Raw genomic sequence first — 250,972 nt, 5'->3', positions numbered from 1 at the left:
AATGCTACCCAAATGTTGTAAAGATGAAGACCTGAAATAAGGTCATCAAATATATTGATTTGAGGTGACAGGGGATCTTCCAGAGGACATTGTTGGCATTATGGTAAGGACCTAAATCTTATGGAAAGTGTTAAGAATTGAGGGCATGCAGAGAGTGATGACCAGGAGCCCTGACTTAGTATGTCAGCAACAAAGGAGATGAGAAAGCTAGGTTGGTAAATTTAAGAAGTAGCAGAATAGAGGGAATCCTCACATTTCTAGGATGTAGGATGGACTAAGCTTTGTTGTAGGCAAAGGAAGTGATTACAAGTAAAAGGGGGGCAGTTGATAAAGCAAACTTCCAAAGAGCTTGGTAGACTGGTCAGGACTCTTGTTGCTATCGGTAGAAGTTAATACAGCCTTTTTAGAGAGCAATGTGAAAATATATCAAAATTTTAAAATGTGTATACCCTTTGGCCCAGCAATTTCATAACACAATTCTGTCCATGGAAAAGCTAATGTAAGTGTATAAGAATATTCATTATAATATTAGTTGTAAGAGCAAAAAATTGGAGAAGTTAAATGTTTTCCAAGGGAATGTTTAAATAAATCGTGATAGACCTCTTCTACAAATGATACAGCTATTAGAAATAATAAGTAAAATATGCACATGCTGAAATGAAATGAAGCTCAAAACATCTTTCCAATGAACTGTTAAGTTTTACTGGGGCAAGAACCATGTCTTTTTTCTCACCCTAGTATACCCATGCCCTAGCACAGAGCTTGACCCATAGTAGGTGCTCAATAAATACTTGTTGAACGGAATGTTAAGTTTTGTTTGTTTGTTTGTTTGTTTGTTTAAGTTGGCTCCATGCCCAGCATGGGCCTTGAACTCACTAGATCAAGACTTGAGCTGAGATCAAGAGTCAGACGCTTAACCAACTGAGGCACTCAGACACCCTTGAATGTTAAGTTTTAAAAACACATTGCAGAATAACATGTACATTGATTATGAAATGATTCACATTTATTTTATATACACATATGTGTTTATATTTGTATATGCATAGAAAAAAATTCTGGAAGAATATTCAGCAAATTAAAGTAGTTATCTTCGGAGAGTGGGATTGGATGGGAAGTAGAGGAAGAGAAGTAAGTACATTTTTATTTTAATTAATTCTATCTTCTTAAATTTTTACCATCGTGAATTTGTTTTATAATTTCCATATGTCGGGCTCCTGGGTGGCTCAGTTGGTTAAGCGACTGTCTTCGGCTCAGGTCATGACCCTGGAGTCCCAGGATCAAGTCCCACATCAGGCTCCCTGCTCAGCAGGGAGTCTGCTTCTCCCTCTGACCCTCCTCCCTCTCATGCTCTCTGTCTCTCATTCTCTCTCTCGCAAATAAATAAAATCTTAAAAAAAAAAAATTTTATAATTTCCATATGTCAATAAAAGATATAAAATCACTGGAGAAAAGGGAAGAAGAGTGCAGTAGGGTGGGTTAGTCTTGGTAAGAGTCAAGCCTCAACTTCCTGAAAGACAGTAGTGGATGATGGTGAAGTTACAGAAAGGAGGGAAAACTAGGGAACCTAGTCATGTGTCTCAGTAACGTAGAAGCCAGTGTCATCCATGAAAGGGAAGGCAGTGGTGACAGACTGGCATCTGAGGGAGGTTGAGAAGGTTCAAATATGAACTCAGTGTTAGAGCTGGGGAGACCTTGGAGACCATTCAATACAACCACCCACTTTACACTTTACACAAGACCTTGCCAAAGAACATACAGTTTGGCGCCAGTTCAGTACAATGCCCTCTAAAAATATGCAACAAGTATTCAAAACATATGAATAAATGGATTGCGAGGCATTTGTTGAGTACCCTGATAGGGTAAAGAGAAAGGACTTGTGGTTTAGAGCCTGCACTGTACTATGGCATTCTGTGTCAATGATAGGCAGCCTGTGAGCTGGAGCAGAGGAGAGAAGTGGGTGGAGTATGAAAGTGTGGGAGGTAGAGATGAATCCCAGGATACTGACTATTGCATCGATGACTGACGGACAGGACTTTAGAACTGACTGATTGATTCAAATGAGCAATAGTCCACTGGATCGCTCCACTTTCATCCAGGGAATCCTAGCTATGCTGGGGTTACAATTAGGTAAGTGGGGTAAAGGTGTTGCCCCAATTGTAAAGGCAGCACCCACTGACTTAATAAAACATGAAGTCTCATCACTGAATCAAAATGTCTGGCAGTTCCCAGAATCCTTGGGGTGAATCCTGACCTACCACTTCGAGCAGGTTTAGCTAGCAGCTCAGCCTTTCTTTAAGGCAGTGGCTGGTTAAGGCTAAGCATCCTGGAAGTTGTTTCTGGAATAGAGGCTCAGCCATTTAGCCAGCCTGCTGGACACCCCATCCATATTGTACCTTCCTCCTAGATCCAAGTGACTCCTGCCAGACTGATGTATTACCATGATGTCCAACCATGGTACAGTAAGGGAATTGTCAGAATGGAGGATAGACCACAGCATATGGTACTGTCTACCATTCCAAGGAGGGGTCAGAGGCAACCATGTAAGTTATTAAAAGGGGTGAGTATGAGAAGAAAGAAAGGCACAATATTCTTCTGATCTCTCTGTGATTGCTTTGTATTTTAATGCTCCAGGCTTTTTGCTTTTTATTTTTAAACTTCTTTTCTTTTTATGATCTATCTTTATACCTATATCACGCATAGACCAGAAGGATTGCGTTTGCTTGTGTTCTACCTTGGCCATATGTGCTACTAAAAGCTATGTAACGGTCTCAAATTCTGTGCTGTTTTATTGGGCTAAATAAGAACATTTTCCATGGGCGCCTGGGTGGCTCAGTTGGTTGAGCGACTGCCTTCGGCTCAGGTCATGATCCTGGAGTCCCGGGATCGAGTCCCGCATCGGGCTCCCTGCTCGGCAGGGAGTCTGCTTCTCCCTCTCCCGCTCCCCCCTCTTGTGCTCTTTCTCTCTCTCACTCTCTCTCTCAAATAAATAAATAAAATCTTTAAAAAAAAAAAAAAGAACATTTTCCATGAAAGATTGAGTTCTATTTAGTCTAAGTAGTAGGTTGCATAAAATCTGTTAGTAAATAAGGAATCCACACACCAAATTACACCATACTGATTCCCCATGTCCCTCATCATCCTGCACACAAGCAGATACTCCTTGTTCTTCTATACAGTTCAGTCAAGCCTGTGTCTACACTTGGCATTGGCCTTATGAATTTCATACACATTTTGTTCACAGCTTACCCTTTTGCTTTTTACCAATTGCAATCATACATTTAACATGTTCACACAGGGCAAGGATGAAATGATTCACAGCTAAGAAAAAACGTGGACTAAAGGAAAGGAGTGGAATTCTACTTCATTATAACTCAATAAATGTTTTTTGAATGGCCCTGCAGGTGACCTAATGGCTGGGAGCATCCACCCTATTCTTCCAGTAGAGTCCCAATTTCCTGTTGCAGTATCCTGTGTAGTTTGCCTGGTCTTTTTCCATCTCCAGCACTACCGATCTGATAGCCTACTGTTCTAAAAAGTACATAGCATAGGGCCAGAGAAGGGCTATATAATAGAGGGGTGAATTGAGGACAGAAAACATATTTCTAAATTCTTTTCCTTTTGCGGTCTCCAGCAGCATTATTTCTTTTCTGGCCTGTAGTTCTGAATCTGGCAGAGTTTAAAATAATAACTCATATTTCTCTTCCCTTTGTTGCATTTGATTTGTTACATTAACTGTCCACAAGCTTTCCTGAGGCACCTAAAATATGGCTTCAGGCACAAATCACCAGACCCTGGGTTTAATTATTCCAGCAGGGAAGGCCATGGCATAGTCCTATTAGTGTTACATTCTAAGCCATCCATCTGCTCCTGGCCATGATCAGAACAGTCAATGTCTGGGGATAGGTCCCTTCCTAGAACACAACAGCCTTGAGGCTGAGTGGGACTCCAGGCGCACCTTGTTTCACTTTTCATTTTATAGAGGGAAGGAGTGAAGGCCAGGGAGCGTAGAAGACTAGATCAAGGGCACCTGGGTGGCTCAGTTGGTTAAGCGACTGCCTTCGGCTCAGGTCATGATCCTGGAGTCCCAGGATCTAGTCCCGCATCGGGCTTCCTGCTCAGCGGGGGGTCTGCTTCTCCCTCTGACCCTCTTCCCTCTTGTGCTCTCATTCTCTCTCAAATAAATAAATAAAATCTTAAAAAAAAAAAAAAGACTAGATCAAGGCTGAGACTAGTGAGGTGTAGCCCTGGGATGGGAATACCAGGTCTCCAGCCCACAGTGTAGAGCCTTTTCTCCTCCCTGTGCTTTCTCCTGGGCATTCCAGGGAGTTGCTGGTCATCACTAACCATAACACCAGGTTAAAAACCACTCTGGACCGTTCCCAAAGGCAATCCAGCTGAAATAAGCCCAGAAATGTTACGGGCCCATCTCCAGTAGCTAGCTGGAAGAAATAGCTATTTCAAGGTCTTTCGTACATAATCATATTAACCCAGAAGAAGAATACAAGTGTGAGCTATGGCAAACGCAATCCTTAAGTTCTCTGTGCTCAGGTAAACCATTTAATAAAGAAAGAGAACAAGGCTTCACTTTATTCAGTCATTTAATGATTAAATATGTCTCCTTCCAAATACCGGCTCTTTCTCTCTTCCTACCTCATAATCAATTATTTTGTCCTTGATATTTTCATTTTTAAATAAATATTAATTTAAGAATGATAATAAGTGAATTGTTTTTCAAAATCTGAGGGGCAGCAATCTTGAACACTTCTCTTTTTGTATGCATGCTGCTCAGCTATGACTTATTTTGGGTTGTGCACATCACGAATGTCAAAGACTGACGACTTTGGGAGCCAGAGGGGATGGGAAGAAATCACACCAGGCTGAGAAGCTTGAAGATCAGCCTTTGGGTCACGGTCTGCTCTCACTGATGTTTCCATCTCTCCCAGCTTCGAGTTGGATGATGGTGCTTACCCCCACAGAGTTGTCGGGGGAATTGCTTCAGACAGTGTAGGTGACAGCATTCTGCATGCTCTAAATGATGGAAAATGAAAACCAATGTAAAAATGCCATAATTCTAAAAGCCTTTAGTAATTAGAGAGTCTGAATTTGAATGCCTGAGAATACCAGACAGGAAATTAGCCCCTAAATTATGGTCTAGTTCCCTAGAAAAGCCTGTTCACTTCTAGTCACTTATTCCTAGGGAATAAGTCTGAGTCTACAAATGAAAATTCAAATAGAGAACTGAGTCAATTAAGGACATGATTCATACTGAAATCGCTTTGGACTAAAAGGGTAAAGTAATTAAGGATGGCGTAGTTGGAGCCATGAATTATCTGGATGGGGCTAAGGATTAAGATGGGACCTGTAATGAAGGGCTAGATGTTGTATTAGGTTGATAATGAGACCAGAACCATGTATTAGCCTGAGTAGCAGCCTCTTTGAGAAAGGTTAGCAAATTTTAAATACTGTGTTGATAATAAAACATCTGCAATTAAATTATTGCTTCCAGATATTAAAATTACTGAAAGAAAAGTGAAAAATACTTATTGAATTATGCTATAGATAACAAAGAATTCTATTAACTTTATAATTATCAGCCTGTTTTTCCAGTTTTCTCCAGAACACAGTAGTCATATAACAACAGTAATAATATTAGTATTATTAGTAATAATAATAAGAGCAGCTAAAGTTTATTGAGTGCTCACTGTTTCAAGCATTATTCTGGGAAATTTATGTGCGTTATCTTATTTTACCCTCACAAAAACTCTATGAGACAGGTACACTTCCCACTTCATAGATGTGGCAGCTGAGACTTTGAGAATGAAATCACTTTCCAAGATCACACAGCTAGTAAGTAGGAAAATTGAGGGATACAAACAGACAATCTGAATCTGTAGACTGGCTTTTTAACAACTGCATCTAATTTCTCTTTTAATGAAGATCTACAGATTGACAAACTTATGGAAAAACAATATATTCCATACATAAATTTTGCTTTTATGATAACTTCCTCCAGAAGACTAACATGGCTGCTCTGCAAACCAGCATCTTCTCTTTCTCCCTGATACACTCATCACAGTCTCTTTCAAAATCACATGTTTCTCAAATTCCTACTATTCTTGTTTCAGAATCCCTTTGGCTGTCAGTAAGGGAAAATCTAATTCAAACTGGCAATAAAAGGTATTTCTTGGCCCATGAAATTGAAAGTCTGGAGGTCAGTTTGATTTCACAGCTAAACAACATCTTCCAGGACCCATTTTATTCCACATTTTACTCTGCCTTCTGTGGGGTCATTTTCTCTTAAAAATGGCTTCCCTTGGGATTACCAATTACTCCAAGGGAAACAAAGTCTCTCTTCCATACACAAAAGAGAAAAGCTGCCAACCTCTAGAAGCTCTCTCCAAAAACACCCTAGAAAACCTCTTTCCAGAAGACTCTAGCAAACCTCTCCTTCCATCTGATTGACCTGTTGGTCATATGACAATCTCTGACCCTATAATTATGTTTCACTATGGGATGGGATTCCAGTGATTCATTTAGATCTGAAACAGATGCCCCACACCCAGAAAAATGAGACTAGCACAGATCCGGTGTGGAGGAGGTATGAATTCTCCATGGAAAATAAGAGTTGTAACCAGGAGCTCTTTTAATGTCCACTAGAGTTCCCATCATCATCTCTGGGGTCCCAACAATGTCGGGGGCATCACTATCTAGAAATCCCAATAGAGAAATTTGGCTGTATTTAAAGGTGATAACCTGTTTATGGATTATTTTATTAGTAAGAAACTGCATGAACTACGATCCCAAATATCATAATTTTTTGTTTTTACATATGTATGTATTATATATAATATATATGTTTCTTTTTAATTATTAAAAAGGAAAAAAGGCCTTGGGAGTTGATTTAATAGGAAACATTATCTTTTTTTAATGTTTATTTTTTTCAGTAATCTCTACACCCAATGTGGGGCTTGAATTCATAACCTGGAGATCAAGAGTCCCATGCTCTTCCCACTGAAACAGCCAGGCACCCTGGAATGATTATCTTTTTTTTTTAATAAAGAAAATAAGTTATGCACTTAGCTTGAGATAAATGTAATTAAAGTTAGTGTGGGACTTTTGAGAAAATAAATGAGGAAGGACAAACAAGAAGAAGAAAAAGAAAAGAAAGCAAGACTGAAAGAAAAAGGAAGGGAGAAACCATTAGTGCGTTATTTGGAAGTGATCAAAATAGTCCAAGTAGACCCAGGGCCAGTAATTAATGAACTTTACTAATGGATGAGGTATGTGATGGATAGAAGCTATCTCATAGGGATTACTGTCCGGTGACACCTTCCACTGACAAAAGAGCCAACGTATTGCGGCTTGGTAAATTCACGACAGTGTGTGCTGGCTAGGAAACATAGTGTCCAACACTGCTTTCTTTCTCTCCAGTAGGAGGGGCTGACTTCATTCAAGCTAAAAGTCATCTCAGCTTCAAGGAAATATTGGTTTTACAAATTGAGATGTCTGGGGCGCCTGGGTGGCTCAGTTGGTTAAGCGACTGCCTTCGGCTCAGGTCATGATCCTGGAGTCCCTGGATCGAGTCCCGCATTGGGCTCCCTGCTCGGCAGGGAGTCTGCTTCTCCCTCTGACCCTCCCGACCCTCCCCCCTCTCATGTGCTCTCTCTTTCTCAGTCTCTCTCTCTCAAATAAATAAATAAAATCTTTAAAAAAAAAAAAAAAAAAAAAAAAAACAAATTGAGATGTCTGTGTTGCATCTGGATTGCCCCAGGAATGAGGAGTTGCTTTCAGGGGACACAGTGACAGTTCCTAAGATTTATTCGGTTTGTCACCTGAGGCTTAAACTGTTATTGCAACAATCTCCACCTGGTCCCCTGGGCTCCTGTCTCTCCACTCCAGTGCACCTTCCTCATTGTTATCTGATTAACCCTTTTTAACTCCCCTGTGATCTTCTCTTTCCCTTCTAGTAGTAAACTAGTGATCAAATCCATATCTATCTTTTCCGTGTTATCTCCCATTATCCACCCAAACAAATTCTGCACGTTGCTTCAGCTAATCTGCCCTTGCTCTTACCTGAATATGCATGTGATTTCCCATTCCTATCCATTCCTATCCTTGTGTCTCTGCTGTTCCATCTGCCTGAAATTCCCTTTCCTGTGCTCTTCCCTCACCTATCTTCCCATACCTAATTCCTCTACCTGTGTGGAGATCCAGCTCCAATCTATAATGCTTTCTCTTCTCATGATCTCAAAGTATCCCTCCCTGCTTTAACCCCCAAGAGCAATGGATTTGTGCCCATTTTGAACACCTACTGACTTGAATTATAGGTGTTGCTGTTACCTGAATGCTATAAATCTCCCTTATTAGACTATAAGATAAAGTTATTACCTATTATTATCCACAGTGCCTTGCACTTAGTAGATCCCCGTAAAAAGACAGTGTGTGTCTTATGTATTATGTACTATGAATATGTAATGCTTTCAAAACAAGTCTTTAAGTAAAGAAATAGAGTGTAAAAATCTGATCTAAGAGGCATCTCAAAAAAAATCCTCCCACACTAAACTCTTCATCATCTCCATTCCTCTAAATGTCTCTTCCTTTCCATTTAGTAATGACAAATCAATCATTCAAGTCTGCTGAGGCCAAAAAGATGGAGTGCTTTCTTATTCTCATTCCCCATATCCAGAAAATCTTACTGGTTCTATGTTTAAAATAGATCAGAATTTGATGACCTCTCACCTCTAATGTTAACACTGTGGACCAAGCCCCTATCGTCTCTCACCTGAATTGTTGCCATAGCCTCTAAATGGTCTCCCTCACTCCTCCCTCATATTTTCCCTCTACCCCTGTTCCCACATGGCAGACAAAATAAGTCCAGCCATGTTACTTTCATGCACAGAGCCCTCCAAATATTTCCCATTTCACTCAGGCCAAAGTTTTTATAATTATCTTGATGGTCCTACATAATCCATCCCACACAGCCCCTTACCTTTCAGGCTATTTCCAGCTACTTTGCCTCCACCCCTTTATTCTTGCCTTTTCCTCAACAAGGCAAGTGCTTTCCACCCTCTGCAACCTGCACGCTCTATCCCCCTTACCCCGCTTATTTCTTCCCCATAGCACTTTCCATTTAACACACTGTATTCCATGCATACGTATTTCTTTTGCTTGATTGTTTATTCTCTCTCTCTCCTATGCTTGCCTCAATTAGCATGTAAACTTCATGAAGGCAGAAATTTTTGCCTGATTTCTACTTTGTCCTATCCTCAGGGCTGAGAAAAGTGCCAATTGCAAGTAGACATTGCAAATATTTGTTGAATGAATGGACGATGAATAAATCTTATTTAGAGTGTTAAATACTCAGGAGCTACAGGCCACCTAACAGATGTGGTGGACAATGACTTGAGAATCTTTCTCCAAAAGGTCTGAATCTGTACATTTGAACTTTTAGAACCAGATCAGTTTCTCACTTGTTAGAGAAGCAATAACTATGTCAATTCCAAACTGTAAAGCACAGTGCAAATTTGAGACATTATGGTTATGCTCTAGTTCTGACATTTTTTTCCAAAACCATTTGATTCCTAAGGTGAGCACATCCAGCACGTGTTTTCTAGAGGGTAATGCAAGGTATACAGAGCTAGATTGCATAGAGCTTTTCAGTTAAACTCTTACAGACCACTTTCTGCCACCGCTCACACAAAGCAGGTTAGAACACATTTTAACCCCCTGCCTTGCTTATACACCCACCATGGTGACAGCAATCCTTCTCTTAAGGAATCTTCTCTTCCCTTTGTGGTGCTTGGGTTGGGGTGGGTGCAAGGATATAAGAACCAGTGTCTTAGGTCTCTTCTTTTTAATGTTGCCCAATTCTCCTTAATTGTATCATTTCATTATCATGTCCCAGGAGCTCCTATTTTATATTGATCTCATCACTGAGCTAATGGATGTTGTAACCTCTGTTCTCAGTTGATTACTTTACCACTGAGCAGCGATCACTTCCCTTTAGCCTGATGAAGTAATTATCCTGTGGACCTAAGCAATGGCCAGAGCCAAGGTGGTTGAAAATCCTTGTTAGAACCATTCTCTCTCATCTGTTGGTTTCACCTGTTTCTCCATCAGGCTGATCCACTAGGATCAGGATGTCCTCATCCCTATTATCATTCCCCAGTGCAATCCGGGCCCTCCTCTTCACTGTAGGGTCCCTGCCCTGGGGGCTTAAGAGCCAGTGTGAGAAGAATGGGCTCCCCAACCTCCTACTGGTGTCTTAGCGAGGCCCTCTAGTCAAGGTCTCATCCATACCTGAGAATCCTCCCCAAATGTAAATCTGAACACCGTGAGTTTTTCACAGTAACATACTGAGGTTACACTGACATGGAGGAAAAGCTTAAAAATACTATGCACACTGTGATTCATTTTTGGTTTTGCTTTGTTTCTTTTTTAAAGATTTATTTATTTATTGCAGAGAGAGAGGGAGAGAGAGACAGTGCATGCGTAGGGAGAGGGGCAAAGGAAGAGGGAGAGAAAGTATCTCAAGCAGACTCCCTGCTGAGCATGGAACCCAATGCAGAGCTAGATCTCACCACCCTGAGATCATGACCTGAGCCAAAAAACAAGAGGCAGAAGCTCAACTGACTGAGCCACCCAGATGTCCCATTTCAATTTGTTTTTGTATGAAAAAATAGAATATATAAAATGGATATATAAAATATATTTTATGCATATACAAAATATATATCAAATGGAATACATAAAATATTTAAAACATGATACAGATGCAAAAAAAAAAAATTGATACAGATGCAACAGAAGTCTGAAGGTATTTACTCCCAAACATTTCCAGTGTTGTAAGTCTATATCCCAGAGAGGTATGATTACTGGTGACCACTATTTCCTCATTTTTTGTTATCTGTGATTTCCAATTTGACTATAATTACATCTGCTACATTTTAAATTCTTTAAATGCAACCACGATTATGGGCTTCAATTTGTCCACTTAAAGTTTAAAAAGTGACAACAGTTTTGTGATGAGGTTGGTCAGAGAAGCAAGGGCGAACCATCACCTGCCATGAGGTCTCTGACAGTCAAGTAGCAGGAAGGAAAGGTGGAGAGTGGTGTCTCTTTTCCCTCTCCTCTCAGGCTGCACTTCTCCTCTGTGGACGACTCTGGTGGGAGTCCAGCAATGTGAGGAGGAACAACAGCAAGAGAGCTAGGGGAGTGTGGGGACATCTAAGTGTCTTTCTTCCCCACAGGACATTGTGCCTATACATAACAATACTGTTATTGTACATTTCAAAATCAGTGAAGAGGGTCTATCTCCTGTTAAGTTCTCACCACAATGAAACGTAAACATTTTGTTAACTTAAAAGAAGTTGTTCTTCCCCCATGGGTTTCCCCAGGCTTTTGTTCAGGACCTCCATGTGACTGTGACAAGCTCCTCGGTGTTGAGATGGGCAGGAGAGAAGACCCCTGTGTAGCCTAGGGCCTGGATGGAGGAAAAGCTGAGAGACCAGAGGAGGCTAGGAAGCTCTTTGTCCTCCTTCAGTCTGTCCCAGGCCCTGAAGGCAACAGTTGTGTGCCCTGAACAGGCACCCAAAGAGCCTTCAGAATCCCACGACTCTCTCACCCCTCATGTGGCAGCAAATCTCTAAAGGGATTGTTCCTCTGCAAATGGCTGCTTTCTCTCCTCTCATCACAGAGGACTCAGCAGGGTTTCCCCCTTCTTCCAGCCAGCAGAGTCCCAAGAAAGGCCTTGTTCTACACAGTTTATTAGCAGCTCATCTGGACTTTGCCTTTGAATTCCTGTTAACCACTTTGCATTCCCTATGGGGTCAACTTACGGTCTGCCTCAGCAGACTTTGAATTCCTTCAGAGTTAGGATATGTGTTTATCATCTTTCCTTCAGCATCCAACCTGCCATACTGAAGTGTTCAACAAACGCAGAGTAAGTAAATGAAAACATGAATTAATGAATAACTTAAGGATGGATGGATGGATGGATGGATGGATGGATGGATGGATGGATGGAAAGAATGCAGAAAGCACATGTTAAAAGCCAAATGAGGCTGTGACAAGTGTCATAGCCCAGAGAGGAAGCATAGATAGCACAGGCTGTCCACATCCTGAACAAAAGTCTGAGAAAACAAATGGGAGTAAGAATGGCTTTTAGGAGTCCCCCCACCCCCAGCTCTCTTGCTGTTGTTCCTCCTCACATTGCTGGACTCCCACCAGAGTCATCCACAGAGGAGAAGTGCAGCCTAAGAGGAGAGGGGTGTCAGCAGAAAAGAGACACCACTCTCCACCTTCCCTTCCTATCACTTGACTGTCAGAGACCTCATGGCAGGTGATGGTTCGCCCTTGTTTCTCTGACCAACCTCATCACAAAATTGTTGTCACTAGTACACTGTCCCACAACAATCCTGTCTAATTATGTCCCAGATTAGCACCTAAAAATCCAAAATAGCATCTGACGTGACTTTCTATTTACAGAAGGGCATATGGGATGCATTAACAACACCCTTGCTGGATCTTCGGATGCTGTGGACAGGCCCGACAAGTGCTGAAGGGAGTGGGCAGCCCTGATGTTTATCTGCTGATAAGTGCACCCACTGGGGGACTCAGAAGGGAATTCCAGAATGTTCTTGATAAAGACTTCAAGCCACCAGATCTGTTGCTGCCGGAACTAAAAATAGTTGGGTGTTGTTGGGAAAGCATGGGTCTGGAAGTGGGAAGGTGTGGGGTCCTCATCCTGCATTAACTGGCTTCATGTCCTTGCCATTTAACCTGTTCGCCTCCCTAATGTCGGCGCTCTCTTCTGTGCATCGGGGGTTATGGAGCAGCATTCCTTTGATCACGGGGCAGGTGCGAGTCCCAAGGGAGATAATGAACGTGAAAGTATTTGGCCAATGCCCAGCCCCAGTCTCAGGAGATGAGCATGAGGGAGGGTCGTGATAAGAAAGCAGCCACACTGAAGACGCTTGTTCTGTCCTCAGTCTTCCATTGTAGCAGGAGTAAAATCCTCCCACACTCTGGCTTTTAACCGTCTGGGGGTGGCCCTCTGGTGAGGAGATGATTCTTTGTTCTACTGCCTCCTAACTTTCTATGTAACAGTCAACCATGCTCCCTTCTTGCCTGCCCTGCCCTATCATTCTATCATCCATGACCACCTCATTCATGCTTAATATGGGGAAGTCCCACGTAGCAGCCCAAAAATGTGAACAGCTATTCTCAGCAAATGTGAGGTTACCCAAGCTACAGGATAAATAAACATGGTTATTTTTCCTCTTTTAAAAATAGTTATTCTGTTCTTTTTTAAGACTTTGAAATACAGTCTAGTTAAATAGTCTATATTGAGCACTGACTATATGCCAGGCTGTTAATGCTTTATTTACATTATTTCATTTACTATTTATAATAATTCAGTGAAAGAGGTATCATTGACCTCTTTCACTTTATAGGTGAGGAAACTGACATCCAGAGAGACTATGTGTGTGCCAAGCTCCCAGAACTGTAAACCGACCTATGATTTGAACCTTATTTTTACAAAACCCATGCTCTTACGTATTATGCTTTTGGCCTCAAAAATAATAGTATCTGCAAAAAGAAGATGAGGAGGAGGAATTGGAAGCACATATTTAATCAACAATAAAAAGTTTATGGGTCTTGGACAAATACACTCCCACCCCCACCATTCAGGCCTTTCCCAAAACCTGAACATGACCTTATAGGTAGAGAGAAGAGGCAAGTGAAATACAAAGTGTGTGATTGATTGACAGTTAGTGAAGAACAGGACATAATCCTTCAGAAAACAAACGTGAACAATTTTTGTGTACTGAAAAGGTCTATCTCTGAAGTCAGAATATGACGCATATATTTTTGCTATTATTATTATTATTTTATTATTACTTAAAGTTTTTTCAAGGGAGAATGGGACAGGATAATGAAACATCATTTCTTCCTCTTAGACCCTAGCCATCCTGCCTCCCAATATCAGTCTCTTCAAGAGCCAACCAAACATATTTTTAAGTATTTTCACTTAATTTAGTGGGTTATCGAGTTTATGTAGCAGATGATCATAGTTTAGCTTACTGGTTTATTACAATGCTATCTTTATATCTTAAAATGAAAATATTACAAATACTTGGGGATATACGAGAACTTTTTGTTTCTACCAGCTTTGACACTTTTGTCTCATATCATTTTATTGTTCAAAATCAATGACCTTGGGATGCCTGGGTGGCTCAGTAAGTGTCTGCCTTTGGTTCAGGTCATGATCCCAGGGTCCTGTGATAGAGCCCCATGTCGGGCTCCCTGTTCAGCGGGAGGATCTACTTCTCCCTCTACTTCTACCCTCTTCCCTGTTTATGTTCTCTCTCTCTCAAATAAATAAAATAAAAATCTTAAAAAAAAAAATCAATGACCTTAGCATCAGATAGTAGTACTTTCACCATTTCCCCATTACCAAATGTATGTAACGATAACTGTCTCATGGGATTATACCAATGATGAAATTAAATGAGATAATTTACACAAACTTTTTGGCACATAGAAAGTACTCAAAAAATGGGAATGTCATCTCCCCTATTCCGGATTTGTGTCCTTTATCTCATGAGTTTCAGTGCTGTGTAGATGTGAAAGACTGTTTTGGAATCAGTGATACCCCAGTACAAACCTTAGCTTAGCTTTCTACCAGCTGTGTGATGTTGGGCAAATGTCTTAGGCTCCCAGAACCTCCCCCCCCCCTTTTTTTTGTAAAAAGGAAATAATAGTCCTCTTTTCCAGGAATGCTGTGAGTCTTACAAAATAACATATACAATGTATCTGACATAGAGTAGGTGCAAAATAAATGAGTGGGTTTTTTTCTTAGATAAAGTAACTTCTGTCCTGTAAAATAGAGCTAATGATTAAGTTTTATGAAAATGCTTTATTGCATGATTATGGATAATTTCAAACATCTAGAGACTTACTTGGGTGTCATTTTAAGGTTGCTTCATCTAATCCTTTTTAAGCCATGTTTGGGTCTTGTGGGAATGTTTAAAGCTCCATTATGAAGCCAAGGTAAGCAAAGGTACCTATCAGCTGCAGTGACCACTGACCCACCCACAGGGGCACCCCCGCACAACTGTAGCCAACTTCGCCCAAAGTCTAAGAAAGGTTACATGACTCACACAGATGTAGTAGGCATGAGATTACAGGCCTAGAGGAAGAGGCCAGGGCTGTGGGCAGTATATTTGACAGGCTCATACACTGCAAGCCTTGTTCCAGAGCCCTTACAAAGCACCTCTTTAGGATGAAAACAAGATGCTCTTTGTAAATAAAAGTTCATGCATTTGCGTAATGAAGTCATTTTCCAGCGCTGCAGTAAAAGATATTCTTCTCCCAAGCCCCCTGGGTGAGGACTGTCAAGAGGAAGACGGCGGCCAGCCAGTCTCAATGAAGATAGCTCAAAGAGTGAAGCATTCCATCTTTAGAAAATGAGAAACCTTGCTCAAGAAAGTGGGTGCCCTCCCCCTCTGCCACAGAGTGAGATTGCCTACCTCTGGCTCCTGCCCCTGGAATCCCTTTCCCACTCACTTCCCTGCAAACTAGGGGGCCACATAAGAGATCTACATAAATACAGATAAGACACCGGGCACCTTGACTAAATAAATAAGAGATGGGAGGAAGCAATCACAAAAGCTGAACATTCATGGGGGTCCCTTGGAGGGCCTCCAAACTGAGATGGGAGGGGGAGGACGGCCAGGGAAAGGCCCAGAGCTCGGTGTGTGAAACGCCAGTCGGAGTGGGAGGGCCTGGAAGTGGAAGGTAGAAAGGGAGTGGTGCGAATGGATGTGAGGAGGAAGGCAGGACAGCGCAGCCCTCAGTCCTCACGCGCCCCGGCCAGGAGGTGGCCGGCGGGGCTCGCCCCACACCCGTCCGCCTTTTGATGCTCAGCCTTAAGCTTCATCCATCTACACGCCCTTCAGCCAGAGCCTCTGGGGAGAGAGAAAGCGGGAGAGAAAAGCGAGAGAGGCAGAGGGGAAGAAGGAAAGAGGAGAGAGAAGGGGGCAAGGGGGACTCCCGCTCACTCGCTCCCTCTCCCTTTTGACTAAGTTGCTCCTTGGGCCGCCTTGACTTCCCACATCGGACTCGGCGCAGGCCGAGAAGGTAGAGCAAGCGAGGCACCGCCGCCCCACGGCGCGGGGGCTACCGACCAGGACAAACCGCCGCCGAGCCCCAGGCAGAGCCCTGCTGGATGTCAGCGGAGAGATGGCCGTGAGCTCAGCCCGGCGCTCAGTCCTGCCGCTGTGGCTCCTCTGGGGCGCTGCGTGCGCCGCCGCGGCGGCCGGGAACCGCAACGCTTTTCCTTTTGACATTGAAGGGAGCTCCGCGGCCGGCAGACAAGACGCGCCCGAGACGAGCGAGCCCCGCGTGGCTCCCGGAAGGCTGCCGCCTGCTGCCAAGGTACGGTGTCCCTGCCATTGTGACCCTGCCGCGGCACCTGCGCCCCGCGGGGTGCGGGCGCCACGCTCGCGTCCCCCCCTCTCCCCTCCTCGTTCCCTCCCCCATCCGCCTCGAGAGTTTCACCTGTACCAGGTCCGTTCAGAAACTTGGAATGAAGAGTTTTACTTTGTTAAGTTGGACTGGGACGTCGTGAGTTGCGAGTTGAGGCTTTGGAACATGTCACTGTTCAAACTAGCAGAAGTGCATGTGTCCTGTGTAGTCCCAGTGGGGCTGCTTAGACTCTCACCTGGGGCTGCAGTGGCGCTTCTGTGACTTTCTGCCACTTGCATGTCCCAGGAGAGTCATTTTTGCCAAGCCACAGCTCCCAATGCGTGTGCCCTGTCCCTGGCTTCCTGCTCCTCTGTGATGTTGGGACAATGGAAACAATACTGCGGGACCAATCCTTTTGTCATAAATCAAACAGAAGGTTCTCTGCAACAGGGGAGAGTGCGCCAGTGGCTGAGGGTGATGGGATACTACAGAGTCTGTTGGGAAGCTGCAGATCGGATACTTGAAATAGACGGGAGCCATATTCCCGAAGCAAGAAGTTGTGATGAAAATCAAGCCCCATCCCAAAAGTTAAAATGATCAGGATATGCTATTGAATATATGGTTATGCAAAGAGCTGCTGTTTAAATACCTTACAATTGCTTTTATGTTGAAAGCACAACCAAAATGTAGTAATTGGGTAAAGGAGGATGAATCCAGAGTAAGTGATTTAAGAGTCCCCTGAGCCAAGACGGACAACAGCATGTCCAGTGCGTGGGAGATGTTAAGTAGGAGGAAAATGAAGTCACCTAAGTTCATGGGAAAGGAAGGAGCAATGGACCTAACATCACACACACACACACACACACACACACACGCTATAGCTATGGTTCTAGCAACTATAGAACCAAAGCAGTTATGTGGATTGACACCATTTCTAACAGAACTGAAGTCCGGATTATTACTATTAATCCTGCTAATTGTTCATAGAACAGTAGTTCTTCATTATTACTACCAAAATAAGGTGCATGAAGATGGTCCTTCTCCAGGAGTGAGCCCCACCCACACCCCCCAAAAAAGAGGGAGGGTGGGTAGGACCAGAGCATACCAACCTCCCACTGTGGTGCAAAAAGTAACCTCTATGTGAAAGAGGGGGGCAGGCTTCTGCTCAGCTTTATACTCCCCAGGCATGGAGAGAAGCCAGGCCAGGAGAGACACCAACGGGAAGGCATTGCTTCTCCACAGGCTAGGAATTAACCCCCTGCCCCGAGGAAGCATTATTTCCACCTGTTGCTTTGAGCACGGAAAATCTCAGAGTGAAATGCCTAAGGTTAGGTTGCCCTTTTATTAAGATAAAATACAAGACATCTAATTAAGTTTGAATTTCAGATAGCAACAAATAGATTTTTTGCTTATGTCTCAAATATTGCATGGGATGTATTTATAGTAAAAAAATTATTTATTGTTTATCTGAAATTCAAATTTACCTAAGCATTCTGTATTTTTATCTGCTGATTTTGGAGATATGGGCACACAAAACTTTTTGAAACACTCATCCCACAAAAAGTAAGAAAATAATTATTTGATTTTCAGGGAACCTTAAATTTATTGCTGAGACCCTGAGTGATTTCTTATACAATCATATGCTCAGTGAAATAATAGGAAGGCAGCACAGCAGATTATTTTAAATGGCAGGCTTTGCACTCTGATGGTCCCAAGTTCAAATTTCAACTTTCCTGCTCCTTACCTAAGGCAAATCACAGATGCCCAAATTATAGAGAAAGAAACTGAGGCTTAAAGAAAGTATTGATGCCTACTTCATACTTCCTACAGTTACCGTGATAAAATTAGATAAAATATACAGAAAGAATGCTTAACACAGTACTTGGTATAGCATAAATGCTTTATACATTCTGAATCTTACTATCAGTATAAAATATGCAGATGATTGGATTAAAAGAAACCCTTATTTGGGAATATTTCTCAGAACGTTATTTTTATGGTGCTATTTTACTTAATATTGCTATATCTCTGTTTGTCTATATCTTTCCAACCAGGAAGAATATCGTATAGTGAGTTAAATTTGTAATACTGTCAGAGTCTAATAGGTTCAGAATGCCAGTTGAGGCTTTTGGTTTAGGAAAACAGAAAGAAGCTATTAGTCATTCCAGAAGGGTCAAAGTATATGATGTAGAAAGGGTGGGATTGGAGTAATTATGTTCCCACTGCATAGTTTCACATAATACCTCTAGTTAGCCTGCGGTCCCATGGCGATCCCAGTGCCCCGGCATTTAGATTTCCCATGCTCTTTATAGCCAGTAAGGAGACCATAAACCAAATACATTCTGGAAATGTAATAACTTCGTAGAGACACTCTACTGAATTGGTTCAGGAGATTGTATTTACATCTATAGACAGAGAGAACGAGACCATGGACTCATATGACACATTATTCATGGGAAGTTCGAGATGTGAATGGAGGGACATTTTAAAAATACATTCATTGTATTTGACTTGGATTTATATGAATGGTTTTTCCTCAATTTCCCTTCAAAGTTAAGGAAGAAAAATACTAAGGCAAGCATGGAGCAGTGGGAGGTGCTTGGCTGATGACCCTCCAAAGGCTCTCCCAAGCTCCTCGACAGCAAGGTTTGTGCTCTCCCTACCCCTGGGTCCTCAGCTCTGAACACACGCCCCAGTCTCCCACACACTGCACTGCTCAGTGTGAGTTAGGGGATCAAAGACATTAAATGCACACTGAATAAAAGGATGAGGAGCACTGGCTGACCAAGAAAGAAGATTCCTCCTTTCCTTCTCAAACAAGCCCAAACATCCCCCAGGATGCAAAGAGTTTGAAAAGAGTAGCACCCACCGGTAACTCTGTGCTAAGGGGTAGGATTTTCCCACCTTCTGTTTTTTTAACAATTTCCTGAGTCCACTATTGCTGAGTTTATGGCGAAAGCAATGATTCTCAGTAGGTGGGGGTGGGCAAAGGAGAGACTGGGTACTTTCAAAAAAGTATATTCACTCTTCTAATATTTTACATTTAAGAAAAGAAAGCCTTGATTTTTATCATACACACTCTAGCAAGTAAAATTAGGCAAAAGTCCTGTTAACCAATATGGATATGTGAAAGAACTGGAGGGGGTACAGGAATGGAGACAGGAACAGTCTCCAAGGAGAGGGTATCAGAATGTCCTTGGCAGGAAGGACAGTCTTGTCTGTCAAAAAGAAGCAGGCATTATATAAGGTCAAGAACACTAGGTTAGAGTTTGCCACTGTGTGGCTGGGAAGAAGCCCCGCACAGAGACTCAGCAGAGTTGGGGGGGAGGGCCCGCTAGAGGGGCAGAATGGGAGGTTGGCGGGGGCGACGGTGCTGTGACTGCCTTTTGGGAGATAATTGAGAAATTAAGGGAAATAAGTGACAATATTGAGCAAACTTCTCTCAGAGAGGAAAACGGGAATTTACCTCCTGGTAACCTGACTGGGCTCTGCTGTTGTTGTTGTTGTTGTTGTTAGCTGCCTTCGGAGAAAATCAATGGCCCATGAACCACATGTGCAAAGATACTCCACCCTGGACACACTTATTTGCTGGCTTTAAAAAAAGCACTATGAACTAGACTAATTCTGAGTAACTTTTCCTCTAGACTTTTTTTTTATTGCTGATCCATGATCCTGTGCTCCAGTGTAGCAGTGCCTTGACACTAAAGGATTGCAGTATGTTTATTAAAAGGCAGCTTAGACCTCTTTCACTATCTTCATTCCTTTTCCTTATCTTGGGCCCTTACTTTGAAAATGGCCCCGTTGAACCACATTAAGTCACTGGCCTGGGCCATCATTCCATACTGCTGCTCAACAGCGCGTTTAGGTAATGTGAAGCCCCACATGCCGTCATTATTTCCTTCACTCAGTATCATCAACAAGCAGGTTTGGAGCCCTACCCTGTACAGAGAGCAATAAGTAGGCACCAGGAGGGACAGAAGGAAGGCAGAGTCACATCCCTCCCCTCAGGGAGGAGGCAGTCTTAGAACGAAAAATATGTACACAGCCACTCTATAAAGCAGAATGAATTAATATTCTGTGAGAGTGGCTAGCAGCTACGGGCCATGGGGGTAATGTGGAAAAAGATTACTCTTGAGCCAGATCAGTAGGACACAATCACCTAATACCAAAGAAGTTTCCTGGGAAACATTATTTTAGAAGGACTAAATATAGCAGTGGCAGTAGTAATAATAATAATAGCATGGCTTGTGGCATGCCCTCATTGATTATTACCACGGGCCACACACTAGTCTAAGCATTCCCCGTGAGTTATGTTTTTTTAAAAACCCTCCTAACAACTCAGTGGGACTTGTATAGTTACTATCTTATTTTGTAAACATGGAAACTGAGGCACAGAGCATTTGCCCAGGTACGCTACCTGGTAAGTGGCACAGCTAGGAAGGAGTTTATAAAAGTAATTCAATTGTGCAAGAGTATCTAGGAAAAAGTGGTTAGGTTACTAAAACTATCTGTCGACATAATTTCAGTCAAAGTCTTGGGAATTTCTTAAAGTTATATAAAATGCCATTCAAAGACTATTTGTGCAATGCTTGCTTGATGAGTAGTTGCATAAAATTTTAGGATTACCAAAGAATTGAGATAACTTACTTTTCCGGACCCGTCTGATAGCTACTTTTTAAACTACTCATATAGGAAAGACAAAAAATAACACTTCCTGATTTCTACTATGTCCCATGTAACTACATGTATTATCTTTTGTAATACTCAATAGTGAAATTTATACCCATTTTATAGATGACCAAATTAAGGTTTGGAGATGGTTAAGTACCTTGCCCAAGGTTTCCAAAATCCCATTCTCTTTTTCCGGCAAATCACTGGGTCTCCCTGATAGATTTTTTTTTAACTCTAGAGTTTTCTTGCATCCCATTTTCCTTTTATAAGTATATTCTAGTGTTTTTCCTCTTCATGATGCTATAGTCTACATTAGAAGCTCCTGATTTAGATTAATAGGGAAAGAATCCAGAACAGCACCACCTACAGGAATATATGGTCCATCTCACAGAATTTTTATAAAATTGCTGGAAAATAAAGAATTCCCTTTGCTGTAGTTCCAGAGTTCTTGGATTTAACCGTAACTTTTTTTTATTGTGGTAAAATATACGTAACATAAAATTTTCCTTTTAACCATTTTTAAGTGGCATTAGGTACATTCATATTGTTATGCAACCTTCACCACCATCCATCTCCAAAACTTTTTCATCTTCCCAAACTGAAATTCAATACCCATTAAAGAATAATTCCCCATTACCCCCTTCCCTAGATGCTGGCAACCATCATTCCACTTTCTGTTTCTATGAATATTACGATAATAGCTACTTCATGTAGGTGGAACCTACAACATTTGTTCTTTTGTGCCTGGCTTATTTCATTTACCATAATGTCTTTAAGGTTCATCTGTGTTGTAGTATGTGTTCAAATTTCATTACTTTTTAAGGCTGAATAATATTCTATTGTATGTATATACCACACTTTGCTTACCCATTTATCTGTTGATGGACATTTGGGTTGCTTCTACCTGCTAGCTTCTGTGAATAATGTCGCAGTGTCCATTGATATACACATACGTGTTTTGAGTTTCTGCTTTCCATTCTTTGGGGTATATACCCAGAAGTGGAAATGCTAATTGTATGGTTCAGGAATAAAATTAAAACTTGGATTCTTATAGAGGCCAAGCAAAACATTACTGGGCAGTGAAAGGAATACACCCTGGGAGTGGTTAAGGCCAAAGTGACAGGAGAAGGGTTGTCTCATCCAGAGAGACAGCCACCTCTGTGTTGCCAGGTCTTCTGTTTTTGTTTTTGTTTTTGTTTTTGTTTTTGTTTTTTCAAGAGAAAACAGAATCTGGATTCTTAGGTAAAATTGCTGACTCAATTTTTTTTTACTACCTTGTGGGATGTACATCTGATGGCCCCGTTCAGCCCAAGGGTTGTTTATTTGCAGTCTCTGCTTAACAACATTTGAAATTCACCTTTCATCAAAGGTACCATGTGGGCATCTAGCCAAACAGATGTGCTATGAATTCAGCTCCACTACTTTCTAGCTGTTTGACTTTGAACAAATTAGTCCATCCTTCAGAGGCTCAGTTTGTTTGATTGTCGAATGAACAGAAATGTATTTGCCTTGCAAGATTGTTGTGAAGTAATAGATATAAGCTACCTCACAAAGTCTGCCTTCAGTTCCCTGTCTCTTCTACCTCCTCTCCCCTTTCCTTCCACTGTTTTTATCTATCTGCAAGTTAAGATTTGTTTTATCAATTTATTTTTATCTAAATTTTTACTTCTTTATCTAAATTTGATTACTTCCAACTTTTCCTTACAAATGTGCTGATTATCCAACATTGGAGAAGGAGACTGTCGTTGAACTTTTGTAATTATTGTATCTCCAATGATTCTTTAAACATAGCCTTTCATCAACAATAGGATGATCTGAGCAGTAAAGAGAAATGAATGAGTTTTTCTAAAGCCCCAAAAAGCTAAACAAAAACCCCAACATCGTTATGACAAGGACTTTTTTTTCTTTCACAATTAAATTCTCAAATCTGACCTGTCATGGTTTTTTGAAATATGTAATGCCAAAAAACACTCCTCTCCTTTTGGGTTTTTCCTTGCTCAAAGTAACCATATAAATATAATGGTGGCCAGACATAATTTTGAGACATCTGATTGATGAGAAACCATTAAAATCAGACTACCAGTACATTACTGAGTTCCAGAAGTTGGCATTTCCAAACACTTACTTATTTGTTTTCTGGAACCAGTAAATCTGCTGGTTCATTGAGATGTAGTGACCACAGAGAAGGATATTTAAATATCTACTCCAGCATTTGCCGAAGAGAAGCATTCTTTTTTCAACTGTTTTCTTTTTTGCTCCTAATGTGGTAAAGTTAAATTCTGGGAAATGGTTTACTAAAGGGAAGCTTAGCCACAGATGTTTGTAATTCCAACTTAAGTTTCCCATCAAAGTCTTAATGAAATTCAGCTGCCAGCAGCTGGCTCTGAATCTGAGTCTTTTTATCATGAGAAACTTGGGGAAAACAGCATTCTGAGGCTGAATGGTAGTGGGAAAATGTCCATATTCAAGCCCAAATCCCCTGCATAAAGAAAAAAAATACATAAAGAAATAAATTCTGTTTTTAAAAAAGAGGAGAGAGGGGTGGTCAGACATACTTTAAGGAATATGCAATTTAACCTTTTCACTTCCAGGAGTTTCTTAGTTTGTGTGTTGTGTTTTGGAAGAAGCTAAAGATCTAGTGTTTACCTAACTGGAGTGGAATACCTACATTTATGGCTCCATGAGAACTGATGAGTTGGAGAGATCCCATACCACCAACAGCTGCATGAGCACAAGTCTCTTGCAGACCAGACCAGTAATCCATGCTGTATACTACAGCTAAAAGGACCCTTGCGTGCAGTGTAGACTTCATGCATTTGTGTTTATTTTGAAATCATGTCCTCCATTCGTTGAAGTGGCATGATTACACTAAAGGAAACTAGGGAGTCTAGAGATCAGAGATGTCTTCACTAAAACTGGCCTCAGAGGTGACTGGTACATGGAGTGATGTTGTCTGTTTACACAGTGAATTGCAACGTGTCCTACTGCACGACAGCTCTGTAAAGCCAAATGTGGACCCAAAGGAATGTGTAATAGAGACACCGGCAGAAGGCAAGAGAAATGTCTAGTGAGCCTCATACTGTGGGATCCTAGGGTTGTGGAACCATCTAGCATGACAGCAAGAGCCAGAGCCCACATTTGGGATCCCGGGCTTAAAATTGTGGCTGGACTCTTCTTCCACAGTAGAGTTATTCCACAATGCCTTTCAAGCTTCAAGGCCACACAGGCTGTTTCCCCCTTGAGGAACAGTGACACAATTTGACAAGCTGACAGTGCCCTAAAGGTAACCTCTCTTCCTGCTGATATGCCATGAGTCCCGGGAGCAGCAGAGTGATTCTGTCATCTGTGATTCTGTCAATTCCCCGGTCACAGGTGAGGTCCTAAATGCATGTTACTGGGAGACGGAAGAGAGTCTGAATGCCTGGAGATGAGCCAGTGTTTGCGGTGCATGAATAACTTCCTCGTTCTGTATTGTTCCCTTGGAATTGTGGTCTGTCATGATCAACACCAGGAGACACCCTGAAATTCCATCTATAAGAGACAAGCCCTGAAGCCCCTATTGCAGCACAGAATTCAGCATAAAGGAGGCCTGTGTGAATGCAGAGCCAGTGGGTGGTTATTATTGGATGTATAACTCTATTATACCTTGCAGTGCAAACCGTAAAATCAAAGGGATCACAGAACGTTAGATCTAGATAGAGAGCTTAGAGATTCAACCCTCTCATTTTGTAGACAAGGAAACTGAGTCTCGGGGTAGGAGGCAGTTGAGGATACAAAGCTCACTCATTAGCAGCAGTGACAGGCACTCTGTCTTCTGACTTTCAGCCTTATACTCTTTCAAACTGTTTCAATAATATATATATATATATATATATATATATATATATCTTTAAGAGAAAAATTGTTTGCTTCTAATATACTATTATTCACTACTCTTTATGGTTTCTGTTTATCCTTAAGATGAGGTCTACAGGAGAGTCCCATGGAATTCAGTGGAGTGGGACAAGCCCTGGAATGTGAGTCTGGAACCAACTATTCTCGTTCTTGGCCATGCCACTGACAACAAGATCACCTCACCTTTCCCAGTTAAAGGGATCTGGGCAAATCCCTTCACCACCTGGGTCCTCAATTTCTACAGTTTAAAAAGAATAAAACAAAATAAGCAAACAAAAACAAGGTTATTTCTAGCAACAAAGTTCTATAATTATCTCATAAATAGGTCAAAATTTATGCTCATTGAAAGGAAGCTGGCTTAAGGAACAGAGTCACTCAGAGTCACAATTGCTGTCCTAGTTAGAACCCCAAGCCTGAGGAGCCTAGAGCTTGAGGGAAACGCAGGGTCCTGACCTGGAGGCTTTGGTGGGTCTTTTCCCTGCTTCCTAACAACTCCAGGCGTGGGTCTGAGGGTGGCCACAGGACAGAGCACCGGCCCAGCCGCAGTCATGAGCCTTTCCAAGGTGACATACCAAGGTCCGATGAATGCCAGTGGTCCCCCACACCTAGGTTCCTGCGGACTGCCACCTGCCCTATCCAGACCCTTCGGGATGACCCTACACTGAAGCTCTACACAGAGCACAGGAAGGATGACACTGGAAGACGTGAGGGGCAGGGAGAACTACTGAGGGGAGGCCTATGTCCTCGCATCTCAACAGTTCAGGGACACGTGACCTGGTCCAGAGAGGAGAATGTATTTTCACTCAGTGCAAAAGGAAGGGAAAGTCGGTGATGGATTATTGATTCATTACAAACATCAGCTGAAGTCACTGCCTTGCCGTGTGCACAGTACAGCTCTCAACAGAGACTTCGTGAGAAGGTAAAGAGGAAGGCTAACTTGATAACCTACTCTAGACTGTGCAAAAAGTGACCTTTGGAAGCAAATAATTTCGAGGACCTTTCTGGAAGTCAGAATCGTCCCTGTGTGAGGGGCCCTGGCGTGGGAATGCTCTGATTGTTGCCGGCTACAGGGAACAGGTGTCTAATCACCGTGACCCAAAGCTGGGCCCAAGGGAGGAAGCATGAGCACCACAGAGGCTGGCCTTGGAGATGCAGACTCGCAGTCGCTCCCCGGAATCAGAACCCGCATTCTCACCAGATCCCCAGCTTGTTCATATGCACGGTAGAGTAGGAGATGTGTGAGCCTCTCAAAGGCAGCTGGGCTTGAAATTTAATGGACTTAGAGGAAATTGGGAATCCAGAAAAGGGAAGGTTTTTTCATGTAATTATAGGGAGGCCTAAAATAGAAACCCAGCTCAGGGCTGTGTGAGGCTAGGGAGAGGGCTCACAGGCCCACCCAGGTAGCCCCTGGCCTGAAATGCTGCGCTGTAGAATAAAAAACAAGTTCAAAGCAAACGGCTGCTTCAGGGAACGTGGAGAAGCTGAAACCATGGCCACACGGCCTAGGTGCTCAGGAAGGGGCTTTTATGAACTGATAGGGAAGGTTGCCTACTTCCCCCTTCTTCCAGCCACCCCTATCCTTGAAACAGGACCCCTGGAGACTCTTTGTCCTTGAGGGAAATGGAGGGGAGGAAGGGGAAGAATTTACTTGTGGCATCTGCTTGAGAACAGGGTGTTGCTCAGACTCTTCAGGAAATAGTGGAATTGCAATGTTCCCCTTGCTAATAAGGGAAGCTTTCTAATTCAGGATAATGTGTCTTCAGGGAGTGAGAAGTGTGGTCTTTGTCCTAGGCTAAAAAGATGATGTTCAGAGATATAGAAGAGCTAGCTCCACGAAATGAAAATTGCCAAGGCTAATGCTCAAGCTGGCCCTCCGCTACAGGGATTGAGATCTGCAGGGAAGCGCTCTTGAGTCAGGCTCTGTGCCTCTCCTGCATCAGAGGGGGCATCTGCATCCTCCTGGCAGACTCCACATCTCCCTGATGCCGCCTCAGCCCTGAGGGGGACTGTTTTATAACAGCTTTGAACCCCTTCAAGACAGCCAGCTGACTGGTTTCAAAGATCCTTTTAGCTTTAACTCCTAAGCATTCGATCAGCAGTTGCTGCGTCCCAGGCATTGTTTTAGACATTTTATGTGTATAATGAGTTCATTTATTCCTCACAACATAATGAGGAAGGCACTACCATTAGTGTTATTTTACAGACAAGGAAACCGAGTCACATAGAAGTTGAGTAACTTATTCAAGATCACAGTTTAGAATCTGACTCCAAGCTCATCATCTTTGTCCTATAACGACCCTTTAACATCGGATTCTAAATCTCAGCGAGCCTGACAGTAGCTCAACTAAGGGTCCCCAGTATCATCCAGGAATGCCAGAGAGGTCTTAGTAGTTGACAAGTCTATAAAGAATATTTAAATTACTGGTATGTTTATATTTTGGCTTTTTTTTTTTTTTTTAGTTAGAGAGTAAACCGACATCATCTCAGTAACAATGAGAGGTTCTTCTTTGGACATAACAGGAATAAAAATTGACATAATTTATGAATGTGTATGTTTTCATGTTTCTCCAGCTATGCAAAGCACTAATCATTTCAGTGGGATCCTGAGTTTACCTTGAGGATCTATGACTGAAAAGAACTCGATAGAAGGATAAGGCAAGAAACCGAAATGTGGTAAAAGCAGGACTTTGGAGGAAATGATTAGACGAAGTATGTCAATCATAGGAAAACCAAGTGAAGGTTTAGAAACAGTTTACCTTTTAAAATTTTTCTTTATAAATGGCAATATTAAAAGGGAGTTTAGCAACAGAAAAGATTCAAGTCAGACCTAAAAGAAACATAAGCTATTAACTCCTTTTCTAGTGAACAGCTTGTCTGAAAAAAAGGGAGTTATTCATTCAGCACAAAAGGATTAAGAGCCAAGTGCTGAGAAACACCATCAAGCCACTGATGGGTCCATCTGGAACAGACCCAGGTCTCTGCCCTCGTGGACTAGGAGAAGAGCTGTACTCGTAGTCAGAGGAAGTGCACTGGTACCCTGGGAGAAGGCCACAGTAGTGGCCCCCCAAATTTTCATGCTCAAGAACATCTATTTCTCCTATTCCTCTGGCTTCATGTTTTGAAATAGGTTGCCTATCGTATCAGTTTGCTAGGGCTGCCGTAACAAAATACCACGGACTGGGAGGCTTACATAATAGAAATTTATTTTCTCACAGTTCTGGAGGCTAGAAGTCCAAGATCAAGGGGCCATCAGGGTCAGTTTATGGTGAATCCCCTCTTCCTAGCTCACAAATGGCCATCTTCTCTCTGGGTCTTCACCTGCCCTTTATTCTGTGCGTGTGCAGAGAGGGAGAGAGCTCTCTAGTGTCTCTTCCTCTTGTATAAAGACACCAGTCTGTCAGGCCTTACCCTTACGACCTTAGTTAACCTCTATTACCTCCTTATGGGCCCTACCTCTACACAGAGTCACATTGGGCGTTAGAGCTTCAACACGGGGCTTGGTGGGAGACATAACTGAGTCCATAACACCTACCAAAGGCAGTGTGTTAAGCAATAACTCATTTTTAATGGGACAAATTAATTAATAACTGCAAAAGAGAGCTTCTGATAAAATAAGATAATCAGTGTTACCACTTTGTACTATCTTCAGCCCAAAGCATAAACAAACACAAAAATTTTACGTTTCATTTTAGCTGTACATTTCTTATGAGTGTGTCACAATTAATTTTAAGCAGATATTTTGAAATACGGAAATAGTATGCCAGGCTCTATATTGCCATCCTTTATCCCTTAGGTATCCAGGGACATTGGGTCGATCAGCATCCATATCTTTACTCTCCTATTTTTTAAAAAGTTCCTGCTTCTTCAGGGAGTGCCACGTATGCTACAAAGATGAATGAAACACAGTCGAAGAGAGGAAACAAGTACACCAGCGGCATAATACAGCACAACTGAGGTGTCGTAAAAAGCCTTCGAGGGTATAAAAGAAGCGTCCCAGGTGACTTCATGGGAGAGCTGGTATTTGAGTTCAGTCTTAAAGTTGGGGGAAATTCAAGGCGAGGGGACAGGATGAGTAAGGACAAAAGACATGGGTTTCTTCTAGTAAGACATATAGTCTCAGCTGGTGGGACTAGACAACAGGGAGCCATTGAAGACTTCAGAGTAGAAAAGAAACCCCATGAGAGTTGTGCTTCCAGATCAACATCAACCTGGAAACAGGCTATTGGATACTTTGGACAAGAGGCCCCAGAGAGCCTGGAATCAGAGTCATCTAGGTCATGCGTTCGTAATTATCCAGGAGAGAGGGAGAAGGGCCTGGATTGGAATGGTGGCTGTAGCCTGGAAAGGACAGAACAGATGCTGGGGTCGTTGCAGAGATTCTCTCAAGAGGACTTGCTGTGTGTTTGGAGAGCAAGGGTGAGGGAGAAGTCAGAGGTGCTGCTGATGTTTGTAAAAATGTATTACATCATTGCAAGAAAATCTCTTTGGAGACTTTTTGACATACAAGCTACGAAATCAGTGACTTTCAAGCTAAGGCTTTACCGAAATGCCTTGGGTATAATTTGGGGTGAGGGTGGCTGAGCAGCAGGAAGTTGGGGCTTTGCTTCCTTCAGCCAGAGCATCTTCTTTTTTTATCTGTTTTGTAGATGAGTTCCACATGATATTTCACTGGGGACAAAAAGATCTCTACTGTAACACATTTGAGAATCATTTGACTGGGGGCTCCCACGTTGATGTTCCCAATCATGACAGTTCTCCGAAATGTTACCCCAAATCTTGTTCCAGTCCCTGCCTCCTAGGCAGTCGTCCGGTGGTGCACACACCTGCCTCGGGGCCAGGCCAGCCTGCTGCTTGCGCAGAGCCCCTGATGCGCTGAGCTCCTCCCCAGCAGTGCCGAACAGGAGCTCGAAATCTCTAAACAATTGGTACTCCTCTGAGAGTTATTTTTATGCTTCCTGTTCCTTGTCTGATGATATTTTTGGCCCTTTCCTAGGAAATAAGGAAATTCCACTTTGTCTCTGTTATTACCTGGGGGTACTGAGGACAACAAACAAAGGAGTTTTGGAAAGAGGATAGGGTGGTAGTGAGTAGACCAGCTAACTGGTATCTTTTGATCCTCACAGGAATGGTCAGATGTTTGCTTGGTTGCTTTTTTTTTTTTAATCCAATTATTCCATCTCCATAAACATCATCTTCTTCCAAACTACAGTTTCTAACCTACACTCTGAGCTAAAAAAGATGGTTCTTACGTAGTCTTACTCTTCCCTCCCTGCACGCAGTATTGGACCCATCTCTGGTCCTTTATCTCCAAAGGCCAAAATGCTTCCACGTGAATGTTATGTTTATGAAAAGGGAGCAAATAAATATTAAAAACTGTACTTTACTTTCTCACTTGACTAAAAATAGTGACACCTTAAGAATTTCACAGTGTCATGAAGGCAAACTTCAGCTTGTTTTATTTTATGACATATATGCAGAACACCGAGGGAGAACTGATCTTCCAATGAGTAAGGAAAGCTCTCTATAGCTCTCATCCCATAGCTTGAAAGAGTTCCACTTTTAAAAAGCTATTAATATTAGGGGCACCTGGCTGGCTCAGTCAGAGGAGCATGAGACTCTTGATCTTGGGGTCATGAGTTCAGGTCTCACATTCGGTATAGAGATTACTAAGAAAAATAAACTTAAAAAAAAATCTATTGATATTGGACAAATGTTATTCACAAGTGCCAAATATTGGAATTTCCAATGACTACTAACTCAGTTGAAAAACAATGTTAATACTTACAAAGCTTCCATGGTTTACAAGGTATATTCCTGCATATTTCTATCTTTATTCCTTGCAACTGTGTTACAAACCAGGCAGGCCAGGCGTCACTGATCTAATTTACGGAAACATGGAGATGTCAAATGAATTTTCCAAAGTCTCATAGCATGTAACGTTATTGAGACCACAGGAAATTTTATACAATTATAGACTGTTGAGATGGGAAGAGCCTAGGAATCGTTGTGCCACCAATGTCATTGAAAGAGAAGGAAACTAGAGCCAAAAGTTGAGTCACTTCCTCAAGGTCCCACAGCAGGTTTCTAGAACTGGGGCCAGAACCAAGCTCCCTGGCTCTTGGAGCAGTCCTCTCGCTCTGTTCCACAGCATGGATGCCATCACCAGGACAAAGAAGAGTGATGAGGAACACCTGGTGACCTGTGCGCTGGGACACGAAACGTGCTGGATCAGACTAAAGCATATCCGTGTTTACTTTCTTCTTATGTCTTATGCTACCACGTATGCCTCAGTCCTGAGTAATTTAAGTACGAAAATATTAGAAGTTCTCTTAGCCTTTTGATCATGATTCTTATCCCAGTTTTGAATTTAATTTATAACCCTATCATTCAGACCTTTTCTTTCATGTCAGAGATTTTTGCATTGGCCCCATATGGCTACTGACCCCTTCAATTCTGCTGTTAGCACCTGTGCTTAGAAAGAAGGCTTTCAAGTGCAAGAAGATTTCAGAATTTCTGGCTAGAGTTTTCTGATGGTCATAAAAAAATAAACAACACATTCTAGATCTTAAAAGGAAGAAAGGGAAAAAAAGATCTATTTCAAAAATGAACAATGACCCTTTTGTTGAAAAACAATTGAAGAGTTAATTTTTAAAAATTCCCAGACCACATCGTGTCTGCCATCCCCCCTGCAATACGATCGTCATTCAGGTTTCCACATGACTTTAAGAAATTCCCCTGTCATGAAACAAAACAATAGTAACATGAGAAATTAACGAGGAAAATGAAATGTGGGAGGGCACCAAAGTGGTCTACTCAGGCAGTCATACCCCGATGGGACCTTCCCAGCCTGCTTTGGAACAGTTCAGAATTTTAGCCTCTTCACTTCATTAATACCTGTTTCTCAAATAAAATCTGCCAATGCCCAGCAGAACTGCAGTTGGTGAAATCCAGGGACTGTCCCATGAGTAGTATCTGCTCCGATGTGCCCTGACTCTAATAACCAGTATTTCAGGGGTTGGGGCAGCACCTGGTGGTCAGCAAAATAGGAAGGTCTGTGGGAGGCAGGACAGCTCTTAACTGCTGCCCACTCAGTGGTCCATTTTCCAAATAGCAGGCACCGTCATCCCCTGTCCTCTCCCCTGGTATTTGATGTGAGGAGGATCCTCAATATGGTGAGAGTAATACTGTATTTAAGGAGATACAAACATCTTTGTAAGGTTAGAGTAAGAATCTTTATGGGGGAAGTATAATGTTCTTTGTAGGGTGTTTAAAATCTCTTGGTTTTATTAAAGGGCTGGATTCTTCCTAATCTCAAAGAGTATTTGTGATTATTTTGGCAGATGAAGCACATTTTTCCTGTGTTTTTGGACGTGTAATATATCAAAATGTTCAGTGGAAATAAGCATTTTGGTGGGTTTTTTTTTCTGTAGAACATCTTTTCATCTGCTCTTCCATTTTAATTATTTTGAAAACTAACAAGTGTGGGACACTTTTTTTAGTTTTCAGACATTATATCTTCATCTCAGATGATCTAAACTGTGTTTTGATTTTCCTTTGATTACAATCTCTCTCCCTTTTTTTAAATCTGCTAACATAAGCTCATATTCAACTAGAAAATTTGCTTTCTCCACAAGTTCATGAGTCAGCATAGATTTCCTTCAAGCATAGTTCAAATCGTCTTAAGAAATTTACAGACTTCAAAAAGAAAAGAAAAAAAAAAACACTGAAATAGTAGTTGAGGCCTTAAATGAGGATAGTTTTCTGCTCCATTTCAGCTGCTCAGAGACTGGGCTATTGACAATAGAGTATTGAAAAACAAGTGCACCAGGTTCTTGCTTTAATTCTTGATAGGTTCTACATAAATTAAATCAATCTTATAACTACTCAGAGGGCCAGAAAACCAAGTGTTTCTACCACCATTCTTCTACTCATCTCACTTTGGGCAAATTTCACTAGATAGAATGAAAAAGGATAAAATAAAAATATTCTCTTTTTATAGTTTAATGACATTGTCCCTATGCATAAATTATAACTTGGAAATTATTGTCAAATCCAAGCTTCCTAAGTTTAAAGCCACATGAGAGTCACTCTTGGAGTTCTGGTGAGTACTAAGAATTATTGAGGCTTTTAGGCGTACTTAACACTTACTTTGGGGATGCCTCCAACATTATCTACAATGTTTAGAGAGAGAAGTATCTCTGTGGGAGTATAGTGTAAGCAAGAAGGTTGCTGAAGATGCCACTTGAGTTTAATCGTGATATTAAGCTAATCTTTCCAAAGAAGGTCCCAGAAAGTAGAAAAATAGTAGGTCCATCTGGTACCTTCATTGAGGTAGATTACCAGGGATGAAAGATGTCTGCTTTGAGCAATAAAACAATAAAAGGCACAGAAGTTTGAGCCTCTGCATCTTATGGGGAATAATTAAAATATGCGCCATGCTTTCCAGCCTTTCAGCTTTAGCTTTCCTCCTTCAAAACAAAACAAAACCCAACTCTACACAATAGTCACCTCCTCTGAAGAACCATTCTTGATGTACATCCCCCCACTCCCATGTTAAAAGTAATCTCTCCTTCTTCACGCTCTCAGCATCTCTCTGTACCTCTCCTCTTACATTATGATTCTTAGTACGTTCTGCCCTACCTTACGGTAAGATACATATGCCCCCATGAAACCCCTGGAGGCCAGCAGTGTCTGTGATTCATCTTCTGATCCCCAAATTGCCCAGCCAAGTGCCTTCAGTATGAAGTGCTTAAAAAAAAAAAAAAGTTTATGCATCCCTCATTTACTCTTAAAAGCCTGCTTTGTGCCACATCCTAAACTGGGCCCCAGGTGAACAGTGGTACATGAAACAAAAAGACAGAATGAATAAATGACCGTACCAAATGCTGAAAGCCAAAACAGTGCTGAGTCTTTTGTTTGTGGCATGTGTACATTCTGACATAATTCGGTCTATAATCCTGATGGCCAAATTGGCATTCAGCTTGACATCAATAGTGAACCATGGTGTCCCTAGGCTATTCATTCCAGGAGCTCTGCACTGCGGGGGAGAATGCCTTTTAAGCTAAAAGCTTTGTCTTTCCCACTGTATATGGAAAAATTGACTATGCATTTTCATAGAGAAGGTCTAGTGAAGAAATGTTTATATTGGAACAAGCCCCATCTCTAAATCTGGGCTTGTTGCTGAATGGTATTTTGTTTCCTTGGATCAGGGAAGGGGTCTGGAAACATCTGTAACTAAAGTATTGTTTTAAAATCAGCACAATTTTTCCCCCTCAAATGATAGATAACAGAATTACTTTAAATCAAACATGCTCAGCCTTCCCCCTCTATTTCCTCTCATAAATGTGTATTATTCTGTTGTCATTGAGCGTGGCTGCACACAGAACAGATTTGTAGCATTCAAGGCATCGCCTGCTCCTTTGCCGTCCTTTTCTTTTCACGGTAGTTCGTATACTTTACCTTCACTTTTATAACTGTGCTCAAACAGAGTAGTTATCAGGATTACAGTAGTTATTTGGGGCCAAATTTTAAACGCTACAGATAATATCAGATTGTAAAGTGATTCTGGAACTATCCTCAAATTTTTTACTAAAAAGAAATGTGCAGATTATTTGTGTCATTTATAAATGTAAACTTGAATAAAGTAAAGTTTTAAATTAGGCAGTGTTTTGCCCAAATTACAAAATAAAATGTTTAGGGGAGGGAAGTTGGGGACAAAAAAATCATAGGAAACAATCCCAAATAACATGAAAAGAGTGGAAATTCTATACCAATTTTGAGTATCATTCATGTTCTAAAAAGAATTGAAGTAGTTTATGGACAGTTCATGATATTATAGTTAAAATTTTGTTAGTATAGATTTACCATTTGTTGGAAAAGTTTTTTGTTTTGTTTTGTTTCTTTTTAAATTAACTCCCTACAACATGGAGCTAAATGTTCAGTATGTTCTAAATGTTCCTTTCCCATGCTTTCTATAAGCACTTGGTGTTTGATATATTTGTTTATTTATGAACTGTTTGAAAATGGCCCTGTCATCAAAGTCCCTGAACAGACTTTGATCTTGCCTTGAAGATTCATTCTTCTGAGCCTTTTAGGCGCTTGACACATAGCAGAGACGTAAAATGTTTGTTTCATGAATTCTACTACTCACATTTTACAAATTTACAAATAAGAACACTTGCGGGTAGAGTCTCATTGTCCTTTGTCTCCCAAAATTTGTTTCATAAAATATATCAATGGCATTGTGTAGGTTCAACAAACAATCCTAGATTTTGAGCCCATTCCAAGTCCTCTGTGGGATTTAGCCTCCTTCAGTGCTGATGCACAAAGGTGTTGGTCTCATGGTTCTGTCAAAATTATAGTGACAGTATTTTATTAGTACAATTTATGGGTCATAGTCTTCCTGTTAGTTGGGGCCAGACGTATCAACCTGCCATACATTCTGCCTAACCAGACATCTGCTTCTGATTCATAAGGAAACACCTGCACACATGCTGATGTATATTACACAAAGGGGCATCCTTTCCCAAGGTCCATTGTCAGATCCCTCAAATGGAACAAGAGAGGTGTCAAGGACACAGCTGGATGTCATAAGACCAGTTTCTAACAAGGGTTAAAAGAGTTGACTTCTCTAACGAATAATCTACACTATTTGCCTCATAGTCCATTTCTATCTGCACTATATAGAAACTGTTAAAAATTGAAACACCAGCTACAAGGTACTATATTTAAATTAATAATAATTGCCATATGCCAAATCAAGTCATTACAGAGGGCTGACGGGCAATGTTTCCTATCTTGACTGAGCACCACACGCAAAGCAAACCTGAAAAAGGCTTAAAAGCATCCTCCCCCATCACCTGCTCCCACTTCTCCATCCCACCCCACCCCAACCCCTTCACCCGCCCTGCCTGGGGAGTGGTATTAAGATGTTTTGATGACTTTGGCATTCACCTGTGAAACAAGAAGATAGTGGAATAACTTAAATGAGATTCTTGACAGATCTGATAACCATGACCAGAGTTGATTTTTATCCCAAGATATACCTGTGAAAGGCAGAGGAGGACAGTGTGGGCTTTCCTGCAGCCCCCAGAAGGGACGTGAGCCTCCGCAATACTCCCTGCAATTCTCAATATCATTTTCTTCATCATCGACAAGAAGTGTGTTTTAGCCAAAGGAGCACTGAGGGTTGCATTAACATGCTCTAGGCAAACAACTTCTGATAAGTCCCTTACTTCCCTAGATCTCAGTTTTCCCACATTTAAAATGAGAGGTAAGACAAGGTAATCACTAAGATCCTCACCAGCTCTTGAGTCCTGTGATTCTGTAATATCAAGATACGTTCAGTACATATGTATTAAGCACCTGCTATGCAAGGCACTGAGGATACAGTGACAAATCAGACAAATCCAGTTTCTGTTCTTGGGGAGTTCAGTCTTCTGGGGAGGAAAGACAGTGAACTGGTAACTTCGAGTGTTGCTGCTGAGCTGCGTGCCATAAAGAGTGATGGCCCCCTGCGGGGCTGCCAGTTAAAACAGACCATCGTCGCACAGACATGTCTAAAAGGAAAGGAGGAAGCTACTAGCTGTTGAACCCCTCGCATGCCCTTCTGTTGGACTCTAAATGCACAATATTAGTTAATCCTCACAGCTACTCTAGGAGCTAATGTTATCCATTTTTCAGAAAGAGAAACTGAGACCTTGCATTAAATAGCCTGGGTGGTAGAACTGGAACTGGAATCCAGATGATCTTATGCTTTCCGCTCCTCCAAGTTGTCTCCCAAGGCCGTGACTATAGGGAATTATGGCTGCTGTAAGGAGTAGATGGTAGTGTATCACATCAGTGCACATGGGAGGTCAATCAGCAAGGTCTAGAAGCTAGGGGTACCCTACATGCAAGCGTATTTGGAGGAGAAATTGACGCACTCACTCAACGAATACTTCCTTAACAGCTGCCAGATGCAGAGTTAACAAATGAATACACGTGTGTGCATTTCTAAAAATGACAAAGAGTAGATTTTCATCATATTCTGACAACGGGGTGTGCAAAATCTAAAGAAAGATTACCTAAAGGTACATATTTGTATGTAGAGAGAGAAAGAGAATTTGTAAGCTGTTGGAAGAATAAGAAAGAAATGAGAACACATTTGGGGGAACTTCCCCCTGCCTATGAAATGTTCTTCATTTCCTCATTGAACAATTGATTCACTGCAATTATATTGAGAAACCTATCAAAATCGACTACTTGAAAAGGATCCTACCTTTGAATACATCTTATCTATTTGGATTTCCTGGAAATGTGCTCCAGTGACTGAACAGGGGGGAAATGTCACTTTTCCCAGATTGTTATAAATTGTGATAGAAGGGGTCTGAATATGTGAAGTGCAGTCTATCTTTAGATAGTGCAGTTTCAATCCCCAGGTGGATAGAATGCAATTTGTTAGCTCTTTTCAGTCTGTTACTAGCTATTGCAAAACTAGTATCTTGTAAGAGGCATTTGCATCCATGCTTTTTCTTGACGATGGCCCCTACTGGGACTACTTAAAAATCTGTTGTCACTACCACATTAATGTTTAGAATAATTATAGCTAAAACGACCTTTCCCCTTCAACAAAGAATAGTTGTCTCCTAACAGCTGATTCAATTTTTATGAAATGGAAAGTGGAGCTCAGGATGTTGGAGGAGATAATCAGTGTTATCATAGTTTTGCCTGTTCTCAGAGGCGATGGCCGAGGAAGGCTGAGGAACAGTGCTATCTAGGAAGGAGACACACGGCTCCCCACCAACAAAGACAGTGAGGAGGGGGCCATGAGGCAGGTGTGATTAAAAACAACTGGATATAAATAATCTTAAACTTCTGGCCTAATTTTAGCTAAGTTCACACAGTCATGGTAATTTCCAGTATCACATTTAATAATTTTCTAACAAAAGCTGAGTTTCCTTCTGTTTCAGGGTTTTAAAACCATCCTAATTGGTCAATTAACATTTTTTTAATGAGCCTTTAAATATTTGGTAAAAACAACTTGGATATTTGAAAGAGGCCTTGGCCTAGGACTGGCTGAAAAAGAAAGTCAACCAGGTATCATTTCACACATGTGCTGGACCATTAAATGGTCCCCAGATAAAGAGCTGGTAGGTCAATTATTTCCTACCATTGCCATACTCCTGGGGGTGATGGTGGGCTGGTTACTCCGCACCTGCTCTCCTCCACTCCCCTCCAGATCCTAGCTTGGCCCTTGCCTGCCTGCCTCACTCTGCCTGCAGAGGCCAAGCCTTGCTGAGCCTTGCAGACTGCACTACTCATGCTCCCTCGCTGAACTAGAAAACAGAAGAAGGGACAGGTGGGGTAGTTCTGCCATGTTCCCTCTCTGCCTTAGGCACTGCTTCCCGGGCAGAAGCTGCGGCCCCCGCAAGACATTGGTTTTCATGGTGGCCTAGCCATAGCTCTGGCCCCCACCTGGGTTAGTGTAACAACTCTTTTTGACTCCTTGGGCCCTAGAGGTAATAGATTTGTGTTCCCATTGCTTCTCCATTCCTTGTGCCTTAACTTCCCCACACTTCACTTGAACCCCTAAGGTGAATTCTGTTTCCTGTTGGGCCCCTGACTGACTGACTGTATCAATGGACAAGCTCTCTTTTGAAATTCATGGCTTTTTCTATTTCCTTTCTGGTGGGGGAACACTTTCCAAAAGCATCTGCTGCAATTAGCTGTTTTAATTCACAAACTATTTGACTTTCATGTAAGGGAATAATAAAGAAGAGATTATACCAAACAAATTTAGCAAACTCTGAGAGCATGATCTTAAATTTCACAATTCCACTTCATTTGGTTTGAATCATTGCTCAATCTTTCCCTATTCCCCTTTTCAACTCCAACCCAGCTGGAGGAGCCAACCTTTAGCCTCAGCTTGTGGGTCACTCTGTCATGTTCTGCCAATCTAAAGCCAGAGGTGGGTGGGACTCCCACTTATTAGCTGTCTTGGTCCCTGAGGAGACAGGGTTCTCTGGATTTGGACCCCAGCTCCCCTTTTAGAATAGAAAACTAGCCTATAAATTCTCTTACTTGAATTTTAAAATTTAGTTTCTCAGTCATTGGAAAATGGGAGTATTGTGCACCATTCCGAGAATTTACCTCTGCCTGAAATTAGTACATCCCAACTAGAATAAATAAGCCCTCGAAAAGTACTCCAGATTGCACAGGTAGCACAGGACATGTAACTACTGGAATAAATTAGTGGAAATCAAATTAAGTAGTCTTTTAAATATTTTTAGAAAAACCTAAAAGCTGATATATGCTTTAACTAAGAGAGACTTATAGACATGGGAAGGGCTTTCCCATGGGATGATGTAGCTGCTAGCTGTAAGATGAAAAACAAAGGAAGAACAAATTAGGAAAGGAATGTTCTTGTGCTTATTTTTTTAACTCTGTATAATGATCACGGTACATAGTGAATAACAAGGAAGTTAGGGAAATTATACACAAGCGTCTGAATCTATTGTCAAGACCACATTAGTCACTTCCCAGAGATGATGTTTTAGAGACCTCACCAGGTCTAGACATGGAAATCCAATATCCAGCCAACCTAAGTGGGATCTTTTGTTTTTCTTTCATTTTTTTTTCTTTCATGAGCATTTGTGTGCCCTCCATAGAGCTTAAGAAATAAAATATTGCCTATATATATCTCCTTCCTCAATCCCATTCCCCTCTTTTACCCTTAAACAGCCTGATTTCTTAGATTCCCATTCGTATCTTATACTTTTCTTTATATGTGGGTGTCCCTACATAATGTACAGTATAATATTATTTTGCATGTTTCTAAATGCCGTATAAATGTAGTGTTTCTGTTTTGCAGCTGGCTTTTTACCCTCAATATTGTATTTAAAAGATGCATTCATGATTGAAGATCTTCACTTGTGAGATTTGTCCAAATGCCCTCCAAAATTTCTACACCATATGCCCTCATTTGGTTCATTCTTTACAGATTCAAATCTACTTTTTTCAACTAACATATTTTCAAAATCTACTTGCTATTTGCTAATGACTCTGATAGGTGATGAAGATCCAAAGATGAACAAGTCACTATTCCTGTTCTCAAAGAGCTCACAGTGATTTCAGAGAGGCAGGAGTGCAAATTAAAAACTGTAAGAGCATGTTCCATGTGCTCTAATGAGATATGTGCAGAGTGGCATGGGAACACAGAGGAAAAGCAACTGGGTCTGAGACAAAGGAAAGCATTCATAAGTGATGGAAGGGAGAAAGACACCGCAAGCCTCTTGTGGCAAAGTCAAGGTAGTCAAAAGAATATTTGGGGGAAGGAAGGAAATCCATGGTTTAAGTAGAGCAGAGGGAACAGAGTTTAGGTTGACTCTAAAGGACGGGTTGGGGTTGGAGTATGAAAAAGGAGCCTTGTACATCATGCTAAAGAATTTTATGTACTCATGTGGGCAATGAATGAAGAGCCACTGGGAGTTTTGAAGTAAACAAGTCATATTGTAAGTTTTCTTAAATTTAATTCTGGTAATAAAGAATGAACTGGAAGGGAGAAGTTCTGGTGACCCAGAGAGTAGGGTGGAGATAATTATAATAATCCAGAAGAGAAATGCCAAAATCCTGAACTAAATAGTGGTAGTGGGAACAAGGGGGAAGATTCATCTTGGTTAGCATCTCAGAGGTAGAGTATAAACTCTATGAGGTCCAGCGTACAGAGGGTGGCTGGACAGGGGAAAAGTCTAACCCAGGTGGAGGGAATGAGAGGCACTTTGTGTAGAGAGAATTTTAAAACAATAATAAAACTTGCTGAACCACAGTCTGCTTTTTAATATCCTCATGTGCCAGCGTTTCTAAACAATGTCAATGAGAAAATTCTCCTCCCTTAAAAAATCTTTTGTTGTCTAAGTTCTACACAGTTGCTGCGGTTACTGTTGAGTTTAAATAATATAACAAATATGTCAGCTTCAAATTAGCACATTCCAATTACTTAACCTTTAATAAACATTGCATTCTACACAGAAATTAATTCGGGGAACTTCCAGTCCTACAGCCCCCCTAGAACAGATGGAGGTATTAGTTTAGAGAGTAAGTTTATAACAGTTCAGAATTGTGTAAGGCCCTTTCTGACTTGAGACTCTAAGCTCTGTGGCACTCCATCCGTCTCCATTTAAGCCATGGATTTGAGATAAACAATGATAGCACAGGGATTGTGAAAAGGAAGAGACAGAACTTGGGTACTTAAATGTTATTCTGTGTGCAAACCATTTTCTGATTTTTGCCGACTTCATTCTTGTGGAAGCATTTCCAAAACTTACATTACTGCCAAATGACATCACAAAGTGTGTCGACAGAAAAGAGCTATAAGGAGGTGATCCTGGAGAACATCAACAGTGTGGAGGCAGCAGATGAAGATGAACAGCCCTCCCCTCCTGCCACTCCCCCAAACCCCCCAAGATACTGAGAAAGATAAGCAGGAGAAAAACCTGAAGGCAGAGTTGTCCTGGAAACCAAGAGAAGAGAGAATTTCAAGGAGGGAATTTCAACCATGTTAAGTACTAGAATGAGAACAAGACTGGAAAAGCAAAGCCACAAAGACATCACCCAACAGCTTTATCAGCTCTGCGCTGGGTCCTCTGGCAGCACTTCAGTGACACAATGGAGACAGAAGCCAGGCAGTGGATAGAGGCATGGGTTGGCATGAAGAAAGCAGAGCTAGTGTGATTGAATTCTCTCACTCGTGAAGTTTGGCTAAGCAAAAGAGGAGAATGAAAAGGAGGTAGAGCTGAGGGAAGGTGTTCTTAGAATCTGAGCCCCAAGGAAGAAGTCACAGCTCATCCAACACAGGACCCAGGACCTAATTATGCTCTGCCTCTCCTCACCCTGTGGATGCAAATTGCTGGATGGTGTGTGAGAGAAGGAGGCCAGGTGATGGCACAGGGTCAGGTGTATGGGTCCCAGAGCACCGAGAGAGGGCTAATCTCTTCTAATATGAGGAGTGCTATCTCCTCTGAGATGAGCAGAGGAAATTAGAATGAGTCAAGATTAAGATGAGGGGCGTCTGGGTGGCTCAGTTGGTTAAGCATCTGCCTTCGGCTCAGGTCATGATCCCAGGGTCCTAGAATGAGCCCTGCATCAAGCTCCCTGCTCAGCAGGGAGTCTGCTTCTCCCTCTGCCTCTCCCCACCATGTGCTCTCTCTTTCAAATAAATAAATAAAATCTTAAAAAAAAAGATTAAGATGAATTTTGAGGAGAAGAACAATAGTATGAGATTTTTCCACCCAATGACCTCCATTTTCTCATTAAAAGAGGAGACAAGATTATCTACTGAGAATAAATGGGTACAGTAGAGGTTTGGGGATGTATTTCTCCTTTCCTACTAATTCACAGTAGCATTTCTGCAGTGATGCATAAACCCATGAGGAAGAGCATAGGGAGAGAAAAACAGGACTGCCAATCCCTTTGTGCTTTTCGTCTTGAGCCATCCAGGGTAAGGGTAGCACTGAAGAACTGGGAGGACTTCACGACAGAAAAGGCACATTTATTAGCAAAGGAAACTGATGGAACATCCCGACCAGTCATCCTGCCCAAGGAAGCACTACCACCTTCCCTGGGCTCACTGAAAGGAAGCCACTGTAAGTTTATAGACAATTAAGCCTCCCGAATCCTTGTGAAAAGAAAAGGCAATTTAGTCAGACATTTGCAAGACCGTGGGGCCATTAAAGGGTGATGACCAAATTGGAATGCCTATAAAAAGCACTTAACTCCGTGCCTGGTGTCCGTCAATAAATATTAGCTGTTATTATTCATAAAAACCCAGTGGAAGATGACAGAAATGTCTGTCATCTCACAACACTGATTCCTGCCAAGTGGTGAAGGAGTCATGTAAAAATCCCCCAAATGCCTATAACTCTGAAGTCATTCCTCTCTGCTTGTTCTTCTAGCCCTTCTACACCACATCTCTTCCTTTCTTGGAAATGTGTCCATGGCATTTGCCCCAGTAAATTAAACTGAGTCAGTTCTGAGATATTAAAAAAAAAAAAAAAAAAATCTGGCCAAGGCTATGTTGTGTAACCGTGGCTTGGAAGGTGGGGAGTGAAAAGAACAAGTTACATGAGATGATGTGACGAGGACCCAGAGCAGAAAAGCCAGATGTTAGCAGATTTGTTCAAGAAAATCAAAGGCAAAAAGGCACCGCTAATGCCCCATTATGTTATATAAGCGCACTCGCTACTACAAATGAGCAACTTACAAAGTATTTAAAGTAACTTTTCAAGGAGACAATTAAAGAAATTTTCATCAGTATTAATGAACATAATCATGCCCAAATCCAACACTTCAAAAAGAAAATCTTTATGGCTTTAGGGCTCTAAACTTTCTCGTTTGATCCTTTTAGTTACACAACTAAAGAGAGCCAAGGGTGAGAAGTACTTCATTACAGCCCGAGTCTGTTAGTATGTCCAGTCCGAATAACATTTGATGGAGTACAGGGTGTGTGAATAGTTATTTGAGATCTTTGGGTTGGAGCACTGATTTCCCTGCCCAGGGGAATACTCAAGAAGCCCATAAAAAGTGCTGAGGAATAGCCACGCTGATGCAACATAAATAGCGTGATAAATACATCTCCACTTTACAGAATTAAAGGACCTGCCTTAACTCTGGTCAAGACAGCTCTGTGCTTCTCAGAATTCCTCGGAACCTAAATCCTTGTCTCTGTTTCACTGGTGATTATATTGAGAGCTGGAGTGTTTGGCATGCTGGCCAAGGCATGGCAGACACGGGTCCTAAGCAATAAGCACAACCATAGCTCCAAGAGCCAACTAGGAGAAACTAGCACCCCAGTTTGTGTTTAGTGATGCCCTAGCTTTCTTATGCCAACTATAAGAAGAAATACCTTCAACTGGGTAAACCTCTGAAGAATTTTGAAACTACTTTCCTAATCAAGCTATGGTGAAATCACTGTCAAAATCTAAAAATTAACTTCACCTATTGAAATGTAGGGAATTTCAGTTATGCAAACAAGAGCTTAAAGAGACCCAAGGGTGGATCCATGGGGTAATTCTGTCCACATTCAAGTAAAATCAATCAAGCAGTCAACTTCTTGCTAACTGTTACACATTGCATAGTGCCTTTAACTTATTTTGGCACTTTGACGTAGCTTCGTATATGAACAAACAGGATGTGTTAAGCCCTCCCTGAAAAAATAGAGTCAAATGTTACCAATAGCCTAATTCAGGACTGCTTTCCACCCCAGATACTTTATCTTTTATTTTTATAGACACAGAAAAAAATAGCCTGTGAGATGTCTACCCATGTCATAAATTCATATGTTCTCATAAGTCACTCCTCCCCATCAAAGGCTGCATTGATATTTTTAAATACATTAAATTGAACCGTTGGTCCCTATTAAAAGCCTCTGAATACTGATTCTTAGGTCTGCCCAAGTTTTAAGCAGATGGAAGTCAGCATTGTGCAAGACCCACAGACTCAGTGTAAAGGCACAAAGGTTTAGCTTTTAAGTGAGCATAATATTCAATCTTAAGGTGACTTTTATTATTCACTTTAAAAAATGAAATTCTCTAAAACTAAAACTAGAGCTAAAATCATTGTTGCCTGGAAACAAGGAGAAAAGTAGATTGATTATATACATACAAAAACCTAAGCAGAAAGAGAATTGGATGTGGGCTGTTAAATGTGAAGAATACTAATTTGGGAGGTAGCAATGACTTTGGACACAAGTGAATGAATTCAGAGAGATTTTGGTTTGGGTTTTTTTTTTTATACTTTCTACATTGAGCCTCAGTAAATTAAAGCAAAAGTTGATGAATCAAAATTCTAGAAGTCTAATTCAGAAAGCAAGATGAGTCGATATTTGTAAAATGTTTGCAAATCCTTGGTTGAAGACACAAAGCAAATTTCTACAGTGATCCCCCCGTCCTTGTGCAGTATTTTGCTTTCCGTGGTTTCAGCTACTTGAAGTCAACCTCCATCCAGAAGCAGATGATCCTCCTTCTGATGTATTGTCAGGTCCCAATGCCTATGTCCCAATGCCTACATCATTCACCTCACTGCATCTCATCAAGCAGGCATTTTTTTTCATCTCACATCATCCAAAAGAAAACAGGTGAATGCAGTACAATAAAATATTTTGAGAGAGAGAGATCACATTCACATAACTTTTATTACAGTATGTTGTTATAATTGTTCTATTTTATTATTATTGTGGTTAATCTCTTACTGTGCTTAATTTATAAATTAAACTTTATCATGGGTATGTATGTATAGGAAACATACGTATAGGATTCAGTACTATCTGCAATTTCAGGCATCCACTGGAAGTCTTGGAATGTATCATCCACAGATAAGGGGGGGGACTACTATATTATAGGTTAGATGTTATTGGAATAGGCACAGGGCTGTAGAGTATGCTCTTTGTAATGGAATTTTATTATAATTAATTCATGGTCATTTGTTGGAGCTGGAGATTAGGGTCTGATTCTCTCCGAGAGAGATCTCAGGATGCGTCTCACATGACAACTTCAGACTCCTCCTAAATTTGATCCATTTTTACCGTTGTTTGTTTTAATGGGTGGTTGGGGACCTCAGATTCCTAGAGAATGCTATTTGAGCATTTAAATTATTTAGTCTATCAGGCTTTTCAACAGAAATTCTGAAGGTTCTAGAGATTCAATATCTATGCAACAGTAGTGACTTTGGGCCAATTAATTAGCTCCTCTGTGACAATATTTGGAAAACCCAGTGAGATTTTTGTGAACATTTTTAACCTAAAATGGTATTACTTAGCTTGAGTTTACCACACTCAAGGGATGCAGACTGGACTATACCTCAAAAAAGCGTGACTTCAGAATCTTAAGAAAATTCAAAAAATGTTCTGTATGATGATGACAATATTATTAGTTTCAGCCACTGTTCTCAAAGGACTTCTTCATATGAGGACAAAAACTATCAAACAGCTGTATAAATGCTATCCTCTTTGTTAAGAAACAGTCTCACTTTGTTATCTTATGAAATAATTAGTATAATAATTAATATTGTGATTATATGACCCCTGGAAATAATGCCTTCTGCAATAATATCGACATATGCTGTCACTCCCAGTTCCTTTAAATATAAGTGGCATATGGGTATACCGTACCAATTTCTTCCTAAAGTTCCATCTAATTTTAATTTCTATAAATGTAAAATTAGCCAAGTACACACACTGATTTTTACTCAGAGCCAGACACCATACTGATGATAACAAAGTAAGCAAATGACAATCTCCACTTTTAGTCTTTGAAGGCAGAAGTAAATGTTATTGATTAATCCAATCAGTGTTCAAGCAAGAGACAAGCTGTAATAATATAGTAGCTAATGAGGAGAGCTGTAAAAAGTCTACAGATGATTTAGTGGAAAGTAATTAGTCAAAATGATAACTGGGCCGAAATAAATTGTTTAAAGAGTAGATAGTCCCATTCAATGATTTTCATATATTAATAACTTTATATATTTTAAGCATGTATCCATTTTTTAAGACTTTTTTTCTGGAGTTTAAAGGAAAGATTTTACATTTTTATCCATTTCAGCCTGCTTTGGACTGTTTGTAGCAGCAAAAATTTAGAAATAACCTAAATGTCCAACAAAAGGGATTGGGTTAATATATATTAACAGTACACCAGATGGTTAAGAGCTCAAACCCAGGAGTCAAACAAAGAATCTAAATCCTAGGTCCACCATTTCTCATCTGTGTTACTTGGTCTGCATAACAAACCCTATAAGCTACAAAGACTCATCTATAAATTGTAGGTGACAGCTATTACCTTCATAGGGCTATTGTGGGCAAAAATGAGAGAGGTATACAACATGACCAATGCAATGACTTAAACAGGGTAAATATTTATGTTCAATTAATTAAAGGGTCAATTAAATAAATTTGTATCCTTCCTTTCTTTCTTTTCTTCCTTCCTTCCTTTCTTCTTCCTTCCTTCCTCTTTTTTGTTTTTATGAGAAATAGCATGTTATACTAGAGAAAGAACAAAATTTAGATCTGTCTGAACTCCTTATAAAGCTGTGTGACACTGGATACATTTTTCATCTTCTCTGACCAGCAGTTTGTTCATTTCCAAAATGCAGATACTTATACCTAATGCACAGAGTTGTTACAAAGAGCAAAAACCATAATGTGGATGAAGCACTTACAACGCTTGGTACATAGGCCCTGTATTATTATTATTATTATTATTATTATTATAAGGCCTAGGCACCATCCCAGGCAGTATAAACCCTCTGAATGCTCTCCCATGTTCAGCTACCCATGTGTTTATACAGTTGTATGCTATAGGTCAGGTCTTCTCACATGGGCAAAAGTGTTCAATGTCATCTAAAAATTGATTATAACACCTCTCTTGCTCACACACACACATATATAAACATAAACACCATCTTCGTTTAATAAATTGTGGAGAATATTCCAAAAGAAACCAGGCGGACATTAATTTTCTCTGTGGGAAGACCACTCAGCTTTCAAAGTCTCTAAATAACACAGGTCTTAGAATCACTAAGCCAAGAGATTGCTAACCAGGAACAAAACTAAAAGTAACTCTGCTTTCATTCCTGAAATTATCTGCCTTTTAATATTATAACAAAGGTCAGTTTGGCCAGTTCCTATAGAATTTCAAGAAGAGATTTAGGGAAAATTAACAAAACGTTCTGGAGCCATGACAAAACATTTCTACGTAAGAGGAACAACATGATATAGCTCTTCCTTGAGGATACTCAAACTTCTCTTGAACCACTTAATTATTTGCCATTCTGAGAAATCCTCTAAGGTCCTGCAACACAAAGGGTCCAAGATATCCAGTGCATGTAGTAGTCGTATCAGAAGCACCCATGCCCAAGGCTTCCATTAACCTGAATGGTGCCTTTACACAAATTTAAAAATGGCGGCTCCCCTCTGGACAGATGAATTAGAAAATATAATCTTTCAGGTGTACAACGCCCAAAAGGAAAGAAGTTGGCCAGGTTTCCGCCCCACCTCATCCTCTCCACAGAGTGCTCCACGTGACCCTGTCCCTGGCTCCCTTTTTCTTCCCATCTCCCACAGTTTAAGAGACGAGCCAAATCCATTTCACACAAGGTCAGAGCCTTAGCCTGGGGAATGGGTAAGTGGATAATGACAGACTCTCTGGGTGAAGTCACCTCCTAAACTTGGCATAACATAAAGATTTCATTGAGCACAGTCCAGTCTAGGCAGTGGCTGCCTGGCCTGTGTTGAAAAAGATTGGAGACCAAATCCAGCCCTAGCAGGGAGCAGTAGGTATATTAGCAGCATAAACCATTGGTTTCCAACAGCACATAGGCTTCAGATTTCCTATCCTAGTCCAAACTGTTGAAATCACAAGCATTTGTGGAGCAATTAATATGAACACGGCACTGTGAGATGCTTTAGGGCAATTCTTAATCACACATTGAAATCTTCAGGGGACTTTTAAAAAAATAAATAAAAAACAAAAACAGATCCTTGTAATTTTTCTGTACATCTAAAGCTATTTTAAAATTCAGAATTTATCAAAAAAAAATTTTTTGCTATGGTTATTTGGGATTTTTTTCTGTGTTGTGTGATTTTATTTTTGTTCTTTGAATATGAATCTCTTGATTTAGCTAAGCCCTCAAGGACATAAGGGATTAACTGCTGTCATATTCAAAATGATGCATTTTTCAGGGCAAATCTTAATTTTCTTTGTCTTCTTTAGATGAAAGAGCAGCAAAAATGCCCAAAAGACTTGAACTAATATCAGTTTAGAGCACCCTTACTGAAACTTGATACGTTGGGCCAGAGGCAGGTCCTTACTATAGTTGATGATACAAGTAGATCTTCTCACGTTCTGTTTCCAGGCATCACTACCAGACTCCCTGCCACCACCAGCATGCTTTTCCCCTCCTGACACCTCCAGTCTTTGCCCCACTCATTGGGACTCACAGAAACAGACCAGAATGGTGGTCGCAGGGGCTGGGGAGCAGGGGAAATGGGGAGAGGTTATCAAAGGGTACAAACTTCCAGTTACAAGATTAATGATTAACAAGTTCTGAACATCCAATGCATGGCCCAATGATTATAGTTAATAATACTGTATTATATACTTGAAAGTTGCAGAGAGAGTACATCTTAAATGTCCTCATCACAAAAAAGAAATGGTAATTATGTGACATGACGGAGGTATTAGCTAAAGCTATGCTGGTAATCATTTTGCAATATATACACATATCAAATCACACGTTGTACACCTTAAACGTATGCAGTGTTAAATGTCAATTATTATTTCAATAAAGCGGGGGGGTGGGGTAAAAGGATTCATTAATTTAAATAAGTAACTTTTAAATATAATATTTATTTTATAAAAAACACAGATTTTTTTGGTTCCTCTGTCAGAACTCCTGAATGAGAGGTTCCCCACATGTCCATGCATTGGTCAGTTAGAGATCACAGAAACCACTGTTTTGGAAGCTACTGAGATAACTAATACTAGGCCCCTTGCTATTCTTATCCATTCCTCTGATAATTAAAACCCTCTTCATGTCAAACTGCAGGATGCAACACACTCATGTGGCATCAATCTTATGTCTTATAACAAGGATATATTTTTAAATAAAATAGAGAAGTTTAAGGTACATGACACATAGGTTAATTATTGCTTTGTGAATCTTTTTCTGATATATATGTATATCCTTATATATTTACATAATTATATGTATATCTGTGTACTGCATCAGAGTTAAAACATGTATTTTTTTAAGATTTTATTTTTAAGTAACCTCTACACCCAATGTGGGGCTTGAACTTACAACCCAGAGATCAAGAGTCGCATGCTCCACTGACTGAGCCAGCCGGGTGTGCCCCAAACAAGTATTTTTTATATTTTGAAACAAAATTCAAAAACACATGAACTTAGGTGGTCTAAATTAAATGCTTCTTGCTGCAGTTTTAGCAATTTCCCCTCTCTATTGGTCCCTAATGGAAATTGAGAAAAAGGTTTCCTATCAACCACAAACTCTCCAATATAAATTAGAAATCGGTCCCCTCTCTGCCTTACTTTCTCTCACTTAGAAAGATGGAATTTCTTTGCCTTGTCTTTATGGACAAATGCCATTATTCTCTGTTCAACTTCCTCCCAATTGAATATATTAGATTTTAGTTTTCGGGTCCAAACTGGTGGTGTTTTTATACTGTGAATAGTGTCCAGTGGTTCTTTCTTTACAGAGAAAAAAGCAAGAGGAAATGGGTTTGCATAGCCGTCAGAGGGACTTCAGCCAGATAGAATGAAAAATTTCCTGGTCATCAAGATAGTACAAAGTACAATGAGTCAATGAAATGGGGGGAGGGGGTGATGTGAAATCTACTCTGTAAGTTTGTGGAAACAACCCAGATCCTTATCTGTCTGGAATTCTTTAGAAGTGAATCTGTCTGACGGGCAGGGAGTGGACTTCCAGGTCTCTAATGCCATTGCCGCCTTGCATCATTAAGACATTCTGAAGAAACATAAAATACATATTCACAACTCCAATCACATAAACCAGGAACAATCTTGCAAAGTTTCTCAACTGGAGCACAAAGGACATTGGCAGGGGGCAATTCATCATTGTGCAGGTTGACAGGTGCATCTCAAGATGGTTTAACATCACCACAACCCACTTAGCACCTCTGGGTCTAATGATTTCATCACGAGAATGAGGGAAAATAATGTGTTCCTCAGAGCTATGAGAATAAGTGAAATATAGGAACAGCACCCACACAGGACCTGACAAGTACAAGAACTCATTAACTTATCGGCCCCTCCCTTTCAAATGTTAGGATCTGAAGAGAAACCATTTTTTAAGAGCCCAAGCATGAAAGATCCATCTCTGAGAGGTTATGCTATAGCCAGTAATTTCTGAAACCGTAAGTCTTTATTTATAGGGGGCATGAAGCAATTCCTCACCCTCACCAATTGTCGTGGTTTGGTTTGGTTTGGTTTGGTTTGGTTTGGTTTGGTTTGGTTTGGTTTGGTTAGAAAACATTAGAAAATTCCTTTCTCCTTCGCTGTTCCTGAAAATCTTCTTATTCTTCCTTATAATATTAGGACAGTGTTAAAGATGTTCCTATTCCCCTGAAAAGTTAAAAAAATAAAAAGGAGGGGAATATAACCAAAAAAATTAATATACATCACTGAATCGCAGTATAAATGGTTCATTCTAGTACATTTTGTAAAGAAATACTTAGATTGTTTAATAAGCATCTTCTCTTAATCTTGTCAGAAAAAATTGACCAAAAGAGGTCTTTTCAATAAAGACAATATTTTTGTTGTGTCTGTTTCAGAAATGTGGTGCTGGATTCTTTCTCGCCCAGTCCGGAGAATGTATGCCTTGTGGCTGCAACGGTAACTCTGATGAGTGCTTGGACGGCTCTGGATTCTGTATGGTAGGTCGGGGCACCTGTCACTTTTCATGTACTTCACTGGGCTTCTGCATCTTCAGCGGGAATCAAATACTCTTCCTGCACATCTGAGCTCCCTAGGAAAGAGCTAATCAAGCTCTCTTTTTATGCTCACCTTTTCCTGTAAGACACGTCATAGAAACTACTGGTGATTATAAGTGGCCATCAAGGCATAGGGATGACGCTGCATGTGCCCCTAGAGGGAACTGACCTAGCACCCTCGGCAGCTGGTGTCTACCATAGGGCCAAGGGTGAAGGGATTGAAAACTGTACACAGAGGAGGAAATCATCCATCCAAATTCCTCTGTAATAGTATAGTTTGCCATGTGTTTGGCTTCAATCTACATAAACCAGGAGAATAAAACAGTTGTTTCATAGCCTATTTTACAACTTAAGATAGTCGGGTCTATAGATCAAGATTTGTTTAAAAAAAAAAAAAGGTTTGAACCAAATAGCTAATAAAAATGAAAACTTTGGCCTTATGGTCTTTGTAATTCTGTGTTTCAGCCCCCAGAAGACTTTTTTTCCCTTAACTGGAAAGAATTCCCCAACTAACTGTTCTTCTGTTGAAGTATCAGAGAGACTTGTGGAGGATACTGGGGAGCCTTCTAGCAAAAAGGGCTTGCCGTAACTTTTCTGTGTTCACTGAATGGACTGACAGCTTCGTGAAAATGGTTATTGAAATATTTACTACAAATGGCTTTAGTAGAAGTCCTAGGAGGCATTTCTAAAGACTTGTGCCCTATGATCATGTTTTCCTTCAAGAGCTATACCACACGGCAGGAAAATTAGATTCTTCAAGATCCTATGAGGCAGAGGAGGCTTTCCAAAACTGCAAGAGTATTTTTGCATAAACTACAAGAATTCTTAATTAAATACACCATATTTATCTGAAAATTAGTATAATTATCCCTATTAAGCAGATCATTTTGATTGTAAGTGGTCTCCAAGGTGTGCACACGGAGGTGTTATTTTACCCATTGTAGATGCATTACATTAAGGTGCAAATTAGAATATTTCATCTACTTGGAACCCAGCAGTTGCCACTTTTCTAGAGACAGAGAGAATGTAGTGGCAAACACTGGACACGGCCATCTCTTTGTAGTGTTTGTTTAGTCCTGGTGTTTCTGTCTTCCCCCTCCCCCCATCTTCTTAAATAACCATTACATCCAGGATGTCCTCTGTAGCTGTGTAGGCACACGCAGCTGCCGAAGCCTACCCTTTTCTAATGCTTCCATCTCCGGTTTCCTGTTATTTTAATCCCAGTGACATTTGAAAAGAAAATCCCATGGATGCACTTGAACTAATAATGTACATCTCTGATAATTTGACCAATTAAAGGCTCTTTGTTATCTGGTTTTTTGAAATAGAAGGCAATAGGGACTGGCAGACCCATCAGCTGCAATCAGGAAGCCACTAAGATGGAAGACTGAAATAGAAGGGCAAAAAGTCCCTCCTGGGGCATGTGTGGTGATGAGCACTGGGTATTATACACAACTAATGAATCATTGAACATTACATGAAAAATTAATGATGTACTATATGTTGGTTAATTGAACATAGTAAAAAAATTTAAATTAAATTAAATTTTTAAAAAGTCCTTCCTGCTAGTCCTTGTGAAGAGCTATGACAAAGCCACTCTTCTTACTGTGACTTTCTCAAAATAGGAACTGTTGTGGTTTTATCTATGACCTAGACATGAGTTCTGAGAGGACGGTCCTCACATGATTCCTTCATAGCTCCTGGGCATACGAAGTTCTAATAAAAGTTTGGGAATGGACTGGGGTGTAAACTCTTATGCCCACTCAAGGAAACTGCCCATCTTCCTGCAATTACTTTGTTCCACCACAGAATATTTTAAAAAGAAAGAAAGAAATAGCCATCTTACTCATCCTAATGGTGAGCCCCCCACCCCAACTCTACACAGATAGAAATAGCTTTTTTCCCTGATTGAAGTAATATATGCTCAATATAAAAAACAAACAAAACAACAATACAGCTATGTACTGTACATGAAATTCAGAGTGAAAATCACCCACAATCTTATCTCCCAGAGCTAAATATATATATGTATATTCTTATAAATTTAATTTAGAAAGACAAAAAAAGGATGTAACTTGTATTGAATTAAATGTAAGTAGTGAACAGAGAGGCTTACCAACATAGAAAGAATATTTTGTCACTTAGGTGGTAAATGTATTGCCAGTGGTGTCCCACTGTAATCAAACTCAGATTTTCCTATTTCCTTTAGCATCCCCGCTCTGGCCTCCTGGTGGAGTGGGACCGGTTATCAGTTCCTGCCCTGTAGCTCGTCCACCCAGCTCATCTGGTTCTCAGGGCACCAGAGAAGAAGCAGTGACTCGGAGGAACACTTCCTTGCAGCCGACTGTGGGCCTGGGTTTCCATCAGTTCTTATCGTTTGCCTGCCTAACTCATTTCTCCCATCTTCCACACACAGCCAAAATTAAAAGGCCTTTTATTTCATTTCAAGTTTGTTTTTATTTTGAAGGCTTATAATGCCTCCCTCCACCTTGCCCTCCCCCAGGTGTTTCTAATTCTTCCTCCATTCCAATGTCCAATTTCAATTTGACCTTATATTTTACAGATTGATTTTAAGGAACTAAGCCATTTGACAATAAAATAAAGAGTAGACAAAGTTAGGCTACCATTTTAGACATAGGAAAGAAGCTTAGAGTTGTCTTCACAAGAGGGATACTAACTCTTCAAATGCAGAAAAGTGGCTAAGTGAAAAGTGGCTTCATGAATGAAATCTAACATGTGTGGGGTGTTTCCAAAAAGCTACCTTGCATCTTATCAGAACTAGAATGCACTGGAAAGTGTTCTCAGCTGAGTCAGCCAGACAGGGCCCCAAAGGCCAGGCAACTCCTGTGGACATGGCAGACTCTCTAGGAAAGCTCCAGAAGGAGGTATGAGAAAGGAATTGGGGGAAGAAACAGGTAGAAGCAGACAAATGGTTGGTAGTAGGAATGTCTGGTCCCTAATAACCCATATTTTATCCCAAGTTTATAGGTTAGGTACAGAGAATTAAGAAGAGGCCTTGACTAAGGCCAGTTCCCATCTAAAGAATCTTCTCATCATTAGGAGAAAGCCAGGAGCCCACTGACCAGAACCAGAGTGGAGAAAATCTGACTTGAAGTTTACCATAGAAACAGCTCCTCAGGTTCCTTTTGATTAAGGATTGGTTGGTCTATTGATTTCATCTAACCATTTAACAAATAAGCATTTTTTTTCTTTTTTTTTGAGCTCCACCTATGTGCCAGACATTATTCTAGGATTTGGGTTAAGTGGTTTCCACTGTGTTGGGTTGAAGGACAGAAACACTACTTGAAAGTGCTTCTGGACATGACCAATATAGTAAAGGTCAAGGTATGAGGACCATGGGAGCCTCTACATGTGTTTCTCAACACAGAGAAACACATGTAGAAAATCCCTATCTGCTCAGTGACAACCAAATGAAAAATTAAAATGATTTCAGGGTCTGTCCCAGCATTGCAGGAAATTTTTTTTTCTAAATTGAATAAGAATATTCAGATTTAAAACTATTAAAAGAACAGCAAAAATATCATTGAAATCTAAAGAGACACCCATCAAGCTGTTATTTGGCTGGTGGAAACATGGATGGATTTTTATTTTCTTTTTACTTTACAGTATGCCTCCCTAAATTCTCTACAACTGCCTGTAGTAATTTTGTAGTTAAAAAGATATTGATATTCAAATGGACTTCTACCCCACCCTAAGCATAATGGAGAAAGGGAAGTAATCCAATATATTGAAAGCTAATGAATTTTTTATTACTCTCAAAGCCTAATTAAAACTTCATTCAGGAAAGCGAAGATATTACATCTCTAATTTCTGCAGACACTAGCATTTTTCCCATGCTTTTCAAACTCTATTATGTGTGTAAGACAGAAAACAACCAATGTAAGTTCCTGTAAGACTAAATATGTGTGATTAATAAACCAGCACATTCATTAATGTCCCAGAGCAAGAAAAAATGGAGTTATAGAGACTTCTTTTTCCTGTTTTACTTGTAACTGTAAAGTTGGTATCTAGATCAAGTGCATAATTCTTACATCAAAATTTTGACAATTTTCCAATATAGTGCAACTTGGAAACCCCAAAATTTTGCAAATAGGGATGGATTTGGTTCCATGCTAACTGAAGTTTTGAAACAAAGTCAGAAAATTGTATACCCGAAGAATTCAGAGTCTTCTGTTGCTTTGTGCCCAGTCATGTGAGAACATAGGAACTGAACGTGATAAGTTCCCTATACATTGCTCATGTTTCTTCTTCTAACCCTGAATGGGTTCCTCTTCTTATGCTCTCCATTTCAATTAATGACAGTATCATTTGCCAAATACTAAGATGTCCCAGATGCTTCATCAATTCCTTTTCCTCTTCCCCAACATTCAACCCCGGAGAAAGCCTCTTCTCTTCTCTGCCATCCCACTGCCTTAATTCACATCCACAGCAACCCTCCCAGACCAGAGCCATGACTTCCCAATGACTCATCATGCCCTGCTCCAGACTCTCCTTCCCCTAATCTGTCTTCCTTACCAGCAATGGAGACACCTTTCAACCTGATCAAGGCATTCTCCTTTCTAAAATCTTTTAGGGCTTTCTATTCCAGCCCCACTGAGCTGCTCACTGCCACCAAAACTAACTCTGTATGTGCAGAGTCTGTGTCTGAATTTGTGCTCCCCTGCTCTCTACCCAGGATTTCTTGCTGATCCTTCAAGGCCTAGTTCAAATGTCATCACCTGCATTAGGTCTTCTCCAACTTTCTTAGGGAAAGCCAGAACCTTTGCTTCCTCTTCACCCCATAGTAGGTGTATTCTTTATACATACCTCAGTCATAGCACTTAACACATTATATCATTGTTTGTTGGCCTCTCTGTCTCCTTCACAAGCCTGGGAGTTACTCAAAGGCAGGAACCAGGTCTTTTTCATAAAATGACACATAAATGAATCTGGTCTTCTTCATTTTAATAACAGTCACAACTCTTTGCCTGTCATGATACCAGCTGAATCCAGGCTTGTTAAATGAATGAATGAATTAGTAAAATAACAAACTAACAAATGCAAAAACCTTTAATTTTATAATTTATGAGACACTTGGGTCACTCTTCACTGCAGTAAAATGTACTGTCTCTTTATGCTAGACACTCAGGCTCAGGCCCAATGCTGAGGAACTAACAAACAGTGTTATTTATTCTAGGTGTTTCCATTTAGAGCTTGCTTCTCCAAGTATAGTCTAGACTGGCAGCACCGGTGATACTTGGGAGCTTGTTAGAAAGGCAGGTACTCAGGCCCCACCCCTGACATCCTGGATCAGAATCTGCATTTTCACAAGAACCCCAGGGCATTGGTATATACCATGAAGTTTAAGAAGCACTGATCTAGACAGACCAGAAGTTTTCAAACTTTTGGTCTCATGAGCCCTTTGCGCTCATAAGAATTATTCAAGTTGCCAAAGAGTTTTGTTTGTGGGGATTAATTATCCATATTTACTGCATTTGAAATAAAACTGTAAATAGATCTTTAAGGGGAGGGGCGTGCCTGGGTAGCGCAGTTAGTGGAACGACCTACTCTTGGTTTCAGCTCAGGTCATGATCTCAGTGTCGTGAGATCAAGCCTGGCATCGGGCTCTGCACTCAGCACAGAGTCTGCTTGAGTTTCTCTCTTCTGCTCCCCCTGCCTCTCCCCACTACCCGCCCCCACACCTCACTCTCTATAATAAATAAATAAAATCTTTTTTAAAAGGGAATTTAAAACTGAAAGTTTTTCTAGTTTTTCTTAATTTATTTGAAAATAGCAATAAACCCATTGCATATTACCATAAGTAATATGCTTTTATAAAATATAAACATACTTTACAAATTAAAAATATGGTTCATGTTTGGCTTAAGAGAAGACAGCTGGATCTCATATCTGTGGTGATATGTCCATGTCATGTAGTCCCAGAAGCCCCAGCCTTTACCTTACACACATGAGAAAATGAGAGTCCAAAAGATAAATAAAATCTTGGTATTATTAGGAGAATGGTTTTGACCTCCGTAGACATAGGAATCACAGATCTAGGTAGACTATAGTCTTGCCTAATCATGTGACAAACCACATGAAGGCCAACTTGATCCTCTTAGGCTTTCTTCCTCCATTAAACTGGTTCTGTGGCCAAGTTATCCAGACAGCATTTCTCATGTGAAGAACCACAGCTGATGCCCAAATGCCATTCCTCACACCTATCCACTTATCTGCCATCACTGTCTCCCTGTAGCTTTCTTAACTGGCCAAAGATTCAGAATGCTTTTTTGTTTTTAAATGGGGTCAGTTTTATCAAAAAATAAATTCTCCCCCCACCCTCAATGACACACTTATTTATCATTGTCATTTCTCTTTTTAGTTTTTTAAATGGCCGAACATTGAAGGTCAAGGCATATTTGCAATCCCAGAGTAAAAGTTTTCAGAGCTAGAAGAAAATTTACAGGCCATCTCAACTGGATTCTCATTTCTCAGATAGGGAATAGAAACCCAAAAAGTCAAGTGACTTGTTCAAAGTCCACCGGCTAGAAAATAGAAGCAGTAGGGCCCTTTGTCCCTGCCTCCAATGCTAACTATCTCTGCCAATCTTCCAGAATGTACATCAGTGCCTTTTAGGGAATTCCCTAACAAACCCTTGAAAGGGAGGCAGATGAGGAAAGTCGGCGTTCCCACCCTGAGCATTTAGAGGTCCAGGAGATCTGGTGGGTTTGCCCTGGAGAGTAATTTTTCCCTGTGGTTGCCATGGCAGAATTAGAGCCCTGACAAGGAGTCCAAAGCACCCAACAAGCCATAAGGAGGCAGCTCCTTTTTGCAGCTTAATAGGCATTTCAGGCAGGAAGAATGACCTAACATCTTCCAACAAGCCTATTTTCTTCTGCACAGATGGGCTTCGTCTGTCCAACGAGGACTCAGACAAATTTGACCTCAGCCTATGAGCAGCCATACCAGGTTGCTTATGGCTTAGATTCCTGGTAATTGGGCAAGGCTTGTTAGTTTTCTCTGGAATGTGAGATTGCCACTGATTTTGAGCTGATTTGCGTCCATGTTACCTTCCTCTATGTGCTCCAGACATTAATTCACCCTTTCCCACTTTTTCTTTCCTTTTTTCCCCCACAAATATTTTTTGAAGATTGACTTAGTTCTAGATACAGTGTTAAGAACTGGAGGACATATTTGTTAACAACCTGTCGTCTGTACATCATACTTTATTTTTCAGTTTCTCATTGATCTGTCAGGCACTCTGAACTGGCCTCTAAATTCTGTTCTGTTAACATAATTCTAATCAGGGGCCAAAGATTGTCCATACCTAATGGCTGACCAAATGCCCAAAGAGCGTTCAACCATGATAGCCTGTTGCCCACATTAGAACACTGCCCTTTTGATTTGAAGTCCAAACTGTTGGTAAAATAGTATGACACCTTCTAATGTAGTCATTTTATGACTCTTTGGGGAAAGGAGCCTTTTGTCTAACACATTGGAAAAGTGGTATAATATGGGAATTAACAGCCTCGTTGCTGGCGCCAGATTGCCTGAGTCTGAATCTCACTTTTGCCTCCTTCCATCTGTGTGACAATTTATTGGGCAATTTATTTAACCTCTCTGTGCCTCCATCTCTTCATATGTAAAATGGGGTAAAAACTAGTAACTTACCTTAGAATTATTATAAGAATTAAATTAGTTAACCCATGTAAAATGTTTGGAGCCTTCATTCTGTTTTGTTATTCTATTTTGAACTTCACCATAGAACACAAAGACAAAAATCAAGAGCTCAGACTTCACCTTACTACTGCTCCACCTTGCCTTCCCTTAGGTTCTTCCACAGAGCACTGTTTGAAAACAGTTGTGTCTGTTGAAGCTCTTGTGCATAGATGTTATTAAGGGAATGGATCAAACAGGAGGCTGCCTCTTGGATGACATTCTAATTCTAATGGCATAACTTTTCACTGAAAGTCCTATTCAACTTTTAGACACTCTGGTGAACGTAAAGATGAAAATATTACAGTGCTAATGGCATTGCCTTGTGCAATCCAGTTCAGTCCTGTTGGAGAAAACTCTCAGACTAGCATCACTTCCTCTTGAGAGTACCAGGCAGAAATTAATCCATGAACGTGTCACTGCTGAGTTGACTCTGTTCTACTGAGTACCTACTCTATTGGAGTTGGTGGCAGTACAGTACTAAGAGGCATAATGTAGCAGAAGGGCTGCTGAGGTTGGGAGCCGACGATAATAGTACCATGTGGGTAGTGGAATGGGGTGAAGGATCAGGGAGGGGACATCAGAAGGAATTCCTAGAGGTTTCGAGGCCTACTAGAGATCTTGAAAGATGACCAAGCTTCCTAAGCAGAAAAATCAGCCTGATGATGAATTATGCCCTCTGCATGCAAACTCCAAACTCCTTAGGCTGCTAGTGCAACACCCGGAAGTTCAGGATGAAGCCGTCCACCATTGTCCACACTTTCTAGGATTGACTGGGGCCAACATGGCTCTTTTGTGCTGACCAGTTCTGACCACACAATCAATTCCATCAGCCTGACATCCCCTTTCCTTCAAGTACTGTTTGGTTCCCAGATACGTGGTGTACAGCATTTCTTTTGTGTCTTTTTCAATTTTCCTATCTTTCACCTCACAGCACTGCCAGCGGAACACGACAGGAGAGCACTGTGAGAAATGTCTAGATGGTTATATCGGAGATTCCATCAGAGGACCACCCCGGTTTTGCCAGCCGTGTCCCTGTCCCCTACCCCAAATGGCCAAGTAAGTTCTGAGAGAAGAGGTTCTCTTCGGCTGCTTATCCCCTTAATTATGTATTTTTCATTTTTACTCCATCCAGAGTTCTCAGGTTTTCCCACATTAGTGGAAAGACTGAGTACCTCATATTGAGATGAGATGGGAAAAGATATAGGAAAGTTTCTTTAGCCTAAATACACTGTCAGGGAAACATAAGCATAACAACATAAGTGGTATGGGTGATGACTCTGTTCCCAAAATATTGGGTAGCATCATAAGCCCAATGGAGTCTCTAAGGATTTTATAAGCAAGGTTAGTTTCTTGGCTATCCCTTGTCCTAGGGAGATCACAACTGGTAATGCAAACAGACTCATAATCCAGTATTTTTCGTAGCAGTGTTTCCTCTTAATCTCACAGAGTAGAGGATTTCCTACATGTGGTGGCAAACTGTTCAATCAGAATTACAACACAGATAAACAGAATTCATGCTTTAGGCCCATCAGCTCATAAAAGATTTCTAAGAAAACTAATTTTCGCTTCTGGCTATGTTTTGACCTGAGTGAGAAGTTAAAGAGAATAGACATATATCCTAATGGAAAGAGTGGAATTCTTTTCAGGCGCATAATATGTATAAATCCAATAGTCAAGTCATGACTGGCCATTTTATTATCTTAAAAATGACAGAACATAGAATTAAAATGGTGTAGTGGTCATTGGTTTTCCAAATATCAACCATTTCTCTGATTCTCTGAAGCTAAGTGAGTGTCCTACAATCACTTCATTTCTGACATTAACTAACTACCCAGAGTTAGTTAGCCCATACATTAAGTCCCACTTCAGAAACCAGCCACAAATGGGCTCCCTAGGCTACTCGCATATCTGCTCAGCTAACTATAAATTCAGGGGTTGCCTTAGGTTCAGTAATTCTCTACAATGACTCACAGAACTCAGGAAAGTGCTATACTTACAATTATAGTTTTATTCTAAAGGATATAACTCAAGCCAAATTAAAGAGATGTATAGGGCAGGGTGTGGAGGGGGAGATGGGAGGGAGTAGAGTTTCTATGCATTTCTGGGTTGTTCACCAACCCTAAAGCTCCACAAACCTCCTTTGTTGTTTAAGAACTTTATGTAGGTTTCATTACATAGTCATGATTGATTAAATCATTGGTGATTGGAACTCAATCTCTATCCCCTCTTTCCTCCCTGAGGAAGGGGATGGGGTTCAAAGTTCCAACCCTGGAACCAAGTAGTTTCCACTTCTGACAGACCAGCCCCCATCCTGAAGCTACTTAGGGGCCCATCAAGAGTCACCTCATTAACATAAACTCAAATCTGCCTGAAAGGGGCTCATTCTGAATAACAAAAGACAGTCTTATCACTCAGGAAATTCCAAGAGCTTTAGGAGCTCTGTGCCAGGAACCCGGACAAAAACCAAATATGTATTTTTTCTTATACCACAAGTAGAAAGAGTAATGGACCTAGGTTCATATCCGTGGTTTGGCACAAAATAGCTATGTGATCTCAGGCAAGATACTTTCTCTCCATGTCTCACTTTCCATGGGATTTGGGGTCAAGGAGACTAGATTCAGATCTTGGCTAATTTATTTATTCCTTTATCTACTCCGGATCTTGGGGGTTTTTTCCGTGAGTTGTTGTAAGGATCTGCCTCATAGGGTTGGACTAGGATATGTGTGTGGAGCATTTGAGTTGGTGCCTTACAGACAGAAAAGTGTATGCTGGTTACTGGCTTTATTGAACACATGCTTTGTATTTTTTCTAACACTAGTATTTTGCTTACTCTGTGTCAGGCAATGTTCTAAGTGTTTGGATGTAATATTTAGTTGATAGCTAACTTTTAAAAGGCCTGAATGTCACACAAACACACACACACACACACACACTTTCTTATAAAGAGAACAAAGATGACAACCAATTCTCCCCCTATTTTTTTCTTAATTGAACACCAATATCAACTAACATTTCACCTAAAAGCTTGTGATTTGTTCAAATCCTCTGATGAGTCTGTCAGTGAAGAAGTCAAATGTTTCACAGCCCCCATTTTTCTTTAGAAACCACTAAACCGCTTCAGTCCTTACTTTGGATTTTTCATGTCCCATGGTATCAACAATGTGTGCAAAATGGATGGTATTGAGAGGGAGAGTAGAAACCTCAAACATTAAATTTTCTGTTATATTCACCCAGGTGTGTCCTGATTTATGAGCTCCCTTTGCCTCATCTAGGTATATTCTTTAATCGTTCATTAATATTCTACTCTCAAACATTAGTTTTAACCATATCTGATGAGATGTTCAGCATACCGCTCTCTGGCCATGCTACAGTTATTTTGTTAAATATACCTACCGCCAACTTTCCAATAAGAGGTTCCCCTCATTCTCCGATATAAACGAAGATGCTATGTAGCATCATTTGCTCAAAGCAGGTTTATAAGCTCTGAGCTGCAGTTTCTTTTGAAACTAAAGATGAATTAGAAAGGCAATCCTCTAAATTGTATTGTCTGGCTTTTGCACTTTTTGCCCCATTCATGCTGATGTGGGAAACAAAGGCAAAAGAAAAAATTAAATATCCATACTACTTACAGCCCACTGACAAGTCCTTGAAACCAGAGTGACCTTCCTCTGAGAGCTCAGCTGCCTTGATGTTGACACGTTCCTAAAGGCAAACAAAATTCAGTCTTAGCTTAACATTATCCTGACCCCTCAGGATCCTGTGAATCTGCTTTAAACATACAGAAATTACTTTCAAAACTTCCTTAATCTCTACCCCCAAGATACATCTTGGCAATCATCCTCCAAGCAGATGGCCCACTGATATACATCCGAAAGGTCTCATGACTGAGGGTTTACTAAACAGTAATAAATGACCTTTTCCTAACAATAGCTAGCCCCCTCAGGGTCCTGGAAACCTTGTTTCCAAAATTCCTTGGAGGCTTGTGCTGTCCCTAACCCCCTCCCAACTTGAAAGTATATAATCAGTCAACCATCACAACCCCAGTGCCGCTCTTTCTGCCCACAGGTCCTGTCCCCGTGCTTTAATAAAACTACCTATTTGCACCAAAGACATCTCAAGAATTCTTTCTTGACCGTTCACTCCAAACCCCAGCATTTCCACATCAATATGACAAGACTTTCTTACCTAAATTTTAACTTTACTGTCTTGAGATAAGAAACTTTTGGAACCTAATTCCTATAGACTGAGAAGTTTTGTCTACATGCAATCAACAAATATTTATCAAGCACTTATTACGTGCCAGTCATATACTACTAGTTGCCAGTCACAGCAATGAACAAAACAATCAAAATGCCCTGCCTTCATTAAAATAGGTCAAAATACAGCAGCATTTTGAAGCTCCTAAAGCAAATGACTGCTTCACCTTTTCAGCTAGGTTATCCAGTATTTCAGTTGATCAAGAAGCTCTTCTGAAGGATCTTTCAAATAGATAAATAAGGGAGAAATTGCCAATTGGGTGATGAGCTTCCCTTGAAGGAGGAAACAGTTTCTATTGGATCACCATTCCCACTCATGCTCTTTGGGTGTATGAGCAGATCTGGGTTCAAAGGGCAGTTGAAGGTCTCAGGGAATGTGCTCTGCAGTTAGGTACATATTCACAGATACGGAAACTGAGGTCTCTAACAGTACACATTTAAAGTTGAAAAGCCTGCTGAAAATTGACACAAAAGAAAAATACCCCCACATATAAGTAAAGAACATTATGTGGGAGTGTGGAGGAACTAGGAGAGACCTGCTTTCTCTGAGGTGGCAACAGTCCTACTTCCTTACTCCTCTGGGGAAAGAAACTGGCTACAAATAGGGAGGTTGAGATGGGGATATGGGGGCAGGTGTAATCTGTGGTCACAGAACAGGTCAAATTTGCCTGGATCTTATAAAGTTCTAGCCTTTGATATGGCTTTATTACTGACTTAGTTAACTATTTTCAAATATCTTATCAAAAATCAAATACCCATTGCCTCTTTCAGCTTTTTAAAAATTCATATTGTTACTTTCTATAAAAATTAAAGTGCCAGGACTTTTATTTGAGCTCACAAAGTCACCTAATATGGAATCCAAATTATGCTTTGAGAGATCCTTTAGTTGAGCCTCCAGACCAGGATTTGGATTTCCAGTTACAATAGCCACATCAGAAAGTAACAAAATTATGCTTGAGGGAGGTAAGCAAGCAAACAGTGTTGAGTCTATTTTTCTTTAGGTTCCATAAAGGTTTCCAAGAACAAAAGGCTCCCTTCCACTTGGAGAGGGTTCCATGGTTGTTAATGTGGGCTGAGAAAGATTCCATGTTTTCATTTCCCTAGCCAAAAACAGACTTTACCCTAAGCAAAATATAAACAATTAATGCTCATAAAAAAACAAAAAAGGAATCTCAATGGTTGGCATTGCCTCTGAGTCTCCCTCCACTGAGCCCAATGGTCACACAGCTATTTCCAGGAACAATTTGCACAGAGTTCATTTATTTATTTTGGAGTTGGCCAGACATCCTCCCCATCTACTAGTAGCTACGGTAATCACTCCAATTAAGGAAAATGTCATCTGTTTGAAGCATCAGGACATTAGCTAAAGGTGGACGACTCCACACACAGGCAGATGCTTCAGTCCTTCAAGCTGTGGGCAGGCTGCTGGGAGAAACATCTTCAAAGAAACATGCGTGAGGGTTTGTCCACGTTCTGGACTCTTTACTGACAGTGTTTTTTTGAAGTGGGCTAAACAATAAGAACAAGCAAAATGAAGAATAAAGGCCAAAGAAGTGTAATTTTGCTGAAATGTTTTTAGCCAAACTGACAGAAAAAATAAATTGTGGCTATTGCCTTTCACGGCAAAGTATATATTGTTTTCTGACTGATTTTATAAATGTCTTCAAACAAAGCAAACACATCCATTTGCTTCCCTCCAAAGACCATCAGGGTAAAATTGCTAATACATGCAGGAGTGAGAGAGCATCAGGTCACACTCCGTTGATGGCACAATACCTAAGCCAATTAATTTGTAAGTCTTTAAAATTTTTCACACACCCCCCCCCATATAGATGGATTTATGTGTCAATGTAGAATTTTCCAAACATGTGAAGATTTATATTCCATTTCCGCTGCCTTAATAGTTGAACAATATTTTTATTGCTTTTCTGTCCTGTGTGCATATTTTTATTATCTAAAAAAATCCAACCAACCAAACAACAACAACAAAAACCACAGTAATCAAGAGAAGGGTTTCTATGGACAAGAATCCTTTTCCTGTGGGTCCTATTTATTGCTTGTGTACTTGTTTTGTGACTTTGATCAAAAGAGTCAGTCCCTGCACCCTTTATTCCCAACCTTTAAGGTACCAACAAAGAAACTGGGTTCAGTGGGGATTATAGAGTACAGTTTAGAGGTGGTTCATGACCTTGAAGAGTGGAAGAGATCTAGTGCAGAAAAAAAGGGAGCAACTTTCAAATGTATATACAGAAAATGGTGAGAATAAAGAAATTCGCATTTCATCAAAATCACAGGTAACATATAAAATAACTTGATTATTTTATTTCTGGCTTTGAAGTATGTGTTTTAGACTTGCATTAAATATTCTAGAAATTCCCACTGCTTCAAATAAAAATAATTAAGTGCCTCTATGGCAAAATAAGTAAGTGGATCTGGGAAATGGTCTCACCAATGGATGAGCATTTTGGCATTTTCTGTCTGGGCCTGCTAGTCTAAACTTTCCCGAAAGGAAGAAGATTTGATTTAAATAAAGCAAATGATGACACCCATTAGAACTTGACTGAGACCAAGGTAGAGATGACTGAATCAAAAGTTAAGACAATCTTTTCAGTGATGTGTGGAATTGACTTCTAATATTCTCTTATAATTCTAGTTTTGCAGAATCCTGCTATAGAAAAAACGGAGCCGTTCGGTGTATTTGTAAAGAAAACTATGCTGGACCTAACTGTGAAAGGTAGGCTAATATAATTCACTATTTTCTGTGTGGGTGGAAGGAAACTTTCTGTTTCTTGCACTCATCAGCTCTGCCATGCTCCCATTCACTGGGTCTTAAGATGAGAGCGTGGGGACTACATTTCAGAACCCTTTGGGAGGCTTCCCTGAATCCCATGCCCCAGATAGAGCTGGGACAATACGCTCCCCATGGGTCCAGATCAGGATAAATGGTCAGGTGAAGAGGAAAATGAATATGTATATTTTGAAAGATTCTCTAGATGGTTTTGGTAACACTCTTCTCTCTCTCCATCACTGGGAGCCAGTAATTAATAGAGAGGCTTCCTCAATAGAAAAATAGGTGGGGGAGAATCCTCTTATCAGTCAGTAAAGCAATACACTAACAAAGTCACGAACCTATTATTTAGTCCATTCTTCATACCATCTCCTCCCCTGAAAAGTAAACAAATTTCATGAGAGTTTGGATTTTCTGCATCTCTATCTGTATTTACACCTAACATCCTTTTTTAAAGTTGCTCTGGGCTTTGCTCAAATAAGAAAGACTTTGGCGACTAAAGATGTGAGCTTCCCACTGCATGATTTCCTGGCGAGACATTTCCCATCCTCCCCACCTGTCAGTTACTCAATTTTCTCAAATCAAATGGCTTTTGCTAAAAGAGTCTCACAGAAAGGTCTTCTTATTTTTAACAGCAATGGCATTAACATCAGCCTCTCCATGTGGTTGGCAGCGAGATGATGTGGGTGCCGTAAAGACAGGGAGGGAAGGACCAGGGGACCTCTCAAGCCTCTGGTCCAGCATCTACACATGCTCACCTCCCAGTGGTGTACTCCCACTGCCCCAAATGTGGGCATAAAAGCCTGGGACTCCAAATGTCAACCTTGAATGATATGCCATCTCACTTCCTCAGAAAACACCCTCTACCTCTCAAAGAGTCGTTCTGGAACCCTTTTTAAAAAGCTACAGTGTCTATGGTGCAGAGAAAATCTCTATACTTGGAGGGCATTGCTATTATGATTATTAAATGTACAAATCATAGATAATTCCTTCACTGAAGATTTTTTTAAGGGATTTTTCTCTTTTTTTGCTATGAGGGAAGAGGGAAAGTGAAGGCCCATGGTGCATATGAATTTCATCCTTCGAGAGGGACAAATAGAGATTTGGTTAATTAATGTTTGTGACACACTCATTCCATATTTTCTTACTCCAGGACCCAGTAATATGAGACCCCTGACTTACTCACTTTCTGGCTCTGTGTGAATCAGAGAGGACCGTTCATCAGCCAGGGATGGAACTTTTTGTCCTCAGTGACTGAGGTTGAACTCCATTTAGTCTGACAGAGATTGGTGGGCAGTATTATCAGCTAACGGGTGTTCGACGGCCCCTGGGATGGACTGCTGACCACATGCAAGGCCTCCCAGAAGTGAAGTCATCTTTGTCCCTCCAGGCTCAGTCGTGCAAAGTTGCACCAGGACGCAGATCCAGGTTCTGTCAGTGAGAGCAGGGGGCCCAGCACAAGACAGCATGCCTGCCTCAGATGTGGGATGGTAGATGATAAGCCTCCTGGTGCACATTGAAGGCTCCTGGCCCTGCCATTGCCCTGTAAGGCTTGGTCAGATCTGGTGGAACAGTAGGGTCAAGGGGAGAGCACTAGCTGTCAAATATTGAGGAAATGTTGCTTCAGCCTGGCCGAGTTTGTATCTCAGCTCCAGCCCTTGGGGATCCTCCTGAGCGAGTTATTTGAGTTCTAAGTGCCAATTTCCACATCTCCAGAATGGAGAAAATGAAAATGCTCACCTCCTCGGGCAGTCATGAAGTGATACAGTGAGGTATTTAGTATGGCACGCGGCACTTAATGCTCGATAAAAATTGCCTGGTGACAGTAGGAGTCACTTTGGCCATTGTCCAGTTCCCACTCCCTGGTATAATGTGTGCCTGGGAGAAGTTGGCTCGTTTCCCTGAATTGCAGTTTCTTTAGCCAGAAATGATAGCTTTGAACTAGATAGTGCCCCTTGTTGCTTATCTCCTGTGTCCTCCCTGCTTTACATTCCTCATCTCTCAGCCTGACGACCGCCCTGAGAGCAGGTGTTATTCTGTCATATTGCAGATAAGGAAACTGAGGCTAAAGGAGGTGATGGGCCTGGTCCACAGTCACAACACTGCTAAGTTGGGGCGGTGGGGGGCGGGCAAGGGCCAGGATTCATACATTTTGGCTGAAAAATCTGGATTCTTTCCCTGTGCCCATACTGTTTTTCCTAAACGTCTTCCCAAGGGTCTTCCGTTTTAAACTTTGACAATTAATGAAGTAGATGAGTCTCTGATATTCAGGAGAAGCACAGTGAACCTGCTCCTAGATTCCCTTTGACTGGAGGCTGCAGCAACAGATGTGCAGGAAATAAGCATCCTTCAAAGGCCTGTCATCAGCATTGGGGGAGGATCGCTCTGAGCAACTTTCTCGGCTTCATCTCCTCTCTTCCATCCACCCTTCCTCACACCCTGCTGTTTTAAAGAGAATGAACTGAGGCCTTTTACACCAAAAATTGACCTTACCATCCAGGGGACTCTTCCTCAAAATGGAAATCACAGGGATCCATACTGCACACAAGTTTGAGAAACATTGGTCTAAAGCATAAAATATGAACATCCTACTGTACCATGTAAAACAGCTCAAACACCCTTGTTTTTACAGCAGATTGGTGGAGGGGATAGGATATGATACATCTAAGACATGGTCTCTTGTCCTCAGTGAAAGTCAAGGCTAGAGCAGGAGACAAACCCAAACACCATTCATCACAAGGGAAGAAAGGAAAGCCTGATAGAAGGACAAGCAAAGCCTCTTCAAGAGGGCAGTGCAAGGAGTGATCGCTTTCCCAGAGAGGGCTGGGTCATTGGGAAGGGGGTAACCTTCACTGCTTTTGTTTTGTGTTTGACCTTGGGACTGGCAGAGGTTTAGTTTTGTTTTGAGTTTAACAGCCAGTTAAACTGTCGCAGTAAGCTTCATTGAATCTATATTTTCAATGTATCTGTGACCTTGGACACAGATATTCATGGAGGTTCATGAGTTCCCAGTGAATATTTGCTTAATTTTGTGTTTAATTTCAATGATAATCTTGAGGAAAAAGTTACCTGAAACACATCTGGACTTTCCGTAGGACCACTTTATAATAAAGGGAGATCTGCCTCAGAGCAGAGGAGAAAGTAACAGCCAGGGGTGTGTCAGTGACACATTACAGACAATTGGAGGTCAAATGGCATGACATCAAAGCAAACTGAGTCATCATCTAACACATGGCAGGACATGGATGCTGAGCTCACACAATCCTCTACCATGTCATGTTGCAAGTAGCCCTTCAGCTGCAACAAGAAAACATCATCCATTGTCTTGAATTGATACTATTACTTTGAATGCATTAGTTTCACAGTTTTGTTTGTGTTTTATTTGTAAAATTTATTTTGGTTTTCAAAATGTATAAAAGCCATAGGTATAACTAGTCTCTACCTAGTTTTATGTTCGAACTATTTAAAGATTTAAAGATAATTTAGATGAACACTAGGAGAGGTATTCTAGGAGACTGTTTTTCCTTTCACAGGGATCCATGCTGCACACAAGTTTGAGAAACATTGATCTAAAGCACAAAACGTTAACCTCTTACTGTACCATGTAAAACAGTGCAAACACCCTTGTTTTTACAATGAGGTCCACATTTTTTAGCCTGCCCTGGCCCCTGGCTGGCTCTTTCCCAAAGTCCTTTTCCCCACCTCACACTTTAACTTCTGCATGTGGGAGCTGCAGACCCCCAAATCCACCAGATCAACTATAGAGCTCACCACACTGTCTTGTATTAAGATGATGACTGTGACAATGATGACAAAAAGAGTAACATTGATGGAGTGCTTACTGTGTGCCACATAGCTATTGTAAGCACTTCACATACAATGACACATTTAAACCTTAAAAAAAAAAAATCCTATGAGATACCATTTTCATCCTTATTTATAGAGGAGGAAAGTGAGAGACAGAGAGATTAAGCCACATGCTCACAATCACACATTTGGGGGTTTTTTTCAGTCTCTACTATTAAAGTAGGAATTCCTCAGCAGAAGTAGCATCTCATTCATCTCTCTGCTGTTCTTCCCGCATCACGGTATCTGAAACATGGTAGACACTCCGTGATATTTGTTTAAGTAATACCTCTTTTTTTTTTTTTAACAAAAAGACAATAACAGTACTGCTAATGTTCCTTTAAAAAGGTACCTGTAGTGATGACAGTCAGTCATTTCTTGCCTTGTTTAATCCCCCACTCCACTCCTCCTCATGCCACAAAATGGAAGAGGTGACACCGAACTGAGTGAGTCAAAACACGGCCCTCTGGCTGAATAGAGGTTGCAAATGGAAGTTATCACCTGATGCAAATAATTATAAAATGTGCAGGCCTTATAGACAGGAATTTTGCAATTTTTATTCTCATCCCAGAGTGACTTTCCATCTGCTCTAAGTAGTACATTTTATTTTTTTACCTTATTTTTTGTAAGAGAGAGAGCACATGAGCATGAGCTGGGGCGGGGGGAGGGGTAGAGGGAGAGGAAGAAAGAATCTTAAGCAGGCTCCATGCTCAGCACAGAGCCTGATGCCAGGCTCAATCTCATGACCCTGAGATCATGACCTGAGTGGAAATCAAGAATCGGATACTCAACTGACTGAGCCACCCAGGCACTCCTAAGTAGTACCTTTTAAAAATGAGGAGCCTGGGGCGGAGCAAGATGGCGGAGGAGTAGGAGACCTGGATTCCGTCTCCTCTCAGGAATTCAGCTGGATAGGGATCAAACCATTCTGAGCACCTACGAACTCAACAGGAGATCGAAGAAAAGAATAGCAACAACTCTCTCATCAGAAAAGCGACCACTTTCTGGAAGGTAGGACGTGCGGAGAAGTGAATCCGAGGCGATATTCGGGAGGATAGACGGCGGGGGAGGGGCCTCCGTCGCCGCTTCTGGCAAGTGATAGAACCACGGAGCACAAAATCGGAACTTTTAAAAGTCTGCTCCGCCGAGGGACGTCACTCTGGTGGCTAAGCGGGGGGTGGAACCCTCCGGGACAGTGTGGTCTCAGGACCCTTGGGGTCACAGAAAGACCGGGGGTGCCTGAGTGCGGCAGAGCTCCCAGGTAACGGAGCAGGGAAGCCGGCTGCAGAGGCGGAGCCCAGGCGCGGGCTCTCAGCTCGGGGTGGCCATAAACCGTGATCCGCGGCACAGTCGGGCCCCTGCTCCTCCAGCAGGGACCCAACAAGCGGCAGATCCGGGGAGACTCACCTTCCTCCCCCGGGAGGAGCCGCGCGGGACTGCACCTCAGGGATCTGCTGGGTTTGGAGACCCCACCCGGGGTCGGGTGCCAGAGATAAAAACGCGCGGTCCCAGGCCGGGTGAGCACGGAGTGTGGCCGGAGACCGGGGAGACGGGAGTGACTGAGGGCTTTTCTCTGGGGGCTCACTGAGAAGCGGGCCCCGAGTTCTCGGCTCCTCCGGGGTGGAGATTGGCAGGCCGCCATTTTCACTCTCCGCCTCCAAAGCTGTACGGAAAGCTCGCAGGGAACAAACGCTCTGGAGAACAAACCCGAGCAGATTACTTAGCCGGGAGGGGGCAAGGGCGGGGCAATTCCGCCTCCGGCAAAGACATTTGGAAACCATGGCAACAGGCCCCTCCCCCAGAAGATCAGCGAGAACAGCCATCCAAGACCAAGTTTACCCATCAATGAGAACAGCAGAACTCCAGCGCTAGGGGAATACTGCACATAGAGTTCATGGCTTTTTTACCATGATTCTTTAGTCTTTCAAAGTTAATTTTTTTTTAACTGTCTTTTTTTTTTTTGAATTTTTCTTTTTCCCTTTTTCAACCAACATCTTATCAATCCCTTTTTTTAAAAACATTTTTATTTTTCATTTTTAGAGTCATATTCTATCCCTTCATAGTAGCTACCTGTATTTTTGGCATATATATATAAGTTGTTCTCTCTTTAAAATTTTGAGATAGTTTCTTCTAACAGATCAAAATATACCCTAAATCTCTAGTATATGGCTTTTTCTACTCCCCTGCCTGTTCACATTCTCTCCCTTTTTTTTCTTTTTTCTTTTTTTAAATCCTCTTCTTTCTTTTTTCAAACAACTTCTTATCAATTCCTGTTATAAAATTTTTTATAATTTCCATCTTTACAGTCATATTCCATCCCTTCATCATATCAACCCTTATTTTTGTACATATATAAGTTTTTCTTTCTTTAAAATTTTGGGAGGCACTTTCTTCTAACAGACCAAAATACATCCCAAATCTAGTGTGTGGCACTGATCTATATACCAGCCTGATCATATTTGATCTCATTCTGGTTTTTTGTTGTTGTTTTGTTTTGTTTTGTTTTTGTTTGTTTTTATCTTTATCTTTATCTTTTTCTTTTTCTTTTCTTTTTCTTTTTTCTCTCTTTCCCTTTCTTTTCCAACTGCTTCAGGTCTTTTCTGATTCATTTAGAGTATATTTTCTGGGGACGTTGTTACCCTGCTAGCATTTTCTTCTTTCATTAATCTATTCTCCTCTGCACAAAATGACAAGACAGAAAAAATCACCTCAACAACAACAAAAAAAGAGGCAGTACCGACTGCCAGGGACCTACTCAATATGGACATTAGTACGATGTCAGATCTAGAGTTCAGAATCATCACTTTAAAGATACTAGCTGGGCTTGAAAAAAGCATGGAAGTTATTAGAGAAACCCTTTCTGGAGAAGTAAAAGAACTAAAATCTAACCAAGTAGAAATCAAAAAGGCTATTAATGAGGTGCAATCAAATATGGGGGCACTAACTGCTAGGATAAATGAGGCAGAAGAGAGAATTTGTGAAATAGAAGACCAAATGATGAAAAATAAAGGAGCTGAGAAAAAGAGAGATAAACAACTACTGGATCACGAGGGCAGAATTCGAGAGATAAGTGATACCATAAGACAAAACAACATTAGAATAATTGGGATCCCAGAAGAAGAAGAAAGGGAGAGAGGGGCAGAAGGTATATTGGAGCAAATTATAGCAGAGAACTTCCCTAATTTGGGGAAGGAAACAGGCATCAAAATCCAGGAAGGACAGAGAACCCCTTTCAAAATCAATAAAAATAGGTCAATACCCCGACATCTAATAGTAAAACTGCGAGTCTCAGAGACAAAGAGAAGATCCTGAAAGCAGCTTGGGAGAAGAGATATGTAACCTACAATGGTAGAAACATTAGATTGGCAACAGACCTATCCACAGAGACATGGCAGGCCAGAAGGACTGGCAGGATATATTCAGAGCACTAAATGAGAAAAATATGCAGCCAAGAATACTATATCCAGCTAGGCTGTCATTGAAAATTGAAGGAGAAATAAAAAGCTTCCAGGACAAACAAAAACTAAAGGAATTTGCAAACCCGAAACCAGCCCTACAAGAAATATTGAAAGGGGTCCTCTAAGCAAAGAAAGAGCCTAAAAGTAACATAGACCAGAAATATACAGTACAGTCACAATATACAGTAACGGTCACCTTACAGGCAATACAATGGCACTAAATTCACATCTTTCAATAGTTACCCTGAATGTAAATGGGCTAAATGCCCCAATCAAAAGACACAGGCTATCAGATTGGATAAAAAAACAAGACCCATTGATATGCTGTCTGCAAGAGACTCATTTTAGACCCAAAGACACCCCCAGATTGAAAGTGAGGGTGTGAAAAACCATTTACCATGGTAATGGATACCAAAAGAAAGCTGGGGTGGCAATCCTTATATCAGACAAATTAGATTTTAAACCAAAGACTGGAATAAGAGATGAGGAAGAACACTATATTCTACTTGAAGGGTCTATCCAACAAGAAGATCTAACAATTATAAATATCTATGCCCCTAACATGGGATCAGCCAATTGTATAAGGCAATTAATAACAAAAGCAAAGAAACACTTCGACAACAATACAATAATAGTGGGGGACTTTAACACCCCCCTCACTGCAATGGACAGATCATCTAAGCAAAAGATCAACAAGGAAATAAAGACTTTAAATGACACACTGGACCAAATGGACTTCACAGACATATTCAGAACATTCCACCCCAAAGCAACGGAATACACATTCTTCTCTAGTGCCCATGGAACATTCTCCAGAATAGATCACATCCTAGGTCATAAATCAGGTCTCAACTGGTACCAAAAGATTGGGATCATTCCCTGCATATTTTCAGACCACAATGCTTTGAAACTAGAACTCAATCACAAGAGGAAAGTCAGAAAGAACTCAAATACATGGAGGCTAAAGAGCATCCTTTGAAGAATGAATGGGTCAACCAGGAAATTAAAGAATAATTTAAAAAATTCATGGAAACCAATGAAAATGAAAACACAACTATTCAAAATCTTTGGGATGCAGCAAAGGCAGTCCTAAGAGGAAAGCATATAGCAATACAAGCCTTTCTCAAGAAACAAGAGAGTTCTCAAGTATACAACCTAACCCTACACCTAAAGGAGCTGGAGAAAGAACAGCAAATAAAGCCTAAACCCAGCAGGAGAAGAGAAATAATAAAGATCAGAGCAGAAATCAATGAAATAGAAACCAAAAGAAGAGTAGAACAGATCAATGAAACTAGGAGCTGGTTCTTTGAAAGAATTAACAAGATTGATAAACCCCTGGCCAGACTTATCAAAAAGAAGAGAGAAATGACCCAAATCAACAAAATCATGAATGAAAGAGGAGAGATCACAACCAACACCAAAGAAATACAAACAATTATAAGAACATATTATGAGCAACTCTATGCCAGCAAATTAGATAACCTGGAAGAAATGGGTGCATTCCTAGAGATGTATCAACTACCAACACTGAACCAGGAAGAAATAGAAAACCTGAACAGACCTATAACCACTAAGGAAATTGAAGCAGTCATCAAAAATCTCCCAACAAACAAAAGCCCAGGGACAGATGGCTTCCCAGGGGAATTCTACCAAACATTTAAAGAATTAATACCTATTCTTCTGAAACTGTTCCAAAAAATAGAAATGGAAGGAAAACTTCCAAACTCATTTTATGAGGCCAGCATTACGTTGATCCCAAAACCAGACAAAGACCCCATCAAAAAGGAGAATTACAGACCAATATCCTTGATGAACATGGATGCAAAAATTCTCACCAAAATACTAGCCAATAGGATCCAACAGTACATTAAAAGGATTATTCACCACAACCAAGTGGGATTTATCCCTGGGTTGCAGGGTTGGTTCAACATCCGCAAATCAATCAACGTGATACAATACATTAACAAAAAGAGAACAAGAATCATATGATCCTCTCAATAGATGCAGAAAAAGCATTTGACAAAGTACAACATCCTTTCTTGATCAAAACCCTTAGAGTATAGGCATAGAGGGTACATACCTCAATATCATAAAAGCCATCTATGAAACACCTACAGTGAATATCATTCTCAATGGGGAAAAACTGAGAGCTTTCCCCCTAAGGTCAGGAACGCGGCAGGGATGTCCACTATCACCACTGCTATTCAACATAGTATTGGAAGTCCTAGCCACATCAATCAGACAACAAAAAGAAATAAAAGGCATCCAAATTAGCAAAGAAGAAGTCAAACTCTCACTCTTTGCAGATGATATGATACTTTATGTGGAAAACCCCAAAGACTCCACCCCAAAACTGCTAGAACTCATACAGGAATTCAGTAAAGTGGCAGGATATAAAATCAATGCACAGAAGTCAGGGGCATTCCTATACACCAACAACAAGAGAGAAGAAAGAGAAATTAAGGAGTCGATCCCATTTACAATTGCACCCAAAACCATAAGATACCTAGGAATAAATCTAACCAAAGAGGCAAAGGATGTGTACTCAGAAAACTATAAAATACTCATGAAAGAAATTGAGGAAGACACAAAGAAATGGAAAAATGTTCTATGCTCATGGATTGGAAGAACAAATATCGTGAAGATGTCAATGCTACCTAGAGCAATCTACACATTCAATGCAATCTCCATCAAAACACCATCCACTTTTTTCAAAGAAATGGAACAAATAAACCTAAAATGTGTATGGAACCAGAAAAGACCCCGCATAGCCAGAGGAATGTTGAAAAAGAAAAGCAAAGCTGGCGGCATCACAATTCCAGACTTCCAGCTCTATTACAAAGCTGTCATCATCAAGACAGTATGGTACTGGCACAAAAACAGACACACAGATCAATGGAACAGAATAGAGAGCCCAGAAATGGACCCTCACCTCTATGGTCAACTAATCTTTGACAAAGCAGGAAAGAATGTCCGATGGAAAAAAGACAGTCTCTTCAACAAATGGTGTTGGGAAAATCGGACAGCCACATGCAGAAGAATGAAACTGGACCATTTCCTTACACCACACAGAAAATAGGCTCAAAATGGTTGAAAGACCTCAATGTGAGACAGGAATCCATCAAAATCCTAGAGGAGAACACAGGCAGCAACCTCTTCGACCTCAGCTGCAGCAACTTCTTCCTAGAAACATCGCCAGAGGCAAGGGAAGCAAGGGCAAAAATGAACTATTGGGACTTCATCAAGATGAAAAGCTTTTGCAAAGCAAAGGAAACAGTCACAAAACCAAAAGACAACCGACAGAATGGGAGAAGATATTTGCAAATGACATATCAGATAAAGGGCTAGTATCCAAAATCTATAAAGAACTTCTTAAAGTCAACACCCAAAGAACAAATGATCTAATCAAGAAATGGGCAGAAGACATGAACAGACATTTTTCCAAAGAAGACATCCAAATGACCAACAGACACATGAAAAAGTGCTCAACATTGCTCGGCATCAGGGAAATCCAAATCAAAACCTCAATGAGATACCACCTCACACCAGTCAGAATGGCTAAAATTAACAAGTCAGGAAATGACAGATGTTGGCAGGGATGCGGAGAAAGGGGAACCCTCCTACACTGTTGGTGGGAATGCAAGCTGATGCAGCCACTCTGGAAAACAGTATGGAGGTTCCTCAAAAAGTTGAAAATAGAGCTACCCTATGATCCAGCAATTGCACTACTGGGTATTTACCCCAAAGATACAAAAGTAGGGATCTGAAAGGATACATGCACCCCGATGTTTATAGCAGCAATGTCCCCAATAGCCAAACTGTGGAAGAGCCAAGATGTCCATCAACAGATGAATGGATAAAGAAGATGTGGTATATATATACAATGGAATATTATGCAGCCATCAAAAGGAATGAGATCTTGCCATTTGCAACGATGTGGATGGAACTGGAGGGTATTATGTTGAGTGAAATAAGTCAAACAGAGAAAGACATGTATCATATGATCTCACTGATATGAGGAATTCTTAATCTCAGGAAACAAACTGAGGGTTGCTGGAGTGGGGGGTGGGGTGGGAGGGATGGGGTGACTGGGTGATAGACACTGGGGAGGGTATGTGCTCTGGTAAGCACTGTGAATTGTGCAAGACTGTTGAATCTCAGATCTGTCCCTCTGAAACAGTGCAATATATGAAAAATAAAATAAAATAAAATAATAAAGATGAGGAGCCTGAGACCCAGAGCCATTAGACCTAATCTAAGTCATAATTGGTTAGGGGTAAACCCAAAACCAAAACCCAGGAGCTTTGATGTTCAATCCAGAGTTTTCAGTTCATAAATGTGTATGATCTCAATACCTCAGTATTCCACATTCTCTCCCATGGCAGCTTTAATAATATTCCTTCATCCATTCAGTTTTGCAGTAGAGTGAAAGACATGCTAAGACAGTATGAGGATTTATCATGTGGATCATATTGCTTAAGGATCAAGAGGGAAGAATGGGGCAAATTAAAGCAAATCCAAGGGGACCTTAAAACCCTAACAGGAGGGCGCCTGGGTGGCTCAGTCGTTAAGCGTCTGCCTTCGGCTCAGGTCATGATCCCAGGGTCCTGGGATCAAGTCCCACATCGGGCTCCCTGCTCAGCGGGAAGCCTCCTTTCCCTCTCCCACTCCCCAGCTTGTGCTCCTGCTCTCGCTATCTCTCTCTCTGTCAAATAAATAAAATCTTTAAAATAAAAAAAATAAAAAAAATAAACCCTAACAGGAAAGGCTGAATATAGTATCATCAGAGATAATGATGATGACAGTGATAATGATGTTGATGATGGCCTTGATGATAGAAACGAATAAAGAAGGGGAGGAGTAGGAAGAGAAAGCTAACATTTATTGAGGCTTGTGATTCCAGGGTTTAGTCTGATTCTTTCTGAAGGCACAATGTTTTTTCAAACTTACACTATCAACTCTGTTATCTGTATAGAATTCTTCTATGACTCCCTACTCTCTACCTTGCCCCCGTTCTGGATTCTTACCCTGTGACCTTGAATGGATACATTTTCCTAGCCTTATTTATCAGTCTTTCATAGAGAAGTAAAAAGCATTTATAATGGCACCTACGATGTAACAGGTGTTTTGTTTTGTTTGTTTGTTTCAGAGTTTAATTTAACCCCAGTGACGGCTATAGAAAGGCACCCCTCCCAGAAAGACTTCTGTGCCACCTGGGAGTTTTGGCAACCTTGGTAAAAGTACTCATTGACAGCTGTATGGCCCTAGGAAGTGAAGCAAAAGAGAAAGAGCAGAGGAGAGAAAAAGAGCTCTAAAATTCCCAGAACAGTAGTTTTTGATCAAAATCTTTTTTCCCCAAAACATATTTCTTTGTTTCCTCTTTTGCCCAAATAATATGACCACTAACTGAAATGACAATGTTCATAGGCCACAGTTCTTTTGATTACACTGTAAATTTATCAGCTCTATTTTCCATGAGTGAATCAAGTCACTAATAAAGCTAGAAATGAGATAATGGGGGAAGAAAATAGATAGGACCAGACTACTGGGTACCAAGGCTCCAGTGCTCACTCTAATTCCAACTGCTGGTCTTTTTGAACCTTTTTTATTTGTTATTTGAGGGCAGGAATTGGGTACATTGATAGCATTTCATTATTCAATTGTTATAATCACTAATTGATTAATTAGCTAATTCATTTAATGCCAGACTTGTGGGATATAAAGAGCATTTTTTTTTAAGATTTTATTTATTTATTTGACAGAGAGAGAGACAGCGAGAGAGGGAACACAAGCAGGGGGAGTGGGAGAGGGAGAAGCAGGCTTCCCGTGGAGTAGGGAACCCGATGCGGGGCTCGATCCCAGGACCCTGGGATCATGACCTGAGCTGAAGGCAGACACCTAACAACTGAGCCACCCAGGTGCCCCAGGATACAAAGAGCATTAAACTTGGAGTCCGATGATAGGGTTGAGCCCTGCAGTAAAGAACAAATTATTTAGCTTCTCCACACTTTAGTTTTCTTGTCTATAAAGGTAAGGGATTATAGGGCACTATGGGAAAAAACCTTTGCATGCTTATTCTATAAAATCTGTAGGGTTGAAGTTTGGGCTATGACTTCAGAATGGCCTCTGAACTGACCACCAAAAGACCAAGTAGATTGTCCCTGTGATTGAGATTCTGACTTGCAGAATGGAGAATTTGGTTTTTCTCTTGTGGGAGACCAAGAGATGACCTATGGAGGTCAGATACAGTGGGATTCAACAGAAAAAGAAAGTAAGTGGCATCTGACTTCTGTGAGCTTGGGCAAGGTCCTTCACTCCCAGCCTCAGGATTCCCAACTCTACTTTGAGGTGGCAGGTCTGAGTCCCATTTCAATGGGACCAAGAGTCTCATACTCTCTGTTTGGTGAACTGCAGTGAAGGATAGCAACTCAATCCAGCCATGCACTCCGTAAGGAACGATTTGTGCTGGCTTGGGAACCAGAGAACCTATAAATCAGAGGTGCAAAGACATGAGTATGAATAACAAAACTCATTGAACATTTCCTCCTGCGGGGTGTCTCTCCATGGGTTGTGTGGCACTTACATTTATTCTTATCTTTTTCATGGACCTCGATTTCTAGAATTCATGATTTTACATATAATTGTGCTTGATTCGCTTCCTGTTCTTTCAGGGCATGGGCTGTGTGTTTTTCCTCTTCCTGTCTCTCCACGCCTTACATAAAATAGACATGAATTGTCCCTCTGTTGGATGAATTCATTCATTCATCTATAGCATCAGCAGTGTGGTCCAGGGTGGAGTGAAGGAAAGAACATCAGGGTCAGAGGTCTGGGTCTTGTACTGTGAATTCCTTGCTATATGAGCCTGGAAACCCAAAGTAGCCTCTCAGCCTCAGCATGCCAGGCCTGTGTGGCCTACCTCCTGGGTGTCTGTGGTAACTAAATAAACTCACCTCAGTGAAGCTATGGGATACAATGCAAGTAGAGGGGATAAAGATTACAACTACACCAAAACACTGAGACATAGGAATAAAGCCCAGAAGAACATATGCAAAATGTCGGACAGTGATTTTGTTAGGATCTTGGGATTATAGGTGATTTTTTTTCATTTCTCTATTTTTCAAATATTCTGAATCATGAAATCCTTTTTTTAAAAAATGTAATGTCTTGTTATTATTGGCCAGGTCTTCCTGATTTCCTTGGAAAGTCCTCTCCTGCTTTCCTCTCCAAGGCCAACGCCCCAGCCCAGGCCCTCCACACCCCAGCCCGGTCTCCCTATTCCAGCCCGCAGTCCACCCTGCATCTGAAGCCAGCCCCGCCTTCCCCCACCTCTGCTATCATCACAAAAACCTCCGTCGGCTCCCTTTCTTTTTCTCTCTCACATCAGAACCCACTCCTGCACCTGACCTTCAGCTCCATGAAGGGGTGACTACACATTCTTTCCAGCCACTCCCAAAGCATCTTCAGCTCCAGTTGGCCAATCTTGACACTAGTTTAGGGTCACAGCAAAGAGGAGGCTATTGCCAGCCAGAAAACATGTGTAGTTTGGCTCACAGAGTATTCTTATAAAGTTTGAGCCAAAGTTTAAAAACAGTGATTTCAGATAAAAACCCAAACTTCAACTTTTTTGTTTTAAAAATAGGAACATCTGGCAACGCAGATCCTCCATTCCCTCACAGCTACAGTGTGGAAACAGTTGACAGGAGCTGAGTAGCAGCTACCCCCTTGGTCGGGGCCTGCGGTCCCACCACTCACAGTAGGGCCTCTACTGACCCACAAGGCACCTTCAGGAAAAGTAGAGAAAAGCATTTCTTCCTCTGAGCAGAAGCAGCCCCACCCAGAAGGCACAGCTTGGCAAGCCCAGCAAAGGCTGGATGGATTTTGGCCTCTACTCTCCAAATGAGCTGGAGTCTCTCATGAACAACCCAGCTGGCATGACTGTAGACACCAGCTCTGCCCCCACAACAAAGGCAGTTAGGTGTCTGGCCTCTGTAGGCTCACATATTAAAATGTCCACAATAATGGCCATCTGGGCTCCAATTTCATTTGTCTGTGGTACTCTCCACCCTGCCATCTGCTTTGTCTCCACACGGGCTTCCCTCCATCACAAGATGGCTGCCAGAGCTGAGTGCTGCCTGCCTCTTCATTCACCTGCAGATGGACAGAATGTCTTCCCATACCCCTCAAGTAAGAGCCCTGAGCTACAGTCTGAATGAATCACTTCTCAGCCAACTTACTTTAGCCAGGACAATGCCAGGCACTAACTGGCTCGGGTTTAGGTTCTCTGAACAATTCACTATAGCAAGGCAGTTGGTGATTTATCCCAGTGTTTCTCAATGCAGATATTAACATTTTGGCCAATTTTAGCTGTGCCCTAGTAGTGCATCCCCTGCAGTACATTTAGCATATCTGGCACCTCTCGATCAGATACCAGCCACATACCCTAGTGTTGAGGTAACCAAAACTGCCCACACGCTAGTTGTATCTAGACACTTGTGCATCTGGAGGTCTGACCAAACCGAATGGGCTTCAACACAATAGGGAAGAGTGGTTCCTTAAAAACAAAGTCTGGCCCTATTAGGAAGATGGGAAAGTAGGAACAAATTCTGGGAGGTCAATCCACATACATTCACTACACTTTCTTCTAGGTAGGAGAGAAGATAAAAGAGAAGAAAAACTATGGCTGCTAAATTTTTAACCTGCGATTTCTGCCTCAGATGTGCCCCCGGTTACTATGGAAACCCCTTGCTGATTGGAAGCACCTGTAAGAAATGTGACTGCAGTGGAAATTCAGATCCCAACCTGATCTTTGAAGATTGTGATGAGGTCACCGGCCAGTGTAGGAATTGCCTCCGCAACACCACGGGATTCAAGTGTGAACGCTGTGCCCCTGGCTACTACGGGGATGCCAGGATAGCCAAGAACTGTGCAGGTACGGTACTGTAGATCATGGCCAGCATGTACACTGAATCTAGATGGATCGATGTTGGGGAGATACTGCAAGTGTCCCCTTGTCACTTTTGCAGGGCAATGTGCATTCTTAGGAATGTGCACCCCAAACTCACCAGGGGTAGATGATTTATCAAGGTTACTGGTACAACTTAGCTCATGGGTAGGATAAACCATGAGACAGTCACACAAATGAACTTTCACCTTATCTTATATTCTTCCGATTTTGATCAAAGAAGTAAATCAGACTTCCATGGATTACCTATCATTGACCAGAATTTTGAATGAAAATTTGCAAGATTTACCTCTGTTTTCTTATTCTGGAAGCTATGTCCCTTTTACTAGTTGTGATTGGTAAAACTGACTTCTTAGTGAAATAGATTAGCAAGCCAAGAGTACAGTTTAGTCATCCCCCAATGTCCTCAAAGTGTCAGGGTAAATATTGCAGGGACAGTATAAGAAATCTTCCTGGTTAAACTTCAGTTAGACTAAAATGTACAAATTTTATTCATGATTTCTCTAATCCATTTGCTGCATAGAGTGAAACTCTTCAGAAATAAAGTTAAATCGCCTTCCTCAGGGCAAAGGAAGGTTGAGACTGAATATTTCTTACTCTTTTGTGACTGAGAGGGAACAGGGTGAGGAAGAGGCATTGTATTCTTGTGGCATGCTTCTACTGGAATCCCCTCACTGAAGCAGATTCCCACCTGAAAAGATTTTAAGAAGTAAAGAGTTTAAAGTTGAGAAGAAGGCACATATGAGCTGCAGAAGTCACAATAAAAGTGAACATGTCTACAAGAAAGCCAAGTGCACTGAGGCATAAAACCAGAGACAAGAGAGGAGTTCTGTGTCCAGTCAGGCAGGCATCCAAAAGAGTATTGGCAAAATCAAAGCCTTAGACATTGATGCTCCAATTCTCAAAACATTTACTAAACACGTTAAACTACATAGTGCAGGGCACTCTTAGAAAAGACGCCAAAGTTAGAAGCAATAAAGTATGATCTTGCTGAATTGTTTAATAAATCTACATTTTGTGGAACATTACACAGCTGAAATGTAATAAATGTGCATCCCTCATGAAGCTAATTTTTTATGATGATTCTTTAGAGACAGTTAAGAGGTGGGGGAGAATTCACAATACTATTCCAGCTCATGGCTAGCATAAATAGCTTAGGAAATCTTTTTTAAATATTACAAATGAATTGCTACTGAGAAACTCAATGGAAAATGAACAATCTGATAAGATCGGGTTTTTTGTTTTTTTTCCAAAAGGCATTCTTGAAAATCATCAGTAGATTAATAATGGGCTCTCAGGTCTTCTAAATTCACGTAAATATGTTCCCGATTCTTTCCACGACATTATTCCTAGTCATCCCACCGATAGCTATCATTTGGAGGTTTGGAGTCAGCCTTGCCAAGGGTCAAGCACCGTGGAAGCCAAAAATCGCTCTTGAGCCTCCTCCCTCCCTCCCTCCCGCTGCACTGTTCCTACCTCACACCTGGCAATGATCAACCCTGGAGTTGGATTAAACTGGAGAATCAGTCTGTGATGAAAGGAAGGCTCTCAGATTCCAGTTGAATGATGGATTCCGGGATCATTTTGTACTTTGTGAAACTTCCCAGGATCTTTTTGGACTGAAGCAATTGTAGAGTCATGTCAGAATCCCAGAAAGTTGGGAGAGGAGTCCTAGAAAATGTAGATTTACTTTGCCCCAGGGCCGCCTTTGAAAATCTCCTTGGGCTGGGTTTAATTGGGTGAGGATCATAATCTCTAGATCACGGACTCTACACCGTCGTGAGGAAGAATATAATTAATCCCCGTTGGAAGAACTATATACTGATAGCCAGTATTTCTAGAAACCAGGAAAACATTGCCATATTTTAAGCATTAAGAAACAAATCCCTAACCTCTTGTTTTTGTTTCCTACAGTGTGCAATTGTGGGGGAGGCCCATGTGACAACGTAACTGGAGAATGCTTGGAAGAAGGTTTTGAACCCCCTACAGGCATGGACTGCCCAACCATAAGTAAAAATAACAGTACATGATTGACTAACCCCACTTTCTCTAATGTGCTGCAGGTGTAGGATTAAGAAGAGCTATGCAATTCCCTCTCTAGAAACTCCCTAAGTCCCCCTCCCGGCTTTAACCCTGTCTGTGCCTCCACCAAGGGGACCCTAAGCGGAAGCTACTTGATTCCAATTGGTAAAATGGGTGATTTACACTGAAACAACTCTACTTTAGAAAATTTATTTTATGAAGCCTTTAAATTCAGCATCTTACCTCGCGGGTAAAGGCAGAATCAGAAGAGCAATTCCTAGTGACCGAGTTCATTTTAATTCCTCTTTCTATATTATCTCTTCAAATTCTCAGATAATGTGATATACAGACAATGCTTTACAACACTAGGGAAACCAGGACACTAAGCCACTTAAGTGGCTTTTCCCAAATCACTCCAAAACGGAAGTGGCAGCAGAAAGAAAATGTTCAGGCCTTATGGGATGGAGCTATTGTCTTACTTTCCTGGATTTCTCTGCCATTCCTATCAATCAAATCATGAGCAGTCCTGATGGTGCAGGAGCCAGCTGAAACACTTCACAGCAAATGCCCAGAGCTGGTCTTAACTTCTCAGGCACTCTTCAAGCCCTTCTTCTAGAAAAGGCTATGACTGATTCTTAGGATTTAAGGAAACGTTTGCCTTAGAAAGCCCTTTACTGAGAAAATAACTAATATTTGCCTTTAAGTAGAGTGGTTTAAAGACTATTTTAACTTTAGGTATCCCCTCCCCCAGATGAGAGTATCTTGGTCTCTCGGTGCCTGTAAGCACAAGAGATTAATGTTATGGATGATTCACATCTTAGAAGATGGCACAGGATGTGAGGCACAAGCAGGGCAAAGTTCACACACTGATCAGCAAAGTCATTTTAAGGACCTTAAATGATGTGCTGGCTGGGGAGCCATTCCTTTAAGATAGCATGTCCATAAGACCGTATTAAACTTCAAATAACAAATTAACACATTAACAACTATTAACACTTCAGTCTTCATTTATTCGTTCTCTGGAAAAGAGAACAGCCTGAGGAAAAGAGATTGGGAACAGAAAAGCTTCAGAGAGTGGTCAAGACCGGTTTCAAAGCACGGTCTGCTGTCCTTCTGAGTATGCCGCAAGTGGGCACTTGGCCCCCCAGGAGCAGCGGGGGGTGGGGGGGGAGGGGGAGGACAGCGGTAAGCAGAACTCAAATGTGAAATGCAAGGAGCGGGGAGAACCAAGACCTACTTCGCCATATGCCCAGACTGAGCAGATATTCACAGTGACATTGTACAGACCCCCTTCTGGCTGAAGTGTTCATCCAGACAGGAGGTCAGGCCATGCGGAGGCGCTGAGCCACCCCTGGGATAGGAATAGGAAAGAGGGGGTGCCTACCAAACAGCTTCGCCAGTGGGCACTAAGCAAAAGCCTGACATGAAGAGAGCCATCCCAGAGGGTTGTCCCACCACTAAGGAAAAGTGGAGAGCGTGCTTCTCCTCCCCCACCCACCGTGCAAATGGCTTGACCTTTTATGCTTCCTTCCTTTCTCAGTTCAGCGATTGGTGTCCACACAGCCTACTTGTCCTGTTGCACGCCTTGTTCGTTTTGTTATGTTTTAAGTGGGGATAGTGCCGATGTACCGTTTGAGTCATCTTAGACTCCAGTGTGCTTTGAGTGTAAGGACTGATTCTGTGACCCAGAACAGTTCCTCAGGAAACAAACATAAAAATAATATTAACCAAGGAAGTACACATAATGATCTACTAGAGCACGTGCTTCCCCGCTGACTTTCAGTTTTAAAGAAGTAACATGTCCGTTTTACCTCCAGGCTGTGATAAGTGCATCTGGGATCTGATTGATGACCTTCGATTAGCAGCCCTCTCGATTGAAGACAGCAAATCTGGTCTGTTGAGTGTCTCATCCGGTGCGGCTGCTCATAGGCACGTGAATGAACTCAACTCCACCATCTTCCTCCTCAAAGTAGGCAGCCATGTTGTACCTTTAGCTGGATCTCATGCTGGTCTTACAGGACTGCTCCTAGAACTCCTATCCTTTCTATCATCTCAGTCCCATGGCTGTATTACAGATGGGTTGTTAGACTAGAAAATGAGAAAAAGTTTATTGTAACCATGAGCTTCAGGCCAAAACAAGAGCAGCCATCTATAAAAGAAATTAATGTGGAGAATGTAACAACTAAAACAAGCAGTATCTATGTACCAATCTACGAGGGAAGGAAAACACTCTTATTTCCTTGGTAAAAGTGTGCATTGGTTATTCAGGTCCTTACCACAAACTTACCATTACCTTAACCTCAATTTGCAGTGCTTTGAGGAGTTTCTCTAGAAACCTCTCTCCTGCTCACTCTCTCTTGCACACTTACCTTTCCTTCTTACTGACACACAGTCTCTCTCATCTTCCCACACACACACACTGAAGCACAGACATACATGCTCAGTGTCTCCTCACAGGTCTAGTGGTTAATATCTAATAAACAGTCAAAAACAAACTGTAACAGTGCTGCTGTATCTAAACTGTTTTGGGGTTTTTTTTTTTAAGATTTTATTTATTTGACAGAGAAAGAGACAGCAAGAGAGGGAACACAAGCAGGGGGAGTGGGAGAGGGAGAAGCAGCTTCCCGCGGAGCAGGGAGTCCGATGCAGGGCTCAATCCCAGGACCCTGGGATCATGACCTGAGCCGAAGGCGGACGCTTAACGACTGAGCCACCCAGGCGCCCCATGCTGTATCTAAACTTTAAGAGGTGTTTTTTTCCCCTCTAAATTATGGGCTTCCATCATAACCAACAGATATTTTTTAAAACAATAATAATTAACTGAAAGGATAATGGAATTAATACCAGCACAGATTTTTACTTTATCAATTTCGCATAATAGTTAAGAGCACTAACTTTGAAACCAGATCGATTGCATTCAGATCCCAGCTCTGACACTCACTAGTTATGTGACCTGCACATTCTTCAGTTTTTTCCACTGGCATTGAGGATCATTATTGCACCTACCTCATGGGTTGTGGAGAGAATTCAGCAAGTGATATATATGTAGAGCAGCTGCAACAGTACCTACCCTAGAAAGTGCTTATTACTCTACTTTTTAGAGGTGCAAATAAATGATATGTACAGCAATTGGCCAATTTTGCAAAATGTAAAGTAAAGCAAGAATCACAAAATCATAGAGCTGGGTGGACTCCTAGTGAGCATTCTATCCCAAACTTAGGAATCATTCTTATCCACACTCATCTGTTTAGACACATGAAGGCACTACTTCTCGGAGTAGTCACCTAGACTCAGGCCTCCTGCTGCTTGAACTCTCTATCCTCAACAGCACAACTTCAAGATAGGTATAATTATAGCTGACAGGAAGTCAGTGTCAGGATTGAAAGGCTTACTCAAAGTAATCCAGGTAAAGCTACATGAGACCAAACTCCTCAAAAACGGAAAAGAGACGCCAAATGGTCTGAAATAAAGAGAATTGCTCTTCTTCTCCAAAAAAAAAAAAAGAAAAGAAAAAGAAAGTAAATTTCCAAACTCCATTTTACATTACATTTTACATTACATTGATCTTTGTGGGTTGATCATTTCCTCCAGGGTCTGCCAAATTTGAAATTGAAATTGTAAAGGCCAGACACCCTGGGCAGCCCACCAGTCTACAGGGTGCTTTTGTGAAATTAGAAAAATGTGCCCTTTCTCCATGGCCAGCACAACCCGAGCACAACCCAGTGAGCAGAGCTTGCAGAATTTCAGCCCTGAAGGCCGTTGGAACCCTTGTGCAGACCCCAACCTTCATACCAGCTTACAGCAGCCTTCAGACCCCACGGTTTTTGTAACAGAAGCTCACATTCTACTCTGAGTCCTCTTATACTGAAAGCGTTGTATGTATATATATTTTTTAAAGATTTATTTGTTTATTTGAGAGAGAGAGAGAGCATGCGGGGGGGGGGAGGGGGGCCAGAGAAAGAGAGAGTCTTAAGCAGACTCCACACTGAATGCAGAGCCCGATGCAGGGCTCAATCTCAGGACCCTGAGATCACGACCTGAGCCAAAACCAAGAATCAGACACTTAACCAACTGAGCCACCCAGTCTCCCCTTTATGTATAGGGGTTTTTTTAATTTAATTTTTTATTGTTATGTTAATCACCATACATTACATCATTAGTTTTTGACCCAGTGTTCCATGATTCATTCATGCAGTACGTGCCCTCCCCAATATCCGCCACCAGGCCAACCCATCCTCCCACCCCGCTCCCCTCTAGAACCCTCAGTTTGTTTTTCAGAGTCCATCGTCTCTCATGGTTTGTCTCCCCCTCCGATTTCCCCCCTTCATTCTTCCCCTCCTGCTATCTTCTTCTTTTTTTTTTTAACATATATTGTATTATTTGTTTCAGAGGTACAGATCTGTGATTCAATAGTCTTGCACAATTCACAGTGCTCATCATAGCACATACCCTCCCCAGTGTCTATCACCCAGTCACCCCATCCCTCCCACCCCACCCCCCACTCCAGCAACCCTCAGTTTGTTTCCTGAGATTAAGAATTCCTCATATCAGTGAGGTCATATGATACATGTCTTTCTCTGATTGACTAATTTCGCTCAGCGTAACACCCTCCAGTTCCATCCATGTCATTGCAAATGGCAAGATCTCATTCCTTTTGATGGCTACATAATATTCCATTGTATATATATACCACTTCTTCTTTATCCATTCATCTGTCGATGGACATGTTGGCTCTTTCCACAGTTTGGCTATTGTGGACATTGCTGCTATAAACATTGGGGTGCACGTGCCCCTTCGGATCCTTACATTTGTATCTTTGGGGTAAATACCCAGTAGTGCAATTGCTGGATCATATGGTAGCTCTATTTTCAACTTTTTGAGGAACCTCCATACTGTTTTCCAGAGTGGCTGCACCAGCTTGCATTCCCACCAACAGTGTAGGAGGGTTCCCCTTTCTCCGCATCCCCGCCAACATCGGTCACTTCCTGACTTGTTAATTGTAGCCATTCTGACTGGTGTGAGGTGGTATCTCATTGAGGTTTTGATTTGGATTTCCCTGATGCCGAGCAATGTTGAGCACTTTTTCATGTGTCTGTTGGCCATTTGGATGTCTTCTTTGCAAAAATGTCTGTTCATGTCTTCTGCCCATTTCTTGATTAGATCATTTGTTCTTTGGGTGTTGACTTTAAGAAGTTCTTTATAGATTTTGGATACTAGCCCTTTAAGAAGTTCTTTATAGATTTTGGATACTAGCCCTTTATCTGATATGTCATTTGCAAATATCTTCTCCCATTCTGTCGGTTGTCTTTTGGTTTTGTTGACTGTTTCCTTTGCTTTGCAAAAGCTTTTCATCTTGATGAAGTCCCAATAGTTCATTTTTGCCCTTGCTTCCCTTGCCTCTGGCGATGTTTCTAGGAAGAAGTTGCTGCAGCTGAGGTCGAAGAGGTTGCTGCCTGTGTTCTCCTCTAGGATTTTGATGGACTCCTGTCTCACATTGAGGTCTTTCAATCATTTTGAGCCTATTTTCTGTGTGGTGTAAGGAAATGGTCCAGTTTCATTCTTCTGCATGTGGCTGTCCAATTTTCCCAACACCATTTGTTGAAGAGACTGTCTTTTTTCCATCGGACATTCTTTCCTGCTTTGTCAAAGATTAGTTGACCATAGAGGTGAGGGTCCATTTCTGGGCTCTCTATTCTGTTCCATTGATCTGTGTGTCTGTTTTTGTGCCAGTACCATACTGTCTTGATGATGACAGCTTTGTAATAGAGCTGGAAGTCTGGAATTGTGATGCCGCCAGCTTTGCTTTTCTTTTTCAACATTCCTCTGGCTATTCAGGGTCTTTTCTGGTTCCATAAAAATTTTAGGTTTATTTGTTACATTTCTTTGAAAAAAGTGGATGGTATTTTGATGGAGATTGCATTGAATGTGTAGATTGCTCTAGGTAGCATTGACATCTTCACGATATTTGTTCTTCCAATCCATGAGCATGGAACGTTTTTCCATTTCTTTGTGTCTTCCTCAATTTCTTTCATGAGTATTTTATAGTTTTCTGAGTACACATCCTTTGCCTCTTTGGTTAGATTTATGCCTAGGTATCTTATGGTTTGGGGTGCAATTATAAATGGGATTAACTCCTTAATTTCTCTTTCTTCTGTCTTGTTGTTGGTGTATAGGAATGCCACTGATTTCTGTGCATTGATTTTATATCCTGCCACTTTACCGAATTCCTGTATGAGTTCTAGCAGTTTTGGGGTGGAGTCTTTTGGATTTTCCACATAAAGTATCATATCATCTGCAAAGTGTGAGTTTTTGACTTCTTCTTTGCCGATTCGGATGCCTTTGATTTCTTTTTGTTGTCTGATTGATGTGGCTAGGACTTCTAATACTATGTTGAATAGCAGTGGTGATAGTGGACATCCCTGCCGCATTCCTGACCTTAGGGGGAAAGCTCTCAGTTTTTCCCCATTGAGAATGATATTCACTGTTTCATAGATGGCTTTTATGATATTGAGGTATGTACCCTCTATGCCTATACTCTGAAGGGTTTTGATCAAGAAAGGATGCTGTACTTTGTCAAATGCTTTTTCTGCATCTATTGAGAGGATCATATGATTCTTGTTCTTTCTTTTGTTAATGTATTGTATCACGTTGATTGATTTGCGGATGTTGAACCAACCTGGCAGCCCAGGGATAAATCCCACTTGGTCGTGGTGAATAATCCTTTTAATGTACTGTTGGATCCTATTGGCTAGTATTTTAGTGAGAATTTTTGCATCCATGTTCATCAAGGATATTGGTCTGTAATTCTCCTTTTTGATGGGGTCTTTGTCTGGTTTTGGGATCAAGGTAATGCTGGCATCATAAAACAAGTTTGGAAGTTTTCCTTCCATTTCTATTTTTTGGAACAGTTTCAGAAGAATAGGTATTAATTCTTCTTTAAATGTTTGGTAGAATTCCTCTGGGAAGCCCTCTGGCCCTGGGCTTTTGTTTGTTGGGAGATTTTCGATGACTGCTTCAATTTCCTTAGTGGTTATAGGTCTGTTCAGGTTTTCTATTTCTTCCTGGTTCAGTTTTGGTAGTTGATACATCTCTGGAATGCACCCATTTCTTCCAGGTTATCTAATTTGCTGGCACAGAGTTGCTCATAATATGTTCTTATAATTGTTTGTATTTCTTTGGTGTTGGTTGTGATCTCTCCTCTTTCATTCATGATTTTGTTGATTTGGGTCATTTCTCTTTTCTTTTTGATAAGTCTGGCCAGGGGTTTATCAATCTTGTTAATTCTTTCAAAGAACCAGCTCCTAGTTTTGTTGATCTGTTCTACTCTTCTTTTGGTTTCTATTTCATTGATTTCTGCTCTGATCTTTATTATTTCTCTTCTCCTGCTGGGTTTAGGCTTTAGTTGCTGTTCTTTCTCCAGATCCTTTAGGTGTAGGGTTAGGTTGTGTACTTGAGACCTTTCTTGTTTCTTGAGAAAGGCTTGTATTGCTATATACTTTCCTCTTAGGACTGCCTTTGCTGTATCCCAAAGATTCTGAACAGTTGTGTTTTCATTTTCATTTTTCTCCATGAATTTTTTTAATTCGTCTTTAATTTCCTGGTTGACCCATTCATTCTTTAGTAGGATGCTCTTTAGCTTCCATGTATTTGAGTTCTTTCCAACTTTCCTCTTGTGATTGAGTTCTAGTTTCAAAGCATTGTGGTCTGAAAATATGCAGGGAATGATCCCAATCTTTTGGTACCTGTTGAGACCTGATTTGTGACCTATGATGTGATCTATCCTGGAGAATGTTCCAAGAAGAATGTGTATTCTGTTGCTTTGGGATGAAATGTTCTGAATATATCTGTGAAGTCCATTTGGTCCAGTGTGTCATTTAAAGTCTTTATTTCATTGTTGATCTTTTGCTTAGATGATCTGTCCATTGCAGTGAGGGGGGTGTTAAAGTCCCCCACTATTATTGTATTGTTGTTGATGTGTTTCTTTGCTTTTGTTATTAATTGCCTTGTATAATTGGCTGCTCCCATGTTAGGGGCATAGATATTTACAATTGTTAGATCTTCTTGTTGGATAGACCCTTCAAGTAGGATATAGTGTTCTTCCTCATCTCTTATTCCAGTCTTTGGTTCAAAATCTAATTTGTCTGATATAAGGATTGCCACCCCAGCTTTCTTTTGGTGTCCATTACCATGGTAAATGGTTTTTCACCCCCTCACTTTCAATCTGGGGGTGTCTTTGGGTCTAAAATGAGTCTCTTACAGACAGCATATCAATGGGTCTTGTTTTTTTATCCAATCTGATAGCCTGTGTCTTTTGATTGGGGCATTTAGCCCATTTACATTCAGGGTAACTATTGAAAGATGTGAATTTAGTGCCATTGTATTGCCTGTAAGGTGACCGTTACTGTATATTGTGACTGTACTGTATATTTCTGGTCTATGTTACTTTTAGGCTCTTTCTTTGCTTAGAGGACCCCTTTCAATATTTCTTGTAGGGCTGGTTTCGGGTTTGCAAATTCCTTTAGTTTTTGTTTGTCCTGGAAGCTTTTTATTTCTCCTTCAATTTTCAATGACAGCCTAGCTGGATATAGTATTCTTGGCTGCATATTTTTCTCATTTAGTGCTCTGAATATATCCTGCCAGTCCTTCTGGCCTGCCATGTCTCTGTGGATAGGTCTGTTGCCAATCTAATGTTTCTACCATTGTAGGTTACATATCTCTTCTCCCAAGCTGCTTTTAGGATATTCTCTTTGTCTCTGAGACTCGTAGTTTTACTATTAGATGTCGGGGTATTGACCTATTTTTATTGATTTTGAAAGGGGTTCTCTGTGCTTCCTGGATTTTGATGCCTGTTTCCTTCCCCAAATTAGGGAAGTTCTTGCTATAATTTGCTCCAATATACCTTCTGCCCCTCTCTCCTTTTCTTCTTCTTCTGGGATCCCAATTATTCTAATGTTGTTTCGTCTTATGGTATCGCTTATCTCTCGAATTCTGCCCTCGTGATCCAGTAGTTGTTTATCTCTCTTTTTCTCAGCTCCTTTATTTTCCATCATTTGGTCTTCTATATCACAAATCTCTCTTCTGCCTCATTTATCCTAGCACTTAGTGCCCCCATATTTGATTGCACCTCATTAATAGCCTTTTTGATTTCTACTTGGTTAGATTTTAGTTCTTTTACTTCTCCAGAAAGGATTTCTCTAATAACTTCCATGCTTTTTTCAAGTCCAGCTAGTATCTTTAAAATCATCATTCTGAACTCTAGTTCTGACATCGTACTAATGTCCATATTGAGTAGGTCCCTGGCAGTCGGTACTGCCTCTTTTTTGTTGTTGTTGAGGTGACTTTTTCTGTCTTGTCATTTTGTCCAGAGGAGAATAGATGAATGAGAGAACAAAATGCTAACAGGGTAACAACGTCCCCAGAAAATATACTCTAAACAAATCAGAAAAGACTGGAAACCGGGGGAAAAGAAAGGGAAAGAAAGAAAAAAGAAAAAGAAAAAAAAAAGAAAAAGATAAAGATAAAAACAAACAAGAACACAACAAAACAAAAAAACAGAATATGATCAAATATGATCAGCCTGGTGCATAGATCAGTGCCACACACTAGATTTTGGGTGTATTTTGGTCTGTTAGAAAAAAATGCCTCTCAAAATTTTAAAGAAAGAAAAACTTATATATGTGCAAAAATAAGGGTTAATACGATGAAGGGATGGAATATGACTGTAAAGATGAAAATTATAAAAATTTTATAAAAGGAATTGATAAGATAAGAAGTTGGTTGAAAAAAGAAAGAAGAGGATTTAAAAAAAAAGAAAAGTAAAGGGAGAGAATGTGATCAGGCAGGAGACTAGAACAAAGCCATACACTAGAGATTTAAGGTATATTTTGATCTGTTAGAAGAAACTATCTCAAAATTTTAAAGAGAGAACAACTTATATATATATGCCAAAAATAAGGGTAATTACTATGAAGGGATAGAATATGACTCTAAAAATGAAAAATAAAAATGTTTTTTAAAAAAGGGATTGATAAGATGTTGGTTGAAAAGGGGAAAAAGAAAAATTTTTTTAAAAAAATTTACTTTGAAAGACTAAAGAATCATGGTAAAAAAGCCATGAATTCTATGTGCAGTATTCCCCTAGCACTGGAGATCGGCCATTGTCATTGATCCGTAAACTTGGTCTTGGCTGGCTGTTCTTGCTGATCTTCCGGGGGAGGGGCCTATTGCCGTGGTTCCCAAATGTCTTCGCTGGAGGCGGAATTGCCCCGCCCTTGCTGGTCTGGGCTAAGTAATCTGCTTGGGTTTGCTTTCAGGAGCTTTTGTTCCCTGCAAGCTCTCCATACAGCTTTGGAGGCTGAAAGTGAAATGGCTGCCTCCCAATCTCTGCCCCAGAGAAGCTGAGAACTCGGGGCCCCGCTCCTCAGTGAGCCCCCAGAGAAACGCAGTCAGTCACTCCCGTCTCCCCAGTATCCAGCCGCACTCCATGCTCACCAGGCCTGTAACCACGCATTTCTATCTCTGGCACCCGACCCCGGGTGGAGTCTCCAAACCCAGCAGATCCCTGCGGTGCACTCCCGCGCCACTCCTCCCAGGGGAAGAAGGGGAGTCTCCCCAGATCTGCCGCTTGTTGGATCCCTGCTGGAGGAGCAGTGGCCCAACTGTGCCACAGATCATGGTTTTTGGCAACCCCGAGCTGAGAACCTGCTCCTCAGCTCCATCTCTGCAGCCGGCTTCCCTGCTACGATACCTGGGAGCTCTGCTGCACTCAGGCACCCCCGGTCTTTCTGTGACCCCAAGGGTCCTGAGACCACACTGTCCCACTAAGTTTCCAGCCCCCACTTAGCAACTGGAGCGACGTCCCTCAGCGGAGCCGACTTCTAAAAGTTCTGATTTTGTGCTCCGCGGCTCTATCACTTGCCAGAAGCGGCCGATGGAGGCCCCTCCCCTGCCGTCTATCCTCCCGAATATTGCCTCAGATTCACTTCTCCGCACGTCCTATCTTCCAGAAAGTGGTCGCTTTTCCGTTCAGAGAGTTGTTGCTATTCTTTTCTTCGATCTCCTGTTGAGTTCATAGGTGTTCACAATGGTTTGATCCCTATCCAGCTGAATTCCTGGGACCAGAAAAATCCAGGTCTCCTACTCCTCCGCCATCTTGCTCCACTCCCCCCCTTTATGTATAGTTTTTAAAAACCTGGTGTGCACATCTACTGATTATTTTCAAAACTTTTTTTTTTTCCACAGACAAAATTGTCAGAAAGAGAAAACCAGTATGTCCTAAGAAAGATACAAATCAACAATGCTGAGAACACAATGAAAAGCTTTCTGTCTGACATGGAAGAATTAGCTGAAAAGGTATGTATTCAGTTTCTGGGACTGACTTCAGAGAAAGGATTTAGCTACGGTGAGCCTGGCTAGTCACAAACGATTGAGGCTTAACACAGTGCAGGAAAAATGCAGTCACCCATGTGCCTTAAAATAAATCAAGGGAAGATCTGTGGAGAAAGTTAATATACTTGGTCTCTACAGTCTCTTCCCATTTTGATTGCTTTCCTTGGAAAACTATGTTTATGGAGAACTTTCATAGTATCTGCTGCTGGTTAATATGGTTGATATAGGTTTCAGTTAGGATAGTTGGTCAGCTGTTTGCCATAACATTTTATGACTAAGAGCTGTAGAGAGCCCAGAAATAAACTTTATTACATAGAATATAAAATTTAAATGTTTGCTAAAGGTTGCCTTAAATAATAAAAGAAAGAACCATGCTGAGAAAACAATTTTGTAGGTTGACAGGAAAAAAATATATATATCACTTTCAAATTTCACTTTATACCATATACTAAAAGAAATGCTAGACAGATTAAGACTTGAGTTTAAATCTCAAATCCATAAGAAAGCAGAACTAAATAATTGTTAAGCCTTGAAAGGAAGTAACAGTACTCTTAAATATAGCATGAAGAATTATAATAAAAAGAGGTAATAGATTTTACAAGATAAAATTTCAAATACCCAGTAAAACAACTAAATAAATGAAAAAGTCGACTAGACTAAGAAAAATATTGAGGAAAATATGGCTTGTAAAAGCTCTCACAAATTAACAAGAAAAACATTAAAACAGGAGCAGAGTCAGCATGAAAGACTATTAAATACACTCCCCAGGAGCCTAACGGAAAAATATCCATCATCTGTACTAATAAAGAAAAATATAACTAAGTTACAAGGTGCCATATTTTACATATTAAAATGTTTGACACATTTTTCCCCCTGCTTATGTTCTACCAGTACTGACCAGAGTACTCTGGAATTTCTACTTTCAGATGCTGGTGTTTGACATTATAAACTATTGAAGGTCTTTTCCAAAACAGTTCTTATTTTTTACAAAAATAAAGGTTAAAATAACTCTGATAATCTCTCTTGACCTTGTACCTCTTAAACTTTTAAGAGATTATGCTTCTAAAAACATGAATTATTCTAATTGGATCTGTGGAAGATTCAACTACTTTGAAATGTGTATGAAAATTGTGTCCTCCGTTCCCATGTGGTGGTGCATATTAATCCAACCACAAGCATATGTAGAAAGCAGTGAGATCTCTTAAGTTTCAAAGGAAATACCAGGAAAGAAATCTGCGAAAAACTCATTGTTTATTCATTTCGGTATCATGGTTGGAATTTGCCCAAAATGTCTCAATTCTTGAGAAAATATTTTCCCCAAGATTAGTTCTTCTCACTGCTCAGACACAGAGTTACTGATCCTTTTGTTGTACAATTTTTCCATTTCCAGTGTAACTTAAATGCAGACTTTCATAGGGAGAAAATAGCCTGAGCTTAAAAGTGACATCACAATAGAAAAGGCTCCTGGGGACCAAGAACAGACCACCAAAGCAGGAGGTTGATGATAAAGCTCTTGAAACTTTCAGCTGTTTCCACTGACTCTTACTGAAAATAAAGTCCTTCTAACTATGACAGCAGTCCAGATGATGTAAGAACCTGCTAAACATTTTGAAACAAATGCCCAGAGCTTGTCTTAATGACTTCTCAAGCATCCTTCAATCCTTAGGCTAGAAAAGTCCGTGATTGATTCTTAGAAATCATTTTTCTTCCATAAGCAAAGTTACAGAAAAAAATAAATAAAATAAAACTTTCCAATAAGGTATCCCATCTATTAGAGCCAGTAAGTTTCCAATTTAAAGTGATAGGCTGCCGTCTTTACCCCTGATTCTTTTGTCAAACATAACGTGTATATCTAAGCGCCCTCTGGTGTTTGTCAGAAAGAAGTCTTCTTAGACATAGTCCAGCCTCGCCTTGCCTTTCATTGCTTCAATTCCAAGTTTCCTTAAAAGAAATAAGTTAAACGACTACGGTAATTACAATAGGCCTTTTTCTTTGAAGGATTAAGCCAAAGTAAAAATAATAATAATAATAATAAGTGCTGTGCTTTGCAAATATAATTTAAACTGGATGAAAAATCAACTTGTTGAAAATTTCTAGATGCTTTAAATGGTTGTGTCCATAATTTTTAAAAGCAGGGAGGGGTGATGTCAGAATGAGAGTCATCTTATTTTCTGCATCATATATTTTTAAATGGGCACAGATTTCGTGTCTCTGGAAAGCATGAGAACAAGGCAAGAGGAAGACAGGCATTGGAGGAAGGAACACCCATGACTCAGAATGCAGGTGTCCGTTCAGAGAGCCCACTGTTTCGGGAAGCGTCTGATGGTTGCATTACTGCTGCACAGGGAGCTTTATATGGAAGAGATTTAGGACTTGCTTGATAAAAAAAAAAACCTCTGGGGCACGTGTTTGCTATGATACCATTTTTGCATTGTCTTCCTTGACTAAGGGCCACTTCTGTGGGTTATGCCTGGAAAGCATAAGAGCTTTTCCAGGTAAAACCATGGCATAATCATCTGGCTGGAACACTGGAGGAGAGGAGAGACTTTTGATACAGCCACTCCCCTGTCCTGGTGAAACTGTGCAGTGGGTCTGCGAGCACGCTGGGGGGCAGACCACCCTGCAGTCCACTCAGATGGGGCAGCACTTTGTTAGAGAACCGAACCAGAAAAGCACCAGATGAGGCGAACGGGCATCTACCAAGTGTCAGACAGAAGAACTCCTTCTCCGCTTACATATAGCCCATGAGCCAATCTTTCTAGTGCTAAAAGGAAGTACACGGTACACATCCCCACCGCCGCGCCTACAGGCCAGTGTCCTGGCCTTGAACCATTTCTTAGATGAGCTTCTGTCCTTACACACGCAGAAATATGCAGAAATATGTGGAAGCTCAGAAACAGAAGCTCCCCTGTGGAGAGAAGGGAGTCTGCTTCTCAGAGAAGAGTCTCATTCACTCCGAGCCAAATCTGCTTGAGTAGTTATTTGTACCCAAGTGCCATCAGTGTTGATGGGAATTTGGAATGCAGCACTGAAAACAGCATTGAGCCCAGTCAGCATAATCCTTTAAATCTCTGGTAATTCAGTGTCAGCGCTGGTTGGACCACCCAGGAGCCACTGGACGCAAGGAGCATTTCAAGGTCTGCCTACTTTCTCAACAATTTCCCCTGTGAAACTCTAAGCTCTTCCATCAGCACAATGTCAGAGTGGTCAGCAGACACGGGTAATTTCCTAGTCTGGAACCGTGAGATGCAGTAACAATTCGAAGAGTAAATTCCATATGAAAGGCAGTTGGTTTGGACTGAATTGTGACTGATGGCATAGGAACACAGCTGATTTTATAGCATTCTGTGACACCAGCCTTCATGCATGATTTCTGGGACCATTTTATATGTTATAGAACTTTCACATGCCAAGGAAATTCATGTTTATGGAGCATAGAAGGCCCACCCACCACTACATGCACAGATAGACCATTCCCTTCTCGTAAATTTAAGCTGCTGTTTATATGGATTATTTATAGGAAAGTCAAGTCTCAAGAAGGGGCAAGCTGGCCCAGAAGGAAAGCATGGATACCATTAACCACGCAACTCAGCTTGTGGAGCAAGCTCATGAGATGAGGGATAAAATTCAAGGTAAATATATTCTCTTCTCATCCAGCTTAATGTCAAGGAATCATTCATGTTGTTAACAACAACAAAAATATGGCTACTGTTAGTGTTCATTATGTGCCAGGAACTGTTGTTATAGTGTTATATATAAGGTAATATATATGCATTTATGATATTTTATATGTATTACGTATAAGGTCTTCCAGTTTGTCCATCTAGGATTTCTGAGCATTCACCCCTACTTACTATCCGTTGGTTGTCAAGAATAAATGTATAGAATCATTCCCTTTCCAGGCATTTCAAGGCAGGGAATACCCTTCCAGCAGAAGAAATGGAATGCTATGGTGTCTCTAAAATGCAAAAGTTGAGTAGGAGTCATGTTTTTCTGGACTATTTGCAGCAAAAACACTGCCTTTAGAGTGGCAGGAATCTGTCCACTAGTCCAAATTGTCCTAAGCTCTCTCTATGATGCCATTTCCCAAAGATCAGGCAGGCAACATGCTCTGGTCCCCAAGCCAGAAGAAAAGCCTGGAGGGGGCGTGTGAGATTTCTTTGCCCTAAAGCATTGTGGCAGATTTTACCTTCCCTCTTAGAGGAGTACTTATTTGTGCTCTAACTTCTGATAAGTGTTGGCTGTATTTTGAAGACTACCTTAATAGCCCCCTGAAAGCCAGCCTCCCATTTACCAACAGAAAACAGGCACTTTCACTTGTTCTAAAATAAAGAGAATTTCCTTGGCTTACAGTCTGCCAAGATACAATATTTGTGTTTCCATAGCTTTAATCCTATATATGAAGAGCTGGGTGACAACACCAAGTGCATCTCAGGACACAATGGCAGCAAAGGATCCCACAGTGGGAAAGTCGCATCTTTATCCTGAGGTATAGGGAACATATTCCAGGCAGAGGGATGAATGCAGCCAAGATGAGACATTTGCTATATTTCCTTTGGTGGCTATAATACACAATAAAAATAAATGGCATGGATTTCAAACACCCCCCCCAACCCCGTTCTCACTGTTTCATGCTTTTGCATCTATCAATAAAATATTTTTTTTCATTTTAGAGTTACTATTTTTTTTTTCAAGAAGATTGAACCTAGACGAGCTGACCTCGTCTAATGAAGAAATAAATGCCCCTCTAGGCAGCAAATAAAGCCAGCATCCTAGTAAGCCATTCAGAGAAAATAATTCACCTTTTCTGTTATAAATTTTTTATTCTAACGTGTTTCATTTGGAAGTAATCTAAACCCTCTATTTGACCCTTTAAGCATAGGAAAAGGTGAAAGACATACAAAAAAATTGTAAATGGGAAACAATAATTTCCATCAGTTTACCTTTTAAAAATAATGTATGAATAGTCTCCAAAGACTAAGGCAAAAATGTTATTGTCTACATTTCCTTTTTCTAATCTACACCAGACATGGCTAAAATAAAACAGGCCAGAATTGAAAATGTAATATTTGGATCAAAATGCCAGAGAAGTCAGCGCTGCAAGGGATAGATCTAAGGGGGGTGCGGGGAATCTACGTTTTGCTTATTTCCGGAGTTAAGATTATGGATTTCACTTGAAAAGTGAATGTTTAATCCCTTCATAGTTTTGTTTCTAGCATATCTTGGTTTCCCTATAACTTTCTCAGTAATATTTACAGTGTTAAAAACCTCTTACCCCATTTATCTCCTTTCCTTCAGAATTCAGGGATGCTACACAGTACCAAGAGTATGTCATTCCTTTTTCCCAACCATCTGTAAAATAACTCCTGGTGACCTTCAAGCCATTATCCATATAAAATACAAGCCTTTATCTGGTATGATTTATGTGACACCAGTGTTTGTTTACCCATCTTGTCTGGCCAACCACATAGATCATAGTAAACCACAGACACACAATTTCATTTATGCCAGGAAGATAAAATGCTTCTTCCCAGAGCTGTCAGAGGACAAGGTGGCAATTACATAACTTTCATCTGATCATATTTAGTAGGAAGAGAAAGTCAGAGAACAACTCAGCTCTGCTGGTATGTAGACAACGCATCTAATCCCTCTGAGCATCAGCAGTCCCTTTGGTTCTAAAATTCTCCAGAAGTGGGGTGAAATTACCCAGAATCAAAATGGCCCAATCTTGACAGTCATACTACAGAAGGCAGATAGCAATTGCAAAGTATGTGTGTGTGTGTATACACAAAATATATAAATATATATATATGTATTAATGAACAAAAACTCACATCACAATATAACAAATCTCTATTTTTATATCTGGTCTGTAGAATAATCTGAAAGATCCACTTGAACAACTATTAATATACTTTCATTTTGGTTTAGAGTTTTGGTCAGCTCCTTGGCTAAAATATAATTAATATCTAATACATCCTACATATGACAGGAGATACCTCAGAGGATTTTCTCCACGTTATGTATTTTATATAAAAGGTTGATCAAAGACCCCAGATTTGTGGGCCTTCAATGTTAATGTTCAGGACTTGCTATGGAAACCAGACACAGCTGAAGTTAGGACAGGCTTTGTGTTAATCCCATTCCCATTCTGAAGACACCAAATGGGAAACAGAGTTGTTTCCTCAAGTTTTACTTCTCCTTGGATCATATGGTGAATTCCAGTGCTGACACCACTATTTGCAGCGTGAACATCAATACACTGTCTTTGAATGAAACCCTCTTTCCATTTTAGGATCAGCCCTGCCCTTTGCCCTCACTCTTCATGTTTTTAGTGGCATCACTGTGAAATGCCCTGACACCTCACCCTGCTTTCTTCTCTCACTGTGTCCTTCCTTTCAGAGATCAACAACAAGATGCTCTATTATGGAGAGGAGCAGGAACTTACCTCTGAGGAAATCTCTGAGAAGCTGGTGTTGGCCCAGAAGATGCTTGAGGAGATCAGACGCCGTCAACCATTTCTCACACAAAGGGAGCTGGTGGATGAAGAAGCAGATGAAGCCCATGAACGTAGGTGTTTTCAACTCCTAAGGCGCAGCACGTGTCGGCTTCCTTTGTGGGTCCAAGAGAGGATACTGAGCCACAGGGGAACATTTGGTCAAAGCAAGCAATCCCCAATATTTGAAGATTTTTTTTAAAGAGTTTATTTATTTATTTGAGAGAGAGAGCGCATGCACGTGCAAGCACGCATGAGTTGGGGGGAGGGGCAGAGGAAGAAGGAGAAGCAGACTCCCGAATGAGCAAGAAGCCCAACACAGGGCTCGATCCCAGGGCCCGGGGATCATGACCTGAGCCGAACGCAGACACTTAACTGACTGGGCCACCCAGGTGCCCCTAGTTGCAGCTATTTAGAACTTAATACGTGGCCTTAGGGACTCGGTCAGGATAACTTACCTATACGATCAAGATTTTTAGATCCAGGCCCAACCTTGAGCTTTTGAAAAACAGCTGAGATTCCACATAGAATCTATAGACCTTAACCACTGAGGAGAAGAAATAGGGACTTACAGTTGGTGAAAATGTATAAAACAGGAGAAGAAAAACTAAGGGGAACCACTTTTCAGAACTACAATAAAAGAAATCTTACCAAGAAGGCAGTAAAGCTACAAGCCCAGCAACATTCGTGTTCTAAGGTCTGGGAATGACTTTAATGAACTTTTAACCTCCAGTGCAAATTGAACATTTCCTTTAATGATGAATGTAGGCAAGAAACCACAGTAGTATTAGCGAACCTATGACTTGGTCACTCTATCAGTTATCAATGACTAACAACTCCAAACGTATTCATTCATTTTTTTTTTTTAAGATATTATTTATTTGACAGAGAGAGACACAGCGAGAGAGGGAACACAAGCAGGGGGAGCGGGAGAGGGAGAAGCAGATTCCCCGCGGAGCAAGGAGCCCGATGCGGGGCTCGATCCCAGGACCCTGGGATTCTGACCTGAGCCGAAGGCAGACGCTTAACGACTGAGCCACCCAGGCGCCCCAAATGTTTTCATTTAAAATAACCATGTATTTGCTCATGATTTCGTTGGCAATTTGGGCTCAGCTCAACCTGGACAGCTCATCTCTGCTCCATGTAGCAGGAGCTGGCTCCTTCAGATGTCTGGGGCCTTGGCGAGGATTGCTGGGCCTCTCCCCCTTGTGGGGTGTGACCCTCAAGGAGTCTCGCCCAGGCTCATTCACATGGCAGCAGCTTTCCAGGAAAGCAAGAATGGAACTCAGCTGTGTCATATCTATCCTACTGACCCAGATGGGCCCAGATTCACGGTGTGAAGAAATAAACTCTACTCCTGATGGGAAGAGCTGCAAAGAATTTGTGTCCATTTTAATCTACACAATCAACAAGAGAAGCCACGGATTTGGGTATTGGATTTTAGCTGCACTCTGATCTCACAACATTCAGTTCATCAGTAATTCAAAATTATGTAGTTATTAGTCCCACCTCTAGATCTTGTTATTTCAGACTTAATAAAAAAGCACATGTATTGTTATATCACCAATTTGTTTTTTAATATTTTGGTCTTCTTTTTAAGTCTATGTATTTTATTTTACGCATTTTAAAGTACATGATAAGAAGGGGCCTGAAGGCTTCACTAGATTGCAAAGCGTCTCATGGCACAAAAAGGGTTAAGAACACCTGCTCTGCATTATTTTCCTACGATCATTACTATCAACTTCTAAAAATTATTGTGACTATTCTAGAAGAGGAACATTCTTCACCTAAAGGCATGTTACCATAAGAAATGTATAAAGTCTTAGAAACAGTAAGAACTCAAGAAGAATCTCAGGCCCCATATCTGGTCAGGATGAAGCCAGGGCTCAGGAAGGCTGGAGCTCTGATGTCACAGACAAATGCTTTCACACTTCTTGCCTATTTTAGAATGTAATGAGTCTGCCCTGGGGAAATGAAACCAATCACATCTCCCACTTAGCCACCTTCCACCTGGTCAATGCATGTTTAACCACTTTCTTTACTCAGTCATGGACGTGTATCTTCTGCTCACAGTGATGAAAGACAATACAAAACCTTGAAAAGTCAGACCGATAGTCCCTGAAGAAAAAGAGAATTAAGGCACGTAATCAATGCATGTTACTTTGATCAGAGAATTAAGACATACGCAGAATTTAAGAATATATCCTTGTCATTGAATCTTCATACCACCCAAAATAATGGTTTAGGTTTGATCTGAAGAAGCTACCTAAAAGCAATTGCCTGAAGAGAATACAGAAAATGTCAGTAACAGATAAGATAATTTTGGTTATTTTTTAATAGTAAAACTATGGTATATCCAAAACCCCTTGGTAAAATTATTAATAATCTAGGTAATAATAAACATAATGATATGGCTTCCACAAAAAAAATAAACATAATATGACATGGTTTCCACAGCAAACATAATCTCGATGGAAAACCTAATCAAACTTTTTTTTGGCTGACTGTCATCCAGGGACTCTCAAACCCTACAACATAATTTTTCTTTCTTCAAACATAAAACACGGGGCTATTTTTATGAACAACAGCTTCAGTCTCTATTGCTGAGGACGGCATGGCCTGACAAGTTTGTGTCTTTGCTAAATGCTGGATGGAATGAGGGGAGGCAGGAGAAGCCCAGACTGAGGTTCTGTGTCCATTTCTCCCCAGTGTTGAACCAGGCTGAGAGTTGGCAGCGGCTGTCCAATGATACTCGCTCTCTATTCCCTGTCGTTTTGGAGCAGTTGGATGACTACAGTGCTAAGCTGTCAGACCTCCAGGAATCACTGGACCAGGCTCTTGACCACATCAGGGATGCCGAAGACATGAACAGAGCCACGGCAGCCAAGCAGCGGGACCACGAGGTACAGTGGACACGCTACCTGTAAATGAATTTCAGACATATACAACACAAAATTTTAACAAGAAGGGATGGTTGGCATGCAATTTTTTAAAAAATATTGATATACTCAAGTATTCATATTTTTTAAAATATTTATGCATTTTTGCCACTGTAATTTGCTAATGTAACTGTGTGCACCTAAAATCGAGTTGAAAGCATTATAATTGTTTAGCTTCTGCATTGATAAGAATGCAATTGTTCTTGGTGCTTGTGTCTGTGTGTATGGATATGTTGTTCTGGCAAGTGAGTTAGCAATGTGCTATTCCTGTGTCTACGATTTTTTTTTTTTTTTAATTGAGAGCACTAAAACACCAAAGCAACCCAGAACCATGTTTCTAGAAGGGTATGTGTAATTTTTGGAAAGGTATGATAAGCAAATCCCACAGCCTGGCTGGTCAGCAGCCACAGGGATAGGGAGTCTAATTCAAGCCAAAGGTCATGCAAATACAAAGAGGTGAGAGAAACTCCCAGACCTAGCCACAGCTTGCAAAGGCAGGCATCCCTATGGGACCAGGATCTGGGCATGCCCACCTTGGGGGCTTAGATCTGGTGGTGGTCACGGCTGTTCCAAGCAGGGTAGGCACTCACAACTACCACCATCGAGAAGAGCCAGCTTCTGCTAGAAAGACACGTGCATCTTTGGACATGTTTATAAAGATCAGAGTGAAATAGCAATGTCAGAAACTAGGAAGCAATTATGAGAATAATTCGGGTATGCTCATAATTCAGTTATGTTAGCTTTTATTGTCTGCAAAGCCAACTTAAGTGAGATTCCCCACCCAGATTTTCAGTCATCTGAAAATGATGAAATTTGAAAAAATTTCAAAAATCTGAAAAAAATTTCAACCCTCTCTCAGTGAGCCTCTGGAAATGTTCCTAAGTAAAAGTGAATTACCCTTATCACCACCATTTTCTAATAGGAGCAATCCCTCAGCCAGCAATTTTTTTTAGAATAACAGTGGTCAGGATAGCAACCAAAACAGCCTCCGGGTTGCTCCCCTCCATTCTTGCTCCCTTCCCACACCCCTGCCCCACCCAGCCTGAGCAGGCGCCCCCATCACTGTTCTGACGGCATTACTTGCTCTGTTAAAACCCTTCATCTTTTCCTTCTGACCCTAGAGCAGTGCCTTTGACACTGCAGCTTATGAACCACGGAGTAATCATAAAATAAGTTTGGAGGGTTGTAAACAGACTTTTTTTTTTTTAATTGAAGTATAGTTGAATAACCAGCATTTTCTAAAAAGAAACGAAAGAATAGAAACTATCAAAGCGCATCATCTATAAGGAGGTATGGTTTCATCGCATTTCTGCTTCGGCGTTGCAACATAAATTGCACTGTTTACTGTGGGTCACGGTTAAGAACATTTGAGACCCTGTCCTATAGGACAGCCTATGCCCCTTCACATGCCATGAGGGACCTTGTCTGATCCACCCTTGCCAGCCTCCTTGGTTTCGTCTGTTGCAGAGTCCCTGCCTCCCACGTTCAGTTCAGGCACTATCACACTCGCTGTCATCCCATCTGCCTGCAACACAGACTTCTTTCCCAGACGTCACCTCCTCCGGGAGGCCTAAGCCCCATTCCCAGGTGAACAGGTGCTCTCCTCAGCAATCCATAATGCACCTTGTGACATTCCCGTTTCTGTATCGTGATCATCCCTTAATGGACCTGTCTTCCCTACTCAGCTTAAGTGTTGTCATTTCACATTTCACTGTTAGACCCACAGCACAGCTTAGAAAAGAATAACAGCCAATTTCCAGTCTTTTTACAAAACCAAAAATAACCACACAGTTTAATCATTTTGATATGTGCAAACGGTAGCCACACAACTAATAATTGCATTATTTCTTTCACCATCCTGCTCTCACCCCAAAGGGTAATAGAATGATAAAAATCTTTGTCAGATGAATGTAAGATTCTATATTTTAAAAGGCACTGTTTAGAGAAGCTCTTAAACCAAAGCTCTGCCTTCCTAGGACTGTTTCTATCATTTTTTGTAAGGATCAGGAAACTTATTATTCTTTGCAGATGTGAAATGGATACCGAACATGCCTAATAGTGCTAATTGTGTGTCATTTTCATAATTATTGGCTTTCAAAACTCTCTTTTGTTCATATTGACCTTCTTTCTGTGGGAGTATCTTTGTTTCAAAGCTTATTTTATTCATTTCTGTCTAATGCTATCTGTGAAGAGTACAGTATATGATAAGCGATAAGCCCCTTCACTTGAAGCCTATCATTTTCCAACTACTGCAAATGAACTTATCACGCAGCGCTGTTACCACAAGGCTTTGAAATTTGGCTAGGGCTTCAGGGCGTTAGCCATATTCCCTTAAGGCGACCAGATACAAGAGCTTCCAGCAGGGGTCATATCTCAGACTCTCTAAAAGGAAAACTGCTCTGAAGGAGCTAAATAATACCAACTTTTTTCACCTCCTTTCCTTACATAGTTCAATAACCATGCTTTAAAATATTGCTTTTGTGTAGAGCTGTATAACTACCTCTCCTTGAGGAGACAAGAATAATTAACCCGAGATAGTCACCCTGTATTAAGCTTGATGGATTATGAGGGGAAATTGATTTTGTAATGTTCTTGCATTAAGATGTTCGAATGGGATTCTTTTCTGTCCTTGGACCTATATCTTCCCCTGTAGCAAAGTGCTTGGAGAAGATGGTTTCCGTCTTCCTTCCCATTAAATTAGAAAAGACTGCAGCAGTGTGAAAGACACTAAGATGAACTTTGGAAGTTTTAAAGTATGTCCTTCTATATCTGGGCTTCTGTAATTATTCCCACGATATGTTAGATTATACCGCAAGTCATGTATTTCAACTCCCATTCAAATTACCTTTTCTAAAGTAACTTCAACTCATTTTTTACTCGGATTGTAAAATGAGTCTTACTTTTCCCCCTTGAAGTATCATTCTGGTTGCTTTCAAACTCCAAACTCATTTGAAGTTTTCTAATATTTCTTCAGAATCACAACATGCCTGCTTCTAGAACCCAACAGTGAAGGTAGAAATTAAAGCATTCATCTAAAAATGCTTGCGCCATTTCCCTCCTCAAAAAGTCTGAGCATCTAACATAAAGAGCTCAGAGTGCTAGGACAGAAGATCACAATTTTATACTTTAATAGTAGGCCCATTTAAATTTTTTTAAAGGACTTTAAAATTGTTTTGTATATGCTTTATTCCTATCCAGATGAGCTATTTGTGCCTGGCCCAAAGTCAGCACATGATAAATAGTTTTTTAAATTACTTCATTTTCCACTTACTGCAAATATAGAGCCTCTGTGAAATCCTGCATTCCGTGTTCCACTTTACATTTATGGAGACAAAGCCAACGGCTCTCTCCGAAGTGGTCACTCTCTTTGAGCTGATGATATTATAAGTAATAATCATAACTAAGTGCTTCAAAGCTCCCAAAGTGCTCACTTTCGTTATCTCCATATTATACATGAGAAAACTGAACATGACATGGGTAAAATTCCCCAGTCACACAATAATTAGGTGGGAGGGCTGGGATAGGAACCAAGATTTATCTGAGCAGAGACAGGAGGTGACATTGACCACTCTCCCTGATGCTTTCTCTAAAGTGACCTTCTCTTCCACTCCCACTTATTCTTCGTTCCTATAGAAACAACACGAGAGAGTGAGGGAACAAATGGAAGGGGTGAACGGTTCTCTGAAGACGTCTTTGGATTCTCTGACAACACCTCGTCTGACCCTTTCAGAACTTGATGATACAATAAAGGTAGGGATGCATGTGACTTGTAGGTTTGTATTTATAGCAGATTGGAACAGCTCCTCAGTGTCACAAAACAATAATGGAACCCAATTCAAATCTGTCAAGTTAACTGGCACTACAGAAGCAAGATCAGGGGACTGAATTTTTCGGTTTCCTTCATCGTGTTGTGGCACTACTCACATATGGCTATTTAAATTTAAATTTAATGACTTAAAATGAAATAAATTACAACTGAATTCCTCAGTTGAATTAACCATATTTCAAGTGCCCCACATGTGGCTAATGGCTACTACATTGGACAGCACAGATCTCCTTGCAGAAAGTGTGACTTAGACCCATCCTACTCACTCTTTACTCATAAGTTGTGTATTTAATAAAGCTAACATTCAAATCCATAAGAGACACATTTTAATGTAGAAAATTTCTAATAAAATGCAGTGAACCAGACCGTCCCCAAATTATGCTTAGCTCATTTTTATTACCTTTGAAAGGATACCATTTTAAAGTCATCTGATCACCATCTCATCCTTTGGCTATTTCAGCACCAAGCTTTCTGTCTTCCTCTCCATCCCTACTCCCATCACTATCTTGGTGACATCAAAATCCAGATGGATGAGCCCACCAGCTCTCAGACCTCCAGCTCCTATGACTTTTCCTGCCCAACAAGCCTTTCCTCCAGCCCACCCTCATTATCCCTCCTATGGCCATACTCAGGTCTTGTCATCAATAACAGTACCTCCTCCCAAATCCTGGTATCAAGTCTCTCTTATCTCACTTACTCTGGAAAACCCACTCCAACAATTCTCTGGCCACATGGAGACCTCCTCCAGCTCATATTCTCTTCTCATATCCTCTCTTCCCTCCTTAAGTAGCTAAAATGATCAATACAGTTGTCCCTCTTATCCATGGTTTTGCTTTCCATGGTTTCAGTTACCCACAGTCAACCTCTGTCTAGAAGCAGATGATCCTGCTTCTCACGTATCCTCACAAGGTCACTTGTAGCCTAACACTACAGCATAATGTGCCTGCATCAGTCACCTCATTTCATGTCATCCCATAGGCATTTTATCATCTCATATCAATACAAGAGGGGTGAGTCCAGTATAAGATATTTTGAGAGAGAGACCACATTCTCATAGCTTTTATTACAGTATATTGTTACAACTGTTCTATTTTATTGTTAGCTACTGTGGTTAAGCTCTTACTGAGCCTAATTTATAAGTTAAACTTTTTCATAGGTTTGTATGCATAGGAAAACCATAGTATATATGGGGTTCGGTACCATCCCCAGTTTCAAGTACCTATTAAGGGTCTTGGAACTTATCCCCCATAGATAAGAGGGGACTATTGCATAATCATTATTTGCAAACACCCTTAACTTGTATACCCACCTCTTCCCCTACTGTACTCACATGAGAATTCTATTCCCATATCCCAGTAAGCCCAAGTATCCCAACATCATGGCCATACCAGAGAAGCCAACATAATGAACAGCCTACCTCCACTTCTATCAATCTGGCTGGTGAATTTGCTTCATGCTTCACTGAAAAATAAGAACAAAGAGAAGAGAACTTCCCTAATCTTTCCTCCCCAGTTCTACCAGCCCACTTATATCTGTATTCACACTTGTACCTTCCTTCCTCGTATAAGTAATGAAGTGCCCCTTCTCTTATCGAAGTTCCACCTCCCCACCTGTGCTCTGAGTCCCATTCTTCCTCAACTCAATACTCCCCAAAGTATCCCCTCTCTCTTCTGTGTCATCCAGTTCTTATTCTCTATTGGACCATTACTACCAAAATGTTAACATGTTCTAAGGATTTCCTGTCCTTTAAAAGAGGAAAGACCTTGCCTACATCCCCTCTAATCTCTGCCCCATTACTCTACTCTGCTCAGCTTCACAGCAAAAGACCTCGAGAGTCATTTACCATTGTCATTTCCACCTCCCAGCCCCTTACTCTCTGTTGTACCCAACCCACTCCAAATGGAATTTCATGCCCATGCACCGAAACTGTTATCCAGGTCATCAGTGAACTCAACATAAGCCAAAACTGTGGTTGCTTCTCCCTCCTCAGCATTCTTAGCCTCCCTGCTGATTAACCTTTCCTCCTTATTTAAACACTCAGAGCTGTCATCCTGGCTCCTCCAGTACCCCACTCACCTGGTCCTCCTCCCACCTCATTGGCCATGTTTTCCCAGCCTCTTCTGCTAGCTTCACCTCTATACATCTTCTATGTAGTAAATATTTTAGGCTCTGCAGGCCACATTTAACCACTCTCTCTTCTTCTTTTTTATTTTTTGTTTGTTTTTATTTTTTACAAAAAGTAATACTCTTTAAAAATGTAAATAATATTCTTAGCTAGGAACTATATAAAAACAGGCCTTGAGGCATTTTTGGCCCAGAACTCTGTCCATCCCTGCTCTGGTATAATGACTGGCTCAGTTCTCAGTCCCGGGCCCTCTTTGGTACTTACACTTTCTCCCTAGTTGATCCCATTGAATCCCATGGCTTTAAAGAATAATTATATGCATCATCCCACAATTTATACCTCCAACTTTCATACTTCCACTGAGTCCCAAACTCTTATATCCAAATGCTTACTTGAAGTTTTCAAGGAAGAACTCTGTGTGGTGTATAGCAGAATCATAATTTTACCTGCCACTTGGATGTGTAATAGACATATCAAACTTAACATATTCTGAATAAAACCTGTTCCTTCCCTAGTCTTCCCCACTTCAGTAACTGACACAACCCCATTTGCTCCAATCAAAATTCTGGAGTCATTGTTGATTTCTCCTTTCCCCTCCCTCCCATTTCAACAAGACCTATTGACCTTAACTCCAAAATGAGTCCTGATTCCTGACCACTCCCCTCTCTGCTGCTGCTCTGTAGTCCAGGCCACCTCATCGCCAGCATGAACTACCCAAGGGGCCTTCTACTGAGTCATTTGCCTCCATGCTTGCCCCTCAAGACTCATTCTCTATGCAGTAGCAGAACAATCTCTTAAAAACATAATCAGATCACATTATTTCTCCTTCATAAAACCTCCAGTGACATTTAGAGTAAGGAACAAGCTCATTTTATTGTGGTTCATGAGACCCTAAGTGACCTGGCTCTGGCCCAGCTCTCTACCTCATTCTGTATATCTCTCCCCAACTCAACTACCCTTCAGCCCACTCCTCTCTGTTACCCTCCAACTCTGCTCTGTTTTTCAAACACACCATACTTTTCCTTGACTCCGGATCTTTGCACCTGACGTCTCCAGATCTTCAAATGGCTGTTATCCTTGTGAACATTCAATTCAAAGGTGGTTCTTACCCTCAATCATCCTGCAACCCATCCTACCTATTGTATTTTATTCAAAATGCTTTTTGAAAATAAATGCTATTTTCAAATGCTCCCTGAAATTAACTTGTTCAATTATTTGATCTCTTGTTTATCATCTATAATTCTCACTAGGTTTTAAATTACTGGAAAGCAGAGACTGTATTCATAGCTATGTATTCTATCTCCTAAAAGAGTGCCTGGCACATAGTGGGCATATGATGAATATTTGTTGAATGAGTTAGTAAGTAAAGGTGGAATGTCCATGGTATTCTTCCTGTTTATACAACTAAATATAATTTTTTTCAAAGTATTGTTCCCCAGCTGACCTACCAAATGACTAGAGACTTAATACTCTCTCCATAGAAATAAACCCTCTGTGCTAGGAACTGTGCTACATTCTGGGAATACAAAAATAAATTAGCACAGTTCTTGCCTTCTACAATCATGTAGTTTGGTGGGAAAATCAGGTAAAATGATTATAGTAGTGTGGCACATGGACAATAGAAATATATGGCAACACTGAACTCATCCTGGAGAAATTAGGGATAGCTTCATAAAGGAATTGATATTTGAGCTGAAATTGGACGGATGAGTAGAACTTTTCCAGGTGGGTCAGACAAAAAAGAAAACAAAGTTATCCTGGACAGAGAAAATATTATGTGAAACAGGCACAGGGGGTCAGAAAAAAATCATGGAGCATTAAAACATAAGTTAGTGAAGTTTGGACCATGGTACGTAATGTGGTGGGGAGACGTGAGAAATGATAAGATTGATGAGAGCAGAAGGATCAGGTGATGAAGCCACCTGAGTAATCAGATTTGTTCGTGTAGAGCAATTGGCTGATTTTGAGAGGGAAAATAACATGATCAGATTTGCTTACCAGAAAGATCACCATTCCTGTAGGATGGTGCAGAGTGGGTTAAAAGATTCAAAGTCTGGGCTGGGAGAGAGGAGTTAGATTATTCAGAAAGGGAAGGACTGAGTCAAGTCTGAGCAACACCAACTTTTAAAGTCTCCTTCTTAGACAGTGAAACAGGAGACCCAGGAGAGAGCAATGTCACAGAAGCTAGGGAAAGAGAGTTTTAAGGCAAAGGCAGTGACCAACACTGTCACAAACCAGAGATAAATCCAGTAAATAAAGACAGGAAAGTGTCAAATGGATCTGGCAATATGGTGTCTGACACTGGGGACCTTGGCAAGAACCATTTTTGTGGAATGCACAGCATCAACAAAGAAAAGAAGCTGGAGGGGAAGCTAGAGTCAAGGAATAGGTTTTGTTTGTTTGTTTTTAATAGGAGAGGTTAACTGGGGCATGTTTACATCTGAGAGGAGCCAGTAGCTAAGGGAGCAAAAAGAACAGAAAATAGGGCAGCGTGCCTTATACAGAAAAGGAACACTTTTCCTCTTAAAGTATGAGGAAGATGTACATAAAGATGTAGCTATAAATAAGTGTATAGGGGTTTTTTGGTGGGGAGAGAGACCAGAGGATGGTGGCAAAGAGTTGTTTGCAATTCTTTGTTGGTATTAGAGTCTGTGAGGAGAATATTATCCCCTTTCAGCTCCCAAGTTCTAAACAAGTTGAAAAATAAATAAAATAATAAATATAAAGTCCAAGAATATAACCCTCATTTCTGGTGCAGTTAAGATGAGATCATGGCTTTAGGTCTCTTAGCCAAGTGGGGTTGCTAATATTCAATCCCAGAATTAGGCAGAACTACCCAGTCAGGCAGGCAACATTGCAGGGTTCATGTAGGGGTTCTGCCCAGAACAACTTTCATTAGGGACAAACACAGGAAAACTCAGGCTTTCTGCTGGCAGCTTGCTACCAAGAGGCAGGAGGTAGAATTGAACAGAACCTACATAGTTATTCTCCCAAAATTTACCAATCAAATAAACCAGTCCCCCTCTTAGGAGCAGAGTGAGGAAAGGGGTGGAGAGGTCTGAGGTTTCACCAATTGAGCTCCCTTTATAGGGAGGAAATTTCGGGAGTACAGAAAAAATGATCCCCACTACAGTTAGTTGCTGTCTCCTAAATAAAAAAAAGAAAAAGAAAGTGATCTACTTAGAATTAGATGGCAATGGAGGAAGGAAATATGATTGGCTTAAGAATGGTGCCAATGTTTAGAATCACTATTTGAGTGACTGGGGAAAAAAAATGATGCTCATTAGATTCAGTAACTTAGATATCATTAGTTTGAATTTCTGGAGTAGTAAAGTAAAAAATAGATTGGAGTGGGTCAAAGAGTGAATTAAAAAGTGATGGAATAGACAGCTAACATAAACACTTTTTTGGCTATATATTGCTATGGAGGGAATAGAAAAGTAAGGTAATAACGCTGGGGAGATGTATGGGTAATGGAGGTTTTTGGTTTAGCTTCGTTTTGTTTTGTTTTCAGATGGGAGAAAGCAGAGCATGTCTGAAAGCTAGGGAAACAATAGTAGAAAATGAGTTGTTGAAGATACAAGAGAAATAGGTAAAAGTCCACTTAAAGTATTTTAGACTCCTGTAGACCTGGCCTGAAATGTACTGAACCTCATATTAAGGAAAACTACAGATTATCTTTTGGTGCTCCCTGGGGAAAAGATTTTAAGTTATTCTATATTCAATTCACTTTTTAAAATATTTTCTTTAGAATGCATCAGGGATTTATGCGGAAATAGATGGAGCCAAAAATGAACTACAAGGAAAACTATCCAACCTAAGTAACCTTAGTCATGATTTAGTCCAAGAAGCTGTTGACCATGCACAGAACCTTCAACAAGAGGCTGATGAATTGAGCAGGTAATATCCTAGTTTTAGAAATGCAAATATCTACATAGGCTGATTAACTCATTTTTATTCAATTCCACGTGCCAGAGATATAGGTTGGCAGGTTGGGTTTTGGGTTGTGTTTTTTGTTCATTTATCGGTTGCTTGGTTGGTCAGTCTGAGAGCCAGCCAATCATTGTTTATTGTCATTGCTTTGGGGAGAGTTTTTTGTTTAAAAAAAAAAATCTGTCAGGTTAGAGACCTATGTTGTGAGGGGTGCTTCTGCTCCATAATTATTAGTAGGGTGACCTAAGGCATTTTGGTTAGGGGCATAACTGTTGCACAAAATATTATCAAGTAAGGGGCGCCTGGGTGGCTCAGTCAGTTAAGCAGCCGACTCTTGATTTTGGCTCAGGTCATGATCTCAGGGTCATGACATTGAGCCCTGCGTCTGGCTCTGCTCTCAGTGTAGAGTCTGCTTGAGATTCTTGACATTCTCTCTCCCCCTCTCCCCCTGTCCTCCCTCCCTTTCTCTCTCTCTCTCTCTCTCAAATAATAAAGAAATCTTCTTTAAAAAAACATTATCAAGTAAATCAGATCCCTCTACAAGGTCTAATTCTACCACCATCACATATTTATTTCACAGACAGCATTAGTTTTCCATACCCAAGGGTCTTAAGTAAAGCTGGTTGGAAGTTGGCAATACAATTGACTTCTGGTAAATACTCTAGACACTCTATAGTGCCCAGCAGGAAATGTTTGATTTCAACACCTGATTAAGAGAAAATCAATTGACAATTTTCCTCACAGCATCTAAAAGAGAGTCACATACCCTTTGGGCACTCAATTAACGTTCATTGAAATGTACTGAAAGATTGGAATTGAATTCATGACCTTGAAATGATAGGTAAATGATGAGATAATTATAGAGAAAGATTACAAACCTGGCAATTAGAAACAACATCAGTAAAGGTCATGAATAAAATAAGAACCAATAATAACTCTTGTTCAAACTTCAACTACCTTTTTATTCCTGATTGTCAAAATTTTCAAATATCCCTCCAAATCTTCTGAGAATTGGAAGAGAGGAGACATACAGACAGACAGACAGAAATAGATGTTCTGTAAAATCTGGGTGTCCGAGATGGCACTGTAACCACTTAGTGTCATGCTTCCAGGAAATTTGCTTTTGATCAAACCAATAAAATGTTTAGATAAAATACGATTTTGGTTGGGGTGCCTGGGTGGCTCAGTCATTAAGCGTCTGCCTTTGGCTCAGGTCATGGTCCCAGGGTCCTGGGATCGAGCCCTACGTCGGGCTCCCTGTTCTGCCGGAAGCCTGCTTGTCCCTCTCCCACTCCCCCTGCTTGTGTTCCCTCTCTTGTTGTCTCCCTCTCTGTCAAATAAATAAATAAAACCTTTTAAAAAATACGATTTGGACAATATGCTGTATTGATATAATATTGTTTTTGAGATCACTCCTGTGGCTCTCTTCATTGTTCTTTTGTCATCTTAGTGACTATGTCCTGTTGATTGGGATCCCAACCCTTACCTTCATTAAATGCAACAAACAGTGTTCTAGCATGATTCTAAGAAAGTTACCCATGCTTTACATGAAAAAATGATCAGAAATATTAATCACTCTGATGTCCCTTTTGCATCTAGGATATTTCAGACTGGATATGTTCAGGGAAACATCCAAATTTATAAATGTCTTCCCCTCAAAATGTGAATATTCTTCATCATGTGTCTGATGACCCAATAATTTGCTTCTTGTGCGTAAAGCAGAGATAAACATAATTCATCAAGAAACTTTCATTTCAAAAGCACATTTTATTTTATGTATTGATGCAGTAACTTTTTTGTGCCTAGTAATGAAAACAGGGTATTAAAGACTCTTTTAATCTCTTTCTTGTATCTTAGCCAGCAAAATTTTAAAATATTAATGAATACTTGTAACATTTTATTCCTTGTATCCCTTTCTTTTAAAACTTCCTCAGATTTTCCTCTCTGTGCCATTTCTAAGAACAGGTTGTAGGTAGGAAGAAGTAGCAAATATTTGATTAGAATTACCTCTGCAGAGCAGAATTGCATTATGACTTTCCTGGGCCCTAGGTACTTTTACCTCTATTGGCCCCTTCCTCCATAAAAACATTTTAAATTACATGTCATGATAGCATTGTTAAGACTATTGTTAAGACTAATGTTAAGACTATTGTTAAGACTAATGATAGCATTGTAAGACTACTGTTAAGACTAATATAATCATTATTAGTATCCTTATTGCTCTTCTGATTAAAAAATAAATAAAAATGAGAAAGTCTTTGTGGGGCCCTATTATGCCTAGTGGATAAGTCAGCCCTCCTGCAAAGAAGCCCAATGATGATGAACTTGGACAAAAGAGAAGAAAGCAGCCAAGGGAATACAGAGAAGTCGCTCTGAGTCTAAGAGAGTACACAGGGACTGCAACTGGATGGAGGAACCTGAGAATCGAGTTCAATAGGTCAGGGCAGTTGGAAGAGATGAGCCAAGCATGGGATCTGCAGTATCACATACTGGGTCACAGAGAATCTTCTGGAAGTTACTGATGAATCAAGTGGTAATAGTCATCAGTGTCTGGGACTGAGAAGAAAATATGCAACTGGTGTATTTAAAACTGAGTAAAATTGAGGCAAAGGATTCAGGATGCCGCAGCAGTGAAGGGTTGTTTATGTTAGAGAGGAAGAAGAAGTGTTTGTCACTAAAGTGAATTATTCTACGAATACACTTAGAATTTGAAATTCCAGTTCAGGAAATAGTTTAGGCACAATAATAAACCGTGATGTTTATTGGACGACAGGCACGGGACCAAGCATTTCACACAGTTTATCCCTGTTGTACCTCACATCAGTCATCTGAGGTATATACCGTTATCAGCCACTATGTGAGAGTGCCCAGTGCATGATGGGTACCCAGTAAATAGTCGATGAACCTTACAGAGGCCAGAAAGGCGTCAAGGCAGAGAACATGGTGTAGAGGGCAAGGGTGGAAATGGCCGTGGGTAGGGCTTTGCAGTTTAAGGAAGGAGCTGGGCTGCAGGAGGGAGACAAACCATAACAACATGCACCCTGGTTCCCTCTATGAAAAGGGAATAACAATGTCTACTTCACAGGTGTGGTGAGAATTAAAGACATATTATACATAACAAGGCTAGCACAGAATCTGCACCTAGATACTCAGTATGTATCATTCCCCTTCTTAAGGGAAAATACGTTGTTTTCTAAAGTGAACAAAAGGTTGAATAAATAGAGTGAAACCAACTAATACCTAACACCATGCTGAGGCTGTGCACCGTCTTTGAGAGTCTTGGCTTCTCTTACGCAAAGGAAAAAACAATGCTGATTTGGGTAAGTAGGTGGGGGAGGACTGTGGGTTCATTTATGGGCCTGACCGCCACCACATAAACAAACTGTTGCTTGAAGAGGTGCAGAAGACTATTTTTAAATCATCATTCCCTTTTTCTGTAGCCACTGCCCAGCAAACAGCTTCCATGGAGCCAAAATGGGGTAAAGTCCTGGGGGCACCAACAGCAGAGGAGAGAAAAGAAGATGTGCTCTTAGGAAAGGCAGCTCGGGAAAACCTTGCCAAGCCAGGTGGCTTTGAATAACAGGAAGGAGGTCCCTGGGGTCCCAGAAGTATTCAAATCGAGCAGTAAAAATGGCCCCATCTCCCACAAAAGTAAGAAAGAGGAATAATGACACGGTTGTTCTTTAACAGGAATTTGCACAGCTCAGATATGAATGGGCTGGTACAGAAGGCTTTGGATGCTTCAAATGTCTATGAAAATATTGCCAATTATGTTAGTGAAGCCAATGAAACGGCAGAATTGGCTTTGAATATCACTGACCGAATTTATGATGTGAGTATTCCTATTTTTTTCAAGATTTTGTTTTTAAGTAATCTCTGCACCCAACGTGGGGCTCGAATTCCCAACCCCGAGATTAAGTCACATGTTCCACTGACTGAGCCAGCCAGGCACACTCCCCCACCCCAAGTATTCCCTTATTTTAAAGTTCATTTATATATTGCCTTTTCCCAGCTTATGACTTTACTGTTTTCTAATGTCATCGCTTGAGGTTCCACTGTAATGTCAATGGCAGAAAGGCCAAGAGAACTAAGAAAAGACCATTTTATTTTTGTTATGGTTTCAGTAGCACAACTTATTCAAAATGTGCCATACTCCTGTCAGCAAATGCCAGTTCCTTTGACAGCCTTTTTAAAACACAGTCCTTGAATAAAACATATTTAAGATGAGTCCGTGCTGATAGAGAAGATGCTTTATGCAACATTCACATTTTTTCAAATCAAAAATTGTTTATTGAGTGGCTTCTATTTGACAAGCACTTTGTTGAGACCTTGGCCAGACGCTGTTCTAGACTCACTGAATTTTCCTTGAAAAACATTTATCTTGAAATCGTCACGGACTTTATTTTCTCGTGTTCCCTTTTGACCTTGATTTTGAGCTATGGAAATGAAGTTGTATGAATTTTGCTTGGTGTTTAACAGATAAATGGTGTCATTTAAATCCTCAATCCATGAAAAGTGGATTTCTTCTGCTCTAATTCTAACTCTAACTCTTTCTACTCAATTCCTTTGTAGGCTGTGAGTGGGATTGATACTCAAATCATTTACCATAAGGATGAGAGTGAGAACCTCCTCAATCAAGCCAGAGAACTGCAAGCCAAGACAGATCCTAGTAAATATCTTCCCTTTCCTACCTTTCTTCTGATTTATAGCTGCTTCTCTCCTTTCATACAGTACTTCTGCATATGGATAGAGATTTCAAAATTCTAGGATTAAAGAACAAATGATCTTTTAACTGAATAGTACATTAATAGTTCTTGCTGAGATTCAAGGTGTAAAAAAAGCAAAGACTGGATATTTTTTTTTTAAGATTTTATTTATCTATTCAAGAGTGGGGGGAGGAGCAGAGGGAGAGGGACAACAGACTCCACGCAGAGCGCAGAGACAGATGCAGGGCTTGATCTCTTGACCCCAAGATCATGACCAAGTAGAAACCAAGAGATAATGCCATAAAATACACTTAACACTAAAACTATATTATACATAATTTAGTCTTTCTTGGACAATTCAGAAAGGCCTTTAAAATTTTACAATGAGTCAGCACTGGGAGAGTCAGAAGGATAGGATACCACAGAGCCATGTGGTTATTGGCACTTTCCTGTAGTTTGTGTTCACTAAGTTTACTGCATTTAGGACAAGCCAGTGACAATATGGGAAGAAGCATTTCCAAAGGTTAGTGTTTGCATCTATGAAAGCAAGCACATCCAAGTGGGGAAGGAAGAAAAAATAAAAGCAAAATCATGTTAGTCAATTTTGAATCTTGTGAGCTACTCTTAAAAACAATTGCATTGGCTAAGAATTTCACTAAACATTACTCATCTCTGAGCAAATGAACTCATACCTAAGGATGGTTGCACATTGACTAATGAGGTTGGAAATCCATTATCTAGCTAACTTCTAACTACCACCTAAAAACAAAGACCAAGTTCGAAACAGAAAACGTCACATAATTTTATCAAAGCAATTAATCTCAGTTCTAACCATGCATTTTCTTTTTCTTTTTTTTTTTACGAAGAGCACTATATGGAGAAAAAAAATGCATTTGTTTTTCCTACGCAGAATATTTAACTAGCTATGATAAAGCAACTATTATTTAATGTTTCCTGGGTAAACAAAGGCAATAAAAATGTTCTCTTCTAATTCATTCATTATATAAGTCTAGTCTTGAACATACTCTTTACAAAATAATTAGAATATTAGCAGCAACAATTTAGAATATAAAAGTAAAATATATTTTTTATTGAATATCATTAACATACAGCATTATATTAGTTCAGGTGTACAGTATAATGATTCAATTATTCTATATATTACTTAGTGCTCATCATGATAAGTATACTCTTAAAGGTAAAATATTTTTAAATAAATGTTGCCATATCTATGTATTGCTTTGTTTCTTGTGATGTGAAGACCAGAATATGTGAGTCTTCAGAACACAGTGACTTAAATATTTTATTCTCCTTGATAATTTGCAATGCAGTCTTGTCATTATTGAGTTATTGAACCTCATGAAAACAATTTTTCTTTCCCAGTAATAATATCTCTTCAAAGTTCTGTATTTTAAGTACAGATAAAATCTCTCTGCATTGGTCTCTGGATATTTTGCAGAGCTGGTTACCTATTTCATGATCTTGTTTGGTTAAATTTCTTCACATATTTATTTGCAAAAGGGACATCCATGGGGTGTTAGGACTGTGTGGGTCAGAACTTCCCTCCCTTTATACAACACACATTTGTGATATAAATTCAGATTTTCAGATTAAACTATATTTATCTACTGAGTTACATTACAATTTCAAATTACTGTTTATTCATTTCCAAATGACTTTCAATGATCGGTAATCTTTATATCCCAGATTTCCTTTCTTCATTATCTATATCAAATAGTTAGCAATCTATAATAAACTCAGGAAGCTGCTATTTAAAGGAATCTTCTACTGAATTCATTTGTAAAATGAAAAATGTTTATATAAAACAATAAGTTTCAGATAGGAAAGACTTTTTAGAAACATTTTTTTCTTATAAACATCCAGCCCAAGATAGAATTCTCTTCACCTATTTTTTTCAAGGGCTCCAAATATAGAGTTAAATATATTCTTTTTCAGTGTACGAGTCAGCATTTTTTGCAGCTCCAAACCCAAAAGGAAGATCTGAAAAGATTGTTTGTATTACGAATATTCAAAAATTGAAAGTAAAAGAGGGAGAAGGGGGTGTAATACAAAGTATGTTTAAGTCCCTCCTTGTATTCTGGGAAATTTTTGGCACTCCCCAGAGGAAAAAAGAAGTGCCTGTACTTTGTTTACATTGTAGTTGGTGACAGAATCCACTCAGCACCACTCATTTTATACCCACTATACCCAAGTGGGGAAAGACAACCGAACAAGAAGGCAGGCACACAAAGACTATAATAGAAAAGAGAAATTACACCATGGGAGAGTATATATTTACAAACCTATTGGAGAGAAAGAGAAGAGTATAATAGGAAGTGAAGAAATGATTTCTCTGTTTGTCAAAAAGCATAAATTTCCTGATGCTTTGGAAGTAAACAAAGCATGAACCAAGAATCCTTGGGAAAGTTCATCCTTCAGTTCAGACAACAAGATACTACATCATGACTTGTTTAGATTTGCTCCAAAATAACCCATTTTGAGACTATGTTGCAAGTGTACTTTCAAGAATTGTTTTGTAAGAATAAGACTATCAAACCTGATACAAGAACAAGTAGAAAATCTGATAGACTTATATGTACATATGTATGTGTAAGTTTAATCAGTAATTAAACCCTTCCCACAAAGAAATCTCAAGGCTCAGATGGCTTCCCCAGTGAATTCTTCCAAACATCTAAACAAATAAGACCACTAGTATATAAATTCTTCCAGAAAATTGAAAAAGAGGAAATATTGTCTAACTTGTTCTATTGAAGCCAACAAAACTAAGATACAAAACCTGATAAGGACATTATAAAAAAAAGGAAAATTGTAAGCCAAATTCTTTCACAAATAGAGATGTGAAAATCCTAATCAAGATATTAGCAAATCAAATCTAACACACACTGAAATGGTAATATGTGACCAAGTTAAGTTTATTCCAGGATTTCAGGGATAGTGTAACATTTAAAACATCAGTAGTAATTCACCACATTTAAAGAATATATCAGAAATTTCTTATGATCATCACACCACATGCAGGAATATTATTTAACAAAACTCAATACCCATTCATGTTTCAAAAAGACTCATAGCAAACTAAGAATAGAAGGCAACTTCTGTAATCTAAGAAAGAATAATAAAATAATAGTCAGCAAGCATATTAATACTGAAGTATTTAAAGTTTGCCCACTAAGATTAGAAACAAGACAAAGACACCCCACATTACCAATTCAATGTGTAAAAATCCAGTTTAATTCTGTGTACGATAAAATTAGAAATTAACTTTTTAAACTATTAGCACCATTTACAATAGCATAAAATACCTAGGAATAAAGCTGATGAAAGAAAAGATCTCTACACATAAAACTACACTATGCTATTGAAAGAAATTAAAGATGGTCTAAATAAGTGGAGATCAAAATGAGAATTTAGATCTACAGGAGAATAAATAAAAACTGTATGAACTGGAAGACTCAAATTTGTAAAAATGACAACTCTGCCAAATTTATCTATAAATTAAATATAATACCAACCGAAGTACCAGAACTATATGTAAATAGAGAAGATGATCCTAGAATTTCTATGGAAATGAGTGTGGGAGGAGCTAAGAAGCCAGCACAATCCTTAAAGAATAAAATCAAAGCTGGAAGACTTAAACCACCAGATATCAAGACATCACTCTACAGAAATTAAAACAGATACATAAAAGATATAAAAAATTACAATACTGTATCATTTTGTTTGAATAAAGTTTAAGAACAGACACAACTAACAGATGGAGATAGAATTCAGAATAGTGGTCATCCTTGGGTAATCACAGAGGGCCCAGGAAACTGAGTAGCAATAATGTTCTACTTGCTCAGTTTGTGAAAATTCGTTTATAATGTGCTCCCTTTTCTAGATGTATGTTGTATATCAATTAAAATTTTATTTAAAAATTAAGAAAAAAGAGGGCGCCTGGGTGGCTCAGTTGGTTAAGCGACTGCCTTCAGCTCAGGTCATGATCCTGGAGTCCCTGGATCGAGTCCCGTATCGGGCTCCCTGCTCGGCAGGGAGCCTGCTTCTGCCTCTGACCCTCCCCCCTCTCATGTGCTCTCTCTCTCTCATTTTCTCTGTCTCAAATAAATAAATAAAATCTTTAAAAAAAAAATTAAGAAAAAAGAATTATTCTTATATAATGGTCATCACAATAAACATAGACTTTTTTCTTTTCAGCTCTTTATCAACTCTGCTGCTAAGAGTTGTAAGTCACAGCAGTGCTGTATTTTTCAAAGAAGTTAGCCATTGTCTCTGCACCTTTTATGAGTCACTTTATGGCATCCTAAATCACTCCCAAGCAGTGTTACTAGTCTTCTATAGTCCTATACCTCTTAATTGGAATACCACTTTCCAATACTGGTGTTCTATGTTCACACCAGATTCAGAATATTATAGATGACTCCATGGTACGGATCAGAATTTTCCTTGTTGAAATGGAGATTTTTTTTCCCCTAGCATCTTGGCTCTACTGGTACTTTTTTTTTTTCTTCTTCTCCATAGGCAATGATGAGGCAGTAGCTGACACCAATAGGCGTGTGGATGGAGCCCTAGCAAGGAAGAGTGCTCTCAGAAACAGATTGAATGATGCCATTAAGCGACTACAAGCCACAGAGAGAGGTAAGGGTCACAGACAAGAACTTAACCCTCATCTGGTTTTTTGCTGGGATTAAAATAAACCCTTGAGGAAGGAGCACATGATCCCTTACTTGAAATCCTTTTATAAATAAATATTGTTTTCTGGTGACAAAAGAAACTATATTCATCACACACACACACATCCTGGAAAATAATTGTAAAAGCTATAATCATACCACCTAGGGGTGACCATTAAATTTGAGAGCATTTGTATGTGTGCGTACTTGTGCATGTGCATGTGTGCGTGTGCCTTAATGAGATCATGCTGTTTATACTATTTGGTAATCCACTTCCTTGTGAACATTCCTTCTTCGTTAATAAATATGCCCTAATTTTGTTACTGGGTCTCTCTGGCCCCAACTGTAAATAGCTGCCTCTGTTCCATGCCATGTCATTCTTATAGTACAAGTAGGGAGACCACCAAGCCAAATGGAGACACAAGAGCACTCATTTTGCCTAATCTGGGACTACAGTGGTATCTTAGGAAGATGGGCTGGGAACCAGATGTGCCTTCGCTGGTATAGTGAAAGTGGACACATTACTGCTGGATGTGAGTTTTCTCCTACGTGGAGCAAATCCAGCTAATGTATCATAGTACACCAAAACCCCAACCAGGAAGGTGTCATCCTTTGAGAATTGCTGTCATCAGCACCATCAGAGCTACCACATGCTGGGCACTGCACTGTGTTTTATATACATTACGTCATGTGGGGAAGTATCACCATTGCCTTGACATGGTAGTGAACCCTAAGGCTTGTCAAGGTTTGGGAACTTGCTCCAAAAGGCACAGCTCCAAAAAGAAGCAGACCCAGCATTCAGAGCTGCATCCATCAGAGTTCAGATCGTGTGAGGTTGAATTAAATGTTCCTCCACTTAAGAAAAAGTAAAGCTACAACCTCACCTGAGTGACTTTTATTACAAAAGTAATACATGATTATTATAGAAAGAGTAGAAAATACAGTTAGGAAGAAGAACAAAAGAAGAAAAATCTTTTATAATCTCATTACCTAGGAAAAAAACATTTTGTTGTAAACTTACATTATTTTTATTTTAAATACACAGTTTTTAAATAAAAATAGAATGTCACTATAGATACTATTTTGAAACTTGCTCTTACTATTTAAAAATAATTTTCCTTACTGATTTACTTCTGTAGTAGAACATCATTTTTATGGCAAAAGGTGTCCCACATTAGAAGAAAGTGATATTTACAGTGATTTCAGACATGAACATTTTATGAGATAAAATCTCGTATGTGTTTTCTGTGGATTTCTTACCAGGTCTCTAACCTGAAGAAATACTAATTACTTTTTTAAAAATATACCTCTAATTTGAAAATGTTTTAAGTGGGCTACATGATTTTAATGAGACTCGAGTCTTTCAAGCTCACTTTTTAATGCTACCTTAACAGTTTTCTAACATACCATAATTAACATATATTTAAAGATCTTTGTGCAGCTTAAAAATCCAAAACTTGAGGTCTGTTTTATCCCGGTGATTAAATGGATATTGATGTTCCCAACAAATGTCCTACTTCTCTGCAAAGTGAGTGTCCCTGTGCTCTGTGTGAAGGTGACACTCCACAGCGCTTGAGTCAGTCGAAGCTGATCACGGAGGAGGCTAACAAGACCACAGTGGAAGTCCAGCAGGCAGCCACTCCCATGGCTAACAATCTAACCAACTGGTCGCAAAATCTTCAGAGTTTTGACTCTTCTGCTTACAACACTGCAGTGGACTCTGCCCAAGATGCAGGTATCACGGTTTGCATCCAGTTGAATTGGCCGTTAAACTCAACACATCTTTCATTAAGAAGCATTTTTTTTTTCATTTGGGTGTTAGATTGGAATATTGTAGAAATTAGCTTAGAAAAAATGAAAAATTTTGCTCAGTTCATCTATCAATATATGTATGTGTATGTGCGTATGAAATATATATTTCACATAAAAACACTGGAGAGATTGGTTAAGAATCTTTTTTTTTCTAGATGAAATAGTGGCAACACTGATTTTTGTCAATGTTAAGTCTGTTCCTTTGGAGAAGAACGTCAATCACAAAATATTGGTTTACTTTTAGGAAATATATTTACTAAACTGCATTGCTTTGTCCTTACCTGAGTAAAGCAGGTTATTACCAACAAGTACTGACTACTGCCAAACATAACTGAAGGTTCCCATGAAGAACAGTTTGGGGGTGCCTGGGTGGTGCAGTCAGTTAACTTTCCGGCTCTTGGTTTCCACTCAGGTCATGATCTCGGGTCATGATATCAAGCCCCACACCAGGCTTTCTGCTCAGCATGGAGTCTGCTTGAGATTCTCTCTCCCTCTCCCTCTGTCCCTCCTGCTCATGCATGCTCTCTCTCTGTCTCTCTCAAATAAATAAATAAATCTCAAAAAAAAAAAATAGAAGAACAGTTTGTTGGCCAGTTTGAATACAAATTTATAGCAATGAAAATGAAATATTCTGTTATCTACCTAATTTATTTAGTTATACACAGATATTAAAATCACATATTACCATGTTTATTTAATCTCTTCTACCTCTTAAATATCAATGCCTTTGTCATGACTAGAACTTTCTGTTCTCCAGCATGGTTTTGCAGAACATATTACCTTCACTTCCACCTGAGTTAAGAAACAACTTTATTAATCCATATATGATCTGTCTGTCACTAGAAATTTTATCCCAGGTCACAAATATTCATTCCCGTTACAAGGAGATAATTGTTATGTTCATCTCTTAAGTATATACTTGTGAGTTCTTCCATGTAACCGCTCACCTAATTGCATTTAGAACTTGATCTTTCAAAGATTTGCCTACATGACATCTAACATTTACATTTATAAATACAGAGCCTCAGGAATATTTACTAAATCTGTGTTAAATTTTTTTCTTCCTTTTTCAGTCCAATCCATGATTCCAATAAGCATCCAGAACTACCACTAATTGAAACTGTTTCAGCCCTCTGTATTTTCCTCAGATAGCATTTTGTGGTTCAAATCAAAGTAAATGAAAGAGCATACCACAATATAAGACACTTTATAGGGGCGCCTGGGTGGCTCAGTCATTAAGCGTCTGCCTTCGGCTAAGGTCATGATCCTGGGGTCCTGGGATCGAGCCCCGTGTCAGGCTCCCTGCTCAGCTGGGAGTCTGCTTCTCCCTCTCCCTCTCCCTCTCCCCCTGCTTGTGTTCCCTCTTCCGCTGTGTCTCTCTCTGTCAAATAAATAAATAAATAAATAAATAAATAAATAAATAAATAAATAAACATTTAAAAAAAGAGAGACTTTATGAAGACTCTAATAGAAGGTGGCTCCCTTTCTCAGAGAACTGAGGACAGGGAAAACCTGTTTTATATATATTTCCATAATCAAAATTTAATGTAACACATTAAATATACTTTATTACCTGTAATTTTTAAAGACTGTTATACTATAAAATGGCTATTGCAGTCAGTCTTGCAAACAACAAATATTTATCTCTATATTAATCAATACAATAAAGTGATAATTGCTATTATTTTCCTTAATTCCATTCCTTACGATAGAGAAGCACCCTACTTCCTAAATAAAGAAAAGAGACTTATCCTTGGTCCTCACTGACATATTCTCCTGAATCTGAGTTTAGTTTGGCTCCAGTAAGAGGCTTCCGCTTTTCCTGCTGCTACAGCTTAGTGACCACGGCTCTGCCCTCCACTGGCAAAATACCCAAAAGATATTCATTCTCTAGTCCAGTGGTTCGTAAACCTTCGTGCACTTCCGAATCACCCGGGCCTCACTCCCAGAGTTTCTGATTCAGCAGGTTTGGGTTGGAGCCAAGATTTTGCTTTTCTAACAAGTTCCCTGATGATGCTGATGCTGCTGGTCTGTGGACCACACGTTGAGAACCACTGGTCCAGGTCATGAAACCTTAGAGAAGCTTATGCCATTCTCCCTGTTTGGGGTTTCTCTCATCTAGCTGTATAAATAGGATTTATTCTCTCTTTTTTTAAGATTTCATTTATTTAGGGCGCCTGGATGGCTCAGTTGGTTAAGTGACTGCCTTCGGCTCAGGTCATGATCCTGGAGTCCCCGGATCGAGTCCCGCATCAGGCTCCCTGCTCGGCGGGGAGTCTGCTTCTCCCTCTGACCCTCCTCCCTCTCATGTGCTCTCTCTCATTCTCTCTCTCTCAAAAAATAAATAAATAAAATCTTAAAAAAAAAAAAGATTTCATTTATTTATTTTAGAAAGAGAACATGTGAGCAGGGGAGGAGCAGAGGGAGAGGGACAAGCAGACTCCATGGTGAGTGCGGAGCAGGCACGGGGGCTCAATCTCACGTCCCTGAGATCATGACCTGAGCTGAAATCAAGGGTCTGGTGCTTAGCCAACTGAGCCACCCAGGTGCCCCTATTCCTTTTTCTACGTGTACCTCATACCTTAAAAAAAAACCAAAACAAAAAACACAACCTACAAAGTCAGTATGATGTGTTTGTCCCATCACCCTTATTGGCCCATAGACCATGGCGCCCATCCCCTCCTGTGGCACAACTGCCACTCCTCTGGGTGCTCTGTTCCTTCCTGCGTGTAGCTCTGCCTCCGTGTGGACCATTGCAGCGGCAGTGTGATGTAGGAATAGCCACCCTGGGAAGCAACGTTCCCACCTCCTTTTGCCCAGCCTTCCTTTAGACTTGTTACATGAGTTCCATTGGAAACGCAAGCAGACCCCGTGCTATACGGTGAAGGGAGCATCTGTATGTGTGTCGTGGGTCCTGCCCTTCAGAAATGTACATTGTAAGTCGGCTCACGCTACAAATACTTTTTAGACTGATAGACATTATAAATGCCGCAAAATAGGAATCGCTTATGTATTGGGCTTAACTATTCATTTTGCAGGGTTACAAATAATTATAGTTCTCACAGAAGTAAGCCTGTGTCTGTTGTCTCTTCACCTGATTCCTTACATATAGTTAATATTAGTTAATAGAGTTGAGATATTTACTCAAGTGATTAATTTTTATTAACTGCAGTAAGAAATCTGACAGAGGTTGTCCCTCAGCTCCTGGATCAGCTCCGCACCGTAGAACAGAAGCGGCCTGCGAGCAACGTCTCTGCCAGCATCCAGAGGATCCGGGAGCTTATTGCTCAGACCAGGAGCGTGGCCAGCAAGGTAAAAAGGACTCTGCGTCAGTACTCGCTGATCATGAGACCATGAAACTGAACAGCAAGGCCTCAGGCAGCTGCCAGAGCCTGGAACTTTTCTACTTCAGTAGTTTTTTGTTGTAGTTCTTTTTTTTTTTTTTTTTAATTTTATTTATTTGAGTGAGAGAACACAAGCAGGGGTGGGGGAAGGGCAGAGGCAGAGGGAGAAGCCGACTTCCCGCTGAGCAGGGAGTCCGATGCGGGACTCGATCCTAGGATGCTGGGATCACGACCTGAGCCGAAGGCAGATGCTTAACCCCCTGAGCCACCCAGGTGCCCCGTCCACTTCAATAGTTCTAAGCACCATCTGGATCTGTTCATTAGAATTGCATGAGGAGCTGTGAAAACTAAACCGGTTCCCAGTCCCAACCTCAAAGCCATCTATCAGGCTCTCTAGAGGACAGGCTCAATACCTGTATTTTTTAAAAGCGTCCATGTAATTCTTATGGATAGCCAAGATTAAGTCACAGGGTTAACCTAGTCAACAAAGCTCATAGAGCAAAAGAAATTGAGTAAAGCAAACACCAATAGAAGACTTGATTTATTCTTGTTATTATTATTAATTATTTGAATAGGTGTTTCAGTGCAACTACTATGTGGAATAATCTTGCCCATCTACCTCTTCAAGGAATTCTCTGGTATAACACTGATAATAGGGAGCCTTCACTGACCCCTCCACAGGCATCACTGGGGAATCACAGACCACCTAAACTGAACAATCTCAACAGAGGCCCTGTCCTGAGATGCAGAGGCCACACGGTGACACCAAAACTCAATTAATGTTTTCAGTGTGGTAAATAGGGCTCATTCTTGGCCCTCTTTTTCATTTATTTTTTATTAATGTATAGACCGGCATCATTTTTACAGCCGAATTATATGGTTTTATTTTCTCAATTGCGAATTGGCCTGAACAGACCATGGGCCCGAAGTACTCACAGAAAGAAGGGTTGGAAATCAACTATTTTGTAATGGAGGAGATTATTATTGGTAAATATATCCAACTTTTAAATGATATGTGATAATTGGTCCCACACCACAAATTACCTTTGTTAGATACTTTGGGGAGCATTTCAAAAAAAGCTTAGCATGAAGAAATGTTATTTCCAAAGATAGGTTTCTGTGAGCGCTTTCTGGTAATTTGATTTAAATGGAGAAGAATTTAAATCAAGAACTTGATTTAAATGGTTCAATAATTAATCACCTAAAACCATTTTCTAAAGAGAGTCTTGGCAATGCCTTTGGGAGCCCACTTGGCTCCCCGAAGTGAGATGCTTTCTGTGCAGATATATTTCCTTCTCAGACTCAATTTTTACAAAAAAAAAAGACTTTAATCCCGTGAACTGTTTGATTGTTTATTAAGATGATTGATTTTTACTCAACTAGCAACGTAGGACAGCTGTATTCTAGGCACTTGGGAATATAATCTTGAGTTTACTGACAGTCAGTATTAACCAAATCAATATTAAATAATGGGTGTCAATACATCTAATTATTCAGAAATATTTGCATGAGTGGCATGGATATAAAAAGTCTCTCCACTTCTGAATACTCAGAAAATCACCCTGAACTATTTCATTAAGCTCAGCTTATTAATTTGGGCCTCTCAGAAATACATCTACTGAATTATGCTTTGTTTTGATGCCTTTCTAAGAATTATTATAAGAAACATCTTAATGAACTCCTCTTTACAATTATAATGATGATAGAGCCAGGAACTGGAAAGTACTTTATAGTTATTATCTTATTTCATTCAGCAAATTTTTTTGTCAGCATTTTACAGTTGAAGAAACTGCAGGTTAAGTGACTTGTTCATGGTTACATAGCTAGTAAGAGGCAAAACCAGGTTTCAGGTCCCTAAGCCTCCAAAGCTGGGTCTAGAACCCTCCCAACAGTCCAGGCATGCTCAAGGGTGTTACTCACAGCCTTACTTCATGTTCCTCTTTTGAAGACCCTGAGGAGAAAGTTCTAGCCATAGTAGTATCCAAGATGAGTTATACTTCTCCTGATCAATTAGTCGTTGTTAATTTTATGGGCCTCATGAATTGTATAACTGACCAGGAATCCCGTCAAGCTGTTTAGTTCACTCCAACCAAGTGTGTAGTTAATTGTGGAATTCGTATTTATCCTCATCGTGGATCTGCTTTGTCACGCTTTTTTGGCTTCCTTTCACCCCACTTTAAATTTAAATGACGATGTTATCATCTGCCTTGACCCCTCTCTCCCACAAGGTGAGGACATCAGGAAACAAGGACAAGGAAAGGAGTAGGGCTCAGAGAGCCCATAAAGACTGAGGGAAGCCCGCTGGGAACCATGGGAGAGAGTTGTGCCCATTTCTGCAGGTTGCTTTTAACAGAAACATTCTGTAACTCCAGATCCAAGTCTCAATGATGTTCGACGGCCAGTCAGCAGTCGAGGTGCACCCCAAAACCAGTATGGATGACTTAAAGACCTTCACGTCCCTGAGCCTGTACATGAGACCTCCCCCCGTGAAGCAGCCAGAGCTGGCTGGGGCTACAGACCGCTTCATCCTGTACCTCGGAAGCAAACACGTAAGAGCAGGACATGGTTTTGGTTTTTTTTTCTAGTAAATTTATTTATTTTTTTAACTTCTTCCTTTTTTTAATTTAAATTCAATTAGCCAACAGAGTACGTCATTAGTTTCAGATGTAGAGTTCAATAATTCATCAGTTGCGTATAACACCCAGGAGAACATGACATTTGAAAAGAGAGAATAATATTCAAAGGAAAGACAGGTGCTTTTCTCTTGCCTTAAAACAAAACTACCTATGCACACAAACAAAATTCCCGTTCTGGTAACTCAAAAAGTACAGATCACTTTAATGCCAAGACTGAAGTAGTGATTTAAAGACAAGTAATTTCTTCTCTGTGTGGGATATTTCTGGGGCTGCTTCATTATCAGCCTCACACTGCTCATTGAATGTAGCATTTCAAGGACTTTGGGGGCACGGAGGCCTATTACGTGTGATGCTGCACCCTGTTTGAAGAGGCAGAGCAATCGGTATCAGCAGGCTGCATTATGTCCCTGGGTTAACCGGACCGGATTAGCACACTCCTGGAAGCCATTGAATGTCCACAAGCCTGCAGTTGCCTGCCTCCCTGTCCGGGATGCGCTTGGACACGCACAAGGGGGCAGCAGACCGATGTAGCCACAGGGAGGCTGAAAAGGAAGAGACACTGCCCAATCTAACAGAAACTTTGTAACAATTCAGGCTGGATTTGCCTTGGAGACAGCCAAGCACTTGGATTGATGATCGTCCTTTAAAGAAATGAAAACAAAATATCATATTCCTTCATATGGATTTTACTTAAATGACTTCTTGACATTTCAGGCCAAAAAAGAATACATGGGTCTTGCAATCAAAAACGATAACCTGGTATACATTTATAATTTGGGAGCTAAGGATGTAGAGATTCCCCTGGACTCCAAACCCGTCAGTACCTGGCCTGCCTACTTCAGCATTGTCAAGATTGAAAGGTAAAGTGAACATGGCTTCTGTGCACATTTCATAAGAAATCTGTTGAACACATGCGTGTGCACACGCACGCACATGCACACACACACACACACAGTCTTCCTGTCGATGTTTAAATAGCATTTTCTTCCCTTTATTGTTGTTCCTCTTTTTCTCCATTATTCCTATAGTCCTTCCCAAATACCTAAGTGGAAAACAAAAGATTAGAAAAAAAAAATACTTATCATTTCTAAAGAGCAATCTGATTATTGGATCTTTTTATCTGGCCAATCCATGCGTTAATTCCAAGATGGAATATCTTTTTTTTTTCCTCTTTCCATTGATTGTTGACATTCTGTAAAAGCTTACGCATGTGATAAAGTCAAATCACCAATTCTGTGATGAGGGAACATTCACATTCTGACATTTAAAAAAACATATTTTCTACAAATTATCTGGCTAATAAAGACTGAAAATTCTTAACAGGGTAGGAAAACATGGAAAGGTGTTTTTGACAGTCCCAAGTCTAAGTAGCACTGCAGAGGAAAAGTTTATTAAGAAGGGAGAATTTGCGGGAGATGACTCCTTGTTGGATCTGGACCCTGAGGACACCGTGTTTTATGTTGGTGGCGTGCCTTCAAACTTCAAGGTAAGCTATCCAGCCAGATTTGGACTTACTGAAAATCTACACTGATTGTTTTTAAAAAATCCATAAAACCTACAAGGATTTGGGGGTGGGATAGAAATCTTGATGTTTCTATAAATCTGGTACATAAATCTGGTCTGTGCTGCCCATATTTTCATGGTGTCAAGTGCTTTCAAGCTATAGCTAACACTTGAATATCAATTAATTTCATTCAGATACATGTATATGTAATTGATATTACCCCCACCCGCTACTACAAGAGTGTGTGGACCTTGTGGGCTTGCTAGGTTCACAATGACAGTTTCGAAACCTCAGTTATTTCAATGAATATAGACATGAAATAAAATACTTGGGATGAGGAAAGGGGTGGACCTAGGCTGGAGTATGAGGCCTGGTGAAGGGCAAACAAATGAAAGGCCCAGATAGGGAGATAGGGAGTTGATGTAGGATTTCAATCCCAAGGCTATTACTTACTAGTTACAGGCATATTATTGAACCTCTCTGAGAATTACTTTCCTTCTGTTGATATGAAAACAGGAATACCTACCTCAAAGAGCTGCTGAAAGAATTGATGTTGGTACTGAATTCACTGTTCAGTATGTGACTGATACATAGTATATACTCAACAAATCCCATTCTGTCTACTAGATAAGCACAACTGAAAAATCATTGTTTATCTAAATTATCTGGCCCAGAGGAGACACAGGTCTAGAAAGATATTTATATATATGGGTAGTTCCCCTTGACCCATTATCTATTTCATTGTCTGTTCTGTATCATCTGGGTGAAATGCGATCATGGGGTAATTGACTTTGTCTGTTGCACAGCTCCCAGCAAGCTTAAACCTGCCTGGCTTTGTTGGCTGCCTGGAATTAGCCACTTTGAATAGTGATGTGATCAGCTTGTACAACTTTAAGCACATCTATAACATGGATCCCTCCAAGTCAGTACCCTGTGCCAGGTAAGAAAGTGTTAAGAGTACTAAGGACTTTGATAGCCACATGAGAGCAGCGGATGAAACAAACGTGGATCAATACTCAGGTTCTCAATTTTTTCTTTGGAGAACCCAGTCTTGAAATTGCATAATAATCATGCCTGCAAAAATCATTTCAGTTCTTCTCTATCACAGATGATCATGTACAATTATTAAAAGTGTTAAACAACTTGTTTGCAGCTTTAATTGAGGATTCCAGAGGCTATGGGGCACCTGGATGGCTCAGTCAGTGAAGCATCTGCCTTCAGCTCAGGTCATGGTCCTTGGTCCTGGGATCGAGCCCCACATTGGGCTACTTGCTCAACGGGGGCCTGCTTCTCCCTCTGCCTGCCCCTCCCCCTGCTTGTGCTCTCTCTCTCTGACAAATAAATAAAATCTTTTTAAAAAAAGGATTCCAGAGACTGGAAACTTCTGTTGTCTTAGCACAAAGGGTAGAAAAGAAATCCATTCAAAATAACTCATTAGGATAAGGAAGATGTGGTATATATATATACAATGGAATACAATGAGGGGTGCCTGGGTGGCTCAGATGGTTAAGCATCTGCCTTCGGCTCGGGTCATGATCCCAGGGTCCTGGGGTCGAGCCCCACGTCCGGCTCCTGGCTCAGCGGGGAGCCTGCTTCTTCCTCTGCCTCTCCCCCTGCTTGTGCTCTCTCTCTCTCTCTCTCTCTCTCTCTGTATCCCTGTGTCTCGAGTGAATAAATAAAAATCTTTAAAAAAAAAAAAAAGGAATACAATGAGATCTTGCCATTTGCAACAACGTGAATGGATCTAGAGAGTATAATGCTAAGCAAAATAAGTCAGTCAGAGGAAGACAAATACCATATGTTTCACTCATATGTGGAATTTAAGAAATAAAACAGATGAACATGGGGTGGGGGAGAGAGAGGCAAACCAGAAAACAAACTCTTACCTTTAGAGAACAAAGTGAAGGTTGCTGGAGGGGAGGTGGGCAGGGGGACGGCCTAGATGAGTGATAGGCATTAGGAGGGCACTTGCTGTGATGAGCACTGAGTGTTGTATGTAAGGGATAAATCACTAAATTCTAAACCTGAAACTAAAAAAATTTAAAAAATAAAAAATAAAACCATTCATTTAACTTACCTATAGATACTTCTCCATGTCTTCCATGTAGACATTGGAACTTCGTTTATTTTTTTCAAGTTTTTATTTAAATTCCAGTTAGTTAACATACAGTGTAATATTAGTTTCAGGTGTAGAATTTAGTGATTCATCCCTTACATACAACACCCAGTGCTCATCACAGCAAGTGCCCTCCTTAATGCCTATCATCCCTCCAGCCCGTCTCCCCCCACCACCGCCCCTCCAGCAATCCTCAGTTTGTTCTCTATAGTTTTCTGGTTTCTGGTTTGCCTCTCTTTTTTTCCCCCTATGTTCATCTGTTTTGTTTCTTAAATTCCACATATTTAAATGCTGTAAGATCCATGGAAGATGTCATAACAATGGGTTGAAAGGGCCTCATGTGAAAAGCGTAATGCAAACTGTCATGTTCATATGATCCTTGCATTTTTATTTCAGAGATAAACTGGCCTTCACTCAGAGTCGGGCCGCCAGCTATTTCTTCGATGGCTCTAGTTATGCCGTGGTAAGGGATATCACGAGGAGGGGGAAATTTGGTCAGGTGACTCGCTTTGACATAGAAGTTCGAACACCAGCTGACAATGGCCTCGTGCTCCTGATGGTCAATGGAGTGAGTAAAAATAAAAGTCCTTTATCTTCTCCGTTATATCCTCTACTTTCTCCTATGCATATTACTAGGAACCTTCCCAGGTTGAGTGTGTCATGCCACCAACCTGAAGTTTTCGTTTAGAAAGCAAAATTGGATTTCTTTTTCTTTAGGGAAGTGATGTCAGCAATAAGTAATTACTGCAGCTCTGAAATGCATTTTTGGATGTATGTTAAATATAACCCCCTTTAATAAACTAGGGAATCTTGCAGAAAATCAGCACCAAGGTCTAGGTGGGTAGTGTGTCTGCAGAAATTTAGCACTGACTTTTTTACATCATATGCCTATATCAGTTAAAAAAAAATAGCATGCTTACTATAAATATATGCATTTCTTTATTAATGATATACATCAAAGTGTGAAATAGTGTACTTTATTAATGATTTTTCATAATAATAATCCATATTTTATTATAGAGATAATATTCAAAACTAGGAATAAGAGACAATTTGTATAAAGATAAAATATTGAATAAAAATAAATACAACTTTAAAATAAAGATGAAATAAAATAAAATTATTTTCTATTTGTTAATGGTATAAATATTAATAGCAGTGTTAGTAAGAACAATGTAATTAAATATGCCTATGTTTTTTGGAAGTCTCATTAACTCTTTGAGATACAGTGACTCAAAAGTCTTATCCTAAGTCCAACTGATTTCAATACTAAGTTTTATTGACTGTCAAAACTGAACAAAGTACCTCAAAAATAAACATGTAAGATGTGTATCATTGGCAATGCTGACTAAATCATGATACCATTTTTCAGTCCTTTTCACTAATTGGCAAAAGTTGTCTTTGAATTTGGCTGGTACGTTTCCATCTTTTCTGATGTCAGTTCTTGCTAGCTAATCAGATGTTGCATCATTTTATAAACTTCAGCAAAAGAACTCAAGACCATTGAAATCTTTATTTAAAATATTTTAAAACAGGTTAGAAATTTTTTTCTAAAATTATTTTAATAGTGCAGATGAGAGTTTTTATAGATAGTATACATTGTTTTCATCAATGAATTCATTTAACAATAGAAAATTTTACAAATATGTTTTTTAAAAACCATCTCTCCAGAGTACAACTTTCTTCAAGAAAGTTACTTTCTCTTCAGTAATCTGTTGCATTCCTATACACTAATAATGAAGCAACACAAAAAGAAATTAAGAAAAAAATCTCATTTGTAATTGCACCAAAAATAATAAAATATCTAGAAATAAACTTAACTAAAGAGGTGAAAGGTCTGTACTCTGAAAACTATAAAACACTGATGAAAGAAATTAAATAGGAAGACATTCCATGCTCATGGATTAGAAGAATAAATATTGTCAAATGTCTATACTACTCAAAGCAGTCTACAGATTTAATGGAATCCCTATCAAAATGCCAACAGCATTTTTCACAAAACTAAAAAAAAATCCTAAAATTTGTATGGAACCAGAAAAGACCCTGAATAGCCAAAGCAATCTTGAAAAAGAAAAACAAAACCAGAGGTCTCATAATTACAGTGCAAGTTATATTACAAAGCTGTAGTAATCAAAACAGTATGGTGCTGGCACAAAAATAGACACATGGATCAATGGAACAGAATGGAAAACCCATAAATAAACTCACAACTCTATGGTCAATTAATCTTCAACAAAGGATAAATGAATATACAATGAGGAAAAGACAGTCTCTTCAACAAATGGTGGTGGGAAAACTGGACAGCTACATGCAAAAGAATGAAACTGGACCACATTCTTATACCATACACAAAATAAACTCAAGATGGGTTAAAGACCTAAATGTGAGACCTGAAACCATAAAAATCCTAGAAGAGAGCACAGGCAGTAATGTCTCTGACATTGGCCTTAGCAACATTTTTCTAGATGTGTCTCCTGAGACAAGGGAAAAAAGCAAAAATAAGCTATTGGGACTACATCAAAATAAAAAGCTTCTGCACGGTGAAGGAAACAAGCAACAAAACTCAAAGGCAGCCTATGGGATGGGAGAAAATATTTGCAAATGACATATCTGATAAAGGGTTAGTATCCAAAATATATAAAGAACTGATACAACTCAACACCCAAAAAAACAAATAATCCAATTTAAAAATGGGCAGAAGACATGAACAGACATTTCTCCAAAGAAGATATCCAGATGGCCAACAGACACATGAAAAGATCTCAATCTCACTCATCATCAGGGAAATGCAAATCAAAACTACAATGAGAAGAAAGAAAAACTACAATGAGGTATCACCTCACACATGTCAGAATGGCTGAAGTAAAAAACACAAGAAACAGGTGTTGGTAGAGAAGTGAAAAAAAAGGGACCCTCTTGCACTGTTGGTGGGAATGCAAACTGATGCAGCCACTGTGGAAAACAGTGTGGAGGTTCCTCAAAAAATTAAGATAGAACTACCCTTTGATCCAGGGATCACTACTGGGCATTTACCCAAAAAATACAGAAATGCTAATTCAAAGGGATACAAGCACCCCTATGTTTATAGCAGCATTATCTATAATAGCCAAATTATGGAAGCAGCCCAGGTGTCCATTGATAGGTGCATGGATAAAGAAGATGTGGTTTATATATACAATGGAATATTATTCAACCTTAAAAAAGAATGAAATCTTGGGTGCCTGGATGGCTCAGTTGGTTAAGCAACTGCCTTCGGCTCAGGTCGTGATCCTGGAGTTCCGGGATTGAGTCCCACATCGGGCTCCCTGCTCAGCGGGGAGTCTGCTTCTCCCTCTGACCCTCCCCCCTCTCATGCTCTCTCTATCTCATTCTCTCTCTCAAATAAATAAATAAAATCTTTAAAAAAAAAAAAAGAATGAAATCTTGCCATTTGCAATGACATGGATAGAGCTAGAGAATGTTAAATGATATAAGTCAGTCAGAGAAAGACAAATACCATATGATTTCACTCACAAGTGGAATTTAAGGAACAAAACAAACAAGCAAAGGGGAAAGAAAAGAGAGAGAGAGAGAGAGACAAACCAAGAAACAGACTCTTAACTATAGAGAACAAACTGATGGTTACCAAAGGGGAAGTGGGTGGGGGGATGCGGGATGGGGATTAAGGCGTGCACCTGTTGTGATAAGCACCAGCTGATGTATGGAAGTGTTGAATCACTATATTGTATACCTGGAACTAATATAATACTGCTTGTTAACTCTACTGGAATTAAAATAAAAAATAAATAACAAAAATTTTAGAGTTACTTTTTCATGCATTGCTATAATAATACCCCTCCCTTGAAATGAGAGATCAAGTTTTTTTTTTAAATAACCAGTAAGTTTCATAGTACTGAAAGACATTTGTCATGACAAATGAAAGTCAACAAATTTATAATTACTCATTTTATAAAGAAAATGTGTAACCCTCTTTAAACGTGACAGTATTTTTAGTCATTTGCAAGAAGTAATTTGCAAACGTCAGTGTCTCAAAAATATTTTCACATCATTGCATCTCAAAAGAAAATCATTATAAATATTCTATTATTTAAGTCTTCTCACATGTAAGTCTGTGTAACCAGACGCACATAAACTGCAATAAACCGCAATAGGGCTAAGAGCAAAGAAATGGGTGAGGGGCCATTGCCAGCCTTCAAGTGTGAAACTATGCTCTCAAAGCCTCAGATACCATGTGAAGCCCATGAAAATCTGTCCAAAGGACAAAATGAAGGCCCAGCTCAGTCCATGTATTAAATACTAAAAGTTAATTTTTTTCTCTATTTTAGAGTTTTAAAAATTAGTATAAATGGAAGTTGGAATATTTTCTTTCTTTCCCCTAATATATTATTTTCCATTTCTCAGGAGAATACAGACTCCACTCAAGAGATCACTTTCTGATAAATAGGAACCTTGCCACAATACCTTATTTTTCAAATCCATTCAGTTCTTCTATCTGCAAACTATCTTCCAAAACAAGCAAGCCTGACCAGTAAAATACCTGAGTGTTACAGAATGATTTTGTTCTCGAACATCATATGGTCCAAGTGCATAATCATTTCATGTTTATTTACATACATCCAGTGTTTCCAAATAATGTTCTTTTTCTTATATCTATATTTGCTGATAATTTTTTCAGATTTTTCTCAGGAAACCTTGGAATTATTTTTCAGTATTGCTAATTTTCCTCTTAAAATGAAATGCACTCACATCTGTTAGCCTGTTATAATTTTCAGATGTTTTCAAGATTTTTAAAAGGTCAATAAGGTAAACTTAAAATTTCATTAATTCATCAGGTAAATAAGAAACAGAAGATAGTTGTTTTAAATTGTGAATAAATATTAACACTTTGGAATATTAATGTGAGACCTAACTGCTGATAAGAATGGAGTTGTGATTTTAATTTTATAATAAGAATTTCATGAGACTTCCTTAGTCTTCAGTTTCAATAATAAAGAATACAGTGTTATTCTCAAATTCAGCTAAATTTGCACTTTCATAATAGCGGATATTTGTATCTCATTAACTTCTTCTTTCTTTCCACAGAGTATGTTTTTCAGCTTGGAAATGCGCGATGGTTACCTACATGTGTTCTATGACTTTGGATTTAGCAATGGCCCTGTGCATCTTGAGGACACATCAAAGAGAGCTCATATTAATGATGCAAAATACCATGAGGTATAAATCATTGCAATTTGTGTGGTTTGTTTGTTTTGTTTTACTTGTACTTAGACCTATTGATCTAATCAGATGGTCAAATGACATAGGTGGGAAAGTAATTAAACTGAACACCTGTACTTCTTTTTTTTTTTTAAAGATTTTATTTTTTTATGTATTCACTTGAGAGAGCGAGAATGAGAGAGAGAGAGAGCACATGAGAGGGGGGAGGGTCAGAGGGAGAAGCAGACTCGCCGCCGAGGGGGAGCCCGATGCGGGACTCGATCCCGGGACTCCAGGATCATGACCTGAGCCGAAGGCAGTCGCTTAACCAACTGAGCCACCCAGGCGCCCCAGAACACCTGTACTTCTAAAATCCAACTGAAGGACCCCATCTACTCAACTCCAGGATAACATTTGCTTTAAAAGAATGCATGTTTTTGTCATATTGATGTTTTCTAATAAAAGAGTCACTGAAAGATTCATTTTAATTGCTTCATTGACCAAAAGACTCCTGCTCGGTGTCTTGATTACAACAGCACTCCATAGAATTCTTTTATACATCTGTTGAAAATGCCGGAGTGTGGACACACAGACATTTTTAAATGTATCCTTTGAGCACTACTAAACGTATAAAGAGTTGATAGTAAGCAAATAGAGAATTTCCTTGTAAACCATTTATCCAGAACTTAGAAAATACTAGCACAGATTTCCTTATAAAGAGAGCCCACAAGGAATGCTCTTGAACTTTGAAACAGTTGTACAGCATACTGATAATATACTTCATCTATTTTCATTAACAACTACTTTGAATCTACAATTGAGTAAAATGTATAAAATGCGTATCTTTTAAGTTGAAACAAAATGCAGAGAGTAGGAGGCTATATTTCTCTTTCAGTTCAAACTTCATGGCCTCCATGAGGATGGTCTACAATAGAAGAATATTTTAACTATATTGCTGACTAGCATTTTGGCAGAATCATTAAAGCTTTTCACTGTGTCACTAAAGCAATGACACCTGGTAACATGCAGTCTGGGTCCAAAAGTTCCCTGTTTATGGTTTCTTCCTGAATCCCCTCAAAGGGGCAAAGGAAAACAACTGGTCTCCTGACAAAAATATTTTTTGATCTAGCTCCTTCTACATATGGAAATCCTTCTCCAGAAAATGTGAGCTTCTGGTTGTTTAAGTACGAGTGTTCGTGTCTGTAAGAAAGGCATATCTTATTCCCCATTTTGTGAACAAACAAGCAGAAGAACATGGGGGCCCAGCTGTTATAACCAGAATAATTAAACTATATGTCATCTTCAAAAAGTTGATTATTAAACAATGATCAAGACTTAACTATATATTATGTCTCCTAGATCTCAATCATTTACCACAACGATAAGAAAATGATTTTGGTGGTTGACAGACGACATGTCAAGAGCATGGACAATGAAAAGATGAAGATACCTTTTACAGACATATACATTGGAGGGGCTCCCACAGAAATTTTACAGTCCAGGTAAGCTGTTTTTGTTAAGTAGCTGTTGTTCCTAATGAGGTACTGGGCTGAGTATTCAACATCCAGGAGAGGTCTAGTAAAAGTTTAAGGCACTCCCACTTGCTGCTTCTAGGCATGCACACAGGCGCATGCACACACACTCATGCACGCTCATGACCTCCTTAAATTAGCATCTTCTAGATGAGAGCTACAGGTTTCTTTAATTATTGTATTAATCTTAGAACATAGTCTAAGTCTAATGTGATATTTCTTATCTGTAAGAGGAAAGACAGAGCATGTGTATTGTGTGAAAATGAAACATCGTGTCCCTTTACTTTTATTTCAGTCTTAATTTAAGCTTCTTTGAACTCTCAAATAGCATCTGAGGTTACAAACATTTTTAAGCTTATCCAAGGGGTTGTGAATTATGTATCATTACAGTTTTATTCTCATGTATTTAAAAATTTAACTATCTCTTATTACAATCAAGTCATAGCATCAGACACCCTTGAAACTGAGAGGCAACTTTAGGATATTCCAGCCTGGTCATTCTCAACCCTGGTTCTCTTTAGAATAACCTGGAGAACTTTTATAAATACCATTGCCCATAACCACTCTCCAGAAATTCTAATTGGCCTGGGATGAGGCCCCAACCTCAAACTCCTTTTCCAAATTAGATACCCTCTTAGCTCCTTCAACAACTCCACATGGGACTTTTAACTGTTATGGTTGTCATTCTGTACCCCCAAACTGTTAGTTAGCATGGTCCTCTAGGTGTGATCTTTTTTTATTTTTTTATTGTTATGTTAGTCGCCATACATTACATCATTAGTTTTTGATGTAGAGTTCCATGATTCATTGTTTGTGCATAACACCCGGTGGGTATTAAAGAGGGCACGTTCTGCATAGGTGTGATCTTAATGGAACAGAATATAGTGGGACTGTTACTCCTTAGTTGGGCCAGTGTTCATTTAAAATACATTGAAACCATTTTAATTTGATCAAAACTAACTTCATAGTCATGCAATGATAATATGCTCTTGGTGCCTCCTATATACTAGGCATAATGATAGGTACTGGGATTACAATACTAACCAAAACGTCATCCCTGATTTCAAAGATAAAAGATTTCTTACTTTCCTATTAATCCAGAAGCTCAACATTCACCAGAACATTCCTCTAGCCTTAGTTGATTATAGTGCGTTGCAAAAAAGCCAAGAAGATGAGTCCATGACTTTAATCCAATTCACTTGGGAGTGGATTAGTGGAAGACGGAAGACCTGGATTCAAATCCTAACTTACCACTTGTGACATTTAAAAAAAAAAAAAAAAAAAAAAAAAAAAAAAGATTTTGATGTGTCTTAGTTTCATTTTATAGGTTAAAACATGTGAAGTTGCCAAGGGCTGACCATTTTTGACCTAAAATACATCAGTTCCGTATGGTTCAACCTATTAATCATCTGTAAAAGGGAAATAATAGCCTTTCCTTTTATATCACAGAATTTTTATAAACATGAAACAAGCTAATGTAAGTTAAAGTATCTTGAAAACTATAAAGAAGTAAACAAATTGGCTTGATGCAGAATAAAGCTGTTCTATAGGCAAAGATTAGACATTACTGTGTGCTTATGAAAGAAGGCATGAGAATATGAATAATTACAAAGCTACTAAACATGTCTATAAATAAAATCGAATTTCATATCCCACATATGCAGGGTAACATCGTCATCGTCATCGTATCACTGAAGACTAATTTTTTTTCTAGGACCCTCAGAGCGCACCTTCCCTTAGATGTCAGCTTCAGAGGATGCATGAAGGGTTTCCAGTTCCAAAAGAAAGATTTCAATTTATTAGAGCAGACAGAAACCCTGGGAGTTGGTTATGGATGCCCAGAAGACTCTCTTGTAAGTACCAGTCAATCAAAACACTTTAATAAATAGACACACACACACACAAATAAATAGACATAAAACTTACCATTCTCAAAAGCTGGAAAAGCTTTTTTAGCTTCTCTGTGAGCTTAAGTATACCTTGGACTCCTTTCTGCCACCAGAAAAAAGGAGAAACATTGGGGTGCCTGGGTGGCTCAGTCATTAAGCATCTGCCTTTGGCTCGGGTCATGATCCCAGGGTCTTGGGATCGAGCCCCGCATCGGGCTCCCTGCTCCATGGGAGGCCTGCTTCTCCTTCTCCCTCTGCCTGCCCCTCCCCCTGCTTGTGCTTGCTCTCTCTGTCAAAAAAATAAATAAAACCTTTAAAAAAAAAAAAAAAAGGAGCAACATTAAGCTAAAAAGGCGTGTGGGGCTTCCTCTGTGACTTGTCCATTGGCTTCAGTTTTCAATGGGTGGGGCCTCAAAAGCCCAGAGAGGCAGTGCGGGCATCTTTACTCACTCAGGTGGAGGAAGTGGAGCAGCTAAAACCCCATCAGCTAGAGGCACACAGACGGACCTATTACCATGCCTGAATTTCAGTATAAACCGGAAGTTAAAACATAAACTATTAATATAAAAACCAGTAGACAAGGGCTTTGGTGTGTGAGAAATTGACATTTTAAGCATTTGACAATTATCACAAACACTATATTCACTTTTTTTGCCACGCAGATATCTCGCAGAGCATATTTCAATGGGCAGAGTTTCATTGCTTCAGTTCAGAAAATATCTTTCTTCGATGGCTTCGAAGGAGGTTTTAATTTCCGAACGTTACAGCCAAATGGGTTACTATTCTATTATGCTTCAGGAGTAAGTATTTCTTTTTCCCTATGGGAACTTCTTTGTGGTAATTGTTTTGTCTATTAAAAATACTGTTTAAGCACGTTAAAAGTGATTTTCTATTCAGATTAATTTTGACTCACATGAGCACACACAGAATGCCTCATTTCAGACACTCTATAATTATGTATATTGCATATCAGGAGTTCTGAACCTAGGATTCATAGACCCACCCCTCAGGAGTTCATGGAGAAAATTCAGTGTGTCTGTGGACCTAGGTCAGAAAAAATTAAGATTTTTTTTTTTAATTTTATTTTTCTCAAACTAAAATTTCGCATTTTCTTCGATTACAAATGTCAGCAACAAACCACAGTAATATTTGCAGAACCTGTTACTTTATCATTAATAAAAATCACAGGTATTTTTCATTTCAAATAATAGTTGCCACAGATATCTCAAAATATCATTTTTGCTCATTGCTACTTTTAAATTACAGTAGTTATTAGATCTGTTGAGAGATTTTACAATTTAACACTTGGATAAAGAAGTACATATATTACTATATCACAGATTTATTGTTTTAATATTTTGAAACAGTATCTCAATATAATTGGTTTCCCTTGTATTCCTAGATATTTTGTTTGATGCCTTTTAAAATGTTACTTTTGAAGGGGCCGTGTATATCACCAAACTGCCAAAGGAGTGCATAGCACAAAAAATGTTAAGAACCTCTGTGTACATATACAAATACATATGTGATTTTTTTGTAAAATAATAAAAGGAACATATTTCTCTGTTCTTGGACTGGTTATAGAACACTTGAACTCACCGTCTGAAGATATATTATTTCAAAAATAAAATAAGATATCCAGAGGTTTGGTGACCCCAAGACCCAACTGATTTATCTCTGAAAAGGTCATCACCAATATACACACTGATAGAGCAGGTCATAAAATAAAATGTAAAAGCAGCTCTTACTTTTCATACTTATTACCTTGTATCTGTCACATTTATATTGAATTGAATTTAAATCAGTAGCAACTGTGAGAATTTATCCAAAGCACTTTGTAGGACCTCCACCATCAAACCTGCCTCAGATTACCATCGTTAGTTAAATAACACTTTTGTCCACAAAAAAAGTAATTATGTTGAGGTCAGTGCCCCCATAAGGGAAGAAAGCAAGATTATCAATTTGCCAATATTTTAAACAATCAATAAGCAAATTCAGAAAAAGAACTGTTAACTTGTGCTCTTTTTCTATGTCTCTTCTGCCTCTATAGATGAAAAGTAAAACACCTAAAAAGCCAAACTGGCAAATTAACCCTTGCCTGGTCATCTACCTACATCCCCAAGGAGATTCGAGTATCGCCTTTCCCAGAGGGGAGACTGAAGACAGAATAGCAATGCCCGAGTTAGGGAAGGCGTTAGCCCTGGACAACTCTCAGCATGACAAAATCACCAGAAATCTTCAGTTCTCCATTGAAATGTTCCTAATTTTGTCGACGACACCAATATAAGCAATATTCTGTCGTTGTTATTTTCATAGAAATCATTTCACAGGCAAACTTCCCACACACTGGGTGTTCCTTTAATCAATACCATGAAGTAAACATGTCCATCTTTTGGATCCTTGGCCTTCCAACTTAAAACCCTGTGCTTGAATTTCAGTCGGATGTGTTCTCCATCTCGTTGGATAACGGCACTGTGGTCATGGATGTCAAGGGAATCAAGGTGCGGTCAGCCGATAAGCAGTACAACGACGGGCTGTCCCACTTCATCATTACCTCTGTCACACCCGCAAGGTACAGCTTCTCACTTTATATTCTTCCCACCAGATGCCTTTATTCGTAGGGCATGATTCTGCTAAATGACCATTCTGAATAATAGACTATTGCTTTTCCAGTGCTTAAAAAAAATGGTAGAGAGAACAACCTTCTTTTAAAAAGAAGTTGCTATTAATTTTCAAGAGATAAATCACATATAATTACTTAACAGGAATATAAAGGGTTTTTTCCAAGGCTACAAACCTTCTTGAGGGAAGTGCCTACACATAGTACTTACTGAATGGAGTGCAGTGTTTTGCACATAGAAGGAGATCCTCAAACATTGGTTTCATTTCGATTTTTAATTAAGCAACTGAGAACTCTACATTTAGGACCATATTTTAAAAGCTCTAGCTTTATTTTTTAAATACATAATACTGAATTTCTTTTTCATAAGAAGAAAGATTTCTGGAATAAGAAATAAATTTCTGTTGTAGGCAGCCGCTATTCTTTTTTTTTTTTTAAAGATTTTATTTATTTATTTGAGAGACAGAATGAGATAGAGAGAGCATGAGAGGGGGGAGGGTCAGAGGGAGAAGCAGACTCCCTGCCGAGCAGGGAGCCCGATGCGGGACTCGATCCTGGGACTCCAGGATCATGACCTGAGCCGAAGGCAGTCGCTTAACCAACTGAGCCACCCAGGCGCCCTGTAGGCAGCCGCTATTCTATGTCCACTTTTGTGGAGCCCTCCCATTACAAAAAAACACATTAATCAGCCTTTCTAGACTCCATTTCCAATTATGCTCAAAACCAGTCCATATGCTTGACAATGAAAACAGGCTCCCCAAATGTGATTAAATAATCACCATGAGTTACGTTCTGCTTTTTCCACCAAAAAAAAAAAAAAAAAAATGCTGGTAATTAATCAGCTGAGCTTCTTGTTTTTAGGGGTTTGGAGAGTCTTTTCTGCATATAAAAATATTCACCTGGGGCACCTGGGTGGCTCAGATGGTTAAGCATCTGCCTTCGGCTCAGATCATGGACCCAGGGCCCCTACACAGCGGGGAGCCTGCTTCTCCCTCTCCTTCTACTGCTCCCCCCACTTGTGCTCTCTCGCTCTATCAAATAAATAAAATCTTAAAAAAAATATTCACCTATTTTATCCCGGACCTCATGAAGAGTCCGGCAAATTGTTATCTTTTCACTAGCCAGAATGTTCTATGTCAATTCCATGAGAAAACCTGCAACCTAGAATGGAACTCCAGGTAAAAGATTAGCAGTGTGGTGTGTAAAGAAGCTTTTTCCTTTGCAGATATGAACTGATAGTAGACAAAAGCAGACTTGGGAGTAAGAACCCTACAAAAGGGAAAGTGGAACAGACACAAGCCGGTGAAAGGAAGTTTTACTTCGGTGGCTCACCCATCAGTCCCCAGTATGCTAATTTCACTGGCTGTATAAGTAATGCCTACTTTACCAGGTAGGATATTTTTATTATTCATAAGTCTGCATGATTGATAAAAAAAAATCAAGTCAATAATGAAAATGTTTACATTATTAAAACTGAGAACTGTGAAATTTATGAGAAGCAATAGAGGGTAGTAATTAAAGCTTGCATGTGCTTGAGCAACTGACATACTTAGATTTGTGTGTAGGTTTCGTGCCTTTAAATTTCTGTATGCCCTCTATGAGAGAGGATGGACTGAAAAACAAACTGAGGGTTCTAGAGGGGAGGGGGGTGGGAGGATGGGTTAGCCTGGTGATAGGTATTAAAGAGGGCACGTTCTGCATGGAGCACTGGGTGTTATACGCCAACAATGAATCATGGAACACTACATCAAAAACTAATGATGTAATGTATGGTGATTCACATAACAATAAAAAATTAAAAAAAAAAAAAAAAAACATCTACTCCCTGCATCATCCAAGCCTTGCTGCAGAGACTGGACCATCCTTCAAGACTTCTCCACGGAGACTTACTTTAGGGATCCCATTTTCTTTTCCTCCTGTCTAGCCCCCCTTCTGGAAATATACCATACACCCTGGCCATCAGACAAACCTCTACATGCCTTAATGCAACTGTCTCATTCCAGTTCTGCCTCAAAGAACTCCTGGGCTGGGCATTCCCCAAACTGGGGGCTGGACTTTTGCAAGCACATGAAAGACCCAGAACAGTCCTAACTTCAGAGGTTCACCTGGACTTACCCCCAAATAATCAATTATTCAAATAAAGCAGTTAATAAATAAATAAATAAAAATTTCTGTATGCCCTTGGCTAAGTCAACCTTCGTTTCTTCTCTGCCAAAATGCAGATAATAATAATGCCTGCCTCCTTGTTATGACGATTTAATGAGATAATGTGCATAAAGTACCTGGCATACAGCAAGCTATAAATATTAGATGCAATTATATCTGTACTTACTAATGGTGTAACACAGAGTAACATACCCAAATCCTTGTTAGAGGTTTAAGAAATTCTTCTTAATGCATCACTTTAAACAAAGCCATTAATCTAGGTCCTTAACAAAGACAGTAAATGCTCCCTGAGTACAAGAGCAAGCAAGGGAGAAACTTAATACATATCGAGTAACACGGAGGCGGTACCAATCATCCAGAGTGTGGCGAGGGAAAAGATGTTCGTCTGTCAGAATGGGCTGCTGCCAGGCAAAATTATCCATGAATTGTTAAATGGTCGTGTAAAAGGTTCTCCTTAAGATAGTGGTTGATAGATACAGACCCATCACACACACACACACACAATTTTAATTGCCAAATTCTTCCACTTCCGTAGTTTTCATCATGTAATTCTGAACAACATTTTAAGGGTTTTTTTTTTCCCCTCTGCTACATAGGTTGGATAGAGATGTGGAGGTCGAAGATTTCCAGCGATATTCGGAAAAGGTCCACACTTCTCTTTATGAGTGTCCTATTGAGTCTTCGCCTTTGTTCCTCCTCTACAAAAAAAGGAAGAATTCCTCAAAGCCTAAAACAAGTCAGAATAAAAAGGTAAATGATAATGCTGTGCCAGATTCTCAACTGCCCTCGCATTCCATGCACACATCTAGACACTGATGCTTCATAAAATTCACTCCAGTTTGCAACTGTGTGTACATATGAAAGGTGGGATTCTTCTAGTATCTGATATTGTTGTTTATCAGTTTGGCGTATCAATCTTTATTCCCAAAGAAACAGTTTGAGTCAGCTTTTATTCCATACTGCCCAGTGCTTTTCATGACAATGGTTGAAATTGCTCCATACTCAACCATTTGTATATATAATATGTATTATTTAGTACTGTAATTCTCAGTATCACTTGCTTTTGTGTAACGATCTCGGGCTTCTGTCACAGGCCTGGAAATTATTAAAGTTTCTGATCTCATCCTGTTTTCCCCTCCTTCCTTGACCTTCACTTCAACCATTCATAGGCACGGCTGATCCGTGGCATCAACTAGAGCTGCTCCACCAACAAAATCTTGAGTTCTTAAACTGCATTCCCTGACCACTGTTTTTTTCTCATTCATTTACCTCCAGCACGTACATTAGCGGCCTTCATTACAGATGAAACTTTCAATTCCTTCCCACTCTTTCGGGCTAATCCTCCCCACCCATCTTCCTGGTCCAATTTTAACAAGGCACTGAGATGCCGCTCCTCCCACCCTGATCCAGGCCACCGCCGTCTCCCACCTGAGCCCTGGCAGAGGCTCCCAACGGGCCTCTCGGCTTCCACCAGCTTCTCTGACACTCTGTCCCCTAGGCAACAGCCACATGCTTATACATAGGTCACAATGTGGTACTCCCCTGCTCAAAGCGAACCCCTCACACTGCACTCAGAAGAAAAGCTCCAGTCCCTACGATGTCATAAGAGGCTCTATATTATCCGGGCCCCTTTCCCTCACTCACTCTTCTGCCCACAATAGCACGAGCCATGTGCACTGCTGCCCTAAGATCTTTCTTTCTGCCTGGACCACTCTTCCCCCAAACATCTGCAGGAATGGCTCTTCCTTCCAGGATTGCCCAGCCTTCGAGTGTTCTGTGAGGTCGCCTTAACCCCCTAATTAGTACCACAGCGGCCTCCTGCCCTCCCCCAGTACTACCCATCGCCTTTGCCTTTCCTAGTTGTTCTCTTTTCCATAGCACTTTTCACATTTTAATTTATTATAGACTGTATTTCTTATGTTTGGCATTTACTCTCTATTTCCTCTGCTAGAATTCAAACTCCCTTTTTTTTATTTGCTCACTGATGTGTCCTAAGAGCCTAGAACAATGCACATAATAGGTGTTTAATACGTATTTAGCTATCTGCATCATAGGGTTGTTATAAAGATTAAATGAGTTGATGCATGAAATGCCCTAGAAGCCTGGCATAGAGCAAAACATTCAATGAATATTAGCCGTTAGATCTCTGTAGAACCTTGTGAATGTTTCTGGTGGATCAGTTCCTAAAAGTAGAATTGCTTAGCTTGAGGGAATGTGCATTGTCAATATTGAGGCAATACTCATTTACACTGCTGTGAACAGCATTTGAAAGAACCTATTGTCCCTCACAATTGCTAACACTGGATATGATCAAATTTTTATAATTTTGCCAATCTAATGGACTAGCTACCCAGAAAAATGTGTGGCCGCTGATGTAAATTTTTATCAAGGCCGATTCATAGCAATTTGGGCTTATAATAATTTATTTTCATAGTAACTTCCTAATATTTCATTTTATGTGTATATTTTAATTTATTTAACCATTAATAGACTTTCGGTGCTTTCCAGTTTTCTCCCTTCATGGGTGAAGATCATTATACATTAGTCTTTGATTGCATTGCTGAATAAATCTTTACAAACTATTCTTAGAGATAAACTTAGTGGGTCAGGGCAAACTACTTTCCAAAAAAGGAACTCTGATTTCTACTCCCCCCATGAGTACATAATACCTGTCTTACCACCTATGTTCTAGCCTGGAAATTTTTCATAATTTTTATGTTTTTAAATTTAATTAGGGACATAGTTTCTCATGTGGTGTTTCATGTGATAATGAAGATTTTATATAATAGACATCATTCTGGGGTATCCAGCCAACCACTCCCTTTTTTGAGAATGGATTCCCTACACACAGGGCAAGCCCAGTATTTTAGGTATGTGACCTCATCTACCTGGATATAGATGTTTGGACCAGGGTAGATCATGTGAACTAAGCTGGGCTATCAGATTCCCTTCCTTAGAAACTTAGAACCCAGAGACACTAGACTAGGCTGGTCATTGAATGGAAAACATGTAAGCCTAAGTGCTCTATGTTAATCATGTACAGAGAAAGAAACCTGCTGTGTAGAAAGAGAAAAAGGCAGAAAGCTGTCCTGCAGAGAAAGAAAAATGAAAGCAGTCTGAGAAAAACAAAGCTGAGATACCAGAAACATTTGGAAAAGGAGTGCCTCGATTCTTCCTAGCTTTGCAATTCCTGATTCTTGCCCCTGGTAGAACCCCGCTATACTGTACTATCTTCCCTTGGATTGTGTAAGATACTCCCATATCCTTATAACATATTGCCCTCTTTTGCTTAAGTAGCTCAACTAGTTTGGCTGTTACGTGAAACAAAAGAATCTTACTGCATTGAAACAGACCCCCAGAGGGTGCCTGGGTGGCTCAGTCGGTTAAGCCTCTGCCTTCAGCTCAGGTCATGATCTCAGAGTCCTGGGATCAACTCCTGCTTTGGGCTCCCTGCTCAGCGGGGAGCATGCTTCCCTCTCTCCCTCTACCCCTCCCTCTGCTTGTGCTCACTCTCTCTCTCTCAAATAAATAAATCTTAAAAAAAAGAAAGAAAGAAAAAGAAACAGACCCTCAGAGAAAAAAAATACACTGGTAAAGTCAGAGTCTCGTAGGGTTCAAAATCCCACATATACAGCTATTCTAGGATAGTAAACTGAGTCTCTGTGTTATATGGTAGTGAAGTAATTAAATTATAACTTTTATTATTATTATTATTATTATTATTATTATTATTATTATTATTCAGAGCATATATCCACAGAGGATTTAGAGTGGTTGCCACATATAAATATACCAGAGTTTATTACTTTCTGCAGCACACAAGAGGCATGTCCTAGTCTATGGATTCCCACACGGAAGCAGAGGAAGGCAGGGCTGGTCACCGAGACCTCGTAGTCCAGTAGCCCCCAGCTTTGCTGAGCCCTGCAGTTGATTCACAGTTGCTGTCTTCCCATAGCGAAGTGGATGCGCTGACTGAGAAACAGTGAGATCCTCTCCATAGCAATGGAAAGAAAGAGGAGCCGCCAGAGTTGGGGACTGTCCCTAGCTCCCCACCAATCTGTCACCCCCCCTCCTGAAAAACAAAACCCCATCCTCCAGCAAGTCATCAAAGGTCATTTCTGTCTCGCAACAGCCTGTCTTCCAGTTTGCTATTTACTTGCCTGTTTTTCCAAATCAATTTTCAGTTCCTTAAAAAAAAAGAAACTCACCTTTCACTCACCTTTCTCTTCCCCATCACACACTGCCTGTGGAGGGCATGCAGAAATACTCATTTCCTTCCACATCATTTTTACCTAGTAGGTATTCAATAAATATTTGCTTGGATAAATGAATACAATGACGGGATGATTAGATTTATTTGCATTTACTTTAATTTTGCTTCAAAAATTAAGACTAAGTAACCATGAAATATTAGCCTATAGTCTCACAGCTCTTAATTTTAAAATCAGCAGTGCAATTTTAGGAGCACAAGGTAACTGTTCTATATCCTGTCACATAAAAGTTTACTACTTATCACCAAAAATATTCTTAAATATTTTGAAGGTGTTATTTCTAAGTATGTTAGTAAAAGCCTATATAAATAATAATGGTGTGTTAAAGAAATATTGTTGTCTATGATATGAGGTGTTTGTTTTTTTTTTTAAGATTTTTATTTATTTATTTGAGACAGAGAGAATGAGAGAGACAGAGAGCACATGAGAGGGGAGAGGGTCAGAGGGAGAAGCAGACTCCCCACCGAGCAGGGAGCCCTATGCGGGACTCGATCCAGGGACTCCAGGATCATGACTGAGCCGAAGGCAGTCGCTTAACCAACTGAGCCACCCAGGCGCCCCTGATATGAGGGTTTTATTGATTGATTCCACAGGGTTATTTTATTGTCAATATTACCATTTGTCACCATTGGCTAAGATGTGCATTTAATTTAAATGATAGAACAGTTATCCCTGTGGCTTCAGGTTAGCTCTGCTCTACTATCACAGACTAGAATTTTGGATTTGTTAACATACTGTGTTTTCATTTGTTTGTTTGTTTTTTTAATACTACAGCTCCTGCTGTCATCTGCTTAAGGAAAGAGAGGAGCCTAATATTTCATGAATGGAAAATGCACAAATAATATACACTTTCAGTATTATTTTATTTTTATTTTTATTAATGATAAAGAAATCACAAAGGAACGCTTGCTACTAGTATATCAGTTTTATCCCTTAATATGATTTATTTCCTATTCTTACAGGGAGAGAAAAGTAAAGATGCACCTTCGGGGGATCCTGCCAGCCTGAAGTTCCCAGAGAGGAATGTTCCAAGGGATTCTTACTGCCACCTTTCCAACAGTCCTAGAGCAATAGAGCACGCCTATCAGTATGGAGGGACAGCCAACAGCCGCCAAGAGTTTGAACACTTAAAAGGAGATTTTGGTGAAAAGTAAAGTAACACACTATCCTTCCAGAAACTTTAGGCCATGGCTGGACTTAATTTGCCACATGCCATCTTTTTCCTGTGATCTTTCCTTTCTGTGCCGCTTAATCCTATTATTTTATCACCAAAATAAATGTTAAATAGTCTACGATTCTTACTTTCCAATATATTACATTCTCTGCGACTTTCTTCCCAAAAGTAAGACGCATAAAACAGCAGTCTCCTAGGAGTTTGCTGTATTTTTATCAAAAAGGAAAGGCAATCAAAGAAAGGAACATGGGGCACATTTCAAATGAGTCATCATCTAACCTTGATATTACCTTCCTTCCCCCCATATAAATTGCTTTCGAATTGAAAATGGGGGGCGCCTGGGTGGCTCAGTCAATTGAGCGACTGCCTTCGGCTCAGGTCATGATCCCAGGGTCCTGGGATCGAGCCCCGCATCGGGCTCCCTGCTTGGCGGGAGGCCTGCTTCTCCCTCTCCCACTCCCCCTGCTTGTGTTCCCTCTCTCGCTGTGTTTCTCTCTGTCAAATAAATAAATAAAATCTTAAAAAAAAAAAAAAAAGAAAATGGGGGTGCCTGTGAACCGCTGGAAGGTTAATAAGGACACTAAAAACACAAAAACCACTTGTATCTCAGCTAGCCCTCAAGCTATCCGTAAAACCCAGCACCTCTTCCCAGTATTCTGCAAATCTCCAGGTTACTTAGCACTTTGAAGATTTCTTTTTCTAGTGTTAGCACCCAAATATTCTTATATAGGTCTTATATCTCTTTCAAACATCCGTAGAGTCAGTAAGTGACCTCTAATGCTTTCTAATTTGCTATTTGCCAACAGGCAGTATCAGTATTTTGTATTCACTGGGAAGAATTTAGAGTTAAATCAAACTAGAAATTAGCCTAATAAATGTATCTTATCTATATGGCCTGGAGCTAAGTGCTTAGAAGGTGTTGTTTAATTCCTACACATTCTGATGGCTATTTTTGGCCTGTGATATCTACTGATTAATTTTTCCTGGGAAAGACAAGTTGAACCTGTATTTTAGATAGCACACAAATCATATTGTTTCTATGCAAACTTCTATATGCACATTAATTACGGACTAGTATTTTGTCCTCATGAACAAACTCAGTGCAACCATATTTTCAAAGCAAGACACGTTATGATCCTTAAGTGAAACAATGCTTCCTTAAATGTGGAATGTAGCCCTGCTCTATAAAGAAGTAGGGAAAGATTTACATTTTTGAGTTAGTCATGCTTTCCCAATATTCATGAATAATACTAAGGTATAATGAGAAGTAATGCTGCTTGGGATTCGATAGAATGGCTACTCATTCTTCCTTACACCATGTTGCTGTGGGTAAACTAGAGATAGCCCTCAGTCTCATTTTACGGATAGTAAGCTTTTTCTTTTCCTTTACCAGATCTCAGTTCTCCATTCGTCTGAAAACTCGTTCCTCCCATGGGATGATTTTCTATGTCTCAGATCAAGAAGAGAATGACTTCATGACTCTATTCTTAGCCCACGGCCGTTTGGTTTTCATGTTTAATGTTGGCCACAAGAAACTGAAGATTAGAAGCCAAGAGAAATACAATGATGGATTGTGGCATGATGTGAGTTGAAGGCAGAGAAGAGTATTACCAGCAAATAGTCACAATTGTCAAATGGACTGACATTAATGCCCACCATTGGTCTCTCTAGAAACACCCATTTTAAAATTCTGTTGCCATATGCTCAGAGTTCAATTTTGAGAAAATTTTTTTAATTCCTTATAAAAATCTTGAAGCATATTATTTAAAAAGAGATACAGGCTGCATGTAATTTTTTTTAGTGTAATTATTTTCACCAAAGGGCCAATGGCAAACATAACCTGAAGTTTAATTTCTAACAATTTTTCACTTGTTTTCCCACTGCCTGAGAGTTTCTAAATTTCAACAACAATTGCTGGGTGTCTTTTATAGGCTAAGCCATGGAAGATACAAAGTGAAGAAAAAATCTGTTAGGAAGCTAGGATACCACAGGGAGAATATCTAAATATTGAAGCAAATCAGTGTTACATAATGGAAAGAGTAAGAAACATAAGATGCATTAATCACCATAAATTTAGGAGAGGGAGAAACCAAGTGGGCTGGCCAGCTGCCAAGAACTTCATTGAGAACTCTACTAAATACATGTAAGCTGTATCCAGAAATTAAGCCTGTAGCTTTAAATCAAGCTTTAAAGGAAAAAACAATCTCTTGACCTTCAGAGAAAGGATCAGTTTTTTTAAAGAACTTCTATAGATTTTCCACAGTACTGCAATAGCGAAGTTTGGAGAAGAGGCACCCGAGCCTTCCCCCGAATCTTGGGATGCACTTGACATGGGCTGTTGTCCTTCTCTCCATCCAGGTGATATTTATTCGGGAAAAGAGCAGTGGCCGACTGATCATTGATGGCCTTCGAGTCCTAGAAGAGAGTCTTCCTCCTAGTGGAGCTGCCTGGAACATCAAGGGTCCTATTTATTTGGGAGGTGTGGCTCCTGGAAGGGCCGTGAAAAATGTCCAGGTAAGCCAGGCATGACCAGGTCGAGCCACTGGCTTTTAGAGCCAGAAGACTATTTAATCCAGGACCTCGCTATACCATCAGCAAACTGGCAAGAATAGAACTGTAGTTTCGCTGGATATAGGCTATCAAAGTGAGTATTGCCCCAGGGGATGTCTGTCTGCCCTCTGGCATTACAAAGTCAGGAGGGATCTTTTGATTCTAAGGTAGAGATGAGATGAAACAGTTTCAGAGGTCTAAACTGTCATGAGAAGTTATGTCTCAAGGAGATGCTTATTTGTTCAGCAAGTGCACATGATTTTAGTGTAAAAAATACAAAAAAAATAGAAGAAAGAATGTCATTCCATTATATATCATTGAGTGACAAAAAACTTTGGGGCCATTCTGTAGACTATGATTTCATTTTTGTTTCCTACATACACACACACACACGATTTGTAAATGTGCAAGGAAGTGTAGTTACCCCTGGGGGGAGGGGAGAAGTGGGGGTTATAGTAAAAAGCATGTTACTTTTGTACTTTAAAAGTTAATATTGCACCTTTACAAAAATATTTAGCAATAAAGGGAATGCATCAAAGGACTAAATCTTTCTTAACATAAATATAGATTTGACTTCAGCACGAAAGAACTGATGCATTTCTAAGATTCCCAATATATGTGGATAAAGCAGAAAAAGGGGGAGTGCATATTATAATGAGATTTTAGGCAAGTAGCCCCAATTTCATGACAACTCCTTTAAAAGAAAGGTTTCCAAAGCAGTGTGAAATCAGTTGTCTGAAGAGGCCCAAGTTTCACATCCTGAGGTATGATAAATGTTCAACCACAAGATCAGTTAATGGAGCCAGAAATGCAAACTTTCTGCTGTTTATTTAACCATGGTAGATTTAACGGTTAAGAACTTCGCTAGCCCTCATCAGCATTAGGTGATTTGGGGGCCTGCTGTCATTCTTGAAGGAAAACAAACAAGGATAGTTCTAATATTTAATTTCAAAACCATAGCTGCAACTTATTTGTCATAGTGTATGTAAAAATGTTCATAGCTAATTACTGCGGGCTGACATTATCAAATAGAAAATCCCAGCTTCAAAGAACTCATTAAAGCAGCAACTACCTGGAAAACAACTGACCCTTCAGGCAGCTAGATAAATAAGACAGGGGACTGCGTCCTTTCTCTCAGGACTCGAATCCCTTCGTTTTGTTTCCCTTTGGTGTGCACCCGTGCATGTTGAGAAAATGGATTTTAAGAAATGTCTTCTTCCCTCAGATCAACTCGGTCTACAGTTTCAGTGGCTGTCTCGGCAATCTTCAGCTCAACGGGGCGTCCATCACCTCTGCTTCTCAGACATTCAGCGTGACCCCTTGTTTTGAAGGTCCAATGGAAACAGGGACCTACTTTTCAACAGAAGGAGGATACGTGGTTCTAGGTAACAGTGACTTCTGCACAAAACATGAATCATGAAATAAATACTTCTTTCCTGGGGGTGGCTGACAGGGAAATTGGGCTGAGAGTTAAAATGTCAGAATGCCAAACTCACTCAGCCCTAGAAAATGGCTTCTTTCCAGGGGATCCCCTTTGTCCCCTCCTGCCACGCCCAACCAGGCAGGCGTGCCCATCCCTGTTTGCTTTCCCTGACCAGAGCTTCTCCACAGCTGCCACCCCTCTGGTGTAGATGTAGCCCATCTTGGCCCTTTTAGGATTTCCGGTGCTGCTTGGTGGTCTAATCTGTGTCAGCTCTGAGCCACCCTGCTCTCGTCTTTCTCTGCTCCCTCTTAGAGTGATCCGTTGTCCCTCCCAAAGCAAGTTCCCCTCCCTCCCTTTGCTCTGCTGCCCCATCCTTCAGAAATTGTATTTCTGGACTTGTATTCTCCTTAACTATTACTCTCTCATTCATTCAACCAAGTTTTTATTGTATGCGTCTGGCATGTCAGTCCCTATGCCAAGTAATGGAACATAATAGTTCTAAAAATAAATACACAAAGTCCTAACAGACTATACACAATCACCACCCAAGCCATTCCAACAAATACTCTATAGAGCAAACATTAGGTATGAGGAAGGCATCAGGATTGGAACCCTCAACATCCCCTGAATAAAGACATGACAATGCAGTCAAGCGTAGCTTCCCAAACTGCCCCCATGTCCAATAGAATACCGGAGGTCATCTTTCTTCTCTTTGTCTAGCTCATGATTTTACTTTCCTTTCTCCTCCTTTATCCACAATAAAGCACCTACGCTCCTATCTCTCAGCCTCTCATTGGATTTCAGTGATAAGAACTCAAAGCCTCGGACAGCTTGAAATGCATAGCAACCTGCACAATTTATGTTCTCCATAAACATTAACTAATAGCAGGAAAAATTAAAAAGTGATTGATAAGGAGACATGTCAAGTGAATATTATTAGGATGCCCAGGTTTGCAACGCGGCTCCTGGAGTGAGCACAGCCCTTCTCAGTAAGAATTCATTTTCCGGCATCATGGCAAGAGCCTCTGAAATGCTCTGCGGCATTGGCACCAGTGATCTTTATTAAGACTTAATTTTAAGATACAGATCGGATCAAGTCAGCTCCCTTGCTCAGTGACGGCAAAATAAAGTCTACCTCCCATACTTGAGTAGGCACGCCCTTCCCCTGTGGCCTTCCTCACTCGCGGGCCTCGCTTTGCCCTGGTCCAGCCGTGCTGGCCTCCACAGTGCTCTCCCAATATCCCGGCCTCCACACTCGTGTTCAGACTTCTTCCTCTGCCCAGGTTGCTCTTTTCTCCTCCTTGCTTGTGAAATAGTAAACGGTCCTTCTGGTTGTAATCGGTTTCTCCTCCCCTGAGAAAAGAGGCCACGGCACCTTTTCGGCGTGCTGTCCCCACCCCACGGCCCACCGCTGGAGTGGTGTGCTAGTTATCTCAGACCCTCCCGGAGCTTTCCACCGTGTGTCTGACGTGGGAAATGCCACTTGCGGCTTGTCTATTAAAAAAGGTGTCACGCTTTCAAAAAACGAATATAAAAATGTATAATTACGAAATCACACCACGGTTACAAAATTTAGGCTGCTGCTCTTAAGAGCTAATATTTCTCTCCACAGATGAGTCTTTCAATATTGGACTGAAGTTTGAGATTGCATTTGAAGTCCGTCCCAGAAGCAGTTCCGGAACCCTTGTCCATGGCCACAGTGTCAACGGAGAGTACCTAAATGTTCACATGAAGAAGGGGCAGGTAGTGGGTTAAAAACTGTTTAAGTCTGTCTTCTCTGCCCTTGAATGCTAGGTCGGAAGCATTTTTACTTCACAGAGTTATTCCATCAGTCTTTCCTACCTGGGGGGAGAAAATAATGGGGAAGCTACACATGAAATTTAAATGCAGGCAGTACTTAGATTCAGATTCCTATGTTGAGAATTGATTCGATTAGAGCAAAGAGCCATGAAAATGTGGTAAAGCTAAAAAAAAATCAGTAACAACGGAATTAAAAGGTTTTAATGAAAGAATTGGAAGAAAACATTTTTAAACGAATGAGAGCAGCAAACACATCCAGCTATCAAAATGAACAAACACTAAAGCATCTATCTTTCTATCTATAATATATTTGCATACCAGGTGTATATATATACATATATGCATATACACATATATATTATTTTCAATTGCTAGAAATAAAAAGATTGTTATAATTAAGTACCACTTTCATCCTGAAAAAGTATGACCAAAGAATATTCATTGAAGTGTTCGACTAAATATTATGGAGAATGCAGCATATTTTCATTACTGCCCCTAACTTAATAGAACTGATTTTTATTTGCGTTCTGGTACTCTTAAACCATATAATGATAAAATCCTTATATCGTGCTCACTGTGTGTCAAGTACTATTCTAAATACAGACGGACTCTGTTAGCCCTCCAGTGGCTCTGTGAGGTAGGTTTCACAAGTGAGAAAACAGGCAGGGTGAGGTGATGGGGGCACTGGGATATGAACCCAGGCAGTCTGGCTCCACAGTCCACGCCCCCCACCAATACCTTAACCTGCTTTGTAGAACACATTCAATCCATAAAAATTAAAGGCATTCATTTTATTCTCTTGTTCCTCTCCCCCAGCTTCTCTCCTGTTACTAGCTAGTCTGTCCTCTCTCCTAGGAACAGTTTATTGTCTATAGCCTACCGAAGAGTGACCCCTTGCGTTCACATTGCAAAGCTAATTGTTTGCAGATAAAGCATTGTTTCTCTGCGGTGAATTTAAGAAATCTAGTTTTATCTCTATGAGGAAAAATGAAACTATATAACGTATCCTGTCTTTTTCAGGTCCTAGTGAAAGTCAACAATGGCATCAGAGACTTTTCCACCTCAGTAACGCCCAAGCAGAGTCTCTGTGATGGCAGATGGCACAGAATTACAGGTAAGAAAAATTAGTGTCTTGGGCTTCTTTCATAAAGTGAGCCTACATCCCCACATGTGGAATGACGGCTTGGAAGAACTCAGACTCTAACTTACATGATAAAATAGGGATGGGTGACAGTCTAAAAGTGGCCAAGAAAAGAGAATCAAATATTACTGTATATATCGAATCCATATGTGATTTGAAAATTTGAATACTGTCAAAATAGTCTTCGGGAGTTTTTTAAAATAATGCATAACTTATGAAGAAGAAAACAGAGTATCCTAAATATTCTCCCTTTCAAAGGAAAGTGTTACAGGGATTGCTTGGTTAGACACTGACATTTTCAATGATATAGAAGAAAGTCTGAGGTTTATTCTGGAATAAATAAAAGCCATCACTGTTATAAATTAGTCTCTTTCATGTGAAAATTAATCACTTCAGTGCCATTTATGACCAGTCTTTTCCTGGTATTTCAGTTATTAGAGATTCCAATGTGGTTCAGCTGGATGTGGACTCTGAAGTGAACCATGTGGTTGGACCCCTGAATCCAAAACCAGTTGATCACAGGGAGCCTGTATTCGTTGGAGGTGTTCCAGGTAAGAGTTCTTTAAAAGGGACATGTTTCCAAATCCAAAAAACAGTAAGTTCTTACAATTGTTATTATAGTATTAAGAATGGAGCATGTGTTTTCATAATTCACCTAATAACTCAAAGGATTTTATATACAACGTCCTTTCATAGGAAAAAGTATACTGGGGATTATGACTCCTTATCCGAGGATTAAAACAAAGTAACGCATAAGCACTACACTTCATCCTCCTGCCTGGTAGATACTACCCTCCCTTTGCCATATATGCTTATTTTTTTCTCTCTTCCCTTTATATATCCTCACATCCACGTAGTGAAACACACTATTTTTTTCTCTAACACAAAGAAAACTCATTTTCTAATACTGCTCTAGGATCTGGGAATCTTGGAGGACTAAAAGTTTGCTGATAAATATTCCCCTTCCTTACTAAGAAAGAAGGGAATCCACAGTTCTCCCTGTCCAAGATTAGTCTGAATTGTGAAAACAGCTGCAGACCATAAGTTGTTTTGTTCCGAGGTAGAGATAGTCCCCAAGAGAGGTTCCCAGATGCCATCCTGCAAACATCATCAGTAACATTGCTGCTCTCATCTGCCAAGAATGGTATATAATCCAGGGTGGTGACAGAAAGACTCTTATGGACCCCCCACAATTGTTTTAACCCTCTGGAGCAGGAACCCTGACCTGTGTTGAAAGTGTGTGTTGCACACATTTCACTAACTTGGAAAAACTGAATGTTAAAGCCAGAGAGAGATAAGAAGGAGAAAACCAAGCTTTTACATCTGGAATTTGGTGGTGATTTTAAGGAAAAACTTGGCATGGTTTTTCCTTGTGCCCTAACTAGATTATTTTAGACTGACCCATGTAAAGGCAAGTAATAATTCAATTAAGAGAGTAAGAAAAAAGAGAGAGAGAGAAAGCACAGATCAAATTGGGTACTCACAAAATAGTAGCAACTAAGCATTCCTCTGTTTGTAATGTGAATTTTTCAAATACTAGCACTGACAATAACAGTAACTCCCTGATGAAATATTTGAGACGTTCCTTTTCTTTACTTCCACTATCCACGCCCATCTCCATCCCCCAGTCCTCTCCTCCTGCTCCTGGCCTCAGTTCTGAAAGGGATTCTAGCAAAGGCCGCCACGGAACATCCTGTGGGCAGTGTGGAAGATGCGTCACCTCAGTTCTTATATTTCTGTACATTGCTTTCTTCCTGGAAACCACAACATGATTTAAAATATTTCACAAGTTCCCAAGAGCTTACAGGATCAAATTCAGCAAGGTCCTTGATCCTCTGGCCCCTCCTTCCCCTGCCTCTGGGGTCTCCCCACGCTTTCTGGGACTTGCAGTTCTCTCAACGTTCAACAATGCCCACCTTGCTCCAGGCCTTTAAATCACACACGGGGCCTCAATTCCTGGAAAAATGTTCTTGCTTTCCTCCCCTGGTACCTTTTTGAGGAACAGCTTCTCCCACTCTTCTCCCAGTTTAATTCCTTATTGACCTTTAGGACTCAGCCCAGACAGACTTCTACTGACACACACATGCCCCTCTCTCTCTAGAATGTGCTATGTTTGCATAGCCCTTTTGTGACACTTACCAGAGGATTTCATGGAAGTTAAATAGTCCACTCCTTGCTGCCTGGTAACGTGACTTCTTTCAACAGAAAACAAACATTTATGGTCTGTTAAGTACTGTGCTAGGCTCCGAGAGAGGGACAAAACAAGCATGGCCCTCCTTCATGGAACTTAACAGCATTTGTTCTTTACTTTGCACCAGAGCACTTACTCTATCATTCAAACAAATATTTGTCTCTTTGATTTTTGTTTTCAGAGTCTGGTCCCAGCATTACACGCTGCCATCACCTCCCACTACAAGAGTTGTTAAGCGCCACAGACTGGGTGGGCAAGGTGTACCTGAAGCCGAGTTCAGCCTGCCTGAGACATATAATGAACAGCAATTTTAGCTTACAAGCCAGCGCACAGGGACTAGTGGGCCAGGGGGAGCTTAACCACTGCACCGTTACAGCTTTTAATTCCATCTAGGAGCCATGCCAGTGAGCCTAGAACAAAAGCAATTATAATTTAAGATGAATGTCATTAATTACATCATTTTGAGCTGTTCAACATTAATTCCACTAAAATCACATCAGAAACTGAGGCATGAAAAAGAATAACTGAAGGAAATTAGGTACAAATAAATTTATAATAGGCACTATAATAGGCACTGAATTCCCTTGGAATCTCAACCAGTTCTCTTATATCACACAGAACCCTGATACTATTTCTATCAATAAAAAGTTAATGCATTTAATGAACTATGTTCCCCAAATGTCAATTTTACTGTATAATTTAAAAATCAAAATTAGAAATAAAAAAAATTTTAAGGTAATGTAGTTCACACATACGCACAGATTTGATCATTCCTCTACGGAAAAGCTTGCATTATTCTGTATATAGTCAAGCTTTTGACCTGAGGAACGTTTGCTCTTAAAATCATGTGTTGATTTTATTAATCAGTTACTTAGGGTTCTGGGGCCACTTTACTGCCACTACCTACCATAAATTGTGTGGTGAATTATGAAGACCATAATTTCTATATGAAATTATTTCCTCTAGATGATGTTCCCCGTGAACCACAGGGTGGTGAGCTTGAACAGAATCAAAATCCATGTTCTAAAACTAGTTTCCAAAATGGGCAGGAGAAATAGATGTTTCTGCCCCTTATACTCGTTCCTGTTCACTTATTTTTATTCTAATGATGAATTACACTGAGCAGCCTTGAAGAATATAGTCATACTGATGTAGAGACAAAGGGAAGTGATCTCTCAGCCCCTTCCAAATCTAACACTTCATAATTATCATTCTAAATATGAAATGCGATTTCCATGATTTATTTTCAGTACAAAGCTTCCGCATAGTCTTAATCTACACTGCTTAGAAAACTTATTACAGCTGCTTGATGATATTTAATTTGCTGTTCTGTTTTATGTTCCTCCCTGAGTTAGTGATTTCTAACTGTTTTCCATCTTTTATCTGCTACTGCTCACATAGCTGTTTGTACATAATAATAAGCTTTGTCTAAATGGATTTTAATTCCAGGATATTTCTAAGCTCTCTAAATTGCTTTAAATTATATTGCTTCTATCATCCAACACATTTAATTGTATATGTACAATTAATAAGCATAAGGCTTCTTCTAGATCTCTAATTAAGACAAGGGGAGAAAGTTCCCCTGGCATACGACATACAAAGCCTAGACTAGTTATCATTATCCTATTTATAGTCCTTAAACCCTGAGCTCAGAAAAATTAAAATTTAGCTTATGTGAATTCATTATTTTCTCATTATATTTTATGAGCTTGGCAAAAATGTGGAGGCTTAAGGGTGAAGGGTAATGATACAAATTAAACAGAAACATTAACCAAGTCTAAAAATAGTGTAGAAGCTAAAATTCCTTCCCCTTTTCTCAGTAAATCACACAAAATAAGTGAGACCCAGACAACTCTAAAAAGCATAAGCATAGGTAGATCCTGAAAATTCACTATTGAATTTTTATATTAAGTGGGAAATTTCAGCCCTGGAAGATAGCTGAAATACACTCAGAACTTTGATCATGGAAAACATGGCAAAACTTTAAAATTACCACATGTTCACATTACTTCAAAGGCAGATAAAGTTCCTGAGAAAATGAGTAAATTATCACGATATTCCATTTTTGACATGTAAATCATCTTGATGATGTGAGCAGTTGTTACGTGTATTTGTGCCAGAGTGACATTTGGGCTTGGAAGGGCTCACCTGCAATCTTTGTTTTCATTTCTCTCTTTTTCCAGAGTCTCTACTGACACCACGCTTGGCCCCCGGCAGACCCTTCACAGGCTGCATCCGTCACTTTGTGATTGACGGGCGCCCTGTGAGCTTCAGCAAAGCAGCCCTGGTCAGCGGCGCCGTGAGCATCAACTCTTGTCCTGCAGCCTGACACCCAGAGCAAAGCTGCCCCCGTACAAAGTTCTTTAGAGCACTGAAAGAAACGCAAAGCCAGCCAGGAGGAACAGCCATTTTTCGTCCCAGTGGGAGCCTTCATCTAGTTGAGCAGGACTTAAATGAATCGTCAGGGAATGGATCGTTATCATTTCTCATTTGGATTCTTACCTTGGATCCAAAATGTCTGCAGTGAACAACAATCAAAGGAGCGTCACACTTACTTGCATTGTATTATTTCCTGCTGGTGAAATTACTGTTCCTGTTTCTAACGAAATAGAAGGGATTCTAAATAAACACTGGCGCACATTTTTAAGTATGGCTAGATTCTCAGGTTAATCTTTCTTTGAGGGACGATACTTTGAATTGAATTACGCCAAAATATCTGAGGTATACTTTTCTTTATCCTGAAAACATTTACGAATTTACATAAAATCTAGAATTAGATGGCAGGCTTGCTTTTAGTACTTTTGTTTGATCTATCAGTATAACAAGAATATTTTAGGTTTATTGCAGTTATAAGGTTTAATAAAGTAAATTTCTAACAAATTATTAGAAAAATGGAAGCATAATTTAATTTTTTCTAGAGAGGAAAAAATGAGTTAAACCACTTTTTTCCCTTATTTCTTTAAAAGAAAAATAAGGGGCGCCTGGGTGGCTCAGTTGGTTAAGCGACTGCCTTCGGCTCAGGTCATGATCCTGGAATCCCGGGATCGAGTCCCGCATCGGGCTCCCTGCTCGGCAGGGAGTCTGCTTCTCCCTCTGACTCTCCCCCTCTCATGCTCTCTCTCTCTCTCTCTCTCATTCTCTCTCTCAAATAAATAAATAAAATCTTTTAAATAAATAATAAATAAATAAATAAATAAATAAATAAATAAAAGAAAAATAAAACAGCACAAGGGGGAATCTCCTGTAAGATATTACTGGGTGTTCTATAGGAATCATAAAGGACATTACAGCAAAGAAAATAGGACATAATCATAAAATGCTATTTAAAAGTATAAAAGTCCTTTTATTAAAAGATTTTTCCCCACATACAACTAGTATTTTCTAATTTCATGATTTTCTTAGGTGTCTATATTCATAGTCTAGAAAAAATAGGCTTGAATAGCTGGTGTGATTTTAAAATACAGAAACTGAAATAAAAGAATTATACATGAAAAGATAATCAACATTGAAGACAGAATGAGAGAAAATAGGCCCTCACAGCAATAGGAATAAAGGTATGTAAAAGGAATAACTTTTAGGGGCAAGGGAAGGGGGCATAAAATATTTTGAGGAATTACTAAGGGAATAAAATAATCTCTGACCTTGGGGAAAATATACATGTAAATTATTATATAAGATAGATAGATATACATATATATCTACATATATTCCCCTGCTACCCTCTAGTCTCAGGTACATTAATAATAAAGTTGAAGATATCAATGAAAATAGCTAATATCAATTCATAGAGGAGTTACTGCATGCCAAACTCCATGATAAGCTAAAGCTGATTTGATCATCACATTAATCCTATGAGGTGGCATTCGCAGATGTGAAACCTGAGACTTAGAAAAGTTAGGGATATATTGTCGGCTGTCATTCAGCTAGGCCAAAGAGCCAGGTTTCAAAATGAGAGGCAGCATGATTATCCCCTTGCTTCCTGCCTCCACAGACCTGTCTGCCAGCTATCAGCTGTTCTCTAAAGCTGGAGTCACAAACTCAAATGCCTATAGAGCCAGTGAGTTACCATAAAGGAGTAAAGCTGGTAGGGTCTGACTGACAAAATCAAGAGGGCCCTTGCCAGGCTTATCTAGAAAGCCAGCAGGCGCTCAAGTCAGCTAACTCTCACATGAAAGAACACAAGTCTTAAAGGACCAGAATTTCCAACAGAAGCTGGAAATGTGAAATTTGGGGGGTTCAGAATGGCCTGAGTTTCAGTTGGCAACTAATTAAATTAAAGCAATAGCAACCACAATACCAGGCTGACCAAACTAAACCTTCTAAGAGCCATATGTGACATCTAAACTAAAAACTCTGAATCCAAAAGTCTAGAGCCTTAACAAGTACAGATTGAAACAGTGCTCAAAACACACTGCACCGTCATAATATTCCATCAGACCCAAACAGGAAGAAGTGGTTCTGAAACACCCTACCATTTTCTTTTCCAAAAGATTTTTCAGAAGCATCCTAGAGGGCCACCTAGTTCCTCATTCTCAGCAATAGCACAAAGTAAACAAAACCAGCCCAGCTGCAGACCCTGTCTGGACCTATGCAGTAGTTCCAGCAGGCATGCACATGGACACACATATATAGACTGAAAACACAAAAATTCTTCTACCTTCTCCACAATTTACAAAGCCACTTTGCAGAGTTAGTATTTCACACTCTTATACTTGACAAATGAGAATCAACTGAAGCTACTGACCCATATACCTCCTGACCACCACAAGATGACCTGAAACTTTGAATTTGCCATTCTTAAGAGCCTGATTCAGCTCTTAGATGGGACTCCATCTTCTTCCAGCTTCTGTCTAGGGAGAAAAAAAAAGTCATATTTTTTTTCTTTTAGTTAAACATAGTATATCAGGATTTCATATAGAGAAATATGGGTTGGTGCTCATAGTAATTTTGACAAATTTTTGTTTTGTTCCCTGCCAGTTCAGAGCCCTTTCAAAATGAAGAGTCCTCCCATAGCCCCAGTTCGAGGGAGGAGCCCTATTTAAGCCTGTGTCCTGCCTTCTCCTGTCATGACTACAGCTGATTGGATAAGAAGACTGTACTATAGCTTCCCAGTGAAGCAATATCCCATTATCTGGTGGTGTGAAAAGATGAATTCAAACAATCAGATATTTTCTCTTAAAATTCTGAATTGGGAAACGTGAAAAGAATCAAGCACTTAGCAGTAGAAGTTGAAGCCAAAATAAAACTATCTGAAAGTATGGTTTTAAGTGTTTACCACACACATTTATAAACACACACTTTTAAAAAAAGGAAAGAAAAAGAACTTAGCATTTCCCATTCTGTAGATGTAGTATAATACATCTACCTGCCTGTTGTCTAACCACCTCAATTCTCAGCCTGGAGTTTGTAGGGAGGGAATGTATTTCAGAAGATACTCAGATCTATTTGTTCTCTGGGCCCCCACATCCTTGTATGCAACATGGTAGTATATGGTGTCAAGTAGAGTCTTTTCTATTTCCTTAAATCTGTGACTACAGCCCATAACTGAGGCCATAAAACAGTAAATACATCACATCTGAAGTGTGGAGTCAATCCCTTCTCCTTTAGGACTGACTCCGAGAAATCATTGTAGCATAACCAGCAATATAACACAAAAATCCCCCAATATGCCCCACACAAACACACACACACACACACACACACAGAGTCTATATAAAGAGGCTAGAAGGGCAACAAAATGAGGCACCATCCAGAATGTAAACTCCATGAAATTGTCTATGTTATTCACTGATATGTTGTAAGAGCAATGGAATAGCACTTGACACCTAGGTTTATGCTCAATACATATTTGTTGAGTGAATTTCAGGAAAGCAGGATTTCCATAAAAGTTACCCCTCACCTTACCTCCCAGTGCAATCACTTGTAAAGTGCCTAGGACTCTTGAGGGGGAAAAAAATCTGGTATTGACTCTCCACTTGGGATCCCCTGAGCCCCAGGGATCTCTGATTGCTGACGATGTAGGGAGTAGATGAGGGAAAAAATGGTACAGCCCACCACAGAGACAAGAAGCACTCCCTCAGATCTTTGGTAACCTTTCAAGTCCTGAAAAGTAGGGGAGAAGGTTGGCTACATGGATAAGGCCACTCAATTTTTAAACTTCACAACACCAGAGGACATCATCCCCAGAAGACACTGCTAGGGGGCAGAATGGCTCAGGTGGCGGGTGGGGGGTGGGGGGTGGGGTGGAAGGTAGATGAGATTGAGGAATGAAAGCCTGTTATCATCTGCCAAAGCGTGGGACAGAAAAGCACACATAAGAGGAAGTTAGCATGATATGACCAGCCAGAAGCAGCAACTGAATCCCTCAAGGAGCTCCTGAAGTATAGTAATGGTGGCCGCTCAACACTGAGTGCCTCACCAAGCTAGCCAGACCATTTACAGTGAGCTAAATCGGCCACCTCAACAAAATATGTTTTACAATGATAACCTCTAAAGATAAATGATTAATGAGCTGATGTCAACCTGGAGGAAGGTTATGAAAGCATGATGCCCCCAAACCTGTTTATATTCCCTTACATAAAGCCCATATCTGCAATGTAAGCAATGTAGGAAGGCATTTACTCAAGGCAGAGGCTTTAGAAGAGTAAAGAATTCATACTGGTAAAAAACTTATTGGTTTATCCTTTTAATATGTCTTTATGATCTACAGCAATGTCTCTACTCTCATTCCTGATATCAGTAGTTTCTTTTTTTTCCTGATAATTCTGTTGAGGCTTATCAATTTTATTGATCTTTTTGAAGTACCAGCTTTTGGTTTCATTGACTGTTCTCTATTATTTATTTTTATTTTATTGATCTCTGGTCTTTCTTACTGCCTCTTTTGGGTTTCGTTTGCCCATCTTTTCTGCTTTCTTAAGGTAAAAGCTTAGATCATTCGCTTGAGATGTTTCTTCTTTTCTAATGAAAGAATTTGATGTTTTCTAAGCACTATTCATCTATACACCATCCATTTTGATATGTTGTGTTTCCATTTTCATTCAGCTCAAAATACTCTTCTAATTTCTCCTGCCATTTCTTCTTTATTCATGGGTTATTTGAAAACCTGTCATTTAAGTATCCCAATATTTGGAGATTCTCTGGATATTTTTCTTTGATTTCTAACTTAATTCTCCTGTGGAATATACTTGCATACTCTATATTTTGCCTATTTTTCAATTTATTGAGACTTGTCTCATTGCCTATAATGTGGTCATTCTTGGTGAGTTTTCCATGTGTACTCGAAAAGAATATACAGTTTCTGCCATACTATCATTCTTCTACCAGTTGTTGAAAGATGTTGAAATCTCCAACTATAAAATGTGGAGTTGTTTTCTTTTCAATTTCATCAGTTTTTGATTCATATACTTTGAAGCTCTGCATAAACACTTAAAATTGTTATGACCATTTTAACATTATGAAATGCCTTTCTTTATCCCTGGTAGTATTCTTTGTTCTAAAATTGTCTTGTCTATTATTAATATAGGCTATTCCAACTTTCTTTTGATTAATGTTTACATGGTATATCTATTTTACCTTTTATATTTTTAATTTATGTGTCTCTTAGTATTTAAAGTTCAAGTAGATAGCATCTTCTTTTCTAGCCAATCTGAGTATCTCTGCCTATTCATTGAAGTATTTAGACTTTTTGTAATTAATGTAAATATCAATATAATTTGGCTTAAATTCATTATCTTTGTTTCCTTTTTCCCCTTTTTCTGGCTTCTTTAGGATTGAGTGATATTTATTCCATTTTATCTCCACTATTGGGTATTAACTCTCTGTTATTATTTGCTTTTAGAGATAATTCTAAAGTTTACAATTTATTGGGACTCCTGTGGCTCAGTTTGGTTAAGCGTCTGCCTTCGGCTTAGGTCATGATCCCAGGGTCTTGGGATCGAGCCCCACATTGGGCTCCTTGCTCAGCGAGGAGCCTGCTTCTCCCTCTTCCTCTACCTGCCATTCCCCCTGCTTGTGCTCTCTCTTTCACATGATCTCTCTCTCTCTCTGTCAAATAAATAAATAAAATCTTTAAAAAAAAAAAAAAAGATATCAAGCCAGAAACTGGCTTAGGGTATTCAAGTGAAAGGATTCAGCTAAGTGGCAACCCGAATATAAACAAAGGAAACCAGCCTAAAACACATTAATTATTTAGAATAGGCCCTTCATGACTGATAATCAAGGTGGATTAACCTTCATCTTGAATTATTGATATTAATGATCCACTGTGAGCAAAATGATTTCTAAAGTACTTTCTAATTGTGAAATATTATTCTGTCTTATCTATCAAACATAACTGATGGCTTATCACTACAAATTTTATAAGACATTTTGTCTTTTCCTAGTAAAAGAAAATACCTCCACTATTGTCATCATCCAAAGGTGCCACCACTTTTATTTGTTTATCAGATCATAAGATGATACTGGCCCATTACCCTTGACCTAGTCAAACCTCTACAAAAGGCTTAATGATGCTATTTAGGATGCATATCCTTGCTGCTTTGTGCAGGTGACTTTCGCATTGTTGCATAGACAGTGATAGGAACATCAGTTATTGTCAGGCAATGACTTCCAGGGCATCTTCGGAGTTGCCTGAATAAAAGAGCAAATGACATGTGGTTTGATACTAAATAGGAAATTTTTTCAGAGCAGCAAAGTTTGCATATCAACTGTTTTAAATCATTTTGAAAGCTTTGAATGTCACAATATAATTATAACACAGTGGCACTGATGAGCCAGACATTTTAGACTTATGTTGCATAGAAATTGTGGTTGTTGCCATACACTTAGTCACAGGAAATTTATAAATATAAAATAACCCTCTGGAGGATCATTTTGAAAGGTATGCAGTGATTGCTAAATGGCAAAAAAAAGGCAGGGGGGGAGTGCATTGTTGTAAACATAGTGATAATACTATGGCAATTTATGCATATAGGCACCTTAAAATCACTTCAATTGAGTGATCTAAAAACTAGAATATTTGTGGAAAAATATAAAACTGAACATGCTATTCCATACACTATTCAAATGTTGATTGAATCTCAGGTTTAAAAGAATCTTTAGGGGGGCCTAGGTGGCTCAGTCATTAAGCGTCTGCCTTTGGCTCAGGTCATGGTCCCAGGGTCCTGGGATCGAGCCCCACATCAGGCTCCCTGCTCTGCGGGAAGCCTGCTTCTCTCTATCCCACTCCCCCTGCTTGTGTTCCCTCTCTCGCTGTGTCTCTCTCTGTCAAATAAATAAATAAAATCTTTAAAAAATAAAATAAAAGAATCTTTAAATGGCATCTAGTCCAAAAATACCTCTAGTGCTTGAATTTCTGTTCCAACATTCCCACCAGATAATCACCTAACCTCAGACATTTCTAAAGACAAGTGCTTAGTACTTCCCAAAATAGTACTGCATCCTTGAATAACTCTGATTTTTAAAGTACCTGCCTTATTAAGCTCAAATCTGTGTTCTAAAAATTTCTAAGCCATGAGAAATCTAACAATGTAGTATTTGATGTTTTGCTATGGTAAGCAGCAGAAAAGTGGAACAAATCCTATTCTTCATAGTTTTCTTCAATTTGCAGAAAAGGATTTTGTTTTATAAAATATCCATACTCTATATTACTATCTTTCTGCTAAAAGTCAAATCAAAGCCAAAGTGACACTAAATCTGAGGTTGGGGTCTTCTTCATATTTGTAGCCTTATGCCTAGCATATAGTAGCCCTAAAGATTTGCTTGTTTAAATGAATGCTATCTTTCTTGTAACTATTAACAACAACAATAACAAAAATCTAGCTAAAAATTTACCAAAAAAAGAATTGGTCTATCGCTGAGACTTAACAGATGTACCAAAAACAGACTGCGCTAAGAAAACCTGTAATCTGTTAATACTAATTTCATAAGCGATGTTTGTTAATATTAATTTAATGGTCCTGGACTTTTTTCTTGCTAATATTGAACACCAACTAAAGCTTATATTAATAATAGCCATTATGCATTTCCTCAGTCATCAGGATGAGCAGACCTTACCTAGTTGGTGACATCTCTTTCCCATGACAGGCAGCACTGGAGCTCAGCCCGGATTCCAGCCCAGTTGAAGAATCTCCTCCTTCCACTGGAAACCTCCTTGGCTGGGTCCCACACCGAAAAGGCATAATTCACTGAAAACCTAGATTAGAAAGTTTAAATAATGGCATAGGGCTGAGTTGTCTTCAAAAAGTTCTTTGGAGTCTTTAATGTTATTATTTTGTCATAGATACATAGAAACTTTCTATATATCTACAGATATGTTTCTATATGTTTCTATATATCTGTAGATATATATCTGTAGATATATAGAAACATATAGAAACTACATTTCAAAATATCTATAGAAGCATATAAATGCTATATTACACAACTCCCCTTTACATACAATTTGAATCTAGCAACAAATATAAAACAGCCATTAGATGGTAGAAGTAAACTGTGCCCTATGGTTAACATTACTGAAGTCTATTTCTGCTATGTGAAAAAAACCCAGCTTGCTTGAAATGAGTGTTAACAATAAACAAGCTTGAGCTCCTATTTCCACTCCCCACTGCCTCTCTGTCAAGCCCTTCTCTTCCTTATAAGTAGAGCCGAGCCTCACATCCTCCATGATAGGTTCCATTAATCCTGTTCCTGATGATCATTCATCCCCCTGCCTCTGTATATTTACAGCACATTAGTTAAGAAAGTGGGAGAGTTGGACAGACTATGTAATCCTAAGCAAGGTACTTAACCAAGCATGTTTCTCAAGGATAAATCGGAAATAATGGTATCTCTTTCCAGGGTAATAGTGTGGATTAAATTAGGTAATACATGTAAAATGCAGTGCCTAACACATAGTTAGTGCTCAATAAACGTTAACTATTAGTACCCAGCGGATGCTACTGGGTACACAAACACACACATAACATAATGTATATGTCAGATATAAGTATGATACACATACACACACACAACTATATAAAATAAGCTCTTTACTGCCTACTATTGCCTCTACTTGGAAATCTTCCCCACCCCACTGCTCCCCACTCCTTACTTGCTAGGACCAACTCATTCATTAAGTCTGAATTTACCTTTCACTTTCTCAGAGAAGCCATCCATAACCACTCCATTATAGAAGTTTTCATAGCACTCTCTATTTTGGCTTTGTAACAGTTATCACTCTAATTCAGGATTCCTCAACTGTGACACCATGCACATCTGGGGCCAGATAGCTTTTTGTTGGGAGAGAAGTTGGCCTGTGCTTTGTAGGATGTTTTGTAGCATCAAGGCGTCCACCCACTGCACACCAATAGCACCCTTCCCCCAAAGCTGTGACAATCAAAAATGTCTCCAGACATTGCCAAATGTTCCCTGGTGGAGAAGGGGAAGAAATCATGCCCTGTTGAGAACCAGCGCCCTAATTTTTTGTAAATGTTTTTACTTAATCATTGTCCCTCTTGCCTCCATTTCATGCCTATCTTTGTCACCCCTCACTGAATCCTTAATACCTAGAACAGTGGCTGGCACACAGTAATTAATAACTTTTGTATAAATTTATATGTGTTCAAAAGACAGGAAAAATGAAATATGTCTTATAACTGTTTTTTTATGCCTAGAACAGTATTCTATGCCTAATAAGTTAAGTGTCTATTGTGGTAATAATAAAACTAAATTATTAAAGTTTAGGAATTTGAATATTATATATAATGGTTTTTATAGACTGTGCTTCCTTTATCAAGGAAAAAAGTAGTATGCTCAATGGCAAGTTAGTAGAACTACAGTAAAATCTATGGATTAGTATAACTATCTAATTTACGTAGATATTAAGTTCTGGCTAATTCGATCAAGGATGCATAGACTTACCAAAATAGGCTGAGTCTGATTCCTGTAGAGGTGAATAAATCAACTGCTTCTACTGACCTTTCATAGAAGGCTGGAATTGCCAAAGGAATGATGATCAAATGTTCCAGTGACACCCAGAAATTATTACATCAGAAGATTCTTTCACATAGTTTCCTACCTGCTAAAGAATAAAATGTCACAATTCATAGCTCCAGCAGCAAGCTGAAACTCAGCAAAGAATTATCTCTGAAGTTTGACAGTCTTATTCTTGTCACTGCCTTATTCTCCAATGATATGAAATATTTTAATCTATGAATGAATTTACTTATATTCTACGCCTACAGTCTAATCTGTACAAAATCATGAGATTCTTCTCACTTATATCCCATTTTCTTCATTATCTTTATCTTCCAGTTTTTCCCTTAACTATTAATACAAACTAATCCAATCTAACTATGTCCTCATCCCACGCCAAAGGCCTCAAACTGCACCTTTACAAATTTCTCTATGGCTCTTCCTGTGTGGGATTCTTTACATCTTCTCCCTAATGCCTGGACTACCTCTTTTCTATTTCCCCAAGAACCTTGAAATCCCCAAGTGACAGAAATGAGGACAACTGAGAAAACAAGAATACATCTTGTACTGCCTTCTCTGTTCTGTTCCCTGGACCCTGAGGCTCTCCTCTGTTTGTACCATCTTTGCCAAAGGAATGATTATCAAATGTCCCAGTGGCACCCCAAAATTATGACATCAGAATTCTTTCACATAGGTTCCTATCTGCTAAAGAATAAAATGTCTCATAGTTCATAGCCCCAGCAACAAGATGAAACTTATCTTCTGGACTCCCTCCCCTGCCTTCCCTCTCCCAACTTCTGTAGCAATAGCTTACCTCACGGAATGTAATACTGAAGTATAACCCTTAAGCCAGAACATTTCTCTTCAGCTAATCTTTTTTTTTCAATTTTCATAGTTGATGACAAACTATTAAATGACATTAAGCATTTTTTTTCATTTAATGAAAATCTTTTTTACTACCCACATTTTCTAAGTTCCCACTGTTCTGTTTTTATATGATTTACATTACAGGAAGTTGGCATTTTACATAATTTAGTTAATGGACAAAATCTTACCTCTACCTTCTTTTTCTTACTAGGGTGCTATGTGTGAATAGTTGATCACAATTTTAGCTTAGAGAAACCATTTAACTGACTGTGTCATAGTTAGACAAACTGAAATAATTGCTAGCCATTGTGAGCTAATGTATCATTAGGACCTAAACATTTGATCCTTAGGATGGCAAAAATTTTTAATAGTTTACATTTTCTAGTGGAGGTGCATGTGGAAAAATGGTAGGTTCTGACATGAAAATTAGGTTTGAATTTTAATAGCATGTTAATTCTGAGACTTTGAGCAAATCACTAAAAGTCTACCTGAAAAAAAGGTATGAATTTCTATATCATAGAGTTGTTTTGAGGAATAAAAAAAATCTAACATGTAATAAAACCAGTGTCTGAAATACAAAAGTTCCACCAGCATACATTATTTTATCTTTGTGCATAATTCTTGAAATCAGAGTGTTGAAGCATTGATTTCACTTTTTCATCATTGATATATTTTTAAACTACAAAGTGAAGTATCTGCATGTGAAATATTCACAAATTCCTCTAATTTACTATGATTTTTAACTAGGTATTTGGCACAAGTTGCACCAAGTTTCTTTTTTTTTTGGTATGGGTGGTACAATGAAACAAACCAAACAGTAGCCTTAATGATGAAACTTTCTAGCACTAGAGAAATAATACATCACAAAATGAACTTAACTCTCCAGCAGAACTTCACAGAGAAATGGATGAATATGTGAAGTATAGATGTTGGGGGTGGGGGTTGTTGGAGATGGTGAAATCTCTAAATACTCTCTCTTAATCCTCATAAACCTGAGAGTAATAATAATCTTTCAATCCTCAGAATATTGATTTATGAGATGTAGGAAAGGAGCAATGCTCAAACTTGTCATATCCTAAGACAATAGATCTATTACCCATCTATTACCCATTTCAACAAATATTTGCTGAGAATCCACCATGAGCCAGACATATGTTAAGTGCTGAAGATAAAATATTGAGCAAAACAAACACAGTGTCTATCCTAGTAGAGTTTACAGGTAGGGTAGTATATGCCCTAGACTAGGATATCAAACCTAAGTCTAAAGAACGAGTAGACATCAACTAGGTTAAAATGGGTGGGAAGTAAAAACATCGAGACAGTTGAGGATGGGGCAAACAGAGGAAACAGCATGTGCAAAGATCATGTGCCAGTAGAAAAGACAACAGAAAATATGAAAGGCCAGCATAACCATGGTAGAGAAAATAAAAAAATAAGGTCAGAGAAATAAGTAGAGGCTAAACCAAACAGGAACATGAACCCAAGTTAAAGACTTTATGAGCAAGGGAGCTCACAAAAGAATTTTAATCTTTCAGGAAACTTATTAGGTTTCATTGATTTTTCTCTGTTAATTTTCTGTTTTTTATTTGATTTCTTCTCCAATCTTTAGTATTTGCTTTTTTTCTGTTTACTTTGGGCTTAATCTGTTTCTCTTTTTCTAGTATCTTAAAATGGAAGCCTAGATCATTGATTTGAGACATACCTTCTTGAAATAAGCATTTAATTCTATAAATTTCCATCAAAGTACTACTTGAGATTCATTCCACAAATTTTGAAATGTTGTATTTTCATTACCTTCCGTTAAAAATTTCCATTTCCCTCTTGGTTTCTTCTTTGACTTATGAGTTATTTAGAACTGTGTTATTTTGTTTTCAAATATATGGAATTATTCTAGCTAGTTCTCTTTTACTGATTTCTTAGATTCCATTGCTGGCAGAGAACATTCTTCATATAATTATAATTCTTTTATATTTATTGAGATTTGCTTATGGTCAGAATATGGACTATCTTGGTAAGTGTTCCACCTACTCTTGAAAAGAATATGTATTCTGCTGTCATTGAATGAAGTGTTCTATCATTGAATTACTTGGTTGACAGAGTTCTTCAAGTCTTCTGCATTCTTACTGATTTCCTGTATTCTTCTTTATCAGTTATTGAAATAAGGATGTTGAAATCTCCAAATATAATTATGAATGTATCTGTCTCTCTATTCTGCCAGTTTTTGCTTCATATAATTTGAAGCTCTGATATTAGGTACATAAATATTTAGTAGTGCTATGTCCTCCTGATGAATTGACAACTTTATTATTAAAAACTATCCTTCTTTATCTCTAGTAATATTCTGTGCCCTGAAATCTACTTTGTCTGAAATTTATATAGATACTTTCTATTCATTAATGTTAGTATAATGTATCTTTTCCTGTCTTTTAACTTATTTGGTCTTTACATTCAATGTGGTTTTCTTATAAACAGTAGAGTTGAGTCTTGCTTTTTCTTATCTACTCTGATGATCTCTGACTTTTAGTTAACATGTTTCAATTATCACATTTAATGTGATAGATATAACTGAATTTGTATGCCCTCTTCCTATTTGTATTCTATTTGTGCTATTCTTTTTTCCCTTTTTTCTTATTCTGTTCTTTTGAAACAACTGAGTATATTTCATGAATCTATTCTTTTTTTTTTTTTTTTTTTTTTTTTTTTTTTTTTAAAGATTTTATTTATTTATTTGACAGAGAGAGACACAGAGAGAGAGGGAACACAAGTAGGGGGAGTGGGAGAGGGAGAAGCAGGCTCTCCGCAGAGCAGGGAGCCCGATGCGGGACTCGATCCCAGGACGCTGGGATCATGACCTGAGCCGAAGGCAGTCGCTTAACCGACTGAGCCACCCAGGCGCCCTTCATGAATCTATTCTATCTTCATTATTGGCTTATTGCTTTACAACTTTATGTTTTCTTTTTGGCTACTTTAAGGTTTATAGTAAACATTTTTAACTTTTCTGTTTGCCTTAAATAACATTATGCCATTTTACATACACTAAAAGAAACTTACACTGAAAGAAACTCATGCTAAAAGAACCATTTCCCCTCTCCTACCCTGTATTATTTAATCATACATTTTACTTCTACATATATTATAAACCCCACAACACATTATAAATTTCTCTTTAAGCAACTGTTTTTGAAGAAAATTTTAAAATTTTATATCTACCCACATATTTATATTTACCCACATATTTATCATTTTTTTATATTTACCCACATATTTATCATTTTCAGTGTTCTTGGTCCCCTTCAGTAAGTCCAGATTTCCCTCCAACATCATTTTCCTTTTATCTGAATGAAGATTTTCATTTAACAGTTGTAGTCTACTAGCAATCAATTCATTCCAGTTTTGTATGTTTTTACTTCATCTCCACTTTTTCATCTCCCATTTTTGAACAATATTTTTGCTGAGTATAAAATCCTGTCAACAGTTTTGTTTTGCAGGGCTTTTTTTAAGTACTTAAAGATTTTGCTCCAGTTTTCTGATTTGCATTGTTTCTAAGTCTGCTTTTATTTTTAACTTTGTTCCTCTACATGTAGTGTGTCCTTTTTCCTCTGGGTGCTTTTAATATTTTTCTTAGCCACTGGTATTAATTTGATTATAATGTGCTTGGTGTGGTTTTATTCCTGTTTCCTGTGTCTAAAGTTTCATTGAGTTTCTTGGGTCCGTGGGTTCATAGTTTTTATCATATGTGAAAACTTTTCAGACATGATCTCTTCAAGTATGTTTTTGTTTCCTCCTTCTGGAACTCCAATTACGGTATATAAAGCTGTTTGAAGTTGTCCCATAGCTCACTCATCCTCTTTTATTCTCTTTTCGTTCTATTTTGGATAGTTTCTACTGTTTGCAATGTCTAATCTGCTCTTAATTCCATCCAGTGTACTTTTCATCTGAGACACTGCATTCTTTTTTATCTCTAGATGTCTGATTAGGGTCTTTTATATTTGTCTCTTCTTAATCTTTCCATGCTTCCTTCTGCCTTCTTGAACATATGAAGTATATTTATGTTATTTTAATGTCTTCGTCTGCCAGTTCCTTCATTTGTGCCATTTCTTGGTTTGCTTTTACTGATTCTTTTTAACCTCATATGGAGTGTTTTCTACATCTTCACCTATCTTGCAATTTTTCATCAAATGGCAGAATTTTTCATTGTTGAATGCTGGTTTTATTTTTAGTCCTTTAAGCACTTTCAAGTTTTAATCTAGGACACAGTTACTTGGAAATAGCTTGGCCCTTTGGAGGCTTGATTTTACGCTCTCCTAGGCTAGATCAGAACAGCCATTCATCTATGGCTAATTTCTCTCCATTACTAAGGCAATATCCTTACTGTATTCAACACCCCCAGACATTACAGGGCTTTTCCACTAAAGATACTGGGAATGTAAACTAGTCCCAGCCTTGTGTGAACCCCCAAAATTGTTCTGCCTGCTTCTTCCCAGTGGTTCATTCCTCAGTCTTGGGTAGTTTCCCCACATGCATATACTGATCAGTACTCAGTTTAAGGCTCAGAGAAATTCCTTGAAGATCTCCAGAGCTTTCTCTATATACTCACTCCTTTCTGGCATTCTGCTCTGAAAATTATAGTTGCCTTGGTCCCACAGAATTTTCAGTTCTGTCTCCTCAACTCAGGATGGCTGCTGGGTTGTGTTTGAACTCTGTTCATCAGAAAGAAGTTACTAATGTCAATGTTACCTAGAGCAATCTACACATTTAATGCAATCCCTATCAAAATACTATCAACTTTTTTCAAAGAAATGAAACAAATAATCCTAAAATTTGTATGGAACCAGAAAAGAACCCGAATAGCCAGAGGAATGTTGAAAAAGAAAAGCAAAGCTGGTGGCATCACAATTCCGGACTTCAAGCTCTATTACAAAGCTGTCATCATCAAGACAGTATGGTACTAGCACAAAAGCAGACACATAGATCAATGGAACAGAATAGAGAGCCCAGAAATGGACCCTCAACTCTATGGTCAACTGATCTTTGACAAAGCAGGAAAGAATGTCCAATGGAAAAAAGACAGTCTCTTCAACAAATGGTGTTGGGAAAATTGGACAGCCACACATGCAGAAGAATGAAACTGGACCATTTCCTTACACCACACACAAAAATAAACTTAAAATGGATGAAAGACCTAAATGTGAGACAGGAATCCATCAAAATCCTAGAGGAGAACACAGGCAGCAACCTCTTCGACCTCAGCTGCAGCAACTTCTTCCTAGAAACATCGCCAAAGGCAAGGGAAGCAAGGGCAAAAATGAACTATTGGGACTTCACCAAGATAAAAAACTTTTGCACAGCAAAGGAAACAGTCAACAAAACCAAAAGACAACTGACAGAATGGGAGAAGATATTTTTAAATGACATATTGGATAAAGGGCTAGTATCCAAAATCTATAAAGAACTTATCAAACTCAACACCCAAAGAACAAATAATCCAATCAAGAAAAATCAAGAAATGGGCAGAAGACATGAACAGACATCTCTGCAAAGAAGACATCCAATGGCCAACAGACACATGAAAAAGTGCTCAACATCGCTCCGCATCAGGGAAATCCAAATCAAAACCTCAATGAGATACCACCTCACACCAGTCAGAATGGCTAAAATTAACAAGTCAGGAAATGACAGATGTTGGCGAGGATGCGGAGAAAGGGGAATCCCACTACACTGTTGGTGGGAATGCAAGCTGGTGCAGCCACTCTGGAAAACAGTATGGAGGTTCCTCAAAAATCTGAAAATAGAGCTACCCAGCAATTGCACTACTGGATATTTACCCCAAAGATACAAATGTGATCCGAAGGGGTACGTGCACCCCAATGTTTATAGCAGCAATGTCCACAATAGCCAAACTATGGAAAGAGCTAAGATGCCCATCAACAGATGAATGGATAAAGAAGATGTGGTATATATATACAATGGAATATTATGCAGTCATCAAACAAAAAAAGCCCAAAATCTTGCCATCTGCAATGACGTGGATGGAACTAGAGGGTATTATGCTAAGCGAAATAAGTCAATCAGAGAAAGACATGTACCATATGACCTCACTGATATGAGGAATTCTTAATCTCAGGAAACAAACTGAGGGCTGCTGGAGTGGTGGGGGTGGGAGAGATGAGGTGGCTGGGTGATAGACATTGGGGAGGGTATGTGCTATGGTGAGCACTGTGAATTGTGTAAGACTGATGAATCACAGACCTGTACCTCTGAAACAAATAATACATTATATGTTAAAAAGAAAAAGAAGAAGAAGATAGTAGGAAGGGAAAAATGAAGGTGGGGAATCAGAGGGGGAGACGAACCATGAGAGACTATGGACTCTGAGAAACAAACTGAGGGTTTTAGCGGGGAGGGGGGTGGGGGATGGGTTAGCCCAGTGATGGGTATTAAGGAGGGGACATACTGAATGGAGCACTGGGTGTTATACACAAACAATGAATCATGGAACACTACATCAAAAACTAATGATATAAGGTATGGTGACTAACATAACATAATAAAATTAAATTTAAAAAAAAAGAAAGAAGTTACTAGGTCTAGTCCATACTCAAGGAGAGGGAATGCTGTATTCTGATATCATGTCCAAGAATACTTATAATATACTTATAAATGTTGTTCATCAAATATTTCTGGCTTTCTGCCTTCTGGAAATTGCAATTCCTGCCCCCCTATGATTACTCAGAGCCCATGTGACTAGATTTGGCCAGTGAGTTAGCAACAGTCATTAACTGCAGTGCAAGATCCTCTTGAGTTCTCTTTCTCTATGCCACAAAAGCCAAGAATGTACCAAATAGTGGTAGTTCAGCAACCTGGATGCCAGAGTGGCATAAACATAAAGCACAACCACGGAGACCTCCCAAAAGACACGGATCATGTGCAAAAATATAAACCTTTATTGTTTTACACCACTGAGATTTAGGGGTTAGTTGTAACCATAACTTAGCAAAATTTATGACTTACACAGACTTAGGTCCAGCCTAAAGAACTGCCATAACAAAAATCTAAAATAGAAGTCATTAGCATAGGTCAGGCAGCAGGTGACTAGAAAACTGTTACTGGAAGCTGAAAGCATAGTTATTTATGTTATTAGTGTCAAATGTATTGGGAAAAATCTTTGCAAAATTCTTGTGATAACCTAGAAGACAGATTATTTACTAATGAACTTGAATTCGAGGGGAAGAGGTTAGAAGACAATATTGGTAAAACGTTGGTTGCTATGGTTGTGTTTGTCAAGTTATATGAACGAGAGATGGGCTCAGAAATGCAGTATGCCAACAGGAATAAAAAAGAGCCCCCACAAATTCTAATTATATTCAAGTGACAACTTGCAAAGTCAAAGGTGTATAATTTTCTTGGAACATATTTTATTCCCCCTCAGAACTTTGCAATATACTTTCAATGTCTTCCAGTACTGAATGTGCTATAGATGAGTCTAACAAACCCTAATTGTTTTTTCTCCACCATCCCCCCACCACCTCCCTAGGATTTTGTAGTTCCTCAGAATTTTGTGGAAATTATTATTTCAGTAAAGAAGTGATGAAGTTCTTAATTGAAATCTGGTCTAAATTGATCAGTAAGAGTTCAGAGTGTTTTTCAGTGTTTGACAATTTTTGGTACTCGGTAATTTTCAGGAATGTCTGATTTTTCAGTCTTCTTCCTTCCATCTAATTTACATAAATCAAATGCCTAGTTTTAATTTCATCTCTTCCACTAGACTTCTATTTACTGATCTACATCCTCATCCACTGAATCCTACTGAACTTACAGTCAGCACCACACAATATTGTAAGACAAAAATTGTTTCAGTACTTCGTGTGTATCTTACATTGTAGGCTTCCTGGAGCTGGATATATGTCTTGATTTCTTTTGAATACTCCAGAAGGTCTGGAAGTTAACGTCGGGAGTATCCAGCTTCAACGAACACTGACTGGGTCTCTGAAGCGCTTTTTTGTCAAAGTGTATAAACTACCTAGTTTCGGTTGTAGCCTGACACGCCTATTTGGGGTTTCTTTGTGCCCATCGACACTGTTTTCTGTTAGAAGAAAGGGCTTGTTGGATAGCCGCACGAAAGCAGAGCGTCCCGAGGAATCTGATTAAACGGAATTTGACCCAACTCCCAGGGGGTTGAGACTGTGAACAAAAACTAAACCTCTGATAGCCCATAAACACTTTTAAAGACACACATTTTAAAATCCTACTCCAAAGCCTAGTTACCCGACAGTTACCCCAGCCTCCGGAGCTGCCGAAGCTCAAAGATGTTGGCAAGCAGCAGTATCTACGGTCCGGAGGCCCAGTCGCTATGGTAACGGTGGGACGCAAGTACCTTAGCTCACCCTTCTGACGGAAAAACTTAGCTTGATTCTAGGGAAGAGCGTTGCGACGGCAGTGACTTGCGGCGGCAGCGTGACTTTACGGCTTCCCGGCTCCTCCAGGCGCGCCGCTGGTGGGCGGGGCTTGCAAGGGAGTACGAAAGTGGGCGCGGGCTGTCTAGTACCTCGGTTTGCCGCGCCGCAGCATGACCCAGTCGGTGGTCGTACAGGGTAAGCTGCGCGGGAGGGTGGGCACTCCGTCGCCGCGCAGCCGAGTGGCCTTGTTTGCCACCTAATGGCTACTCTCTTTCCCTCCTCTCGCTGATCGCAGTCGGCCAGTGCGGAAACCAGATCGGCTGCTGCTTCTGGGATCTGGCGCTGAGGGAGCATGCCGCGGTCAACCAGGTACCGGCCCAGTCGCCTAAGCAAGAATCAGTGCATTTGACCTTTTATCTGACCGGCGTAAGGTGTATGGGATCTTCTCAGGAAAGAACAAACTGGTTTTTAAATGTTTGTTGGCGTTAGAACAAATGCTGGCCAAAGACTTTAGTCTTAAGTCTCCCTGATTCTCAGGGTCTCATTTTTATCAGGATTCTTGTGAAGAGCAATGAGATAGTATTGGGGAAGTACTTTGTAGAATAGGTAACATGTGTGGTATTATATTACTGAATTTAATCAACTTTAAAATGATCACCAGGAATCCAGAAAAAGCTCTCGTTTGACGCACCTTCTACAATCCTATGGGGGACTCCTTTCTTCAGCACCCTCTGCTAAACTTAATCCATAGATTTTATGGCATTTATTCTTTAGGTAGTAAGAATCAGTTTAAGCACTTTATGATAACTTGCATTTTTGCTGCTGTTCTCATAGTCAAAGATCAGCCATTACGGTATTGTGAGATTATTAAATCGAAAGGATTTCATTTGGGAAAGAGACAAAACTTAATCAAATGTTATATATACTTTTTTCTTTTTAGAAAGGAATTTATGACGAGGCAATAAGCAGCTTCTTTAGAAATGTGGATACCAGGTAAGATGGGATTGAAGTCTATCACGTAGCATAATGATTCTTTTCATGTCATCAGATTGGGTGAGACCTCTTCAAAGGACAATAAAACAGTTGATAACTATAAAAAAGTCTGGCTTTTTTGTTTTTCTAATTATTGAAAGCATATTTTTTTCTCATTATTCCCATATCATTAATATTTCTCATATTATTCTGCAGAGCAGGACAGCAGGTTTCCTTTTAAGGCCATATGAAGGAACAAAAAGAACCTTTAGTGTGCCTTCTCCTATTTTTATTTATTTTTAAAGATTTTATTTATTTGAGAGAGAGCGGGCGCTAGCACGAGTGGGAGCAAAGGGAGTGTAGAACAGACTCCCCGATGAGCAGGGAGCCCAACATGGGGTTTCATTGCAGGACCCCAGGATCATGACTTGAGCGGAAGACAGACACTGAACCAACTGAGCCACCCAGGCGCCCCCAATGTGCCTTCTTTTTTTTTTTTTTTTGAAAAAGATTTTTATTTATTTATCTGACAGAGAGACAGGAGAGAGGGAACACAAGCAGGGGGAGTGGGAGAGGGAGAAGCAGGCTTCCCATTGAGCAGGGAGCCCGATGAGGGGCTCGATCCCAGGACCCTGGGATCATGACCTGAGCCGAAGGCAGCGGCCTAACCGACTGAGCTACCCAGGCGCCCCTCATGTGCCTTCTTTTAACATGACCTTGAAATGAAGTTTTACTGAAGGACTACTGAAAGTTTCCCTCAGGGTATATTGTTAATGCATTCAAGAATGACTAACTTTTGAAAGAAAAATATATTTTTTACACTTCTGTGACACTATTTGTAGTCAGGAATATTTGTTCTGTGAATAGAATGTGCTAAAAAGGAGAACAACAGTTGTCAAATTACTTTTGTTTATATAATAAAGAGCATATGTATCTTTTATCTGAACGTAATTTTGACATTCAAGGTATGTCCATGAGCTTTTAATGTTTAATCATAAAGTTTGTGTATTTTAAAAATAATTAATAAAACTAAACTGTGGTGGACTTGAACTAAATAATATATCATGAATATCCACCTTTATCTAATTCAGTAAAAATTCTAGTTCTAGTTTGAATTAGTTGGTTGGGTATTTGAGGTGAGTTATCTCCTAGGGAAGGCTAATTAGTCTCCACTTCCTTGGTGAATCCCAGAGTCTGACCCTCAGACTTGCAAACTCAGAAAACTTGTTAACATCTTGAGAATGAGTCCATTGCTTTCCAGTACAGGCAGATAAACCAAACTCAAAGAGAATGGGAGATTAAAAAGCAGAAAATCAATGTAGTAATTGATAGTAGGAACCATAACTCAAGAGCACCAGATCTTCCTTTCCCTTCAAAAGCACTTTCTCTTCTGTAGGAAATCTACCTGAAAAGCTAAATAATAGAAGGTTGCTTGGTGATCATGGAATCAGACCAAGGGGAGTTAGGTGTTTTACCTTAATGATTGGTGTCATTTATCTTTATTATATGGAGATATCTGCTATCTAGGATTCCCTCTTGTTTGTGAACTAGAGCATCCTCTGCCCTAAATACTGTTAAGAGACTCAAATTTGCTTTTGTAATACTTCCTTTTATGTGCTTCCCTTCTAAGTAAATTCCCACTCTCATCCCCTCTACTCTTTTTTTTTTTAAAGATTTTATTTATTTATTTGACAGAGAGAGAGATAGCGAGAGCAGGAACACAAGCAGGGGGAGTGGGAGAGCGAGAAGCAGGCTTCCTGCCGAGCAGGGAGCCCGATGCGGGACTCAATCCCAGGACCCTGGGATCATGACCTGAGCCGAAGGCAGACGCTTAACGACTGAGCCACCCAGGCGCCCTCATCCCCTCTACTCTTGATGGCCAATCCTTTCATTAAGTATTACTTAGTCGAGACTCAGCTGGGGAGCTAGTCTTTCTTAATAAGGCGACTACATAACTGTACTCTCCTGTACTCTGTTTAATAATTTAACGTGAGGGCATTCTTATTTCCCCAATCCCAAGTTTATCCAAAAAGGGGAGATGAGTCTTGGCATTTTACTCTTCTATGTACTAGCAACACCTGCCAGCATCTGTTCCATGTTAGTACAAAAAAACTTTGAAAAACAAGACCACATTTTTGTGTATACTTGTATATCTATTTGAGGAAATGACCATACCTTTTTAATAGCATACTAGGAATTTACCTATACTAGCGGTTAACAAACCTTTCCTGCAAAGGACCAGATGGTAAATATTTTAGGTTTTGCAGACCATAAGGTCTGTGTCACATCTGTTTGACTCTGCTGTTCTAACAGGAATGCAGGTATAGCTTACTAGTGCATATCAAGTGGGCATGGCTATGTTTGAATAAAACTTTATTTAGGAAAATAAGCAGCTGGTCAGAGTTAGCCCAAGGACCATAGTTTACCGACCCAATCTATAGCATCATCTGTGCTCAATTCAACTTCCTTTTATATATTGTCTTCTTGTAAATTGTATTGACTCATACCCTGTGTTGGTCATAGATGTAGTTACTTTAGTTCAACATGAAATTCTAGGAACAACCGTAGATACTCAATGATATATAACTGATATATCAGTTGATGTATGTTTGGCTACAATAGGAAACCTCATTAATGGTGGCTTACACAAAGTATCCAGTTATCCCATATAAAGAAATCTGGAAATCGGGTGATTTAGGCTTGGAGAAATGCCTTAAAAGACCAAGGTACTTTCGTTTCATTATTCCTATTGTGTTGGCTACTTGTCCTCATGTTTATTTTTTTATAACTATAAAGTGGCAGCCTCCACTCCATGTATCATATCTTTATTCATGTTTAAGGTAGGAAAAGGGAAGAGTTGGCACCAACTGCATCTGGTCGTCCTTATCAGAAAAGCTTCCCAGAAGCTTTTCATCTCATTAGTAAGAACTGGATTACATGGCCAGCCCTAACTATAAAGAAAGCCAGGGAAAAAAGTACCTCACTTTTCAGCCTAAGGGGAGGGTAGACAAGGGAGAAGAATGGGAATGGCACCTTCTACGTTGCCTTTTGTGTCTACCTCACCAGGCCTGTAAGTAGCTTTATTATATAAGTGGGAATTAACTTTATTACCTAACAGCAGCATTAGCCTTGGAAGATCTTTTGACCTTTTCTCATTCTTTATCTTTCAGAGTGGTTGGTGATGGTGGCAGTATTTCCAAGGGGAAAATTTGTTCTTTGAAAGCACGAGTAAGATCTGTATACTTGGATTCTTATATTGTGTGTGTTTTAAAAATAACTATACTTCTGTAACAGAATAAACTTTTAACTTCTAAAATTTAAAAAAAGTATTTACTAAGCCACATTTTAATGTAAATATAATTAGGCAGACATTTTATATCTTCCTGGAACTTTAGGGGGAAAATTTTGTGCTTAAAGTAAAAACACTGTATCTTTAGCATTTTTTTATAAATGTTTCAGGGGAAATACACATCTGGGTAAATGATAACAAAAGGAGCTTTCTTAATTCTAAGCCTCAAACACGTACTAATGCAGGTTAATTTTTCATTTGAAGATAATGGAACATTTCTTTGCATCAGTTACTATTCCCAGTACAAAGCACGGATCCAGCCACGTTATAGTGAATACTATAACCATGTAAGACCTCTTGAACAAAAATGCTTTGAGTCAGTAGCCCATATTTAGTCATAACCTCATTCCAACAACACTTCCACGATTGTTTCTCTACAACAAACTGCTTTTTCCAGTTGTTGATCAATTAATTTAACAGAAAAGCAGTTTGTATGGAAGGAATTGAGACAATAAGGATCAGACCTGGAATTGTGCCTGGAAGAGTGAAAAGCAATCATTTTGTGGTATCTCGGAACTGTCTCCTTGTATCTGTAATCTCTGATGTCCTTGGAAAACAAAATTTATGGCAGAGACCATGTGCTTGTAGGCTGTTCGGATGATTAACAGTTGGTATCCTGCATGCTATGGAGAGCGCTAACATCCCAATCCAAATCTTACAGAAAAAGTAACATTGACATTTCCCAGAGCACTCCCAATTTGAGCTCTTTCCCAGGACCCTATCAGTGAGCAAGGTAGGAGATGGAGGAAATACCTTTGGGAAAGAATAAATCAATGTGTGTCTGTCACCTTTGACTTGTCCTAGGAAGGTACTCTTCCATTTCTCCTTAAGAGTCTTGGTATTATGTGGTTGTGATCACTGAAGAGTCTAGGCTTCACAAGATAACTTGGTGGTTAGGCCCTTCCACTGTGTCCAGTATTCTAGGTTAATGGGCAAATACTCAGAGTTTTGTAAATCCTATATTACAATTAAGGGAGAGCTCAAAGACCAGAAAGCTATCACCAGGTTGCTCTGGCAGAAAACAATAAACATCAAATCCTAGAACAGTTGTCACTCCAGACCTTGGTTGGCTGCATGAGGAACCCAGAATAATTCCTCCTCAGTTAATTTCCAAATGAAAAACAAATCAAAGGCTTGATGTGACTAGAATTGAAATTCTATACCATGTCAGCGTTTTTAATGCTCAGTGACGATGACAGGGATGATTCTCTCAAAACTGACTCCAAGAGGTGCTTGAATGTCAGTTTGTATTCTGCCTGTTCCTTCCTTTGCCAGACTGCAAGGTAGCTGAGGGTAATCTTCCACAAATTCTCTTAAATAAGTCTGTTTTGAAACAAAGCCATTATAAGCTATTTTTTTTTTTCTTTTTGTAATCTTACACAACTTGTAATATACTACAATTTGCCCACACAGTGAAGTCTCTCTTACGGTTGATTAGATGTTAAAGTCAACATCTAGGTAACACTTGCATATTATCATAAAATATCCTAGAAAAACCCTAAGTTGCCAGTAAATAACCCTATATAGTCCAGTATACATAAAGTGTATGTATATTGCTCGCTGTATATAAGAGAGCACATTTGTAATACATAATTTTATAGTCTTTCTAATATACTACTGTGATATACTATTGTACAGTTAGAAATAGAATATTTCTAATATACTGGGTAAGACTACTTCAATTGCTTGCTTATAGTAGCATAGTTAACTACACAAACAAACAAACAAAAAACAAGAAGAGCATAGAGTTTGGTGGTTAAGACTGAAGATTCTGCAGCCAGACTAACCAGGTTTGAATCTCCGCTCCATCACGTACTAGCTGGGTGATCACAGCTAAGTGATTTAGCTTTCCTAGGCCTCAGTTTTCTCACGTGTAAAGCGGGGGTAATTATAGTACCTATGCACCAGGTTGTGAGGATCAAATGGGGTAATGCATACAAAGCACTTAGAATACTGTAAGTGCTTCAAGTCACAGGGTCACAAGAACTAAAAAAGCCTGCAAACCAAGCACTTTCTCTGTGACCCTGAATCAAAGAGTTAATAGCTTTGTAGGGTACTCTGTTATTTCAGAATTTTTTTCAGCTTTTTTAACTATTTATTTTACCTTTTCACTTACCTTCCTCAGTGTAGAAAACATGGGAAGTACAAAACAGTGAGGGTAGGGGTTTTATAATCCTACTGCCAAGCTATCCTTGCCTACATTTTGCTGTGTTTCCCTTCAATCTTTTCTATTTTTCTTTCCATACTTAATTTTATGTTTTATATTCTCATTTTCTTCTTGGTAATAAAGGTTATCTCCCATGTCAATAATGTTTGCGGTAATGAATTAGATTTTCTTGGGTGTAGAGACCCATTGTCATCTTTGACTTCTATCCAGGGCCTTGGTTTGCACCTGATAGTAAGTTTACTGATTTGAACTGGACAGTTTTGGGCTGCAATTCATGAAGAGCAGCATGGTTGTTCCTGGTAAGCAAGTGTATTAACATACCCTACATTTATTGAGAATTTTTTTCTGGCTAGGGCACCTTTTAAATTTCTGAGTCCTTGTTCTCAGAACATTTACAATCACATAGGCACATGATAAAAGAATTGTTAGAAAATCAGTTGAGGGGATTATTCAGTTCCTCCCTCCACGCCCACATGGTATTTCGGAGTAGGATAAGAGTTTAGAACCCACCTTTTAATTTTATTCCACCTCCTGAGCAGAGTGAAATGACTTTTTCATTCTTATAACAGATTCTACATAAAGATTTGATTAAGCTTAAACTATAAAAAGGACAATGCTACTTTTAGTTCATAAATTTATTTACAGAGTTACTAGCTTTAAAGAAAAATATGCTAATTCAATTTTCTTTCTTTCTCAGGCTGTCTTGATTGACATGGAGGAAGGGGTAGTAAATGAACTTCTGCAGGGACCATTGAGAGATGTGTTTGATAGCAAGCAGCTCATCACTGATATTTCTGGCTCAGGCAATAATTGGTGAGAATATGCTGTATGTAAAAATTGAATGTCATCTGAAAAAAATGAATGATCTTTCCTTCATTCTAATAGGTCCTGCTGACATGAAAGCAAGATCTAACCTGCCAGACCTGGCTCTAGGCTTTTCAGCCCATCATCTTTTCCTGCATAAATGATGGGATTTCTCAATGCTGAAAAGCCACCTGTATCATAGTTCTTTGTCACCTTTTTTTAAGAAAAAATCATGAAAAATGGATTTACTAAATTCCTTGTAAATTGATTCTTAAATAATACTAGTAACAAAAGTTTTAACTATTTTTATAAACTGTCTCTTACCTATATTATTTGACTCTACCAAGTTCTCCAGCTGGTCAGACTTGATTGGACTGGTAAGAGGTGCAAGCCAGACCAGTATCCCAGCATTTAAGCTCAGCCTAAGGCTGTGTTTAGCTCTTAAATTATATAACTGTTCTCCTTAATGGGGTAAAAAGCTTTAACAATGATCATTTGAAAATTTACATTGAGACTGTTTTTGCTGTTTTTTAAAAATTAAGTAGCTTATTATTTGCAAGTCTAATATTTACTATTTTATCTATTTGCAATCTGTCTCTCAGGTTCCTAATGTGTAGTAATATCATTTTACTAAAGCATGAACTTACTGGGTCTCTGGCTGGCTCATTTGGAAGAGCGTGCAACTCTTGATCTTAGGGTCATGAGTTCAAGCCCCATGTTGCGGGTAGAGATGACTCTAATAAATAAACCTTTAAAGTATGAATTTACATTTTGCATTCTTAGACATTCATCTGGGGGGAACCAGCCACTAAATGAATTCACCTGCCCACTTAACTGGCTTTTCACTAATTGTGTAACTTTTTCTGTAATTTTTTGAGTTACACAACCGTGGAAGTCATTCATTCATTTTTTTCATCATTTTTAATGCATCAAAGTGCTCCTTAAAAATCTGATTAATCGGGCGCCTGGGTGGCTCAGTTGGTTAAGCGACTGCCTTCGGCTCAGGTCATGATCCTGGAGTCCTGGGATCGAGTCCCGCATCGGGCTCCCTGCTCAGCAGGGGGTCTGCTTCTCCCTCTGACCCTCCTCCCTCTCATGCTCTCTGTCTCTCATTCTCTCTGTCTCAAATAAATAAATAAAATCTTAAAAAAAAAAAAAAAAATCTGATTAATCAAAAAGACTTACAGAGCCTTATGAGTATCAGTTTTCTATTGTGTATCATTTCAACTAATGATAACATGATGTGATCAATGTTTTCTCCTATATTAAACCAATATGTTAGTTCAGAATTTTTTATTTTTAATGTCTTTGTAGTTAACCACATTCTGCCTTTTAATATGTAAAACTTACTGTGATGAGAGTTCATTTTAAATGGAGATGAGAAAAAACTATGTAACTAAAGTCTTATACTTAAAAAAAAGAGATGATGAATTTAGAAAACCATAGCTTAATATCCATTGATAATGAGCTATTTTATCAGGATATTTGAGGATTATACATCTTTATATGTTACATTTTCTATCTAGTATCTCTGAAATATCACAATACGATTTATACATATGAAACAAGAAGAATTAATATAGTAAAAATGCTTTTTCAAGTTTTTCTGTAGTCTTTTCATTTAGATCAGAAATAATAAAATCTTGAAATAATAAATGCCAGGGTGTTTTGTGATTTATATTCTTTTTTTCAGGGCTGTGGGGTACAAAGTTTTTGGCAGTCTTTATCAAGAACAGATTTTAGAGAAACTCAGAAAGTCGGCAGAGCACTGTGATTGTTTGCAGTGTTTTTTTATAATACATTCCATGGGAGGAGGTAAAGTTATTCACTCATTTCCCTGTAATAATGTGACAGTGTACGTGGGAATTCATTTTGCAAACAGTAGTCTGTTTTCAGACCTATGCCTAATAAAGGTACAACTTTTAACAGTGTATGTGTTTGAGTATATACATAACTGCTTCTTACTTTAAATTTTTGTCAAATTTTGTTGCCATTACCATTGCTTATAAATTGAAGCCCTTTTAAGAGTCAGTACAACTAAATCTGAAGTTTTTTCTTCTTCTACTTTTAGTTTCTTTTTTAAAATTTCCAACTACATTTCAGTACATGAGAGCTTTCTGGGAATACTGACTCCTAAGAGTTTGCTTGTGTAGTCTCGTATCTCACCTAGAAGCTAAGCATTTCTGGTTTGTTCATAGGTATCCTTGCTAAGAAACATCAGTACTCTTTAACTGCCTTCCAACCTTTCTTGTGTCCAATAAGAGATAGAGATAAAAGAAATCCTTTTAGTCAGCTCCTTTAAATCATTACTTTCATAGTAATTACCTTGACCTAGAATAAATGATCTGTATTGCTTTCATTCCCCAGGGAAGCCTGTACCTTGCAAATGAAGTATTTTGCTCCTCTGTGTTATGAACTAGAAACATACCGTATTTTGCTGATTTCCAATAGGATTAGTGAGTTTTAAAAGAAAAATTTGCGATGCTATTTTTCTCCAAGCTCAGATTAAGATTTTATATTCACCAAGTTATATAAATTGATTTTTATACATATTATTCAATGTGATAACATTTTAAAATTAAAGTTATAATTGTTACATAACCATGCCTTTGGAGGACCATCATAATCATTAAATTAAGAAATAAATTTTCTTTGTACTAGTATAATTAACCTGCAAGTTTGGATAAGTTTTCAAAAAACCAATTTGATTTATAGTTCATTATGGTGCCTTTTTTAATCCCTCTATTACTCAAAATCTCAGAAGATTATACTTTATTCATAATTTACTGGCAAAAATAAATAATAGTGAAGGTTAAAAATGGTCTCTTTTCCCACATCTAAATCCTAGTCTCTCTCACAGGGTAATCAAGTTTGCCTATGTCTATATCCTTCCAAATATTTTCTGTGCCTTTAAAAGTGTGTATGTTTATTTTAACATAAGATCATGCAGTACATACTATTCCAACATTTTTTCACTTTATGTCTTTCCCAAATGTCTTTCAGTATCTTCTCTGTCTCCTAGAATTCAGTTGTGTTAATATATAAAAATTTTTGAAGTCCATTTTCCATTAGTGGATGTTAAGTTGTTTATGATATTTAGTTATAGCAAACAATCCCCACTTGAACATCTGGTACATAACATTTCTGCTCATTTATGCCTCTATAGATATACATAGTATTCCCAGAAGGAAAATGGGACCAAAGAATATGTACATTTTAAATTTTGATTGATATTATTAAATACTCTCCTACATTATTTCACCAATCCATATTATTAGAAACAATGTATACAGGTTTATTTCCCCACACTGTCACTAACACTGAGTATTATAAAACATTAATACATTCAAAATTAGATTGTTTTAATTTGGATTTCTTTGATTAGAAGAAGAATTGAGCATCCTCACATCTATTCACCATTTGATTTATTATGAATTACATATTTACATACTTTACCCATTTTTCTGTTGTATTACTCGTGTTTTTTTGGTTGTTGATTTGTGAGACCTCTTTATTAAAGAAATTTAGTCCATCATATATGTTGGAGATTTTTTTCTTAGTTTGCCTTTTTCATTTTGTTTATAGGTTTTATATATGTATGTGTTTATATGTTTAATTTTTAATGGAATCAGAACTGTCTTCTATATAATGCTCTGGTTTTTAATGTATGTTCCTACCCAAAAAAGCCATAAAATTCCAAGTTCCTCACAATTTTATTTTGAATCATTTATGCAGGGTTTTTTTGTTTTTGTTTTTGCAATTTTAATCCTCAGGAACAGGATCTGGACTTGGCACATTTCTTTTAAATTTGCTTGAGGATGAATTCCCAGAAGTATACAGATTCGTGACATCAGTTTATCCTTCTGGTGAGGATGATGTCATAACCTCACCTTACAATAGCATCTTGGCAATGAAGGAACTTAATGAGCATGCAGACTGTGTGTTGCCCATTGACAACCAAGTAAGAAATGACATTGTAATTTATGAATATTTAAACATTCAGTCTTGTGTTATGCTTATATGTGCATAGGAAACATTCTCTTCACTTTTCAGCCTTCCCATCTAAGAGGAGAAATAAGTTCAAATTGTTTTTCTTTCTCTTCTTTCCTTCCTGGTATAATGTCATCTGTGTCTGCTCTTGTTAATAGCTTCTCTCCCAATATTTTTCCTTTAAAAGTCTTTATTTGACATCATTAGCAAAATTGACCTCATGGTGAATTCTGGAAAGTTGGGCACAACTATAAAGCCAAAGAGTCTGGTTACTTCAAGTGCTGGGGCTGTCAAAAAGTGGCACCAGAGGCCCTTTGATGCAATGAACAACATTGTGGCCAATTTGCTGCTGAACCTAACAAGGTAATCCTATTGATTGCAAAACTTAGGACAGTTTGAAAACTTCACTTGGCCTCTGATGATACTTGCAGTTGCATTTTTGTAGTAGCATTTTTCAGTTTTTCTAAGTCACAGGAGCTTCTTTTATTTTATTCTGTCTAGTGTTTTCAGATCTTGGAGTGATAGACCAGAACTTTAATTTCTATTACTCCAAAGCAGCATTTTCCCAGGTGCATTCCAGAGAATATTAATAGGTGTTAAATGAAAAAAGTTTGTCACAGATAAACACTTGAGAACTTGGTTAGATAACAGTAAGCATATTTTCTTTGCTGTAGTTTGTCCTCATTTTTTAAAGCAGCTAATGTTTACCTCCTTATTGTTAGTTGGTCCAAAATATACCCTTGACTTTGATCTAGAAGATTGCTTTGGCATTATTATATTCCAAATTATAGAGCACATTAGGCAGACCCTTGAAGAATTTAGTGACGTTTATAGACTTATTAATTATTGACCTGTATGTGTTTAACTCAGTCTGCTTTAAGATATTTTTATATGTGTAATGGGCAACATAATAGTGTGTTGGTTACACATCATATAATCCACAAATAAGAATTGCTATAGATGTTGTGTGTTACATTTTAATTACCTTTATACATGATATTCATGATACTAAATTTCACTAATACAGAAAAAAGGAGCATATATTCTCTACTGAAGAACAGTGTACAAAAGGATTTAAGAATGCCTGCTGAATAAAGCTACATTCAAAGTATAAAATTTTAACATTAAATTTTTTTCTCTTGCTTTGTTAATTTTTTAGCTCTGCAAGGTTTGAAGGGTCCCTTAATATGGACCTTAATGAAATCAGCATGAATTTAGTTCCTTTTCCTCAACTGCATTATCTTGTGTCAAGCCTAACACCTCTATATACACTGGCAGATGTTAACATTCCTACCCGAAGGTAAGATGTAGTAACTATTCTAATGACTTGATAATTTGAATTACTTTTTTAAAAAAATTTTTTTAAGTTTGTAGTAACTCTGGGTATTTTTTTGTGTCATTTTCTTTGTGTCATTTTCATTATTTGAATCCTTTATTTTACAAGTCATTGTTTAAAAAGTGAATATGAAACCATTTGACATTAAATCTAAATTTTTAAGCTAATGAAATTCATAAAGATTTGGTTTTTATTGAAAAAGATTTCAGGGCTTTGAAGTCTGACATACTTAAGTCTGAATGCTAATTCTGTCAATAGCTATAGGACCTTGGGCAGGTGGACCTACCTCATACCTTTGTTGGGTATATTAAATAAGAGTATCTTTAAAGTTCTTATCACAGTCCAGCACCATAGAAGGCTTTCCAGTGTTACTGTTGATGGTAGCTGCTATATATAATTTCCAGAACACCTTGTTTTGTAACTGTGTGTCATTTATAAGCGTAAAACTTAGTCTACTTAATAAAAATGTAATTGAAAAATATTCTGAGCATATACAGTGATGATAAGCTTGAAAAGGTCCCACTGGCATCCACAGTTGACTGAGGGAAAAGGTCCTGTCAAACTCTGTAAGAGGAAAGTATGTAAATGATAAAAACCAGATTAAAGATCTTTTTTACAGTTTAAATTTTGGCAAAATAACAGTTCTGCACTGTAAATGTCACAGTGCTATTAACTTTTATTTAAGCTGTTAACAAATAAACAGTTATGCCAACTAATAGGACTCTTTCTGCATGGAATGGTGATGACCTTAAGTTAAGCAACTTGCACTGTATGTGGAACATGGTAATCATTCACTAAATGTTCACTGTTATTATCAGCCCCGCATATTAAAAATTAGTGTATTTAAATAATATGTGGACACATAGAATGTAAATTGGTGCTAAACTATTTATTGTACAATAGTGATAGTCCAAACATTTTTACATTTAAAGTTAATTCTTAAAAAATAAAGACAGGGAATTTCTAATTAAATTCAGCATAAAGAAAAAAATGTTTGACTTGGTCCTTCAACCTGAATGTTTCAAAGCCAATTAAACTTCTTTTAATCCCGCTTTTAGCATATTTTGATAAAAATTATACTGTTGCAGCATTTTGTATTCATATAATCATAATTTGTTACAAAGGTTTATTTTTAAAAATGTGTTTGTGAAAATGTATAAGGGACTTTAAAGATTTTATACTCTTAGGGAACTTGTCACAATGTTCTTTCTATCTTTGTGTTCTTTTTTCCCTTTTTTTCTGCTGTACTATAGATATTTCAGAGGCGGTCATATCAGCACATGAACACGTTTATCTATCCTTGAGTAAAATAATAAATTGTTTTAAAATTGTACTATTAAAAGTCAGTTTTAAAACTCTTTAATTTCTTATTAGTAGTGAGAATGGTTTTTGTTGTACCTTTTATTAATAAATGTCAGTCCTGTACCTCATCCCATTTTTATCACATGAAAATAATAAGCACATATGAGAAGTGTGTATATGTTTCTTGAAATTCCGTATTTCTAATGTGAATAAAGATAAGTATCCCAAAATTACAAATAGCTCCTTACTAGTTTTTATATTTTGCAGCAGAGGATAAATCAAGAATGAATTTGCCCACTTGTTTAGTGGTTCTTATCCTTTTCTGGGTTTCCTTAACTTCATAAAAATGCCCAAAAGCACATATACACCAAATTTTGAACACAGTAGCAGAGGATTTACAAACACCCCACAGCTCACCATTCCCTAAAGGAGTCTTCTGTTCTTCTTGCTGTCACATAACCAAGATCGAATGTAAACTCCAGTAAAGCAGAAATTTTTGTTGTTCAGTACTGGGTCTCTTGCACTTAGAATAGTGCCTGCACATAGAAGGCATTTAGTAAGTATCTGTTGAATGAGTAGGTAACACTGATTTCTGCAGCTCTTCCCAGACATGATATAGATTCAGCACACAGAATCTAGAGTTATCTAGGGAACCTAATTATATTTGTATTGAGTTAAGTGGGATTTAAGAACCAGGCTGGGGCTATATTAAAGACAGGATCCTGTGTATTATTAGATATACATATGTTGGCACCTTTTTCTTCCTTTCTAAATAAAGGATAAAAGATGTCCTCCTCTCTTCTCATATTTCTCATCAAGATTGTTTTGAGAAAATGATAGCTGAAATGTAGAAGGTGTTTGTGTGTGTTTATTTACCTGTAGGTGACTGTCTTTGTACTTTGTAGTTCTACATAGAAGAAATAATATTTTGTATAAACAGTGATTCTTTCATTGTTCTAGGTTGGATCAGATGTTTTCAGATGCCTTTAGTAAAGATCACCAGCTAATTCGGGCTGACCCCAAACATAGTCTCTACCTTGCCTGTGCCCTTATGGTTAGAGGAAATGTACAGGTTTCAGATCTTCGCAGAAATATTGAAAGGTTTGATTTTATATTTTCATGGTAATTTATGTATACTACTAGCATAGTAGTTCAGATGACCTCTCTTCGAATTCTAGCATTGCCACTTAACTAAAGGGTGACCTTGAGCAAACTACGTAGCCTTATTTTTCTCAAATGTAAAATAAGAATAATAATGGTACAAAATTGTTATTTTTGAATAGTGAATGATATAGGAAATATTTTATTTTCTGAAAGTGTTCGGAAAATTTAACTACTGTTGTTTTATTACTACCACTACACTGCTTCTAAGTTTGTGTTTTACTATTTTTTGACAGTCTGTTTTTAGGAAAACTACTCTATTGAATTACAAAGTAAGGAAAATTGTAATTTTTTTTAAATTGTAATATTTTCAATTCTTTTTCATCCCCAGATTTAATGCCCTCCTAACTAAATGTCCCTTAGCTCACTGTCAGACTGTACCATGATACTACTAATAGTAAAAAGTAGGTAACTCACGTTACATACTGAGCAATTAGAATGGTACCATCAGTAATGTCTGCTGCCATATATGGCAGATACTTTCAGTACCTTCATTCTCACCTTTGGGTTTTTGTATTTCAGATTAAAACCTTCTCTACAGTTTGTCTCCTGGAATCAAGAAGGATGGAAAACCAGCCTGTGTTCAGTCCCTCCTGTGGGCCATTCCCATTCATTATTAGCTCTAGCAAATAACACATGCGTGAAGCCTACCTTCATGGAACTGAAAGAGAGATTCATGAGGCTCTACAAGAAAAAGGTAATTATCAGTACACCTTCTTAACTGTATGTGTTTATTTTGGCTATTTAAGATGTCTTCTCACAAATTACACTATCACAAATCAAGGGCAATCCTGACTGCTCTATTCACTGTACTGATTATAACTGAAGAGGAGAGGTTTACTCGGACTATCTAAAGGAGAAATCTCGTGAGTTTATTGGGATTGGAGTTCTCCTTTCTCTTGTAAAGCTGAGTGAAGTATCACTTTAATAAAGAATTATTTATGTTTTAGGATAGTTATTCATGTATTAAATTTTCTGAAAATGGTCAACATTATCCAGTTTTTTATTTATAGGCTCATCTTCATCACTATCTACAAATTGAAGGGATGGAAGAAAGCGGTTTCATGGAAGCTGTGTCATCTTTATCAGGGCTCATAGAGGAATACAACCAACTGGATGCCACGAAAAGCATGCCTGTGGAAGATTTTCCTAGACTAAGCATAGCTGTGTAAAAAAGAAACCCCAAGATACAACTTTTACTTTTCTTAATTTTACACTGGAATTTGTCACCTTTTCTTTCTGTTTCAGAATTTTTGTGATTCAGAAAACCCAGTTTGCACTTTTCCTATTAGAAAGCATTTTTGTCTTAAAAAAAAAAAAGTGATTTTCATTTCATCACAATTTGTGGGTGATACCAGTCTGTGAAATTAGTGAAGTCCTACTACCTTAACTTCAAACATTTGTCTTCAGGAAAATAGTTCAATACTTTTACTTACAGTCTCATATTTAGGCATTAATACAATGATAATCATGTCTTCAATAAAAACCTTATAAGGTATATTTTTATATTTATTTATAATTTATTTTTTCATATTCTGTTTAAATTCTCCTGATTTTTTAAAAGCAAGTACAAGGAGCAGTAGAACACAATATAAATACTTCTATGTAATACCCACTAACTTTTCTGGGATAGGTTTTATTACAACTATGAAGGAGGTTTTGTTTCTTCTTTGGGTAACCACATGTTTGCACTCAAAAGAATGAAAATTTACACTTTAACATTTATATGTATTAAGTTATCTTTAAATATAATGATTTTTTATTAAACCAGTTGATTTCATAATAATAAATGTCCATATTTTTAAACAGTATTGCTTGTTGTTATTGGTTTTGCTTGTCACCATTTATATAAGCAAACAGAACATTACTTAGCTTGACATCTTCCAAACTCCACAGGAAAATGGCTGTAATAGTCTAGTGAACATGTTCCAGTTATTATACTCTCCAGTTGTAGTTAACATTAATTTATCTTTAAATACAATTTATATTTTAAATCCATAGGTGGATTTATCACTTAAGGAAGTGATTTTTAGGAACAATTTATTCTCAAGCCAAAATAATCTGTGCTTTCTTTAGTGCTAAGTTTTTAAGTTTCTTTCCTTTTCAAAGTAAGGATACTGCTCTTGATCTTTATCTTAGAAATTTCGTTTTTTACAATATTTGGTATAAAAACTTTTAGATTACACTTGTCAATAATGGCCAAATTATCTTAGAAATTTCATTTTGTACAGTATTTGGTATAAAAACTTTTAGATTACAGTTGTCAGTAATGGCCAAAGAAGTTCTGTTTTCTTCTTTCAAAAGAAATCTTAATAAACTGATACTCAGGATAGGGTAGTGGAAATTATATTTGCAGTTTAATCTTATCTTATTTAAGAATTAAACCCAGAATCTTGCTCACCACATAATGATTATCATCTGATGGAATCCTGGCTACACTGTCAAAGTACAGATAAAGTTTTAAAAAATAAAGTTTTTAAAAAGTTCTAAACTTTTTACACATCTTCCAACAAAGTATTCCAGATTATTTTATAGAATAAAATGCTTTCTTATAAATTGTGTAATTTTTCCATTATGTATGGAATATGTAGATGGAAGCAACTATCTGTGTATTTCATAATTATACATTTAAAGTAAGAGCTCACTTTTAAGATTTATTTATATATATATATATATATATATATATATATATATATAGCTTCTTGGGTGCAAAAACGGTTTTATTAAAGCAGAGGGACAAGACCTGTGAGCAGAAAGAGCTGCACCAAGTTTTACATGTATTTTTAAGAGAACTTTTTTTTTTTAAGATTTTATTTATTTATTTGACAGAGACCTAGCAAGAGCAGGGACACAAGCAGGGAGAGTGGAGAGGGAGAAGCAGGTTCCCCACCAAGCAGGGAGCCCGATACGGGGCTTGATCCCAGGACCCTGGGATCATGACCTGAGCCGAAGGCAGACGCTTAACGACTGAGCCACCCAGACGCCCCAAGAGAACCTTTTTAATAATTTCTAATGCCTTAAATAGAGTCATCTGAGAATAGGTAGGTATTCTTCCCTTTTTTAAATCAAAAAGGTAGATTTGCCACCCTTTTAAAACCACTCTAATTTTCTAACATAATGACATGATTACCTGAACTTAACTTTTCCCATATATACTAGGTTTTATAGGATCTTGAGGTCAGAAAATACATCTCCTGGATCTCTGCAGTTCCTTTGGCATACACAAGATGTAATCCACAGCATCTTCCATTTAAATGACCCTTCATTTGGGCAATCAAATTGAATGGTAATCATTCTAGACTTATTAGGGACACAGCATCTCTTATCCAAGCATACTCCACAGAAAGTGGGTTTATAACTCTGAGTGCTTGAGCATCCAGAAAAGACAAATTTTTCAGCTTTGAGGAGTTGGAAAGTAGGTTGGCATGTTTTTCCTTTGGGGATCTGAAAAGGTACATAACATTAAGAAGTCATTCTTTAATTTGGTTACAACAGTTTAGAAAAGTGATACTCTATATAGAAATACAAACAGATAAATTATTTCCGGGGCATTAATATTTCTCATTTAGTGACTTTCAGCACTCTCTTTTCTACCTTCGAAATCCCCTCTCCAGAGGTCTGTCCTCCCTGTTCTTGTTCCGTCCTAGTAGAGGACCCGCTCCCCAGTCTTTTCTGTTATCTACTCTTCACTTAGTTCCACGGTTTCCACAATGAAAATTTCTGTCTTTTTTAATATCAAGGGCCATGTCTTACTAAATGTTTATTTACCTAAGACTTAGCAAATTCCCTAACACAGCTCAGACAGTTTTGAGTGGATAAATAAATGAATACATATCTTAATCCCTTTAAAATTGAGTTGTCAACTTAATATGATAGGGAATAACTTGGAGATGAGAAGACTTTTAGCATTCCTAAAACTTACTCTTGGGACCGTTATCATGCCTTGTCCTAGAAGCAGGACCAGCTCTAGTTATACCAAACAAGTCTAGAGTAAATATTTTGTCACAGTCCTTTGGCAAGTTTACTATCTAAGCACAGAACGTTCTGGACTTGGTTTCCCCCTCCAACTTGATAACCAAGATCAGAATTTCTCTGAGGTTCATAATGTCTGTTTTTATAATTATGTAGCAACCAAAATCTTTTATCCATTGCCTTGATTCCACTACATAAAATTAATATATTTTTTTAAATAATCTGAAAAGGATCTATTTTTAAAAAACATGTATGTTGGGTGTACCAGAAGAAATCAGGCTGATCAAGACCCACACTGTTAAGTTGTTAGAGTATCTAGAATTAGCAGGGTAACATTACCTCTCCGCTTGGTAAGATTTTCCCCATGAAGTGCAGTTAGATTAATCTTTGTTTTCCTCTGAGATAGTTTGAGTTACAATGAGGTGATTTTATTTTTATAAGAATCACATACCATCATCTATCCCTCTAAAACACACGGGCACTTTTCAGGAGTCTCTTAATATTGAATTATAACGAAGTTAAATCTAATTAAATGTTACCTTTACTCTCTTTGATATATTACTGTCACAAGGTTGAATGTAACACAGTCTTCTCTCTTTTCTCATTTCACAGTTGCTATTTTCATTGGTGACCCGATCAGATATTCCCATCCCACATGTTCTGGAGCAAGGTGTCCACTTTGTTGCTTGCACAAGACATTTTCTTTTCCAAACAAGTGGGAGATTCCTATAAGCTAAAATAAAGGGGGGAAAGTACACGGGTATACATGTATGTACTCATGTCGATAGACCACTTTTAATCATTATTTTTCAGCTAATATTTAATAGATCAGAACCTTTTATATAACTCAGCATAAAACAAGCTTATGGTCTAATTCATCATTCTCTTTTTCCCGCTTTCCAAATTACCTTTCAATCAAATGTGACAGTCCAATCTTAGGAAGAATAAAAATATCTTTGAAAATCTGAGTGGATGCATCCATATGCTTCTGCTTAGCTCATCTAAGGAGTAAACTACTGTGTTTTCTCTGGTTCTTGCCTCGTGCTGGATATTCTTTTTAACAATGAAACAGACGTTAGTAGGATTAAGGAGTTCAAGGTATTAATCAGAACAATGTCTTAATGTTAAATTTCATATTATGTTAAAATCTAAAATACAAAAGTTATATTTGAGAATAAACTATTTAGGCCAGTTATTTTTCCTCCACTTATTTTAATCTAGTCTTTTAGAAAATTCTATACATTACATTGAACTAATCAAAATAATCATATACTAAGTCATGGCAAATGTGTAATCTATTTTATTCATTCAGCTTAATTGCTACATTCACTATTGTATCAGGCCCATTGTATTCATTCCATTGGCTAGCCATTTCAAATCAGTTCTAGAAAAAGACATGGCAAAGGAAAAGATGGATCGATCTCTGGGTGGCTGGGTAAGTTGGTGGATAGATGAAGCCCCCTCCACTGATTCCTGCTTAGCAGAAGGGAGGAGAAGGGGATGAATAATGAGAATACAATGAGTGCATAATAATTCTTCCGTCTTATAAATCCATTGGGAACTTCTTGTTCTGCTCATGAATGAATCAGGCCATTGCTTTGTTTTAAACAAACTACATATTGGTTTATTTTCTCAAAGCATTTCCTTAAGGTTAATATGCATCCTAAAATGGATGCTTGGAATAAGGTTGTGATTTGAGTCTGCAGTTGAACATAGCAAAATTCTGGCTACATTACTTCAAAATGCCAATTTAAAACTCTGAAAAGATACTCCCCCCCCCCCCACAAAAACTGCCTTCTTAATAGGAAATATAAGTCACTTTGAAGTATCTGCTGTCTTTGAATAAAATGATACTTTACTGCTTTCAGTGTTATTACAGTAGGATCTTGCAATTGCACAAGGAACTGAGGGAGAGGAAGCAGAAACATGAAGATACCTGGAAGGTAGACAACAGTTTAAAGACCTCAATGCAGGAAGCAGATTAAAAGCACGGCACGCATCTGCAATAAATAAAGGAAGGTTAGATTATCATATTACCAATAACCCCCTTAAAGTTAAGCAAAGAGCTGCAGTTCAGGAATTTAACATTCATTAAAAAGCAAGAAAACTAGAAGAATTTTTAAAGAGTTTATTTAGTATTTGGTGAGCAGTGAGGAAAGCATAGGGGCATTATGTCACTGCATGCTTCATATGGAGCAAACAAAGGCTAGATTCCAACCATAGGCTGTCTGGAATTAAGTATATAAATTACTACCACAAATATACCTTAAAGTATGTGCTTGTCACTGTGCTTAATTTTAAAAACCAACTTCTGTTTGGGCCCATAAACACAGCTTCAAAGTTAAGCAGAGGAGAGACTTTAGACTGTACATACAGTTAACCTATCTAGGCCTGTGATCTCAACTACCAAGAGCACAGTGGCAGATGTTCTCGTTTTTTGTAGCAAAGCATTAACCACTAAGAATGACCATCTAACACCCCCTCCAACCAGGTTCCAAGTGAATCATCTGGAACTGCTCTACCTCCACAAAGGAGACTGACTGAACTTGATCCAAAGGGCTTTACTTGTGGAAACTGTTGGGCTAAGGTGAGGTTCATGCATGGGTCCCAAGAATTCACACTGAGTCCCTCAGATCCAATGCAGAAAATCAACTGTTCCTGTACATTTTGGGGAAAAAAGAACAGTTGGGCTTATAATTTTAGAGGTTTTAGAGCATTAGTAGTGTCTTGCTATTAGCTGAGAAACTAAGTATGGTAAATGCAAATTCACCACACCCTGTTAAATTATTTTCAAATTAATTGGCTTAATGGAAGTCTCTGAGAATGTTCCTTTCATAGTTAGTTTTTAGATATCTAAAACTCATTTCTCTGATGATAAGTGCTTTTATTAAACATCCACATATTAGACACAAACTTGGGAGCTTTTAGTGTAGATGAATATCCCTTCTGTATCTCCATGGCACCTTTCATTTCCTAAGCTCTAAATTTCGTTAAAAAGGCATTCTTGATTTCTGGTTGAAAACACAGAGGTGTGAATAATAACCAGGCATGAATACTGACCCTTCTGAGTCTTCCTCATCTGTGCTTCATTGGTTGGTGTTTTTGAAACTCCTGTCCCCAAAATGCCCTGGCACTTAAATAAGATATTAACTTAGAGCTGACCAGAGTACAGCCTTTATGCATATATGGACACTCACCGCAAATGGCCAGTGCTCAAGATGAGTGATTAGTCTCATTATAGGTTTCTGACTACTCTCATACCTGGGGAACCTACTTTAAAACACCTGTACGTGTGTTGATTTAGAGAGCGGTTGGTGACTGGAGAGCTTCATTCCCAGAGGATAATCTTATGTCAGCAGTTTTCTGTTTTTAGAAACAATACTTACAAATTCTAAACATATTCTTAAATATTTTTAATCAGTAGGCTTCCATCATATAGCAAAGCTGCCTTTGAAAATTTTGGGGACTGGATCGTTCGCACTTCTTGCCCATAATATAACAAAACAAATAAAAGTTTTTCCCAGGGTGCACATGAATAATAAATAGTTGGTCAACTTTCCTGAGAAGAGGTTGAGTGGGAATGAGCAGAGGCATAGAAGAGTTTTTCTGACCCAGCAGAGCTTTTAAACCCTGGAATGTTTTACTGGAAAAATCTAAAACATTACAAAGTTTCCTTTTGAGATACTTAGAATATACCTCCCTGAGGCAGCCAAACTAAATCCCACACTGACCACTAATCAATAAGTGCTTACTGAGTACCTGTGATACATCAAAGGAACATGAAAGAAAATCACGAGAAGCCATACATGAAAATTAAATATGCCTCTAAGCACCTGGCATTGTTTTGTAGGTTGCTGAAAGCTGCTGTTGGAATGGTCCCAGGCCACAGTTGGATTGATCAGACTTCTTTCTACCTTTAGCCCCAGAGCAGTGACTGTCAGCCAGCTTTGGTATGAACAGAGGTGTGCATCCAATGGCCCCACTCACACAGAGGCAGCTAAACAGGGGGTTGGGCTGAAAGACTTGGCCATTATGATAATGTACCCTGTTGAACTCGCATCCCACAGCTCTAAGGTCTGAAAAGAGAGAAGAGCAAAATCACCAAAGAAGCCATAACTGATAGTCCAGACCTCCCATGATAAACCACAGAGGTAATAGCTATCTCCTTCATGAGGTAGCGTTCTCAACTTCTTAGGCCCCATCTGGAACCACCTTTTCAGACCATCTATAAAAGGTGAAAATTAGACATTTTCATTTTATTGTAGGCTATTGGCCCCAATTGGTCACTTTCAGAATTAAGACCAAATACAGGCCCTGTTCTATCACTGTGAGGATAGCAGTGAGATAATGATTCTAAGTCTGAGAGATGGGTTGGTGGCAGGTAAGAGGTTTCCCCAGATGTCCAACAACAGGCAGGGATATATTCATAGGAAATGAGGCTACCAGGATGGCTGAAGAAATCATAACTGGTTTAATTACAGTGCTGCACGGTAACTAATTTTTTTCTTCCATTAAGAGAATTGGAGGAAATTTTCACTCCTCTGAGAGGCATTCTTGACCTGGATCAACAGGTTTTAAAAGTGTGACCCCTTGGGTCTCCTGGCAATACTGAGGCCCTTTCAAGAGCATCTGCAAGGTCACAACTCTTTTTCAGAATACTAAGAGGTGGCTGGCTGTTTTCACTATGTTGATATTTGCACTGAAGGTACAAAAGCAATGGCGGCTAGAGCCGCTGCTGGAACCTTAGCATGAAGCAGACCATACAGGGCAGTCACTATATTTCTGCCTTGCCACTGCACTTGTCCATAAATGTACTCTTGGGGGAAAAAAAGCTAGTTTTACTTAATAATGTCCTGAGAGCACAGTAAGAATTACTAACTTTATCAGATCTTAACCATCAAATATATGTCTTTTTAATATCCTGTGTGACAAAATAGGAAGTATTCATAGAGCATTTCTATAGATATTCTATCATCTTGAGGAGAAGCACCTATTCTATTGTTTGAGTTTTGGGCTGAACCAGCCACTTTTTTAGGAGGAATTTCACCTAAAGAAATGACTGACAGAGAAGCCATGATTACTCAGGCATTTGGCAGACGTTTCCTTGAAAATCAACAGTGAGCCTGTCACTTCAAGGAAAACAACTTTCTGGCCAATGACAGAATTCAGGCTTTCAAGTAAGAATTATAATTTTGGAAAACCTGTATCCACCACCGAGCTCTTTATAGCTACCCAATATGCAGACTTTTCTGATGAGATTAGTATTAATTAATGTGATTTTTAAAAATATATAATTAAGTATATCAATATTTGGAACATCTACATAACCATTGTTCCAAACTAGCATTTTCCAAATAACCAGTGCAAGGTATTACAAAATTATGTATGAGTAAAAGACCCATTCCAAGTAGGTCTTGGATAGACCATTTTATTGTCACAGAGTTTGACAAGTTCATTGATACAGTTGCAGATTCCATCATGCAGCTGATTTTCAAGAAATTACCACTTCTCAAGTTTTAATATCAAAAAGAATATTTGCAATTATCTGAAAATTCTGATAAAATATTCCTGCCTTTTCCAATGACCTATTTGTGCCAGGCTGGATTCCCTTCATAGATTTCAACCAAAATAACATACAGGAATAGACTGAAAGCAGAAGCAGATGGGGAAATCTATCTTCTGTTAAGCTGGACATTAGAGAGAGGTACAAAAATATAAACCTATTCCATTCTTCTAATTTTCCTTTGTTTTAGAAAATAAAATATTTTTTCATAAATCTATTCCCACCAAGCTGCAATGAGTTTCCTGTTTTTAAATGAATTAGTATTTTTAAATTTCTAATCCACTTAAATACCAATAGAGAAAACCCACATAAACAAAAGCTCTTGGGGTCTTCATTAATTTCTAAGACTAAAGGGGTCCTCAGACCAAAGTTTAAAAATCATTGTTCTATATCACAGGTCAGAAAATGTTCTGTAAAGAGCCAAACAGTAAATATCTTAGCATTTATAGACCACTGGGGTTTCGTCACAGCTACTGGGCTCTGGACCACAAAGCAGCCATAGACCATGTAACTGGATGGTGTGGCAGTGCTCCAACAAAATGTTATTTCCAGAACAGGCTCTGGGCCCAACTATGGCCCCTGGACCACAGTTTGTGACCCCAGTTAGAGGTCATCTCCACCCCCATTCTCATGGCTACACTCTGTTAAAATACTCACCACATTGTATGTGAGGTCACATGTGGAAAGATCTGACACAATAAACTTTGACTCTGTGAGGGCAGGGCCTATATATATATTTTTTTTCTTTGTTTTCTCCCCAGCTGCTGGTCCCAGTGCCTGGCGTGGTAGTGGCTGCTCACTACGTGCTTGTTAGGTTAATGAAATAACGTGCCCAGCACCGTTTGGGAGAAAGAGGTATTGCCATGCCACAGTCTGATAGGACATGTTTTCCCTGTTAAATTTTCATAAATAATAGCTAACATTTTTAGGAGTCTACTGCCGACCAGATATTCTGCTAAGTGGGGTTTTGTATCCTTATTTCATTTGCTCCTCCTGGCATTTCTGTAAGGTAGGAAGCATATAATACGTAGCTGAGGCACAGAGAGGTTAAGCAACTTGACCTAAGGTCACTCAGCATATGAAGCCCAGAATTGGAACCCAGCGCCTACGTTCTTAATCAATATAGTTTAGTCAGCACTAAACAGGGTATCAGGCTATCACGCCTGAACAGCTCTACACATTCGGTCCACGCTCACACCCACACTTCCGGGAGTAATTGGCCTGCCCACGCAGTCTTTCCTACAGACTGACTAAAATGTCCAGCTGACATGCGTATTTCTCTTCCCTTGGAAATTCTCATTTTAATCCCAGGTAAAGCAGGATCCTGAATTGGCGTCGAGGTGTAGATTTAGAGGGTCTCAAAGTGTCTCCAGAGCTAAAAACCCCTCAAAGTGAGGGTCAGGCTGTGATTTGGGGTATCCCCTCCCCCCCACACACAAACTTCTTTTTTACACATCTGCTTCAGCTAAAAAGCACAGTGACTTGCTGGTTATCTGGAAAGGCTGAGGTGGAAGCAGGATGTCTGCATACCATATACACATCCTTACATCTGAAGCGAGATTCGTCTTTAGTCACAGAGAAGGCTGACTTCAGACTGCGTTCGACCGCAGTATCAAAAGCTGTCACTGTGTGGCGCTGGAAGAAGTCAGACTCGATTTACATAATCTTCGCTATTTTTCTCCCTAAAAGCAATCACCTAAGAACGACTACAAGATCGCTTCAATGCACTATCAATAACAGGGGGTTCTGACCACGTGTAAACATCTGCCAGTGTCCCATGCTGTCCACTGCGACAAAGCCGGTCCCGCCGGTGTGTGAAAACGAAACCCACCTCACATGTGGCCTAACTCCGCTGATCATTCCACAGGGACAACGACAGGGGGAGAACCGGCGCCCAGACTCGAGCATCCCCCGCGGTCCCAGCAGGAGACACTTACGCGCGCACACTCCGGTCTCGAACCGAGGCCTGTCGGCCGAGTAGTCACAGTACAGCCCCTTGTGGGGGTCACAGAGGTCGGCTTCATTGCAGATGTCCCCCGGCTGTTTGGCACAGATCTTACAGCACCCGCAGCCGTCCCTCAGCAAGCTCACTCCAGGAGGACAGCTGGGCTTCTGACGAGGGCATTTACAGGGCCAGCGACAAAACTGTCTGCGAGGCTGCACTTCCGGTTCCTCTCCGGGCCTTCCTTCCGGCGCCCTGGCCAACGGCCCGCCGCCCTGCGCCCTGCAGCAGAACTTCGGTGGGTAACACAGGTGCCGTTAGATTCCTCAAACTAATTTCAGACATTTCTAGAAAGAGAAGGCTTCCCCTAAACGGGTAGGATACAGTGTGGTGAGTTGTGATAATATTTATCAGTATCTGACCCCATCCCTCTTTCCTTGACCCTTTCTTCACTCAGCTTCCAGAACCTCACTTTCTTCCTCCTCTCTCCTCGCTGAGGGCTCCTTCTCCGTGTGCTTTGCTGGGTTCGATGCACGCTCTTCATCCCTAATTGGAGCCCCCTGTGGTGAATGAATACCTCTCAAGGCTCCCCCCTCGCTGTATCTCGTGTCTCCCGCCACATCTCCCTTCTGGACTCCGACGCAAGCTGCCAGATCTCCCTGTGGAGACCTGATAGGCTTAGCAAGCTCAACGTGACCAAAACAGTCTCCCAAGTTTCCCTCCCAATCTACTCCTCCACGCACACCCCTGCCTGAGCACACGCCAATTTCATTTTTTCAGAATACCTTGGGGTGCGGTGCCTCTTGCCTCTTCTGTCACATTTCACATCCCACCCCATCAGTAAATCCTGTTGGTGATTCTTTAAAATGTACCCACTCTAATCATTTCTTAGCACCCCCACTGCTATCCTAGTGATCCAAGCCACTATTATTTCTCACCTTAGATGATTATAATAGTCTCCTAAAGGTTCTCCTTGCTTCCCCCTCTGTCCTCTATATCCTCCACCCGGCAGAATGGTTAAAATAAAATAAGCTACAACACCCATAGCTAACAATACTGTTATTATACACTTAAATTTTGCTCAGAGAGTAGATCTTCTGTTAATTGTTCTTACCACACACAAAGAATAATAAAGGGGACAGGAGGAAACTTTGAGGGGTGATGGATATGTTTATGGCTTTGGTAGCGGTGACGGTTTTATGAGTATGTACTTATCCCGGAGCTTATCAAATGGTATACGTTAACTATGTATATCTTTTTACAATCATACTTTAATTCCTGTCACTCCTTCCTCAGAAGAGGTGGCTTCCTCATGGCTTCCCATTCCAGTGTAAAAGTCAAACTACCAGGCTCAGTTGGTTAAGGGTCTGCCTTCAGCTCAGGTCATGATCCCAGGGTCCTGGGATTGAGTCTCGCATCAGGCTCCCTCCTCGGTGGGGAGTCTGCTTCTCCCTCTCCCTCCGCCCCACCCCCCTGCTCATGCTTGCTCACGCGTGCTCTCTCTCTCTCTCTCAAATAAATAAATAAAATCTTAAAAAAAAAAAAAAAAAGCCAAACTACCCTCTAAGGCCTGCACACCCACTGGCTTGCTTCCCTCCACTCCACACCCACCTCATTCTTTGAACACTCCAAGCCTACAGGTACCTTCGACCCTCACTCTTTCACTTGCTTGGGTCTGTGCTCACGTTTATCAGTGAGGCCCTTCTTGACCACCCTTTATAAAAGCACCCTGCCCCAGCCTTTTCCCCATAGACCTTCTTACCACTTACCTTATTCCTATATTTTCTACTTATTTATTTTCTGACACATGCATCAAGAATGTGAGCTTCTTGAAGGGCAAGCTCTTTGCTTAGTGTCTGTCTTATCGCCTGTAATAAAACGTATTGAATGAAAGCACATGGGACCTCCTATGTGCCAAGTGCCTTATATGATTACATCACTGAACCTTCATAAGAACAGTGAGTAGCTGTTATTATCCACCTGTAATAGGCATAGTAATTCTCCCTTCAAAGATATCTGTGTTCCATTTCCTGGAACCTTATTAACATGTTACCTTACAAAGCAAAGGGGATTTTGCAGATGCAGTTAAAAATCTTGAGATGAGATTATCCTGGATTAACCAGGTGAGCCCAGTGTAACCACAAGCATCCTTAAAAGGGAGAGAGGCAGGGGGCGCCTGGGTGGCTCAGTCGGTTAAGCAGATTCCTGTTACCCCAAATATGACTTACATTTAGACTAATTGGTGTTTCGTGACCTTAATGCATTGCTTTTCACCCTCTGCACACTGTCTCTTCGCAATCTCGTCCACTCCCTTGCCTTCAATTTCCACCTTGTGCAAGCTTCAAAACTAAATTTCCATCTAGGATTTCTCCACTGAGCTCTAGAGTCATATAGCTCACTACGTACTGGACATCGCCACTAGAATGTCCCGTGGGAAAAGCTCATTTCCCCAAACTCATCATCCCTCACCCACCTCTGCCCCTTTGGACAGCTTCTTCCAAGTTTGGAGTTAGGAAGCCAGGAGTCATCCGGGTCATTTTCCTCTTCCTCACCTCCAATTAAGATAATTAAGATAATAACTAAAGTACCTTCCTCACCCCCCATAGCCATTCAGTGACTAATGCTTAGTGTCCTCATATTCCTAGAACTAGTCACTCTTTCACCGTTTGCACCGCTACTGAGTATGATTGCAACACATTCCTTCCTCGAGAATGACTTCCCACATGAATCTACCACATTGCTGCTGGAGGGATCTCTTTAAAAAACATATCTGATTCTACTACTCCTCTCCTTCAAGCCCATGAGTGGTCCCCCACTGGTTACACTGTGCAGTCCGAAATTATAAGCATGCTGTCTAGAGCCTGTGCTGGTTTATGCCTTCCTCTCCAGCCTTCACCCTCAATGCACTCTCCTCTGCACCTTGCTGCTTACTGGACCCAGGTAGTTTCCTCCTCCATGCTTTTCCTCATACGGCTGCCTCTTAAGGAAATGCCTACTCTTAAAACTGCCCACCTGGGGACACCTGTTTCTCTTTCCAGTCTTGGAGCATTTCTATATAATCTCTGAGGCCACAAGGTAGCACTGTTGAAAACCAAAGATAAAGAGAAAACTTTGAAAGCAGAGTGAGAAAAAAAAAAGCATTACATACAAAAGAATAACAAAAAGAATGAGATCTGACTTCCCATCAAAAGGAGACCACAGTGTTCTGCAGTAGGTGCCTTGGATATAGCCAGACAATAGAATATTATTCAGTGCTAAAAAGAAATGAGCTATCAATCCATGAAAAGACACACATATTACTAAGCGAAAGAAGCCAATCTGAAAAGTCTACATATTGTATGATTCCAACTACATGACATTCTGGAAAAGGGCAAAACTATGGAGACAGTAACAAGATCAGTAGCTGCCAGGTGTTGAGGGAAGGGGTAAACAGGTGGAGCACAGAGGATTTTTCGGGCATTAAAAATACTCTATGATACTATAATGGTGGATACATGTCATTATACGTTTACCCAAACTCATAGGATGTACATCACCAAAAGTGAACCCCAAGGTAAACTATGAACTCTAGGTAATAATGTGTCAATGTAGGTTCATCAGTTGTAAGAAATGTACCATTCTGGTGGATGATGTTAATGGGGAAGCTATGAATGTGTAGGAGAAGGTGGTATACAGGATATCTCTGTCCCTTCCTCTCAAATTTGCTATAATTCTTTTTTTAAGATTTATTTACTTATTTGGGAGAGATAGAGCACAAGTGGAAGGGACAGGAGAGGGAGAGAAAATCTCAAGCAGATTCCATGCTGAGCACAGAGCCCAGTACAGTGTTCGATCTCATGACCCTGACATCATGACCTAAGCAGAAACCAAGAGTTAGATGCTTAGCCAGCTGCACCACCCAGGCACCCCTCAGATTTGTTGTGATCTTAAAGCTACTCTAAAAAAAAAATTAAGTCTTTAAAAAAAAAAAAAGGAGGAGGAGGAAGAGAAGAACAAGACCCAGTGTGGAAAGGGGTTGGGGAGGGGGACTGTCAACCTGGTATTCTATCTCCAGTGAAACTATCTTTCAAAAGAGAAGGTGAAATTAAAGCCATTTCCAGTTAAACAAAAACTGAGAGAAGTTATTGCTAGCATACCTGCCTCATAAGAAATATTAAAGGAAGATCTTCAGTCTAAAGGAAAATTACAAGAGATAGTAATTCAGAAATACAGAAAGAAATGAAGAGTCCCAGAAATGGCAAATAGTGGGAAAATATGAAGATATATATATATATACACATACATATATATATTTCTTTTTTCTTCAGACATTTTGACTGTTTTCAAAATCAAAATCTCAGAACAACAAAAGCGTCAGCAGACTCTTGGTGCAACAGAAAAGAAATGGAACAGAATTCCTTTGGTACACCCAACAGGTTCTTTTGGTGTAACAGAAAGGGTTTTGAAACCAGAGCTGAGCTTTGGTATAGCTCTCTATACACATAGAGTGATCTTCGATGATTTCTATCATTTATTTGATCTTTGAGCCTTAATCCTCCTCTGTAAAATGGGATTATTAATATCCACCTTATAAGGTTATTTTGAGGATTAAGATAATAACTAAAGTACCTAGCACAGCGCTTGGCATGTGGCAGATGTTCAACGAATGGTAGGTATGCTTCCTCAAAAATTCATAATGGCAAAAGTAAGCAAAATAATACTTTCTTGTTGCTGTATTTTAGCACCTTTTTATGTTTGTTTGATTTAACTGTGGACACATCTCTCTATAATGGAATATTTCCTGTTTGGGAATACCTTGTAGGCTTTCCATTCACAACAATGATAGGCCTTTTCTCAAGAAGGGTGGACTGGGAGATAGGTAGCCCCATCTCACTTCTGCTGGGGAAATGTGCCCTCCACATTACAGTGGAAATAAACTGTACCACCGGCATTCTTATTAGGATTCTTTTATAATCTTAGATCTCTCCGTATAAAATACAACATATTTCAGTCTCTTGTTTCCTAAAATACAATTTACTGCCCTAATCAACTATTAACTCAAAGACACGTCCCATGTTTTTCAAATCACCAGAAGGTTTCAAAAGCTCCATCCTCTGTGCAAGCAATAACCTCCACCGTGTAAATAAATCCATAAATAAGTCACCCTGTTTTCATCTTCTTGGTAAAAAATATTAAGGCAATGAATTGCTCCTATTAAATTAAACTTCCCTTTGGTCTGTTGCTTGAACTATTTCAAAGTCTTCATGGACTGATTCCCTTTCATGAAAAGTGAGAAACACATGATTTGAGAAAAGACAAAGCAACAGAATGTTTTAAAAATATAAATGTGTATCCGAAGTGCTCCTCTCCAACAAGAAGAGGCTTAACTGAAGAGAGTTGTCAGAATCAAATTTTCCAGTGGCTCTCTGCACGTTTTGCACACAGCGGTGGAAAGCTGAGCCCCAGCCTGGGGCCCAGACCAAGAGGCACTGCTCACCCCGCCGCACCAGGCAGGCCTGCGCCTCCCAGATCCGTGGTGTGTGTACCACTCCACTCAAAAATACACATTATTCCAGTCTGAGAGCTGTTCAAACATATCGAAAGTAGGATTTAGTGCCATTACCTGAGAGGGAGAAATGTTTTCCACTTCTTTCCCGAAGCTAATAAACTAAAACCCAACTTTCTTTGGAGAGGAAAATGGCTCCCTGTTGGGCATGAAGTCTTTCCACAAGGAATTTGCACCCCCCCAACCCCCCCGCCCCCCCCCCCACCCGCTTCCCCCGTCGTCTTCTTCCTTTTTCGTTTCTGGCCTGAAGAAATACGGAGCCGCCACAGCCTCCGGAGGGGAAGCAGGAGGCGAGGGAACTTACCTGGGCGAGAGCAGCGCCCAGCAGCGCGTAAAGGAGGAGCCCCGGCATGTTCCCCAGGAGCCGACAGCAGGGACATAGGAGGCGACTCAGGCCCCGTACAAAGGGCCCCTGTGTCTCCTCAGCAGGACACACACGCCTCCACCTCCCACGCCACCGACTTTGCGCTCACACTCTCAGCCTCTGCTTTCGCTCTCAGGCATCTGCTTTAATACCCTGTTTTCCTTCCTGCCACTCGCCTCCTATTTACCTTCGCAGGGGCGTGGAGTGCGTCATGAGGGTGTGAGTGCTCTCCTCCAGGACTAAGGAGGATAGGTCAGGTGGTGACTTTTCTTTGAGCAGCTGTTCTGCCAGTTCCCAGAGATCAGAGTCTGCCCTTTGGTAAAAAATGGTGCAGTTGGAGGCATCCACCTTCCTCACCCTCAGCCTCCCCATTCACTCTAGGCTCACCCTGCCCCAGGCCCTCCAGGCCCCAGAGCACAGAGTGCCGGCCTGCTCTCTGTCCCCAGCCGCAAAGGCAGCCTGCTCTGGGGTTCTCCCTCCACAGCGATAACAGGGTTCCAAAGGCCTTCCCTGACTCCCCCAGCCCTGGATTCTGCCTCAGACGCCCACGGGGTGCCCGACATTTACCTCCCTCACAGCACATCTCTCACACCAGCTGGCTCATGGCTGGAAAAAATGGAGGCGGAACAGGGTGGACACCGAGAGCATCTGGCCTGAGAGAAGTTCTCTCTGTGGCCACGGTCCCATGACAGATAAAGTAAAGTTAACCCCAATCTTTTTGGGCTAAGACAAAACAATTATGCTAGTGGGAGTCATTTAACAAATTAAGATTGGGAAGAAAACAATTTCTTACAGATCTGTACCCTTCCTCCTTCTAAATCTCACGTGTGTGTGTGTGTGTGTGTGTCTGTGTGTGACCTTCCTTCATCCCACTTTCTCAGCCTTGGTCTTTGCTTATGCCTCTTGACATGCATCTGCATTGGGGCTTTGTCTCCTTGTGGATCCTGTGTCTGGTCCACCTTCTTGCCCCCATCCAAGGGCCTATTTCTATTCTCTTTGACCCTTTACACATCCTATCTCTTCCTGTTACCTTACCTCTCCTGGGTGCTCTGCTCACCTGTGTTTCGTTAGAACAGTCCCAGCTATATAAAAACACGGTAAATTAAGCCTAGTGCCGAGGGTCTGGGGAAAATCTGGGCTCTCTGCCAACAATAGGGAATCCGGGGTTCCTTGGAGAGCCAGGGATTCCATAAGGTGCAAACAAACTCTACATAGATTACTAAATAGTCAATTAAACCATAATTATAATCACACCAAAACCGCAAGGAATACCCAGTGTAGTTGTGATGTCAATTCCTACTCCTTCTTCCCTAAGAAATAGGAAAAAACCTCAGAACCACTCAGTGAAGGAAAACTTATCTGTTCTGGTCCAATCCAATCTATTTCTTTAATCTTTCTGGTGTAACACTGTTTGATCTTTGGGTTCCCAACCTCAGTGATTCATGTTGCACACTGGCCATCAGAATGGATTGTTTCTCATCTCCTGGCTGGTCTGTCCAAAGCAGAGGAACCCCAGGTGAGGGCTAGTGTACTGGTCAACTCCATCCCTCCTGCGCTCCCTGTTCCGAGTGTGATGCCACCCATATCTGTGGAGCCTTTGAGCTTAAGGAGATTCATGCTCCTCCCCTTCCCTCTCTGTGAAATGCAGAAAAATGGAGCAGCCTCCATTTTTCTGGAAATGTCTTCCCTCCCTCTATAATCTCTCTGCAAAGGGGAAGAGAAGATGTCATACTCAGTATCCTTGCCTCTTGAGGGGGAAGGAACATCTTGGTTGAGAACTAACTTGTGAGCCCCCTCCCCCACCGAAGTGTACAGAATTGATTGGCTCCGGGTTATTCACTGTCACACATGTTTACACATCTCCAGCCCAGGGCATGCTCCTAGTTAACTACTATTTCATGACTACTACAGATGGACTAAGAGAATATGATATTTTTAGAGGTTGGGGCTGCCATCTTTGACTTCTGACAATGAGAGCTATCACGGGGTGCATCCTTTTCCAAGCACTTTCCTTTATTATCTCATTTAACAAAGTGCTCATCTGGCTAGGAGCCCATTGCACAAGTGTTCAGCTCATGATGTGCATTCAAATACACATGGCACTGAGCATAGTTAATATTTGCATCATGTTTTATGATTTACAAGGAAGTTTCACATTATTATCTTTATTAATTTCACAGCTCAGTGAGGTAGGCAAAAGCAGTATTAACTATCCTCATTTAACATATTAAAAACTTGAAGTTAAGTGATTGTACTTAGTCAATAAAACACACTTAATCCCTGCCCTCCAGAGCTACATATAATCTACTGGGAGAGAAGTCACTAAACAAACACACAAAGTATCCGTCACTAAAAACTGAATAAAGGCTAATAATAAAGAGCAAGCAAGTCTAAGAAAGAATGGCAGGGAGGAGCTAATGGAGCTCAGGGGGCAGAGAGGACATCGCTGAGGAAATGGCCTTAATGAGTTGCGAGGAAGCCAGCTGGAGAGTTGGGGAAGACTGCTGCCCTGTGCTCTTTCCACTGGCGAAATGCACACCACTGATGGTGATGAGCTCCAGCTGCCAAGAGCACAGCCTACTGCCCTTTGCATAAGATGCCTGAAATCCTGCTATCAGGCACATCATCACAGCTAGACTATTCCCTTCTCCCGGGAGGATCAGCCACCTAGACAGGCAAAGGTCCAAACCCACACCTCCTTCCTTTTCTCCTCTCTAACTGGCTGTGGGAGGGAGACAAGCTGGCCTGCTAACACACTGGAAGTGTGCTTTGAGGGAGGGTCTGCATTTGCATCAGTGGAACTAGAGATGTACCACTAACAGCTAACAATGCCTGCTCGGGTGTGTCTCCATTGTGCCCACGGCTGTGTAAATACTGACTCCTCTGATCCTCAAGGCAACACTGCAGGGTGGGTGCATCTTATGAGGAAGCCACAAGATGAGGTCACGTGGGTAGCAAGAAGCAGAACAGAGATTCCAAGTATTTACTCCCTCTGCTCGGCTCCCTCTCTGCCTGGCCTATACATTCCATGATAATCTGTAGCAGGATGATTTATTGAGATATTAATTTGCATTGAGTTCTCAACATTTTTCTTCTTCCTGCTCCTCCCTCTAACCACAAGAAGTTAGTGAGGCCTTTTATACTTCTCTCTGATCCATCCTCCAAGCAGAAAATAGAAGCCACTGGAACGCTTTATCTCATCTTTTTTTTTTTTAAAGATTTTATTTATTTGACAGAACGAGAGCACAAGCAGGCGGAGTGGCAGAGGGAGAGGGAGAATCAGGCTCTCAGCTGAGCAGGGAGCCCAATGTGGGGGCTTGATGCAGGGCTCTATCCTAGGACCCTGGGATCATGACCTGAGCTGAAAGCAGGCGCTTAACCAGCTGAGCCACCCACGCACGCCTTTAGCTTGTCTTTTAGGGAGGCCTGATCTCACTGAAGAGGGGAGGCTGAGCGAGGAGAGCGGGGAGTGGATGTGAGGCAGCTGAGAAGAAGAGGAAGCGAGTGCAGCCCATGGGTTGAGTGAGGACTGGATGCTCAGGCCATCTGGTGACAGCATCAAAGCCCAGAGGCCCTTGGTGTTCCATGGTGCTTTCTGGAGATTGACCCAGCTTGCCATCCGCAAGCTCCCTGCAGACCTCTGCGTGCAGACATGGAGCGTCAGGGTGTGGGCAGAAAGCTCAGAGAGTGAAGACCAAAAGCCTGGCCTCTTTTCTGGGCACCAGCTAGACCTTCTGGATTGTTGCTCAGCCTCCGCTGATGGTGGTGGTGGTGGTGGTGGTGGCGGTCCCTGTGCTGGTATTGGAGGTGGGGGGGGAACACACCGGTGAGAGCTTAGAACAAACTGATCTCCACATGGAGATGGGGGAGGGGGTCTGAGCCAGGTTTAATTGTAACTGTAATTAAAGTTTAAACAATTAAATTTAATAAATTGTGAACTTTAATTCAAAGAAAATGAAGAAATGGACAGTTCCTACACTCTGCTGCATGATTTGGAGAGTCACTCATACTTGTTCCAAATACTCTAAGTCTCACAAGATTGCTATTCTCCTTGTGTGTGTTCTCTTCCCTGAAAAGTCACAGACCCTAGAACCAAAACCAAAGCTGGGGCCTCTGTACGACCTCCTCTGGTTCTCTGCTCTCTCCCAGCAGGACCTGCAGCCAGACCTCTAATAATTCAGTGATTTTTTCCAGCCAGACTGACAATGCAAACATAACAGTGCTGAAGGACATGTACATGACAGGTGTTCAATAAAAACTTGCTGGTTATTTAAAAGGACTCCTTTTAAAATCACACTCTAACTACCATAGCTAAGCATGATTCTCATTTTGCATGCATTTAGCCACTGCATTTTTTATGCTCATTTTCTATTACTAATTATGGCACTTCTCAACTTTTTCCTAGATGTCCTCATCTTAAACGCAACCCAGTCTTTTTACAAAGCTCTTGCCTCACGATCCCACTGTGATTTTTGTGCTAGGGCCTGAGAGCGCTGGTGTATTCTCTCTGCTACCTCCCCTAACCCTGGTGAGCCCGGTCTTCCAACACCCGTGTGTTCTCTGAGGGGCTGCCGTGCGCTAAGGCGTTGCCATTGGCTCCTCCCATCCAGCTTTTAGTGAATCAGATCCAAGACTGAGCAGCCCCCCACAACCACAAAACAATTGGCCCTGCCATCTTCCGTCTTTTTGCAAAGAAGCAGGTGCCCTCGCCTTGTTCCCAGGGCGTCAGAAAGTCAGGCTGTGGCCCAAGGAAAACAAGGCCAAATAGCTCAGAGGGATGTAATTCACTTTGTCGCTTGGCCCTGTTCGTCTGGTTTGCAGGGGGACCCCTGTGTGGGAAAGAGGGCTGAGTTAATGGAGAGGGAGGCACTGAGGACGCCACAGGGAGAAGTAGGAAGGGAGAGAGGGCAAGGACGGGGTTATTTTCTGTAGTTCTGCGTGCGAGTGGAGCTCATCTTTCAGAGAAGGAGCAGCGTGCCTAATGTGGTGTGTCATTCCTGATCTGAAAAATGACTGTATGCGTGACTCCGAATCCAATCAGAACCGCAGGCCCCTTGGCAGGGTGCCGGGCAGGCTGGGCTTGGAGCCCGAAGACCCCAGTTTACATCCAAGCTCTGCTACTTTTAGGAGCTCCCTGACCTCCGTCTTCCTCCAGCCCCACCTTCGGGCTTCTAAGCCCCTCCCATCCCCCCTCGACACTGCTGCCAGATGTACCTCCTTTAACACAAATGTGACCGCGTTACAGTCCTACTCAGAACCTTTCTTTCGTCGTGCCTGGCTGGCTCAGCCGGTGGGGCGTGGGACTCTTGATCTCAGGGCTGTGGGTTTGGGCCCTGCAATGGGTGTGGAGATTACTTAAAAATAAAATCTTTAAAAGACAACAACAACAACAACCCCCTTCTTTCACTCCCCCTCGCATACAGGTTGATATTCAGCTCCTGGGAAACACGGCAGGGGCCCTCTGTGATGCAGCCAGCTCCCATTGGGCCCCTCCGCTCCTCACCCCTGTGCTCTAGCAGCACAGAACTGCTGTGCTGTGGGTCCCCCCAGCCTCCTGCCGTCGCCTGTCCTACCAAATCCATATGATTTTCCCTCCTAGGCTGTGTCAGGTGACAGTGGAGACTGATGAGACTCATCAGCATAGCCTTGGTACTCACAAAATGACCAAGAGATGCTTGATAATCGTTATTTACTTTACACGATCGGCACTTGGCGTTTTTAGCCTTAAAATGATTCATCTTACATGCAAATGAATAAGCACCACACTTTTTTTTTTTTTCTTTGCCTTTTAAAATTAGATCCACTCTTGAAGGCTAAGTGTTGCTCCACGCACAACCTAGAGGGCAGTTTCTGGCTTTCCAGGGCCAGCCTGCGATGAGCACGGGCGGACTCTAGATGGCGCAGCGGGCTAACCTAGCAGCCTGCCCGCGCGCACGGCCGGCGCCGCGGGTACGGAAGGCGCGGCTCTGCCGCAGAGCCCTGCATTATTGATCGTGACGTTGCCGCAGAGGTGGGCGGAACCCGCCGCCATCTCGCCAAGGCTGCCGCATCGCCGGCTTCCCTTCGAGAAGCTCTTCCTTTCCTGCGGAAAGTCCTATGATGTGTGAGGAGCGAGCTCCCGAGTGCACACGTTTATTGTTTCCATTCATCGGAAGATCGGACTTTTCAGTAGTCAGAACCATTTTTCTTTCTCATTGTCATTGTGAATAGCGGCACCAAAGGACAGCAGCTGTACCTTGTGAAAGTCACTGCTTCTGAAATCAATATCTATTTTAAAATATTACCGCGTGTGATTAAAAGGCAATAAAATCGCGCGGTGGGTGGGGTGAGGGTGTTCATCATCCAGGTATTAAACGTTCTTATATAAATATATGAAAATACTTTCGATGTAAAATAATAGCATTATATTGATGTATCTACCGCTACATGGTCAGCCAGCATTTTAACCGGAAACCTACACATTCTATATGAAAATAGATGCTCTGAAACTAAACAGTGGGTGGGGCTTCCACGCGATCCATGGGCGGCATCCCTCCCTTCTGACCAGCAGAGGGCGGTAATGCATCCTCACAAAAAGGGGGATCACACACCCAAATGTACATATATGCTGCAAACATTGTGTTCTAACAGGAATCTTAAAATGTGTGTTCACTCACCAATCCTTTTGTTTGGCCAGTGCCTGTCTTTGAATATGGATTTGCTGATTAGAGTGCTGTCTTGTCCCTTTTCTTTGTGAACCACACACATAATGCATCCTCTATGTTCTATCATTTGGGTTACCTTAGTGAAATGAGAGTTCAAAGACAGTTCAAAGCATCTCGATTCAAGAATCCTTCTAGACACTGTACTGAGAACCACCAAATATAATTCAACAACACTTTTTAAACGACTTCCCTTCATTGAGTCTTTCCAGAGCAGTAAGCTTAATTTTCATTGGGAAACACTCCTCTCTGGGTACTCTAGTATAGCCAGCTTTAATAATATGTAGTCAAAGTGTGTAATTATTGGAATGCAGTCAAATGGAACGGACAGGTTAGGAAGGAAGCAAACACACACAGTGGGCCTACTAAACAGCATCCTCCTGCCATAGCAGCCTCTAGCCTTCGGTGGGCTATGGGCAGTCGTGTCTTAGCTCAGGCTGCCATCACAGAATACCATCGGCTAGATGACTACTGAGCCACAGAAATTTATTTGTTACAGTTGTGAAGGCTGGGAGCCCCCAGATTAGGTGGCAGCATGGTTGTGTCCCGGTGAGGACAACTTCCTGGTTCATAGCCTGCCGCCTTCTCACTGAGTACTCACATGGTGGAGGGGAGAGCTATCTGGGGTCTTTTTTATCAAGGAAGTCATCCTACATGAGGGCTCATGACCTAATAACTTCCCAAAGACCCACTTCCTATACCCTCACATTGAGGGTTAGGATTTCAACATATGAATTTTGAGGGGATACAAACATTGGTTCCATTACCATCAGTTTGTTTCACAAAGGAAATGGGGAGTTAGTTAATCTGGCCAACCAGTTACATGGAGGTCAGTGATGAGAGCTTCTACTTGAACTCAGAAAAATAATAATCATTTTTTCCAAAGACCGATAAATACATATACTAACCTGTCACTTAGCCAAACCCACATGGAATGTGATTGAATCAATCCCTAAATCACACGCTGTCCTAACTTAAGACCTAGCAGAACAAAAATGAACTCATTCTTAGCCCCAGCGAGGTTGTCAGCTGATGAGGCTCATCCACAAAACTCATCCCAAAAGTGAGTTGCACGTCAACATTTCAGAGTATGGAAAGCAACTCTCCAGTCCTGGCTGCCGGCTGCCAGAAGGCCATCCAGGTCCTGTGCCAGTTGCATAGACATTACCCTTACCGCCCCTCGGATTTTATGTCCGAACTCAGTATATTCAACTGCAGCAAGCAAGAGTTTTAGTTCTGAAATTCAGGTGCGTGATAAATAGCATATATTCTTAGCATCCTGTAAATCAAGTTAAATGTGACTCCAAGTCCCCTTCCACAGAGATGATGGGCAATTGGATCAATTATTATCGGGTGCCTGCTCCATTCTGACTTTTGACAGGGTACTTTCTGCAACCCACAGGCCACATTGTTCCAGCCCCTGTGTTCCTTTGGATCTGGAGTCTGCTGTTTCTGTCCCACTCTCGGGGTATGAGAATCACCTGTGACCTGGACGGTCCTGCATCTGGGGTCTACTCTCTCTGACTCAGGTCATCCCTGGGGATGTCCTTCCATCTCTGCAGCACACAACCAAGGAGTGAGAGCAGCCCCCACTCTCACAAGACTTCTGACTCCTCTTGGAGGGGTGTCCCTCCCTCAATGCCCAGTTGCCTCCTAAGACATGCCTCTTTCCCCTCCCACTCTAGGGTAGAATTTACTGTAAACAGTACCAGCAGTAAACCCTTTCAGACGGGATCTAAAGGAACGAATAGGTGGTAGAAACCGAGTTTGTGGATTGGCACTGCATGGAAATAATGTTCTAATGGAGACAACGTAATGTTAAAGATTCAGAGCAGTTTCAACCAAGAATATTTTGGCTTTTCTGGACAGTTCTAAAAAGAGGAGGATGGAAACTTCCTCACCATGCAGAACACGGGGATTCTGTTGTTGGGCTCTTGAAGCATTTCCACATCTAAACATTTCATTTTGTTAACCAGCATTTCCAGCTCATACATTCCTTCAGTCCCAATTGTAATTAAGCAAGTGCATTAAATTTTTAGTACCAGCAACAAATATCCCTCCAGCCCAAGAACTTTCTATCACAGTTGCACACCTTTTCTACTATAGAAAAGAAATAACTCAAGTTTATGTGATGCAAATGTTGGCTTTGAGAAAATGAATATGGAAGCAAATCAGGAATTAATCAACAGGAAGCATAGCAGCGGGAAAGAGAACTGGAACTCACAGCTCTTGGGAACTGGAGGGTCACCCCAGGTTCGCAAGCCACTTTCATTTGGGAGCTTGATATTTCAAAAGCCCGTCCATGCCATTGTTGGAACCCTCTGCAGCAACACTGTCCAGTAGAACGTTCTGCAATGATGGAAATATTCCATACTATAGAGCTATATTGTGCTTGCTATTAGGCATTTAAAATATGGCTAGTGCAATGGAGAAATGGAATTTAATATTTTATTTAATTTTAATTAGTTTATCTTAAATTTAAATAGGTGTGGCTAGAGGCTACCATGTTGGACAGCACAATGAGCTATGATTTATTCCTCACCCACTTCCATAAAGGTTCTAAGATAACTTACCAAAAAATCAAACACAGCATGAAATAAGAAAATTGAGATTTTCTAATGAAAACAATAAAAGAAGAAAGTAGTTCTGTAAAAGCGAGCAGAGACACAGATGTTCCCAGACACATGGAAGGAATTAGTCATTGCCTTTTAAATTAAATTTATGTCTAAATTGCTAGAGACTAAGGCAAAATGAAAAGTCACGCAAAAGGCAACATTAAAATTTGTAGTTAACAATTGTTTGGCTACCAGCAACCCCTATTTTCTGGGGGCAGTTGGCTTACCCCGGAAGCCCCACACCCTCACCCATCCCACTTACTTGGTTATGGCAGAGCCCCTCAGGGCGACACTAAGCCAGGCCAATCACAGTTGTTTTCTTGAGAGACTGGACATGGGACATAGGAAGGTGTGATCTCTCCCAGGGCTGATGGACAGCAGGTGTGAAACTTGGGGTCTGCAGAATGAAGGGCAGAAGACTGCGGTCGGCACCAAGGCAGGAGAACGCAGTGTGGTGAGGATCACACACACAGGTTCTGGGTCCGCACCTGTTCTCACACTTGGGACTGTGACATTGGCCATATGCCCTAACTTCTCCAGGCTTCCTTCTCTGTAAAATGCGAGTGGTTTTCGTTCAGATCTCATAGAGTCATCGTGAAAAAGTAACTGCGAGCCCATGATAAGTACTTCACAAATATTACTACTAATTATAATAATATTAGTGGCAGAATGCCACCAGCTTCAAGTTGCTAGATCTGTGGCATTTGCCAAAATCTTAGCAAGTGCCAGCCCTTGGGCTCCATGAGATACACTCCTCCCCCATATCTTAAAATAATGTTTCTATTTGGCTTCATCTGATTTGGGTTGGGTTTCTGGTAACTGTATCCAGCAGAGATGTCACTCGTCTGCCGTTTTTTTGGAATTCCAACTTGTTTTCTTCCCTCTGCAGAAAGCCGGGGTACCTAACCTTCCGTAGACTCTGACCACAGGGGAGGGGCATGGGATAGGAGAACTCGGATGGACACAACACTTAATGGACATAGGCTACATTTTTGGTTGCCCAGAACCCATAGACCCTTCTTATTTGGGAATAAACCTTGGTGGGAGACAGGGCCCCACCTCTTACTACGGAGCCAGAAGTTGCCACACCATGTTTTTCTTCATCCACTGGCAGCTACCATGTGGATGTGAAACCTGGGCTGGGCTCATTGAATGCTCCCAACGGGGACTTGGGAAAGAACAGAGACATGACTTGTGGTTGTCATGGTGGTGGTGGTATAGATGTCCAGAGCCATGCTGTGGAGGGGACAGCACCCTTGCTCCTGCCATATGACCCTCACGAAAAGGCTCCCCCTGCCCAGACTCCCATTTTCCGTGCCTAGCTCTGCAGCCTTCCTGTGGCTGCTGTGAGCTACCCAACGCGTTGCCAATGAATTCCTTCTCTGCGTAAACTAGCCAGGAGGGGGGCCTTTCCTTTTCACCCCCTTGAGTAATTAAGTGAGCAAAAATGAACACAGCCTGTTCGTTGGGACTTTGCTGTGTCACCATTAACATTACTATTCCAGTCCCCAAGGTGGTCACATTTCTAGTGATTCTCACACAATCCTATGGTGCTCAGACTGCCACTCGGCCACGTTTGGCCGGATTATTATACCACAGCACAGACTGTGATGGAAGAAGGCAGAAGGACCGTGCAGTTACCAGGCATGCCACACTGCTTTCAAAGTTACCAGTATCAGATCTGGGGCTGGTGTTTTATTCTGAAGAGAGGAAAATAAGTTGTCTTCAGAATGACTGCATTTATATAAATACCTAATTTTCATCTTCTATTTAAAGTGGATGTGCCAGAACCTCTCTAACAACATTCTTATCACTTATGTTAATAAATTAGTATTCTCTATTAGTGACACACTATAGTTCCACCTTCTCATATAATTTTCTTCCAGAAAAAAATTAGTTTGACAGTTTATCCACAATGTGTTCTTCTCTGACCTTTAGGCAGACAGGGGCATGTAGCCCCACTCCCCAGCGCGGTTCCTAGAGAAAAGTAGACAATAAATGTTTGTTGAACAAATGAATAAGGGAGCTAATGAGCTCGCGCACAAGCAGTATACCAGAGGAAAATGAAGAGTCAGCTATTTGTGTTTGCCTTGGAATGACAGACCTTCCATGAGCTTGGTAATGGAGAAAGAAAGAACAAGGCTGATGATCCAGAACATCTACTCATAGCAAAAATATGAGGCTGTTTTGATGTTTGTTTTTCATTGTGAGGAAAATTTACAATTAAGTCCTTCTGTTGAGGTTACAAGCTCACCCAGCGGGAGGCTTGGACTCAAGCAGTAAGTAAGGCACTCAGTGATGGGGCAAGTTGCGATCATGTATGGCAGTGCATATGCGAACACCCCTGTACAAGGAAGAATCCATCTCTGGCATTTGAGGGTTCTCTTTCACTCCTGTCTCTTCCTTCATCCAGCTTAGCTCTCCAGCAACACCTGGAATAATAGACTCTGTAGCCGGCTCACATCCATTTGGATGATTTGGCTAATCTCTCAGGGACTACATTTCTGATTTCCCCCCATTCTTTAGTTCATCCAAAACGAAGGAGGAAAAGAACCATTTCTGACACCATTTGTTATCTATATAAGTAAAATTACATTTCTGTTTCCTTTTGCTTTGACCACATCAGGGGAACATAGCTAGACAGATTTTCACGAATTCCAGACTGCCTAACTTAAAACATTGACCAACTGGTCTTTGAAAGATTCAGTCTGGGGACCCTAGACTTTCCTTCAAGAGATAGCAGCCATCCACCAGGATAGTGGATGTGAGGTATAGGAGGCCAGGGTGACTGCTGACCAGGTGAGATGTGCTTTGACCTGAAGATAAATCTAGACACAGCCACACAGGCTGACAGTCTGGATCACAGAGTTTGTTGGCTTGTTTCGTTGGTTGGTTGGTTTGGATCACATGTGTGAAGCTGAGTGGAGCTGCTTTTCACGGGGAACTGTCTCTAGCCTAGTGCTTCTCAAACAAATACAAATAGTGTGGGGATCATGGTTCGGGATCTGGATGGAGCTTTTCTTACCAGCTCTGGGGTGGCGTCCGTGCTGGTGGTCCTCAGACCCGCCCTGGGAGTAGGATGCTCAGGCTCCAAGGTGAGCAACACAGCTGTTTATATAGCGGTGGATGACAGTTTCCCAGAGCGATTTCAGGTACAGCAGATATACTCAATAAAGGAAACGTTCTCATTCCCATTTCCCTAAAGCCGTGGCTTTGGAGAAATCTCAACTTTGGCTGCAATTAGAATCACTGGGAGAACTTTTAAATGTCGTAGGACCCACCTCTGACCAGTAACATCAGCATCTACACGGTGAGATCTAGGTGTCAGGATTTTTAAAGCTTCCCCAGGTGATTCCAACATGCAGCCGGAGTTGAGACTGGCTGCCCAAAGCAAACCTTTACCCATGAGTCATTGAGATTAACAGCCCGCTCTCCCTCTCCCTGCTCCTTCTCCTGGCCTCCTATGTTTGCAACGACACTCTACTCCACCTTCCTGGGGGCCATGTTCCCCACCTTGGATTTGGGAACAGCAGTCATCAGCTCGTCTCCCAGGAGAGTCCATCACTCTGACATCAAGCCTAACTGTGCTCTCAGGTCTGACACTAACTCTGCTATCTGCCGGCATGTGGCTCCCAGAGTGTGTTTCTACACAACACCAATCCCACAGGGATGCCAATAGATGCCGTTTGAAAAGGTAACTACCGTATGTGCTGTGCAATTCAGGTACTGGGACATATAAATTTGGTGTCTAATTCACAGGAATAATTAGAGGATAGCTGGGCTTAACTGAGTCATATTGTTAACACACAATAGAATCTAATTTAATTTAAAAATAAAGGAATAGTAAGAGAGGGCTACTTAAGGCAAGGAGATCTTCAAGGAGGATGTAATAGCTTTCTTTAAGACCTTAAAGAATGAGTAGGATTTGGATGTGCAAGAGAGTGGAACGAAGAGCATTTGCAGTGGAGGAAACAGCATGAGGCAGAACGTCAGAGCAGGGATGAGTGGGGTGAGATGGGCTGTAGGGGGCAGGGCATGGGATGTGAGGATAGGGAGTGGACTGGATACAGTAGTGATGGGAATACTGAGTCTATGCAAATCAAAGAGCTTGCTCATAAGGTGATACCCCATCTTCCCAGTGAGATGATTTTTTAAAAAATTAATCGCCATCCTGAATGTATAAACTTGTAAGCATACAGACAAACTAATCAACATCTTAGCACAATATTTAGGAGAACTTCTTTTTAATTAACATATAATGTGTTATTTGTTTCAGGGGTACAGATCTGTGATTCATCAGTCTTACACAATTCACACACTCACCTAACACATACCCTCCCCAATGTCCATCACCCAGCCACCCCATCCCTCCCACCCCCCTCCACTCCAGCAACCCTCAGTTTGTTTCCTGAGATTAAGAGTGTCTTATGATTTGTCTCCCTCTCCGGTTTCATCTTATTTCATTTTTCCCCTCCCCTATGATCCTCTGTCTTGTTTCTCAAATTCCTCATATCAGTGAGATCATATGATAATTGTCTTTCTCTGATTGACTTATTTCACTTAGCATAATACCCTCTAGTTCCATCCATGTCATTGCAAATGGCAAGATTTCATTTTTTGAAGGCTGCATAATATTCCATTGTATACCTAGCGCAATATTTATTAACGTCATACCCTTAATGTCACAGGATGAGTTCTCTGGAAGCAGATGTTGAGAGGGAGCTTGGGGTGCGAAATGTTTATTAGAGATTAACACCCATGGAAGGAAGGGGGAGGGAGCAGGATTGGGCAGGAAGGCGTTAGATTGTGAGATAGGCTTGACAAAGATGCCAAAACCTGCAGGGAGCTGAGGGGTGGAGGAGATGTTGCCTATCAGCTACCCCAGGTAAAGCCAAGTGTCCGGGTCTTTGCCTTTCCACCTTGCTCAATCCCGGGCTGTGGGCTGCCCTGAGAGTGAACCCTTGTGTGGGGAGCAGTCTTCATGGAAAGGCCCAATGGCGCTGAGAGCTTGGATGCAACTCACTCCCTAAAGGCAACCTGGGCAACACATCTCCGTGTCTAATGCGTGTGCTGTTCTAGAATCTTGTCTCACACAGTGTACAAATGCTTGTCTCCATTCTCACTTTTTATAACTCAGATTTTGAAACACTTCTTACGTATCTTCATATGCATCGTTGTCATCACTTAACAGTTCTATTTCAAGTCGTGCATCACAATTTACAGAGCACATCATCTTTACAGTCATGGAAGTTTCCGGACATACCGTTTGACATAAACCACATGCAAAGTTGTCATTAAACGTCTTATCCAAGCTGTAATTTACCAGTTCCATCTCCTTAGGTCAGTTGTTGTTGTTTTTAACCTTCTTTCTATAGTTGCAAGCTTGTGATCATCATAAAGTAACTTCTTACTGTATACTGTATTTTTCTAAATAATCTTTAAAAAACAATCGCTTTAAAAATCTGAAAAGTGAGGTCATACTCTCAGAAGTAATTACTGAACCATGCTAAATTGTTTTTTTGCTTGCATTTTTCTTTATGATTCTAACAGGTAACCTCAATAAACATCCCAAACTAGCTCTGAAGTTAGTCTAATATGTGTCCTCCAGGTAGTGATTTTAGTTCCAAATAAAGTAGTTGAGAAAACACCCACATTGCAGGTGCTCTTTACAAACTTTGTGAAGACTTCAATATAAAGTGACTTTTCTTTTTTTTGAGAAAATGCTAGTGGGAAGGAAGTTGTAATTCATTTTTGAGCATAAGTGGTAAGTTTGGCCAGGTGACATGAGGCCAAGTCACAGAAGCTTTGAAGACCAAGGAGAGTTTAGATGGAATATCAGTGTGGTTATGGAGCAGGGAGGTGACCTGATAAACATCATCTTAGGAAACTCTGTGCAGCTAAAGAAATTTTCAAGATGTAGTTGGGGAAATATATAAGCTTACAGCTTCGGGAGGGACACATGTACACGGAGTAGTGAGAGAAGAAAGAGACACTCACCTAACCAGCCAGATGAGCCGGCTCAGCTCTGGCTATCAGTGGGGGTGACGTATGTTGCAGCCAGATCACCCTTACATCCAACCATTGTAGAACTACAAACTTCTAGATGATGGAGTTCTTGAAGAGGTTTTAAGCTGCAACAGGACACAGTGCCTACCTTCATGCCTGCTCAGCTGCCCTGACAATTGCTTCTTTGTCAAACACCAAAACCAGATTTTTTTTCTCTACAGTCAGCACTGACCACCCAGAATGAAGTCATCACAATAGTAACTGCAGGAGCCTAAGCTGTGTTCCAACTTGTGTATTTGCAGGGACCACAGAAGTGTTGGATGCCTCCCACATTACTACTTTTTAGGGCTAAGTTGTTGTCCTTACCCTATGACCATGATGAGGAATATTTCGTTGGGAAACCAAAGGACAGCGCTTTGTTATTACTCTGATTTCTGCACCACTAATCACATGCATTGGTTATCATGGTAAACATGGTGGGTGTTCCATAGCAATGTAGGTGTTGACTAGTTGGTTAGTTGATTGGTGGGTTGAGACTCAATAGAGAAATCAGGACTGCCTTCTGAGCTGCTCTCAAGAGTCTACTGTGGTGCTTCTCTTTTGTTCATGTGCCCGCGAATCACCTGGGGCATCTTGTTAAATGCAGACTCTGACCCAGTGGGGCACGAGTGGGGCCTGAGAGTGTGCTTTTTTAGCAAGCTTCCGCGATGACTATGTTTGTGTAGAAAGCTCTTCCCTCTGAAGGTAGCCATGAGCTCCTGGGGACTGGCCTCGCCTGGGAGTGTGTGTGCGCGTACTGTAGATCAGTGAGTTATTCACAGTGAATCCAGAACAGGCAGGAAGCTAAAGGCAGCAGGACTTGCGAGGGGGCAGACACATCCATAAAGCTTACCCAAGAAACTCTAATGACCAGGGTGTGGATGTGACCCTGGCAGCGAAATTCTAGGCCTTGGACAAGCCTGAAGAGCAACTGTCAGTCAGTTGCCTTTCAAAGGAGGCCTCGGAGGAGGGGTATCAATTCTGGCAGGAAGGAGGACTATTTTATTCTGGAGAACTCCCTAATTATGCAGTTAGAGAGCCATGTGTGGCCCATTCCGGAGCCTACACTGCTCCCATAAGGATTCCACTGTTAATTTTAAGAAGAGAAATAGCAGTGCAACTTTCTCAACTCCTACACCATTCACACATTGAATTTGTGTGCCAACTCAAAGCATACCCACTGGAAATGAAAACAGAGTTAAAGCCAACCCTTAAACTGAAGCTTGTCAAGCCACAGAGGCACACAGAGAAAGGACTTTGTTTTCTTTCTCCCATTTCAAAACAAAATTTTCTCTCTGCCATTTTAACATTTACATCAGACGTACCTTTGTTAAACCAAAAATGCCAAAGCCCAAGAAGCCTAGCACAGGGGTCTTCACACAATGGGTGCTTAATCCATGTTTGTTTATCACCTGAGGGGTCTTTCAACACACTTCACCCTGGACCTAAGGAAACAGCCTGCCATCGGAGCCCCTGGTGAACCCAAGCAAGTCAGTCCCATATGGTCCCTCCCTTTGGAGATAGGAGCAGGCAATGAGGATGAAGCTGTTAGGTCACAGAGTCTACAGGGCAGCAAGACAGCACATCTGGACCTAATTGCTGGCCGCCCCAGCCAAACTTTATATGGCAAGGGCTTTCAAACTTTCTTGACTGTGATTCTCAGCAAAAAAATAAAAATAAAAATAAAAATAACATATATATATATACATATATATATTTTACATCACGTCCCAACACACACACACGACCACAGACACACGCACACACACGAAACAAGAGCTTTATGAAATCATAGTCTTCCCTGATATATAGGATGTGCCCTATTTTTGAATGATGGTCTCTCCAGGTACATCATTCAGACAATTCCCCAAACCACAATTTTTTTCACAGATTTTTTTCACAGCAGCTCTTTTGTGATCTCACGATTGTTAAAGTACCACTTCAATAATTCTTTTTCCTTCATTATTCTCACGCAGTGCATTGCTGCTATTGTTCTCCCTTATCAATGAGTTGTATTCTCCTCTCTTAAAATGCAGGGAAGCAATTAGCACAGTGACAAGTGGCCTAGAGTCTGGAGCCAGACTCACCTCCACCGCCGTGTGACCTCGGGCAGGTTAACTTCTCTGGGTCTCAGTCCCATCATCTGTAAACGGGTGGCAACAGCAAGGCTGCCTCAGAGCGTTGTCGCAAGCATTTCATGTGTTAATACAGACGAAGTCAGAACATTGCGGAGCACAGAGTAAGTCACCTGCTAAAACAACTGTTCTTGCTCCATCCTCTCCTCTGAGAAGAGACAACCTCTGTGATTCGCCTCTGCTTTGAAGTCTCTGCTTCTCAGCACTTATGCACTCAACCTAGACAGTGTCTTTCCACAGCCCTGACTTGGTCATGCCCCACTTACCCTGCCCCTTTCTGACCACTGGAGTGAACACTGTAAGTATGGAAATTTCCTTTCTTTTGTAACATTTCCAAAATGTACTATTTAACTTAAATGATTGCAGAAGATACTAAGTCTGCTGTAGATTTTACTTGATCACAAAGGGTCATCCTTAAAAACATCGATTATGACACTAGGCTGTACTACAGTGATATCTCTGGGACCCACAATAAAGTCCCTTTAGCAAGAGGTTTCCACGTTCCAGTTGCTCCAAAATGTTGCCGGGAGTTTAGGAGCCCGGAGAAACATTTTTGTTAGAAGAAGGAACAAAACCGTAAGAGTAAGTAGATTATTTTTGAAGACCTCCTCAATGAATAAAATGCATGCACTTTGGTGTATCTGCTTAAGGACATTGATTCTGGCTGAGTTGGGGACACTGGTTTCAACTATGTTCCAGATAATTGCTGCTACCTCCAGAAAGGCATCTCAATCGGTGAGGTATCAATTACATACTGTTCTCATGGTATTTCATGTGTGTGCAACCTCTTCCCCACCTGATTCTGACCAGAGTGCAGAGACTATGTTTGTAATTCCACTCATTCACTCACTGATTCTTTCAACAAAAAAATGACCAAGTGCCAAGGTGCCAGGCATTATGCAAGATACTGGAAATAATGATAAGCACGTACATGGGACTCTATAGTTGTCAAAGCTCTTTCAGGTAAATTACTTCATTTGTTCCTCTAAATAGCTCTAACAGACAAATGATCCTATTCCCGTTTTACAGACCAAAAAAAAAAAGGAATAATGCACAAGAAAGAGTAAAGGGAAAAGGAAGTAATAACTGACCAAAAGTCTTTTTTTTTTTTAAGGTTTTGTCTTTAAGTAATCTCTACACCCAACGTGGGACTCGAACTCACAACCCCGAGATCAAGAGTCACACACTCCCCTGACTGAGCCAGCCAGGCTCCCCTGACCAAAAGTCTTGATCATTCAATCCATGTTGGCATTTACAGAAGGGCAACACCCCAAGGAGCATGGACCTTGCTCCCTGAACTGACTTGGTGCTTTACCCAGCCCAGCACTGCATGTGAAGAGTCATTTAATAAGCACTTTGGAGGAAGATAATTTGGATGCTGGTAAGCATTCAGGTCATCTCTGGGGAAGGGGGAAAGGAGGGTAATGAATTCCAGGAGCCAGAATAAAGGAGAGGATTAACAACAAATACTGGGGGATGGAGTGGCAGGATAACAGGCAAGACTTGAAGGAAGGTAATGAGGTTGAGGTTAATTTCACTCTGGCGGAGAAGACAGCCCAACAAAGAGGACGTGGCCCCAGTGAAGACATCAGAGCACAGAGAGCAGCGACTTGGGATCCAAGGGCCATTTCCAGGATGTTACAAACTGGCCTCAAGAAAAAGGAAACACTCTTTTCTGTGTTTTCACCAACAACTTCCAGCCAGCAAAGTGGTTCCAGATTTCTGGCAGCCTTTTAAATTAGGGAAAAAAAAAATTAGCTTCAGGCCCAAATTCAAAGCAGAAACTGCCCTAGATTCCTGTTTCTCAACATTTCCCTTTTCTGTTGCACTAGGCAGCTCCAGATACTCCCTCCTGATGATCTCGTGGGTGTTCAAAAATTGTGGCTTCACAGACGAATCAATCTGTGAAGCCACATTCTTATTGAGGATGTGCTGCACGCTCGCCAAGGTGAGGTGCACTGTGGTGAGGATCAACAGCATCACGGAGAACAGGGTTGCTGGTTTCCGGCAGCATGCTTGTGATAATACCCTTGTGTGTACGCGGTGAAAGACTATATGCCTGAGTGGGAAGTAGGAGCAGAAAGGCAGGGCAGGGCCACATCACAAAAGGCCTAAAGACAGAGGAGTTCAAGTAAAAAGATTTCATTAAAGTCTCGTGGCTAGGTAGGTGCCCAAATCCATGGAATGTATGCATGCAGAAATGATTTTAAATGAGCATACTGACATCCTCATAGAATTATTCTGAGATTAGGGAAGGGTAGAGGTCTACTCTTTTCCTGAAGACAGTGACTTTTGACTCCCTGAACTGATTTGGATGACTTGGAAACAGAGGACGAGAAGCTGAGAGACAACAGTGCTTGGTATGGAATGGGCGAACCCTACTAACAGCAGAATAGTGGAGAAATGATGAGTGAGAGAGAAAAGAAGTCTATGGCCAGATTCTCCTCCTGCCTAAGCAGGGCCCCAGGTCTTCCCAAGGACAGAGAACGGAAAGATGGGGAACCAGGTTCACTCACACGCATGGGGGCACCCCTGCACAAGCAATCTGCACACAATGGTCGGTACTGACCACTGAGCCTTACGTGCTCTGCTTCCTGTGCCTTCTTAACCCTAAAACCCTTTCTAGGGTATCTTGTGTATCTTTTTTTTTAAGATTTCATTTATTTATTCAACAGAGAGAGAGAGCACAGCAGTGGGAGAAGCAGGCTTCCCACTGAGCAGGGAGCCTGATGCAGGACTCGATCCCAGGACCCTGAGGTCATGACCTGAGCCGAAGGCAGACACTTAACGACTGAGCCACCCAGGCGCCCAAGGGTATCTTGTGTATCTTGACAGTGTCAAAGACACAGAAGATGTAGCAATCTGCACAGTGAGGAGTAAATTGGATGGTTTCTGAATCTTAAGCAGGGAAGTCTTCCATATGAAGAGTGTGCCAGTTCACAGAGGATGCTTCCAAACAGCCTTCAGCAGCGATCCCATCGGAATGCTTCTGGGATGGAGCAACTGTGGGCATCTTATAGTCCTCCCCTATCCCTCCGCCTGCCCTCTCTCTGTACACAAACCATGGCCCCACGTGTATCCGGCCCTCAGACACGTCCTAAGGCAACTGCCACTTTGTGTACCGGCCCAACCTTTAATAACTTGAACATATAACAAGAGAAAACCTATCGGGCCAAGGTCCTCGTCTTCATGAACGAGAAGTCGGCCATGAGTACCAGCAGAGGGTCATCCGTGAGGGACGTGAGGAGACAGAGCAGTTAAAGAGCAAGGCATTTCTTCAGTAGTCCTTCTTTTTCTCCCAATGTGAGACTCAAGCTGGGCCTTTCCACGAAGGTCCTATGCTTCTGTGTTTTCTTCGTGCCACCTGATTGAACCACCATCTAACGCTGCCTAAGCCTGTGGCTTCTCTGGAGCACAGTCAGCCGTTGGGCTGCACTTCCTTTGGCCGATATAAAGGAAGGAGTTTCCAGTAGAGACTTTGAGATACATATACTGAGTTCAAATTCCAAACCCATTACTCCGTCCAAGTTTTATTGACTTGAGTACCTGGGTAGACATCCTGGAGTCATTGACCTCACAAGCCCACGCTTTGTTAAAGTGAGGTGTTTTTTGGGTTTTTTTTTTTAAAGATTTTATTTGTTTATTTGACAGAGACAACTTGACACCAGGACCCTGGGACCATGACCCGAGCCGAAGGCAGACGCTTAACAACTGAGCCACCCAGGCGCTCCTTGTTAAAGTGAGTTCTGAGGGCTGGGTGGAACAGAGGAGGGAGGGAGCGGCAAAGGCAGACCAAAGCCAGGCTCTTCTGACTTTGCCTTTTGGAGGACAATAATCACCCTACCGCCCTGCAGTTCACAACCTGGACTCACAATGCTAAAACCTCCCACAAGGAGGGTGGCTGTCCTCTGACCCCCTCATGAAGAATTAAAATCCACACCTTGACCAATGGCTATGTCCTTTAACTGGGGTTATGTACTCTGTGTATCAAATATCTTGCCTCTCAAGGTGAGAGAACCGTTTAAAGACCTGTTGGAAGGTAGAGATTTTTCCATAAGAGGCACTTTTGGAATCTGCCTCTTCCACATTCAGCAGGGACCATCTCAGCTCACTCCCGATGAACCAACAGTAACAGCAGTCCTCCCGCTACTCTGAAGGCAATCATCCAACATCATTGGGGGTAATCTTTTATCACTTGAGACTTTGGTAGAGTCAGCTGCTTTACAAGCATGTTAGTTGCAAGTACGTATGCACAACAGGATGTGGTTAGAGGTTCAAAGATCCGTAGGTCTCGGTAGCCCAGTGAAAGCTAGATGGAACAGGGTGACTGAAAACCCCTGCCCAAAATGTGCAGGCTTTACTGATAATGTCAGAACATATGGTTGAATTCAACATATATCTCTTATATATTTATATTTATTCAATGCCTACCATACACGATACTTGGCACGATGGGAGGTAAAAATCAAGACACAGTCCCTGCTGTGCAATCAGGGTATGAGGTTTAATAGACTCAGACTGAAATAAGCTTTGTTTAAGCTCCATTCTGGAGGGAATGTGGGGCTTTCTGAGTTTTCCTGCTCTGGCCACCAAATAGATTTGAATTATTAGGTAGGGTCCACTCCATCCAGACAACTCTCAAAAGTGATCCCCGAGAGGGTTCTTTAATCAAGGACTTCAGGAACATACCAAAAGCATTTGCTGGGAAAAGACTGATCAATATACTGGAATGGGAACTAGATGCGCGTCGCCACGTGGCTCACTTAGAAATCTCTAACCATGCAAATTCAGATGATGGCGTGCCTTGGGACCTGAGACCCAATCCACCTCTTTTTCAGTCAGGAACTAGTGAAAACCAGTGTGTTGATTTGTGTTGTGGCGTGTTCGGATTTCTCTTCTCCTAGTGTCACCCTGTCCAGACTACGCCTCCTCTGAGGGCTGGTACCTGTTTTGGCAGCTTGCCAGGCGGAGTTGCTGCTTCTTCCATCCCAGAGTCTTCCACTGTCCCTTGGGGACTGGCTTCACACACACACACACACACACACACACACACACTGCCCTGAGAGCTGTCCTGGGTGTGTCCTCTGGGCACGCCGACCAGTGCTCTGCGCCACTGCTCCCTTTAGTAAAATGGAGGAAGGGAAGAGTGTGTCAGAAAGAGCCATTTCCGTGTTTGGGGACTGAGATAAAAATGGATCCTACCTTGAGCAGAAATGAGACTCTAGACACTACCTGTGTAACTATTAACTGTCCAGTGGCTTGTTTTCCAGCTTGATCTTGACACCGGCTATTATGTAGGTTGGGTAGGCGTGGGGGAATGAAAGGCATGACGTAAAAAATCACAATGAAGGGGCTCAGAAAAGCAGCCATTTGCTTTTTTCCGAATCACTCCACACACTCTCGGTTCTCCTCATCGCTGGGTAATAGGAAAGCAATCTAAATCCTAGACGTGTGTATCCACAGTATTGTTTTTCATTTTATGTATGAAAATATATTCAGAACTTCTCGTACTTGTATTTGGTGTTCATCAATATAAAAGTTGCCTCTTCACCACTGCTTTCTTTGCATGATTTTCGATTTTGGACCTTCGTGGCCTGCAGCAACCCCGCCGCACAGCGCCCATCATAGCTGCCCATCTGCTACAAGACTGTGAGCTCTGAGAGGGCAGACCTTATGTCTGACACGGTCACAGGTTATTCCTGTGCCTAGCACATGGCCCAGCAAAATCAGAGAGCTCAGTAATTACTTACTGATTAATTAATGCAAAAATAAACCATTAGCTTTCAGGCTAGCCCCAGGGTAAGGGGAATCACGCCCACCCACCTCCATCCCTTACTCAATGCCATCCCATTGTCACATTCTAAAATCCCAGAGGAGAACCAGCAAAACTGTCAGAAATGTAATAAAACAGTCAATAGCACATAAAATCCTTTAAAATTATGAAACGTCTGGCCCAGTTCTATTTTATTCCATGAAGGCAGAAAATGGGAGCAGCTACCCTGAACACCATGTGATGGCAATAATGTAAGTATCAGAGTCAAGTATTTGGTGGCCCACCCTGTACCACGACCACCATGTGTACTCTACCCTGTCCATGCATAGGGCATAGCCTGTTGTGGTGTCAACAGCACAGAACGGGGTTCAAGTCCCAGCTCTGCCACTGACTAACTGGTGGATAATCATTATGATGCCCTTCCAAGATCCTGTGTTGAAGTCCTAACTCTCTCGTACTTCAGAATGGCACCTTATCTGGAAACAGGGCTGTTGGCAGATGCAATTAGTTAAGGTCCCACTACCATAGGGTGGGCTCATTCTCCAGGATGACTGGTGTCCCTATAAAAAGGGGAAATTTGGACACAGATGCACACACACACAGGGAGACTTCCCTGTGAAGAATGGCATTCCATTGCCGCGAGCCAAGGAACTGCCAGAAGCTGGGAGAGAGTTCTGGAACAGATGCTTCCGTAGTGTCTTGAGAGTGAACACCTTGAACTCAGACTTCTGGCCTCCAGAACTATGAGACAACACGTTTTTGTTATGTGAGCCACCCAGTTTCTAGTACTTTGTTACAGCAGCCCTGGGAAACTTAATACGGTGGCCTTTGCAAATCAATCGCTGTGCCTTGGTTCCATTTTTTTTAAATGAGGTTAGTCATGGTCTCTATCTCGTGGAGTTGTTATGAGGATTAAATTAGTTGATATTTGGAGGGTGCTTGGAAATGATACCTGGCACAGAAGACCAACGAGGTTCTTCTAATGGTCAAGACTCTCCCCTTTTCCACGCAGCAGTGACAGGACCAAATGTCCTAAATTCTGGCATAGTGAGTCCTAATTTACAACTCGTTGCTGGGTTGTGACATTTCATACCTTAGCTTCTGTGTAGAGCATGGATACATAACAGGACTGGAGAGTTCGCTGAGAGAGTGATGGAGGCTGGAGTGTTTTGCAATTACTTGCATTCACTAGAGACTTAACTGAGCACCCTCCCCATGCAAGGTGCAGAGCTAAGGATCTCATGTGGCCAGATGTGACCTTGCTGGGAAGAATGTTTTATAGCATTTTATTGTTTCTAATACTGAACCATTAAAAAGCAAAGTATCCTAGATTTTTTATCAGTTTCTGCTGAATATTTCTAGCTTTCTCATAATTTATGCAACCCTGGAAACTCAGGAGAGTAGGAGAACTTTAAGAGAAATAAAACACCTGTGAATGAAGGACAGAAACAGCAAATGGGGGAGTGGCTGAGGCCAAAGAAAAGTCAGGAATTATCATTCTCTTTTCACTTTAAACAAAGGATCCTTTGCTTACCAAAAGTCTTCTGAGCTGTAGGTCATTGGAGGACCTCCATTAAAGCCTGTGTGGGTTGTACAGGTTCTTTGGGAAAGGACTGAGAATCTATCTATTCTCCTGGCCAAAATGACCACCAGGAAATTCCTTCAATCAGTCATAAGGTCCCATTCTGACTGAGCACTTACTATGGGTTAGGTGCTGTTTTAGGCACGGGGATATCGCAAAGGATAAAACTGAAAAAAAAAAAAATCCGTTTCTTCATAGAACTCCTATTCTGGTGAGGGGAAAAAGACGATTGACACAGTAAACAAGTAAAATAGATAGTACGTCAGATAGTTATAAATGTTAAAGAGGAAATGAAAGCAGGGATGTGTGGGGTGCAGGATTTACACTGGGGTGGAGGATTTACAATTTTACACAGGATGAGCAGGGAGGGAGGCCTCACTGAATGGCCTCATTTGAAAGAGTTGGCAGAGGTGAGCGAGTGAGCTACCTGGGAGAAGAGCATTCCAGGCAGAAGGAACAGCACGTGCAAAGGCCCAAGGCAGGAGTGTTACAGAACAGGAAGAAGTCAAAGTGGCTGGAGTGGCATGAGAGGAGCCGAGGAGCATGGGAGGGAGGTGACAGGGGCCTGGGGGGTCACAGGAATGTTGGCTTCTGCTTTCAGTGCAGAAAGGGAACCATTGGAAGGATCTCTGGCTGCTGCTCAGGCTTCTCACTGTGTCAGGGGCAAGGGGAGGACAATCAGGAGGCTTCTGAGAGGCAGGCAAAGAATGGTTCTGAAACAGCAGAGAATGGTTGACCATGTCAAGTGCACTGATGGGTCCAGTAAAACGAGATCTTAGAGCATTGGGCTTGGCCACATGGAGGTCACCGTTGCTCTCAAACAAGAACAGTCTGATGTAGAGGCAGGGACCAAATCTGATGCGAGAGGTCCAGGAAAAGAATGGGAAGAAGGAACTGGAGATAGCCCGCACTGACAACTTTACAAGGCGCTTTGTCCTAAAAGGCAGTTCCGGAAAGAATCCTCTCCCTGCCCCCCGAAAAGAATCTCTTTATCTACCCTGACTTTTAGAACAGCAGAGAGAATGCCCGCTGGAAGTGTCCTCCCTGGGATTCTAGGATCCAAAGAGGATGGATGCGAAAGATTCTACCTGTTTTGTCCAAAACAGTCCTGTACTTGTTATTGCCTTGTGAGTCCTTGTACTTGTTATAGCTAAGGCTGACTACATTCTGAAAACTCCCCATAGAAGGCGTGTCCCTGAATTTGAAACCCTTGATCACTGTGGACAGATGGACCACACCCTCACCCAACGCAAGCAGAGATGCCTTCATCCTTAGAGATGTGCTATGCGGCCTCCTCCCAAGCACCGAAAGATCTATTAATCACAAGGTTTCTAAGTTGGTGGAAGCAGCGCACCATTATGCACACTGCAGCTGTGGAGCTAATTAACCTTGAACCAGGCAAGTTTCTAAGTCTCTCAGAGAAGTTTATTTATGCCTCCTAAAACTGAGGGCAATAGCTGCAGCCTGATTTTAACTCTAGGTTTGAGAAAGTGTGAGGCATTACTATAATGCTAATGAAAAGAGGCATAAGTAAATTAGCACCAGCCTGCAAGGAGTTAGTTAAAGAAAACCATAAGGTTCTCTCGTGTGTCTCTAGAAGATACTGTAATCTACTTACCGTTTTTTTTTTAAAGATTTTATTTATTTATTTGAGAGAGAGAGAATGAGAGAGAGCACATGAGAAAGGGGAGGGTCAGAGGGAGAAGCAGGCTCCCTGCCGAGCAGGGAGCCCAATGCGGGACTCGATCCCGGGACTCCAGGATCATGACCTGAGCCGAAAGCAGTCGCTTAACCAACTGAGCCACCCAGGCGCCCCTACTTACCTTTTTATAACTGTGACACTTAAGAGGACCCAAGACCAGGCTCCAACTAGACTGGAGGGAGAATACTAGCTGTTGTTCACTGAGTGCTCCTCTGGGATGAGATGCTCCTCTGGGACAGATGTTCTGCACATTATTATTTCATCCTCACGGGAGTCCTGTGCACTGGTTACTTCTGTTGGACTCATTTTACAGCTGGGAAAAACAAGGCTCAGCTTCATGCCATTCTCACAGGAATAGCAGATAAATGCAGGAGCATGACAGTTAGAGCCTCTTCTATGGAGGTAACATGACTGCAGGGCACCAAGGAAGATGGAGCCAGGAGCTGGAGAAGAGGTCTGGAGTCCAGAAAACCAACCTGCTTCATTGCCGGGCATCTGAAAATGCTTTGGCAAGAGCCAATATCCTTTGCAATTGTCCATTAGAGAAAGAGAATGAAATGCTTCCTTTGTGAATTGTGACAGAGCCACAAATGGCATAGAAGGTGAGGGGTAGGGGATGGCTCCCTGTAAATACAGAGATACTCATTTCTGGACAGAGCGGTCCACTGAGTTTATTGGAGGAGGCTGGGTTTGGTTATCAGTTAGCCGGAATATGCATGCTAAAGAGGGAAAAAACAAAGGGCACCTTCAATTTCCAGACAGTCTATGTGCCCAGCAGGATTTTTTTAAATTAGTACAGCAGTTATTTTAACGGGTGAAATTTAACACAACAACAGTACCAAACACTCCCAAAGAATAGATGGTGCGTGTGAAGCTGAGATTTGGCACATGAGGACAATGGCCGTTGGCTCCCGGAACCTTCCCGGGCTACGCAAGGTCAAAACTAAACAAAGTTGTAAAAACAAAAGTTATCCTCAATGGTTCTTTTGCCTGACATCTTCTTCATTCAGGAGCTCTCAGACAACCTCAGAGGGTGTCTGCTACCCTCAAGTATTCCCCGTGGCCCGGCCTCTCCCCCGTTGAGAGCCCCTTCTCCTGCCCTTTCTTGCTGTCATCAGAATTTATATTCTGGACTCAATTACTTTCAGTGTCCTCCAAGGTGACAACCAAACTGATTTTATTAGAATGGAGGACTGGTGTTTTCAGGGAAGAGAAGGACCCGTTCAAGCCACTACCAACTCCTCTTCCTTAATGTGGCTTTGGATCCTTCTGTGAAATTGGCCAAGCTTTCTGCAGGCTGTGTGTGATCTACTGGGAACCTGAGAGGTGTGTACACACCAAGACGTTCATGGGGAGGACCCACTTATATCTCTGTTAGTGAAAATGATCTGCATGGATCTAATAATTATGCAATAGGAATTAGTTTTTCAAGCCCAAATGAGGTAGGACTACTAAGACAAAAATCACTCTCTGGAAAGGTTGCTTTTGCCCACCCAAACCTTTCCCAGCACCAAACAGCAACAACAACAACAAACTCATACACACAGCCTGGCATAGTCATTAAGTGTCTGTCCTTCAGTCCCACACAGAACCAGGTTAGTAGCTTGTTTCTGCTACTAGTTCATCGACGGACATCAGGTAACAAGTTTCTTCATCTACAAGACCAAGTAGTAAGAGTACGTACCCCACGGGGCTTTGTGTGGATTAGATATGAAAACTCCTATGAAACCCTTGGCACGATCCTTGGCTCCTAGTAAACATTTAAAAGATGTTGGCCACCATATTATCCCTCTCTGACTTATAATAGCTCCACTTAATGTATAGTTTATCCAGTGCCGACCACTGTTCTGAGTACTTGACATAAGTTAACCTGGAATTTTCACAATGACCCTATGATGTATGTTGTCCCCGTTTGAAAGAGAAGCAAATGAAGGCACAGAGAGGAGTGATTTGCCAAAGTACTACCGTGTGTTGATGGTAGGGCTAGAGCTCAAACTCCAGCCTGGTCCCTCCATCTACAGTCTTGACCACAACCACCCAGCTCTATGGCACCTGACGGGGGCTCTAGAAGGCACAGCCCATCTTATATCCAAGAAAAGTTGTGTTTGTGAGACAAAGAGAAGGCTGTCTGTGAAGTCTGTCCCCTAAAGGAGAAAAGAAAACAAGTGATCCAAGCACCAAGAGGGCGCTTCCATCGGGAACATAGTCATGCCCCACACTCGGCTGGAAGTAAGTCGTTCTGAAATCAGCAACATTTCTCTGTGGTGAAATTTAAGGGGAGGACATTCTCCATCAAGAATGAACGTAAGTCACCATGAAGTGAGGGACTGAAGAGATTCTCTAAAAAGTGCAAAAGGAAGACAGGAGGGGCAGGAGGAAGAAAGGACACAAAGGGGCTAAGGAAAGGCAATCCTATTCCTGGGGTCATAATTCACACGCAGCACAGGTCCTGGCAGCCTTTATAGGGACAGCCTGTCCAATAACACACACAATGCACAATACTCTAAGGACTAGTTTGATGTCGAAATGTTTTCTTGAGTGAGATTCAGAAAGGGAATTCTTGTTGTTTGACGTTCCTTCCAGTTTCTTGGGCCACGATGCCGGGTATGAATTGCCGCGTGTGCCATGGGGCGGCAGGGAGCGCGCCCGGCCACATGCTGTAGCTGTTCATGTGCGAGTCTGGTCCCTACACTTTGGCGACAGCTCTGCCTTGTATTTCATTCACTCCATTAATATTTGGGGACGGGAAGAAGGAGGGGAAAGAAACCGAAACCCCTTCGTGGGGTTTTGCCTAAAAATTTCAATGACGCTAAAGGAAAATTTCCAACTTGTGATTCTTTTAAAAAGCATCTGGCCTTTTAATAAAAATCTCTTTAAAGGTGCATCCAAAGAGGAGGTCTGCACTCAGGGATTTATCAAGGTAAAGTCTGGGCTGCTCTGCATTTAGCTGCTGCCCCTGTGGATGGTTTCCAGCTGGGACAAATAAAACCAAACCCAGGGTCCACAGAGTGAGCAAAAGGTCTCTGAGGGGTTTGTCACTCCAGCTTCTATCCATGAGTTTGCCTGTTGCCATGGGGATAGAAACCCTTTGATGGGGGGTTGGGGAGAATATTATTTTCAGAAGCTGGCTACTCCCAGGCAAGCTTTTTGACAAACTACGAAAACTCATAACCACTTAAGAGTAGAAGAGAATTAGTGAATTATATTTCAGCTCCTTTTCCTTGCAGCTGTCCCTTTTGAGGGAAATTATAAACCATAAAGCAGGAGGCAGTGAGTTCTCATCAGTTGTGAGATGCAAGCTAACCATCCACTCAGCATCATCACCATAATGTAATCTAGAAACGCTTCATTGGGCTGAATTGAGGCTGTGTTTCATCCATAAAATGCCCTCACTGCTTCTAGACCCCCACTTGCCGGGTGATCTTAGAGCTGAGAGGGGCTCCCTGTCCCCTGGAGATCCAAGGGTTCGGACACAACCCAGCACAAGGCCAAGCTGCTGCCTTCACAGCCTCTTCTGTGATGAAATCTAACAATCTCATCTAAATCTAAACGATTTCTTTGACCACACAGATAAATTCTCATTTAAATTCAGGCACATACACCCACAGGCTGATCGACAAAGACACACCATGAATTGAATGATAAATAATATATGCAGACAAAGACAACATCAGCTCTTATTTGCAGATGAAAGAACACTAGAAATTATTTCTGATGGAAATATAAAAGATTAAATTCAAGTAGGGCATGGTGGAGGAAGTATTTTTTTTTTTTAAAGCTCCTTAAGAAACAACCTCATTGTTTCACTTTCAAAAGGCACTTTCTGTCTTGAGTTAGGAATTCATTGGGCACTTGGGAACCCAGGCCCCAGTCGGAGATGCTCGTCCACTATTGAGAGAGCCCAAGGGAGCAGAAATGGAAGTGAAATCTTAAGAGAGGATACCTGCTGATAGGCAGCCTGGCATCCATCTCCCTTCTTCTGGTAATTTTCTATCAGAAAACTATCCCCTTTCCACTCCCATTCTGTAGAGCCAAAGGGTGTTGGAGCTGGGAGCAGGGTTCAGAAAATGAACCAAGTCATCCCAGTGAGACCCTATCGCCCGACTTGGCTCTCTTTTCACCAAAGTTTCCAGCCAGTGGGATGTAAGCCTGGGGCTGCTGGGGCTTGTGAGGTCAGGAGAGTCTGCCTGAGAGCACAGAGGAAAACAGCCGAGCTATGGATTCCTAATTACGTATTGTGAGTGCCTGAATTCAGCCATTCCTGAAGCTAGGCTGCCCTCGATGTTTCAGTTACAGAAGCCAGTGAATTCATGTTTGTGCTTATGTCAGTTTCAGCTGGGTTTCCCTCCCTCTGTCAAGCACTCAGTAAGATGGGCTGGTGGGTCCTGCTCATATATGTGTAATATACACGAACTTATACAGATACATAAGTATATATGTCTACCTATCTATCTATCTAATTCCTAACATGAAGGCAATCCTCTTATGAGTATTAGTAAGAAGTTCTATCCCACTGACAGGCTAAATCTCCATAAGAAAATCCAGGTTTATCAATTAAGAGTCAGATTTGGGCTCAGGTCCTAATCTCAGGGTCCTGGGATCAAACCCCACCTCAGGCCCCGCAATGATCAGCGGGGAGTTTGCTTATCCCTCTGTCTCTCCCCCCGCCTGTGCATTCTCTCTCTCTCTCAGATAAATAAGTAAAATCTTTAAAAAAATTAGGGAACAGTTACTTTTTTTCTTAAGGATTACACAGGATGTCTTTAAAGAATTAGATGGCAAACAAGGCCCTCACCTGAGATTAGGGGAAACAACTCTTAGAAGAAGGAGATCATGGCCTGGGAGGATACCTCAAAAGATGTTTAATGCAATATGGAAAATACAACTTAAAAAGGGAAAATTAATAAAAATAAGAATCAAATCAAAACTGTGAACATTATGAGAACATACAGTGCTGGAAACAGGTGAAAGAGAAAGCCAAGAAGAAAGAACCATTACTAGCTTGAATCATTAAAAACTTGCTATTCTCTACCCCAGGGTTTAGGAGAATTCCAACAGAGTAGAGGTGAAAGTTTGCAGAAATTCCAGTCGGTGGAGAGGAGCTGGTGTAGACTGCTCTTTTCCTCATGCGGATGGTCCAGAAACCATGCCCAGAGGATGAGCCATCTTCCCCTTCCCATCCACAGAGAGAACTTCTAATCAAGCTATCTTTGACTCTTTACCTGACAGCCAACCCACCTAATCCTTTTCATTTTATCTTCAAAATATATACAGTTTGAAGTTCATTCTTCAGTTCGTTCTCTAGTTCATTCTCACACTTTGGTCTTAGACACCATCAGCCCTCATGTAGATTACTGTGAATGTCTCCTAAGTGTCCTCCCTGATTCCACCCATGTCCTCCTATAATCTCTTCTGTAGACCCCAGAGTGATCCTTTTAAAATACAGCTCAGACCATATCATTCCTCAATTCAAAACCTCTCCATCTCACCCAATGAAAGCCAAAATTTGAATTTGGTCAGAATAAAGAAGATGGGATGACTATGACACATTTCAACCAGATAAGGAAATGAAGGCTAAGGGTAACATTTTGCCTCTTTTCTCTCTAACTGAAAAGCCAGAGCAAAACCCAACAGAGAATATAACTACATCAAAGCTCCATGAAGGCAAAAGTAATCAAACCTTTAAAAATAAAAGTGAGTAGACTTCAAACATTATGGGAAAGAACTAAGACTCAGACTGTCTGGATTCACAACCCAGCTCCACCATATAACAAGCTGTGAGATTCTGGGCAAATTATTTCACTTCCTTGGGTCTCGATTTTCTCATCTGTGAAATGGGGATACTAACAGTACCTACTTTATCAGGTTGTTATGAAAACAAAATGACACATGTAATGTGCTTAGAACTTTGCCTAATGTGTTGTAGGAACCCAATAAATGTTAACTATTAATGTTTATTATTATTTATGTTAAAGAAAAATTTTCAGATAATTTAGTAATGAACAAGTATCAAAATATTGCTAACATCATGTTTGCAAGGGGAAAGGCCTATAGCAGGCCAAGTAAGAGGTATTTTACAGGAAAAGAGAATAGTGAAAATATCACTGTTAGGTACAAAATAAAAAGAATACCTGGGTAAAGTTCCCTGAACTCCTTTCTTACAATCACCTGAGAGTCAACTATGTGGGTAGGTAACTGACTTCCTAGACCAAATCTTCACTCCATTAAAATTCAGCAGAAAATTGCATAAGTAATTTTTTTCTAGAAGGAGACTATCGATTTTTATCACATAGAAAAGTTTTACCCCCGACCAGATTTCGGACACTTTTTCTATTATGGGAGAGAAGTATACCAACACACTGTGTACTCTCTCGCTGTTTCCTTGGAAATGTTCTATAAGGGGAGAGTGATGATGAGTCTTATTATCATTCTACAGTCATGAGAGTGAGGCCTCCCTCCCAAAGTTGACCACGTTTACATGCTTAGGTCATATGACATGACAACAGAAGAGTATACAAGGGAATCCCATTCATAACAACAATCCAATGAGGGCGCCTGGGTGGCTCAGTTGGTTAAGCGACTGCTTTCGGCTCAGGTCATGATCCTGGAGTCCCTGGATCGAGTCCCGCATTGGGCTCCCTGCTCGGCAGGGAGCCTGCTTCTCCCTCTGACCCTCCCCCCT

At 40.3% G+C, this 250,972-nt stretch overlaps 4 protein-coding genes and 1 long non-coding RNA gene across 11 annotated transcripts; 3 read left to right on the top strand and 2 right to left on the bottom strand.

Moving 5' to 3' along the window:
- Positions 1–15,780: 15,780 nt before the first annotated feature.
- LAMA4 (laminin subunit alpha 4) lies at positions 15,781–166,707 on the top strand. 2 transcript variants are annotated; one of them, XM_064598016.1, is made up of 38 exons: positions 15,781–16,443; positions 51,377–51,478; positions 60,186–60,310; positions 66,164–66,244; positions 82,317–82,531; positions 84,479–84,547; positions 86,398–86,555; positions 95,828–95,938; positions 99,495–99,606; positions 102,377–102,544; positions 105,180–105,373; positions 109,043–109,159; positions 115,112–115,260; positions 118,984–119,125; positions 119,866–119,962; positions 124,539–124,655; positions 126,246–126,425; positions 129,675–129,814; positions 132,219–132,395; positions 133,197–133,342; positions 133,806–133,968; positions 134,793–134,926; positions 136,499–136,670; positions 141,185–141,316; positions 142,658–142,800; positions 144,545–144,683; positions 145,382–145,519; positions 147,158–147,291; positions 148,565–148,729; positions 150,102–150,255; positions 154,739–154,926; positions 156,344–156,533; positions 157,309–157,464; positions 158,726–158,885; positions 160,536–160,666; positions 161,744–161,837; positions 162,296–162,415; positions 166,239–166,707. In XM_064598016.1, the coding sequence occupies exons 1-38, from the start codon at positions 16,249–16,251 to the stop codon at positions 166,382–166,384; spliced, it is 5,454 nt and encodes a 1,817-aa protein (XP_064454086.1). In that variant the 5' UTR covers positions 15,781–16,248; the 3' UTR covers positions 166,385–166,707. The 2 variants fall into 2 exon arrangements, with proteins under 2 accessions (XP_064454086.1, XP_064454085.1); XM_064598015.1 differs by having other exon boundaries at positions 84,479–84,574; positions 86,404–86,555.
- LOC135365603 (uncharacterized) lies at positions 17,514–48,933 on the top strand. Its single transcript, XR_010413737.1, has 2 exons — positions 17,514–24,516; positions 25,105–48,933. It is a non-coding gene; the product is annotated as an uncharacterized LOC135365603 (long non-coding RNA).
- Positions 166,708–172,463: 5,756 nt separating the features above from the next.
- On the bottom strand, positions 172,464–176,110 carry FAM229B (family with sequence similarity 229 member B). 2 transcript variants are annotated; one of them, XM_054505513.2, is made up of 3 exons: positions 176,011–176,110; positions 174,109–174,247; positions 172,464–172,683 (listed from the first exon to the last, which is right to left on the bottom strand). In XM_054505513.2, the coding sequence occupies exons 2-3, from the start codon at positions 174,231–174,233 to the stop codon at positions 172,566–172,568; spliced, it is 243 nt and encodes an 80-aa protein (XP_054361488.1). In that variant the 5' UTR covers positions 174,234–174,247; positions 176,011–176,110; the 3' UTR covers positions 172,464–172,565. The 2 variants fall into 2 exon arrangements, with proteins under 2 accessions (XP_054361488.1, XP_045721306.1); XM_045865350.3 differs by having other exon boundaries at positions 175,954–176,090.
- Positions 176,111–185,367: 9,257 nt separating this feature from the next.
- TUBE1 (tubulin epsilon 1) lies at positions 185,368–201,523 on the top strand. Of its 2 annotated transcripts, XM_045865347.3 has the most exons (12): positions 185,368–185,465; positions 185,566–185,639; positions 186,211–186,263; positions 189,413–189,470; positions 192,456–192,571; positions 194,256–194,377; positions 196,336–196,523; positions 196,740–196,915; positions 197,712–197,852; positions 200,151–200,291; positions 200,874–201,048; positions 201,365–201,523. In XM_045865347.3, exons 1-12 carry the CDS (start codon positions 185,441–185,443, stop codon positions 201,521–201,523), a joined length of 1,428 nt encoding a protein of 475 aa, XP_045721303.1. In that variant the 5' UTR covers positions 185,368–185,440. The 2 variants fall into 2 exon arrangements, with proteins under 2 accessions (XP_045721303.1, XP_045721305.1); XM_045865349.3 differs by lacking the exons at positions 185,368–185,465; positions 185,566–185,639; positions 186,211–186,263; positions 189,413–189,470 and adding an exon at positions 191,193–192,057.
- On the bottom strand, positions 197,516–227,677 carry CCN6 (cellular communication network factor 6). 4 transcript variants are annotated; one of them, XM_064598018.1, is made up of 6 exons: positions 227,316–227,677; positions 226,663–226,787; positions 211,824–212,121; positions 208,157–208,399; positions 204,863–205,056; positions 197,516–203,795 (listed from the first exon to the last, which is right to left on the bottom strand). In XM_064598018.1, exons 2-6 carry the CDS (start codon positions 226,708–226,710, stop codon positions 203,514–203,516), a joined length of 1,065 nt encoding a protein of 354 aa, XP_064454088.1. In that variant the 5' UTR covers positions 226,711–226,787; positions 227,316–227,677; the 3' UTR covers positions 197,516–203,513. The 4 variants fall into 4 exon arrangements, with proteins under 4 accessions (XP_064454088.1, XP_064454089.1, XP_054361486.1 ...); XM_064598019.1 differs by lacking the exons at positions 226,663–226,787; positions 227,316–227,677 and adding an exon at positions 217,678–218,099 and having other exon boundaries at positions 197,516–199,726; positions 203,482–203,795; XM_054505511.2 differs by lacking the exon at positions 227,316–227,677 and having other exon boundaries at positions 226,663–227,295.
- Between the last annotated feature and the right edge of the window lie 23,295 nt (positions 227,678–250,972).

The sequence above is a fragment of the Mirounga angustirostris genome, unplaced genomic scaffold, assembly GCF_029215605.1.
Source record: "Mirounga angustirostris isolate CCGP_5_RB_7025 unplaced genomic scaffold, mMirAng1.0.hap1 SCAF_8, whole genome shotgun sequence".
NCBI classification, from domain to species: domain Eukaryota; kingdom Metazoa; phylum Chordata; class Mammalia; order Carnivora; family Phocidae; genus Mirounga; species Mirounga angustirostris.
Note: the sequence above shows the minus strand (reverse complement) of the source record. Positions and strands in the feature narration are given on the sequence as shown.

Coding starts and splice junctions, on each gene's coding strand:
- FAM229B (XM_054505513.2), bottom strand. CDS start 174,233: ATGCCTTTTCGGTGTGGGACCCAGCCAAGGAGGTTTCCAGTGGAAGGA. Junction 172,684..174,108: donor AAAGAGATGTCACCAACTAG/GTAAGGTCTGCT, acceptor TCTTTTATTCAG/GCAACTCCGAAGATGCCCTG.
- TUBE1 (XM_045865347.3), top strand. CDS start 185,441: ATGACCCAGTCGGTGGTCGTACAGG. Junction 185,466..185,565: donor CCAGTCGGTGGTCGTACAGG/GTAAGCTGCGCG, acceptor CGCTGATCGCAG/TCGGCCAGTGCGGAAACCAG. Junction 196,524..196,739: donor TGTTGCCCATTGACAACCAA/GTAAGAAATGAC, acceptor TTCCTTTAAAAG/TCTTTATTTGACATCATTAG.
- CCN6 (XM_064598018.1), bottom strand. CDS start 226,710: ATGAAAGTGGCTTGCGAACCTGGGGTGACCCTCCAGTTCCCAAGAGCT. Junction 212,122..226,662: donor CCCTCCAGTTCCCAAGAGCT/GTGAGTTCCAGT, acceptor TACCCACCGAAG/TTCTGCTGCAGGGCGCAGGG. Junction 205,057..208,156: donor AACCTACAAAACAATGCCAG/GTGCTTAGAGGC, acceptor CCTTTATTTTAG/CTTATAGGAATCTCCCACTT.
- LAMA4 (XM_064598015.1), top strand. CDS start 16,249: ATGGCCGTGAGCTCAGCCCGGCGCTCAGTCCTGCCGCTGTGGCTCCTC. Junction 119,126..119,865: donor TCACTGACCGAATTTATGAT/GTGAGTATTCCT, acceptor ATTCCTTTGTAG/GCTGTGAGTGGGATTGATAC. Junction 144,684..145,381: donor GATGCCCAGAAGACTCTCTT/GTAAGTACCAGT, acceptor TTTGCCACGCAG/ATATCTCGCAGAGCATATTT.